Genomic DNA, 239385 nt, shown 5'->3' with positions numbered 1-239385 from the left:
GTTACTTATCACGTGGCCTGTCGCAGTTGTTGTGGTCCTCGTTCCGTTGCTAGGCAACGTCGTTATATGAACATCAGTAGTATCTGATGAAACAATGGTGACACCAGAAGCAGTGGTGACGCCATTTGCAGTAGAAGATTGAATTTCAGACAAATTACTCTCAGCCTGGGTTGACAGTGTCTCGGACACTATCACTGCGCTTATCGTTGTTAGAACTACAGGTTTTGATTCCGGTACTGAGTATGGCAGAGCGGTTATAGATGAAGCTTGTTGTGCCGATGCTACTTCTTCTGTCTTTTTCCCTTCTCGTGACGTCCAGTCATATAGTGTTGTGGTATCCCTTTCTGGCGTTGCTGACTCTTGCGTGATTGTCAGCCACCTATCTGTTGTTCTTGTAGTCACGTGTGTCGCTGATGCTATTGGAGATGCGTGTGTTGTAGTTTTTGCCTGTGTCGTTGTCTCTTGTGTTGTAGTTTTTGCCTGTGTCGTTGTCTCTTGTGTCGTTGTCTCTTGTGTTGTAGTTTTTGCCTGTGTCGTTGTCTCTTGTGTCGTTGTCTCTTGTGTTGTAGTTTTTGCCTGTGTCGTTGTCTCTTGTGTTGTAGTTTTCTCCAGTGTCGTTATCGACTGTGGTGTACTTTTCTTCCCTATCGTAGTTTTCTCTGTACTTGTCTGTAAGTCTGTGGAAATATACAATACTATATGCAATGTTTGTCTTACAGCGCTCATTGCTTTGAAGTGAATGTGATAGCCACCAGTTTTTAGTGTGAAGCAAGAATCCAGTTTGTCAGTGAGCTTCAGTATGCTAAGAAAACTTTTCTTTCTTTTCCTCATCCAAACTAAAGAAACTGTCACCCTTTCCTCAGCGCGTTACACTCTTCTTGAAATTTATTGTAACAAGAAATATATCTTAAGAACACCACATTCGCATTTCTATTAATTCATTCATTTACTTAATACTTATTCATTTATTTAGCTGGTTAATGGTATTTTTTCCTGAATATATTTCCTGAATATATTCCTGAATCTCATTGATATAACTGTGATCCAGTTTATATGTGGAGGAAATCGTGCCGAGCCAAGAGTAGACAACAGCCCATCTTGTAAAATACCTGAGACACTCCTGACTTACCGCACCCACTAAACCTGCGGTTGCTGGGTTCGAACGCATAACTTCTATGGCCAAAGTTTAGTTGTCTTCCAGCAGTCATAACCGAGAACCGGATATGGCTTCATTCTAATCGGAACTAATTTAAAACTTACTCTGTTCTTCGCAAACGTACGCTTTTGTGGCAGAGTCCACCTCTGAGACCCACTTGTCGGCGTCTACAAATGTTTTGTCCTTATCGGACTGGGTCCTCTCCCCGTTGTCGTACAACGTGAAATAGGTCAACTCCTGACCAGTGACTGGCGACAAAGAAGACGACCATCTCCAGAGCGAATTGGTCTTGGTTTTACTCTCTCGGATCAAACCGATCCAATACGGATCACCTGAAAAAATTGAAAACAAGGGATAACTGAGAACGAAACCTGTGTTTTGTCCGTTTTTTGTACTTGAGTGAGATTGAACTTACGTGAGTATCTGTATGTTTATGCCCTTATGTCGTACATTATCCCTCAAGTCCCTCGTCAGAGTATTAAGTAAAGCTGTTAAATTTTATCACAGTGATAACAATACTGATACACATAGGGTTTGAGATACACATTAGGTTTGAGATACACACCTGGTTTGAGATACACACCTGGTTTGAGATACACATAGATTTTGAGATACACATTGGAATTGAGGTACACATATGACCTGAGATACACAGGATTTGAGATACATATTGGATTGAGATACACACTGAGTTTTAGATACACATTGGTCTTGGGATACATAATGGGTTTGAGGTAGCCATAGGGTTTGAGATACACATAGGGTTTGAGATAACCATTGGGTTTGAGACACATATTGAATTTGAGATACACGTTGGGCTCGAGATAAACATTTATTTATTTGATTGGTGTTTTACGACCTACTCAAGAATATTTCTCTTCTACAACAGCTGCGGTCAGCATTATTGTGGGAGGAAAAAGATACACATTGGCTTTGACATAAAAAAAAGGTTTGAGATACACAATGGGTTTTCCGATAGGTATAGGTTACTTACGATTATCAGAGACTTTTGCATGGACCTTCTGAGCCTCGCTGGGCGTTTCGAAGAACGCCAGATGAAATCCTTCCTGACTGCAAAGCGTCATGGCCCTGAGGTATGGGACATTCTCTGGGAAGTATATGTAGCTCCGGTCGTCCACTGTGAACTTGTAGACAGCTGCAATTTCACATATATAAGTATTTCCTTATTTATTTTGGTTTGTGTTTTGCGCCGTACTCGAAAATATTTCATTTATACACAAAAAGAACACTCACACTGAAATCTAACACAGCCGCTTATGTTGTTTTCATTCAAGACATACATGTAAATGTGTCACCCCAACACAAATATGTGTTAAATAAATGTGAAGTACACGTTATTGTATTGGACACGATTTATATTGCACACGTTTTATATTGCACACGTGAAACATGTAATCATTATTATGCTATTATATTTAGAACCTATGCAGCTCATTTCTAAGATCAAATAAAATTTGATGATCAGTGAATATAGACAAAACGTTAAACTCTTTTTATCGCCAAATATAAAGGGAAAATTTATCACCTTTTGAATCCGTGTTTTTCGTAAATGCGGAGTATTTTGTTATATGGGCAGTTTCCGGGGCTTTTATAAATCCGTAGATCTTTGCAGATTCAGAGGTTTTTGTAAAACTGAAAGTATTTCAATGTCAAATATTATTTGTATTATATTATGCTTAATATACAAGGGTCACATTGTCATTTCAACTTTCTGAAATGTAAGCAAAAAATTTGCGAGCAGGGCATGAATGACAGAATAAGGTGATCGGTCCGGTGCGTGGAATCAGCGCGTCTCACTTCAAATCGGGTTCCACTAACATTAATTACCATATTTTGGAATTGAGCTTTTTTAGGGTTTCGCCCAAATTTTTGTGCCATCAATTAAATGAGACAAATGTTTGACTGTGACGTTGTGGTTCGTAAGCAGACATGATGTCACCTGACAGAAGGAATATAATCAAAGTTGTATACTATAAATGTGAATATTGATTTCACGTACTGTTGCTATCTGGAACAGCTCAGTTTTGGTTAATGATGACAATTTCCTATTCTTAAGTGCGGCGTAAAACACTAGCAAAATAAATAAATAATAAACAATTCCATAAGCTTGGTTGAGTGAAAGCACGTGGTAAATGAATGAATCTAATTTCTTCTTAAACCAAAAAACAGTGAGTATGACTTTTTTGTTTTCGCCCTTAAGTCCACAACAAGGTACAAGTAAAACAAAAGTGTCAAACTGTAGTAGAAACAGTCGGTTTCTGTTTCTCTAAAACGTGAGGACTTCTCTTCCTGTTGTTGCAAATTTTACAAAGAGCTATTTACATGGTCGATTTTTATCAATCAGTTGTGGGCAGAACTTGTTGCCTTTGGTAAGGGTTTAAATGAGGATAAAGACCCAGTTACATCCACTCACCTTCAATCATGGTCCCCTGCAACATTAGAAGTCCACACACTCGCGTGTAAAACTGAGATGCCATCGTTCATTCGGATGGAATATCACCTCTGAAACAGATTTTTTGTATTTTCACTTGCAAAGCCTGAATTCTTTTCAGATTGATCGATTGATTGTTTAAATGCCACACTCAATCATTTTTACATACGATGTGGCGGTCAGGTTTCAGAGTGGAGCAAACTCGGATACCTGGTTAAAACCATTGACCTTCGGTAAGTCACTGACGAACGTGGGACACTTGCTGGTGCCTCTCAGTGTGACATGTGCTGGTGTCTCTCAGTGTGATATGTGCTGGTGTCTCTCAGTGTGACATGTGCTGGTGTCTCTCAGTGTGACATGTGCTGGTGTCTCTCAGTGTGACATGTGCTGGTGTCTCTCAGTGTGACATGTGCTGGTGTCTCTCAGTGTGACATGTGCTGGTGTCTCTCAGTGTGACATGTGCTGGTGTCTCTCAGTGTGACATGTGCTGGTGTCTCTCAGTGTGACATGTGCTGGTGTCTCTCAGTGTGACATGTGCTGGTGTCTCTCAGTGTGACATGTGCTGGTGTCTCTCAGTGTGACATGTGCTGGTGTCTCTCAGTGTGACATGTGCTGGTGTCTCTCAGTGTGACATGTGCTGGTGTCTCTCAGTGTGACATGTGCTGGTGTCTCTCAGTGTGACATGTGCTGGTGTCTCTCAGTGTGACATGTGCTGGTGTCTCTCAGTGTGACATGTGCTGGTGTCTCTCAGTGTGACATGTGCTGGTGTCTCTCAGTGTGACATGTGCTGGTGTCTCTCAGTGTGACATGTGCTGCTGTCTCTCAGTGTGACATGTGCTGGTGTCTCTCAGTGTGACATGTGCTGCTGTCTCTCAGTGTGACATGTGCTGGTGTCTCTCAGTGTGACATGTGCTGCTGTCTCTCAGTGTGACATGTGCTGGTGTCTCTCAGTGTGACATGTGCTGGTGTCTCTCAGTGTGACATGTGCTGGTGTCTCTCAGTGTGACATGTGCTGGTGTCTCTCAGTGTGACATGTGCTGGTGTCTCTCAGTGTGACATGTGCTGGTGTCTCTCAGTGTGACATGTGCTGGTGTCTCTCAGTGTGACATGTGCTGGTGTCTCTCAGTGTGACATGTGCTGGTGTCTCTCAGTGTGACATGTGCTGGTGTCTCTCAGTGTGACATGTGCTGGTGTCTCTCAGTGTGACATGTGCTGGTGTCTCTCAGTGTGACATGTGCTGGTGTCTCTCAGTGTGACATGTGCTGGTGTCTCTCAGTGTGACATGTGCTGGTGTCTCTCAGTGTGACATGTGCTGGTGTCTCTCAGTGTGACATGTGCTGGTGTCTCTCAGTGTGACATGTGCTGGTGTCTCTCAGTGTGACATGTGCTGGTGTCTCTCAGTGTGACATGTGCTGGTGTCTCTCAGTGTGACATGTGCTGGTGTCTCTCAGTGTGACATGTGCTGGTGTCTCTCAGTGTGACATGTGCTGGTGTCTCTCAGTGTGACATGTGCTGGTGTCTCTCAGTGTGACATGTGCTGGTGTCTCTCAGTGTGACATGTGCTGGTGTCTCTCAGTGTGACATGTGCTGGTGTCTCTCAGTGTGACATGTGCTGGTGTCTCTCAGTGTGATATGTGCTGGTGTCTCTCAGTGTGCCACGGGTGAATCTATCCTTATCAACCCAATTAGGTCCATGTATGGAGCCATATTGACGACGGAAACAAAACCAAACTTCCGCACAGGCGCACATCTTATCCATTTCGCCATTTTTTTGATGGAAAAATAAAAAGACTTAAACAAAGGAAATCTTTTTCAGGAATAAAGTCATGACCTGAGGTTTCTAGTTATAATTACTCTCAGAGAGTAAGGTCCCGATGAATGGGCCAGTCTAACAGTTTGTTCAGGCTATTCCGTACGCTTTTCTCAGAAACACACAAGAAACTGTTCCAGACCCCGAAGCTAACATTACCACATAGAGGGACATGGACAATGGGTATACTTCCACCGGGATAAGAACGCTTTATTTTGTGACAGTGTATTGTTGGCTTAATACATGAATTATGTCTGTTGAATTCCGCCTGGAAATAAATCTATACAAACAAAAGCATCAGTTTATTTGTTTGATACCTGCTCTTTCTCTCTACTAGCAAGCCTGTCATGCACGTATTCCAATAACCTTAGACCACATTGCGCTGGGATTTTTTTTCTCAGAAGCGCAAACTTCCTCATAGTTCTGAGTACACATTTGCGTGGCATAATATCTTTGGAAAAGAACAAATAGTCTTTGTGACGAAGTTGTTTGGTTCCTAAACATCCGGATGGAAGGAAACAATACGTTAACTACCTTTTAGTATATTAATGGGATTTTGTATTCATAGAGGCCAACACTATCTTACCCAGTGAACGCCCTAACAAAATAAAGATGGCGTGATGAAGGCTCACCAAAATGCATTCCACAACGCAGTCTATTGAACAAGGCTTGCCCAGGGCGCTCAGAGCAGAGGCAAATATTGGGATAAATAATCTATGCATCAACACAGCTTAGAATGGAGAACAATGAGGGAAATGAAGTGTTCCTTCGGTGAAATTTCCCTATATCAAGAATAACTGATTACCTGGCTGACTTTAACAACATCTAGGTGACTTACTAAAGGTGAGGTACTAAACATTGTCTAGGCTTAGTTACGTGAGTTGTGCACTACATAATTAGAATAATGCCTCTACAGATCAGCGCCTAATGGGTACGAAACTTCAAGTGCTGATGGCTGTAAATAGCGTATTGTTCTACATGGCTGGCGTAATGTATTACAGCATTTAAATATCATGACAACTGTCTACATGGCACCAGAGTGTTATACAGTCACGACTGTCTACATGACACACGAATGTTATACAGTCAAGACTGCCTACATGACACCTGGATTTGGTACAGTCACGGATGTATAAGTGACACTTGAGTGCTGTACAGTCACGACTGTCTACGTGACACCTTAGACACGGCTGTCTACATGACACCCGAGTGTTGTACAGTCAAGACTGTCTACATGACACCAGAATACCGGACAGTCACGGCTGCCTACATGACATCTGAGTGTTGTACAGTGACAACTGACTGCTTACATCATACCTGAGTGTTGTACAATCATGCCTGTCTACATGACACCTTAGTATCCTACAGACACGGCTATCTATACGACACCTGGGTTTTGTACAGTCACGGATATATACGTGCGACTTGAGTGTTGTACAGTCACGACTGTCTACAAGACACCTGAGTGCTGTACAGTGACGACTGTCTACGTGACACGTTAGTATCCAACAGCCACGGCTGTCTACATCACACCTGAGTATGGTAAGGTCACGACTGTCCACATGACACCTGAGTGTGGTACAGTGACGACTGTCTACATGACACCTGAGTGTTATACAGTCACGACTATCTACATGACCCCTGAGTATTGTACATTCACGTGTGTCTGCGTGACACCTGAGTGCTGTACATTCATGGCTGTTTACATGATACCTAAGTGTTGTACAGTCACGGCTGTCTACATGACGCCTGAGTGTTATACATTCATGGCTCTCTACATCACATCTGGGTGTTATACAGTCGCGGCTGTCTACATGACATCTGATTGTGGTACAGCCACGACTGTCTACATGACACCTGCGTTTTGTTCAGTCATGCCTCTCTACATAACACTTGCGTTTTGTACAGTATGATGCTTACATCATACCTGAGTGTTGTATATTCACGACTGTCTACATGACACCTTAGTATCCTACAGACATGGCTGTCTACATGACAACTGGGTTTGTACAGTCACAGATGTATGCATGAGACTTGAGTGCCGTATAGTCATGGCTGTCTATGTGACACATTAGTGTCCTACAGACACGGCTGTCTACATGACACCTGAGTGTTAAACAGTGACGACTGTCCACATGACACCTGAGTGTGGTACAGTCACAACTGTCTACATGGCACGTGAGTATTGTACATTCACGTGTGTCAGAGTGACACCTGAGTGCTGTACATTCATGGCTGTTTCCATGACACCTGAGTGTGTCCAGTCACGGCTGTCTACATGACACCTGAGTGTTATACAATCAGTCCCGACTGCTTACATCATACTTAAGTGTTGTACAGTCACGACTGTCTACATGACACCTTAGTATCCTACAGACACGGCTGTCTACATGACACCTGGGTTTGTACAGTCATGGATGTATACATGAGACTTGAGTACTGTACAGTCACGGCTGTCTATGTCACACCTTAGTGTCCTACAGACACGGCTGTCTACATGAGATCTGAGTGTTGTACAGTGACGACTGTCTAGAAGACACCTGAGCACTGTACAGTGACGACTGTCTACGTGACACCTGAGTGCTGTACAGTGACGACTGTCTACGTGACACAGTGTCCTACAAACACGGCAGTCTACATCACACCTGAGTGTTATACAGTCATGACTGTCTACATGATACCTGAGTGTGGTACAATCACGACTGTCTAAATGACACCTGAATGTTAAACAGTCACGGCTGTCTATATGACACCTGAGTGTGGTACAGTCACGACTGTCTACATGAGCCTTGTGTGTTGTGCAGTCACAAGTGTCTACATGACACTTGAGTGTTGAACAGTCACGACTGTCTACATGACACCTGAGTGTTATACAGTCATGACTGTCTACATCACACCTGAGTGTGGTACAGTCACGACTGTCTACATGACACCTGAGTGTCATACGGTGACGGCTTTCTACATGACCTCTGTGTGTGGTACAGTCACGACTGTCTACGTGACACCTCAGTATTGTACATTCACGTGTGTCTGCGTGACACCTGAGTGGGGTACAGTCACGACTGTCTACATGACACCTGAGTGTGGTACAATCACGACTGTCTAAATGACACCTGAATGTTAAACAGTCACGGATGTCTATATGACACCTGAGTGTGGTACAGTCACGACTGTCTACATGAGCCTTGTGTGTTGTACAGTCACAAGTGTCTACATGACACTTGAGTGTTGAACAGTCACGGCTGTCTACATGACACCTGAGTGTTATACAGTCACGACTGTCTACATCACACCTGAGTGTAGTACGGTCACGACTGTCTACATGACACCTGAGTGTCATACGGTGACGGCTTTCTACATGACCTCTGTGTGTGGTACAGTCACGACTGTCTACGTGACACCTCAGTATTGTACATTCACGTGTGTCTGCGTGACACCTGAGTGCTGTATATTCATGGATGTCTGCATGACGCCTGAATGTTGTAAAGTCACGACTGTCTACATGACACCTGAGTGTGATACATTTATGTCTGTCTACATCACACCTGGGTGTTATACAGTCGCGGCTGTCTACGTGACACCTGAGTGCTGTACAGTCACGGCTGTCTACATTACACCTGAGTGTTATACCGTCACGACTGCTTACATCATACCTGAGTGTTGTACAGTCACGACTGTCTACATGACACGGCTGTCTATATGACACCTGGGTTTTGTACAGTCACGGATGTATAAGTGAGACTTGAGTGCTGTACAGTCACGGCTGTCTACGTGACACCTTAGTGTCCTACAGAGACGGCTGTCTACATAACTTATGTGTGTTGTACAGTCACGACTGTCTACGTGACACCTGAGTATTGTAGATTCACGGCTGTCTACATGCCTTCTGTGTCTGGTACAGCCATGGCTGTCTACGTGACACCTGAGTATTGTACATTCACGCGTGTCTGCGTGACACCTGAGTGCTGTACATTCATGGCTGTCTACTTCACATCTGGGTGTTATACAGTCGCTGCTGTCTACATGACACCAGGATACCGGACAGTCACGGCTGTCTGCATGACACCCGAGTGTTGTACAGTCACGACTGCTTACATCATACCTGAGTGTTGTATATTCACGACTGTCTACATGACACTTTAGAATCCTACAGATATGGCTGTCTATATGATACCTGGATTTAGTACAGTCACGGATGTATAAGTGACACTTGAGTGCTGTATAGTCACGGCTGTCTACGTGACACCTTAGACACGGCTGTCTACATGACACCTGAGTGTTGTACAGTCACGACTGTCTACATGACACCTGAGTGCTGTACAGTCACGACTGTCTACATGACACTGAGTGTTGTACAGTCACGACTGTCTACATGACACCTGAGTGTTATACAGTCACGGCTGTCTACATGACTCCTGTGTGTGGTACTGTCACGACTGTCTATGTGACACCTGAGTATTGTACATTCACGTGTGTTAGCGTGACACCTGAGTGGGGTACAGTCACGACTGTCTACATGACACCTGAGTGTCAGTTCTTACATGCCAAGATCCCTGCTTCGAAATTAAACTCCATAGCCATTAACATAATGCAAAACACAGAATTAAACAGGTGCCAAAAGATGAGAAATCAAAATGCGATACAAACACAACATTGTGGACATCTGAGAGATTAGAATGATAAAATAAAATCCAGTTTCCTGTTTTAAGACAAACTGCGTTTACATTTATAAAAGAATTACCTCATAAATTATAAGTTATTGTGTTTCATAGTTTTGCTCCTCGATGTACCTTTTACTACAGGAGAATCTGAACATAACTCGAGATGTAATGCAAGGTATCGCAGTGACAAGCGTGGATGTCGACAGTAAAGCATTTGGCGCACTATTGCTCTGTCGCTTTGTTGTATCGCTATCGTACCTAGTCATGTGACAATGTCAACAGACTTTTGAAATGGGAAACCGTCATACCTTTACCAGTTGACAACGATCCTCTGAATGGTCGTCTATTTCAGGCGAAAATGTAACTTGTTCCAGGCCGATGAGATTTGATGGCATCCCCCCATCCTATCCGGTCCCAGGCCAGCTCCGTGGACACTCTCACACTTGGTATACTTCTACAATACTCGGTCACTTCGGTTCAGTTCTGAATCCGATACTTGTACACTCTAAATGAAAATCAACAAACAGAAGTTTCTGTCCAAGAACGCTAAAGCTTCAAACCCCTTGCTAAAGATAGTACTGCATCCACTTTCGTGTGTGTGCATCTAAAATGGATCAGTCTTTATACGATCTTAGGACGGTAGCCACACCAAGCCAAACAAAACAACTGCGGATTAACCAATAAAACTCAGCCAATGTGTGGTATAATATCGATGATATTGAACGTATGATGCTTCACTCGTTGTCTCAACGGCGATGCTATCATTTAGTACCCAACTAACAATGATACAACACCGGTACGTAAACAATTGAGAATCGCGGGGTGCGACCAGCAAGAGTTAAGCAAAGGTCATGGCGGAGTTCACTGTGTAGGTGACAAGGTAGGGTCTGGTCTACCGTCCAAAGGCCGAACATTATCCAGTTATATATTGTTCCATTTCAGTCGCACAAATTGATCAAATAAAAACAAATTTGTTACCCACGTAACTGTTGAAATCCGGGCTATTGTCCTCTCGCAGCATTATTTATGGAGAATTCGATAGTGCAGCGATGCTATCAACATGTATAATTTATTAGACGTCTGTGATCTAGAATGGCGATGCTATCAACATGTACAATTTATTAGACGTCTGTGATCTAGAATGGCGATGCTACCAACATGTACAATTTATTAGACGTCTGTGATCTAGAATGACCCTAAATGCTTTGTTTTCAACACATTTCATAAACAACAATATTAAAACAATGCAAAGAAAGCTGGCCTCGTAGACGTTTCTTAGTCCACCAGCTGAATCCTTGATTATGAGGCAAGTTTGAGCACATTTTGTAAGTGAGAAGGGCTTACTAAAAACTCGGAAATTACCACATTTCCGAGTTGTTTAGCTCAGAGTTGATATGGTTGATATTTTACGCCGTACCAGTCATCCAGAATATTTTACTTATACGACCGTGGACATTATGTGGCGACAGGAAATCGGACAGTGCCTGGTTGAAATCCATGACCATCCGCAGATTGCTGGATGACCTTAATCCTACGCCCGGCAAGAAAGCCAACATAATCTGGACTGGGAATGATTTATTTGACGAAGATCAGTTTTCCAAGTTATAAAACATATAGTTTGGGAAAGCCATATCCAAAGTACACAGCATACAGCTTTGGAGTCGTATGTTGTACGAGAGCTGAGAGATTCCAGAGGTATTTTCTACGAAGGCCATATTTCACAGTTATTTAGCACGCACTGTGAAAGTGGTATTTTGTAGTAGGTACATATTTCCCGGTCATATAGTTAATTATTTATTTGGTGTATGGTATATTTCACGTAAACAAAGGTTGCCAGCGTTTTGGTAGGAATCCGGACAGTCCTTGGGGGAAACCCACGACCATCCGCATGTTGCTGACAGACGCTCCAAATTATATAGCATTCAATTTGACAGTGGTATATTGAGCGAGGACGAAATTTCCCAATTATATAGGATAGAGTATGTGAGTTATTGTATATTGTAAGAGGAGCATATTTCTCAATTATATAACACAGAGTTTGCTAATGGTGTATTGTAAGAGTACCATATTTTCCTGTTATATGGCATACAGTGTGGTAATGGTGTATTATACGCGGACCATATTTTCCAGTTATATAGCATACAGTTTGGTAATGGTGTATTATACGTGGACCATATTTTCCCGTTATATAGCATACAGTTTGGTAATGGTGCATTATGCGGGGCCATACTTTCCAGTTATATAGCATATAGTTTGGTAATGGTGTATTATACGAGGACCATATTTTCCAGTTTTATAGCATACAGTTTGGTAATGGTGTAATATACGGGAGCCATATTTTCCGGTTATGTAGCATACAGTTTGGTAATGGTGTATTATACGAGGATCATATTTTCCAGTTATATAGCTTACAGTTTTGTAATAGTCTATTATATGGGAGCTATATTTTCCAGTAATACTGCATACAGTTTAGTAATGGTGTAATATACGAGGACCATATTTTCTAGTTATATAGCATATAGTTTGGTAATGGTGTATTATACGAGGACCATGTTTTCCAGTTATATAGCATACAGTTTGGTAATGGCGTAATTTACGAGGACCATAATTTCCAGTTATATAGCATACAGTTTGGTAATGGTATATTATACGAGGACCATATTTTCCAGTTATATAGCATACAGTTTGATAGTGGCGTATTTTGCGAGAACCATATTTTCCAAGTGTACAGACTGAACAGTTTGGAACGGTTGCATATATGGGCAGGGCCATATCTTGCCGTTTCAAATTGAAAGGCTTAATTACTGTGAACTATGACAGGGCCAAGCTCTCTTATTTTGGATGTTTGAGACCAGCTCGTTATAATTCAGGACAGTTTTTGACGGGTAACATGACGTCCAATCATTTACATATGTGAGGCATTGCTGACAAGTCTATATTTGGTAACGACCGACGTTTTTCCCACACAGAGTAACTGTATACATATCCTTGCTCGAGGGAGAAAAACCCAATCGACTTCAAACAGTTCAAATTGTAAACAAATATACACAAATCTTGATTGAAATGGACAAATAATATAAGGCGGGATATAAACATGTAAAATAATTGCTGAGGTGCAGGGAAAGTTTCTATGTTAACGAATAGTACCATGATCCATTATAAATCCATCGGATTTCAGCTTCACGGTTTACTGTGGAATCGAATAATGGTCTTAATTTTTAAACATCTGTTGATTATTTTACACGTGTTGGCCGATCACGCTGTCCAAGGATAGCCCGATACTTTAAGGGCGCCAAGAACAAATTCACTGCACTTCCGTTGCGTGATTTCAAGACAATTGATCGATGTGAGGCGTCGTTATAGGAACAGCACGCGCATGCTTAGGACACCATTCTGATTGCATTAAAGATACAAAGTGGTTTTATCTCGAGCATAAACATCGAACGATTAAAAAAAAAAGGAGAAAGGTCGTGCTTGCTTGCTACAAATGTGAAGATCAAAGTCAACATTTTGGAGATGTGATAAAACGCGAAATGCAAACTTTGTCTCTCAAAACCCTATATCATTACTTTTCACATTTTCCAGCCAATGGCTTTTTCACGTACTTTAACCTGAAGTTTCCCGAGACTGTAGTTTACCCCTTTCAATACCGTTGCCCTACTTTCCTCTCTCATTTTGATAGCATATTATATCAGAATGACAGTAGGTCCACTTTTTATGGCCTGGATTAGCGAATGCCCTCTGGATTTACACAAAACTGTTTTTCCTTATCAGGCTTGAATTTGTGTACCCCCTTCTTTTGTGTACCACAATTTCTTATTAATTTTTGTCTCCAAACAAGCCCTAGTATATAGTACACACAGTATGTAACACTACAATCCTTTGACTGTGCTCAGCTTATGCTGGATTCCTCTCCGGTCGTAAGTCCAGTGAGTCGAGCTCTGTCCAGTTTCTTCTCTCTCTCTGCAATTCTAGCCGCCGTCGTAGAAGTGAAATATTCTTGAGTACGGCGTAAAACAAAAATCAGATCAGTAAATAAATAAATGTCTGTTGAAAACTTTTGGTAAAAGTACACTCAAAAATGAAGCTGTTAATTTTAAGAGAAGGTATGTTGAGTGATGCTGGAATGTATTCTGTTATTATAACTCAATATTCTGTCATATTCAACATAGTATTCTGTTAGTCTAATAAAATCTTTATGCTAATTTAGTAGAAAATGTGTAAATAATCTGCTGCAATAGCAGAATACATTCTAATATCACTTAGACAAAAGATTTTCTGTACAAAATTAACAGATTAATGTTTTTAGTGTAAACAACGTCAACTGGGCATATATAGTGTATGCGTTGTTAGAGGAGCAGGAAACATTTGAGTTCTTCTTTACTTTTACATTAAGGTTAAATAACATTTTCAGTAGACGATATGACTTAGCTTTTAAGGGGTCCATATGAGCATTAAATTAAAGAGGCAACTACAAGGATCGAACTCATTTACAAACAAAAGCTCCGAGCGAAAAGCGAAATTATGTCAACATACTCTGCAAGTGGATACAGTGGGGCGTATATATGACGGCAGGGGCTCCAGTGGAACATTAAGTGCATGGCAACAAATCCATGCGGTTGTCAGCTACCGATCCCTTAAGCCGACATGTTTAAATACGGTGCGTACAGCGGAGAATTAGATATTATATGGAGTGATAAAGCTTTTGTGGATATCAGAATCAGAGACGAACATTGCTCTCAGAGGCAAAGGACAAAGATAAAATTGTGAAACGAAGGTATAGGGGTTTTATCTCCATTGATTGCATGTTTTATATACGAGAACAATTTTGGTACACATGACATTATTTGCTTACCTTTTCAAAACGTAAACCGGTTTTCGCTTCAAAACCGGTATTAATATGTTTTACGTCATGTTCATAGAATCATATAATGTAAGGAAAATACATAAACGTCAGATCACATACAATGTGAACAATGATTTAATTGCAGTTATTATTTGAAAACCTCTCACTTCCCTTGTCTGGGAAAATGGAAAACATAAACGCCAAAGTTATAAATCAACATTCATACATTTGGGGTTTATCTAATTGCCAAGAAACATTTAGGTCAACTACCAGAGCCATTACATGAGCGCACGTAGCTTCTATATATTTTTTTTTATTTGACTGCTGTTTTGGGCCGTACTCTAGAAAATTTCACTTATACCAATGTGATTAGCTTTATGGCGGGAGGAAAACGGCGAAAGTCAGGGGGAAACCCACCACCATTATCAAGTTACTGACAGACCCATGAAGACAGCATGAGCTGGACTTGAATTAACAGCGATCGCGTTGTTGAGAGATTCCTGGGTCATGGCGCCACGGCGGCACTCTAACCGCCTCGGCCAGGAATTCTACCCAAGTACGAGGAGAGGAATGGGATCAATTAGGTGGACAACCCCACACGGCCTAAGCTTAGTGTCACTGAAGATAATGTCCAGACTTCCTCTTATCACCGAAGATAATGCAAATACTTCTTTCTATCCCTGAAGATAATACCCTGAATTCCTCATATCTCGGAAGATAATGCCCTGAGGTCCTCGCATCTCTGAAGATAATGCCTAGACTTCATCGTATCTCTGAAGATAATGACTAGACTTCATCGTATCTCTGAAGAAAATGCCTAGACTTCATCGTATCTCTGAAGATAATGCCCAGTCTTCCTCGTATCGCTGAAGATAATGTTCAGATTTCCTCGTATCACTGACATAATGCATAGACATCATTGTATCGCTGAAAGAATGGATCGATTCGTTAAAATTGGGTGGTGATTCGAATTGGACTCCGGATCCAGAAATTTTCTAAACGTTTCTTTTTATTAAAAGAAAAGTATATATCTATCACGAGTCACATTTAAAGTTCAAAAAATGTCACTTTTGTTTTTGTGATGTAGGATACCGGAGATATCGCAGTGCAATCTCGGCAGAAACGCCCACGTAGAGAAAATCGAAGGCCGTCCATGCTCTCAGTTTTAACCAATCACCCGTTCCCAGTATTGCCTTGTAGAAGTAGTGTTCGATCGGCTGTTTTCCTTCTGATTACAAGACAATTCTGATATACTTTAAAGCCATGTTCAACCCAAAAGTGGTAATGGAACATGTCTGGCGTTATTCCCCAAGGTCTCATTCAGGAGGCCACAATGCGTGACTTTCGGTTGTAATGATAAGGGAGTGTTTCGCCTCTAATACTGAAGAACAGAAGGTGCGGACGACGAGACATCGTGTTTCGGTTTCTTTAAAATGGCGTATCCCACGGTCTCGTAAGAATTCCAGATTGACAAGTGATTTATAGAGTCACCAAGCACGTAATACAAATGGATATGCCCGTTTAGGTGTGTATGGCCTGCTCTTCCAAAATAACTTTGGTTAATTTTTTGTTGTCTTTTCTTTTAAGCCAGAGACAGAAAAGAAATGCACATTGTTTCCCCTTTGTTAGTAGTGATGGAGAAAATTTGTACATTTTGTTGGAGCGGAGGTTCACACTCTGGGAGTGCCTTCTAGGGTCCAAGAAACATGTTTAGTTTTTCCGGCGTGTATTGTGGTGTAGCAAATAAACAAACAATGATCTTTGAGAATTCCACTCAGCCAATCTGACGAAGTCACGCCCCTTCAATCTTCTTCCTTCCTTCCAGCCCTTTAATTGTTCATTCCATGCCGCTGTCCCATGCTGAGCAAATTAGCGATTCGAAAACAATAATCAGGCCATTGTTCTTCTAAATACGCTCAGTTTGCTTTCCATCTCTAAGTTTTGTTTTCAGTAATTACCACATCCTTCCTTCGTAACAACTGTTTTGTTCCATATTATCTGTATATTCTCAGTCAATGTATGAAAAAAGTCCAGCTACTCCATTTACTATATATCGTACATTGTTGGCAAAATTTATGATTGCGTTATTATGACTAAGTGTGGAAGCCGGATGCAGTCATGATCTCTTTTATATACTTATTCCAAACCAGTAACAACAATATTCGATGTAACGACATTGTAACGAGACTCCAACGAGACTCTAAAGATTTTCAGTCGAAAATCACATGTAAATCTCGCGCCTACGTCTGAATCTCGTCTGCACACACGCTGTAAATAACGAGACCCGAGGTGTCATGGAAAATCTACAAATGATAGTTTTGGTTAATCACAAGCACTTTTGGATAGTACTGTCAAGTCTTTGTCGTGGTGAAAATGCTACTGAACTAGCAGTCATGTTACCTTTTTGAAATTTGTCCGTGTTCAAGTTCTGTTGCCTGATGAAAACGGCTTGTTGTAGAATGTTCCACGAACCCAATCTTCTCGCGAAATCACGGATCAAAACAATGAACGATGCCTGGCTGTTGTATTTGCATAGTAGTGTTTTCATCAACCAATGATATATCCATTAAAAATAATTTGCTTTTAGGGTTTATTCGGTTAATGCATTTATGGCTCTATACAAGTATGTCTGCGCAATTTAATGTAGTTGTTTAGCCGACTGCATTTATCAATTGGCAAAAACCTTACGTGACGTTACTGTTTAGAATATGGGCAGAAAAGGCTGCTTAAGTATCCAGTGTTTTAAACGTTGCAAAAATTTGAAAAAAATGATTTCGTCTAACATACACTTCATAACGTTGTTTTTCTCCTTTTTTGTCTAACTTCAAAGTAAACATTTACACTATGCAAACAGCATTAAGGAATAATTTAGCCCTTGCTCTTAGTGTTTGGCGGAACCTTCAATTATCGGTATTCTTCTTGGAAAGTCACAAAATCTGATCAAAGGTTTCTTCTGACATAATACTATTTAGACTTGTAGATCACAGATAATGAAATGACACGAACGTTTACTTACCTGAGCTAATAATGGGTGTAAACAAAAGAAGTATACATAGCGGGTTATATCGACTGTTGATGAACTGTTATCAATCGAGCTGAAAACCATGCAAATCTTACATGTAAATGTACAGGTCAACTAAATATTCAGCTTATAGCGTATATGAATATAGACAAAATGCGTAATGCTAAATTTTCTTGGCCTCATAAACAATCAAACCACCTTTTAAATTGGTCTTGTTATAAGACTGAGAGTCCACGATGTATTAACCTTTTGTAATTAACTTATGAGGTAATTTTTCATTTTATCAAAATTTGTGATTAAGCTACCATTGCAAGAAGACTATCATGTTTTAATACACCACTCGTGAGATTGCTATGGTGAATTATCGAGATTACCGAATTTGCCTCCTACCATATAGTCAGTATAGGTAAAATATTGCTAAAATATAGTGGTGCTAAATGTGGTGCTCCAACATTTTGAATATAATGTTTATCACATTGCATTAACGTATATAAAGATCAGGCCTCGGAACCAACCGATCCTCGGTCGAGAAGATTCATTATCGATGCGGATGATCAAACTGACGGTATATATGCGTAACTAGTGAATAATTAAAAACCCATCGACAGGTGAAGATAGGTTATAAAATGTCTGCCGAACGCCATGATGTTTAATGATTAATAATTACCGTGCATTGAGGGCAACAGAACCTCCATACGCACTGCTGGGACAGATATCATCAAAGATGAAATAAGTTCTTCCTACAGGTAAATCCCACTGGATCTAAATATCCGTGTGCATTAAGCTCCCTTTGAAAAGTGCACCATAAAGAAAACATATATAGATATTGATTATGATAAATGTACATGTCTCCACAGCATAATGGAAAGCATTAGTGTAACTCCGTGAATCACACCATTATATGCCGAGAAAAAAGAAGATAATAGGAATTCCCATTTTATGGCGAACCTTTCAGTTCGGAATCACACATTTTAAAGTTTAGCAAAGCACAGAGGCAATTGACGTTCAGTGAGCTTTTTGTAATATAAAAAACCTCACTGAATAAGCGGTTAAACCTATCGAGCGCTTTACTGACGCCTATATATAATGCAAACACCATTCCAGCACGAAAGGAGATGATTACCAATGTTAACACAAAAGAACTCTGATTAGTTGAGTGGCGTTTAAAGGATGACAAAACACATAAAATCGGTGTAAGCACGTGTCATCAGAAAACACATGGAAAACCGTACCTAAATATAAGTGTGCTATTTTTCTTTCTCTTCTTTAAAGATTTTTTTTTTCGCAGCGATATGTGCAGTGAAATCCTCTACTGTAAGATCAGCTCCATGGACAATAAGATCAGCTCCATGGACAATAAGATCAACTCCATGGACAATACTTTGGTATATATGGATGTGTAAGCATAAGCTACACTTTTCATGAATTCCAGCGTGACGGAATCACATTTGCAAAGGTGTCGCGGTTCTTTGATATGCGCTACAACGTTACCGCACACTGATCAGAACAGAAACTTACTGTTTTTAACAACGACAGTGAAATTCCCAACATTTTATTGAGAAACCAGTGTCATATACCGGATTTTTTTTATAGGCCGGAGTTCTGAAATCTCCGTGACGGAATCACATGACTTGGAAGTGCATTCTGTACCACTAGTACATTTCACCCAAAATGTGCGAGCTGTGACCAGGAATCATGCAAACAAAGTATTATTTGCAGGCGCCAATGAACTGCCGAGGTATTAGAAGCTTTTTTGTATAGAAAACAGACCAAACAAGAAAAAAAAAACTGAGTATACCGCTGTGACGGAATCACAAAATTATCGTGACGGAATCACGAGTACGATTTTATCATAACTATGGGAATAAAATTAGTTTGGACAATATCGTGATTAGCTAAGTAACACAAATTGTGGTCGAAGAGAAGCAAATGACGATTTCCCCACTTCACATTCAGGATGGTCGGCTTTGAATAGTTGGAATGCTTCTGAGATCGTCATACTCATATGTCGCTTTTGCTGCTTCACTTTGAATCCGTTGTCGTCTCTGACAATGATGACGTCAGCTTTACCTGGGGTCATTCTCGAAATGGAATCGCTTTGATAATATTCTGACACAGTAGCTTTAGTTCTGACATCTATTCCCGTGCTTCGAGGTGTTGTAAACTTCACTGATAAATACCGTGAAGCCAGGCCTTTAATCACTGCCAGTCGTTTATGTGGACTGATGGGGAGTGACCTTTCGACTTTACGTTTTGCCTTGCCAAACGTTTGGGGACAGCTGTAAGGTGTGCCTGAACCTGACGGTGTCTCTGTACTAGTCACAGTGGTGTCCATATTCCTTTCCCTCCATGCTCGGGTATTCAGCATTGTTTTATTTCGCAGAGTTTCCAACTCAGCAGTTGTCATCCGTGCCCTCCGCGCCTGCTTCCGTAGCCTGTCATTCTCTTGGTACAATTCCAATGCTTCAGCATCACTTTTCAATCGGTTCCTTCTATCCCTCTGTCGTTCTGCGGCTGATTTAGGCATGCTGCAATATAACAAGATTGAGCTTTGAACAGATACATAATTGTTGTTATAGTTTGTTTGTATTAATCAAACAGGCCTATTTTTTTAACCTCAGATTTGTTCAATGTGTACTTTTGTCATCATATATGCTAAACGGAGCTTTTTAAAATTGCACAACAATACCGTATTTATATTCTAATTAAGTCCTTCGCATTGTAAAGCGAAAGTGACGGAATCACATATTGGTAGTGATTCCGTCACACGGTTTTCGTGATTCCGTCACGGTTATGTGGGATTTGTATTTGTCGTTAAACTCTCGATTTTTTATGTAAAAGACCCTTAACACCGACTTGCCTTTGTATTTTAATCCTCTCTTTAGTAAGACTACTGCATGAACTGCAATATTTAAAAAGTAGCACTTTTCGTGACGGAATCACCAAAATCGTACGAATAAACAAGGATATTCACGTAAACTTTTGGCTAGCTAAGTTGCTTTTTGAACGAATGTTTGACAAAATAACTGGCTGTGTTTTATAAAGTGTGAATTTATCTACAAAATGAGCCATAAATTAGGGCTGAAAACTCTTACCTTGCTGAAGATGGGTCCAGATTAGCGACTGTAAAATCTCACCATGCGTACGCCGGCCTCGTGACAAAGGCCTACAATTTCCGGTTGAAGTTTTCAGCACGCGAAAGACAAATACCTCATGCATATTCAAAAGCTACAGTCAATTTCAGGGCTTTAGGTAGTGCTCTGTTTGGATTTACTACAAGAGTTCCAAAAATGTTATTTTGAAATTTGGCTTCAGTGGCTCATTTTACGTGGAATTCATGTTTTGTGTAATCTATTCATGTAATAGTAATATTATCAAACTAAACATATTATACAGTTAGGGACCTCCTACGCAATGACCTAAGAGCCTCTCTCCATGTGGTTGCTGTGAGTTCAAGTCTAGCTCAATCAGGATTCCTCTCCGGTCGCACGTGGCAATGTTTTCCACCAAAATGCGGAAGGTTGTGGGTTTCCCCTCTCCCTCCCATCATAATGATGACCGCCGTTACATAAGCGAAATATTTTTTATATACGACGTAAACAGCTTAATTCGGTTTACAGAGTTAGCCTTGGAAGAATTTTTGAAATAACTGTACATTTATTTTTACGTGCAAAGACCTTTTTCAATGAATGAACGTCATACTTGGCAATTTTCTTCTCTGGCAGAAGAGTTTATTAGACGTCACAGGTCTAGAAAAACTCAAAGTGGTGTGTTGTCACGACATTTAACATACAACCACATTAAAACAATGCTCAAGGACCAGGCCACGGGGATGCTTAGTCCATCAGCAGAATCCAGCACTCCTCAGGGCCTCAGGTGATACAGACTGGGCGTGAAGTAGCATGCCTTAAAACCAGTCTTACTGCTTCACGTATCGCTTGTCTTGAATTAATCGAGATGCCATGATTTTGTTGGCCATATACACACATATTTCCCATTTCCGCCATCTATCGGGATACCCACTCGGCAAAAAGTGCAGTACAGTCTTGTGTACTACATGAAGAATAAACCAGACAGGCAAAAAGATCAATTTTGTTAACACGATGTACCAGCGTGAGTTATTTCCGGTAGCCGGATCTTCACTCTTTATGCTCACAGGCAGACAATACAAACATTTGTACAGATAAATAAAAGAGAACTATACCCGGCTAAGAAAATCAATAGTCTTGTAATTTCACAAGTGTCTTGTATTAACGCAATTCTGCCAGACAAATGATACATTATCCATACTTAAAACCAATTAATCTGTTTGTTTGTTTTCTTTCTACATTTCTTAGTACATAGATGCTGCCAAACTGAAGAATATTCTGACAAACTTGCCGAAGGTTGGTGGTTTTCTCCGGGTACTCGGGTTTCCTCCACCAATAAGATTGATCACATTGTATAAGTAAATAATTCAGTATGGCGTTAAGCAACTATGAAATAAATAAAAAATTACACTGGTAGGTTATGTGATTCCTTGTACAGGTTAGAAATGTACAGTTTGACAGTTCTGTCATGAGTGAGTGAGTGAGTGAGTGAAAATTTTAACGTCGCTTTCAACAATATTTCAGTTTTATCGCGACAATAAAACGTCAAGTAGTCGATCTATTACGGATAAGTCATTTACTAGGCAGTCACAAAAGGACATCAGAAGTCACATAACAAACACAAACGGTAGTTTAAAATCACAGCTTTCCTGCCATACCAATGGTAGAGAGAAAATCAAAAATAGTATCATTTTCTGCAGAAATGAGAAGTTCTGCCAGAAAGCTCACGTGATAAAAGGAGTCTCGCGCAGGAGCAGATATGTCATGGGTAGGTGTACGGTTATATTATGGGTAAAAATACTATCTTTATTCCATATATATGTCAACTTTTACTTACATCTGTTATGTCTTCTGCTACGTAGCTGAGTTATAGCATCTAGCCCAAAAATCTCTTATTTATTTATTTATTTATTTATGTCATTGTTGTTTACTTCTAGTTGTAGTCATGGTAACATCTGATCTTAACAGTTATTACATCTGATATCAAAACAGTTTGATAAATCTGATATATCTTTTCAATTACTACATCTTAACAGTTATTACACGGACGTACATCAATCACTACATATCGTTTGCCCACATGTAGGCTACGTTTAACTTGTTTCCTCTCACCAGCCCAGAGCACATATACATAACATGGGGTAGACGCTACACTACATAGCTATATACACATCTACCAGCATATCCTCTCCCTACACCCCCGCGTTGTACCCTCATACAGCGTGAGTTGCATCTAGTGTACAGCATTCGCCAGCAATTTTGCACCGTCCGTGTACATTACACAGGTACCATTTATAGGTACATCATGGAGAGGGGAAAGATACCATCAAGGTCAAGGTCGCTTTATATATCCAAGATGGCGTCCTGAGGTTCCAAGGCACGCTCTTTCGCGCATGTCCTTTCGCCGAATCAGGCCTTGAGTGTTCATAATTTTAACTTACCACTGAAATTCGGCTTTCGTTCTTGATGGGCGCCTCCGGCTAAAATACTGGGGTTGGATAAAACTCAAAGCAGTCGAAGGTAAGTGATTTTCAAATTTCTTAAGAACGTTTGAAAGAACTACTTCTGTTTGACATTAGGGCTACAAATAGAACAGCTTGTATTTCGCCGGTCCCACGTGGATGTGTCATCACTAACACATGTTACAGTACGCCGGTGTTTGCCACAGAATATGTAACACACTTGTAACAGAATATTTTACATCATAATTACATATTCATTAGTCATAATTCGATCTTTTGATTTCAATAATATCATACTAATAGCATGATCATGAACCGTGGAAAACCACGTACAGTTGCACTCAACAGCAATGCTTTCAATCTCTTGAAAACATGGTCTGATGAAGTAATCTTGTATCTTTGGTGTGATTAACAGAAGAAGAATTACAGCGAGCTTTCAGAATTCTGTTCCCATTTTTTACGAAAAAATAAATGTTATTCTCGCTCGAGTATTACAAAGCAACATTTATCATTATGACTTAACCTTTAAAAACGATCCCATGCCATGTCCCTGCTTTACTTTTAAGCCTGCAATTTTCCGCCAAACTCACATAACTCTTGGGCTGTTTAACCACTTTGCAAGTTGGTTCGAGTTACGATGAATGACACTCAGCCTGTAATATATGCCAGTACTACTAGTGGTCACCCACTACCCACATCCCTCGCTGCACCCCTCCCAAACTTCCACCCCCAACTCCTCAACATTACTGGGCCTCTCCGATTAGAATTCAGACAGGGGTGGTTCGTGAGAAACATCTGTTAGCCTATAGGGAAACCTCCAGTATACTGTCTAGGCTACGAATACTTATCACACAGTGAAACATTTATTCATTTAAGTTGATCTGAATTGGAGTTTACGCCATACTCAAGAACATCTCCCTTATACGACGGCGACCAGTCTGGTGGTGGGAAGAAGACTCCTAATGAAATAAGTGAAATATTCTTGAGTACGGCGTAAAACAGCAATCAAATAAATAAATAAATAAATACAGTTACCTATAAGTGTATCATGCATTTATTACTGATATATAGGATAGGTGTGATAACAGAAGACTAAACTGTATATCCGAGTAAAGATTTAGCATTTAGCATTAACATAAACAATAAATCATTTCACTGACACAAAACTTGTACTGTTGCCACTGTAAACGCGTCTTTCTTCTTCTGGCCTTTCGGAGCACAAGTTGCGTTGAGTCAGCTGGTCCAAATTGCTTTCGCAGCCATTTCTGCCTTCAAAATCTTGTTGCTATGGTAACTATATCCGTTGTCAATATCCATCGCCGGTGCTCCATCCTCTATAGAGACAGGAATAGCGGACACGGCTGCCAGCTATGTCATTGATTAGTGCGACATATGTCATCGAACTTTGCGAGTTTTGTCGTGGAACTTTGCTATTTATGTCATGGAACTTTGCAACTGTATTCGTGGAACTTTGCGAAGTATGTCGTAAAACTTTGCGAGTTACGTCCTAGAAATTTATGAGTTTTGTCGTAGAACTTTGTGAGTTTTGTCGTAAAACCTTAAGAGTTAATTCGCGGAACTTTGTGAGGTATGTTGTAGAACTATTCAAGTAATGTCCTGGAACTTTGCGCGTTCTGTCGTAGAGCTTTTCGAGTTATGTCGTGGAAGTGTGTGAGTTCTGCCGTAAGACGTTACGAGTCAATTAGTGGAACTTTGTGATGTGTGTCGTAGAATTTTTTGAGTTATGTCGTGGAACTTTGTGGGTTATATCGCAGGACTTTGTGAGTTATGTCGTAGATCTTTACGAATTAATTCGTGGATCTTTTCGAGTTATGTCGTGGAACTTTGTGCTTTATGCCTTGGCACTTTGCGCGTTATGTCGTGGAAATTTGTAAATTATGCTATGGAACTGTCGTAGAATTTGTCGAGTTATGGCGTAGAACATTGCGAGTTATGTAGTGGAACCTTGCGAACTGTGCCATGGGATGCGTGAATTATGTCGTGGAACTTTGCGAGTTATGTAGTGGAACTTTGCGAACTGTGCCATGGGACGCGTCAATTTTGTAGTGGAACTTTGTGAGTTATGTAGTGGAACTTTCCGAACTGTGCCATGGGACGCGTGAATTTTGTAGTGGAACTTTGTGCGTTATGTCAGAGAACATTGTGAAGTGTGTCATGGAACATTGCAAGTTATGTCATGAAAGTTCACAGACCTTTATGAGTTACTTGTATGTTATGGAACTCTGCCATTCATGTTTGGGGAATAATTTTGTGTCTTATGTATGGAACTTTATAATCCTTTTCAAACCGAAACCTGACCAAGCTAACATATTGAAACACGTTCACCATTATATACAATGTCAACACGCTTTTCCCTAAGAATCAGGCTTTAAACATTTTCAAGTATATAGAACTTCAAGCACTATAATACGATATTTAATAATGCATATAAATATGAATAAATAAACAAATATACTCAGCTTTAAGAAGTCCGTGTCGTTCATGAAGCTGTCTTCGAGTGGATCGATATTTATTACACAGGCTTTTCAGATCCTGTGGATATCTGGTAAAATATGGACTATAAAACTTCGCTTTCTAAGCACTTCGGTCTTGTGAAGGAAATCGGTAAGTTCTTTTATCAAGAATAAGTGAATGGCAGACATCGCTTACTTAAGTACCATTGCTCTCTTATGCATTTATGCTCGCATACTTAAAGCCAGGGGAATGTTTCTCTTGAGCAAACAATTCGACCCTTTGTATTCATTCTTCACTGTTCAAAATCAAACTTGGCAGGATTTGTTTTTACCATTGTCAGGAACTACTGGATTTCCTTTTGAAATGCTTTAATAATAATAAAGAAATAATACAGTTAAAGCATTAATAATAATGATATTTTTTTATATCTGTCAAATGCTCTATGTACTTCTAAAAGAAAAAATATGCTTAAGCTGTATTCACTATGCGATCCATTCATTGAGAATAATATCTTAAAATCTAGACCTTGTTAGCAGTACACTTACTTGAGACATCAAAAGACTGAAACTAGACACACGGATTCAGAATAAGTACTTTTAAAGAATCAAGGCTTGTTGGTTGAACAGGTCTTTATGTTTTGAATACAATTCTTAAGAAGAAAAGGAAACCACTGGCAACAACAACGCCTGCAGAGAAAACGTATGGGTGCACAAAATAGGGTCTTAAGCAAATAAATATTGCAAGAGAGACAAACGCCATCAGATGGGTAAGGCCCTCAAACCATGAAACAGAAAACCGACTTGAGCTATCATCACAAGGACTAAAAGTATAATTTACTTACGGTTTTATTGCATACACATGCTTAGTACATCGAAAACTGATTTTGACTTCATCGCTGGTCATGTCTGAGACCACTAAAAGACAGACTGTTATCTTAGCCCCAGGCTATATGCAAATGTAATTTTCAACAAATAGCAGACAATATACTATGTTTTGAAAAAAAATATATAGACTAAATCCTGGAACTATTTTTTTAAACATCAGAAAGGTAGACATTTGTATTATTGTACACCATTGCAAATGTATGGGGATAAGTGTAGGTTTCCCCTGGGATCTTCTCTGTTTCATCACGCTTGGCCGCCACGGCCTAAGTGAAATATACTTGTGTACTGCGTAAAATTGTAATCAAATAAATAAATAAATCACTGTAACCAAATATAGTGTGTATAAGTACATCCTGACTGTTTTGTACGTATTATTTATTTATTTTATTTATTTATTTGATTGGTGTTTTACGCCGTACTCAAGAATATTTCACTTATACGACGGCGGCCAGCATTATGGTGGATGGAAATCGGGCAGAGCCCGGGGGAAACCCACGACCATCCGCAGGTTGCTGAAGGACTTTCCCACATACGGTCGGAGAGGAATGTACGTGTTATTGACATTACCTTCTGGTAGTCAATAATCCCAGTGTAAACATCTATTAATTTTTATCGAATTCAAGAAATAAGAATTCAGAGAACAAGACGAGATAAAATATGGGATAAAGGTTCACTGGTATAAAATAAAGTTCAAAATAACGCCTTCGCTTGTAGAGGATTCCTGATCGATATATCTCATTTCTACAAGTTATACATTGCTATCTCACAGTGCACAGTGCTTTAAGATCTGCGCACTGTGGACGATTCCTGCGCAGTGGATTGTCGTCCTGATGCAAGACTGTGGAATTCCACATTTGCTCACATACGGCAGGTACTCTGTATAACAGATTGGCCGCACGTGTGTTACATCTATGCGCGGAAGCAGACATTCGTTTAGCAGCCATTATCCAAAATGGATGTTCCAGGTCAATAAGCCCCTATTCTAAGGACCAATTCCCAAAACGATGTTTAACACCTAAGAACCAAGAAAGTATATAAAATACGAAATTACAGAGAGAAGTAGTATACAGTTTTCAATGGTCTTAAAAAGGAATGTTCTAGGCGAATGAGTGAATTCAGTATTCAAATCGGGTACCATGCTAGTATGCAAATTGTCAATAATAAACTATGCATCTTAGCTGCGCTTTATTTGCAACTGTTCATATATCCAACGTAGCGAAGTCAGGTCCAGTGGTCAACAACCTGACTGTGGCGAATGTAGCATCACCTTACTTAGCTATACTGGTGCCTTAAAATAGCGGGTTAGTAGCCCCGTTATTCGTGGGATGGTGAACAGCTGAGGCCACATTCCTGTAGCATCATATCTTCGCACGGAGGTTCAGACACTCTAATAGGCAAACGTGGCTTTCGAATCGAAGCGTTAATCACGATAGCGGAGTGACGTCCCTTTGTTCCGTAAGGTCATCCCTTTATGAATAAAACAATGAGTTAATGAGTTAATCGGTGGAACTTAACATAATCTGGTATGGTTAATAACTGGCGCTGATTCGACAGTAATTTTTGACTTAAGACAAAATTTGAAATACGATTTAAGACCTTATTTTTCAGCTCCAGAAATTAAATTTCGAAGACATCATAAATGTGACAACATGACAAAGGTGTCAAACTGTCAACTTCACAAAGTCATAAACTAGGCATTGTGAGCGATGTTTGAAATTTAAATGAGGTCAACCATGGCAATGTGTAAGTACAGCAGCTGGTATAAGATTAACCTTGAGGTTCACCTGCGATAGGTGTAGCTTTGTAATCCTGCAATAATGAAACATTGCCAGTTTATTCACATATTCGCTTATTTGCTTGATTCGAGTTTTACGCAATGTACACCAATATGTCTCTCTGTGGAAGGAAGAAACAGGACAGAGAAGTAAATCCCCCCATCTCGCCACTCATGAACCTCCTGACGCAAAACCGCAGTCAACCCAGCGAGAACTGGAATCGAACCCTTTATTGTTTGGTAGCGTGTTTTGATCTTTCGAGACAACCTATTAGGCAACTTGATCAGTCAGGAACATCGGCCCTATTCAACCTTTTTTCATGCTTGGAAAGTCTTGTGGAAGCTGTACATATGATTTGTCTAAGCCTAATAGTCTTGTAGTATGGATTTATTTGAACGCTCTTAAACATTTTAGTGTGGACTTTTGACAGCATTTTTTTTAAGAAATGCAATGTCTTAATACTATTCCTTTAAATCATATTATATTCGGTTAGATACACTTCATCGATAATACAGCTAATCGTTTATAGTGATAATGGTGATCGATATGAAAGCTCTCCATTGTGGAATTGGGTTATTGGGGTCAATGTCACATGTCCAGCCACCGCAGGCACACCCGATAGTCAATATTGCCGACATTAACGTCTTATTTGTTCACCGATGACCATGGTCGAAAGACATTATTGTTTTCCATCGCGAATCGATCGATTTCAAGTTATTGATTTGTTTTTAAATTAACAGTAGCCACTGTAATTGGTTGTCACAGACAAGCAGCTCTTGAACCCATAACGTTTAACTATGGGAAATCAACTCGGGGAAGATTCTCCAATATTTCCACGAAATTATAGGTGCCCGGAGCTACCTTGCATACTTTGCCTCTTTGCCCCATGATAGTGGAGGAATCCAGGTGGAAGCCTATATATTCTTGGAGAGTTGAAGTTGTTACTCAAATAGCTCTGTCTGTTTTGTTTCGTCAATATACAACGGACACAGTTTTGTAAACAGTGTCAAAATGTGATCGATCGATATATTCAGGTTGGTTCTGACAAAACAAATAAACCAACCAATCAAAATCCGGTAAATTGGCATGTGCTTCACCTACGTAGTCTGTCACGTAGTTTACCATACCCCCGAGAAAAATTGAAACATGCTGGATTTGAACACACGAGTTTCATAAACGAAGTTTTTTTGCAGTATTTCATATTGACACAGCTTTGTAAACATCGTAAATGTTCAACTGAATATGCTTCTGGATATGCAAAGTCCATCGCTCTGCCCCCGCTTCGTTAAAGCTGAATTCTGTTGTACAAGTATTGATAGCACGCCCCTTTATCTACTTACTATAATTTTGTTCCAAAATTATTAACAACACATATTAAATGCGTATAGTTATAGATTGTTATATCACCCACAGGGCAATTTGGAACTTACCGAATGTCTTAACTACAGTGAAATACTTTATTTAAAAGAAAACAAACATTTATACAAATTCTGCTTTAAATGAAAGAGCTGTACAAACTTTGTGGAATTCTGCTTTTTTATACATTTTTTAAAAGATTTCGTAAGAGAGAAAAACGATTTTAAACATCGTCATTTTCTACAAAATCCAGAGACTCCAGGCACATGTTTAGGCTCGTGCACGGCTCGTGAAAAGTTTCCTTTCTTCCTCTTGAGTATTCATTGTGACGTCAAGTTCCTTAAGGTTTTACTCTTACCATATGATTAACTGATTAACGTGCATTTCCAGTCTCAGTTATATACGTTCGTGTATCGTGATAATCGTGGATTTTAAGGTCTGTGAAATCCAGCTTGGGATGTACAATAGGGCCACAGCATGCCTACATGACTGTTGTCTGTCAAAAATGTGTCTGGAATGCCATGTCCTGAAGAGTTACTGGGCAATTCTAAGCACGATGACGTGTGTAATCTGTTCAAATGGCGGCGTAAAGGAGACTTCTGAGCCTTCGATAAGTAACTATTATATACTAAACAAGCCCTGGTGACTGAAAATTTAGATATTTTATATAACCTAAATAATAGCCCTTTCATTTAAGGTATAGGTTGTGTTCTTTTCTTATAAGAGACTACTTGCTACAAACTGTAATTATAATGTAAACCGAGCTTCAGCTTCCCCAAAACGCTGATTCCATTGGTCTGGATGGCACGTGCGAGATGAGACATCTGGGGGGAAACATCTGGATTTAGATCCGTTGCTAGGCAACGGTTTTTATCGACGGTAACCCATCCAAAGCCTGACGTATACACAGATCGGCATCTACAATCGTCCACTCCTACTAATATAGCCTAAACATGGCTCTCCACAACACCTAGGCCACTTGAGGAACAAAATGTCGTCTCTGATCATTGCAGTGCATGGTACCGAAATATCCTACTTCCGCATCCCTTCATTTGTTACGTCCGCCTCTGTCTGATACAACCCTCTTGAACAACTGTCAAACTAACAGGTGAAGTACCTCACTATTTATATTTAACACCTCTGTTGGGGTTGCTGCATGAATCCACCCACCCCACTCGACTTCCGCCTCAACGTCCCCACTCAAATTACGTCGGAGCCTGTTAGTCAGCTATCACAAGCAGGACGAGCGAGGTTATATCCACGCCATTCGTCTATGTCTATTTCAAACAAATATTTATACATCCCGCAGGAGAGTCAGAGTTCACTCCCTTGTCTACACCCGCCCATCTTGCTGCATCCGTATATACTACGTGTCGCCGACCTTCTTTTATTCAGGCCATTTTACCAAAATTCCGTTCTGATGTCCGCCTTTTCATTGGATGATTCATTGGAAAAATCCCCACCTTACAGCTTTGCTAATTCTTCCCAATTTTGAACTTCATATACAATATGAAGGTACTTTCTAGTTCCTTTAGTTATTTGTGTTGAACGTGGTTTGGGGAATTGGTCTTGCGACTATTGACCTGGAACGCCCATTTTGTATGTTTTAAATTCTTAATACGTCTTTATACTAGCTTTAGTGAAGTTCAATTCATTATGTTAAATTTACTGAAATAGGGTTTAACGCCATATACTCAAGAATATTTCCTTAAAATATTAAAAGTAACTGGAGTGCTTTGGGTAAGCTACCAGCATTTTACTGGCAAGTTATTGATGAACACATATGTTTACTATAGACACGTTATCTCCTACAAACTTCATGTAAGACGATCAAAAGGGTTCTATAACAACATAGCCCACGGAAGCACACTTGTCTGAGACTGGAAGTGAGCCAGTACCTCTCAACTCACTGAATGTTTAAAATTGTCAAATTTATCTCAGGCATTGTAAGTTAACATTGTTGCTATTTCACATTCATTACATTCTTGAAGTTCTCATGGGCTCGTTTCTATGGTATTTTTGCAACTATTTTTCTGACTATTTCTCCTGACTTCAGTCAACCATGTTTATTCTTTATAACGTATTGAAACGTACAAAGATTTTTTCCGATGTAATCTTTCAAATTGCTGAATTCTTCTTACCACATCCACTCACATTACTACGACACCCCACCACACCCCAAACCACTCCAAACCACCCCATCCCACCCCACCCCACCCCACCCACCGAATTCTCAAAAACCCTACCCCACCAACCATCCCCACCCACAACTTCCATCATCATTCTCTACCCAGTCAGAGATCAAGCTATGAATACAAGGGTTTGGGATACGGGATTCCTCTGTAATCTGCCTTTGTCTCCCACCTGTGCGTGAGTAACCCCCCGCAGCCACTGCTAACTTTTCTGTGTATTGCGCATTTCACTGACGTTTTCTATTATTGTGGTTAGCTAGCCGATATCTCATAGGGCTTAGCTCCGATCAACTGTTTACACCAAGCACATCATCTGTGTTGATCTCGCGAGGGAAGAAACATTTGCTACACTCGTTCAGCTTCTTGCAGAGAGTTAGATATACTCATCACTGTCTCGAGACTCATATCATTTTATTGTCCATTCTCTAGTTCTAACACTTATTTCGTCCTATAGACACAGTTTGGGAGCCAGTGGGGAAGTGGAAGAATTTCGGCACCTGAAGGACTTTCGACAAAATTCTTGGGATTTTCATCTCAACACATCAAATCACTTATTAACGTTCATCACCCGTACAACTCTCCCAGTCACTGGTGTCGTTCGGATTTCATGTCAGCCATGGAGAGTTCACCAGTGCGAGATCGTGATAGTTCTCACAGAGAATCAAGAGAATGGTAAGTCTCCTTTGAAGGGATTGCTTCACCCTAGTGAAATTCCCCAAGTTATGGAGTGGATTCCTTCCGTCTGCATGGCGTGGTGCCTTGAACCCCTTTCTTCTTTCTTCTCCCCAAACGCCAAAATATGGCATAGACCTCACTCTCCCCAAAGCACATCTTCCAAACCTTCTGAACCCAATTCTTTTTCCTGTCCGACTAGATTTTAGAAAGGACATCTCTCAACCCTTCACCTTCTAGATTTTTCATTATTTATTGCACGTGAATGGTTACTTTCTTCTCTTAGAGCTGTCATCAAAACTTCTTGTCTTTCTCTCTCCAGGGGCCATGTCCCATTATACTCTGGCTGTTTATCTTTTGGGAATAATTCAAGTTTTCATCCATCATACAGCTCTGTTACCAGGAACCGGTCGATCTTTTTGCAATTACACTGGTGTCCAATAACAAACGAAATCCGAAGGGTCTCCGCCATGTGGGGCATTTCAAATCACCAGGTATTTCACGCTGACTCATATACACATCTAATAATTGGATAGTCAATAAATATTACCTATAAAAACATCGGTCAATTTTTTTTCATTTTGTCATGCTGCAACTTACATTTTAGGTAAGGGAGCCTATAAATAGCTACAATGTAATGTTTTTGACACGTGTATATGGCCTTCACCGGATTATTAAATATCAATATTTCCTTCCAAAAACAAGTTATAGGCATTTTATAGAATACAAATTTTAAAGGTTTCATAAAGTGTGGATTTTTGGTACATATATTTACTAGTTAGCTCATCCGTATTCAAAACATAATACTAAATGCAAGCTATACTTTTCAAGGTCACCTATAGTAAACAAAGCTATAATCAATCTTCACAGTATAGGCAACAATAAATTTTGGCACACTGTATTAAGATGATGATCGAGAGATCGAGCTTTCAGTATAATTGGGTAATGGGAAATCGACTTCCGTATTGTTTACTAATCACCCAAATCCGAGCACGTCTTTATGCAAGGGTTTGTCATTTTGTACCAGATTTATACCAGATAAATTATACACAACACAACGCTACAAACAGAGCATGTCACACTGACTTATCTTACAGACTTGACCGGGGCCTCCGTGGCTCAGTCGGTTAGCGCGCTAGCGCAGCGTAATGACCCAGGAGTCTCTCACCAATGCGGTCGCTGTGAGTTCAAGTCCAGCTCATGCTGGCTTCCTCTCCGGCCGTAAGTGGGAAGGTCCGTTAGCAACCTGCGGATGGTCGTGGGTTTCCCCCGGGCTCTGCCCGGTTTCCTCCCACCATAATGCTGGCCGCCGCCGTATAAGTGAAATATTCTTTAGTACGGCGTAAAACACAAATCAAATAAATAAATAAATAAATAAACAGACTTGACCAGCTACTCTATCGGAATGTCATTTCGCCTTAGTACATAACGGGTACTAACCAGTCAACCACATGTACCTTCAATCGTTAAGTTCCACGAGGCATGGAGTCAATCCAGGCCTTTAACAAGGAAGTCTTACCTTTGCAGGGTCATGATCGTGTGAGTGAAAAAGTTTTAAGTCTGGCGTAAGACAAGAAATAAATAAATAGATAGATAAATCAGCTTTACTGCTTGTATAGTTTACAGGTTTGATGGAAAAAAATGTTCTCGAGCAAACAATACTCATATACGCATTGTAAACAGAAGTTTTCCCACTGATTTGTCAATAAATCCATCACCACAGGCGATATATTCTTGCTTCTGTCCCCTCATCCAACTTGACTCCCATTCAATCCCACCCCGCAATGCGAATTAATCATCTCAAATTTGGATGTTGAGAACACAATTATCATAACCATTTACTATCTTTTTGATCATCCCCAAACCCTCGTTCTGCCTCCAAACAATTCCAGTTCCCAATATAACACAGCTTGCTTTTCTTTCTGTAGTAAATCTCAACCCTTGTAGATTAATGCTTTGCATTCGTATAGAGACGGATCAAGAGTGTGCTCTTTGTTGCTGTGGATTTCACGACGTATAAGTATTAGCTGGTTTAGACATTTCGCTTTGATGTGTGGATTTGCTGTGAGTCAGTTTTCTGCTGGGTTCTCTATAGGCAATGATCAGCTACTTCGGGAACAGTGTGTGATGTCACCATCATAAATGTCAGCAAAAAATATGCCAGACATGATTGTATATTGCTCATCCATTTACAAAAGTGTTTAGAAACCGGTCAACCGGATATCCCTCACATGGGCTAGATGTGTTCAATCTGTCTGGGACATAAAAGTGTCATAAGAAGTAGTTTAGATTGGAGGAATGAGAGAGAAAATTGAGAATCTTAACGTTTGTGAACTTGAGGAGGAAAGAGGTGTTATATGTGCCTGTGGAAAAGGGTGAGACAGGTGATCAGTAAATTTATGTGGACAAAGCTTGCCTAACATTTTTCACCATTCACATGACACAGTAGGACTGTTTTTACCCTTGATGACAAAATATTTCCCCTATAAACTCCCCTATTGCTTTGTCCTAAAATGGAATGAAAAGTGACATTGTCACAGGAAGTGATGGCAGAACATCCGTTGTACGGAACCCATCAAGGACACAACGTATGCAAGCATTTTAATCTTTCAAAATAAAGCAACTACATGCGATCCCGAAGCCTCCATGACGTGGTGAAAAACAGAAATATCTATGAGATAAGAAGCTATGTAATTCGGCTGAGATGCCAAGGGTCATTTCGTTCTTGAGAGTGGTAAGGGCATTACAGCAGTGGTAAGAGATTTACCATCCCAGTGGGCTCATGGGAATTTTTCCTATACAGGTGCTTATCCACTCACGAAATGAAACGATAAGTATACCTTACTTCTGATACTCTGTCACTGCTCGCTATGGTAATTAGGTAAAACGGTCGTGCCTTAAGTACCATCACACCGGAGTAAGTCTGCCTACAGATGTTAATCCTCTCATCATGTGATATGATAACATTTACAAGAAATGTTGACTGTCTAGGGATTCCATCTTAGACAATGTCACTAGAAACAACGCTGTCCGGGACTTTTGTGAACTATCCAATACTACGGTAACAAGATGAGATGGCACGAACATTACACATTAATATGCGTGACTATTTTTTTTCAGACAGGAAACTCGTATATATATCTCGAAATAGTACGTCATTTACGCCAACCTTAGGTGCGGGTTACCCAAAGCCATTTCTGACTTTACTCTAATTTTAGAATTTCGTCACAGTGCTAAGTAACTTATTCTGAAAGTTGAAATTGTAACCAAGCTTTAAGATAACATTTATTAAGGGCCTTATAATCTTCTTTTAAATTTCAAATCTGAAAAAGCTTTATGGAATACGAGAGTTTTAAGATTAAAATGTTTGTTGTTTGAATCAGTAGATTTAAGTATTTTTCATCATTTATCTATCTCACTTGTATTCAAAGTAGCGAAGACAATCACTTTAAATACAAAAATTCCTACAATCTTCATGATCACATGAATATTAATTACTCGCGGCTGTCGTCTGCTCATCCGGTCAGTGGTGGAAACGTGCCAGTTCATGACTATCCTGGCATAATAAGGTTGACGTTTCCAGTACAAATCTTATCCGTATATCTTCCTTTATCACGTCATTAACGACGCCATTGTTGTTATATTTCCTCTCCTTATTTATACCGTTTTTGGCACGTGGGTGTCAGATTTGTGTTCATATCGAATGTGACGACCTCAGTGGAAATATTTTCTAGGAGTTTGGCAAAATGCCGCCTTGAAGATCATTTCCACATTTAGCAACATGGACGACGCCCACTTCTGTTTTTTTCTCTCTCTCGCTGCTTTGTTTTCCGAACTGACAAACACTCTCAGCTATAGGCCCTGTTTTCACAATTGTCTACCTCTCGCCTTGCTCAAGTGTCTTGGCATCCGGAATACGTTTAAGTGATGTTTTTAACAGAACCCTTAGCCTGTCTTTCTTCACTGGGAGTATGTTAGAGTTAATGAGCCATTCTAAACCAAACAAAGCTAGGCATATTGTTGTCCCACTACGGCTTTATGAATAAGTGAATAAATATAAAAATAAGAATAGCCAATTTCACTGGCTGAAAACATGAATATATTCATGACTTCTACAAAGCCTATCAGAAGGAGATAACCATGTTAACCCTTGACCTTCCACGGTATCTGGAAGGGAGGTATTGTTATATTTTGATTAAACGGATGAATGCAGAGAAGGTGGAACACTGGGAGCAAGGATTTTCCTACATTTTGATGGTCGAGTGGTTAAAGCGTCCATCTTATATGCGGGAATCCTTCGTTCTATCCCTCTGGCCATGTAATATAGACTTTCAAGATGATTCTTTTGGTACTTGGTGTCGTGACTGGTGTCTTCGGCATAGCGTTTCAGTGAGGGTGCACTATAAATATGTGTCAACCGAGATCATTATGCTATATAAGACACCTTGATGATATTTCTGAAGTAATGATGAACGGAACGTTCACAGTTCAGTCAAAATACGCATTTGTGTTACTCGATAGGCTCAAATTGAACATCTTTATCTGTGCCATAATCGGTGTCTCCATCCATAAAACCGACAGGTATTGTAAAAGTAAAAACTATTTCGGGTATGCCGTTAAATTTATTTGTTTATTTGACGTGTTTTACGCCGTACTCAAGAATATTTCACTTATATGACGGTGGCTACCGTTATGGCTTGAGGAAATCGACGGCGATCAGCAGGTTGCTGACAAATTTTTCCACGTACGGTACGGCTTTAAATAATAACCAAATAAGTAACTAAGTAAATGTACGCAGTATTCTCACATCACAGAACAATTACGTTAAGGTAACGCATAAAACCTACTGAACAAATGTGTGATTGTACTTGAATGTAGTTTTATCATTCTGGCTTTGGCTTTAAAATCGTAGTTAGTTCGGTCCCCAAACAATTTGCGTGGTCATTCGTCACTTGTCCCAGTTTTTTTTAATGATAAAAGTTAATTTTTGAATTCCCGCCTTATCAAACCGTGCTTGGATTCGTTTCCCGCCTTCTTGGCCTTAATCAGGTAACGTCACGGATAGTTAGCTCCCTGTCTGCACTATCAACCATCCTTTTAACCGCCAGATGGCCCTCAACCAATCATATCGCTTCCCGCCTTGGCGGATGCCACTGATCGTTTGAGACCTTTCCCAGTATAATTAGAAACCATGTTACATCCAAACCAACTAAAGCTACCTTAATAATAAACCTTACGTTTGAATCAACGGAAATAGCATTGATTCCATTGGTCACAATTTAAAGGAACCGGCCTTGTTTTGGCGGGAAAAGTTTTTCAACAGAATATGTAAGCCTGTGGATAAAAGCTAAACCGCCTTTTTCACAGAGATTGGGAATAGTGAAGAACGCGGGGCGAGGATTTGTTCAAAGATCTTGACTTTTTCGAGTAAGTATAAGTATTATTCCTCATTACTCAGGTAACAATAGGGAAACAGTTTCCAGGGAAAGTCCATTCTGCCGCAAATAATTTGGTCGTTTTCAAACATTGCTACCATTTCCAAAAATATAAAAACTGTAGCGCTTCTCCAGCTTTCCATCAGTCACAGTTCTGCATGTCTTGATCCGTCATACTTTCATGTATCTGATCTTTGGTATTTTTATAAAATCGTTTGATATCCGAATTAAGTCCATGTCTCTCAGCGTGAATTTGCACACGATAGTTTAGCGCCATTTTTTTCTATCCAATTACCGTACATTAATGTCAGAAAGTAAAACATTGCTTACTTATTTTTTTCTTTTATTAATCTTTTTGGTTTTATCATTTTCTTTTCGGCTAACAACCAACTGCAGATTTGAACATGTGCTTCCATATACATCTTATTACTTTTTACCTGTACTCCATATTTGAAGGACTTCTTTATCGTACCAATGGAAGTAATTAAACAACAACAGGTTATTACTCCTGGTCCGAACTCTCATTTTAACTCCTAGAAAAGCGAACGTAAGGTGTATATGTGCTTAAATCTCTCCGCTTGAACGTAAACACCAGCCTCCTATGTTTAATGCTAATTTTTGATCATCTTTATTATATTTGCTTTTTTGCAATCAGACTATTATTCTAAAAATTGTTATCTGTTTGTCGTCATTGTCACTGAAAATTAGATGCGCTGGTAGTTTGTAAGAATTTGTGTGACTCGATGTGTTTTTAATCGCCCTTTATTTTTGCTTACCTTTAAACGCTGGACTGAAATAGCCCGTTACTTTCGGTGCGTATGTATGACATATCGGTGAGTTCTGATATCAGTTAAAATCGTCTAAACATGTCACATTTGTGGCCATAATACGTTAATTCCATAAATTACATGCACGGATGTCACTAGATTCAAACAAATGTGAATAGATAACATTTGGCAAATGAATAATGATATGCGACTAAAATGTGAAGCTATTAACAAATCTAACTTTAGCAAGACCTCGGTTCACAGATTTTATTGATACCAATGCCTGATTGAATGTAACCAATTTTCCTCAAGGTAATATCTTTTTGCTCTTCTGTCTAGGTCACATGGTTTATAATGAACTGCTGTATGCCTGCATTTATTTATATACAAGTCAGCTAAGTCCGAAAAGAATTTTCCATCTATTTGTTTCTGAAAAGACAACATATTCCATAATCCTTAGGCTGCAGATGGATGCGGTATAGCTCACTTTAACTGTTGGCCACCTATACACAATACCCAGTTTTACTTGTGGAAAAAAGCCACCAGCCCAGCCGCCCCACTACCTTCCCCTGTTAGCTTCACTCAGGCCGTTATCTTGGCCGTACATTTATAACAACGGCCCTCTGGCCAGCGGGTCAGTTATATTTAGTGTCTCACTAATTTCTTCTGGCATCTTTATGGCTCGTCGATGTTTAGGTCAGATTTCAATTTCCATTCGTCTTATTTACTATTTTCAAGTTAATACAGACACCCCGATGAAGTCCTCACTCGCTCTAAACATGTAGTGAATCAGAGTTCGAATCCTTGTTACGTCTAACAAGGTTTATTATTTCTCTGCGTGTTTTTATCAGCCCACTACCAAGTAGATTGATTCCTTTTACACCATCACCAATTCGCAATAAAAGTCACGCATAGTACCTTTCCCATATTTCGTATCTGTTATGAAACGTAAATGTATCCGGAATTGAAATGCAACATTTCCTAGAGGCTATAAATATAATTCCGAATGTGTCAAAATAAATAATAAGTTTTAGCTTGTTCGTCGGCAACGTCTGCCATTAATTATAAGGTAGCGCTACACCGCTGACCAGTATTTCTGGAACAACTTGAACAAAACTTGCGTGATTCTACGTCTACCGGTAGTCCAAGTTAGCCTCTAACGAAAATGCTGCCCTCAATGTGCCGGACGGCACATGCAGACCTGCCCAATCTTCTATATATATAGACTACGACTACCAGACAGTTTGGTGGGACGATCTTATACGGTGGGGAGATCATCTACAGCATCTGGCGTACATTTGCCCAAAGCCCACTTCTACGTGTGTCTACTTCTTACATATATAACGGTACCATAGATAAAGGTTAAATCTCCACAGGCTATTTCTTCCTGGCACACCCGTTGCCATGGTGACGCGTGAGTCAGCGGTAAGCGCGTGAATTTCAGGAACGGGATAAGTTCGCTCAGCTCACAGACAGCATGTATGTTCATGTGATGAAATATACATTATAACCCGGGCAAAATATTGGGAGTATTTTTTTTTCAAACAAGGAAAATCTCAGACAATACCGCTGGTCTGTTAATGTTGTAATGGTCGTGGAAGAGGCTAATTTTTGCCATCATATCCCGATATTCCGCTTATTGTTTTTCAGCTATTCTATTTCTATTTATGAAATCTATTAAGAACACTTTGAAGTTACGTCGAAGTACTGGATAAAGCAAAACTGTAAAAAAAGAACATGAAATATAGTATTTCATTAGTTAAAGAGTGACTGAAGTCAACTTGCGGGATAATACTTTGTTCTCCTTGATTTAAAAGACGAGTGACCATACAAAGCCTAGTTTCTAAACGCTATTTTAAATACTCAATATTTTACATATCAGTCAAAGCAGATTTTTCAATTGTTACATGTATATTACATTAGAAATTTTATACGTGTTACACATTATTAACATTTTAACCCCTCAGTTAACCAGTACCAATACAGTATATTGGTATATATATTGATATATGAGTCCTTAAAATGACACATCATATAATTATTTTGTTATTCAATCATTTTTTAAAAATTTAATTGAACTGTTTACTTTACAGCCCACATTAATTGGCTGACCCTGACCAGTAGGAGACAAAATAGTGAATTACATGCATATACAGACTATTGATCCTTTTCAACAATTCCTCACGGTAAGGTCATAAAGTTAAAATCAAAAATGTTGAGTTGTGTATTATTTATGATATAGCTTTTTGAGGGTTATAATTTCACTTGTAGACCGTTTTTGAAAAGAACATGACAATTTAAACAATTTAAAAGTCAACTGAATTTATAGAACGAAGCATAGTTTAAATGTTACATTTTATTTTCATTGAACATGCACGCCTGTATATACCGGAGAAAGTATGTTATTCATTTTTATTTGTGTCAGAGGCTTGACAATGGTATAACTCGCAGCAAATGCAAAAAAATTGCTCAACAAACATTTCTTAAGCACCTTGTTCTTGGAAGGCTGCGAGAACATGTGGTGGACTATGGTCAAAGTTCTGCAACTATAAGCTTTGTTTTCACATCGTCTGGTTATATACCCGAGAGTTCTATCACAGCCTGGAAAACCTTTACTGCTCCCTCGAACACAAATGCCAAATGTATACCAGTAAAAATAAATCACGTCGGAGAAAAGTCGTTTATTTTCACAGTATGGTTGCCAGACGTTTTTGTTTCGTTATAACTCCTTGCAAGAACGTGTGCAAGCCTCAATCTTGCTAAACCTTTTCGCCAACATTGTCTAATTATTTTCTATTTATCTTTTTATTTTTTAAAACTTGTATGTAAACGTCATCGTGGTCACTTGAAGCTCGATAAACAGACATACGTGATTTTAATTTGAAATAGAATTTGCTTTCATTGCAAAATTCATTAAAATAATACCAAAGCTTGTATAAAACTTATTATTCCTCACATTTCTCGATGTATGAAATACGCCATGGGAGTTTTAGGAAGTTGTGGCCAATTATACTTTAGGCCATATATGAGCCATAAAAAACTTGAAGATTTTTTCCATTTTTTGGTACAGTTCACAATTTTTCACATTTTTAAATTAAATTTTTGGATGCAAAGTACACTATTTATTCTTCCTAAAATCGTAGATGATTATAATTTGGAAAATTTCGTTAAAAATCCTTTATCAGCTTTGTAGGTTTTTTAACACTCAAACTCTGCACTGAGGAAAAAAAATCTTTGCCTAACGTTTCTAGAAGTATTGGTCTATATCTGCCTGGACGATGAGCTCATTACTGTTATCTGCCCCCTGAAGTGATTCTTAGTTTGTAAATACTGCCTCTCGGCGTGGCCTCTATCCTCTTGATGGGGTCGCCAGTACAGACCATTTGTTGTTTGGGCGCATTACCGGTAAGTAAAAAAAAGCGTTAACGGAAAAGTGAGAGTAGAAGGAAATAGACAAAAATAACTCAGCGCCTGAATCACAAGGAGGATTCCCCTGTCGACCTATGAAATATCCTCGCTTAACGTCTGCGCGTGAGCACGTGAAAACGGCCACATTTTGTCTGATTAATTCACTCGGGCCCAGCGATAACGGTTGTCGTTTTTCGAACGGGTTAAGCATATAGCCTTTCCATGCATTGTCTTGCTTTTTCGCGTTAATTTGAGATCCGTTTTTTTAGGAGCGACGTTGGTAAGTTGTCATTTTTTGATACATTTTTTTGTCTTCGCCACAATCTCAAAACAACCACGTGTTCTCCATGAATACCTCGTTTTCATTTCTATTCGTTATGTATAACACAGGGTTTGTTTGTTAAAGTTATTGCCCGTCTACACGGTGTTCACCAGAGATGCCTGGGCCAACGAATATGCCGAATAGAGCCTCTGGATGACGTGAAACAAACCGTTACCAACCAAGACTAAGTATAGATTAACTTTGAAAGTATATTTGTCTTAACCAGTTTTCCCAATTTTTCCCACGCAGACTAATTCCTATTCGCTTTATTTCAGACTTACACCGTTTAGTTCAACGAAATTTGTTTTTTGAAATATCTTTTGGCACCATCATGTAATTTTCTTAATGTTCTAATATTTTGACTACCATGCAAAAGTAGCCAACCACGATGTTCACTGTAATTGTGTGTTTTAACACGCGGTCATATCACTCTGCTTTTCCCCTCCCATCATGGCAATACGGCCTCTGTTTCCGAGAACCGTCATTGTAACATTGGGTTTCAAACCCATACCACAGCCAACAACAATAGATCTTTGTAGAGGCGATAAGAGCCGGCGCTGCCAAAAAAACCACCTTGCCACGTGTTTTGTTATCACGAAAGAGGTGGGAAAGGTGGCTGGATGGATTTATGCTGAATTTACACCTTTTCTTTGTTGCGGGCGATATACCTTTTTCTTTTGGCAGCCAGTTATCTAGCTCTTTACTACAAAAAAATTTGGGGAGAGATCAAGCACCAACGCTTAGCTTTATTCCTACAGCTAAGTTATACATTTCTGCCCATTGACAGAGGTAGTTTTAACTTTGGGCTTGATAAGAAAACTTCTTTTCATTGTCAACAGCCTGCTCCATAAATTAAAATCTTGCAAAGAAAATAGTTCCAGTTTCTGGAAAAACGCCGACATATTTTATTCCCATTTTCCATAATCTTTTTTCTCATGTCGTTGCCTTTAATAGAACTTAAAGGGGCTTATAACAATAATTATAATTCAGTTAGTTTTGCATGGTACAAAAATAACCATTAACCTCCCTGTTTAACATCGATACAAGCGTAGTAGTTTTGCACGACCATTCTTACAAGATCCATTCCGAGTGGTAAGTGGTTACCATTTAAACGAGTTTAACATTGTATGTTTTGCGACAAAGATACTGGAAATCGTTTGTGTATTATATTTAAGTTGTTCATTACATGTTTTGTTCATTACATGTTTTGTTCATTTCAGTTGATAGTCAACCTTGATTGTACATTTAGACACGGTCATCCCACCTCAAACCAGTAACTTGTAGCCACATCACCCTATCTCATTGTTATTCTGTCCTTTCTTCAGTTAAAGGTCTCTTCTTCCAAGATTAATATAATGCTTCCATTCCATGTCATCTGTTTGAGAGTTTGTATTGCTTTCTTTTGGCGACTATATTGGAGGATGCTAGTAGCTGATATTGCAATTCAGTGAATGGTGCTCCAAGATGCCCGCCAAGTTATTGTTCATCAAGGGTTATGATGTCACGTGCAAACTAGTCTCCGTCTTCTCCTAACTCCACTGAAGTTCATTTCCCTACATTCTTCTTCCTTTTTCATCACTTTCTTTTCATTTCATCTCCTAACCATCAGCCATGCCTTTGTTTCTTCAAGATGAGAGTTCCGGTGACGCCTGCGCGTGAAGCCTGAAAATGTTGCCCGAGAAAACTTACACCCAGGATGACACAGTTATCGCGCAGGAAAAACGGAAGAGCTTGAGGTGGGTCATGTGACTTGGCACCAAAACGGGCATGGCAGCATCTGTTATATATATCGTTATTCGACAGTTATCGCCCTTTGGGAATCAATGCCCCTATATATATCCCTATCTGTGATATTGAATTTCTGTTTATTGTCCTGCATAAATCTGCGATAAATCATGAAAGGAATTAATTTACAAAACTGTAAGGCAGCAAAAAATTTTGAAGTAGAAAAGATCAAAATTGATGTATGCAGAGTAAACACGGGCACGGATTCTCAGTGGCTGCATCCATCAATTACTAACCTATAGCATCATCCAAACCTCATCTCCATCGGTATTAATTCCATCTTCAAGGCTTGTGAAAGCTCTTAGCAATACTTTTTATGCATGCAAGGTTTGTCATGTATTCCAGACAGTAATACAGTATCTGCAGAATTCCGTTGAACTGATGTTGAACTTTTTTCGTCTTGTTTTCCATGTGTTATTATAAAGCGTTTTCGACACAAAACGCTTGTACTGTATGGCTAAAGAAATCAGAAATGTCATGTTTTGTACATTAAACATCTGTTGTCTTCACAACACAGTTTAAACACGATTTCAACAGATTGACACACCTCCGGCTGCGGTATTTTTAAGTACTATTGGATGATGATGAGTTTTAATATCAGTGAGATTTTGTGGAGAGAGATCTTAGTGTGGGGATTTGTTTTAAATATGGGTTTTTGCCAGGAGTACCCAGTTTGGCCAACATCAAACCGAACTGGCTGAGAAAGAGTTGTGAAGTTCTTTTACCTGTTGACATCCATGTTTCTAAACAAAGCTGACCGCTTTATTTATTTCCGGATGTCATGTGACCCTAAATGTGCGCAGGACTAGGTCATTTCCGCACTCTCTAACCCACAGAAATATTGGATGGGAATGTTACCAACATTCCTCTTTGCTAATTTACGCACTTTGCGTTACTACACTGCCGTCAAAGCAAACTGCGTTTTGAACAATTTTGAGGATGTTCTCGAAAATATTCCCCACTATTTCAAAGTTTATTTCCTTGCCACATTCGTGTAATTGTGAATATAATACAGTTGGTACGAGTATAGTCAAAATGCCAAGTTTGTAATTTAGCAGATTGTCATTTAGGTGAATTTATTTTCAATGGAATTTAAGCTACTTTAGCATAGAACAATTTAATCATTCCTTGCGTTAGAATTTTTATCCTCATAAAGTTAATGAAATTTGTAATTTGCATCAGTAACTGTTCAAGGAAATAGCAATATCGGAGAAAAGTAGCAATAAGACCATCAGTGGCCGTTGTTGTTACAAATGGCGTCATACAGTAACAACGAATAACCGATTCATAACCTCTGAAGTCATGTTTGATGATGAAGCGGATGTTTTTCTCAGAGAAACAACACGCTCCCTTCACATTCCAACATGGCTGACTCGCTGTGACTGTTGAAGAAGACTTACAGTCTCCAGTGTAAGCCTGGCCTCCTTGTGCATATCAAGCGAACGTGAAGCCAGAGAGATATGCCACAACCTATACAGAAGACAGTGCCATTATATTTATTATTTTTTGAGGAGTGCCATTTGAGGAGTGACGTTGTGTGTATGATAGCGAATCCAGGTCGCTAAACTAAGGTAAAATATGCCACAAACATCTGTTTTTGTCCACATGGCGGCTAATTGAATAGAGACTTTATACCCTGTGTTCCACCTGTGTTAAGTCTTACTGATAGGATACCCTCTACCAAGTCAGCGTCCTTATTATAGTCCATCAGTCGCTTTGTAGAACGACTCAGCCTAACGGTACAAAAGCTGGAAAGGCATAGCAAGGGTTCAATTCCAGGCCGGGCCTTGTTTTATAAATTTGTATTGTTTTCGATTCCCTGCTCTCCCTCTTTAGCATATGTGATAAAAAGCGGCCAATAACGGTCATGTGGCCGTTTAAGCAGTCTAATGTTCCTTGAAGACCACTTGTCTTCCACCAATAGGATGTGCGTATCTGCACATCATGTGTGTGAAAGTGTATTAGTAACTTGCCTCTGGTCGATTTACCCAGGGCACCCCGGTTTCCCTCACCAATAAAAATTACCACCATTATAAGAGTTAAAAATTCTTGATTCGGATAAGTAATTATGTTAACATGGAATAATGTCTGATAATGTGGATGTGGCATAATGTAGATGTCAGATAATGTAGATGTCAAATAATGTGGTAGCCAGGGTACACGTGTGGTTATCAATAGGGCTCGCCATTGTCAGGTACTCCTATGTGCATAAATATTGGGGGGGTGACTGATCAGTATCGTGTGAGAAGGTGCCATAACTGATGTTCTAATTCAGGTTACAATTCATTTTCAAACTCATCGTGCCAAACAAATTTTTGACTTTATGACGATTTAATTATCAGATATAATCAGTGTTGTTCAATATCAACTTGTGTGAAATACTGATTACATTGTTTTATGGGAAGAGGAACAGGCTCGGAACAAAATTGTATTATTTTCACCTTTTCCTTAATATTATACCACCTGACTTACTAGTATAATATATACCGGCGCATATGTTGCTGGTGATGAGGAGATAGTCTCTAGTAAACATGCTTAAAGATTAGACGTAAATTACATGTAGGAGAAGACAGCTAGAATTGATTAATATTTTAGCGACGCGATCTCCAAGGCAATGATAGTCATATAGGTGCCTATATAGGGTTATATCACGCATATTCTGATATAAGAAATTATAATCTGTTTTGTGCATTGCATTTGTAGGTTTGATGCCGCCATCATAAAAATTCTCTTCCTTTGTAAAGTTTAAATATAATTTATACTAGTTTCATTTTTATAAGTTAATGTTTTAAACACTTTTGATATGAGACTATTGTACATGTACCATGCAAAATTAAAATATATGTGGCCCTAATTGGTTAAGGTGAGTAAGCGCCACTAAGATTACGCGAGAAAGTGCGGTGATCGGCGAGATCAGCATGACGTGGGAAACTCGAATTTCCGGATTTCTTGATTAGTAGATTAGGCGTCGTCTTGGTTTTTTCATTACTTGTCTTACTCCCTCGAAGTGTTCATTACTCATACACACTACCATCTGCGAAATGGGAACCCGAGGGGATGGTAACTTCTGCTTCAGACTTTGGTGTATTAATATCAAAAAATATAAATAACAGTGTCATGATACAGTAGCTCTGTGCATAAATAGTTTCAATTAAGTGGGGGACATATGTTACTGCGTTTTTCAACACAGTTTTCAGAGAGAAGGGGCTTAGACATTAACCCATTTGTTTTTCCACTTGGAATGCAAAAAGGAGTAAACATTTTGACTCAGTAAGCGCGTGCCAAGGCAAAATAAAAATACGACACAGTTGCTTGGGGCAACGATAAAAAATACCAACACAACCCAACGAATCTACGTCTCGGTAGTGTGTAGCTGTGCTGAAGACAACAACATCGACGGCTGGAGTCGTCATTCAAGAGTTTTTCGTCAAACTCAGAATGTTTACAATCGCCCACTAGTTTGTGTAGTTTGCTCCACGAACGCTTTCTTCCCAAACCTGTCAGATATACAACCGACTTTTTTCCCTCGTGTCTTCGAATTTTGGGGCAGTTTGGATCCGAAATAGACTTGCCGCCTGGGTCATTGCCGGGTTCCAATTTTAGCGAAACTCTAGTCGTTGCAAGTCGACCGGCAAGTGGATTTTCGATTGGGGACGTACGTACGTCGCTGAGAAGCCCGTGGGTAGAGCAAGCAGTCTGAGTGTTTACAGTGGTGATGAGCAGTCTTGAAGGGAAGTCGGGGGGTATGGGCGCTTTTCTTGGATGACTAATGCTTGGGTTAAAATCTCCAACTAAAGCGGGAAGTAACAAAACGATTGACTTTAGGATTTGGCTTTTGCTAGAAAGCGTCGTGGAGTAAAGCCTTGTTTTGGATAAAGGGGAAGACCACAGTGAAAGGAACTGGTAAACGTGAAACAAGAAAAGGAAGGAACAGTAGACCTACTTGGTTAGAGAAGGTCCACATACTTAGCTTCTTAGCGACAGCCTAGGAGTGACGCGCGACTTTTGTCTTGTGCTGTAGGGAGTGAAAATGGTACTCCCAAACCAAGATGGCGTACCGATTTGATCCGGAGACAGGGCGTTACCGTGGCAACGTGGGACTCTATCAAAGCAACGACGACGAGTACGACAGCGATAAAAGCCATCCGGACGACGAGTATTACTTCGTGGAGGAAGGGTCGTCCGGTGAGGAGGGAGAAAGTACTTCACATCGGAATTCCGAGTATCAGAGTCCCGGGTACAGAAGATCGCTCCATCTTCCGCGGGATATACCGGAATATCAGCCCAGGTTATCCGGAGAGTGGTGAGGGCAGGAAAATACTAAACCAAATTACATTTCAGTGGGTTTTTAAACACTTTTTTACAGAAATTTTGAAAACAAAAATGGTTAAATATTTCTTTCAAACTTAAGATGAAGACTTCAAAAAGCAGTAAAAATGAAATAGTGTAGTAATGATATCTGTTTGTTTTAAAAACATGGAACTTTAAATAATAGCTTGTGTGTAAAAGCATGAAAATGGAAGTTAGGCACTCATTGGAATCGTAATTTATTCATCTGAGCTGCCTGTGAAATCTTTGAACAGCCCATGTAGCGTTGATGCGTAGCAGGAGGCTTTACACCAGGCGTAAACTGTGTTGGAATCTTGTTCAGACATTGATATATGTACAACGTGGATTTGAATGTAGACTAGCGTCATTAAAACTAAGGCAGACCATAGCTCATAGCCATTGACCTTATGCAACACATAGGCCTAGCAATACAGAATCCAGTTGAATGTTTTAGAATGCATTGCTGTCAATAACAAACTATATAGTGTACTATTTTTTATAGGTGATACGGTAATTTAGGTCATAAATGTAACTTTTCACACAAAACTTACAGTCGTTCAGAATATAGGTCTGAGAGTAGTTTCCGTGATACAAGCACCATTTAACAATTACCTACACAAATTGAGACTATGTATGTGTTGATCATTTAGGCAATAAGTGGACCTTATGAGAATAACCTACACACGTTGGGACTATATGATGGTAATTATTAGACAGCAAGTGCCCTGGCAACATGACTACACGGGCTGGGACTACAGGTGTAATGATTATTACGTTTGTAATCGAAAATCCTGACAACATGCTTACACATGCTTACACATGCTGGGATTATAGGTGTAATGGTAATTTAGGTCTTAGTTGTACCTTTTCAGACTCATCTTTACACGTTGGGGCTAAGGTGAGGTGACAATGTAGATCTTAGTTGTGCCATTTTCAGAATAACCGATACATGTTGGGACTAAGGTGTGGTGACAATTTAGATCTTATTTGTGCCATTTTCAGAATAACCGATACATGTTGGGACTAAGGTGTGGTGACAATTTAGATCTTAGTTGTGCCATTTTCAGAATAACCGAAACATGTTGGGACTAAGGTGTGGAGACAATTTGGGTCTTAGTTGTGCCGTTTTCAGAATAGCCGATACACGTTGGGATTAAGGTGTGGAGACAATTTGGGCCTTAGTTGTATTGTTTTCAGAATAACCGATACACGTTGGGGTTAAGGTGTTGAGACAATTTGGGTCTTAGTTGTACCGTTTTTAGAATAGCCTATGCGCGGGGGGACTAAGGTGTGGTGACAATTTGGGTCTTAGTTGTACTTTTTTCAGAATAACCGATACACGATGGGACTAAGGTGTGGTGACAATTTGGGTCTTAGTTGTACCGTTTTCAGAACAATCTGTACACGATGGGACTTAGGTGTGGTGATAATTTGGTCTTAGTTTTTACCCTTTTCAGGTCTTGGTTGGGACTATAGATGGAATGATTATTAAGGTAGTAAATGTAGCCATTCTCTAACAATACACTGCACGTATTTACACTATATATGCAGCCTAGTGCATCTGCGTAATTTAACGGTAGTCTACAAACATGGAAAACGTTTGGAAAACAAATTTTGGAAAACAAATGTTTTCTGAGACGTATATATACATATGTTGTATTTTGATAATAATCTACTCATGTTAAGACTTTTAAGATAAAATATAAAATATGGCTTAGTGGACAAAATTTGACAGTGGTAATTAACAGGGACACTGTTAACGATTTCAGACATATTTAGGGACGATTTAGTTGTATTTGATTTATTTATTTATATGATTGGTGTTTTACGCCGTACTCAAAAATATTTCACTAATCCGATGGCGGCCAGCATTATGGTGGGAGGAAACAGTTCAGAGCCTGGGGGAAACCCACGACCATCCGCAGGTTGCTAGCAGACGTTCCCATTTACAGTCGGAGAGGAAGTCAATATGAGCTAGACGAACTCACAGCGACTGCATTGGTGAGAGACATCTGGGTCATTACGCTGCGCTAGCGCGCAGGTGTATTTGAGTGCTAAAAATACCGAAATGTTCACTCGATCTATCATTTAATCTTACAATCCTGGAGATAATTTGAGATTTTTTTTCTAGTAAATATCTCTTTCATAGTAATATACATATAACATACTGGGAGTCTGTTGTGTTTTCGCCCTGATGACATTTCAGGGAACTGATTTATAATTTATCATTATTATTTACTATTGATCATTTTGATACTCAGTAAAACACTGCATCATTTAGATTGCATTTGGTTTATTCTTCATGCTTAGCCTATGATAAAAAGTTTATATTCTTGCCCTTGATTTAAAAGGACAATTTTTAAATTATTTTATTTGTGAATAGTTTTGTTATTTGTACCACTCCATGTTATACTAATTATAAACTTGCCAAGATTCCCTTGCCAAGACGGTAAGTTACATATGGGAGTACCGGTGTATAAGTTTCTGCAAACATATTCATTTTAACATAGTTGGCATTCAGCAAGGCGTTGTATTATTTCGTGTTTTATTATTTTATTTACTTGTTCACAAACTCACATGTTCTGTATAGCCTTTGGCGACATTCACCCGCTTGGATTTCAACCATCATCGCTTCTGCTTTGAAGTTTTTCATGTGTTTACAAGTTGCACAGAAGGACGTAACTGTGCTGCTTTTTGCATTAGAAGTCTACCTTCTGTTCTTCTGCGCAAAAGTTTTGTGTAAAAATGAGACAGTGTTTGTTTGGCTGGCAACAAATCTAAATCTAGCAGCCTACTTATCTGATGCTCCCTTCGCTGTTCGTGCTATAGTAGGCATGGCGCATTGCCTCTCAAAGCTAACATCATGTTGCGACCTCATTCACTGTGGTTAACATTTTCGCTGTTTTTAAGAGGCTCCTATTTTAAGAGGTTTCAGCTAGAACCAGTTCCATGCACCTTACAACATGTAAATTGACAACACAAATAGCCTGTTTACATTTTCGGCACTGAACTTCTAAACCAAATGAAACTTTTACACTCGGTCGGGAGAAAAATGTAAATAAGTATTTATAGCACCTTGTAAATGATGATAATGAAAAGCAAATATAATATTAATAACGAAGCTCATGCAGATAGGATGACATTAGTATCTGTCATGGGGACATTCCATAAATATGGCTAAGCGTCGTTTCAAATCCTGTAAATATCAGTTTGTATTCTATGCATTCTATTGGAAAAAGTAGCTGAAATAGCAGGGCCATGCAGACGAAAGAGAACGTATTCCTCATCACAACCACACCAAAACAGCTGTCAGTTAAAACTTAGATATTATTGCCGATAACAGATGTAGGGCGTTCACGCTACAAAGCTTTATGATTTTGTTGTGACATACGTGTGTAGATCAGAATACCTCATTTCGATAATAGTTATTGTTTTTTAGAGATTGTTTACGGATGTTGATAGAAGTTACAAAACTCCGCTGATCAATATAAATAGAAGAATCCCCGATTCCTCATAGCAATCAGTAAATCAGTCCGTCAGTTACTTTGATGATGAATCAGGGAATGAGTCCATCAGCGATTTCCATGAGCAGAAAGTTAACCAGCTGTATTGATCGTTGATTTACCAGTAAATCAGTCCGTCAATTACTTTGATGATGAATCAGAGAATGAGTCCATCAGTGATTTCCATGAGCAGCAAGTTAACCAGCTGTACTGATCGTTGATTTACCAGTAAATCAGTCCGTCAGTTACTTTGATGATGAATCAGGGAATGAGTCCATCAGCGATTTTCATGAGCAGAAAGTTAACCAGCTGTATTGATCGTTGATTTACCAGTAAATCAGTCCGTCAGTTACTTTGATGATGAATCAGGGAATGAGTCCATCAGCGATTTTCATGAGCAGAAAGTTAACCAGCTGTATTGATCGTTGATTTACCAGTAAATCAGTCCGTCAGTTACTTTGATGATGAATCAGGGAATGAGTCCATCAGCGATTTTCATGAGCAGCAAGTTAACCAGCTGTACTGATCGTTGATTTACCAGTAAATCAGTCCGTCAGTTACTTTGATGATGAATCAGGGAATGAGTCCATTAGCGATTTTCATGAGCAGAAAGTTAACCAGCTGTATTGATCGTTGATTTACCAGTAAATCAGTCCGTCAGTTACTTTGATGATGAATCAGGGAATGAGTCCATCAGCGATTTTCATGAGCAGCAAGTTAACCAGCTGTACTGATCGTTGATTTACCAGTAAATCAGTCCGTCAGTTACTTTGATGATGAATCAGGGAATGAGTCCATTAGCGATTTTCATGAGCAGAAAGTTAACCAGCTGTATTGATCGTTGATTTACCAGTGAATCGGTGCGTCAATTCTTTCTTCCATCAATATAAGTAAGACAAACAGTTGATTTGCTCGTGTCCGTAACCTTTCAGGGTCACTTTACACAAGAATGTCTGTACATTACTTAATGGTACAGTATAGCAGTAACCGAACTCACGAATGCTAGCTTATTTCCTTCCTTTTTTGTGTTATTTTTCATTAACGATTTGTGTATCAGCTATTTCCTTCAATCAGTGAAACAGACAGTTCCTTCGTTAGTGTTAACATACTTTCTCCGCCATTCTAGACATAAAAATCAATATTACTGAATGCACGAATAGAATTCATTTTCGCCAATTTTGTAATTCTTTCTTATTAACATTTTGGCAGTGAGATTTCCTCTGTAATACATTTTTGGGCATTTATTCTGGAAAATTCCACCGGAATCCACTCACTAAATATAAGCCAAAACCGTCGTTTTGTAAAGGCCAACCAAGTTATATCAGGGCACAAATAACGGTGAACGTTGCCACGCTCGCCGTTATCTCGGTCGCCCTATCTCTACCTAACGCCCGTCCAATTACCAGAATGTGGCCTTTGTTAACATCAAGGTTTTAACCAAGTCTCCATACTTCCACCATCCTAGAGCCACGCAGACAAACCTACGTACATCTGTCTGAATATATGAAACATTACACATAAAGGGAGCCATAGTCTGACAAGCCAGGAAGCGCTACCCTTTCCGTTACCCGCTAAAAATAACTCCGGTTAGAACTTTCGCACTATAGTCCTATACCTATATACCCTGTAATATTCAGCGAGAAGGCTCGCTCAGCATTTTACGACGGGCACGCTGACCGCTTGAGGTCCGAAAGGTATGGCGATTTTTTTTCTTCCGGGTTATTCGGGAATTCTGTACGTTTTGAGAGTAGATTGTTCTTGGGTTTTGTTGACTTTGAGCGAGTTGCGAACGGTTCTAAGCAGCACTTGTAGTCAGCATGTTGACTTCTCGGCTAGAGTTGCTGTTTAGAATGATCTAGACCACAGTGTGCACTTTACCGGCTTCAAAATGGCGGTTGCCAGTAGAGGTGAAAGATTGAACAGAAAGCAATCGTCGCTATAAGATGTTAAACAAACAACCCCAAACTCTTTGTTTGTATACTTTGGATGATGATGAAAAATGCCGGCACGAGTCTGGTGGTGTTGCGTACATTTTTGCCAAAATCTCACTCGATTTAGGCAAATAAATTGTCAAACAACTGGCTTTGGCAAAGCAGTCCAAGAATAGTACTTCAGTCATGACGTCCTTTCAACAACACTTACTGTTCTATATAATTCAAAGACGTAGAGAGAGTAAAACAGGGCAGTGGCGACAGTGTGATAGATGGCAAATGGTCACACTTAACCGGTGAAATACGGCCTCTTGTTAGTTTACTTCAGTTTGGGTTTCATTCTAACTATGCTATTTCTTCTAAAATTTGGAACGCCTGGTCTGGTCATGTAGCCAATATATATGTAATTCTAGCAGGAATATTGTTTCTTTTTTTCATGATTAAACCATCTAATGCACAATATACTCATATCTTTACTATTTCGAAAGGCTGGTAAATAAAAGTAATATTCTAGTTTCAACACTAGTAATTAGGGTACTCTGGTAAATGCTTGAATAGTAGCACATAGCACGCCCTCTAGCACCATGGCTTAAACAGAATTAGGTAAAAATATGCTGTAATGTTAATTGCAATTTATTAGAAGTCACTGGTGTAGACGTACTCAAAGACAATCTCACTGTAAGCCATAGCTACAGGGTAACGTGTCAATGTCGGGCTGATCATTATAGTAAAGAAAACGGCTCTATCAATAAAGATTCATTGCACATCAAACACAAACGACACGGCTGTAAGTTACGAAACTTTAATATAATTAAAGACGTACCGCATAGAGAGCAAACCAGGGCAGCGACGACAGTGTGATAGTTGGGAAAAAGTCACACGTAACCGGTGAAATACAGCCTGTTGGTCGGTTTACCTCAGCCTGTTTTTATTCTAACCATTCGTGTAAATGCATAGATAGTAGCAATTTACACGCCCCTTAGCGCCATGACTTAAGCAGAATTAGGTTAAAAAAGTTCATTTATGTTACTTGCAATTGATTAGACATCACTGGTCAAGAAATCAAAATGCTGTGTTGTCATTAAATTTAACATACAATCACATTAAAACATTGCGAAGAGACCAGGCCGCGGAGATGCTTTGTCCACCAGCAACATCCTGGTTTATGCAGGAATACAGTATAATTAAAGACGTACTCTCAAGCCAGCCTTAAGTCACTGTCGTGAAATTCCGTTTGTGTCTTAATGTCTAATAACGTTAACAAAGTTTTAACTTTATAGTAAGGTTGATGTCAACTAGAATAAACTTTATTATAGGAAAATTAAAATAAACTTAAGAAACTGTAAAATATTCTTTGGAGAAGTTGAAAACAAGTAACATGCCTTGGCTTGAATATCTTATTTCGAGACAGTCATTTGTTCATTCAATCATATATCACCTTCTCATCCTCAGACTAAGACATTTTTCAGCATGAAGTTGTATGGTGCATGTTTGCATGAGTATTACCATGTCAAGATTACATGTTAATCAGCGTATTGACCTCTTCCTACGAGTTGTTTCTTGCCTTTTATCGGCTTTAAAATCAACAACATTCATTAAATCGGTTGAAAATAATATGAATTCTCATTTTCTTTATATGGAGTCCTTCAATAACTTTTTTAAATACCTCAAAAAATGTTTTTCTATCATATGATTTAAAATTGTGGACGTTAGGTTTTGTTTTGAGAAGCTTTCAGTGAAATTTCAAATCGTTAACGAACATTTTTGTAACTTCTTCTTCTGTCTAGGAACCGACGCAAGTACGATCGCGATCGTTACCTAACCACAGCCATTGATCTTAGCAAGATGTCGGCTGCGGCTTCGGCCAGCAATGCCTCGCAAAGTGGAGGAGGGAACAAATTGGCACAGGAAATTAGTGACGAGTTCCTGACGTGCAAAATCTGCCTCGAGGGCTTCACTAGCCCAAAGTCCCTGGACTGCTTGCATACGTTCTGTGAGAACTGTATTGAAAATCATGTGATGTCAGAATGCACGTACAAAAAGTACAGCGATTATCGCGAGTTCACGTGCCCTCTGTGCCGGAAGCGCACACAGGTGCCGCTAGGGGGCGTCAAGAAACTACCCGACAACTTCCTGTTGTCAAGTCTTTCCGAAATGGTTCAACGACAGAAACCTTCCAAGTTTCCCTTCTGTGATATATGCAAGCTGGTAAATCGCAAACACAGAGAGGCCTCGTCGAAATGTTTGGACTGTAGCAAACTCCTGTGCAAGCAATGCGTGGAACTCCACAGGGAAACCAAGGTCACAAAAGGTCACAGTTTGTTCGACGTCGAAATCGAAAAGGACATTGAGTGTAAAGAGCACCAAGAAGAGGTGGTACGATTCTATTGCGAACCTTGTGAGACCTGCATTTGTGTGCTATGCACATTCAATGAGCATAAGGACCACGAGATTACTCAGTTTTCAGAAGCCGTCTGCAAATACAAGGAAAGCATCCAGTGTCTTCTGGACAATTGCAAATCCAAGATACAGGTTTTTGACAGCCAACTGTCGACGATCAGCAAAGTGGACACGATGATCAAGCAAGCCGAACAGAAGATACGCGACATTGCCATCGAGTTCATCTCCGAGATTCGCGCCAAGGAGAAGCAATTGGTCGAAGAGGTGCACAAAATGTACGGCGACGAGATGATGAGCTACATCACGATGCGACCAGAGATGCAGATCAATCTAGACAGTCTGAAGAGTACGTGCAATCTGACCGAGCTTGTACTCAAAGGGAAGGATATCGAACTGTTGTTGTTGAAAAAGCAGGTGCAAGAGAAGTTGTCGCACCTGTACGAGGTAGAACTGAAGGACTTGCCGCCTTCCATCACGAAAGAAGTTGTCTTCGTCCCGGGCAGTCTTCAATTGGGCACGTTACAGGATGCCGATAGTTCCTCCTCCCGAGGCAAAGCTGGCCGGTCCGTCTCCTTCGTGGACGGTGTGAGGCAAGACAAGTTCGAGACCCGCTGCTGGGACTCGCAGCGACCCACGTCAAACGTCTCCACTCAGACGGAGACGGAGTCCAGCGGATCCTCAAAAGGTAACGCAGATGTGTCCTTCACGTTTTGTGCCCCTGGTAAACATGACGACAAATCAATCGAAACCGAGTCTGTGCCTACCGTCGAGAAAGCAGTTAATACTCGCTCAAGAAGTCTGCATAGCCTCACGAATCAACTCAGAAAGTCTCCTTCCAGAGACGGCGCCCCGGAAGAGACTCCTGACCCCAATTCGGCCATAGCCAGACGTCACAGGCGCAGGCGCGAGAGGCAACGTCCGGTCGAGGTATCTGTCCGCCCAACAACCTACCATGCCAGCGAAACTGCGGCGCCCATCCTCACCTATAGCAGTAGCATTGATGAACCTTTCTACAGCGCCGATAGCAACAACAGCAACGCCTCTCCGCCTTGAATCCTCCACCCGTTTGATTGCCCCTCTTTATCCTCATTCTCCATAATTTATAGTTCCACGTAGCATTTCCTTTCCACCTCTTTGTTCTTCTCCGAGTTTGTGTGTGATCATTTTTGTTTCGCCCTTGACCATGGATTATTTGCGGTGGCCCTGGAATCATTATTGGCCTGGAGCCATTGTGAGAGATCACAATAATATCATATCACACGGGTTACTGAAGCCGCGGTTAAGTTATATTTTTAAGATATAGACGAAAGACTGGCTCTTCTAGGTGTGGGTTTTGCGATGAGATTTAGCCAATGGAAGCCAGTGTCAGTCTGATCAGATTTAACTATTTTAAAATAAGCAACCGCGAATGCGGAACCTTTTCGTAAACTGCATCCCGCGTTGTTCATGTTCCCTTTACTTCTTTACCGAGGATCCCTGATCCTTCAAACTTCAGTCCTCTCTTGTCCATCACAATTTTTCCCCTGTGCTTATTTTTTTCTATACCTTGTGGTTTCTTTACAGGATGGCGATTTCTATGAGTCCGCTCGGATCCCCGTGTGAAAATCTATGGTTCTAAGTTAATGCCCCCCACTGTAGTCGACCTCCCCCTAATTGTCCTGTGTCGGTCCTGTGGGACCCACCGTGTAGTCTGGATGCTAGCTCTTGTTCAGCTATAAACTCTCTTCTCTCGAACAGCCAGAGCTGCTGTGAAACACTTTATTGCTGCTATGCTCCTTGTTCACCACTTGTTTATTACGTTATATAAGTGCGCAGTCTCACTCGATGTATTGGAATGTTACACATATGTGTTGAATTTTATCTATAATTCTCCATAATGCATTTAAGCTTTCGCATACCAAAATGTTTTCGTCTGCTGGAATGGACGAGTAGGTTTGTGAGGTTTGTGTAACAGCCAGCTGCGTTTAGTGTGTTTTGTGAAGTGCAAAAGAAAACATAACGATGTGTCGTGAAGATGCTTTCCATGCAAACAAAATTTCGTGCAAAATACTGTTTCACGAAAAGCCAGGCATTTCATGTGGATATCTTCCAAGCAGTCGACATGAACGTCATCCAAATCAACGCGCCTCTTGAAGACAGTGTATGGACACACTGGGAAAGGCGTTCTTTCCCAGCCAAAGTTCCTGAACTGGAAAAAAACTGGACAGTTTTCTGCTGGAATTATACGGCAGATAGCTTTACCGAGGACCAAGCTTGTGTATTACTTGACATATATCAAACTTGGATGTTCCTAGACGTTGTGAGTGCAGTGTTGTCTCCCTTGGTGACGTTCTCTATGCCAGCCTGACTAGACCTGCGAGACAAACCCCAAAACCCGATCTCAAACTATGCTGACCTAAGTTTATCTGCAAGTGACACGTCAAATGTATCCTTTTGGTTCTTAACAGCGAGTGTCGCATGGGGTGAAAAGTCTTTATTCACGGTAAACAGTATTCATTTTTTCATGGTAAACAATAATTGGATGCTCTATGAGCCATTCGTCTTGGACAAGGGAAAATACCATTCCATCTCTAAGAAACCATGATAAGAGTGTCCAATGGGCTCAAAATTATTGACGTAAGTTCTAGCAGCCGCTCACCATAGGATCTAGTAACTTTGTCAAGTCCAAAAGCAAACGTTGGGTTTTCTTTTTTCAAATACTGCCCCATTTTTTCTACTAACAAACAAACATTTTTTCTCATTTCATTTATTACCCAAACATTTCCTTATTTCACCAACTACCCAAACATTTTCTTTTTTTCTACTACCCAAACATTGTCTTGTTCCCTGTACTACTCAAACAGTTTATGGTTACTCTACTACCCAAACAGTGTCTAGTTTCCTCTACTACCTAACCATTGCCTGATTTCCTCTTCGATCAAAACATTGTCTGATTTCCTCTTCGATCAAAACATTGTCTCATTTCATCTATTATACATGATGGGTTTCTTTACTACCCGCACATCTTCTGATTTCCTCTACTTGTGTTCGCTTCCTCTGCTACCCAAACATTGTCTCGTTTCTTCCAATGCTCATTGTTTGTTTTTCCTACCTCCAAATATTTCCTGGTTTCCTCTACTACTGGAAAATTTTCTGATTTCCTCTACTATCGAAACATTGTACTATTTCCCCTGCTGCCCCAAAATTGTCTGGTTTCGTCTAGTATCCAGACATTGTTTCGTTTCCTCTAACACCTAAACATCATCTTGTTTCGTCTAGTATTCAGCTAGACATTGTCTGGTTTCCTCTGCTAAATTGTAATCCCCATAACTTATAATCTATCACCTACGGAACCCTACAAGCCATGAAGTAAGCAAAACGATGTATATTTGACGTCCTTAACCAGGTACACAGTTGCTTCCCGGGATTCCTTGTACAAGAAGCAGAAGTTTAACGAGCTTCCAATAACAAACAAGCACACATGAACTGTGCGCAACGCTTGCAGAGAGACGGTGATTTTCATTGGTTCATGCTTACCACTGAATATCGAATGTAATTTGAAGATTACCACATTTTGTCGATACGTAAATGCATTGGGTATTGGGTCCGTGTCAGGATGGTTGGATTGTCATTTTTGTTCTCAGTTTATTTCTCTTCACTTAAAAATAAGGAGACTTTGCGCCACAGATTTTTTTTAATGAGCAATATCTTCACGACATTAAAGCCCTTCACCGCAAATCTGTACGAAGATTTACATCTTCATAATCATGCACTAATGGTTTTGTAGGAAAATGAATTTTTTTTATGTCTCCAGGAGATTAAAGCATGGACAAAATAATTCTTTTGGGCTGTGTGGCCATGGTTTCGTTTTCGCTTTTTCGCTTTTCTTTGAACCATGTAACTGAATAGCCTAATTGTTTTCTCCGCACCATAATTCTTCATATGCATGGGTATATTTACGATCGATCACTTTTTTATGCAAACACATAGATAAAGTAGATCAAGAACAAATGTCGACAGCACTATAGAAAAACATTATCTGTTATAACCTTCAAGATATTGTATACATATATACAGTTTTGGTTTATTTTGTTCACCAACAATAATTTTAATTTTAAACTGTCGTTTAAAGCATTGTTTGCCTAAGAAATGGACAGCGTCTTTATCACAAGTATTTGACACATTACGCGATGTATAGAACGGTTCTTTTAGGTAGCCTACTCTGCAGTGGTGACAGTTGGTAAGGTCAGTTTAAGTGTCAGAGTGATAGCCAAAGGGATTGTATAAAGATGAGCATTGGGCATGTTTTATGGCTGTAACAATATCAGTTCACATCCGGACTGAAGTACAAATAATAATACTAGTAATAATAGTACCGTTGAACGACTTGTTGCCTGTAGAAGTGACGAATCATGTATTGTCTATTGTTGACAGATATGATTAGTCGGCTTTCATGAACGAAAAACATTTTCAGGAAGTAAGTTGTGGGTAAAATTCAAGAAGATTTCTTTAACGATTAGCATTTTAACAAAGATTTATATTAAATTAGCCCGCCGAAGAATTGTGTTTGCACGTTAACACAGTGTATAATTTGTCCGTTTGCCCTTCCATGCCGTCCAGAGTTGTAGCTTATGAGCAGGTGTTAACCCTAAGTATTAAAGCAATATACAGTAAAGCCAGAGTAAGATATATTTATATGGAGTGGAATGTGGTCAGAGTTTCTGCTATGAACGGGTAAGAAAATAAGTGCTCGGTGTGGAGTTTAGAAGTTCTTTGGGTTGTTTTCGTATAGTTATAATATGAAAGAGAATAGAAGTATAGGTAATGCATTGTACGTGTATTAACTGTGTAGTGTATATAAAGGTTTGACGTTCAAAGCCGAGCGAAAAACATTTACGTTCACATACAGAAAGTCTTTTTTCACACATAGTACCCCAGATACCAGTTATTGTGATATACAAATGCAAGAGTTTGTTAAAGATGAAGATTTGTCCTTAAATGAATATGTAAATTGTCTTTGGTACATGCAGGCAGACATTGGTCTGATCGTGTTGAAATCATTTACAGCGGCATATTCAAGTTTGCTGAATTGACATAAGATAAAAGCCTTGTTCTAACCACGAAATATTCTTTGTGGAAAGGGGAAATAGGGTTGTTGAAAACTGAAAACTATCTAATAGTCAAACATTATCGAAATTTTTACATTCTGTCGATTTCTTGTCACTTGCAACTGTTCTCTAACGACTTTGTTAAGGCTTAATGCGGGTGTTCTTCATTAACTAAAGCTAGGCGTAAGCCAGTTAGCCATGCGCGGTTATTACAGAATTGTAACGCTATTACATATGTCCTCATGTGTTATGTAACCCGTGACGTAATAGCTGGTTTTTCTATGCACTACATTATGACCTATGCAAACTCTAGAGATAATTATTTCCATTATTACATGAGGTTGTACAAATTTAGGACATTTTATTGTTGTAGAACTTTGATCTCTGAATAAAATCTATTACAGATAGACTGAATTGATTTGGTTATACTTAATGTGTTGTCATCGTTCGTTACGTAGTTTGCAGCAGTATACTGAACGTCTAAGTTACAATGTATGAGCAGTACTAGCTCTGTTTGGCTGTGATTACGCATACTACGACAGCCCTGTCTTCTTCCATAAGCTTACCTTGACCACCTCTGTACTTCCCGTGCTGTCTCTACTTATTGGGACTGTTAAAAAGCTTCTGTCCGTACACCCGTCTCAGCTGTCAGTTCCAGGTAGATGTCCCAATGTGTCATCACTGGTAAAATCCACAAGAACGTATAAACTCCAGCCGCCATCTTGGGACGCATACTGTTCGATATCATCATAAGCTTAGAGAGGCCAAGTATTCGTTGACGTGGCGTTCGTATATAGAAGGGCTTCTTTCCTGGAGACAGCATTATGAAGAGGTCGGCATTTGTACGGGAAAACTACAAATGTATTGTCGCGAAATGACCGAAATAATGCTGAAAGCAACGTTAAACCAAAAACAATCAGCCAAACAAACAAACAATCCACCAATAAACAGCCATACTGGTGCCGATGTGTCAGTCAGATTGTTCAATATGGGTGGTACTTGATCTTGCCAGCCACAGTATGCACAGTGTTTCAGAAAACCTAAGATGGCCGTCACGAAAGCGAAAATGTAGGTTTTCGAAATAGGCCTTAACGGCCACATATATTGGTCAGTGACATATTTATTATTTAAACCACGACCTTCTACTCGTCCTATACCTGGCCCTTTCTACAAAGCAGCTGCAAAATGCCCCTGACGTGACTTCAACGGCAACATGCAACGAAGAGAACCGTTGCCATGGTAAATGCGAATTACACCGCACTGCTACAGATTTGTAGAACAGACCCTTGACTCATTAGGCTGTTTTATACTAAATCAAACTTAAGTCTTAGTTCATGGTGTTATTTCCAGACTTCGAAGTCAGATGCAACGTTTCTATTTTATCACGAGTCCAAGAAAACAGTCTAAGAAAACCATTGATATTGAAATAAAAATAAAGATTAGTCGCAATAAAATATTTTGAACTTAAGATTATGTCTGACTTGCGTCTAAGACAGCTTTACGATCCCGGCTTCTGGTGTGCTTCTACCAAGGTAATGAACAAGGGGAGAGAACTACCGCTATGTTTCGCGGTGCCCATTTCGAAGGCTGCTTATAAGCTTCAATTTGGTTGAAGGCTTCAAGCACAAGCTGAAACTACTGACAATGTTTGATTGGTGTTTTACGCCGTTACCAAGAATATTTCATTTATACATCGGCCCCCAGGCACTGTGGTGAGGAAATCAGACACAGCCCATAACCCATGACCATCCGCAAGTTGCTGGGAGGCCTTCCCAGTCCAATCCAACACGTAAAGGTAAAAACAAAGTGCCAGTTTCTTGTCCACTCGTTATTTTATTCCAAAACAAATCTTTACCATTCTTACATGATTTATTCAACATGTAACGACATCACTTAGCAACTCTTCTGTACAAGGAGGTATGAAAATCCCCTTTGACAAACCCCTCTAGGCTACAAAATATGGCACACAATTGTCTATGTCACTGTAACATATAAACCAGACAGCAAAAGTTCTGACAAGCAAGTAATTAGCCTTCATTGTAAAGAAGAGTTAATGAAAATTGTACATGAATTCTTAATGAAACTGGGAACAGGATGGCGTGATATGGTATGTTATATGAATTAGTTTGCCTTTAGATTCATCGTGTATCTTCACTGTTTATAGGCAATGGTTGTGAAAATGACTGGGAACATATGAAACCTGACCTACTGTAGGTTACACACAGCAGAAATGCAGCTTGCCAGTCATGTCGCCAACAACATCGTTTGAATAGTCTGCAAGACACATTTACTCAACCTCAAATTTACAGCCACTAACCAACTCACTGGTTGATGTTGATGACATATACAGTTCAACACACAACACACGTCAGTATTTTCTTTCATATACCTGCAATGCTTCCTAAATTCTTCAAAAATAAGTTTAGTTACCTAACAGATGCTCAACAATTTCAAAGCTCAACGTCTGCAGATCTTCACAATCTTAACAACTGTCTCCACTATTTTAGCACAAGAAGCAACCCCTAATATCTGAAGGTGCAGCCGACATACTCTCCATTCAGTACGGTAAATGACCTAAAATTTCGCCCAAAATAGTCCAAATAAATGTCCTTAAACTACTACTTTGGTGCTGAAATTTGCGTTTTACCAATAGGCTATCATCTACATGTACACATACATCCCAATTAAAACTCAAAATATTTTTCTAAGATCAATAGAACTGTCAGCAGGATGCAAAATGTGCAACTTCAACTTGGGCGAAGTTTCATTTCTTTCTTTAGAGAGAACATAACCCAAACTTTTTTCAATTTTTAAAAAAAAAGATACAGAGCTGATTCTGTACCACATATTTCACCACTTGTATTTCAATACTCAATACTGTTAAAGTAAAATCTTCGTTCCTTTTATTTTAAATCTGCTTTTAGCTCATCACAAGTTTACGATTTACATATGGCACAAGCCCACCTGTCTCATTTGGATAGATTAATGAAAACATCGAGGGAATCTCAGAGATAATTAATTGCCCTTAGTAAATGTCTTCAGGTTCTCCAGGAACTCCAGGTATTTGGCGTGTTCGTAGCCCGTAGCGTACTGCACCATGTTTGAGGTGAACTCTTCATTGATTCCACGCTCGTCCAACATATCCATTAAAAGATCATACAGGTTCTGAAAAAAAAAAAATAAATAAATAAATAAAATAAAAGAATAAGTACCTAATGGGGTTTTCTCTGCACCCTCTGCCCCATGAACCCTGCCACCACCATTTCACCGATTTTAGCAAATATGAAACAAGCACTCGTATGACAGCAGTAAAACCTTTCAAGGTGTCGTAGTTTTCTCTCTCGACTCTTGAACCCTTGAACCTCACTGCCTAAGTTTAATAGAAAATTTATTTTTTTATTTGATTGGTGTTTTACTTCAGTTATCGTATGGTGGCCAGCATTATGGTGGGAGGAAACCGAGAAGAGCCTGGGGCTACCCACGACCATTAGCGGGTTAGTGGCAGACCTTCTAACTTACTGCCGGAGAGGAAGCCAGCTTGAGCTGGACTTGAACTCACAGCAACCACATTGTGAGAGGCTCCTGGGTCATTGTGCCATGTTGGGGTGCTAACCCCCTCAGCCACTTAAAAACAAAATATTCTTGAGGAGGAAGAAAAATGAGTCAAATATTAGTGTGCAAATAAAACACTGATAGGACAGCATCTGGGTCACTGTGAAATTGACGGATTAATTGCTATATAATACCATACACAAGCGAAAGCAAAGAAATCGCTGCCTGGAACAGAATCTTACGCTTACAAAGCGTTTGCATCTTCCGTCTGGCGTAACATGAATGGCAACATGTACTAAAGAGATACATCACCTCCATCAATGAATTTGACAGCTTTGTAAAAAGAAGCCTCAGCAGAGTACTGATATCTCTGCAGTACACACAAGAGCACAGTAAAGGGAGATCATCCAGCCATTACTCACCCCATCCATGACATCAGACTGTAAACTATACACTTCCTCTTCCCACTCTCCTTCATGTAAGGCGACTTCATTAATTTCGTAAGAATCCACTATCAACAACAAGTAACAAAGAACAGATTAATTAAAAATATTCAGGAGGACACCAGACATCACCCTTCCCGGGGACAAGATAGTCACAAAGACATCAGACATTACCCTTCCCGGGGACAAGATAGTCACAAAGACATCAGGCATTACCCTTCCAGGGGACAAGATAGTCACAAAGACATCAGACATTACCCTTCCCGGGGACATCATATTCACAAAGACACTAGGCATTACCCTTCCCAGGAACATGATATTCAGGAAGACACCAGGCATTACCCTTCCCAGGGACATCATATTCACAAAGACACTAGGCATTACCCTTCCCAGGAACATGATATTCAGGAAGACACCAGGCATTACCCTTCCCAGGGACATCATATTCACAAAGACACTAGGCATTACCCTTCCCAGGAACATGATATTCAGGAAGACACCAGGCATTACCCTTCCCAGGGTCATGATATTCAGGAAGACACCAGGCATTACCCTTCCCAGGGACATCATATTCACAAAGACACCAGGCATTACCCTTCCCAGGGACATCATATTCACGAGGACACCAGGCATTACCCTTTTCTCAGGGACATGATAGTCACGAAGACACCAGGCATTACCCTTCCCAGGGGCATGATATTCACGAAAACAACAGGCATTACCCTTCCCAGGGACACAATATTCACAAAGACACCAGGCATTACCCTTCCCAGGGACATGATATTCACAGACATTAGGCATTACCCTTCCCAGGGACATCATATTCACAAAGACACCAGGCATTACTCTTCCCAGGAACATGATATTCAGGAAGACACCAGGCATTACCCTTCCCAGGGTCATGATAGTCACAAAGACACCAGGCATTACCCTTCCCAGGGACATGATAGTCACAAAGACATCAGGCATTACCCTTCCCAGGGACATGATATTCACAGACACCAGGCATTACCCTTTCCAGGGACATGATATTCACAAAAACACGGGATATTACCCTTCCAAGGGGCATGATAGTCTCAAAGACACCAGGCATTACCCTTCCCAGGGGCATGATACTAACAAAGACACCAGGCATTACCCTTCCCAGGGTCATGATAGTAACGAAGACACCAGGCATTACCCTCCCCAGGGACATGATATTAACACAGGACAATGCAATATTTGGCACCTCCCTTATGTATGGATGTAACAATTTTTCAGTCATATGGCTACGAGGAATCATTAGGTGTGTGTACATGCATTGTGTCCTCTTGTGGTAAGGTGAATCCATGCCCTTAAAGTGCTGCCACTACTGAAGCATCATGCTGAAGACACCAGACATGACACCCTACCCAATCACACTATACACACAATGGCTCAACCAGTCCTGCCTTCCTTGCTCTAACCTCTCAGTGTTGAGTGTCAAGCGATGCAACAACAAGCACAATTTTTTGACTTTTATATGGCCCAACTCAGGTTTGATACCAGGTCTCCAGGCCACCGGAGTGGTCCACTTCCTTTATGCTAAGCAAGTAGCAATGACAACTTTAAAGTGATCTGATTTGACTAGACTCAGGGTTGAACTTGCGTTTGGTAAAGGTAAATGTACGCTACACCATTTATCTTGTAGTACTGCTGTATGGATGTATCCCCATCACCATACATCATCATACAGCATCATCACACAGCATCATCATACAGCATCATCACACAGCATCTTCATGCAGCATCACCATACAGCATCACAATACAGCATCATCACCCAGCATCACCATACAACAGCATCACCATCATACAGCATCACCATCACACAGCATCATCATCACACAGCATCATAAATCATTATACAGTATCATCACACAGCATCATACATCATACAGAATCATCATCATCACACAGCATCATACATCATTATACGGTATCATCACACAGCATCACCATCATAAAGTATCATCATCATACAGAATCATCACCACACAGCATCATCTTCATACTGCATCACCATACAGCATCATCACACAGCATCGTCATACAGCATCATCTACAAAGCATCATCATCATTCATCACACAGCATCACTATACAGCATCATCAAACAGTATCACCATCATACAGCATCATCATCACTCATCACACAGCATCATCATCACTCATCACACAGCATCACTATACAGCATCAGCATCACTGTACAGCACCATCACTCATCACACAGCATCATCATTCATCCCACAGCACAATCATCACTCATCATACAGCATCATCATCACTCATCACACAGCATCATCACTCATCACTCAGCATCATCATCACTCATCACACAGCATCACTATACAGCATCATCACACAGCATCATCATCACTCATCACACAGCATCATCATCACTCATCACACAGCATCATCATCACTCATCACACAGCATCACTATACAGCATCATCACAGCATCGTCACATAGCATCATCATACAGAATCATCATCATCACACAGCATCATCATTCATCACACAGCATCATCATCACTCATCACACAGCATCACTATACAGCATCACATATAACACTGATAAATTTGACTGGTGTAGTAACTCCATGTCAGGACATCTATCACTTCCAGCACGACAATACGGTATAGTGGTGGTGGAAATCGTCAAACTTTGCTCAGCACCTGAGAAACCTACTAACTTTGGTAGAGCTATTGTTTATGATGGTTTAAATCTGTGAGGAGGAACTTACATATTCCCTCACACATAGTAAGGTATAATTTTCATTAATCTCTGAAGGAAATGAATCAACAAAGTCTGTATCAAGTTCATTTTAATAACTTGCTCAGTAAACATCCATCCAAAATCAACTTTTCCTGTAAAGGTCACATGTAGATCAGCTATCTATAACTTTACCTACCTATTTGTTCTGTTTCTGGCGGAGCTGACTGGTCTGGTGACATGCCCTCTGGTGGTGGAAAAGAGCACTGTACAGACAAGGTGCGCTTACCTCCCTTGTTCAACTCCACAATGAATGGAGGTTTTGATATCATCTGTAAATCAAAGTGGAAACTTAAAATCATCATTAGGATGACACACGGCCCAGCCCCAAATCATTACCTGATAGGAACTGACAAAAGTTTCCACTAGTTTTCATTCGAGATTTTATATCACGACATCTGGAAGGTCTGTTACAGTGAGAGCCTTGAAGTACTCAGACAGGGACGGCAGCATGAATGTGTATCATGATTTCTTTATTTCAATTCCTTATCATTCTGTTCAGACATTCAAATCTTGCAGATCCAACAGCAGATTAACGGTTACTCACAATTAACACTTACAAATGCAGAATTATCTATATGCACCCTTTCTCCCTTAGATGTACATTCTACAGACGAAGACAACGAAAACCTCTCCCATCAGTGGTGTAACTTAAGGCATGCCAAATACAGGCAAAATAACTGCGGGCATGTTATAGGCTCGGGTAGCCTGCCCGATCAGGCAGGCACTATTTCTTGATACCCATTTTCTCCTTTACAAATAAAATCAACTCATAATGTCTGATAGATGTCGCACGTTACCCGTTTACTCTTCTGTTGTCGATGTTAACTCGACAAACATGCCTCTGCCACACACGAGTTCCACCAGTGAGGAAGTTTTCTATGTTCGACGTGACTCGGTTCCTTGCAGTACAGTAACCAGAATGCATACATCCAGTACGAGAAGCCGGGCATAACAGAGTTTGTATTTTTAACGTCAAATCCGTCACTTATGAGAAGCTGCAGTTCTTTGGAGTGCATCCTTTTCTAATGAACTTACCTCGAAAAATCCAAACAATGGTAAAGCTACCAGTTCTCTATCATCTGATCGCAATAGGCTGTATGACAGTTGAGTTAAATTAAACGCCGAGGTCTGTTTTCAACAATTTTTGATAATCAATTTGTAATGTAGGCACTTTATGTAACAAAGTTTGCCGTTAAATCCACTCCAAAACAGCAGCACCCGCAAATTTCTGGTGTGGACTGAGAAGAGATGGGTCTTTTCGATCACTCCTGTAAGTTTCATTCAATTTCAGACTAGTTACATGCAGAAAACCTGATGAAGTTTTCCTTATGTGCACATAATATCCCCAAGCCTTGACTGGAACCTTTAGACTCGGCAAATTGTTCTTTCTATTGTATATGCATGATGACTGATGAAACCATCGCTAGTTGTCATTTGAGACCGTTTTTGTGGTCTTGTCTTGTTAGATTGATTTCCGTATCTTTTGACATGCGGGTCTGAGATTTAAGTACACCCCACTTGCCATGACAGCACACAGTTATTTTGACGAGGGAGAAGGAAATATTTCATTTATTTCAACAACATTTCGACTCTGGGAAGGATTTATACTAGCAGGAGTAATAATACAGGTGCTATTCTCTTTAATGTACACCAGAAATTGGCGTGTGTAGCCGTTTCAAAGTGGATTTAAATGCCTTTTGTTTACGCAAAGTGCCTTACAGACTGGACCTGCCGGCTTTTTAAATTCAATGATTAAACATTGAGGCAGGTAAAAATTAGAAACTGTTGAAAATTATAGACCTCAGCGTTTAATTTAAATTGAACTAGTACAACCAAGACAGAAGAATGATCAATTTATATAATATATGTTATGCATGTGCTTCATTGTGTCATCCATGACGTCGAAGGCATTTTAGTTGGTAATATTTGGCTCGGTCAAACCTTGGCCGTGGGCAGGTAGATTAAGGCTGTTACCTGCCCTAATGGCAGGCCCTTTCCAGTGAGGGCAGGCTGACTAAAGGTGCAGGCTGCGCTGATGGCAGGCGCCAAAAAAACATTAAGTTACACCACTGCCAGTCTGAAAAGTTTAACCGAAAAAGTGTCCTTCCTTGCTTCAGATGAGAATTCTGACTTTTTATAACGCTTAGCCCTCTCCCCTCTCCAACCTATTTTTTTTTTCTTTTTTTTTTTTTCTTGTTTATTTCTCTCCTTGACTTGAGTGTTGTAAATGTAGACCTGGGGCTACTTGCACAAAGTGATCGTTCTCTAATCTGACTGTAATTACCATGGCAATACCTGTTAAAACATATGTCGCTATGATAATTAAAGCCAACTTTATTCCGCTTTGAGCACTTTGTGCTAGCACCACGTGCTACTGTACCATGAGACAAATACTTACATTGGGTATTTCCCCTTGACTCTGGTCATACTCTTCTGCCTCAGGAAGTCCATCAGCATCCACGGAGTTGTTAATGTTGAACTTAATTGTGATTCTGTATCAAAAACAGAAAAAAAAGACATTTTTCACCCCTAGTCAGGATATAGTTAAGTGGATTCCACACCAGAAAACCAGTTAAATATTAAACCAGATAATGATAATGATATCATTGGATTCATGAAAAATATTAGACAACCTTTGTGAGATTAATTTACCGATCCCCTGTGTCACCGTGTTCCAGATGCACACAACACCTCTTTCCTTTAGAAACTTTTCAAATTCACAAATGTTCAGCTTCTCCATCCTGTGTCTACTGTAAATAACTGTGATTCTTTTCAGACACCGACGTCACAGTAAATGTGATCCCCCAATAGCTGCCTGTCATTTTTGACAGGTTACATGATACAGTAGGACTTTTTCACCGATATAAGTGAGTGAGTGACTGCTTGGGGTTGAACGTCGTACTCAACAATTTTTCAGCCTTATGACGATGACTGACATAAGAGTTCAAACTGCCCTATTGTGTGGACTTACGTTTCATCTGAGAGTTTTCGTGTGAGCGTAACATTAGCTCCATCTGTCTTCGCCTGAAAGTCGGCTAGGTTTGGCACACCTCTCTTTTTGGACGTTTCTTTTTCTAGTGAAATTTCTTTGTCTAGAAATTCAACTAATTCTTTATCAACTACAGGAAGAAGAACAAGAAAATTAGAAACAAATGTGATTACGGCAAAAGTGATTTTTTTATTTTGGTACCTTATCATTCTGTTCAAATATTCAGAAATGTTACTTACAAACGTTCAGAACAGTTATATGCGAACATTCAAACCAGTTGATTTACTTGCAAATGTTCAAAACAGTTACTTGCATATATTTAAAACTGTTACTTGCAATCATGCAACAACAGATTGAGCATTACCCACAATTAACACTTGCAAATAACAACTGCACCATGCATTAACTCTTCTACTCACACAATCCACTTTACAAATAACTCATCATTTGCATCATTTGATAACATTTGTAATCATCTACTTTTTTTTTTTTTTGATTGGTGTTTTACGCCGTACTCAAGAATATTTCACTTATACGACGTCGGCCAGCATTATGGTGGGCGGAAACCGGGCACAGCCCGGGGGAAACCCAGGACCATCCGCAGGTTGCTGGCAGACCTTCCCACATACGGCCGGAGAGGAAGCCAGCATGAGCTAGACTTGAACTCACAGCGACCGCATTGGTGAGAGACTCCTGGGTCATTACGCTGGGCTAGCGCGCTAACCAACTGAGCCATGGAGGCCCCATAATCATCTACTTGAAATGCTGCGTAATTTTTAATCATCTTCTCTTCAACTATGAACATGTATGCAAGGAGTGTGTATAACGCAAATCCTCCTTCCCCACCCCCAACCAACTCCACCCACTCCAACATTGGTGAACATCACTGTCATTTAGTACCAATGTCATCATTCACAAATTATGCATGGAACGACGGTTGACCATTGACTTGACGGTGCTTCAAGTGTAACGCCTTACGATATGTCCTATTGCATCGTCAGATATCTATACATTAGCAGGATCTGCACATATTTTAACAGGACTGTACATATTTATGTCTTTTCCACCTCACCCTCTGTATGTAATCTGCTACAGCTGCACGTGGTGTTCATCCCAACGTTCACTGCTCCCGGTATCTGCTTTTCACCGCACAACACCCAGTGTGACCGCGTGAACCCGCGCTGTAGCCAAGGGTTTACGCTCATGCAATTTTGCAAGACACAACTCCTGCTCCTTGCAAACGTTTTTGTGGACATTTTCAGCACCTTTGACGCCGAGAACACAAGCGATCTCGCATAGGAACAAGCCATTTTCGTCTTACTTCTACCAACTTAGACCTTTCTCAGATACCGGAAAACGTGGGTCTTCGGTCCTGGCGCACGCGTAGTTGGTTGCAAACATAGACTGAAGAGTGGGACAGGGGACATCACTCTAAACGCACTTTGCCTGTGCAAATGCACTTGCGTAAATTTTCCGTACGGTAATTTTATTCCGTATATGTACGCAGCTTTATGAAATTGGCCCCAGGTGACTAAACGTGCCTCCCACTGAGATCTTTGTACGATTATTTCAAAGACTGATGTAAAAATGCTTAATTGTGTTTACTTTATGCCAAGTGCTTCATATACAGCTCTCAGTCGGTTAGCGCGCTAGCGCAGCGTAGTGACCCAGAAGCCTCTCACCAATGCGGTCGCTGTGAGTTCAAGACCAGCTCATGCTGGCTTCCTCTCCGGCCGTATGTGGGAAGGTCTGCCAGCAACCTGCGGATGGTCGTGGGTTTCCGCCGGGCTCTGCCCGGTTTCCACCCACCATAATGCTGGCCGCCGTCGTATAAGTGAAATATTCTTGAGTACGGCGTAAAACACCAATCAAAAAAAAAAAAAAAAAAAAAAAAAAAAATCATATACAGCTACCATATCATCATATTACCCTTCCATCAAAAAATGGATCGGTATACACACTAAAGTGTTCCAGAAAGCCTTTTGAAGATTAACTTCTTGCAAAAATGTGTTGAGTACAATTTAGGAGAGTTGCATAATTAAAACCTATGAATGTTGGTTAGGACTGCCATTATTTATAGGGTGTGGTATTGTGTCTTAATTCCTTGTGCATTATTATTTTGTCATTTGTTTTTTGTACAAACGAAAACCATTTATTACTGCTTTAAAAAATCGCTTGTTGTCTCCCCTGAGTGCGCATGCTTTGGTACCTACGCGAGGCAGCAAGAAGTCCCATTTCCAAAGTATTCGGTATGACCCGACCCGGGTTTGATCCCAGGTCTCCTGACTTCGAGGGGGGGCGCTCTAACTACTAGCCCACAGAAAGCGGCCCAACAGGTGTTTTTCTTCAGTCATCCTATATTATAAATTTGCTCTAAAAACATTTATTTAATATTTAAATGAAAATAAGGTTATCAAGGTCACTTGATGATCGGAGGATGTGGTATTTGGAGAACGAAACGTTGAACCAATCCAGAAAGATGGGGACAATGTCTAACAGGCTGGCGGACGTCTCCGTGACTTGTGAAAACAACCTTCTAGAAAAATAGAGAACACACCTGCAACTATCCCATATGGCGTCTCAAAAACAGTTTGAAAAAACACACTCGAAGACACCTAATGTTCACCTATCACAGCAATAATACACTGACGATATCCTCAACGTGTTTTGAGAGTATTACACAGTGTCGTGTCATACAGGTTCGTCCTTGCTGCCTGTCCCCACATCTCTAGGTGTTCAGAAGAGGACACAAACATCGGCTCTCCCATCCCCGTATCGTACAGGTTCATCTTTACTTACCTGTTCCAACAGCTCTCTGTGCTCAGGTGATGATACAAACATCGGTTCCCCCATCCCCGTATCGTACAGGTTCGTCTTTGCTGCCTGTCCCCACATCTCTGGGTGTTCAGGAGAGGACACAAACATCGGCTCGCCCATCCCCGTATCGGATAGGCTCGTCTTTGCTTACCTCTCCCCACATCTCTGGGCGTTCAGGTTAGGATACAAACATCAACTCACCCATCCCCGGATTGTACAGTTTGGTCTTTGCTTACCTGTGCCCAGATCTCTGGGCGTTCAGGTGAGGATACAAACATCGGCTCCCTCATTCCCGTATCGTACAGGTTCGTCTTTGCTCACCTGTCCCCACATCACTGGGTGTTCAGGTGAGGATACAAACATCGGCTCCCCCATCCCCGGATCGTACAGGTTCGTCTGCGCTAGGCCATGGAATACCATTATCAGCAGAGAATAAAATCAGCGTGTCGTCGATTTGACCCGTACGTTCTAAGTACTGCATTATCAAACGGACACCTGCATGTACAGACAGGAATTGATTTCACAGATGAGGTGTATGTAATTACTCGCAGATCAAATGATTTGTATCATCATTGTTTGTCAAATTTTGGATAAAGCATTAGTGAAAGAGTTTTACGGAAGCATGTAAACACTGACATAAACAGAGGAACGCTGTCTGACCTACTGGCAACATCATCAAGAACTGCATCATATCCAATCATGGCATCGTTTCTAAAACTTGCTCCGCCTCTATTTTTCTCGAGGTCTTGGAATAATAAAAGGGTTGTATAAGGCACGCGATGTTCATTAAAGATCATTAGCTTCCAACAATGTGTTTATGTATTTATTTATTTATTTGATTGGTGTTTTACACCGTGCTCATGAATATTTCACTTCTACGACGGCGGACAGCGTGGTGGGAGGAAACCAAGCAGAGCCCGGGGGAACCCATGATCCGCAGGCTGCTGGAAGACCTTCCCACTTATGGCCGTAGAAGAAGCCAGCATGAGCTGGACTTAAACTCATAGCGACCGCATTGGTGAGAGGCTCCTGGATAATTGCGCTGCGTTGGCGTGCTAAACTCCTCTGCCACGGAGGCCCCTCCAGAAATATGGAATCTATGCGTCACATGAGGGAAGGTTTGACAGTTACTTGCCAAAGACCAGTGGTTTTCTCGGTACACTACGGTTTCTTTGCCGTCGTCGGACATGTAGATGTACGTATACATAGATGAAGTATTCTCAAAAACAGGTGTAAATCTCCATTTTTACAAAAAGTATACATTCATTTAAACAATATATAAAATGGTATTGCGATTTTTCTTTTTTTCTCTAACTTTTTTAAAGTATTGCCTTTTCTTAGTAGTTGCTCCTGAATCAGTTAAATATAGATCATTGATATTGCGTCAAAATGTCTAAAACAATAAACAAACACATTTATGAGTAGACATTTAACTTATCTTTTGAGTCTGACTTTCCATTAAAAGCAGGACCGCGCCAATTCCGGCCATCAACACTTTCTGCACCCAAAAAATCTTCACACTGTAGGCCTACGTGTGAGATCATATAAAATATGAAATGGTAAAGCGGCGAGAGTTTAGACTGACTCTTCGGCCACACAACCAGAAAATTAAATGTTACAAATCTTCCTTCTCATTCACCTTTCTGGAATATTCACAAAGTCGTCTTAATTACCCTGGCCGCAGCGACTTATGGTGGTGTACTGAGCAGTGATGTCCTCCCTGGCGGCCATAGGGGATGAAGAAAGGCACGACGACATCATTGAGTCACTAGGGCAGAAGTCCCGTCCCCAAATTTGTCACAGAATGGCTCCAATGAAAATAGGGGCCCTCCACACCGATGGACGTCAAAGAAAGCCATGTATAAAAAGAAAAGCCTGTTGAAAAAAAATGAAATTTACACAAATTTGCCAAATTCAAAATTGTCTTGCCTTTTATCATCCATGTTGCATTTATATATACATTGTAAATAGATATATATATATATATTTTTTTTGAGTTTTCTTAAATTTTCCTTACGCGGTAAGTCATGAGCGATGTCTTTCAATACATGTCCCCTATACCGGCTAGAGCGGACAAAAAACGCCCATAATTTTGTTCAAAATTTACGACACGGCCCAACACTCGAATTTGATCTCAGCGTTTCCCAATAAAGCCACGTATAGGGGCCTACAAAGTTTCAGTTCAGTACAATGAATTTTTTGTAAATATTTTGTGAAAAAAGTCCACCAGAACAGGACAAAAAAGGATATCACTTTATCCAAAATGGGTGAAACGACGTGAAACTCCACCTTGATCTGTTACTTGCCATTGTCAAGTCATGTACCAAGTTTCAGTCTAATACGGTTATTGTTTTAAAACAAAAAGTCCGGAAAATTGATTCGTGACGGATTGACAGTTTGACAGGCAACGTCTAAACTTATATTCTGCTCCGCTCCAGGTAAAGGTTTAATTACCTTGAGTTGTTGGCATCCAGAAAAGGCCTGATTTTTTCCATCAGGTAGGTGATGTTCCCACCCAGCTGATTAAGGTTGTTGTTCTCTTCAATCTCTTCCTGGCCCATGCACGTACTTCTTCCCAACGATTGCTGTATACAGGAGAATTACAAGAATAAAATCAAACTTTACTTTGGTGATTGTAAGGACTCTTAATTAATAGATATTAAAAAATATATATTTATTGATTTTCGTTTTGAAATCCCAAAGTTTACAACATTACATCTGATAAACCTATTCTATAATTTATATACAGATGCAAAAATTGACGAATTTCTGGAGTGTTCGTCAGTGCAAGAAAATACGAAACGATATGGCCCTACTAAATGCCCATATATAAACACACAGGCGCTGCAAAACAGAATTTGACTTCTGAGACGACTGACGGCAAATTGTTACATTCTGAAAGAACGTTCTCATTTCTGTATATGGAATAAAAGCCATGTTCTTAATATAGTACATGGAGTAAACGTGTTGTTCTTAATATACGGACTGAACTCTGTGTTGTTATATGGCATAAAATTTATGTTCTTGATGTATAGAAGAACGGTATGTTCTTAGTATATGGAATAAAATTTATGTTCTTAGCATATGGAATAAAATTTATGTTCTTAGCATATGGAATAAAATTTATGTTCTTAATATATGGAATAAAATTTATGTTCTTAGCATATGAAATAAAATTTATGTTCTTAATATATGGAATAAAATTTATGTTCTTAATATATGGAATAAAATTTATGTTCTTAGTATATGGAGTAAAATTTATGTTCTTGGTGTATAGGAGAACGGTATGTTCTTAGTATATGGAATAAAATTTATGTTCTTTGTATATGGAATAAAATTTATGTTCTTAGTATATGGAGTAAAAATTAATGTTCTTAGTATATGGAATAAAATTTATGTTCTTAATATATGGAATAAAATTTATGCTCTTAAAATATGGAGTAAAATTTATGTTCTTAGTATATGGAATAAAATTTATGTTCTTAGTATATGGAATAAAATTTATGTTCTTAATATATGGTGTAAAATTTATGTTCTTAGTATATGGAGTAAAATTTATGTTCTTGGTGTATAGAAGAACGGTATGTTTTTAGTATATGGAATAAAATTTATGTTCTTAATATATGGAATAAAATTTATGTTCTTAATATATGGAATAAAATTTATGTTCTTGGTGTATAGAAGAACGGTGTGTTCTTAGTATATGGAATAAAAGTTATGTTCTTAGTATATGGAATAAAATTTATGTTCTTAGCATATGGAATAAAATTTATGTTCTCAGTATATGGAGTGAAGTTTATGTTCTTGGTGTATAGAAGAACGGTATGTTCTTAGTATATGGAATAAAAATTATGTTCTTTGTATATGGAATAAAATTTATGTTCTTAATATATGGAATGATGTGACGCTCTTAAGGTATGGAAGAAACTTTATGTTTCTAATGTGTGGAATTATGTTATGTGGAATTAACATATGGAATAAATGTAAAATTTTAATGTGAAAATTAAACTTAAATTCTTAATAAGCGGCATTTGAATGAATGTCGTATAAAAACTGATAATAACAAGTATAGGGTCTACATATTTCTGTAAATATTTGTGTGACGGTGCCTGGTGTAATTTGAGATTAGATTGTTACCTCACTGTTGAAATCTCACCTGTTCTTATCCCGGCTGATTTCAGGATCACCGGTAAACTCTTCACCTGATCAAAAGACCGTACATACCATTCTGATGCTGGGGTAGACCAGACAGAATGGCCAACCTGGGAGACATTCAGAGGGTAAGCTGGACACGAAGATACTAAGTGCAAATTTGACGATGGTGACAGAATCTTAAAGTTAAAATACGTAAATAAATAATGAATAGATAATCAAACAGAAACTAGTACACGAGCGTCAGTTTAAAGACATCTGAAAAATAGAACAGAAGCCACCATACATATTTTAGATTTTTTAAAGTGTTTTGAAGTTTAAGATGGGCTTTATGAGCCACTTTTATTGTTAATTACGTCACTAGCTGTTTTCGCTTTTCAGTCCTAGTATTTAGTGTTATAGTAATATAGTAATAGCTGGTTTAGGCTCTTCCTGGAGTATACATCACATTAGGAAACTTTAAAGAAGGATTATTTTCCAAAGGTGAAATGATAATTTAAAGTTCCCTTCGATTTTTTTATTTTTCTTTCACTTGAACAAAATTATAATAGTTCGTCTATCACTTCTTCGCCAAGATATGGCTGAAATATTGCCGTCGTCGCAATAAGAGTAGCACTGAGACATGATTGCTGGTTTCCAGTAAGCTTATTGGCTTATAAATAAAACATAAATTTACAGCTGTCCACCCAAACTGTTAATCCTGAAATAAAATATTCCTTAATTATTTATTTGATTTGTGTTTTACGTCAAACTCAAGAATATTTTACTTATACGACGGCGGCCTGAATTACGTTGGGAGAAAATCGGGCAGAGCAGGAGAAAACCCACGACCGTCCGCAGGTTGCTGATAGACCTTCCCACGTGCGATCGGAGAGGAAGCCAGCATAAGCTGAACTTGAACTCGCAGCGACGGCATTGCTGAGGGGCTCCTGAGTCATTGCGCCGCGCTCGCACGCTAACCACCTCGGTCACGGAGTCTCCCAATGAATCTTAAGTTTACCTAACCTTCGCAGTATAAGATTCTGGTCAGCAGCAATACAGACAAGCAACTTGTGCCTAAACTAGTACTGTTTTTAAATTCAACTGTCTCAGTGGTTCTCTACTTCATATATATATATACGTATATACACACCAAGAGACCTGCTAGGAGAGAAGCGGATGACGGGCGTGAAGGCGTTCTTGAAGATGACACTCTTCCTGGCGAGCTTGTCCAAGTTAGGCGTTTTACACATGTTCTTGTCCTACATTCCAATCTGAAACCGGCCTCATCGTCAATATACACCAAAAAGGTAAGAAGACACGTTTACACACAATACCAACATTTTAATGGTGATTATATTTCCATGATTAATTGATTAATTTGTAAAGCCTTCCTCAGTATATACTATTACATATATCCGTCACCGTATAAGAGAAATATTCTTGAGTATGTCGATAAAACACCAATCAAATAAATAAATAAATAAATAAATATCACTAATACGATAGCGGCCTACTTTATGGGTGCAGAAACCCGAAGTGCCCGGGGTAACCTAAAAAAGCTAAAGTTTTTTTTTATGATAAATTTTTAAATTCCTCTATATACCAGTACATGTAAGCTTTAGCACTGATACTAGAAGGCTACGCTACAAAGCAACATGAAGTACATAAGCATTGCTATTGCACATCTAAAACTCGTCTTAAAACCGGTTCCAAACAGATGAGCGCCATCTACTGAGTCACTGACCTAATACAATGTGTTTAATCTAAGACTAATTGCACGCATTTTCGGACTAAGCCGCCCCCCGCCCCACGCCCCCTCCCTTGTCCCCCAATGATTCACATCCCATTTTTATGGCTAGAATAAGTGCTTGCACTCATAGCAGCATTATACAAGGACAAAATGCATGAAGGCAAGCATAAAATAAAACTGGAGTTTATCATTATTTACTGTTCATACTGGCGTACTGCCGACATTCGTAAAGCGAACGGCACGAACGATGTAAGGAGTATGGAATATTGGGTTACTGTACTTGTGTCAATTGCCTGTCTTCAGTTGAGTGTGAGGACACACTTGCGTGAGTGAGTGCTTGGGGTTTAACGTCGTACTTAACGATTTTTCAGTCATATGACACCGAAGGAGTCCTTATAGAGTGCACGTAGGCTACGTGTAATGTGCCTTTTTGTTGCAGGACGGATTTCCACCGTTCTTTTACCTAGCGCTGCCTCACCGAGACGACTTTCTGAAGACAAATAAGCCGCTCCGCTCGAGTCATTATACTGATACGGGTTAACCAGTCTTTGCACTATCCCCTTAATGCTGAACGCCATGCGAAGAAGATACAACTTCCTCTTTTTAAGTCTTCGGTTTGACCCGACCCAGGATTGACCCTGGATCTACCGCTCCCGAAACGGAGGGCACACTGGAAGACAAATCAACAACTTTGTCAGCTTGGACGTAAATGTTGCTTTTTGTGGGGTGGGGTCATTTTTCATGAATATTTAACTTGTATGCAAACTCTCGTAATTGCACCCACACTGTAAAACATTGTTTGGCTATCAAAATAAATATGTCCACCAACAAATCTTCGTCACTGTTTCTGGTTTGGCATGTAACTAGGTTTTAATGCTTGTATCAGTTTGTTTATCTTCGATCCTGTATAAAAAAAAAAAAAAACATGGAGACGAAATCTTATGACAGATATCAGCCTTCACATGATTTTACAGATGATGACCCAGAAGTGTGCACGATCAGTCTTCGTGGGGCTTTATTTATTGAACATATACGCGGTATAACGTGAATAGATAGACTATGCCCTGGATCACGAAGCGATTTTACACTTAAATCAAACTTTTCGATCATAAAACTTGGTATGTTAATCCTTTTCGTTAGCTTAGCTGTAACCTTTTTTTTCACAATAATTTACCAAGAATTTAAACTGTCAAGCATTACGGTGAAAAAAAAACATATTACCTATAAGAAATAACAACTGCAAAGTGATTTGAAATTTAGACGAAAGTGTAAGATCGCTTCGTGATTCCGGAGCATGTAACCACATAGACGTGCAGGCCTACAACTGAGCGTTACATGTCAAATGCACAATTATGAGTTACTCTTTTAAATTTGCCTTAACCTTACCTAAATCGGAATCTGCAAAAACAACTAATCAGTTTTCTCATAGTATGGTTATATTGCACCAAATAAATTTGACTTCATAAAATAATTTGTCGAGTCACAATCAGGTAGAATAAAAACAAAATAACATTGAATGTGTATATTTCTTCTCTAACGATGTGTGTGACTTAATTATTTTCTCATATTTGACTGTTGTTTCACGTCTTTCTCCGGAAATTTTCATTTATACGCAATGGCGGTCATTTTTTCTTTGGGCTGTGGAAACTGGAGCTCCCTAGCTATACCACCTTTGGTACGTGAGAAGGTCTGTCAACAACCTGCGTATGGTCGTGGGTTTTCCCCGGGCTCTGTCAGGTTTTCTCCCACCACAATATTGACCGCCATCGTATAAGTGAAATATTCTTGAGTACGGCGTAAAACTCCACTCAAATAAATAAAGTAATAGTGTAAAAGTGTATCACCGGTTAATCTTTTACATCAAGCCTTTACGGCATATACACATTGTCAGAACACAGAGATACGAAATATCACGGTTAAAACGGAAACCTACACAGCTTGAAAAAGTTAAAAAATTAAAACGTAAGTGTAAAATAAATAAATTATACAGGAAAATATAATATGATATTAATTTAATTATATTGCCAAGTAGAAATCTTGGCAATATAAATTAGCAAAGCAATTTTGCCAGTTTAAATTCAACATGAGATTTTCTTGTAGACTGCGTTTACCTATTATGACGAGGACATTTTTCCGCCGTGTTCCTTCAGCTGTGCGCAAAATGGTCACAAGCAAAACTACAAACTGAATAGAAACTGGAAACGCTGACATTGTTGTTTTGGTTTGATTTATCCGTCCAGTTTACCTACGTGTGTGAGCTGAAAGAAGCTCGAATAGTTCAATAAATGTTCACAATCGTTTATCGACCGACTTGCCTGCTTTTGTCCCACTTAGATATGATACATGTACTTGAGGTAATCGATGTGCCTGCAGTTTGATTGTATTTCCTTGTCTGTCAATCAATAAACTAAGAAACAGTGGGCAGGTTTGGGTGTATTAAATAGAATGTAACGTAATGTGTGTATTAAATAGAGTGTAACGTAATGTAGGGTTATTTATTGGCAGAAAATCTGGTCTAATGATGTCTTATATTTACGCATACGTGGAGAGGGCGCGTCAACCTTTGCCTGAACGACTTGCGCACTCGGATGGGGTCAAAGATTTTTAGCGAAAGCATGTCTTTATTTGTAAGTTTCAAACATACAAAATTTAAAATCGTCAGGCTATTTATACATACATGTACAACACACAATAAAACGCTCGACATTTGGTGATGGCAATGGCGGTTTAATTATCACAATTCTCAAGTTCGAGAACTTGTACATTAGTTCTAAACCACGTGTATCTCGGCTCATATTTCACTGTCCTATCTGCAGATTATTGGATTCTTTTAGGTTTCTGGAGATTATTGCTGAGAACCTGGTACCTAACTCTGCGGTCACTTAATGGCTGGAAATCTGAAATGGTCTCAGCTATAGCTTGTTCCCTTAAACAGTCGCAACTCGATACCAAAATTGCCTTTAGTCAGTGACATATAACAACACAAGCTCTACACAGGAATATGTTTGAAATCCATATTCTTGCATAGACAATTAAGTTAAAACATTTTTTCTAATTCACAATGTTAAAGTTCGGTTTCGACAAGAATTCACTGCATTGGGTTTATTAAAAAAAACAGTGGCATTTTGGTAGCCAGTATGTCTGATTTAGAGACAGCTGAATATAGGCAACTGGTTAAACGAATGACTACAGACAGTTTATAGCACTATTTATTTATTTGATTGGTGTTCAACGCCGTACTTAAAACTATGTCACTTATACGACGGCCGCCAGCATTAGGTGGGGGGAGGAAAGGGAAACCGACGGTCATCTGCAGGTTACTAGCAGACCTTTTTAGCACTTGAATCTGGGCTGTAACTACATGTAGGTGTCAATACTGATGTGCTCTGTACTAATGTGCAAATGTTGACATTTCTTACTTAGCCAATGACATTCCACTTTCATATTTCAACTGTGAAGACGCAATATTTGCTTTCAAATATGTTGGCGTTTCATTTTAGGAAGAAAGTCGAAGAAATAGGGTTAAGCGTGCAAATGCGCATGCAGACATTAAAATGAAAACTTCACAAATTTGGCACTATGAAGGATTTCAGGTCACGTGGTAATGGCAGAGTGTCGACATTTTCTGCTTTGTAGGAGCAAGCTGCCCAGATTGTCGTCGATGATTCGTGCTTTAGCGACCGAACAGAGGTCAGATAGTTCGTCATCGTGGAATGATATTCGTAAAGAAACTCATCATTGGGTAAAACGTCTCTTAGGTTAGCTTGATATCGCTGTACCAACCTGACCGGAAGATAGTCACATAGTCGCAGCAGAGTTGTAAGGTTGGATAAAGACACTTCCACAGACGCTCTGCGCATGCTATCAGCCTTGTCCTTCGCCAAAGAATGGCGTCCAAGACAGTACATCGTCAGCGGCAACATGCCCTTGAACTTCGCCATGGGATCGGCGCCATGTTTCATGAGAAGGCAGAGGATCTTTGGATCAACGCCAAGAGCGGTGCTGCATCGAATGTATTCGTGCAGCACCGTCATGTTTGAATGTTCTCCGTCCCCGAACAAATGATAAACCGCCGCCACCTTCCGAACGTCCGCGCTGTATTCCAGTAAAAGCTGAAAACACCGCAGTGTTTTTTCACGTAACAACGCCAAAGGTTCGTCACTGGTCTTGGCGCACCTGTGGGCGGCGTGAAATAAACAAAACAACGCGGAGGGATATGCCTCGCGCCCATAAGCTTCTGCTTCGTCGGGATTTTCCGTCGCGGCTTCGTCAAAGTTCGGATCGGCTCCGGCAGCAATCATTGTCCTGAGACAGTGCAAAATGCTCTCGATGTCTTCACAGGAAGTCGCATTTGGATCGGAGAAGACAGCCTCGCTACTCAACACACTGTACAGCGGATATGTCCTACTGGGGGACTTAGCAGTGACGTCATAACCATGCTTCAAAAGCACCGACGTCATTTCCGCTAAACATGGCTTTAACCCTTCGTAAAGCGGAATCGGATATTGCGACACCACGTGGTAAAGGTTCATCCCTGAGTACAGTGAGCTGGTGTCCACATTTTTGCTGAGAAGAAGGTCCAAGCAGTATGGTTGGTTTTGGCGAATTGCAATCGCGACTGTTCGTAGAATATCGTCTTTGGAATGTTTACCCAACTCTAAAAGAAGCTTCAGAGCAGTGGCTGACTTACAAATAGTTGCTAAACCTAACTGGTTTAAAGAAACCCTTTTCCAAGATGGTGCGCGATTAATCACATCGCGCTCGTACCGATCCAAGAGAAACCGAACACAGTTCAGGCGGCCCATCATTGCAGCTACGTCAATGGCTGAGACTTCTTCTTTTTCAGTATTTCCCTTTGTTTCGCTGTCAAAAAATCTCCTCGAATCAACTCCTGATGGGGTTTTGCTCTTGACAGGAATAGGAAATTCGCCGTGTTTGTAAACGGCTGGAAAATCAGAGCCCAAACGGTCCAGCAAAAGCCCGGTGATCGTTCGAAAACCAAGCTCACAAGCAAGATGTAAATACGGAACACTGGTCTCGTAGTTCGGCTGAAACAATCCCTTCATGAGCAACAACAACACCGCTTCCTGATTGTTCGCCAGAATGGCGTAGTGCATCAAGTCGAAGGATCCTTGGTCCCTCCAAACCTGTACATCCACGCAGTTGCACTTCTCGATGAGGTATTTTAGTTGTGGGGTCTCCGCATCGTCAATGATGGCGTCCCTCAGTTTCTCAACGTTAGCTTTAGGGGAAGGTGAAAGGCTTGGTAAATCCGCTTTCCCCGACATTTCAAAGTATTGCCAGCCTGTAACAAGAAGGTTAAACAAAGTAAAATGTTGGACTGAAATAGAATCAGTGAAATTACCCATGAGCCTTATTCGTAGAGCATTAACTATATAGAGTATTAAAAGGAAACTTGTCCCTAAATATTGAAGGGCATTTGTAGCATCGACTGATGAGATTCATGAACGAATATACCTTCAATATTTCAATACTTCAAAATTCCTGAACAAAATTTATATGCACTGATTTTGTTTTTAATTCTGAAACGATGATGGATTTTACTGACTATACTACCAGTACTCTGACGTCATACTCACTTCTTTTTTTCTGTTTTAAGAGAAATCATTTACTACTTCGTGGAATATGGAACAAATATTTGATTTCAAAGAAAGTTTTTAAATAATTTAAAAGTAAATATTTCACCTTAATTTTAAGAAAGTGGTTGTTTAAACACCGGTATATATAAAGTCATGTAATTGCGCGTCTTATGACGCTCTATTTCATTCTAATTGAAATGAAAACACAGTGTGCAATTCACGAACCACGGACACTTAAATTGTAATTCCATATATTCAACCCCATCACCACAATTTGAACAAAAAGCAACTACATAATACAGTTCACCAGGACAATCATTTCACTGCATATTTATTATGCAAATAGGACAACAGGAACGCGCCCATTGTATGCTTTCCCTTCATTCTGATTCACGTATAGCCTACTATGCACACTATGCATCTTGTGCCCGACTTTTAAATACCTCTGTATTATAAGCAATCACACTAAGGACAAATACGGCTGCCTTGGCAAGGAGAGATTAATTTAAACCCTGACCCTATAAGTTACTTCGACAATCTTACCTAATTTGTATCCGAGCATTTTTGCTTAGCCGAATGTTCTTCAAAACCGTTTGCAATATAAAATATGGTAATTTTTACAAGACGTAAATTCTGTCTTCTATAAGGAACACCTGTCTGGCTGCAGTAGATACACCTCTGTGCACACTGATATATGTTCAGTATTAACTAACTAATCACGAGATGGACATATGTGTCACGTGACATCGATCACGTATGCTCCAATACCACTACCAATAAGGGAAATCTCGCTCTGTGTAGCAAGTGACCTCACGACACCTTGTGAAAGCAATCCTAATTGCATGCATTATTTATATCTCAGCATCTAGAACATCTTGCGTTAATTGTACTCCACTGTAGAGGGACACCATCTGGTCTTAGTTGTTCACTCCAAACTAAGTGTGAAAGATAAAGCGCACACAAGCCGTAACGATCTGGCTGTTTTAAACATTAACCTTAAAGGTAAGTTCAAGGTCAATAACAACATAGCATTTTGAGTAATTCTAGACCACTAACGCTAAATTTGATTTGTTTATTTGATAGGTGCTTTACGCCATACTCAAGAGTATTTCACCTTTAAAACGGCTGCCAGCATTATGGTGGGAGGAAACCAGTGACATGTAATGAATTGCAATTAATATCATTGCATTTTTTTTCACCTAATTCTACTCACGCCATTGTACTAGTGAGCATGCACATTGCTATTATTTAAGCATTAGCATGAACAAAAAAATTATACCTTAACTGAGCTAATTAAAAACAAGCTATATTTCACCGGTTAAGTGTGACCATTTGCCGATTATAACACTGTCGTTACTACTCTAGTTTTACTCTTTATACTGTTTGTCTTTCATTATATCGTTATTCTAGAAAACTGAATGAGGTTTGAGGAGCTTCGCGGAGAGTCAGTATGACGTTTGACCAACTTGAGTCTAATTAAACAGATAGACTGAGTTGTGAAACAAATGATTACCGTGAACGTGCTGATGTTCACAAGATCGATCGAAGTATGGTAGGTATTCTGATGTTTGATCACCCACTTCCACCAATTTTATTATTCTTTTCTGCGCTTTAAACCATGGAAGTCGATTCAGACTATCTATCTGCAGTTCGGCAGGCTCAGCGCTTTATCGAATTATCAACGGTAATGCAGCTATACACCCACCAAGTTCTACAAAGTAAAGCCGAATTTGTGTTTAGCCATATGTGCATGGCCGCCTAGCTGTGTCTGTACATTGGCAGGAATCAGCCGGGTGGGGATCAAAGGGTGAGGCTAATTAGACCCAATGTCCTTACACACGTGCCCGTTTACCCATTAATGAGATCAGGCAGGTTTTATACAAATGTACAGCAGAAGAAAGACTTGCTACGTTCTCGAAGTAACAGTTAACTGATTTCCTTACTGGCTTGTTATTAAAATATTTTTATACAGCTTTTTTTACATAGTGTCGGAAAAACGATATGTTATTTCGAAATGACAACGAAGAAAACCAAGATTTGAAGTACGGGTAGGGTAAAAATCTCTGGCGGACTGTCCTGACAGAGAAAACAAACTGTAATAGCTTACTATGTCAGAACAGCCCACCGGGGGTTTTAAATATCTAATATAGGCCTATACTCGACCGATGGTTCTGATACAGGTGTGTGGTGTGCCAAACCCTAGTCAATCCCCAATCGATAAATTAATCAACCAATCGCTCATGTTCACTTAGCAGGCATGTGTCAACAATTTATTCAGCACCGGTAGTACTAGCAGTAGGCCTATACGGAAATAAAATGTCGCCGATCGGGATTTCATCCTGATTTTTGTCTAAAGGCAAGGCTCCACTGAGATGAGCTACACGGTGCCTTGGTAAAGTGCCTAGAAGTACTTACATTAAAGGACACATGACACTCAGTACGTGCCTGCAATTAGCGTTATGCCCCCACATACGAACGTGCACAGTCCCCGTTTTTGTTGTCAAAGACGCCTGTTGGTAACTGCCGAAAAGCAGATCAGGCGACAAGAACGACAATGTTGACTCGGTAGAGTTTTTTCCCCTGGACTGTGTCACTTTCTACTGACGGTGTGGCGAAGCGATTGAATTCTAATTTATATGAAAACAAAGTTTTTAAAAGTATTGTTCCTGTAAATCTCACAATTTAGTATCGCTAAACTGTAACATTCAACGTATCAATCTCTGCTTTTCAAAGCAATGCTCTTATAAAATTCATATGTTGGGTCATAACTGTTCCACACATACATGTAGAACTGAAAATGCTATTCCCCCGCCCCTTCCCCCCATACATAAATTTCTTTAAAAAGTTAGTAAATCCAAGTGATAGGGGAAGGAATGTATGAGAAATGAAAAAGTGATGCGATCTAATGTATTCTGTCAAAAACATACAATTAATTTACTCTTGAAAGGCTCAACTGATTTAGACCGAAGCGATAACATATTACTCGCTAAGGACGTGCACACTTACATAAACGATATAAATAGATTTAGAGATTTAGAGAGAATTAATCTAAAAACGAATTACTTATAAATTAAAACTCAAGCCTGTTTAATACTTTTACATTTATATTTAAGTATTTACATGTATATAATAATGCATATAATGTTTGTTCCAGTAATTGTACCTTTTAACCATTTTTTTTCCAAACTTTAAAATGCTATGAAAAATGGACACAATCGATAACATTATCTTTATGTCAAATGATACTTTTGTGAGTGTTCCACACTTTCAGGATCATGCATACATTTCAGATTATATAAACGTTAAAAAGTACTGCTGTTTAAGACTATGTTACAACAATCACTACGTGGTGTAACATTTTACGATGCACGTTGATGTACAAAAGTCAAAATAATCATACATGACCGTACATCATTTATATAGATAAGTCGAGGACCCGACTGAAAGACTTCTAGACACTGAGATATTCATTTTAAAAAGAATTCGAAATTCCGATTATTGTTTAAGTAAGTCTGTCGGCTAATGATAATTTTGTGAGAAAACTGTCAAGCTAATCATATTTTGACGCGAGTGTAAGAAAAAGAACAAAATCGCCTCTCTTATGTCTGCCCATTATACATGTTATAGTATTGCTATAGATATCGAGTCGTTTTATTGTGTTAGTCCAGAATTAGTCCTGATGTCGTAACTTCGCTAACAGAGGTTTTTGCGTCGGTTGTAATCTCACCCGTTTCCTCCATGATCATGTATATACATATTTATTTATTTATTTATGTATTTATTTGAACAAAGTCACAAGGTAAGGGATTTGATTGGTGTTTTACGCCGTACTCAAGAATATTTCACTTATACGACGGCGGCCAGCATTGTGGTGGGATGAAACCGGACAGAACTCAGGGTAAACTCACGGCCATACGCAGGTTGCTGCAAGACCTTCCCACGTAGGCGTACGACCGGAGTGAAAAGCATCATGAGCTGGAGTTGAACTCACAACGACCGCATTGGCGAGAGACTTCTGCAACACTGACTGCAATCGTTGAAAGGCATTTTCTTGAATACTCGGGAGAGGTCACCATATCACTATAGCAAAGATCGGCACAAGGGCGCCATATCAGTAGCCTATGGGAGGTGGCGTCACACCAGTATATTAATGAATTGTGCATATAAAAGATTTTTTCAATATTAAGGTATGAATCATTTAAAATATATGTTCGCTTATCCCATCAGCTTTCGCGTAGCCCATGTAGCAAGACAAACTTGTAGTTATATGGTGTCCAGTGTCTGTTATAAACCTTCTTGCATAAAAAGTATAGCAAATGTACATGTGTGTAAAAATGCATAGTCCTAAAACCTCAAATTGTTTGTCTCGAGGAAAAGTACAGGTAATCATACTGGGCCCATAAAAATTGCTTTACCAGCTGTTACTTCAACATGATGTTATTTGGAATGCTGACGTGTTTCATTTTCATGGGACGAGGTGTTAAAAAAAGCATGCTACGGTGGGTTTTTATGCAGATGAGTGATTTTAATATCGCTACGTTGCAAAAATATGTTCGCTCTTTCCAGGGCGTTTTCTGCTGCCAATACTTCAGTTACAAATTCTATGCTTTCATTACAGATGAAGAATTACTCTTAGGTATTGTAAGTTTTCGCAAATCATGTCATATTTTGTTTTGCGGTCTCTATACGACAGACTTGCATCCGTCAACATTGTTGATGCTCTAGATGCGGAAACACCCGGAGATTACCGAGCCGAAAGTATTTGACCTACATACGGGACATGTAATTTAACCTGACGTGGCTTTGTTGATATCGGCGGTTCACCGTCTCATCCTTAATTCCCAACTGTTATATATTGTCGGAACATTGCGCCTGTAAGTATCCACTTTCGCAAATTCTTTGTTTTACTAGAAAGAAGTTTCGTCAGTGGCAGGAAGTAGTCATTAGTCTCTTCTTTTGCCGGTTTGCTCTATTCGGGCAGGCTTTTTTTTATATGGTGGAAGTTAGTTGCAACACCAAAATCACAGTTTTGTATATGGGTGGTTGAGTCTTGAGAAACAGTAAGTTACTTGTCATTTGTTTCGTCGGCTCCACTCAGTCAGTCTGAGTGCATCAACTTTTAAGACATGGTCCTCAAAATGAATGATGTACAGATGTGTTACAGACTGACATGCTCGCCATCTTAGGCTATCATGTTTCTTTACGTTTTGTCAAAGTTAGCTAGATGTTGGGCGTTAACCTGTCGGTAGGAGCAGTTATATTTGATGATGCAATGTGATCTTCACTTCATCGGTCCTCAGCTTAGGATCCTCGAAACATTTACATAATAGCAGTGTGAGAAGGATAGACTGGAGAACGACTCCCACTTTTAGATGCACTAGCTTAGTAGCTATTTTCAAAATCTTTGCATTCAGTACAGTACCGGTATCATCGAGGAATTAGAGGTTACATTCGAGATCGCGGGCATGTGGGCATTTGCCGTTTTACTAACGCCAACATACATATTCGCTCACACACGGCGGTGAAAACATTGTCTACATAACATGGAGGTCAGTACAAAACTACTTCATAGCCTCATAAGTTCACAAGCTATATATGCTGTGCATATTGTTCTGTTGTCTTACATACTATAATTTCTGGCTATTATCAGCCATACTTCTCAGAATGTCGTCTAAGATTGTTCATTTTCCTATACCCTCCCACGTTATCTGTCACGGCTTTGTCTGCTTGCCACTGCCTACTATGAGTGAAGTGCAATCACGGATACTAATGATACAGCTATGATTAAGTATACAATGTCTAATTCATCAGACTAAAACACAGAACAAAACTTTTGTTTTACGCTGATCAACTGAGAGTGAAAACGGATGAAATTGGGCAGGAAACTTCCATGATCAACTGTTGCTTGTTGGTGAAATATTACAGAGAAAAAGCTGTCCTGCGACACTTTTCAATGCATATATGGTGCTCATATTTTTGCTCTGTACTAAATACACCCTTTTCTCCAAATTGTCTGTCAAACTAATTCCACGTTCTGTGGAAATCTTGCGAGACCCAGAAGATTTATCCTGTTATAGCATTTTAAAGATTTTGAAAGAAAGCTAAAAATTGAAGAAACATTCATCAGACAGACAGCTGAAAATATCTGTAAAATGCTTTCATTTACTCTTTGAGATTTATTCAAAGATACCGTTAGTTAAATGCATTCAAATATTTGAATTCTGTTCTGAGATATCACAAGAAGATTTTACCACTTTGCACACTGTATTTGATGTTAAAATAGCTCATATTAGCAAGAATTGAAAGATTATAATAAAAAAAAGTTGAGGCATCACCACCTGAATGTAAAAGGCTTCATAAACTTTCAGCCCGCTTGCCAGGACAAATGTTTGTGAATCCTTTCACACTTACCTGTAGAGGCCTCGGGGTTTTTAAATGTTATCACTGAAGCCCTTGTATGGCTGTGAGTCTAAACCAGTGAAAGAATACTTTAATAATGTCCTTGAAAAAAATTTGCCTTTTGGTGAATATAAAGAAAAAAATTTGTGACATCTTGCCTCTTAATGTATGGTTCATAAAGCTCACCTTATAGATCAGACATCAGACATTTGAATTCAGTAGCAAAAAAAATCACCCCCCCCCCCACAAAAAAAAAACAAAACAACAAAGCAAGCCTTTCTCCTGATGCTCCATACATTTATCCTGTCTTTTCCTTTTCCTTTTCCTTGGGTTTGAGGGTTACACTGTTTAGATCTAACTACTCAGTTCATAGGTATGGTTCTTGATATTCCCTTTGGCGGCCTAATGGTTAGAGCATCTGCCTGGAAGTCGGCAGACCTGGCTTCTAACCCAGTTTGGGTCATATCAGAGGCTTGGTCCAAAAAAGGGGTACTTGATTTGTAATGTTACTGCTTCTCTTGGCACTCAGCACTGAGAGATTAGAGCAATCAAACAGAGTTGGTTGGCCTGGTGTCAGTATAATATGACTGGATGGGGTGTCATGTCTGGTGTCTTTAGCATGACGATTTAGTGACGACAGCAATTTGGCGGCATGGACTCGCCCTGCTCCAAAAAGACACAGCTTATACATGTATACACATTTAATAGCCCCCCCTCATCATGTGACTGAAAAATTGTTAAGTAGTAAATAATAAATTTGTAAACACCTGGTGAAGCTTCTGAGATCTCTATGCTTCTAGGTATTTTTGTTGTTTTGTTTGTAATTTACTGTTAAATTGGTTCTGCTTTCCTTGAAGCTGTCTCACATTTATGGTAGTTTCTAGGTACATAATTACTAAACGACACTAGCTCTGAATTTTATTCATCACTCCTGAAGCAAGAAGCTGTTTATTGCTAACTTGCTGTAGCGTATCAGTACTGAGCCAACCAAGAGAGATCCTGTATGCTAGCCGATACGTGCTGTAAATAATAAATACAGGTAAATACTCCGCATTTTAGTCTAGGTAACTCAGCCATTACCTTAAAATATGTATTTATGAAATTATGGATATGCAGTATTGGTGGAGAAGGCAAACTTTTTTTCACTGCCAAAATATTTCAGGTTTTAGTGAAAATTTTGAAAAGTTTGAAATTTTTAAATGAAAATAAATGCTGTGACAGAAGGAAATGAATATACCCTAATTTCTCAAACTTCTTGCACGTGAAAGAGCAACTTTCTGTACAATTTAAGCGCAGTTTTAATTTCATTTTGGAGACAAAACTGGTTTGGTTGGATTGACTAGATTCAGGGCTTCACAAAAAGTATAATTTTATTAGTCAACACAGAATAATGCCTTCAGAATGTACCTGAATGAACACCTTGCGAACATGCGAAAAAGTTGAAGAATTACGGTACACATTTATAATCATTATGAAGTAAAATATTCCATATACATGTGCAGGTAGGGAGCTATAGTATGCTATCTCACCTACATATACATCTTCCTGATCTATAGGCTTATAGTGTACACACGATTCTAACAATTTGTCATTTTGCCTAAAGCTGTCCTGGTACAAAGCACATGGTTAGCATTACTATACATGTGGATACTGTAGTTTGGCCTAAAATTTGGCCTGTAAAAATGTACTGTCAGAAGCCTATAAATAGCCTAAAATTATACATTTGGTGCCAACACCTGAGTTTTTTGGATAAGAAATTAATCAGATTTGGCAATGAAGTCTTCAGTGGCCCTATAAGGTGGATGAGTCAGCCAGGATAAAGCCAGATGTGTCACTTGTGTCACTTGAAGAATGCAAAACTATAGGTGAAATACTGGTAGTTGCGATAGAACATTTTTCATGTTTTTAATCTGAAAAAATTCCGTTAACATATTTCAAACAGGTTGAAATACATGTATCAAGTTTTACCTAGAAAAAATTCCCACATGGAAAAAACCTGTGAGATCTCTATGTTTGTAGTTTGGTACATTACAGTGTATATTTTAAACACTTTATTTACCTGTGTGACAAGTAGACTGAGAACTGTCTTCTGTATATACATGTATGTACATATGCTATAATGAATTATTACACTCAGACTATTATATGCGTTTCAGATCAATCCAGGCTGAGGAATTGCTCCCAAAATGTCAGATGGGTTTGATCCGTGTGAGTGCGTGTGGACGCACGAACATGCTATGCAACGACTCCTTAACATGGTAAAGTGTTGTGTTGTTAACTTGAAATGTTGTCCAAAGTCTCTAGACATTCCAAACAGTTGGCACAGTTCAGAGTTAAACCGGGCGGAATTTTATATACATGTTATATCTATAAGTATATGAAGTCTATACGTTAGAGAACAAAACTGACACTACAGTTAAAAAAATATTGACAATCCGTAATACCATTTAACGGGTATAACTAGGTTTTAATGTCTGTACTAAAGCCCTGGGTCATTTGTCAAGAGATAAATTTTGTTTCAACTTGCAAAATGGTATGCTGTAAATTTGTTATAATTTGGTAAAGCAATCAGATTACATCGTCTCTATGCCATTGTGATATAAATGAAATTATATTTGTCAGACTTGATGGAAAGCCGTAAATAAAGATTCAAACAAAGAAGCTACTTTAAATCCACAAGAAATTCATTCAGAAAAGTAAAATTTAGATGTAGTTTGAAAACATAATTCAGAAGATGTTAAAGGCTAAGATGTAATGTTCCAGTCTGGACAAACATAAACTTTACAGAAATTATAAAATATCGTGAGTTTCCCTAGGGCTCTGCTCGGTTTCTTCTCACCATAATGCTGGCCGCCGTATTATAAGTGAAATATTCTTGAGTACGGCATAAAACACATGCATAAAACGGATAAAAATAAACAAATAAATAAGAAATTATAAAATAACCTGTTAAAGTTATAATATTCTATTAATGTGCCAAAACACGTATATATAATATCTGTACTCATGGTTGGTTAGGATCTTTGTGAAAAACAAAGCAAACAAATCCCAGGTACATCTGTGTGTGAGTGTTCAGTAACTTTCATCTTTAGTTTGTCAGAAAACTGGTCCCGAGTAGCACGTACATGTACTAATATTTAAACTGTTTATCAGTTTATTAGTTACACAGGTTTTGAAGAGCCAGAATTGGTATTGATCGTGCACACATTTTAACATTAAATGTAATTGTCTCAGTATCTGTGGCAACCTGCAACATGCCGATTAGGTAAATAGCCCATGTACAGTAGAAACGGGCTGCTTATGAAAAAAGTTCTTCTTGTAGCTAACAACAAACTCTTGTTGCATATGTTTTGTTTATCTGCTTTTTTCAGTTGAGGAACTCGCAGAATACCTGCAGTGACACAGAATGTCTCCAGGAGTGTAAGGACCGGCTCCTTGCCATTTGTTTATTTGAAACATGTATAATCACATCATTGATCAGTTTTGCAAACTAACATGAAGTTTACATGTGGCTCACCAAAACAAATCTGTCATAGTCGGTGTTAAACATGATTTGTCCCCAGTGTGGTGACTATAAAGCATTGCAGTGGATGTCATTTGGGATGAATTTTTTTTAATGTGTGTTTATATCACGGGATCTACAGCGTACCACTTACCAATTTTATGCAACATAATAAAAGTGTTTCAGGAAACCTGGCTAATCAGTGCCATGCGCTTGTGCCGTAATAGTGATGCTGTGACATGTAAACCTCTGTACCTGTTATGTGCTCATGTAGATGTATACACTTCATGAGAGATACCTGTGTTTACGTGTGTAGGCAGGACTGGAGTTGGCATTTCATATGGTTGCAATAGTGTGAATGTAGTTACAAATTTATTATTATATGCAGAGAATTAACCTTCAGAATGAATATTTCCTCACTAAACAAAATATTGCTGTACATTCACAAAAGATGGTCCCCACTAAATGTCAAAATGACCTTTTTACATGATTAAAGGCTTTACAGCAACTGAAAGGAATTTTCCCAAGTGCAAGTCGTGTTATTGCAAAGTGGAAGTTGTTCTTCCTGAATTCACATATTGTACTTGACATGCCTGAATTTATGTTTTCTTGGTATGAAGTATAGTTTGTGGTGTTCCCAAATGTACAGTTCTGCTCTCAAGGAATGTACATTATGCCGTTCCCATATGCATATTATGCTGTTCCCATAGAAAGCACATTATGCTATTCCCCATATACACATTATGCTGTTCCCAAGGAATGCACATTATGTCATCCCATGGACACATTATGCTCCTCCCAGGTAATGCACATTATGCTATTCTCATATACACATTATGCTGTTCCCAAGGAATGCACATTATGTCATCCCATAGACACATTATGCTACTCCCAGGTAATGCACATTATGCCATTCCCATATAGACATTATGCTGTTCCCATGAGTGCACATTATGCCATTTCCATGTACATATTATGTGGTTCCCAAGGAATGCACATTATGCTATTCTCATATACACATTATGCTGTTCCCATAGAAAGCACATTATGCTATTCCCCATATACACATTATGCTGTTCCCAGGGAAAGCACATTATGTCATTCCCATGTACATATTATGTGGTTCCCAAGGAATGCACATTATGTCATCCCATAGAGACATTATGCTGCTCCCAGGGAATGCACATTATGCTATTCTCATATACACATCATGCTGCTCCCAGGGAATGTACATTATGCCATTCCCATATAGACATTATGCTGTTCCCATGAATGCATATTATGTCGTTCCAATATACACATTAGGATGTTCCCAAGTAATGCTTATTATGTCTTATTATATTATACACATTATGCTACTACTATGTAATGCACATTATGCCATTATACGCTTTATGTAGTTCCCAAATTTACATGATGACATTTCCAAATGCTCATTGTGCCGCTCTCATGAAGACATTGTGCTGTCCCGAAATGCAGATAGAGCCATTCCAATTTGCACATGGTCCTCTTCTCAAGTGCCCAAATGTACATTGTGCTGTTCTCAAATGCAGACTATGTTGTTAGCAAATGCAGTCTTGTTGCCATCTTTAAATCATGTGATAATTAAATGCACACTGTGTTGTTCCACATGCAAAATGTGTTCTACAGAGAGGCATAATGTGCTGATTTTAAATGTGCATTGGATTGTATCCAAACCACATTGTGTTCTTCTCAAACACACATCAAGTTGCTATCATGGTGTTAACTGTTGTAATATTGTACTGCTGTTACAGTGCCTGGGTCCAACACTGCTCTGGATGGGGGGTTCAACACAATGATGATGATGATGCTGGGGTGGTTGGTAATTGCCACAGCCCTCTTTCTTTTCCGTCCCCAAAGTTTGAGAGGCAGAGGGGATTCCAAGCCAGCAGGAGGAGGAGGAGGAGGAAACGTGAGTGAGAGCAAAAGATTGGAAGTGGATATAAAAGAACGCAAGCAAAGTGAAAGTGAAAGAATGAGAGCAAAGTGAAAGTGAAAGAATGAGAGCAAAGTGGAAGTGAAAGAATGAGAGCAAAGTGGAAGTGAAAGAATGAGAGCAAAGTGGAAGTGAAAGAATGAGAGCAAAGTGAAACTGGATGGTCATTGGTTGGAGCCCGGTTTCCTCCCTCCATAGAGCTGATCGCAGTTGTATAAGTGAAATATTCTTGAGAATGATGTAAAACACCAATGTAATGAATAAATAAAGTGAAAGTGAAACTGTGAGGGAAAAGTGAAAGTGAAGCCATGAAAGCAAAGTGAAAGTTAAACCATGAGAGCAAAGTGAAAGTTAAACCATGAGACCAAACTGAAAGTGAAACCATGAGAGCAAAGTGAAAGTTAAACCATGAGAGCAAAGTAAAAGTAAAACCATTCATGAGAGCAGAATGAAAGTGAAACGCAGCTTTTTGATATTAAAGAATTGAATTTTAGGGCCTTGAGTGACTAAAGCAAAGATCAAACAAGTGAGAAGTTGGTGGGCAAAATGAAATTTAAACTGTTCATTAAAAAAAAATTCTTGTTAAAGTTACCAGTAAGCACATATGTCTTTTACATGTCTCGTCATGTTAGTCACTATGAACTTGATTCATGAAGTGAATGGATTACTCAGACAGTTGGGCATCAAACAGGTAATGCATCTTGCTGATACTAGCATATCTATTGTCGTATTACTTTTAGGTCATCTCAAATGTTGAACAGCTCTTGGCCTTCGTAATGGTTTTATTGATATTTATTGTTTCCTTGCAGGGACCAAGTCCGCCTCCCCCAGCTCCCCCTGTACAGTAATTTACCAAGGGGAATAACTGTTGACGACTGTGATCAGGAAGTGAAATCTGTAACCATTACCAGGAGTACAAGATTTATTCTGTAGCCATGGAAATGGACTACAAGTTATATTTTTGTTTAACGACTGCTTTGAACCTTGATACAAAGACACTTAAACGGGGATGGGGGTGGGAAGTAGTCTAAAGAGTGTATATTTGATAGATTGTGTCACTGGAAACTAACAATAATTTCTGTCTGTGATTTGCTTTATCACCAAATTATTTATGAATTCTGAATATGTGTTGATAATTACAGTGCCATGAAGAAGTGTTCATGTACCCGTAGGCGTCTTTCATTGGAACGGGGGAAAAACAATTTTTTTTTTAGACAAGGATGTAAATTTATTTGTTGTTGTTGGGGAAGCTATGATGTAATGTTAAAGACTTGTATGGGATTTTTATTCAAATGTAAATTGTATTATGTAGATATTGTATACATATGTGCATATGTGTTGTGCGGTATGGAGTGTTCACACTCGACATTTGTAATGGTTACGTACACTGGACAGAGATGATGGGAACAATCCACTAAGCAGGACTAATTACAGAGACTGTAATTAGAATATTGTAATTTCCATTATAGCAAAATGTTTTCAGACAAACCCAATCTAAGGAACCATTTAGTCCTACAGCCTATTCCACAGAGCGGTTTTTTTCACTGCAGTCAGAATATCAAATCTCAGTATAATATTCCTGTCTCATGGCTACATAAATTGAAATTTTAATGTAATTGTCTAAGAATAACATTTATTAAGTGTTCCCAATTTTAAGTTCCGAATAATTAAGTCATATTTGTTTAAGTCATATTTTCAAATTTGACAAAGATGAAAACTGACTTTGTGGAAACTGTCACTGGTGCTTATGTTAGCTCCACGGGGTCAGGCTCAGTGCACTCATCCTCACAGGATTCTGTCATGTCTGTATTCAAACAAAGAAATGTTGTTTTAACTTTGTAAAAGTAGCTTCAAACTTGTAGCAGTTGAACCTTGACTATGCTTTTTTCTTTTTCTTTTTTTTTTGAGAAAGAATTGTACTGTGGTTTCATAGTGTAAGTAGCGCTCAGGAATCCTGTAAATTTGCCGTGCAAATGATGCTGTTGTAAGAATGACAACTAACAGAACATGTTGATAGCAAGGGAGAATTCAACAAAAGCTGTAAAAAAAACCCCACAGATTACTAACATTTAAATGCTTAGTTTTGTCGCTTGAAGAGTTGATCAGAGCTCTGTTTAGTGTACACACTAATGTATCATACTTCATTGTCAGCTTTTGTGAAAAAAAATGCACTTATATTCCAGTCACAACCAAAGTGTACTGAAGCAGTCCCATATCAGCATGTAATGCCAGTGTGTGGTAATCTATAATAGTAAGCTTCATGATAAATGCCTGTTTATTTCATTTAGCTCTTATGGTAATACGCAAGTTTAAAGGTTTTCGATCAGCAAGTTGTCTTTGAGTTTCATGTCTGTAACTTGCCTATTACCACAGCTTTCTGGGGAGAGTCAAACTAATCCTTGCAAACACTTACTGAGTGACCCTGAGTGACAACACTCATTTAATTTTGTGTTTTACTGGTGAACCAAAACTATAAAAGTGATCCAGAAATGGAAGAAAAATATAACAGAAAATTCACCTGTTCATTTTGATCTGATGTTTTCTATTGATTTTCTGTATTTCAAGGCTTTCTGTTCATGTATATTTTCCACAAATCAGATGATTTTAATTTTTTTTTTTTTTATACCCTCCGGCGACATTGAAAAAAAGATTTATTCTGCTCGTAAAACAGCAATTAAAACTTGTGTGACTTAAAGTGTAAATAAAAGGGTGGTACTGTGCAAGCCTAGCTAAAATTCTCATCAGACGAATCAGTAGCAAGCTACCAGTGGGCTAGGGCCTTGCCTGTGGCATGGTTGGGGATCTAAAAGACTGAATTTTTTAGGCTGGTTGGTTTAGTAGAGGGAGATAAAAGTACCAAATTTTATAGATCATAAATGTTTAGATAAATGGATATGGTTATAAATTTAAGAAGAAAGTATATGTATATATTATTTTGTAAGTAAAATGATCCTTAGCTACCTGTACATTGTTAATGTGTATTCATGTACCGTATTTCACCGGAAGTTTGGCGGGTATAACTGCACTGTCAAAAGCACATAAAGACCTTAAAGCAAAACTTTTGATGCAAAGGTTGAAGTTTGTGTGAGAGAGATCAGTTGAACTTTTTAAAGGATCGTATGTGCTGGGTGGATGTATGGATCAGAATCAAGCAAAATGTGTCACTTTTAAATGCTAAACTTTTGGTGAAATACAGTACATTCAAATCATTATTTTTACACATTTCACTAACTAATAATGTACAATACGTGCAATGTTAGGAAGCATAACTCAAGTCATTACTTGACAGATGATCAGAGTTGTAGCTTACAGTGTAAGTCATTACTTGACCGGTGATCAGAGTTGTAGCTTACAGTGTAAGTCATTACTTGATCGATGATCAGAGTTGTAACTTACAGTGTAAGTCATTACTTGACCGATGATCAGAGTTGTAACTTACAGTGTAAGTCATTACTTGACCGATGATCAGAGTTGTAACTTACAGTGTAAGTCATTACTTGACAGATGATCAGAGTTGTAGCTTACAGTGTAAGTCATTACTTGACCGGTGATCAGAGTTGTAGCTTACAGTGTAAATCATTACTTGACCGATGATCAGAGTTGTAGCTTACAATGTAAGTCATTACTTGACAGATGATCAGAGTTGTAGCTTACAGTGTAAGTCATTACTTGACAGATGATCAGAGTTGTAGCTTACAATGTAAGTCATTACTTGACAGATGATCAGAGTTGTAACTTACAGTGTAAGTCATTACTTGACCGATGATCAGAGTTGTAACTTACAATGTAAGTCATTACTTGACAGATGATCAGAGTTGTAGCTTACAATGTAAGTCATTACTTGACAGATGATCAGAGTTGTAACTTACAGTGTAAGTCATTACTTGACAGATGATCAGAGTTGTAACTTACAATGTAAGTCATTACTTGACCGATGATCAGAGTTGTAACTTACAGTGTAAATCATTACTTGACAGATGATCAGAGTTGTAGCTTACAATGTAAGTCATTACTTGACAGATGATCAGAGTTGTAGCTTACAATGTAAGTCATTACTTGACAGATGATCAGAGTTGTAACTTACAATGTAAGTCATTACTTGACAGATGATCAGAGTTGTAACTTACAATGTAAGTCATTACTTGACAGATGATCAGAGTTGTAACTTACAGTGTAAGTCATTACTTGACAGATGATCAGAGTTGTAACTTACAATGTAAGTCATTACTTGAACATAACTAGAAACATGAGTGATATCTCAAAACCTAACTGAGTCATAATTTAAAACATATCTTGAGTAAAGAAAAAATGCACATGAACATTATTTATACATTCACAAGGAATTGGTTTTTGTGCACAGTACATAAATGTATATATAGGTACGATTGAAAGGTTAGGTGTGAGAGAGGGCTCCCAATATGTACACAGCATGGGATACCTTTACATCTTGATCAAGTCTTGGGCATCTGTGCCTCAGTCAGTGTGATATTGTGAAATTCACCCAGTTTCATATTGATCATGTCGGTACTGGTTTTGGCATTGCAGAAACATTCTGAGGTAATATTTTATGTCCTGATCCAGGGACAGTAGTCATAACATCTATATGCATCCTTGGCTCTGTGTCATGAATGTGTAATTATTACGGTTTTTATTTTGTCATACATATAGTTTAAGACATCGATGATTGCTGAAACTTGTTATATATAGGAACAGTGCTGAAATATGGGGTATTCTTTGGGCATCATTTTGTGTATGGGCTCATTTGATAGGTTTCTTGTCGGTCCTGTCTTCATCGGGATTGACCTGTTTTCATATTTTGTCATTTTTTTTTAGAACCAGTATAATTTGGTTGGTCTTTTATGTTTGGTGACAGGACTCTATGTCGTTACATATTTAAGATGTCGTAACAGAAACAAATAAATAATAAAGTACATCAGCCTCATGACTGAAGTACTTCACCTAGAGAGCAGAAGTTCTATCTTTATGCTACTAGTAAACTTTTTCTTAAGATGAATCAACGCCACCTGTTCTTGTACGTTCTTTAATAACATATGTACTTGTTATCTCTACGTTTGTGTCAGTATCCAGTCAGGTGCCGAAGTGGCTGAGGTGATTAGCACATCAGCGCAGCGCAGCGAACTTTTCACCAATGCCGTGAAAGCTGTTCAAGTCCACCTCATGCTGGCTTCCTCTCAGTTCATTTTAGGGCCTGACAGCAACCTGCGGATAGTCGTGAGGTTTCCTCCCGCCATAATGCTGGCTGCCATCGTATCAAATATTTTGGAATACGGCGTGAAACACCTATGAAATAAATAAATCAGTGTCCAGTGAGATCGACTCTAAAAATCGTGTTTGTATTTCACTTGCAGCCATGGCGTGTTGGTTTCTAACCTAGCCATCTGAGAGCATTGTTGAGATAGCCTTGGTGGCACTGTTTTCAGGGTTTTGACCCTAACTGGTCAACAACTGAGCCATCAGTGAAGATCATTGATCATTTGTTTCCACATTTGTATGACTTACAGGCTGAGCTTCCACAGCAGGTGAAAAGTTTTGCGTTTTCAGTGGAAAAGATCACCAGTTATTTGACAAAGTCTGCCAGTTCACTAAAGGTACTTTAGTTTCTTTCCCTCATGAAAATCACTGCTGGTGTATGATTGTTAAGTCCAAGATGTATAGCTACATGAGGTGTCGGAGGCCACCCCAATCCCAGGTCAGGTCATTTATTTATCAGTACGCAGTACTTCAGAAAGTGGCCTTTTTGGTAACTGTATTTCACCTCAGGTTAAGTTTTTTCATGTAACAAATTTGATTCCCATTGATTCATCAATGTGTTAGAAACTGTTTTTTGTGAAGTTTTCCTCTCAGAAAATGTATTTGTTGGCAACAAAGATGTCTGAAGCCTTTATGAGCATCCAGAACTTAGGGGGAATAGAGTACATCACATTGATAATGGGGTAAAGTACATGTACGTATGCACAGAGGAAATCAGTCCTACCTCAGCAAGTACCTGTCCTTGTTAAAACTTCACAGTTGTTACCCACACAGAGGATGCACCAGTCCTACCTCAGCAAGCACTTGTCCTTGTTAAAACTTCACAGTTGTTACCCACACAGAGGAAACCAGTCCTACCTCAGCAAGTACCTGTCAATGTATAGCCTTCACTGTTGTAAGACACACAGAGGAAACCTGTCCTACCCCAGCAAGTACCTGTCATTGTTAAACCTTCACAATTGTAACACACTCAGAGGAAACCTGTCCTACCTTAGCAAGTACCTGTCATTGTTAAACTTTCACAGTTTTAACACAGAGGAAGCCTGTCCTACCTCAGCAAGTACCTGTCACTGTTAAACCTTCACAGTTGTAACACACACAGAGGAAACCTGTCCTACCTCAGCAAGTACCTGTCATTGTTCAGCCTGCACAGTTATTACACACAGAGGAAGCCTGTCCTACCTCACTAAGTACCTGTCCATGTTAAACCTATACGGCTGAAACACACACAGAGGAAACCTGTCCTACCTCAGCAAGTACCTGTCCATGTTAAACCTTCACAGTTGTTACACACAGAGGAAACCTGTCCTACCTCAGCAAGTAGGCTACCTATCATTGTTAAACCTTCACAGTCGTTACACACAGAGAGGAAACCTGTCCTACCTCAGAAGTACCTGTCACTGTTAAACCTCCAAAGCTTTACCACACACAGAGGAAACCTGTCCTACCTCTGAACGTACCTGTCATTAAGCCTTCACAGTTGTAATACACACAGAGGAAACCTGTCCTACCTCAGCAAGTACTTGTCATTGTTAAACCTCCAAAGCTGTAACACACACAGAGGAAACCTGTCTTACCTCTGTAAGTACATGTCATTGTTAAGCCTTCACAGCTGTAACACACACAGAGGAAACCTGTCCTACCTCTGTATGTACGTGTCATTGTTAAGCCTTCACAGTTGTTACACACACAGAGGAAATCTGTCCTTCCCAAGTAAGCAGGCTACCTGTCATTGTTAAATGTTACCAATTGTGAAGAAATAAACACGTAGGAAAAAAAATGAGGCAGAAATACAGACATAAAGGATAAAAAATTTAGTAGATAAACAATGTTTATTTATATCATTATTATACGAGCCTGATAAAATAAAAAAAAGAACAACATGATTTCCTTTCTCTGGTGTAACAATGAACACACAAAGTACAAGTTTTAAATAATATTTACATCTTGATTTTATAGATGATTGACATATTCAATACTCTTGTACATATTAAAAAAACTTCACATAACTGTCATTTTTAAAGATATTGGAAGTAAAACTAAGTAAAACATGAAGTTGATTTATTTAATAAAAGATAAGCCTTTTTCTCCACTTCTTTGTTAATACGTTCTTATGCTTCTGCTCACACAAGATAATTTGGATGATGCTGGACAGTCAATCAATCATCATGATTTGACAGGAATATTAGATGCTATTAATAATTATTTCACTTACCTGAAGATAATTATTTTGATCTGACCTACATGTAATAGAAATAAGCAATCAATTCAATGAACTAGACATTTAAAGGTGGACACTTTAGGGTGGACATTTATTACTTCAAAGCAAAGTAAAACGCCTGTACTCTCAGGAGCGCCAAGCAAACTTCTAGATAAAACATCAGATAAAATTACGCTGAGAAATAACTACACAAGAGTTTAAATTGCTGACAATTTACCAGATAAAATTTCAGGGCAAACTACCAGAGCTGACAAATATTGCCAAGAAATTAACAGAAAAATTTGCTGATAAATCACCAGAGAAACCTCGCTGTCAAATTATGAAAATTTGCCAAGAAATTACCACACAAAATTTGCTCGTTGACAAATTACCAGACGAAATTTGCTCGCTGGCAAATTACCAGACATAGTTTAATACTGAGAAATTACTAGACATTGTTTGCTGACAACTTACTATTCAAACGCATGGCCCCCTTACTAGGCACAGTTTGCCGACAACTTACCAGGCAAATTTTCTTGTCAAATTAGCAGACAAAACCGGCTGACAATGTTAATGTACCAGACATAGTTTGATGACAATCTACCAAGTGACATTTGCTGAAAAATTACCAGACAAAATCTGCTCGCTGAGAAATTACCAGACAAAATTTGCTCGCTGAGAAATTCCCAGACAAAATTTGCTCAGAAATTACCATACAAACTTGCTGAGAGAACCAGAGAACCTGGTTTGGATAGCTGTTTCCACTTAGCCGTCCTTTATACGCACGTACACAAAGATTAGTTTGTAAAACAGCTTCAAACTTGCACTACAACCATTCACCACTGTTCCCAATGCAATGGAACATGTACATGAAAACATGGGACGGCTTTAAATTTAACATGTGCATGTACTACAAACATGAATATACAGCTGGATCTGAGCCTGTGACATTGCTCTCACTAGAGCGCTAGTCGAAACTAGCTTTGTTTGAGACCCGCTTCACCTTTGGCAAACTCTAAAACCCGGCCGGATTTTTCAGGTACAGGATTCCGTCTGAATCCTGTTAAATTTCAGGTACACCAGGAAGATAGGGATATAAATATATATTATGGCGGTACTTCAACCCGATATCATTTTCCCCTGGAAACAAAATGTAATGTCATGCATTACAGAGGTAAGACAATTTTTTATCCCCTTAGATTTAAACAAGAAACTATTTCTCATGAAATTTCAATTTTACCTATTGCACTTTCATAGCTGACCACAACATTTTTGTTATTCACTGGACAACAAAAGACAGACCTATGTTTACCCAGGTAGTGTTCATTTACATATTAGTTTAATTGTTGCTTTAAATTCTGCAGGCCTACTTAAGACTTCCACATAACGTAAATGACCAAAACATTTTGACCCAAAAACTACAATTCAAAGGCAAATAAATGTCATAAAATATTACATTTGTTGCTAAAACTCACATTTTCCAGAAGGATTTCATCCTATCTCACTAACAGACCCAGAAACACCTTTGTAGGTTCCAAAGAATCCTCAGAATCAGGTAAAACTTTACAATTTTGTCATGGCTGAAACTTTAGGTAATTTATTAATGTATATACAGCGATCGAGTTCATGGGTGAAGGACACTGGAGAGCCTAGGGTGAACCACTGATCCTGGTCAGTAAGGTACCAGCCCCATATACACCTATACAGATACAACCACCTGACTCTGCTATATTAATGTCCCCTCCGACTATCCCAGCCCACATCACAGCTGTCACACCACACACCTATAAAGATGCGTGAGAATGAGCAAGCTACAAAGACATACATTACTTGGTCGCGAACTAGAAGGTGTTGTCTCTCACAGGATTATTGACTGGAGTAGATACCATACAGCTAATCATGTGCTTAAGCACCAGTTCTCCTGTCAGCTCTGTCATAATCAAGCAAATCTGTTCTAAGCCATTTTCAAGATTAACATTTCAATATATTCTCAAGAAAAAAAATATACATCACCACAGAAATTTAATAACCAAATGCTGGAACCGGTATGTAAAATGTCAACACTGAGTGAAATTTATGGGCAAATAAAATTTAACTGTGCAGGTTAAACTATACACTGGCTGTGTTGATCACTATCCGAGCTTTTTATAAAACACAATTAAATTTAATATCGCCTGAAGGAGAATGTTAGAAGTATACAATGGACATGTGTGCAGCAAAAATCAATACAATCATGTGTACAGCGTGTCATGTTAATACGGCTGAAAAATTGTTAAAGTGCCACTCTGGTCAGAATACAAATTGCGTAGAAATATTACAATGATATGAATGAAATCCCATGGAGTAAGCCTAACAGTATGTTTCAATAGGATTTTGATGAATAAAACTATTTAACCCATATATCTGAAGATTCCTTGAGAAACAAAATCTTCGCTGTGTCCGTAAAATTTTCCTGATGTGATGTGATAATATTCCCTGTATGACGTCGAATCAGGCAGATGTGACGTTGAGTAAGGTCTTTATGCTTGGATGACGTCAAGAGCATTTGAAAGGGCAGCATCATTGGTGGATATATGTCAGCGATTGATGACGTCATGTGTTCATGGGTGACATTACACCAGGCAAAGTGGAAGGGACAGAAATATTCTGTTTCCATATACTCTGATGCAACGTACAATATCCGTTTTAATTCACTGGAATATTTTCACAATTTAGGAAAGCAGTTCAGACTATCCCAGCCTTTATCAATTCACCTTGCTTTTAAGACAGATGTTTTGACACCAAAGTATCTCTCTAAGTTTTTTCAGAAAAGTCGGCAAACCAAGATGGGGGCTAGCCAGAAAATATATTTTTATGTTCTACATGGAATACGATATCCATTAATGTACAGGTGTTTAATGACATAATCATGAAATTTTCATTTATACAACCTCTGCTGAGCTGCACGTACCTGAACAACTTTTCCACGTGAAAGTTCCCGTACTATTAACAGTTTTTCATCCTAATCCCAGTGTAGAGCAAAACCCATTTTTGTGGGTTGTGTCACCACCAATGAGCGACTTTTTAATGACTGCCTTGCCTACATTTGCAATTCTTCATTACTGGTGTGACAGGGGGCTAAGTTATTTTCCCTTATTAGTACAGATCATAACACCACACAACACTCTTAGTTTGGGTCACCGTGTATATCCGCATAAGGCCACATCAATTTAAATTATTGTCTTACAGGCAGAATCAATCTTTTATCAATATTCTGGGAGGATATAAAAATAAAACTTAATCTAATGTGCCAAGTCTGGATCGTCTCAACAATTTTTCCCTCCTGAAGACACATTTACGTGATTGGTAAGTTTGGAAAAAAGGAAAATCATAAAAACATCAAGATCGGACAAAATAAAAAGTTTTTTCAGTTTTATTTGATTTTCCTTTATTTGGATATTTTAGTATCGGCTTGTCAAATTAAAATTGGTGTCGCTTAAACAATCTAAAATTATATTTAAACAGTTATTTAATCCCATAATCAAAAAGATTTCACTTTATTCCACTGTGGCCAGTGGTCAACCACTGGACACTTGACAAGCTGCTGCCAAACTCTACCACATGTGTCAGCCACTGGACACTTCCTGCCAAACTCTACCACGTGTGTCAACCACTGGACATTTCCTGCCAAACTCTACCACATGTGTCAACCACTGGACATTTCCTGCCAAACTCAACCACATGTGTCAACCACTGGACACTTCCTGCCAAACTCTACCACATGTGTCAACCACTGGACCCTTGACAAGCTGCTGTCAAACTCTACCACATGTGAAAAATATCCTACTGGTGGAAGGCAAGCGGTCTTCAGCTAATTGCATGTACTGGGGAACTCTACCACATGTGACAAACATCCTCTTGGTGAAAGGCAAGTGGTCTTCAGCTAACGTCATGAATTGGGAAACTTTACCACATGTGACAAACATCCTATTGGTGGAAGGCAAGTGGTCTTCAGCTAATTGCATGTAAGACCAGACGAGACAGAATCACATCTGCTTATTGCCACAAATGAGCTGCAAACAATGGAAACAGGTAAACTTACAAAAATACCATGTCCGATGCTGGGATTGAACCCATGTCTTGTGTGACCCAGCGATAGAAATGCAAACACCTTAACCACTCAACCACAGCCTGTTGCAGCCATTTCTTCCCAACACCTTTTATAAAGCTACGAGTCACATTTTTGCCAGACTGGACAGTTCCACAACTCCCCAAATGACGACCATGAACATCACATTAATAATATCAACATTCTGAACACAAAAATCTGGAGACACAATCATCCTTATCACCACGAAACCTCACAACTCCTTAATAAATCACCCAGAATTTCACGAAATTTGTCACCAACCAACCATCCTGCAATACTATAAAATTTGTGCAAAACCACATGAAATTTGACGTGATTTACTCAAATCACATATATCCTCTCAACATTTTGTAACAACTGATCTCCCTTTTGTACTAAGGTTTGCATGGCAGGGTGATTAGTTGGTGAAAAATACCATGACATGATAGAGGTCATTTTGAGAAGACTGTAGTGTACTTATTCTGAACGCTGACAAACACTGCTTTTTACTGATTCCCATATATATAATTTCTTTTTTCACAGACTGAAAAACGAAAGCCAGTACTAGCTGCTACATTTACCTTATATATGAAAGGGAACTGGGAAATGAACGCATGTTAAGGTGGGATGAAGCCCAGGTGTGAACAAAGAAGACTTTAAAAATCTTTCTGCATTAAACCAGATTTTCACCGACCATACCTACCAATCACTAAAACTGTGAATGAATATGAACATGTCATATATGTCATTTTGTTCACTGTCAATCAGGTCATGAATAAACATGAGTCAATGAGGACTGAAGATCAGGTGGTTAATTCACACAACAGTTCACTTGTTATCAGCTGGTCTTTTTGGTTTTCTTCTTGTCTCTAATTTTACCTAGCAACCCCTTAAGCTTTTCAAATGTTCCTGTCGCATCTGGCAAATTTTCAAACGGGATGTGATCTGTTATGCCAGAGCCAAACTTTTCTGGGTCAGGAAGGCTGGAGAAAGCAGAAGCTTTGTGAATAGGCGTGCCATAATTTCTTGACACTGAGACGCTCGGCTTCATAATTGGGTTCAAAACTTGACACACAAGATCAGGGTTGGGTACCGAACTCGAGGAGACTTCTCCATCGTCAGTCAACACCTGTGTCCCTTCACTGGTCTGACTGTCGTCCTGACTTATCTCCCCTTCTTCCGTCTCTTTCTCATGAGCACTGTTGCTGTCGTCGTTGTTGTAGCTGTCCATCACCACAACATCCGAATCTTCCCCCTCTTCGGTTGCCAGCTGTTCCATCAACACCTTGTACTGATTCTCCAGATCTTCCAACGACTCTGACGGCACGTCTGAACCCCCGACCTCTCCGCTGCTGCTCTGTCGATCCATGGAACTCCTGACAGACGCAGATCGTGACGTGCGACCAGTGCTAGTGAAATTAAGCGCACGCCCCTGAGTGACAGGTGGAGTGGGCGGGGGTGTCCCGTCAGGCAGCGGAGGGTTACAAGGTGGGGTGTCCACTGGCAGAGGTGGGGGTGAGGTGAACGAGCCAGACATCTTCCTCACTGGAGTGACCGCATAGTCTGAAAATAAACACCAGGAATTTATTGATTTGACAGGTGTTTTCCGCTATACTCAGAAATACTACACCTCCATCTTGCACCATGTGTGATGTACATGTATGCACACCATACTGGTGGTAGACAAGTGGTCTTCAGGGAACACTGGACTACACAAAGAGTCACATGTAATGTACATGTATGCACACTGTACTGGTGGTAGACAAGTGGTCCTCAGTGAACACTGGACTACACAAAGAGTCACATGTGATGTACATGTATGCACACCATACTGGTGGTAGACAAGTGGTCTTCAGTGAACACTGGACTACACAAAGGGTCACATGTGATGTACATGTATGCACACCGTACTGGTGGTAGACAAGTGGTCTTCAGGGAACACTGGACTACACAAAGAGCCACATGTGATACACACGTATACACACCGTACTGGTGGTAGACAAGTGGTCTTCAGGGAACGCTGGACTACACAAAGAGTAACATGTGATGTACATGTATGCACATCATACTGGTGGTAGACAAGCGGTCTTCAGGGAACACTGGACTACACAAAGAGTCACATGTGATGTACACGTATGCACACCATACTGGTGGTAGAGAAGTGGTCTTCAGTGAACACTGGACTACACAAAGAGTCACATGTGATGTACATGTATGCACACCATACTGGTGGTAGATAAGTGGTCTTCAGGGAACACTGGACTACACAAAGAGTCACATGTGATGTACATGTATGCACACCATACTGGTGGTAGACAAGTGGTCTTCAGTGAACACTGGACTACACAAAGAGTCACATGTGATGTACATGTATGCACACCATACTGGTGGTAGACAAGTGATCTTCAGTGAACACTGGACTACACAAAAAGTCACATGTGATGTACATGTATGCACATCATACTGGTGGTAGACAAGTGGTCTTCAGTGAACACTGGACTACACAAAGAGTCACATGTGATGTACATGTATGCACACCATACTGGTGGTAGACAAGTGGTCTTCAGTGAACACTGGACTACACAAAAAGTCACATGTGATGTACATGTATGCACATCATACTGGTGGTAGACAAGTGGTCTTCAGGGAACACTGGACTACACAAAGAGTCACATGTGATGTACACGTATGCACACCATACTGGTGGTAGAGAAGTGGTCTTCAGTGAACACTGGACTACACAAAGAGTCACATGTGATGTACATGTATGCACACCATACTGGTGGTAGATAAGTGGTCTTCAGGGAACACTGGACTACACAAAGAGTCACATGTGATGTACATGTATGCACACCATACTGGTGGTAGACAAGTGGTCTTCAGTGAACACTGGACTACACAAAGAGTCACATGTGATGTACATGTATGCACACCATACTGGTGGTAGACAAGTGATCTTCAGTGAACACTGGACTACACAAAAAGTCACATGTGATGTACATGTATGCACATCATACTGGTGGTAGACAAGTGGTCTTCAGTGAACACTGGACTACACAAAGAGTCACATGTGATGTACACGTATGCACACCATACTGGTGGTAGACAAGTGGTCTTCAGTGAACACTGGACTACACAATGAGTCACATGTGATGTACATGTATGCAAGCCGTACTGGTGGTTGACAAGTGGTCTTCAGGGAACTCTGGACTACACAAAGGGTCACATGTGAAGTACACGTATGCACACCATACTGGTGGTAGACAAGTGGTCTTCAGTGAACACTGGACTACACAAAGGGTCACATGTGATGTACATGTATGCACACCATACTGGTGGTAGACAAGCGGTCTTCAGTGAACATTGGACTACACAAAGAGCCACATGTGATGTACACGTATGCACACCATACTGGTGGTAGACAAGTGGTCTTCAGTGAACACTGGACTACACAAAGAGCCACATGTGATACACACGTATACACACCGTACTGGTGGTAGACAAGTGGTCTTCAGGGAACGCTGGACTACACAAAGAGTCACATGTTATGTACATGTATGCACACCATACTGGTGGTAGACAAGTGGTCTTCAGTGAACACTGGACTACACAAAGAGTCACATGTGATGTACATGTATGCACACCATACTGGTGGTAGACAAGTGGTCTTCAGTGAACATTGGACTACACAAAGAGTCACATGTGATGTACATGTATGCACACCATACTGGTGGTAGATAAATGGTCTTCAGGGAACACTGGACTACACAAAGAGTCACATGTGATGTACACGTATGCACACCATACTGGTGGTAGATAAGTGGTCTTCAGGGAATACTGGACTACACAGAGTCACATGTGATGTACATGTATGCACACCATACTGGTGGTAGACAAGTGGTCTTCAGTGAACACTGGACTACACAAAGAGTCACATGTGATGTACATGTATGCAAGCCGTACTGGTGGTTGACAAGTGGTCTTCAGTGAACACTGGACTACACAAAGGGTCACATGTCATGTACATGTTTGCAACCATACTGGTGGTTGACAAGTGGTCTTCAGGGAACACTGGACTACACAAAGAGCCACATGTGATGTACATGTATGCACACCATACTGGTGGTAGAAAAGTGGTCTTCAGTGAGCACTGGACTACACAAAGAGTCACATGTGATGTACATGTATGCAAGCTGTACTGGTGGTTGACAAGTGGTCTTCAGGGAACACTGGACTACACAAAGAGTCACATGTGATGTACATGTATGCACACCATACTGGTGGTAGACAAGTGGTCTTCAGGGAACACTGGACTACACAAAGGGTCACATGTGAAGTACACGTATGCACACCATACTGGTGGTAGACAAGTGGTCTTCAGTGAACACTGGACTACACAAAGGGTCACATGTGATGTACATGTATGCACACCATACTGGTGGTAGACAAGCGGTCTTCAGTGAACATTGGACTACACAAAGAGCCACATGTGATGTACACGTATGCACACCATACTGGTGGTAGACAAGTGGTCTTCAGTGAACACTGGACTACACAAAGAGCCACATGTGATACACACGTATACACACCGTACTGGTGGTAGACAAGTGGTCTTCAGGGAACGCTGGACTACACAAAGAGTCACATGTTATGTACATGTATGCACACCATACTGGTGGTAGACAAGTGGTCTTCAGTGAACACTGGACTACACAAAGAGTCACATGTGATGTACATGTATGCACACCATACTGGTGGTAGACAAGTGGTCTTCAGTGAACATTGGACTACACAAAGAGTCACATGTCATGTACATGTATGCACACCATACTGGTGGTAGATAAATGGTCTTCAGGGAACACTGGACTACACAAAGAGTCACATGTGATGCACTCTGTATGCACACCATACTGGTGGTAGATAAGTGGTCTTCAGGGAATACTGGACTACACAGAGTCACATGTGATGTACATGTATGCACACCATACTGGTGGTAGACAAGTGGTCTTCAGGGAACACTGGACTACACAAAGAGTCACATGTGATGTACATGTATGCAAGCCGTACTGGTGGTTGACAAGTGGTCTTCAGTGAACACTGGACTACACAAAGGGTCACATGTGATGTACATGTATGCACGCCGTACTGGTGGTAGATAAGTGGTCTTCAGTGAACACTGGACTACACAAAGAGTCACATGTGGTGTACATGTATGCACACCAACCTGGTGGTAGAGAAGTGGTCTTCAGGGAACACTGGACTACACAAAGAGTCACATGTGATGTACATGTATGCACACCATACTGGTGGTAGACAAGTGGTCTTCAGTGAACACTGGACTACACAAAGAGTCACATGTGATGTACACGTATGCACACCATACTGGTGGTAGACAAGTGGTCTTCAGTGAACACTGGACTACACAAGGGTCACATGTGATGTACATGTATGCACGCCGTACTGGTGGTAGATAAGTGGTCTTCAGGGAACGCTGGACTACACAAAGAGTCACAAGTGATGTACATGTATGCACGCCGTACTGGTGGTAGACAAGTGGTCTTCAGTGAACACTGGACTACACAAAGAGTCACATGTGATGTACACGTATGCACACCATACTGGTGGTAGACAAGTGGTCTTCAGTGAAACTGGACTACACAAAGAGTCACATGTGATGTACATGTATGCACACCATACTGGTGGTAGACAAGTGGTCTTCAGTGAACACTGGACTACACAAGGAGTCACATGTGATGTACATGTATGCACACCATACTGGTGGTAGAACAAGTGGTCTTCAGTGAACACTGGACTACACAAAGGGTCACATGTGATGTACATGTATGCACACCATACTGGTGGTAGACAAGTGGTCTTCAGTGAACACTGAACTACACAAAGAGTCACATGTGATGTACATGTATGCACACCATACTGGTGGTAGACGAGTGGTCTTCAGTGAACACTGGACTACACAAAGAGTCAAATGTGATGTACATGTATGCACACCATACTGGTGGTAGACAAGTGGTCTTCAGGGAATACTGGACTACACAAAGAGTCACATGTGATGTACATGTATGCACACCATACTGGTGGTAGACAAGTGGTCTTCAGTGAACACTGGACTACACAAAGAGTCACATGTGATGTACATGTATGCAACCATACTGGTGGTAGACATGTGGTCTTAGTGAACACTGGACTACACCAAGAGTCACATGTGATGTACATGTATGCACACCATACTGGTGGTAGACAAGTGGTCTTCATGTGAACACTGGACTACACAAAGGGTCACATGTGATGTACATGTATGCACACCATGCTGGTGGTAGACAAGTGGTCTTCAGGGAACACCGGACTACACAAAGAGTCACATGTGATGTATATGTATGCACACCCATACTGGTGGTAGACAAGTGGTCTTCAGTGAACACTGACTACACAAAGAGTCACATGTGATGTACATGTATGCAACCATACTGGTGGTAGACAAGTGTCTTCAGTGAACACTGGACTACACAAAGAGTCACATGTGATGTACATGTATGCACACCATACTGGTGGTAGACAAGTGGTCTTTAGTGAACACTGGACTACACAAAGAGTCCCATGTGATGTATATGTATGCACATCATACTGGTGGTAGACAAGTGATCTTCAGTGAACACTGGACTACACAAAGGGTCACATGTGATGTACATGTATGCACGCCGTACTGGTGGTAGACAAGTGATCTTCAGGGAACACTGGACTACACAAAGACTCACATGTGATGTACATGTATGCACACCATACTGGTGGTAGACAGGTGGTCTTCAGTGAACACTGAACTACACAAAGAGTCACATGTGATGTACATGTATGCAACCATACTGGTGGTAGACATGTAGTCTTCAGTGAACACTGGACTACACAAAGAGTCACATATAATGTATATGTATGCAACCATACTGGTGGTAGATAAGTGGTCTTTAGTGAACACTGGACTACACAAAGAGTCACATGTGATGTATATGTGTGCACACCATACTGGTGGTAGACAAGCGGTCTTCAGGGAACACTGGACTACACAAAGAACTACATGTGATGTACATGTATGCAACCATACTGGTGGTAGACAAGTGGTCTTCAGTGAACACTGGACTACACAAAGAGTCACATGTGATGTACACGTATGCACGCCATACTGGTGGTAGACAAGTGGTCTTCAGTGAACACTGGACTACACAAAGAGTCACATGTGATGTACATGTATGCACGCCATACTGGTGGTAGACAAGCGGTCTTCAGTGACCACTGGACTAGATTGTGACCACTGAGCATCAATGAACGCATAATGTTATTACCGTTAGCGACAGTGAGGTAATCTACATATTTTTTGCCGCTTGCAAACTGACACAGCTAAAACACATGACTTGATGGCGGAAAGATATGCCAGATATACTGTAAATCAGGCCTTTTACCTGTGTTTGTGAGAGCCCACACTTTTCTCGCTTTAACTTGCATGAACTAGCGAGGCTCCTGAAAGGCCGACTAGGTTTATAATGAATACACATGATATAAGACGGGCAAATACCTGAATCCAAGTCCATGTCTTCACTAGTGGATGCCATTCTCTGTCTTTTGCCACCTTGATCTGATTGATCCAGGGACTGCCGTTTTAATTTGTTCTGAATAGAAGACCAAGCATGTATGTATTAATCATAAAAATATATAAAATAAAAAATTCCTTCATCATTAATTCAGAGTTTGACATATTTATTGCTTCAATTCTGTGTCATGTGCACAATTGTTACATGTTTAGCTCTGTCTCAATGAAACATAAAGAAACCGGAGTGTTTCGAGACCTAACAGCCCATTCTTATCTGCAACCAGAAATCAAAGAGTTCAAATCAAAGTGAAGGATTAAATTAGAGGTAGAGAAACAAAACTGTGTGAAAGCTGTTTGTTTGGAACAGAAACTTGGCTTTTTGCCTACACGGACTGCACAGCTCACATTTGATAAGATCTCTACAGCATTCACACACTTGAAAGATTTCACATTTCCAGGCTTTTCCACGCCCACAATTCATAATTTGCATGCAGTCTGGAATAAATACTCTACACTTGCAAGCTTACACCAATAACAATATCATTAATATCCTGAATTATTAGCCTTTCAAATAAAGAGAGCAGTTTGGAAAACAAAAATATGAGCATGTTGGCCAAATGTCAGCATACCATACAAAGTAGCTCAGGTGCATTCCGTAGCCAAAATTTTAAGGCGTTTCCAGGCCCAGCTAAAAAAACCTCTTATCTTCCAGGCTTTTCACATGCCTGAAAGTTACTTTCATATTTCAGGTTTTTCAAGGTTTTCAATTCATGAATGGAGGGCCTGCTAGTTGACGTATATCAACAAACATAATGACTGTCCCATTTCAAGACGAGATCCTAACTGGATCGTTTGGCCTATCTGTCCCCGACTACTGAGGCAGCAAATTCAAACCCAGCTATCACTGTTTCAGCAAGTCCAGAGCCACTGCCGTTGATTTAGTTCGGCCAACCATAATAAACATCCAACCATAAACTAGCCTGCTGTTGTGCACAAGAAAAATTCATCACATGGCATTAACTATTGAATGATAAAAATAAAAATATAAGTTTCATATTTTTCACAACAAAAGCATAAACGTACTCTTCCCATGACTTCCTCTATATGCTTCTTCAGTTGATGGGGCTGTATTGGTGGCATTTGCAAGTAATGGCACTCCTGGAAAACAAAACAAATCAGACATTTAAAAATTGCCTAGGGAAAAAAAAAGTATACATATTTGTTCATAATTTATCCACAGTAATATTATCTATTTCAGTGACACATACAAGATGCTTATCACTGGTTTCAGAAAAACATTTTACATGTTACTACTATAAACATAAAATGTGCAATATAAACTGTGGGTGTTTTTCACTAAAAACAAAAACAACTAACAGTGAATTTCTAGAACTACTTCGTGGTTTCAGACTGTTTTTGCCAAGATATGGCTACAATACTGCGAAAGTGAAAATAATTTACCATGTAGAAAATAACAGCTTTAAAATTTCAATGTATGTACAGCATACAGGTAGGGTCAGTAACAGACCATGCAATCAGCTTGGTACTCAGGATCCACATACATAAAACTGTCCCATTTTAAACACTTAAGTGAAGCAATTATTCAAAATACAGTGTCGACATGAAACACCAACACATCGCAAAAAGGGGGCATAACTGTGTAACTCCCAAAGTGATGAGATTCATTTTCATCAGTTTCTCTTGTGTTCACTGAGGAAAAAAACAAGGGCAAAGTTTACGAAGTGGAGCTGTTTTTTTTTTACAAATAATGGTATCTCCAAAAAAGTTTATAAACATGTGGATGGATGGCGGACACAAAGACAGACATGGAATGCACTCGAATACTACAGTAATTTCGAACTAAAACGTCTGAGAATGCTGCTTGCAATCCTCCTGCTCAACCCAATTTTGGAATTGACAATGCAATTGTTTAAACACAATTTTACGACTCACATCGACTTTCTCTGCTGACAAGGGCACTGTGAAGCCTTCATACTCTATAATCTTGGATGGGTCCATTGCAGCTGTAAACATAAACAGGGAGAACGGTTCAGTACTTCTCAAACTTCTGAGATTTAGTGTAAGTAGCTCACGACAACTACATGTACCCACCACGGATGCCATTCACAGATCCTGAGCTCTTCTCACCTATTTAACCTGTACATACCACAAAACAGTCCATACAATTCACTCACTATAGGCTTACATTATAAGCAAAGACTGATTATGAGGATTTAGTAAAGTACTGGTTGTCTGTAATGAATATGATATATAAGTGATGCACAGTAGTTTTTTTTCTCTTTTTCTATCTGATTGATAGGTGTTTAATAGAAATTAATCTGAATGGAGCTAGGTAACAAATGTATGAGTGAGTGAGTGAGTAAGTGAGTGCTTGGGGTTTAATCTCATGCTTAACAATTTTTCAGTTATATGACTATGAAGGAGTCCTTAGAGTGCATGTAATGTGCCTCCTTGTTGCAAGATGGATTTCCACTGCTCTTTTATCTAGTGCTGCTTCACTGAGACGCCTTACCGAAGACAAGTAAGCCATCCCACTCGACCCATTATACTGATATGGGTCAACCAGTCATTGCACTTCCCCTTAAAGCTAAATGCCAAGTGAGGAAGCTACAACTCTTAAGTGTGACCTGCCCCAGGACTGACCCTGGATCTATCGCCCCCACAAGCGAACGCTCTACTAACTGAGCCATCTGGGCTGGTCAATAAATATATAAATTGTAACAATTCATGCTTGGATGTTTAGTTTCCATTTTTTTCTTCTTCATTTTTTTTTTGTTGACTTAAGCCTTGTCTTCAAAAGTGAGCAGGTAATACAAGTACTCTGTCGAAGCATGCACAATGTACATACATTATGTACATGTGCTATGTAATACAAGTACTCTGTCAAAGCATGCACAATGTACATTATGCACATGTGTTATGTAATACAAGTACTCTGTCAAAGCATGCACAATGTACATACATTATGTACATGTGGTATGTAATACAAGTACTCTGTCAAAGCATGCACAATGTACATACATTATGTACATGTGTTATGTAATACAGGCACTCTGTCAAAGCACGCACAATGTACACATTATATACATGTGTTATGTAATACAAGTACTCTGTCAAAGCACGCACAATGTACATACATTATGTACATGTGTTATGTAATACAAGTACTCTGTCAGAGCACGCACAATGTACATTATATACATGTGTTATGTAATACAAGTACTCTGTCAAAGCACGCACAATGTACATACATTATGTACATGTGTTATGTAATTAATGATGTTATGTAAATAATTAAATTTATCCTTCTGTTCTTTTCTTCCCATTACTCACGTGGAGGGGCCTCTGGTCCCATCTCCCCATCCTCAAGTGACTCTCCATTCAAATTCACCTCTAAAACAAGAATGTCAATCATAAAATCAGTGAAACAATTCAGAGTGACAGTGTGATTGACAGTATGGTGACACATGGCCAGCCTGCATGATTGGTCAATTCACAGCACGCTGATACATGGCCAGCCTGCGTGAATGGTCAATTCACAGTATGCTGACACATGGCCAGCCTACGTGATTGGTCAATTCACAGTACGCTGACACATGGCCAGCCTGCGTGATTGGTCAATTCACAGTATGCTGACACATGGCCAGCCTGCGTGATTGGTCAATTCACAGCATGCTGACACATGGCCAGCCTGCGTGAATGGTCAATTCACAGTATGCTGACACATGGCCAGCCTGCATGATTGGTCAATTCACAGTAGGCTGATACATGGCCAGCCTGCGTGAATGGTCAATTCACAGTATGCTGACACATGGCCAGCCTACGTGATTGGTCAATTGACAGTACGCTGACACATGGCCAGCCTGCGTGATTGGTCAATTCACAGCATGCTGACACATGGCCAGCCTGCGTGAATGGTCAATTCACAGTATGCTGACACATGGCCAGCCTGCATGATTGGTCAATTCACAGTATGCTGACACATGGCCAGCCTGCGTGAATGGTCAATTCACAGTATGCTGACACATGGCCAGCCTACGTGATTGGTCAATTGACAGTACGCTGACACATGGCCAGCCTGCGTGATTGGTCAATTCACAGTATGCTGACACATGGCCAGCCTGCGTGATTGGTCAATTCACAGCATGCTGACACATGGCCAGCCTGCGTGAATGGTCAATTCACAGTATGCTGACACATGGCCAGCCTGCATGATTGGTCAATTCACAGTATGCTGACACATGGCCAGCCTGCGTGATTGGTCAATTCACGGTATGCTGACACATGGCCAGCCTGCGTGATTGGTCAATTCACGGTATGCTGACACATGGCCAGCCTGGGTGATTGGTCAATTCACTGTATGCTGATGCATGGCCAGCCTGCGTGATTGGTCAATTCACGGTATGCTGACACATGGCCAGCCTGCGTGATTGGTCAATTCACGGTATGCTGACACATGGCCAGCCTGCGTGATTGGTAAATTCACTGTATGCTGATGCATGGCCAGCCTGCATGTTTTGGTCAATTCACAGTATGCTGACACATGGCCAGCCTGCGTGACTGGTCAATTCACGGTATGCTGACACATGGCCAGCCTGCGTGATTGGTCAATTCACGGTATGCTGACACATGGCCAGCCTGCATGTTTTGGTCAATTCACAGTATGCTGACACATGGCCAGCCTGCGTGATTGGTCAATTCACGGTATGCTGACACATGGCCAGCCTGCGTGATTGGTCAATTCACGGTATGCTGACACATGGCCAGCCTGGGTGATTGGTAAATTCACTGTATGCTGATGCATGGCCAGCCTGCATGTTTTGGTCAATTCACAGTAGGCTGATACATGGCCAGCCTGCGTGATTGGTCAATTCACAGTATGTTGACACCTAGGCAGTTTGAACATTCATAAATAAAGTACTCCAAAACTGTCAATTTTAAAATCTCGGAATGACCCTTCTTGTACAGAGTACAATCCATTGATGTGCACTGTCAAATTTGCTGAAGACTTATAAATAATTGTTGAAATATGGAACTGGCTGCTCACCATTGCCATGCTTGTCAAACATGGATATTCCTGATGTGTGCTCCTCCAAATCCTGCCTCCATCCTGGCGGGTAACCTAGCAACCGCATCTTGTAAATATATGGTGGAACCTGTTGTGGTTTCAGACCCATGGCCTGTCTCAAGCCCTCACTGTGGAAACAGACAATGGCATTTTCATACCAATAAATTTTATCTTTGCTAAATGTATGTATGTATGCCTTGTGTTTTACATCGTCCTTAACAATTTTTCAGTCATATGACAATCGAGGAGTCAGTAGAGGCGTGTATGTGTGTGTGTATATATATATATATAGGAAAAAATAATAAAACACCTTCTCAACTTTTCTACATTCTGTTATATTCCAACTGCAGTTGGAATATAACAAAATGTACGCAGTTGTGAAAGTGTTTCATTATTTTATCCTTTGTAAATTCTCCTCACCTGAAGATCTTTCACTATTTCTTCAAATATATATCTCACATGCTGCCAAAGTGCTGCCACCACTAAAGTGTCATGCCGAAGACACCAGACATGACTTCCCACCCAGACACATTATACTGACATCATACCAACCAGTCCTGTTTCCTTGCTCTAGCCTCTCAGTGCTGAGTGCCAAGCAAGACAGCTACAAGTACCTTTTTTGAAGTCTTTGGTATGACTCGATTGGGTTTGATCTCAGGTCTCCTGATTAAGGCATGTATTAAAGTTAAATACAATTGCATGAACCCATCAGAAAAACTGGGGAAAATTATGTCCGAAAGTAGTACTTTTACATTTTTTCCCCCACTGAGATGGACAATATTTTTTCGCACACGTTCTTTGACTTCATTTAATTTTAAATTTATGTAGTTCAGGAGATTGGAGTCATTTGTCTGTAATGGAATGTAAATGTGTTGATATCACTGTCGTGTGCAGTATGTATGTGTTTCTTAGTATATTTGACATCTAGTTATGATTTCGTTAATCGAGTTACATGCAATTTCACAATATTGTACCTGAATTATAACATGATTTCAGTCATAAATCGTTTTGCTGACATTTTTTGTTGTAAAATTCACCAGCTTGTACAGAGCACATGATTTATTCTGAACTTTTTTCCACAAATGAAGTTTTCTAGTTCATTTGCAAGAAAAGATGAAAAAAAAAAATTTACAACTGTTTTGAAAACTTGGCCCAGAGCCATATGTCACATTACCTCACTTGGCCTGCTTTGAAGTCTGCGAAACGAGGGTCATCTTCAATGTGGTAACGATTATGTGAGCTGAAAGAGAAAACATCACTAACACTGAACTTGTGTTTGTGAATCATAGTCTACACATCTGCCCAAGGGTCGAAAGTCTGCATGTCTACCTGGCAAATAACTCTGAAGCTTGAAGTGAAGTCAGGCCTAATATACATGTACTTGGTGTTTTATCGGCAGAAGAAATCTTTCTTCAGCGTTCCAGGAAATTTAAAATAAAAATAAAAACTGGTGTGAGGATTTCAGAATTGCTGGGGAACACTTTCTTGGTTCCATGTACTTGTGAACTGGGAAACAGTGAGAAACAGTGGGAAACATTTTTTTGGTTCCCAACAATTTCTTCTACTGGAAACAATTCACCTGTAATAATTTCAGCATTAATTGTAGTATTAATGATATGTCTGTTCACATGTTTACTAAGCAGTTCTGAGTCAGTAGCTAAGTCTTTTTTTGTGGAAAACCAACTTTCGGTTCCATCAATTTTTAATCTGGGAACTGACACGCAAACGGAACGATCATTTCCGTGAAATCCTCATGCCTGTATAAAGCTTGAAAATCATCAAATTTGTGGAAAATGTGGACTATAATTTCACATTTAGCTCACCTGTAGGACACATGAATGCAAAACTTCAGCCCAATACATCAAGTACTGAAGTCATAAATTTGGCAAATTTATGGCAATAAATATGCACAATGGGCTTAAGATGTGGAACATCCCCCTTTTGTCACTGTCCTTCATACGCACGTAAAACTTCGAGTCAATACATACAGTACTTTTTGACATATCACCCCTCACATTTACTCTGACATTGATTCTAATACACTAAGTCATAAACATGGTAATCTGTGGTATTAAATATGCACACAGAGAATCAACGATGGATTATCCCCCTTATCTTATTGTGCTATACATGTGGGCAAAACCTGAACTCCTTACATACTTTTTGACATACCACCCCTAACATTTTGTTTCATATCTGTATATAACTGGACGCCAGCTCCGATTCGGAGTATGACATAAGCTACTTAGTACAGGACTGCTAAAACGCTAAATTTTTAGTTTCATGTTTGATTTTTTAGAGTCCACTTGCTCGTAATACAAAATAAAATTGGTGTCACCTGAGTAAAGGTAAATATGTGAGTTACAGGTAGAATGTAAGCTACAGATAAATATGTAAGCTACAGATAAATATGTGAGTTACAGGTAAATATGTAAGCTACAGATAAATATGTGAGTACAGGTAAATATGTGAGCTACATGTGATCAGATTACAGGTAAGTATGTGAGTCACAGGTAAATATGTGAGTTACAGGTAAATATGTGAACTACATGTGATCAGATTACAGGTAAGTATGTGAGTTACAGGTAAATATGTGAGTTACAGGTAAATATGTGAACTACATGTGATCAGATTACAGGTAAGTATGTGAGTTACAGGTAAATATGTGAGTTACAGGTAAATATGTGAACTACATGTGATCACATTACAGGTATGTCGAATTTCTTCAGGCCCAATCACCAAGATAGCAAGTTATTTCATAAGGAAAAGTGACCAGTTACAATTTGCCAGCTTCCTGTAGCACACAAATGCCTTGGAATTTTTATCCAAATCAAGTAATTCAATACATCAGAAAAAGCTGCATTACCATGTACATTTCTTGTACTCTCTTACAGACAATCTCTTGATGTTTACCTAGAGCCCATATTTCCCAGAGAGTTGAGACCCTTGGAGAATGAGATTCGCATAATCAAACCTCTACCTGAGTCCCTTTGAAAATGTCTCACATAGCCAAACCCCTACCTGAGCCCTTTGATAATGGCTCTCACATAACCAAACCCCTACCTGAGCCCCTTTGAAAATGTCTCACATAGCCAAACCCCTACCTGAGCCCTTTGATAATGGCTCTCACATAGCCAAACCCCTACCTGAGCCCCTTGGAGAGAGATCCCGGGGAGCTGTTCTGTTCAAGGAACTCCCGTCTTCTTTGACGGATCCGAGACTGGTCCTTTGGCTGAGGACATTCAGATAACATGTGCGCCTCTCCACAGTTAAAACATGTTGCCTTGGGCCTGTAAATGGGGTGAAAAAGATCAAAAAGTACATGTAGTGGTTTTAAGTGAATCCGACATTCATTTGTTTATCCACTCTGGGCATGTAATTTTCAACAATAATTCCTCCTGATCACAAAATCTGTTCATCTTGGAAGCTGATCTTTATGCAACCCCATTTTATTTAGTCCTGTTTCATTTCAATGAAATGTAAAATGCTGTGGTCAGACAATCCAACCAAGTAAGGGTTGAGGTGTTATAGTCCTCTGAGAAATGAATAACAATCAGGTAGCCGCTATATGATTAAATGAGTAATATATTTTTACGAGCTATGAACAGCAACACAGATATACACTGCTGGCAGAAGCTTGGAAGAATATATAATTCAGTTAATAGTCTCAAAGGTGCTGCCCAAGTGTTCTTTATTTACTGGTCAGACATACCTATTTCTTGTAATTTTTAGGACAGACATAAATTCTACATCAGGTAATTTACCTGGAAGGTCGTTGATTTGGGCCTTTGGTGTCATCCTCCTCTTCAGCAGGGAACACCTGTCTGTACACCTGTTCATAACTGATACAGTCAGGGAGAGTAATCTACACAATGGGAGATACAGTGTCACATAAACCACACTGTCATGCTGGGCTATCTATCTACAGTGTCACATAAACCACACTGTCATGCTGGGCTATCTATCTACAGTGTCACATAAACCACACTGTCATGCTGGGCTATCTATCTACAGCGTCACATAACCAACACTGTCATGCTGGGCTATCTATCTACAGCGTCACATAACCCACACTGTCATGCTGGGCTATCTATCTACAGCGTCACATAACCCACACTGTCATGCTGGGCTATCTATCTACAGTGTCACATAACCAACACTGTCATGCTGGGCTATCTATCTACAGCGTCACATAACCCACACTGTCATGCTGGGCTATCTATCTACAGTGTCACATAACCCACACTGTCATGCTGGGCTATCTAGCAGACTTTGCTCAGAAACTGAGGCCAGCCATTTGTGTATTTTCTAGCATTCCATTGCACTTTATCCACATTTTCATGTACTAGATTGTCTTTGACCCACTTTTTCATTGCCCCAAAATGTCCAAACATTGCACTTCAGAAACGTCACAAACTGGCCACATATTTATGTCTATAATTTATTAAATGTATCGAAATCCTGACTTCCACTGTCTCATGGGTTCAAATTGGCTTTTTATCCAGTTTTTCATTGCTCCACGATGTCCAATAATTGCACTTCAAAACTTTAAACACAATGAGCATATATATGTATCTTTATCTTGTTTATACCTTGATGTTCTAGGAATACAAACTGTGTTTAATTTCCAGCTTCCCACTAGACCAGCATGTCCATTGCAGACTATTTTACACCTTTCTAACACCGTTGAGAGTATGAATTAGTATTTTCAATTCCTTGTCAAATCTAAGTATCAATACACGTAGGTCACCTCAAGACTACTGTAAATCTTCAACCTTTTCAACCACTAAAGCAGTTTTTTCAGTGGAATTTATGCATACAATTATGCATGAAAATGACACCAAAAATTTGTCTGTGTCACTAAACAAGCAAGCTACATAAAACTGTGCTGATTATTTCTCTACACCCGATAGTTTTCTCAGAATAGTTCTTTTCTCAGCTTGCGCTATTCAGTATTACTACACCTAAAAAACCTATGCTATTCCCATCTAAAGCTTACCATCTGAATCACACGTACGCATAAGGCCCACTAGAGGCCATGCATACATGTATAACATCATGTATTTAAAACAGTTATATCCAGAGTAATTTGGGTTGTGGACATTACAGATTTAGATGTTTAGACATTACAGTTTGATCACCTGTTTATCGTAAACAGAGCTAAGGATACGTGGGGATTTCCCAGCCATCAGTCAATGCAGGGTTGTGCTCCACTAGGGGCCATCCAAAGGTGTCCAATATAAACTCATCATACATCTGGCTACAGCCAATGATCTGTCAAAAATACAAAAAAAAACACCTTATTGCACATCAGATGAAAAAAAATACAAACAGTTGCCTGATGCATCCAGTTAAAGCCAACTATCCTGCCAAAAATCCAAACTACCTCACAATACATCTCCCTACAGCCAATGATCTGAATGCCTACTTTTTCCAAAAATTACAGACAACAAATTTCAGCTAAAAAAACACAGCAACATACCTTGTACTAAATGTACTTTAGCACTAAAATCAGGGACATATTTAAAGTTACTCTGGTTCTGGAAGATGTTTGGGCTCCCAAACTGTTGTCCATCCAAACCAATCAAGCTGTATTAAAACTGACAAGTAAATTCAACAAAAATATGGTGGTTTATCAATAAAAAGTTAAAGTTTCATATAAATTTCTTTCATTCACAGACTAAAAAGCTCTTAGAAAGCATCATTTTGAGATGCATTTTTGACATTTCTTTATGCACAGTCACAGTGTCACCATCAAAGTCTGGTATCAGAACCTTTCGTGTTTTTCTAGATATGGTTCTGAAAATAAAACTTCTTTTTAAACTTGAATACTTCAGGCATTAAAATATAACTGACACTTACTGAATGGGATGATCGTAAGTGAACATTCCTGGAATCTTCTAATGACAGGTCAGGATTAAGATCCGCAGTGGACAATGTTCCAGCCTGAAATGATGACACGACAGAGATCAGGGTTATGTTAATATGAACAAATACCAAACATACAAAAAAGAGGTTGACTGCTAGAGGTCAAAAACTATAACAAATATTAACAAGACCTTTTATGCTTGATTTTATGCTTGATTTAAAGGATCTAAAGATTTCTCTTTTACGCTGTCAGTTATTACCTTAAATAACCTAAAAATTCATCCACTACAAAGTTTCCAGATTCCGAGAGTTCTATCGAATTTAGATAGATGTTCTCAGGTTTGTTTGGAAGGTACGCTGGTATAGTACGGAGAAAATGTAAGTTTCAGCACCAAAAGTAGTAATTTATTGGCCTCCAAGGAAGTACTTTGTTGGTCAAAATTTTAGGTCATTTATGGTATGTTTTAAATGTCCCGGATGCCATGCACCTTCACATGGTTTTTACCTTGAGCCGTAAACTTGGTAACCTCTCTGGCCTTTGTTGTTTTTCCTCTTGAACCAACATGGCAATGTACTGGTCAATCCGATTCCTATACTTTCTGTTAAACAAAACAAGAAGATGGTAAAACAATACATAACAACCAGTTGCCAGTATCTTATTTTTATTATTGCACTCAATCGTATTACACACCGCATCCTGGTAGTGAAGTTTCACGAAAGTTAGTTAAAGGATACCGAGAAAAGTTTGAGGGAAAACCCCACAATCCATTGAAAAAGAATTGACTAAACTCATTTTAAATGTATTAAGAGGACAATTAAGAACAGTACAGCTAAAACAGTCTTCTGTTACAGTTTAAGTAAATCTTACAACAAATCATCAAATTATTATTTTGCCAAATGCCGTGCAAGTGGGGCTGGAAGGGATCGGTAATTGGCTGTCTCCCACTACCCTACTTCTGCTGGTTGCAGCGACAGTTACTGGGACAGCACTATTGTTGTGTCTTTGCTTTTTGTATGTATGAATATATCTAGCTTCACTTTTCAAACTACATGATGCTTTATCTTGTTTTATATGTATTGATGTAGTTTTGATTGGACTCTGAAGTACATGTTTCCTAAGTATTAATTTCTCCATGAAGGCTTTGGGGAAGAATAGTTTGATTGTAAATTGATCGAGCTACCTTCGATAAGTACAGACAATATTATGATACTGATTACCACTGATATCTTTTCACCTAACAATGTTTGTGTAATTATTGATCTCCTGATATTCTTAGAAGCTCTTGTAGATGTACTTGGAAAATGGAGCTCATGCCTTGCGATTCAACATACCACTTACATATATGTATGCATGCTTGGGGTTTAATGTCATACTTAGTCAATAGGTGTGTGTACTTATATTATGTCTTCATGTGGCAAGGTGAGTCCAAGTATCATGCTGAAAACACAAACACCATGCACGACACCCCACCCAGTCACATTACACTGACACCCCTCCCAGTCACATTACACTGACACCCCACCCAGTCACATTACACTGACACCCCACCCAGTCACATTACACTGACACCCCACCCAGTCACATTACACTGACACCCCACCCAGTCACATTACACTGACACCCCACCCAGTCACAGTACACTGACACCCCACCCAGTCACATTATACTGATACCCCACCCAGTCACATTACCTTGACACCGGGCCAACCAGTCATGTTTCCTTGCTCTAACCTCTCACTGCTTAGTGCCAAGGGAGGCAACAGCCAGAGCCATTTTTAGAGTCTTTGGTATGACCCAACCCAGGTTTCATCTCGAAGTCTTCCAACTTCTAGGCAGACACTCTGGCCATTAGCCCACCAAAACTGTATCAGTCCATGAGTTATTTCCCTTTATTCTCAGTGGCTAAGAGATCAAGTTAAAAAATGAAACACTGTCTGTGATCTCCCAGCCTTACAAACTTAAAGATTACAAACCTAGCAATAACATTATTTTGGTAGATGACTTGAACAGCTGGTCCTTCTCCCAATGGTACATGCCTGAGGAAATGCAACAAAAATGTCATTAAGACATAAACCTGAAAACTGTTATTTAAGTTCACACGTTTTGTACCCCCCACTTGTACAGAAAATAATGTTCCATGACAAAACTGAAAACCAAATGCACCCCTCTTGAACAAAAATCAAAAGAAGTATGAAAAGCATACAATCTGTTTTGAAGATGATCATCATCAAAGATAAATAGCACCATGCTAGAAAACAGAGACTTAGTAATGAAAGGATATAATTAGTGCTGAAACCAACACATTCATGTATCAGGATTCTCCAGTCTCAGCACATCAGTTCCTTAACTCTGGCAGTCGTCAATCGCTATGTTGTGCATAATTTTACACTGTCTGACAAAATGACTATATTAACAATGACACTTGAACCATGTGTCCCTGTGACTTTCTAGACTACAATGCTATCTCCGTGACTTTATTTATTTATGTAATTTGTGTTTTACATCGTACTCAAGAATATTTCACTTATACGACGGCAGCCAGCATTACGAGGACAGGAAACCAGTGGGTGTTCAGACCATTCAAAGCAGTCTGGATTGTCAGTGTACCCATAAATACACCTAGATTCTGATTGACAATGAAAGTTTAGTACCATACATATTTTCAAGCTTTTCAACCTCAAAAGCACTTTTTCAGGGGAAATTATGAAGTACAAGTAATACAAAAATGATGATAAAAACAACTTGTTTGCGTCAATAAAGATGTAAGCTTCATGAAACTATTAAAATTATTTCTCTACACCCCACAGTTTTCTCATAATGTGTCAAAATAATGGTTGCACAAACTACATGTAGGGTATGTGTACAACAGAATTATGTGCTATTACCTGGTGGAGTCCAGCAGCTTTGTAAATCTCTTACATTTTTCATCTAAAAGTGAGTTAAGGTAACAACACCAACCAAACATTTTTGTGATTTTGGCAAAGCCATCATGAAAAAATGTGTCTGTTGGGTATAACCCTACTGACCCTCCATAATAGAAGGCCCTACTCAATATTTTTTAAATTTTTTTTTCCCCTTTTGTTCATTTCTTTACCACAAAGAACTCAAAGAGGATGGCCCAGCTGTACAGTACAAAATAAAGATATACTTGTAAAATACACTGATCATACCTTCATAAGGTTAAGACGCTCTTAAGTACATACTTGCTTACCCATAATTCTTCTAATTTTTGGGACATCTGTCCATTTAATAAACAGCATATTCACGTCTTTCCTGTGAGAAAAGTGTAATTCAACCTTCAGCACTACTAATATCTGTCCTAAAAATTAAAACTAGGGCAATTTAGTTTAACTTCAATAGTACCATTTTTTTTGCAATAGTAACATAGCGTAGTTTGCCAGCATTATTCGATATATTTAAGGACTTCGCAGAGTAAAGAGTAAATGAGGTCAATTCAATGAAAAATCAGCTTTTTACAATGAACATATTATTTTGCACACGGAGCTAATTTTCGTGGTACCTCTTCGTAAGTTCTTTTTAGCTTAATCAGTTCTCTTCTTTATTTGCCTCCCACAAAAATTTTTCATCCATGCCCGTTTTAGGAGGGTGTGACACTGATGGAACAGACAATTATGAGCGTAAGACTGTTCCATGATTATACAGACAAACAGCTTTTAAAGCACATGTAAAAAATGGTGGAATGCATCAAATGCAAAAACACAGATTTACTTGACAAATTCTTTGTTTACTGTTTCAGCTACTGTATGTTTAGGGGTTAACTAAAAAATTCATCAATTATTAATTTGCCTAATAGATGTATACGTGTAGGCCCATTTACCATGTTTGGTTTTAGGCTTTACTTATTTAATAGTATAGGCTTGAATGTATGGCAGTTATCTATTTCATAGCACAGGCTTGAAAGTATGTCAGTTTGGTCGTGTTCCATTTACCCTTCAGAAGAAGATACTGCCCTAGCCGGGTCTTTTAGACCCTTGACAGCTATGTCATAATGATATGGCCAGATTCATGTGATTAGTGTGGTTTAAGGAGGCATACTGCAGACATGTGTCTAACTTTGAGAAGACAATGAAATGTTCAGTTCAATCTGGGGTTTCCCTTCAACCAATGACTCCAGTCAAAATATTTAGATGTCAAGACATGCCAAGACACAGTACTAAGCAACCATGTAGATATGTAGATAGAAAAGAAGATTGTATCTGGTTCAATGGACTAATAATTCGCTTTCAAATCTTCTATTGTTTACATGTGTGATCCATGAGCATATGTTGCATTCTGGGAATCTCTGTGCTGCCTCTGTGCATGTTAACTTAGTTGGACGGACAGTTTACACTAGTTATGGTCTTCCACCTGTAATTCTCGTAATTAACATATTTTGAAAAATGTAAGCTTAGGGCGTTAACATCTCATTTTTGTATTTAGCTGAAACAACTCAAAAAATCTGAATTTCTGTCCCTTTAAAATTGTCTGAGCTTTCAAATCAGCTTTGGGCCTATTAAAATTAAACTACTCATAGCCCTTTTACACTTGTACTGATGCGTGCACAGTCTTGGATCAGTCAACTTCATCCTGGTAGGATAAATTGTAAAATTTCGGAAAACAGTTGATTACTAACCTACCACGCCCGGCAAGTGACTCTTTTATAATGATTAGAGTTTAAGTGGCACCTGACTGTTAAAATCTAGAGATTTCGATCATCCAAAGGTAAATATCCATCCATATATATTTAAGTCCAATCTCTCCAATCACTTCTCACTTACAAAAAGTCCATGTACAAGGCATGAACGCGTGGTCAGGCCGCTGGATACAAAACTATACTTGCTTTCAATTATGCTGGTTAGCCTAAATGACCTAAAATTTCACCCACAAAAGTGTATTTTTAAAGGCAAATAAATGTCAGAAAATTTTATTTTTGGTGCTGAAAGTTATAATTTTCCAGCACAATATTGTCCCATGTTCCAAGCAAACCTCAAAAGCTTTCTAAAATCAACAGAACTCTGAGAATGAGGAAAAATGGGCATGTGAGTCATAGACGAAATTTACGGCTATTTATGGTCCTTTTGTTGTGATACGATGTACACGCTCTGACTGGTTTTAGTCCCTTTGACTTTAGATGATACACATCGCATTAAGATTTGCGCATGAGGGAACTAAACTATAGCACATGCTGTTGGTTTTACCTGCACGATGTCCACAAATGAGGCCAGTATGAGTCGGACGTTTTGTATCCTGCTAGCTGTCTGGATACAATATCTATACAATATCTATGCCTATATGGCGGTCATTTCATAAATGAGTGCGTGGAAAGGTTGGAACAAATATGGATGGATATTTACCTTTGGGGAGATTAAAATCTCAGGATTTTAACAGTCAGATGCGCCAGGAGAGTAAACATTGTAAAGGAGTCACTGGGACGGTGGGAGGTTAGTAATCAACTGTTATACAAAATTTTACAATTCATTCTACCGGGGTGAAGGGGACTGATCCATGACTATGCAAGTATCAGTACAAATATACAAGAGCATTGCGCAGTCATCCCGGGTTAAACTACTCAGAGCAGTCAGAGGGTCTTAATTATCATTCAAACGGATCCAGCAATCTGATATGTCTACTATCTATGTAGAACAGCTGTAACATGGCCAGGCCTATGTAATCAATTCAAAGACCTGTGCAAGAGGTTAAACTCCGCTCATAATGACCCCGTTCATAAAAGATACAATCCTTCTTCAACTTTGATACACTTTCGTTTTCACATTTGATGGACGATCCTGATGTTCCTGCAATACCGGTTAGGGTGGAATTTTTATCTGTACCATTCACATCTGTAGTGTCTTCAACAGTTGAATTGAAATCCATCCTTGCATCTTCTGATATAAAGTCAACATTGCTTTCCTTCCTTTCATTATTATGTTGTTGTTGTTCATCATTGTCCGAAAAATCCGAAGAACTGTCAGAATCAGATTCAAAATCATCCGCTTTAAACACAAAGCTTTTGTCCTTGTCGTTTTCTGGTTCTTCGCTTTCTTTTTTGATGTAGGAACTTTCAGGTAGTCTGTCTTTTTCAAATTCTTCAAAAAGTGAAGAATCGCCGAACATGTCGGTTGCCATTTTGAACAACTCCCGCGGAACTCGGAAAACCTGAATGCTGATTGCACCAAATTTATAGACAATATATTATTCACACAAAATTTCTTTTCATAAAAAAATATTTAAAAAAATATTTTTTTAATATTGGTTGATGAATTTCTAAATCTCACCATACAGCAGTAAATAAAAGTTAATGCAGACGAATTATTTCTTGAACGGGTGCAGTGTTCGAAATGAGTTTCGAGAGATCATCGCCATCGGCGCTTAAACTGCCGGGCATTTATCTCGGTTGTCGTAGGATACGATATTTGTATTTGACAAAGAGTGGAAATGTTCGTGTTCCTCATATCGATGACTTAATGTCAGAAACACACACGCAGGTACATGCACAAGTTAAATTATGTCTTGTAAGACAGCTCTTAGTCCGAGATTGCTCTGACCGTTAGGTTTGTCAAAATTGCGTGCGGCCAAGGATGTGAGATCACGCTCCATTTGAAACCGTTTGTCACGACGTTTGAGACAAAAATCCTGTATCAAATATGTGTCTACTGACTTAGCCTATCTATGTTCCTTACATTTTTGCTTGTCGATTTATCGCAAGCACAACATTGATTTATCATTTCCTAGGCCGCGTGAGATTCCATGGTGACACTTAAAGTGAATGGCGGTTTTGGCACGCTCAACATAATTGACAAGGGCAGGTAACTAGCTGGGGCACATGTTGGGTTGGGACCTACTTTCGTCAAACAAAATGTGGCCAAACCTAATTTCAGCGTAATCTCGGACTAGCAAGCTCTATGCAGCTATGTTTACCATGTAGAAGTCAGATGTCGAATAAGGAAAGAGATCATTTAGCCATCTGATTCTATCTAGCTATCTGTGATTAGAGGTAAAGCGGAAGTCTTGTTTAGTTTTCTTATAGCTAACCTCAAGAGTAATGTAGGTCATCAGAATATGAGGACAATTTGCACTTAAGCTTAAAACCATGAATACTTGATCATTGTACACTGGTGGGGTGATGAGAGCAAGTGCAGATTGCCAGGTTTCCAGGCTTAGATGATATCATGATTTACTCAGGTAGGATCAGGACAAGCTCTCATCTACTTGCACTCCTGTTTGGGAACCAAGAAATACTGGGCAAAAGTGCGGAGGATGTACATGTATGCACCTGATTATCACAATATATCCATTGAGCTACCCCACTGGCAAAGCTTGCTGCATATGCAATACTTACATGTAATATCTAAATCCACTTAATACATGGTCTGTCAGCAAGCTGAGACATTTATGCACCTTTGGCAGTCATTGGCACTGACCTTTATTGGATATTTACTCAGAAAATGTCAGTTAAACTATACAAAAAGGTCTGTTTTGAGCTATTGGCTGTGTGATGCCATGTCTACCCAGTTGAGCTCAATTGGTAAGTCAGTCTTTGGCGAGTGACATCATCTAAAAATATGTCACAACCTTATTTAAATATTCCAACATATAGAACAGCTCACCATGCAAAGGTGAAGAATAACTTGTTTTGAAAGCTTATTCTAAAGTGAAGTAGAAGTATGAAGTGCCAGATGCTTTTAAAATATGTTGCTTCCTCATTTGATAGACCAAATTGGTGTAAGAATGAGAGGTCATGTGATCTAAATGAGAGTTCCTGTAATCTAGATGAGAGTTCTTGTGATCTAGATGAGAGCTTTTGTGATCTAGATGAGAGCTCCTGTGATCTAGATGACAGCTCCTGTGCATCAAGATGAGAACCCCTGGGATATATACAGGAGAGCTTCTGTAATCTAGATGAGAACCGTGGTTTAGATGAGAGCTCCGGTAATCTAGACAAGAGCTCCTGTGATTTACATGGGTGCTGTGATCTAGACTAGAGCTCCTGTGCTTCTTGAGTCACTTCAGCTGTTTGACCAGCTAGGTTTAAGACCAACTGTTTCAGCTGTTTCTTTTCTATCCCACTGCAGAATCTGTAGGAGAAGTAAATCATGGTATTTTATCAAGGGTATAAGTGGAATGAATGCAGTTATCCTGGATTGTCTTTGCTGACAGGTTGTAACAAAGAGAGTATTGTAATAAAATGTGCTTTCAGCTGACAGTGGATGCATACTGGCTGTATTACTTTCTTGATCACAATGGAAAAATAAGCCATATCTCTGCACCTATTATTTATGTATTTTGTTTTTAGATAAGTTTCTGAGTTATTTCCCTTGTTGTTTTCTCCTTCTGTATGATGGTAAAGTTGGAGTTTGCAACATGTGTCCATTTTTTTTTTTGGTATCTTTGATCAGTAACATGTGGTTATTTATGAACTCAGCTTAATGATGTAGTGGGCAGAGCACCTGCCTCGTAAACAGTAGGTCAGTGGATCAAACCCAAATGCAGTCAGAAGACTTCAACATCATTAATCTTTTGTATGGCCTAACTTGGTGCTCAGCATAAATGAGAGGAGTGGACAAAGTTCTGGTCAGCCCATTGTGAGTATAATTTTACTGAGTGGGGCTTTGTGTCTGCTGTCTGTGGCATGGTGTTCCAGTGAGACAGCAGCATGATGTCTATGTGTAGCCTTTGTCATCAGCATGCGTGCTGAAATCCTGCCTGTGGTGATCTTGAAGCTGGCTGAGCCCAGTGGAAGTAAACTAGCAAGGTAGAAGATGGGATCAGTTAGGAGTGTCCCATTTGAGTACAGTATATTGTGTGTACCAACTTTTGTTCCTGCCATCAGCAATGTTGGACGGAGAAAAAGCCTGTGGTTTTAGCGAAATATTATGCCCCAGCGGTTATAGGACATTGGCTAATTGAACAAATAGTTTGCACCTATTCCTTTTTCATCTAGGTATGTTTTGAGCAGAACAAGAGAGAGAGAAAAGTGCAAGCAACAATTTTTAGAATACTGATAAGACTTTCCTTAAGTATTGGTTAGTATGATTATGCATGTATATAAATATATTCGTCACATTTCTCTTGTCAGGGGGAGCTTATTCCACTGTTTCTGGCATCAGATGTTTTAGCAGGAATTGCCCAGCTACCTAAAAACTATCCACGGATTCACAGTCGGTATTCTAAAGAGGGCATGGCAACAAAACTGAAACTCTTGGGTAGGTATGAATGAGAATATTGGTATATTTCCTTGTGCATGAACCGATTAAGAAAAAGCTGTTGTGGCTTGAAGTTTCAGCATGTAAAGTTCTATGGGTAAAGGAATTGGAGTTCCCATAGTAAACCATAGATCTTTTGCAAGCTCCTGACCCACATGTGACGTACAAATGTAGACTAAACAATCTCAAATTTCACCCACAAAAGTGCATTTTCAGAGGCAAATTAATGTTACGAAATATTATTTTTGGTACTGAAGCTTACAAATTTCCAGCAGAATATCATTTTGTGTTCCAAGTCAACCTCAAAACACCTAAATTCTCAAATCAATAGAACTCTCCGAATGAGGAAATATGAGTTAGTCATGGATGAAATTTGTGGTAATTTAGGGTATGTACAGCAAATTGATGCAAGACAAGTAGTCTTCAGTGAGCATTGGACTGCATAAAAGGCTACATGAGCAAAGTTTACTGCTTACCAAGGCCCCAAGAATAGTGAGGATGGGAAATCTACTAATTCCGGGTTCAACACCAGGTTTTAACCTGCACCTGAGTTGTAGTGATTGGCAGGCCAGAAGCCTAACCACTTCGCTAACCTTGTCCGGCATTCGCATCAAGTTCGTCGTTGATGTCACCTCTGAAAACTTCTGACCATTGATGGATATAAAAAATGTTGAAAAATTGTGAATGTTTTACATTTTATTTGCTTAGCATAACTTTCTTTGCATGTTTTAAAATCATAATGTTCACATGTTCCTTCACATGTGTCCTGTAATATCCCAGGAAGATAAACATTCAAGCGTTGAACATGTGAATGCCGAGTATTTGTGATAACATTTTTATCTCTTTCATGATTTGCTAGACTAGTCTCTGACCGACTCTTTGAAAAGCTACGCCAGCCTCATAGGTATCATAGTTTTGTGTTACTTGAAATAAAATCCATCTGACAAAAGAGTAGGTCGCTGTGAGTTCAAGTACAGCTTATGTTGGATTCCTGTCCGGCCATACGTGGGAAGATCTGCCAGATTCTCGTGGATTTTCCCCACCATGAATCTGGCCACTGTCGTTTAAGTGAAATAAAACTACAATCAAATAAAGAAATAAAAAACAAAACAGTGAAAATTAATCACAATTATAACTCAGCAGTTTCCATCAGCTTCATTGGTTAACTTTTGTCAGCCTCATGAGTTAACCTTCATCAGACTTATAGGTTAACTTTCATCAGGCTCAAGGGTTAACCTTCATCAGCCTCATAGGTTAATCTTCATCAGCCTTATGGGTTAATTTTCATCAGCCTTATGGTTTAGCCTTCATCAGCCTCATGAGTTTAACCTTCATCAGACGTATGCGTTAATCTTCATCGACTTCAAGGATTAACCTTCATCAGCCTCATGAGTTAATCTTCATCTGCTTCATGAGTTAATCTTCATCAGCCTCATGAGTTCACCTTCATCAGCTTCATGAGTTAAACTTCATCAGTCTGATGGGTTAATCTTCATCAGCCTTATATGTTAGCCTTTGTCATCCTCATGGGTTAACCTTAATACCCTTATGTTAACCTTCATCCGGCTCATGGGTTAACCTTCGCCAGCCTCATGAGGTTACCTTCATCAGCCTTCTGGGTTAGCCTTCGTCAGCCTTATATGTTAACCTTTGTCAGCCTCATATGTTAACCTTTGTCAGCCTCATGGGTTAACCTTCATCAGCTTCATGGATTAACCTTCATCAGCCTCGTGGGTTAACCTTCATCAACCTCATGTGTTAACCTTCGTCAGCCTCATGGGTTAACCTTCATCAACCTCATGTGTTAACCTTCATCAGCTTCATAGGTTAACCTTCATTAGCCTCATGGGTTAACCTTTATCAACCTCATGGGGTCATGGACTTTTTGTCACAATATCATCGGTTTATCAGAATGACAATTTCATCATGATTTTAACACTATAAATGTGTCTTGTCTCGCCAGGTCATCGTATAGTGGACATAGCCAATAGCCAGGAGGTGTGGTTTTACAGTATCCAGGGGCTGTTGAAGGCGGTGTTTGAGTATCACCCCAGGTCTATTGTCAGGGATTGCTTGATGTCTCTCAGGGTGAGCAATATTTGTGTTATACATGTAGGTTATATTCATCTATTCAGGGGAGAATACTGTGGTAAGGCATGTATGCTTAAGTAGGTCATATTGATGGGGACTTTAATATTTAGCTACATGTATCTGTTATGTAAATTTGGTACATGTATATTGTACGATCTGCTGTGTTCAACCTAAAACTTTGTGCGTGACTTGAGTTTCTCATTTGGCCTGATTCTATGATTTATTGACCCTAAAAGGTGCTTCAAGGGTTGCTTGGGAAGGAGGATGATATCCTGCTGGAAAGTTTTAGCAACAGTATTATTTTATTGTTTGCTTTGTTTTTTTTGGTTGAATTTTGAGGACAAATATAGTTACTAGTGCACGCATAGATTAACGTAGTAGTCTCCCTTGAATAGATGAATAAAATCTATATGAATCATATAAATCTGATGTCCACATAGAATGTTCAACCTTTTTTTATACCACAAATGCTCGAATTCGTTCTATCCATGTAGAGTACCTTGCACATCCTCTCAATTTCCTTCAGTTAATGATTTATTTATTTATGAGTGTTAGGGCATTTTATGTCATATTCCAGAATATTTCACTTTACATATGAGTACTCAAGTTTGTGAATCAAGGAAACAGAGTAAATCCCAGTTCCTAACAAACTTGGGGCCCCGTTCTACAAAGCTCTGGCAACGCTGCCTTAAGCACATTTACCACGGTGACGAATCTCTTTGCTGTATGTTGTCATGGAAGTTACGCCATCTGCAATTTGCGACTGTTTCGTTAGACGGTCCCTTGACATTATGCCACAGCCTAACTATAGCTGGATTTGAACCCTTGACACCTCATTACCCCTCAGACCTAAAACAAATTTTGGCCAAAGCTGTGTAGTCAATTGTTCAAGTCATCTTGGTCCTGAGTTGTGCAGGAGGAGATGGCGCAATGTATGGGAAAAGATGCCCTTCTGTGTGAGATCAGGGGCTCCATAGTGCGAGAAAAGATACACCATTGTGTGGGAAAAGATGCCCTGTTGTGTAGGAAAAGACTTTTCATTGTGCAGGTATAGATACCTCCTGGAATTTAACTGACTGCTGATCATTACTATTTTGATTTAAACCATGTGTCTTATTTTTCAGGAATTATGGATTCAGCGGTTTGAAGATGCTCTTCTTCCGGCTGATGCTGATGTAAATGTAGAAACAGACACAAGCTGTTGCAGGTTAAGGGAACAAGTATCTTCACAAGGAATTTCAACGGATTGTGGAGTGCTTCAAAGACTAGAGCCTCTGTCAAATAAAACTGTAAACAAGAGTTTATCAACTGATATGGCTGCTGTGACTAGCGAACCTTGGGTACAGGCACCTTTGAAGAGTGCAAATAAACTAGAAGATATCAAGCACCAGCTTGAAAATATTTTACAGAATGTTGCTGATTTTTTGGATTACAGTGTTGAATCCACAGAGGAGCGTAGCAAACTGACAGTACTACAAACAACGTTGAAGTTTTGCGTAGTTTGTTTCTTCACCGAAAACTATGTTTCTGACGCTATATTTCCAGTGTGCCTTTTACAGTCTTATACAAATTTCACAAGCCAGGAGTCTGAATGGAAATGGGAAAACTTTGAAAATCACTTTGGTATAGATCCTCGAAAAAACTTTGTTCTTTGTGTACTCAGCGAATGGCTCGGGAAAGAATTTTCTGCATTGGAGGAGAAAATCAGTGAACGCGTTGCCAGTTTTAAGCAGTCTCATATTAGACAGATTGACAGTTTGCCTACACCTCAGTCCATAGTAGACCAGCTTTTCCCAGCATGCATGGGCTGTTTGCTGGAGAACTGGATGGGGGTTCATAGAACAAGGTACATCCCTGAACACCATAACTTCCCTGAAAAATCCCACCAATCAGGGTTGAGCGACCATAACTATATTCATCAGATTTCTCAGGCTGACTCTGATCCCATTCCTGCAGTAGAACAGGGGCTTGCAGTGTATGATATAAAGCACTACCCCTTTGTTCAGCTCATCTTGGAATTCACCAACAACTGTTTAATCTCGGGCGTCGCTCATGTTCTCTATTCCAGGCTAAGAGAAGGATTGATTTAGCAAGAAAGGAGAACTACCTTTGGTGGGGAAGAATATATCAATAAAGTTTTATATGTGGCCTAATGCACGATTATACAGTGTTGCCCTATACGGTTAAGTAGGTCATCCTTAGAACTTAAAGTCAGCATGCCGGGAAGAGCTAGAATTGGCTATGCCAGTGCCCACGAAACCAGACCCTGCTTTTGGAATGGTCAGGAAGCACCACATGGCTTTTTTAAGGTTCCAAACGCGAAACTGTGAAAAGTGTATTAAGGGGCCACGCGGACTTAACTTGTTTTTTCTTGCCATCACTGATGGCCCCCTTATTAGTATGTTTATTGGCTCAATTGCATTTTCCACTGATTCGTTTGCAGCTTTGATGTTAAGGGTTTGTCTTATGTGCGGTGGTTTATTTGATCGTAGCAGTCCTCTTTCTTGATCCTAGCAATTCTGTTTTTTTGATTCTCCCATAAACCTCATTGTCATCATAAAAGTGAATTATTCTTTGTGATAAACGCCAGTTAAATAAACAAACTAGACGTGGTGCTGTGTTAATAAAACACATACATGAGACTTTTCTTTTGCAAAGAATATAAACATAATACATGCAAGGTACATGCTTAGTACAAAATGTGCAAAATAAAGACAAAATGAAAAAAAAAAGGCATTCACGGAACACCGGTAGCTTGCCTGATACGTTCAAACATTGACCTCTAAACCAAAATAAAGAAGACTGATTGACATTGTCATACATATTATTCTCTAATTAGATAATGGTAAGATATTGTCATTGAATCAACTTTGTACAGGCAAGCTAAAAACAGAATGTAAATTAAAATGTACCAAAAAATCAGGTCCTTTCCACAGTGAGGAGAAAGTGTGTACCAGTTGGAAGCTCTATCTTGAATCGTTTTTGAGGAATGGTGTCCATAAGTAATACACCCCCACATGGATAAATGCAGACAGACGTAAATATTTATTTTAGTATTTTATTATTAAGAGTTTTACGCCGTACTCAAGATTATTTCATATATATGACGGTGACCAGCATTATGGTGGAAGGAAACCCACAACCATCTGCAGGTTGCTGGCAGACCTTCCCATGTACATCTGGAGAGGAAGGCAACATGAGCTGGACTGAAGAAAAAATGGGGGAAAAAGAAAAAATCTGTTCCTCTCCACAGTGACCAGGGTGAGAAGTGTGTACCAATATTGGAAGCTCTGTCGTGGATCCTTTTTGAGAAATGGTGACCACAAGTAATACCCCTGCGCAGACAAGCACAAATTATTTATTTCATTGGTGCTTTACGCTGTACTCAAGAATATTTCACTTATACGATGATGACCAGCATTATGGTGGGAGGAAACCTTGTTAAGCCCACAACCATCTGCAGATTGCTGGCTGGCCTTCCTAAGTATGTCAGGACAGGGAGCTAGCATGGGTTGGACATGAACTGAAACGGCTGCATTGGTTAAAGGCTCCTGGGTCATTGTGCTGCACTAGTACACTAAGCAAGAAATTTACAAAACACAGAAATAAAAAAGGTTGTACATTTATTAAAATTTTAAGCTTACATGACTGTAAACATAGCACTTAACAGCGTCATCAACAAAACATTAATTAGCATGGTCGAAGGACAGGTGTGAAAATCACCGACTTTTCAATGTTCAACGACACTACATGTATTAGACCTGTATGAATAAGCTGATATTAATTCCTATGATCCCTTATCATGAAAATGACATATTATGTGACAAGATTTATGTATTTATTTGATTGGTGTTTTACACCGTACTCAAAAATACTTCAATTGCATGACGGCGGCCAGCATTATGGTGGGAGGAAACCTGGCAGAGCCCGTGAGACACTCACAACCATCTGCAGGCTGCTGTCAGACCATTCCACGTATGGCTGGAGAGGAAGCCAGCATGAGCTGGACTTGAACTCACAGGGACAGCATTGGTGAGAAGCTCCTGGGTCATCACGCTGTGCTAGCGAGCTAACCAACTGAGCCACGGAGGCCCCATGTGTGACAAGACATCATCAATTTATTTACGATTTCGACTGTTGTTGCCATACTCAAGAATAGTAATGACATCATATGTGTTAGGGCATCATGTTGGGAGATGTCAAGAGTTACGACATCATGTCAGAAGTTACAACATCATGTCAGAAGCTACATGATGTTAGGCGTTACGACATCATGTCAGGAGTTACGACATCATGTCAGCAGATGTCAAGAGTTAGGGCATTGTGTTAGGAGTTACAACATCATGTCAGCAGATGTCAAGAGTTATGACATCATGTCAGAAGTTACAACATCATGTCAGAAGCTACATGATGTCAGGAGTTACAACATCATGTCAGGAGTAAGGACATCATGTCAGAAGATGTCAAGAGTTACAACATCATGTCAGGAGATGTCAAGAGTTATGACATCATGTTAGGAGTTAAGTCATTACTGTCAGGACTTCGAGTAGATTTTAATGACATCATAGGAGTTGACGTGATGTCGTGGCAACATGATGCAAATTATCACACTCTAGCAATTTCTATTGGCCTGAGTGTCTACAAAATAAGGAATATTCCTATTTCTTCACAGTTTTGTAAAATTTGTCAGATTAAGGGTTTTGTAGAATGTAATGGGAACTATAATACAGCTCTCACAGTATGATCCTAACCCTCTCTTTTCTACATACTTTCTATCACTGGACAAAAATTTTCGGAAATGATGTCAAAGACGCATTTCAACGTACAGCAGAATTTCAAGCCCTTATAATGTGCAAGCAGAGGCCTCAAAATGCTAACAGATGAAGGAAAAGAGGTCTGGCCAATGCTCACCTAATGTTACAGATGTTTGGGTTAGTGGGGTGATGCCAAACTGCACTGTAGTGAAAGCTGTATCATCAAAACATCAAACCTTAATGATGCTACGATGACACATGTATCAATGTCCTCTCATCCAAAATGGAGACACAACTGAATAATTCTGGCAACCTTCATTTGCTACAGCAATTCCAAGGTAGAATCTATTCTACTTCCATGTTCTGAGCACTTTGATAATTAGATGTACAGTAATACTGATTGGTTGCCATATACATGGATAAAACAGAACAATTTGCGAGTGGCTCATTGCACCACCTGCTACATGATGACAAATTCTGATATCTATCATCTATAGGTACATGTATATCACACATGTAACTGTACATGCTAAAAACATAAATTAAGTGAAACAGAAATATGTGTATAACATTATACAATTTATACAGGTATATTAATGTCAACATTCATTAAATAAAAGCTTAATTACATGATTTAACAACATGCATCAATGATTACATTACCGTCAGTATATTTACATGGGGATGTATGTATATTTCTTCTGTAGTTACCTGCATGGCTTTGAGTTTTCAGCTATGTGAAACACCCAAATCCAGGCTGAGGATAAGTGTTTCCCCTAACTTCTGCAATAGGCTACACCCAATTTCATTTTAATGAAAGCACTGTAATAAAGCAAAACTTGATGGTTTTCATTTTTTTTCTTTTGGGAAGGCAAACTATTAAATCTTATTTCAATGTTCACACTTCTCTATATTTACATATCTGCAAATCCTAGACTATCCTCCATCTTTAGCCTACATTCAACGTGTAATTTATTAAACAACTCAATAATAGTAATCAATGTAAACATGACTACTGACCACAAAATGAACAATGTCCAATGCTGATTTTCACACTTCTATTTACATAATGAATCATCTGCATGACTGATGCTTTTCATCAAGATACTGATCACTACTTCACATTTCCATGACTTCATAATTTCATAAAATAAATCATGAATTCCAACACCATTTGTTTCAGTGAGTATTCATTTACTTGACTGTTGTTAAAAAATATACTCAACAATTTTTAACACACACAATGACAAGTCAGGTTCATGGATAGTGGTTCAAATCTGCCTACACTTGAATCAACATAAAAAATCTCAAGTATAAACACCAGTCAAAGGTTCTGAACAAATTCTAAAATTCAACATATCCAAAACATAATAAATTAATTTTTCTTTAAAACATTACCTCCAAAAGTCAACTCCCTTATGACATCGTGAGCCAGAAAATGTTAGTTAACAATATCCATGTGTGATGTTTAGCTAGACTGGACTGGGGCTGGGGCACAGGAGAACTGTCCCCATAAATGTGGGAAGTTAATTTCCCTATATTCCTTCCAGAAGTTTACAAGTCGTTCTTCTGAATTGGAGGTAAAATTACGGAAATCTTCCAGCATTTTGTCCTGGTAGACTTCATCCCCAGTGTTTGGAGATCGCCATCGTTTGGTAGACATGAAGTTCCAGCTCCACAGGAATCCTATATGTTGAGTACGCTCGTCTGTGCTCACCTGAAAATATACAAATTTAATGTCCACAAATCAGGCATGATAAGTGGAAGGTTGTCGTAAAAATATGTCAAGGTATAAATGTATAAACTACATTGCCTTAACAGCTTATTAACCCACATTCCAGTAAAACTAGCCTGAATTTTTTTAAATGAATGAAGAAAGTGTGTTTTGCTCACTTATAAAGAATGCTGGCAGTCATGTTTATGTGTGTAGAAAATCAAATTACCACTTCCTTTGACTCTGTACGTAACAAAAATCTCCTGACTTAATGTACAAGTACTCAGGCACCTCAGCACACAAGGTGTTGAGACAGTGAGCTGAGCTATGAGCTGAGCTGTGAAAATCTGCTTTCTCCCCTTTTCTTTATTTCCTCACTAACCAAGACATGGCTGAAACACTCCAGCCTTTTCTCATATGCAAGAGCAATTGTCAGTCTGATTTATGCATCTTTTTAAAACTGATGTTGAAGACACAGTTACACTGGTTGGGTTGGCTGATAATTATATCAGCCTACACAGAATAATGCCATCAGAATATGCTTGAATAAATCGGACTTTCATGTGATTGCTGTTTTACACAATCCTGACAAATAATTCAGTTATACAACGGCAGCTAGCATTATAGTGGGAGGAAACTGGGCAGAGCCTGGTGGGGGATGTGCTGGTGGTGGTGGAGGATGTTGGTCAGGGAATCATGACCATCTCGCAAACATGTCAAAAGGTTGAACTAAGTCCTAATAAATCATTCCCATTAACTGGTTGATCTGACCTGCTCAGCCTGGCTGGAGGGTGTGTCTGTCCTGCTCGTCTGACGGGCGATGTAGTCATGGTGCAGCAGCGAGGCTTTCTGAGCGTACGACGGGTTGTATGAGGAATCTTGGGAAGGGATGGCTCGTGTGTCCGGGATGAGGACAAACATGCCGCCAGTACAGTGCGTGAAGTGATGCTGAGTGTCCTCAAAGTCCTTGTATGTTTGCACATTGGGCAGGCGAACACCACTCTGCATGAACCCAAACCTAAAACATCAGGTGGTGTTTTCATTCTTAAAAATACTTTTACCAATTTAACGCTTTTTATTTTACACTTATTTGATCAGTGTTTGGTGCTGTACTTAACAGTTTTCCACTCATATCATTTTTTATTTTTCATTCGTTTGGTATTTGGTATCAAGAATATTTCACATATTTTACAATTTTGTTGGCCACATTATTGTGGGAGGAAGCCGAGCAGGGTCCATGAAAACAGGGCCCAGGAAACCCTGGGGCAGATCTTCCCACTTACAACAGGAGAAGCCCCAGCATGAGCTGGATTGAACTCACAGCATCTGCACTGGTGAGAGGCTCCTGAGCCATTGTGCTGTGTCATGGAGGCCCCTCACTTGTATGAGTTGAGAAAGCTGAAATGCTCACAGAAAACCACTGTCGTTCTACAGGTTCCTGTTAAACTTCCTAACATAAAACTGCAGATGAACTAACCACAGCTTGATTGTAACACACCAGCGAGTTGCCTGTTACATGTACCATACAGCAATGTCTTGGTTTTGAAACTTGAACAAAGAAAGCACTGGTCAGGTGAATAAAAAATGATACTTTGGAAAGTATTTTACTGCACCTATCCAGAATTGCTGAAGATTACTTTCGCTCAAATAATTCCAACTAAACTAAAATCCTCAGTTGGTTTGTTTAGTACTTTCACTGTTCAATAACCAGCTAAATGTACAAAGCTTCATTTAACAGACTGGATATTACACATATGGTTTACCTCTTCAGTATGGTCTCTTGGAAATGGAGTAATCTTTCTGCTCTTTCATCATCATCACAGCCTGAAATTAAAACCTCATGATAAATGTCTACGTGTAAACACCAAAAACCAGGATGTAGCCATCCTCTACAAATTTCATCTTACTTCAAGAATTTCCCAAATATCACTTCTTAATTTTGTAAAGTTTGATACATTTTTAGTCTGATAATATACTTTGACCAAATACAATATTTCTGACACTCGATTAACAATATTTCCTTCAGTGATATCAACATTTTTTACGTAAATTAGAAAAGTCCCTGGTGTAACAGTTACTGGGGAATTCTTCCACAACAGGGCATGCCAAGCTATCTTCATGCAAGACTACATAAAACAGAGATGTCCAGCAATCATTACAACTCAAGTCCAAACAACAACAGAAGCAGGATAATTTTCAAAATTCCCTGTCAAGAATGGTTCTGAACACCCACACTGTACCTCTATGAGACCTTTTGGTTCAAGCTAGCTCCCTTGAAACATTATTAGGCAAACTTTACAACAAGTTATAGATATATAATAATTAAAATAACCCAACATTAGCAAATTTAGAAACATACAGATTTGTGTAAAAAGAATACTTTTCAAACGTCTGCATCGGTACAATTAACACGGACACATCAAGTAGACAATAGTCCAGCATTACCTTCAAATATCTTCTCCATGCCTTCCTTTACTAAGCACTCCATTCTGAGGGGAACAAAAGTGGGGCCTCTCAGTGGGTCAGAGTTAGGGGTGTAGGGCAGGTCAAAGGGGTCAACGGGCACAGGCAGAAGGTGGAAGCCACATGAGCTTGCTTTTCTCGCCCAGCTGTACACCTATAATATCGATGTATACCTGTGAATGTCTGAACCCATGTAGAAGTTCAGGTGTATGTAGGATAATTTATTTACTTATTTATTTGACTGGTGTTTTATGCTGTACTGAAGAACATTTCATTTATATTTATGTCGAAAAACACTTAACTTGAATTTATGTCCAAAACTACATTGGGAAACATTTCACCCAGGGTAGGTAACTCACCAGTTCTCCTAGCACAGTGCCTGTGGCAACCATCCATTGCACCTGAAGTTCAAAGGCACAGGTAGGACTGTAATTAGCGTGGTATCTGGCTGTGGCCCACTCTGGCCTGTTCACCTTGGACATCGGGTCCACATCTACGTTCACAAACTTGTGGTAAACAGATCCTGCAAAAAGCAAAACATAATCAACTCAAACTTTTATATGATAAAATACATGTACATCAAAGCAGTCATCTTTCTATAATTTTTACTTCTGATATAGACTTTTGTTTGAAATGAAAGAATTTTTGCTATTAATTTGTTTGGGTTTGACACTGGTAAAACAAAAGGCTTTTACATTGATGTGACAGTGAGCAGGTCTATGGGTGGAGGAAACTAGGCAGAATCAGGGACCATCAAATTTATCAAATGTCTTAAGACTTAAATCCAAAGTTCACACACACCTACATTTACAATGTTTTCTTCTAGTAAGTCCAAAATTTTTACACTGATTATTTACTGCAAAACGATGTGCCAACAACAATTTGAGTTTTTTCCTGTTTTGAGTTTGGCATTTTAAGCACTTGCTATTTTTTTACTTCTGCCTATAGCTGCCTGACAAACCTCCTCATAAAAAGCTGCAGGTGAATCACACGTTACAGCACCTTTACACTGGTTGATTACTAGCCTGGACAACTGGCCAAATACTTAGAGTCATCAGCAGGTCCCTGTCCTACCTTCTCAATGATGCATATTAATGGTGGTCAGGCTGCTAAGTGTAGGCTGACACTTCCCTCCCAATTTCAGAGAACAAATATTTTTGCTGTAGCTATTATCTCCTTTTAGGTAATCATTAAAAACATGTTCATTTGGGGTAACCCGACAGGCCCTTCCCAAAATAGGCCCTACTCCCATTTGCATGTAATCTGTTTAGGGCATTTGATGGAATTTCTGTTTTCTTTTCACTTATTTCTCAATGTTCATTTCTTTAAAATCCCTATCTTTTTTGCCAGAATAAATAGCAAGGCTACCAAAGATCTTGCCTTAGAGAGACAAATGAATGCAAAACTTCATTCAGGTCAAGACATGTACATAGCCTACTGAAATCTTGAATTTTGTGAATTACTTTTAAATTAAATTTTTGGTAATGAATATTCACACAGCTCATCAGCCATGGAACATCCCCCTTCTGTCATGTTAAAGTTCAGGTCAATACATGCAGTACTTTTGAGATACCTAACATTTTGTTCAACATTGATTCTAATACACAATACACTAAGTCCTGAATTTGATAATTTACAGTATTTTATACAAACACCAAATCAACTATGGGATATCCTCCTCATGTTAATGTGCTCTACATGTGTAAGATAATTTACAGTATTTTATACAAACACCAAATCAACTATGGGATATCCCCCTCATGTTAATGTGCTCTACATGTGTAAGATAATTTACAGTATTTTATACAAACACCAAATCAACTATGGGATATCCTCCTCATGTAAATGTGCTCTACATGTGTAAGACAATTTACAGTATTTTATACAAACACCAAATCAACTACAGGATATCCTCCTCATGTTAATGTGCTCTACATGTGTAAGACAATTTACAGTATTTTATATGCACACACCAAATCAACTACAGGATATCCTCCTCATGTTAATGTGCTCTACATGTGTAAGACAATTTACAGTATTTTATATGCACACACCAAATCAACTACAGGATATCCTCCTCATGTTAATGTGCTCTACATGTGTAAGATAATTTACAGTATTTTATATGCACACACCAAATCAACTACAGGATATCCTCCTCATGTTAATGTGCTCTACATGTGTAAGACAATTTACAGTATTTTATATGCACACACCAAATCAACTACAGGATATCCCCCTCATGTTAATGTGCTCTACATGTGTAAGATAATTTACAGTATTTTATACAAACACCAAATCAACTACAGGATATCCTCCTCATGTTAATGTGCTCTGCATGTGTAAGACAATTTACAGTATTTTATATGCACACACCAAATCAACTATGGGATATCCTCCTCATGTTAATGTGCTCTACATGTGTAAGATAATTTACAGTATTTTATATGCACACACCAAATCAACTACGGGATATCCTCCTCATGTTAATGTGCTCTACATGTGTAAGATAATTTATAGTATTTTATACAAACACCAAATCAACTACAAGATATCCTCCTCATGTTAATGTGCTCTACATGTGTAAGATAATTTACAGTATTTTATAAAAACACCAAATCAACTACAGGATATCCTCCTCATGTTAATGTGCTCTACATGTGTAAGATAATTTACAGTATTTTATACAAACACCAAATCAACTATGGGATATCCTCCTCATGTTAATGTGCTCTACATGTGTAAGATAATTTACAGTATTTTATACAAACACCAAATCAACTACAGGATATCCTCCTCATGTTAATGTGCTCTACATGTGTAAGACAATTTACAGTATTTTATGTGCACACACCAAATCAACTATGGGATATCCTCCTCATGTTAATGTGCTCTACATGTGTAAGACAATTTACAGTATTTTATATGCACACACCAAATCAACTACAGGATATCCTCCTCATATTAATGTGCTCTACATGTGTAAGACAATTTACAGTATTTTATATGCACACACCAAATCAACTACAGGATATCATCCTCATGTTAATGTGCTCTACATGTGTAAGATAATTTACAGTATTTTATATGCACACACCATATCAACTACAGGATATCCTCCTCATGTTAATGTGCTCTACCTGTGTAAGATAATTTACAGTATTTTATATGCACATACCAAATCAACTACGGGATATCCCCCTCATGTTAATTTGCTCTACCTGTTTAAGATAATTTACAGTATTTTATACAAACACCAAATCAACTACAGGATATCCTCCTCATGTTAATGTGCTCTACATGTGTAAGATAATTTACAGTATTTTATATGCACACACTATATCAACTACGGGATATCCTCCTCATGTTAATGTGCTCTACATGTGTAAGATAATTTATAGTATTTTATATGCACACACCATATCAACTACGGGATATCCTCCTCATGTTAAGATAATGTGTAAGATAATTTACAGTATTTTATATGCACACACCAAATCAACTACAGGATATCCTCCTCATGTTAATGTGCTCTACATGTGTAAGATAATTTACAGTATTTTATACAAACATCAAATCAACTACGGGATATCCTCCTCATGTTAATGTGCTCTACATGTGTAAGATAATTTACAGTATTTTATAAAAACACCAAATCAACTACAGGATATCCTCCTCATGTTAATGTGCTCTACATGTGTAAGATAATTTACAGTATTTTATACAAACACCAAATCAACTATGGGATATCCTCCTCATGTTAATGTGCTCTACCTGTGTAAGATAATTTACAGTATTTTATACAAACACCAAATCAACTACAGGATATCCTCCTCATGTTAATGTGCTCTACATGTGTAAGACAATTTACAGTATTTTATATGCACACACCAAATCAACTATGGGATATCCTCCTCATGTTAATGTGCTCTACATGTGTAAGATAATTTACAGTATTTTATATGCACACAACAAATCAACTACAGGATATCCTCCTCATATTAATGTGCTCTACATGTGTAAGACAATTTACAGTATTTTATATGCACACACCAAATCAACTACAGGATATCATCCTCATGTTAATGTGCTCTACATGTGTAAGATAATTTACAGTATTTTATATGCACACACCATATCAACTACAGGATATCCTCCTCATGTTAATGTGCTCTACCTGTGTAAGATAATTTACAGTATTTTATATGCACATACCAAATCAACTACGGGATATCCTCCTCATGCTAATGTGCTCTACCTGTGTAAGATAATTTACAGTATTTTATATGCACATACCAAATCAACTACGGGATATCCTCCTCATGTTAATTTGCTCTACCTGTTTAAGATAATTTACAGTATTTTATACAAACACCAAATCAACTACAGGATATCATCCTCATGTTAATGTGCTCTACGTGTGTAAGATAATTTACAGTATTTTATATGCACACACTATATCAACTACGGGATATCCTCCTCATGTTAATGTGCTCTACATGTGTAAGATAATTTACAGTATTTTATATGCACACACCATATCAACTACGGGATATCCTCCTCATGTTAAGATAATGTGTAAGATAATTTACAGTATTTTATATGCACACACCAAATCAACTACAGGATATCCTCCTCATGTTAATGTGCTCTACATGGGTAAGATAATTTACAGTATTTTATACAAACATCAAATCAACTACGGGATATCCCCCTCATGTTAATGGGCTCTACCTGTGTAAGATAATTTACAGTATTTTATATGCACACACCATATCAACTACAGGATATCCTCCTCATGCTAATGTGCTCTACATGTGTAAGACAATTTACAGTATTTTATATGCACACACTATATCAACTACGGGATATCCTCCTCATGTTAATGTGCTCTACATGTGTAAGATAATTTACAGTATTTTATATGCACATACCAAATCAACTACGGGATATCCTCCTCATGCTAATGTGCTCTACATGTGTAAGATAATTTACAGTATTTTATATGCACACACCATATCAACTACGGGATATCCTCCTCATGTTAATGTGCTCTACATGTGTAAGATAATTTACAGTATTTTACATGCACACACCATATCAACTACGGGATATCCTCCTCATGTTAATGTGCTCTACATGTGTAAGATAATTTACAGTATTTTATATGCACACACCAAATCAACTATGGGATATCCTCCTCATGCTAATGTGCTCTACCTGTGTAAGATAATTTACAGTATTTTATATGCACACACCAAATCAACTACGGGATATCCCCCTCATGTTAATGGGCTCTACCTGTGTAAGATAATTTACAGTATTTTATATGCACATACCAAATCAACTACGGGATATCCCCCTCATGTTAATGGGCTCTACCTGTGTAAGATAATTTACAGTATTTTATATGCACATACCAAATCAACTACGGGATATCCTCCTCATGCTAATGTGCTCTACATGTGTAAGATAATTTACAGTATTTTATATGCACACACCATATCAACTATGGGATATCCCCCTCATGTTAATGTGCTCTACCTGTGTAAGATAATTTACAGTATTTTACATGCACACACCATATCAACTACGGGATATCCTCCTCATGTTAATGTGCTCTACATGTGTAAGATAATTTACAGTATTTTATACAAACACCAAATCAACTACGGGATATCCTCCTCATGTTAATGTGCTCTACATGTGTAAGACAATTTACAGTATTTTATATGCACACACCATATAAACTACGGGATATCCTCCTCATGCTAATGTGCTCTACATGTGTAAGACAATTTACAGTATTTTATATGCACACACCATATAAACTACGGGATATCCCCCTCATGTTAATGTGCTCTACATGTGTAAGACAATTTACAGTATTTTATATGTACACACCATATAAACTACGGGATATCCTCCTCATGCTAATGTGCTCTACATGTGTAAGACAATTTACAGTATTTTATATGCACACACCATATAAACTACGGGATATCCTCCTCATGCTAATGTGCTCTACATGTGTAAGACAATTTACAGTATTTTATATGCACACACCATATAAACTACGGGATATCCCCCTCATGTTAATGTGCTCTACATGTGTAAGATCATTTACAGTATTTTATATGCACACACCAAATCAACTATGGGATATCCTCCTCATGTTAATGTGCTCTACATGTATAAGATAATTTACAGTATTTTATATGCACACACCAAATCAACTACGGGATATCCCCCTCATGTCAACATTATTACAGTAATCTTTTACTCACGGATATAAAGAGTTATTCCAACATTCAGTGTCGTGATTAGAGTTGGAAAAACTTCCTGTGATGGCAGAGTTCCTAAACTCTGATAATATGGTTCATTAAGCCCACCTTAGAATTCAAATGGCAGTTGCCATTGAAACTGTTAAAAACATGACAGTTGCCACTGTAACTGTTAAAAACATGGCAGTTGCCATTGCAGTTACAATCAACTCACTATACAATCGCTTGGTGAAAGAAATTAGCTGTACAGTCAATTCTGCAACTTATCTTCAGCCTACATACCTGCAGTGAGGTCGTGTGCCGGTAATCCGCTCTGTGATCTCCAGTCCTCCAGCGATGAGGGCAGACTTCCCGACATCTTCCTCTTATCTCTGTGGTCTTCCAGGCTCTGGGAGTTGATAGCCTCCTGCCCCAGAAGTGGGGGGAAGGGGTCCACAGGGTCCACAGCTACCTCACACCACTCGATGGAGAAATGAGAGCTGAACTGACTGTCGAGGTCTAATCAGGGAGAAAGGACACGTGTCACACTTAACATACGTCTCCCTCATTATTATATCTCATGGGGTTATTCCTGATAATATCACTATTAATATGGACACAACATAATCCCACGTTCATGAGGCCATAGTCAACTATCACCAGCATTTATTCTACTCTCTGATGTCTGCCTGTTCATAAAGTAAACAACTGGATGACCACTAGCTCCCAACCAACGTTCAAATTCAGCGATTTAACGTGCCAACTGAGCAAGTGCTATAACAGAACATAGAGTGTATGGTGGCGGATTGGAAATCAGGAATTGTCAGCTCTTGACAAGCATTTATTAAAACCACATGTCGAGAGCTGACAATTCCTGATATCCCATCCACCAGCATACACTCTCTGCATATTATAACATGCTTCATTAACACCTGTGATTCAAAGTAACATGGCCACAAATATGTGTCCCCCAAATGTTTCATACAGTTGTTACTGCAAACATCTGTACGTACTTTCAAATGTTAGAGTAAAGAAAACCTTCAAATTCTGTAAATTGTTGCTGCCTTACAATATCGATGTGACAGCATCATGGTACGTTATGTGTCATAATGAGAAAATCTAACTGATGGGGCCTCAGTGGACGAGGTTGTTAGTGTGCCAGTGTGGTGCAATGCACACAGGAGCCTCTCAACAATGCGATCACTGTGAGTTCAAATCCAGCTCATGCTAGCTTCCTCTCCTGACGTACGTGGGAAGATCTGCAGCAACTTGTGGATGGTTGTGGCTCTGCTCGTTTTCCTCTCACCATAATGCTGGCCACCATAATACATGTGAAATATTCTTGACTACGCCGTAAAAGAACAATCAAATAAATAAATAAATCTTCAATTTTTTGGTCAAATTTTCATTTTCAGCTGCTTAAGTTTGCTCCCTGGTTGAAATGAGTGATGTTTGGTGTATAATGGGTTATTGAATAAATAAGCAAGATCATTCACGCCTCTGTGTCACACAAAATTCACAGTGGACAATCACAGTGAGCCAGCCAGCATGGGTCCCCTTTAGAAATATAGACCTACCTCCACTAGATCTGGACTTGTCTTGTGACTCCTTTTGGAAAATAACATAGAGATAGAAGCCGTAGATAAATCTGTGCCGGGAATTTCTGGAGGCGTGGCCAATATACTTCTCATTCATCAATTTCTGCAACATAGGTACAGATTAGGACAGACTCAATGAGGCATTATCAGGGTATTATTATTGTTTTCATTACCAATTTATATCTCTAAAACAAATGAAATACAATGGTGGCATTTATGTGTTGGAAATCTTTCACTCCCCTTCTTGATATCAAATAAAATCAACCCATATGCGAACAATTATTCAGTACCTGTTTATGACGATACTGTCAAACTATTAAAGAAAACAAGCTTGTTAGTAAGCTCAACATAATATTTTGTGATTTTCTAGGCCCATGTAATGGTATCCTTAAAACGTGAAACTATTAGTTAAATCTAATAGTTTCACGGTGTCAATAATAACCATGGAACATGACAGTGAACACAGACTGTTCTCACAATTATAGATATTCATACCAACCTGAATAAGCTGGATACCCTGACTAGGAGAGTTAACTCCCCTGATATGCGCAAGGCACCAGTGAACTCCCTCTGCTGACACAAAGCACAGGGGAGGCAACCCAGGGTTTGTCAAGAACTGGAAACCTTCACTGGAATGGAACAGGTAAAAAGCCTTAAAAATGTTGCTGTTTTCTGGTGAATACTCGCCACAACCTGTCATTTAACAGATTAAATACATTTCCCCTGTAGGCTCCAATATGTGTGTTTAAATATCTGCTGTTAGTTGCTGGGCTTATACATGAAGGAAGAAACCGGAGTGAACCAGTCCACCACGTTTCAACCGCAACATTCATGGCAACATATAATGAAGACAAGTCACCACATTTCAACATCATTGTAAAACAGGCCCCAGAGCCTGCAACATCATTTAAGTGAAGCAGCACTACATAAAACATCAGTGGAAACAAGGCCTGCAACAGGGAGGCACATTGCATGCACTCCAAAGACTCCTTCATCGTCATATGATTGAAAAATTGTTAAGTACGGCATTAAACCCCAAGCACTCACTCACTCACTCAATACAATCAGACTGAACAACACTGCTAGCACAGTTACAGCCCACTTTTCTCCTGTCTACCTAGCTTTCAGCACAGTATCAACATTTTGTGCCGTTTTGGGAGATTTTCCAATAAAGATAAAATGTAACCTTGACGACAGAAACCCCTCTCAGCATATGCTATATTTTTACCTTATCAATCAAATGCAGTGTCCAAACTTCAAATCATGGCACACATGATGTGGTTCTTAGCCAGGATCACTGGCAGAACAAGGTGAATGTAAAACGTTATGCTCACTGTCACAAGGCAGACTGCACAAGGTCAGTGTTATAAGATAAGGTATGGCCACATTGTGTATCACGGAATGGAGACTCACTTTGGATCCATCATGGCGTCTATGATATCCTGACTGGGTGACATCACACTGAGGCCCGTCACTGGCTCAGGGGACAGCCTGTAACAGTATATGCACTCATAAATATTGCATGTACTGACTCCTGGCATGAGGAAACTCCCAGTGAAACAGCTGATATGAAATGGTTGCAACATGAATATCTTAATGGTAAATGGTAAATAATGGCAAATATTTGCATAAATTTCACAAACCAACACTACTTTTTTGTGAATGAAGTCCACTCAATAGCTCGCGCTTTCCCCCTAGGACTTCACCCATACACCGGCAAACAGCAGCCCCATGTGGCCATGCCTCTGCGTGATCCTTCACGCTCATGTCTTACTACTTTGTCGTGTTTGTATTAAGGTGACGTCTAAATAACATCATGTATTCATATTATTGCAAGGATTGTGTAAGACTCATATAAAAAGAACTGAAAAGAAAAAAAAACCAAGACGACCAAAAACATGTATGTTCATGTCAGAATCAGGTATCACCAGGTTGCAGACCTTGAACTGTATGCTACTTTCAGTAGATGGAGATGTAGGCCGAGATACAGCTACTGGTGTTTTCAAGTAACGCAAAATGGCTGGTGTATTTTTTTTAATCTGACTGGTGTGTTTACGAAATTTTCAAGATTGGCCCACATTGCTAATTAAGATCCATCTTAATCCCAGATTAATCCTACAGTAATCTGTTTTGCTGCTGCTGCTTATTAAACACCCATGATATTATTTCAGACAAGTATAGTGAACAACAAAACATCACTGTCCAAACCAAAAAAAAAAACCAGAAAAAAAAGAAGCTATTCACATACATTTTGCCTCAACTTTTATTGAAGTTCACAAAGAAAATTTGACAGACCTATCTGAATTCATCTGGGTGTTAGCTCAAATCATGTGTTGTTAAGCATAAATTAACAGACTGGAATGAATTCCATGAAAGCATATAGTAGTCACAGAGTCCGAAAAGAAAAGGTCCACTGTGTCTGGTAAGCCAAAACTTCGAATAAAGTATACTGGTGCAAATAGGAAATTATTACCGGATTGCTACAAATTCTCCACAGTCATAGTTAAAATCTAACTTATCCTGAATCATGTTTTTCACTTTTACCACTTCTGTACATGAAATTCATATTGTAATACCACGTTGTTGTTGTTAAACGGCGTGTCAGCGTCAAAGTGTCAATTTAGTTTTCTAAATCTCTGAGTGGCAGATAATTTTTCACTGGCTAATGACTCCCACAACTAGAAAAACCTTCTAGTGGAAGAAACGAAAGATATTTGTCCATCTTTTAACTTGTTATAGGAGACGAAGAATGAGCTGGTTTTAGCAGTTGTAGTGACCCATTAAAAATCTTGCATGGACTCACTTGTAAATCACTACTTAAAAGAAGATTGCCACTCTGAGATCAAAAACACATGTATCTGGTATTTTACTTCAGTTTCATGTATTGTGTTAGTCTTTCAAGAATCTTTGAAATCTATATTTTCCGTCGTCAACTTGCCACAGCCAGCGCGCAGGCCTACCAATGCATGTGTGTGTGATCAGTCACAGTGGACGGATCACTGACTCTGCAAGTGACTGATTGTTTACAAGCCCTCTACAAGACATCTAGGATCACGCTATCTCCTGCCTGGTTTTGACTTTTAGCCTGAGCTTTACTGTAAATCTTGAACAACACAAATAAATATGTTATATTCAAAAAAAAGTCTTTGTAAAACAAATCTCAAATGAAATATTGGACTAAATATATGCCCAATGTTCAACACCTGGTTTTCAGTTTTACACAAAGAAGCTTCAGGCCATACTACTTGCGTATAGATACGTTTTCCATTCAAAAGTCCGGGATCTACTTAAACTAAAACTGTGCCTTACTATTGTGCTGTGTTTAAATACGCACATATATATTTACACCCATTAAATCAATATCTTCATCCCTGCATTATAAAACAATCTCACCCTCTAGAGTCACCAGCTCTATGCGACCCCTGACCCTCGGAGTAACCCATGGTAACCGAGGCCACCTCTGTGGATATTTGGGAGATGAGAGGAGACGGGGGATTGGGTAACTGAAATAAACAACAGGTATTCTTGAGTCACTGGTTCTGATCAGCTGTGACAAAGGGGATGAAATACTTCATGCCAAAGGTGTATGTTTATCTGGGGTTTTACATTGTACTTCACAATGTTTCAGTCATATGATAACAAGGAGTCATAAGGTGTGTGTACGTATACTGTGGGTTTTTGTGGCAGTGTGAGTCCATGCCGCCAAATTGGTGCTGCCAACGAAGTATTATGACGAAGACACCAGACATGACCCCCCACCCAGTCACATTATACTGACACTGGGCTAGCCAGTTGTCCCTCCTTGCTCTAACCTCTCAGTGCTGAGTAACAAGTACATGTGTACATGTACCATTTTTAAAGTCCTTAGGATGACCTGAACTGGGTTTGAACCCAAGTCTCCCAACTTCCTCCTGCTATAACAGCCATGTTACAACCGTTCAACAAAACTACGGCCTTACTCTGCCATTTCTGACATCAAATTTTCAAACAACACAATTACACAATTTTTTTGTGATTTGCAAACCATACCTATGCTATATTTCATGTTAAGTTTGATATTTAAAAACGCACTTTCAAAAACATATTAAGGCCTTGCAATAACACTTTATGCGCCAACCAGTTTTTCTGATATGAAAGTAATTAAACATAAGGTGGATGAAACAGTCAGAATCAAGCAAAATCTATCACCTGAAAAATATTACACTTTAGGTGAGTTCCAGTATGTACATGGAACACATTAATCTGTGTAGATTTCAAGTCTACAGGCTTCAATCTATGAAGTCTAAACAACATGTTTCGCAAAATCAAAAGTTCCACACAACTGGCAATATTTCAGACACAACACAAGAAACATCTTCTTTATTCACCTTTTTAACTTCAGCAGGTGATCTGGTTCCCCCCTCTGAAGGCTGGCTACCCTTTGCACCTTCTCTAACCTCTTTGGACCGTTCCTCTGGGAACAGTTCTGTTTTAGTGCCACCAGACTGTGGGGTGGAAGCGCCTTTTACAGGGGTAGAGGGGGCTGTCTTTGGCTGAAAAAAACATATGACTCATCACTCAAGGCTCTTCAGGCTGAGGAAAAACAGTTTATATGCTCATACATAACGTCGCACTGAAGCCAGTTATATGTTCAAAGAAGCCTCACAAATGTGATGGATGAAGAGTTTCTTATATGTCAGACTGAGATTTGAACTCTGGACCCGGTTGTTCAAAAGTGTCCTCAGACTTATTACCAGACAGAACTTAAATCCAGGCCTTCAATTTAGTACTTAGTCCAGAATTAATGGTGTAAAAGTTTAATAAACACTAGACAAATTTGCTGATGTTATATCTGGCCTTTCTACAACTTGAATGACTGCTCAGTTTTGCTAAATTTTTATACATATGACTAAATACCAATATTAGCTAATACATTATTGTGCACAGGGCCCTGGTCCCACCTGAACTACGGGGAAACTTCCTACTAGATGCTGTTAATACAGGCACTCGAAAACCACTCCTGTTTAATACACAAGGTTTCTCACACCTTTGCAGTCATTGCAAATGACTGAGACAAGTTATTCATTTATTTGATTATTTTATGATGCGCTCAAGAATATTTCACTTCAATATGACAGCAGCCAGCACTGTCATGATTGTGGTGGGAGGAAATCCACGACCATCCACGAATTGAGACTGGTCAAAACAAACCAAAATGTTTTAATGCATAAAAAAGCCATCTTTGGTAACACGGAGAAGTGATTTTGTAACAGGTAACAGGTGACACACTACCTGCTGCCCTTTGGTTCGTCTCGTGGATGCTGTCCGTTTGATGTTGTTTAGGATTTCCAAGCATCGTAGGAATCCCTCGATGAAGCTGTTTGAGTTCATGGTGAGTCTTCTCTTCATAAATATCACAACTGAAACAAGACCAGGCAAACAAACCATAAATACATCAAACACACACAAACTAAAAATACTTAAAATAAAAACAAACCATAAAATACAAAATCTTCATGATATCAGAAAAATAAACATCAACACCACAGCATCTCAATAAACTGGAGCATATTTTTAATTATTTATGTAAAAAACACTTTCTCATTTGATCATCTCTGAGTAGTATCCAATTTTGTTCTTTTTATAAATCTTACATATTTTCACTAGACAAATTAACACTTTACATGCATGATATATAAAACATTAACCTGCAGCTGGAAAACATATTTTTTTAAATACACATATATGTGTAATAATAAATTTCCTAGCGCCTCAATGACTTAATCACAGGAGTTTACCTGTAATTCTTTATTGCTTAATTTACCACCTGTACTGCATTGAAAGTTGGTAAATTTCATAAAATTTTGCCCAGTAATGAGGAAAGAAACGCATGGATAAAATCTGAATACATGGAAAAACACATGTTACACAAAGTCCTAAATGAGCGTATTCAACTCCCATTAAACTTTCCCACATGTGACTTACAGATTTGCACACACTGTATTGGCAGAGGACAAGTGGTCTTCCACAAACATTAGACAATGGAAACGCACACACAAGCATCATCAACCGCTGTTTGTCACCAAGGCCCCACAAGCAGTGGGAGAGGTGTGGTACTTTACAGGATTATTCTATTATGTCACTGTTAACATCCTGACTGGAGTAGTGGTCTGTGTGAGATTCAACTGATAAACAATGTAAAACTAAACTATGCCTAAAGTAGAGTACATACTATTTGTGGCCATCAATGATCTTTTTGGTGGCTGGGTTGACACAAGGCAGGAGGAGAAAACGGCTCCTCCAAAACTTCAGCGACTAAAATAGAGACAAGATATAGACGCTGATTAAAGAGAATTTAACTTCTAACACAATGTACATTCTTGGAGACACACACAAGCACCACAGCAAAGGGACAATTAGCTGAACAAATGAGTATAGGATCACTATGGGAGTTTGTCTATAGCATCTTACAGTCATCCCACAAAGGTACATAGGATCACTACGGGAGTTTGTCTATAGCATCTTACAGTCATCCCACAAAGGTACATAGGATCACTACGGGAGTTTGTCTTTAGCATCTTACAGTCATCCCACAAAGGTACATAGGATCACTACGGGAGTTTGTCTTTAGCATCTTACAGTCATCACACAAAGGTACATAGGATCACTACGGGAGTTTGTCTTTAGCATCTTACAGTCATCCCACAAAGGTACATAGGATCACTACGGGAGTTTGTCTTTAGCATCTTACAGTCATCACACAAAGGTACATAGGATCACTACGGGAGTTTGTCTTTAGCATCTTACAGTCATCCCCCAAAGGTACATAGGATCACTATGGGAGTTTGTCTTTAGCATCTTACAGTCATCCCACAAAGGTACATAGGATCACTACGGGAGTTTGTCTTTAGCATCTTACAGTCATCCCCCAAAGGTACATAGGATCACTACGGGAGTTTGTCTTTAGCATCTTACAGTCATCACACAAAGGTACATAGGATCACTACGGGAGTTTGTCTTTAGCATCTTACAGTCATCACAAAGGTACATAGGATCACTACGGGAGTTTGTCTTTAGCATCTTACAGTCATCACACAAAGGTACATAGGATCACTACAGGAGTTTGTTTTTAGCATCTTACAGTCATCACACAAAGGTACATAGGATCACTACGAGAGTTTGTCTTTAGCATCTTACAGTCATCCCCCAAAGGTACATAGAATCACTATGGGAGTTTGTCTTTAGCATCTTACAGTCATCCCCCAAAGGTACATAGGATCACTATGGGAGTTTGTCTTTAGCATCTTACAGTCATCCCACAAAGGTACATAGGATCACTACGGGAGTGTGTCTTTAGCATCTTACAGTCATCACACAAAGGTACATAGGATCACTACGGGAGTTTGTCTTTAGCATCTTACAGTCATCACACAAAGGTACATAGGATCACTACGGGGGTTTGTCTTTAGCATCTTACAGTCATCACACAAAGGTACATAGGATCACTACGGGAGTTTGTCTTTAGCATCTTACAGTCATCACAAAGGTACATAGGATCACTACGGGAGTTTGTCTTTAGCATCTTACAGTCATCACACAAAGGTACATAGGATCACTACAGGAGTTTGTTTTTAGCATCTTACAGTCATCACACAAAGGTACATAGGATCACTACGAGAGTTTGTCTTTAGCATCTTACAGTCATCCCCCAAAGGTACATAGAATCACTATGGGAGTTTGTCTTTAGCATCTTACAGTCATCCCCCAAAGGTACATAGGATCACTATGGGAGTTTGTCTTTAGCATCTTACAGTCATCCCACAAAGGTACATAGGATCACTACGGGAGTGTGTCTTTAGCATCTTACAGTCATCACACAAAGGTACATAGGATCACTACGGGAGTTTGTCTTTAGCATCTTACAGTCATCACACAAAGGTACATAGGATCACTACGGGGGTTTGTCTTTAGCATCTTACAGTCATCACACAAAGGTACATAGGATCACTACGAGAGTTTGTCTTTAGCATCTTACAGTCATCCCACAAAGGTACATAGAGTTTCTGTAGATTGTAATCATTGTGAAGAAAAACCAGAATGAGTTGAACAAACAACATTTAAAATGTCTGGTATATGACGTATCCTATTAACAAGGCTATCCTCAACAGTTAGCCTTAATTCATTAGTCCTTGACCGATATGCTATTACATAAAAATGCCTTTGACCTATAAAAAAATATATATATAAAGATATAAATTCATGTCCACTGCAATGAACCTAGCTGCCATTTCCCCTCTCCTTTTCCCAACCCACCTCCATGAGTCCATAGTCACCCTCTCCTCGGGTACAGATGTACTGGTCCAGGTAGTTCCAGTTGTAATTCTCCAGCTTCTCGTTGCTGAACTTGGTCCATGAGACGTCGTAGTTGAATGAGTCAGGTGCCTGGAATCTGTACTGGTATTTGTAGTACAGCTGGGGCTGAGGGTGCCTGAAACATACACATTAGGCAAATACTCAGTTATAATGCACAAAAAGTATCAATTTCATGTCTTCCTGACCTTTTCAAACATGAAAAAAGTCGCTTTGAGACAGAAAGTTCAAGGTGGAAATATTTTATTGGCAAGAGCTTAAAACTGTACTTTGAGCTGTACTCAAATTTCCGTGTTTTACCCATTTGTATCACTTCAGATATTTATAAAAAGCATGATAACTTCTGTATTTTCTTCTTAAGTTAAACTCAACAGCGTAAGAATGGGTGGAAAGGTCTGTGTGAGTATAATGTAACCACACTGAATGCGAACGTAATCCTTTGGAGTGGTATGCGGACATGTAGTTCCCCTGCCTATAGTACAGGGGCAATGACAAGCTCAAGATGGTCAAAGTGATTTCTAAACCCCAGAAAAAATACACCGCTTCACCAGTGACGGGGTCAAATGTTAGAGGAAAACACAATAGAAAAATATACACCACCGAAAACGCCATCTCAAAATACCTTTTTCTTTTAACGTTGACAAACTTAAGGTAAATGCATCATTAAGAGCATTTGTCTCCAATGTCGTTTACACCAAGCACTTACAGTTAACACAGCTGACTGGGACTATAGCTGCCCACAGCTGTCCTGGTGATCTACATACCGTCACAACTTACCTGGGCCTGTATCTGGTGACAGTGATGCGATGCTGAGTTAGTGTCAGACGGTGGAAGATTCGCCCTATACTCAAATAATACTCCTCCTAAAAATAGGAATACATACACTGTAGTGAAAGTGAAACCAAAAGTTAAACAGCAACAACAGGTGTTAAAAAAACTCTTCTCACCTACAAGGATTATAAGCGATCTTCTACTTTCCTACAAACTATATGGTTGTGCTTGGGGTTTTACGTGGTCATAGGATGATGAGGATTGATTGGGTGTGTCTTTGAATGAATGATTGTGAGACTTACAGAGTGATCCTGAGTTGTAGAGGATCGTATCTTGCTGGCACTGCCATGATACTGAGGGCTTGAGCTTAGCACACTGCTGACCGACGAGGACCCTGGCGAAGCTTTAGGCATCAGAATTAACTGGAATCCCTGACATGGGCAAGCACAGAAATGGATTGATTAAACTGGAATATCTGCATGACGACAATCACATATACACTGAGCTCTACCAGGTACCTTGACAAACTCATCTTTAGCCACAGCAGAGCAATGAAGTGCTGAATTTAAGAAGACGGCAACACCTGTGAGCAGTATGAGCTAGCAACATACCCATATACAGCAATTAAAACTTACAGGTTGTTGTTTGAATATATATAGGTTAATGTGAGCTCGTTTTATTTTTGCGTGGTGCAAGCTTAGATCGTTCACGCTTCCACCATGCCAAAAAGAACAAGCTTACATCAGCCCCTATTTATTCAATACATGTAGCCTATTTATTATACATTAAACATCAATCAATTCTACTAAGGAGCAAAAATGTAGTCATCCAAAATCAACATTTGGCACAAAAAAAAAAGTGGCAAGTAGTACAAAACCAAGATGCGGTGTCATAGAATGGCGTCACTGCAAAGTCATACTGCTAATGCAGATGAGCAATATGAAAAACATGCGACATGACTACAACATTATAAAGATAGGCAAACATGGAACGTGTCTAATAACTGTATGTACTATAGATGTGTACCTCACTTACGTGTACAAAAGTTTTTACAGACCCACATGTATGAGCTCCGACATGGCACATAGGCATAATTCATGAAAGACTGCAATCAAACACCAGAATGATGTATAATTTTATCAAGCTAGGTAAAATTAAATGCCTTCAATACATGCCTGAAATCAATACCACTCACACATGCAAACCTTGCTAAACAGTTCCTTTTCCACAGTTTATTCACAGTGTTATCGTAGGTGAGTGAGTTACCTGAGCAAGCCTCTGTGAGATGAGCTCCTCAAAAACCTGTTCAGTAGTCAGCGGCTGGCGACGGTAGAACCTGTCCCCATCTGTGGAGGGCGGTCTGCGAACATAACAGTGCTCACATTAGATCAGCTATTGTCCCTGTCTTGTCGTACATGTACATGTTAAGGTCTGCACCTGGGGATGGTCATAGGTTTCCTCAGAGCTCTGTCTTCTTTTGTGTATGTGTGGGTATTTACGTCATACTTGACAATTTTTCAGTCATATGATGACAAGTGTTGACAAGGTGTGTATTATCGTCACGCCATGTTTTGTGTCTTCTTGTGGCAGGGCGAGTTCATGTCGCCAGTGCTACTACCACTGAAGTATCATGCCGAACACACCAGATATGACCTCACCTGGTCATATTATACTGACGCTTGGCCAACCTGTCCTGTTTCCTTGCTCTAACCTCTCAGTGCTGAGTGTCAAGCCGAGCAGCAATGAATACCATTTTCATAACCTGACCTGGGTTTGATCCCAGGTCTCCCAACTTTACGACTTCATGAACATTATAATTAACTAGGTTACAAATAGAACTGCAAAATTTTTTAATGAACTCTAAATCAATTCCACAGAGATCACAGATGGTATTAAGAATGACAGGTGACATCTACAGTTGATCAACTTAACAGTTGAGCATGATAAACAAACAAAGTAACAAAAAAAAAATTCATTTTGAAGATGTCAATATTTCATCTTGATTACTTCATCATCAAGAAGATCATGTATGCTACATGTATCTGTAACATGTCTCACTTTGCACACTACTCCTAATAATGACTTCATTAAAGTCGAAATCCTGAGTTGGTAAAATGAATTTCTTCTTTGCTAACTTATGTTATTACTTTACTTATTTATTTTACACACATTAGAATAACTCTACTCTGAATTATTACGACACAATTTTAAAGTTAGTACACTTTGTTGCACCTGCAAAAATTCCTTACGAAAAATGGAACTTGGTTCAGAGACACTAATCCATAGATGAACTTTGGTCAAGTTATATGTATCTTTTATTTAAGGTGCAATATGCCTGAGCAGCATAAATTAATATAAGTAAATTGCCAGTTGGCTAAATACTGAAGCTTCAATAAAGGAACAAAGTTTTAAAAGCAGAATTATAGACGCAGTTGATCCTCATTTCTCTTGAATTCTGTTGATTAGGTCACAATAATTATCATTTTTGTTTTATGGGTAGAATGAATCTTTTTTCAATGTTGTCGGAGGGTATTAAAATACAAAATAAAACAGAAACAAATCTAGTTTGTGGGAGTTGTGGATTGTCCCTGATAATGTTCCTATTAAAGACATATTTCTTTCACAGAAAAGCCTTGAGAAACAGGAAAATTATATAAAAATAAAATTACTGACTTCCTCTCCGGCCGCATGTGGGAAGGTCTGTCAGCAACCTGCAGATGGTCGTGGGTTTCCCCGGGGCTCTGCTCAGTTTCGTCCCACCATAATGTTTGCTTCCATCGTATAAGTAAAATATTCTTGAGTACGACTTAAAACACCAATAAAATAATTAAAGAAATAAATAAAACTAAAACTGCTGCAGCCTAATAGTTGTTGACCTCATCCAGTAATCAGCGTTGACATCATCCGGGAGGAGGGTGTAGTCATTCTGAACATAGTCGTTGTGCAGGCTGCGCTTGTCAGGAAAGTAGTCAGTGCTGATGGGCAGAGACGCAGGCATCACGATAGACTTCCAGTCTACACCTGTGAAGATTAAATCACACCAAGGAATGAAGTCTTCTCCTACTGTGCCCATATATACACCTGCATGTAATTCACAAAGCAAATACTTGCCAGGGACTGAAAGTTAATGAAAACAAAAAATATTTCCTCGCACACCTTTCTAAGATGGGATCATATTTGCGTCTTTTTCACACTGTTTTCAGCAGCTGAAAAGACATGCTGCAGACTGAGTAAGAGTACCATTACTGCATACTGACTCGAGCAGACTGAGTAAGAGTACCTTTACTGCATACCGACTTCAACAGACTGAGCAAGAGTACCATTACTGCATACAGACTTCAACAGACTGAGTAAGAGTTCCATTACTGCATACTGACTCGAGCAGACTGAGTAAGAGTACCTTTACTGCATACCGACTTCAACAGACTGAGTAAGAGTACCATTAGTGCACTGACTTGTGCAGATTGAGTAAGAGTACCATTACTGCATACTGACTTGTGCAGACTGACTTGTACAGACTGAGTAAAAGTACCATTATTGCATACTGACTTTTGCAGACTGAGTAAGAGTACAATTACTGCATACCAACTTCAGCACACTGAGTAAGAGTTCCATGACTGCATACTGACTTGTGCAGACTGAGTAAGAGTACCATTACTGCATACTGACTTTTGCAGACTGAGTAAGAGTACCATTACTGAATACTGACTTTAACAGACTAAGAGTACCAAGACTGCATAACGACTTCAACAGACTGAGTAAGAGTACCATGACTACACAGTGACTTGAGGAGACTGAGAAAGAGTACCATTAATACATACTGCGACTTCAACAGACTGAGTTATACTCAGTAATATGGATATACTGAGTAATGTTAATATTAGTCCAGGGGCATGCTCAAAATTTTAAAATAAACATGTTAAGTCTTAAGCCATAAGAAGTCAAATATAATGCAAACAAAACTGAAAGAAATATTCATACAAGACAATAAGGGATTTCAAAATCATTTACAATGTTCTCTTCATGATTCTTGTACATTACTAAAAAGATCTTTCACAAAGTTGACTGTGACAGAAATTGGGGAAATGAGACAAAATTCAACAAAATAAAACCAAAATAAAAACAGATACATTATAAAATGTAGAATGGCCTTATACAATCTACAATACAAATAATAAAAGGAACACAGTGAAAAAGTAAAACAGTTTAACTTACGAAATAAAAAGTACAATAATGGTACATCTTTCATAATATGAAGACATCATGTGTAAGAATTTACGGTATAAAGCTATGTCATATCTGCAGCTTACTTCATTCAAAACCGTCAGCCAAAAAACCGAATTTATCACACATACATACAACACATGAAAATATGGTGAAATGTGATCTTGTGAAAGGATCAAAAGAATACAAAACATTTAAACCTGATTAGGATTTACAGTATCGCTAACTGAATCATAATTTGCTAGATTATCAATGTTAATCAGTTCAGAATATGGATAATATTGGGACATGTTCATTATAAAACCGTTTATAGAATAATAACATCAAAAACAAATAAGTATGACATGAAACATACTGGTAATATTAAAGTCTGAAGAGCACATGACTACAGGCTGAACATACATTTGGTACACTGAATTATATGTAAAGATACAAATTCACAAGTTAAAATGTACTTAACAGGGGAGTTTCGAGTTCAAACTCTTTTGTCGTTAAAGATAAAAACAGTGGTACGCTATCATGCGACCACTGAAAAATGTTAGGCAGCCTTTGCAAACATTAATTTAGCAATCACTCATTTCACTGTGTTCCAAAGACACAAATGGCACCTTTTTCCTTTAGAAACTGATCAAACAAATTTCACAAACATTCAGCTTCTCAATTTTCTCCATCTTTCGTTTACACAAAATTGTTTTTTGTGAAAGTTTTTCAGGATGTCCATGTTATAGTAAATATGATCAATAAAAGTTGCTGAACAAATCTCATGAAATAATCTGGCCTCTTCTACCTTCAGCCATAAAAGATTTTGAGTTTGGAACTCCCCAATTATTCTTCAAAGATCCAGGTATATAAAGCATGTGTATACCTTGATTAATAGTTTACCTCTAGACCTACCTGATTCAGTGACTGTACCACATGACAAGGAGCAGAAAGTTACATAAGTTTTATCCCATTTTGTGTTCTGATGAACTTCATGTACAGCTACACAAAACAGCTCTGAGACCGATTGCACGCAAAATTTAAATTCTCTTTATGATGCTAAGAGTTTAGTACTTGAAATTGAAATTTGGACACATTTGTCTCATGACAATATCGATGAGGTGGACAAAATTGTAAAACTGTGACTTGTTCAACCGGAGTTGGTTTTGAACCGTATAACTGTGACAAAACATCACCAACATAGAATGAGGTAAAGTATAAAGCTTAGGCACCACTCCTGATTATGTTGAAATGGTTTGGCGTACTGCCAGAGTGTAAAATAGGACGGACACAGCAACACAAACAAAGGTATATAAAACCAGAGGTAGAAAACAGAGAGAACACTACAAAGGCACAGTTCTGTTAGCAGTTTGTCATACTTATTGTAGCGCAGAAACTCTGAGTGTTGAGGCGTGCTGTCAATATGGGCTTGACGAGTTGTGAGTCTCCGAACGACATTTCATGAGCCTCCAGTGGCCGCCAGTCCAATCCTGGAGATACAACAAACATAGCATGGATACACCTTCATCACCACTGCTGCAATCAAAATTTACTTAGTTTATTCGGGATGGGGTAGGGGGGCACTACTATTATCAGTGATTTTTCTTGCTCTTTATGAATGAAAAAGAGTTGTCTTCATTGCCTGTTTGCATATTAATGTGCATTTTCATATTTAAGCTGTACACTATTATTTATTTTATATCTACACACTGTTCAATCTTTACACTTGCCTTCATCAGTTTTTGACATTCAACTGCTGATAATATTTATAAAGCGTTGAATATGTATCAATTAAACTGGCAATACATGTAAGTAATTCCACACCAATGCAAGTCACGCAAATGACAAGTCCAGTGACACTGCTGCTTAACAAGATACAGGTGTCAGTTGTCATGAAGTTGAATGGAATGTTTATACTTATATAAAAGTCTTAGTGTTTGGACAAAAGAAAAAGAAAAAAAAATCAAATTCTGGCTGCCTTTCCATTCCCTCGATTTCAAGGGCCCAGCGTGTCAAAATGGAGGATGAAGACTGCGCTAATGTATACATGTACATGAAACAGTTTCAAATGGTCTGGCTGGCATGATTTCAACAGCTCGCTTAAAAGGCAAAAGTAAAACAGCCCCAGTACTTTCTGGTTTTCAGTCAAGATATTAGATGCACTACTTCAACCAAGACAGCGTAACTCTGGAATTTAAAGATTACAATACTGAAAATGGTGACGTTCATAAAGCTGTAATATAAATTTGTTTCTTATTTTATTAATGCAAGTTTCATAAACTCTTACTACCTGTTTAGACAGACTCTGGAAGAATAATTGTTAAATTTAGACAGATTTACACAGTGGTTTCTACAATATTACCTTTTTCCAGGCCAAAGAAGAATGGAAATGATCTAGCTGATGTTTACCTCTGCGATTTAATATTTTTAATAATTCTTTATTATGTTTGCAGACAGCAGTCAGCTACAGAAACAAGAGTCCCTGGTCATAATGAATGCTGACCAACGAAATGAATGATAGAGAGATTTGATCACGACTTTATACTGTAAATCTTCAACCTTTTCGGCATCTAAAGCACCCTTCTCAGTGAAATTTATGCATACGACTATTATGAAAATGATGACATTTGTTTGCGTCCCTAAAGATACAAGCTTCTTAGAACTGTGCAGATTATTTCTCTACACCCATAGTTCTATCAGAAGGTTTCATAATATTGGTCACAGTGGAGGCTGAAAAGGATGAAGTATTCGGGTATGATGAGTGACTGTGACTCAACACCATTCAAGCAGTATTTCAACAATAGTGTGGCAAATCTTTCGTAAGAAATACCAAAAAGGTACACAGTTAACATATACACGTCATATGAAGCACTCTTCTTTATTAGTCCACACGAGATATGGCAAAGGCAATATGCTACATTACGGTAAATGAGCTCAAATTTCGCCCAGGACTAAGTTGGACACCTTGCCTGATTCTGATCTTACAAAGGTGTTTTAGAGGTTTGTTTGGAAGGAAGGACGACATCCTACTGGAAAAAAGATCAAGATTCAGCATCACTGTTAATATCGTATGACATTTATTGGTCTCTAAAAAGGCCACTTTTAAGGCGAAATTTCAGGTTATTTATCGCACTCATATCCGAACATTATATAAACTTGAGGAACACTAATGTATGTACATGTCTAACCCTATTCATATCCAGGACGCCATATTAACTACACATCATACAAGCATACTGTCTAAAAGAAAAAAACAAACAAGGCTTAATACAAATCCTTATGTTCCAGTGGCATGTTCCTACAAGCATATGATACACAATGTCAAACACTGTTAATACAGGAACCAACCATGCAAAACAGACGAAATAAAACTGTTAAGAAGCAAATCAGCTGATCAGCCAGAAACGTGAGTTAGTCCAGGAATTAAAAAGCAGAATCAAACTAAAGTGAAAAAAAAGCCAGGCACATGAGAAAAACCAGTAGTTAAGAGAAATCAAAAATGTAAGGAGAACCTCATCCAGTGGTAATAGCAGAGCAACAGCATCAACATTATAGGTACATGGAGTAGTAAACAAAATGTAAGTTCTACTAAATCAGTATAAAAGACAAGTTAGTAAACTTTAACACACTGTGAACAGAAGTTAAAGTATACATGTCATAACATGGATAGGTAAAATAAAAAAATTCCTGTCACCATCATTGATTAAAGACTGTAATTACAATTTTTGTATGTCTATAAATACATTTTTACTCAGTTACCTTGTTCCATCAACATATACCTTAATATCCATGATTTATTCACCAACATTTATAATGCATGTGCTATAAAAGTTACAACAACTCCATTTGAGTTTGCCAAATGAGGTTCAATCTGACTGAATGACCATCTAACTTTTTGCATTGATAATTTCTAGAAATACAATGATTATAGGAATGTCCAAAGATGAATTACTTAAAAGTTAATTAACTTAGTGATTAGGTGTAACAAAGCATTTGCTGTACAGAGTTAATTTAATAATTACTTATATTACCTTTACAGTTTATAAGCATTACAGTAGGCTAACCAGAACTTTAATGTCTACAAACCTACAGGTAATATTTGGTGGTTGAGCATAGATCAAAAACATAAAACAGTATTACAAGTGAAATAGAAATCTAAGTACTACTTTACGGTTTAATAAAACCATTAATTTCCCTTGAGAAAAAAAAACAAAACAAGAAATTGTTATCCTAATCTTATTTGCAAAGTGATCATAATGAACAGTAATCTCTCAGTGTAAGTATATGTATAAATTGATATGATATTATATGTTTATCTCAGACATACTGACCACACAAACACAGCAAACCCCGCAGGTTATACAAAAAACATTTAGCGAAGCCACATACCAGGATATACCGCTTCCAAACATAAACAGCTAGAGTTCAGGACAGAACTAAGATTCGATCAGTCCTCAACTGACATTCAGTAGTGCCGTCACCTTAAGGCCTAATATACATTTGACAAAAGCACAACCCAAGCACTAATACAGATGTCAAACATACTGAAAGCAATGAATGCGAGATCTAATTACATGAACAAAAATCATCTTTATCAATGAAAGGAGATAAACATAATAAATGTGCCTACAAAGCCAATTGATGGTAAGAAAGGCTACACAAACATTCACCACAAGTAGATAAATCACTCTGTTTACTGCCAATAATATAACAAAACACTTAAACAACTGAAAATAAAACAAAGCAACCTAAAAACCAGCTCTTTAGACAAAACACATGCACAACACATGATTATCCAGCAACAGCTGACACTTCTAATTCACCAAAACCAAGCTTTAGATACATACATAAAGAGGAAGTAACTGAGAGACTGACCTGTGGTGATATCTGGGCTCCATTCCTGCTCTCCAGTGGGTCCCCAGAGCCAGGCTCTGTTATCTGATATGTCTGTTAGGTTGTCACGAGGTCCTTTCATCATAGGGAATGTCAGCTTTGTGGCTGCAAACAATCATGACAAATCATCACAACATGTTTTCAGAAAGTTAAGACAGTACAGATCTCAACAGATAAGAACAGGGGCATGTCTGACTAAGACATTTCAAATGCTAGGACCCCCACGATGCGAGTTCAATCCTGGCCTTAGACAGAGACTTTGAGGACTCCCTCACTATCTCCTTTTCTAGGACCATGGTGACAAAGAGGGATCGGACCATGAGGACGAAGGGCATTGACAACTCTCATGCGGCGTTTACTGAAGACCATTCCCCCAATATGTTGAGAAAGACTGTATGTCACACACACAATAGTTTGTCAAGGTTGGTGGTTTACCCCTGATACTTCCTAGCTTTACCATTGCAAAGGTGAAAAATTAGGAAAAGTTTTAAACAAGAACCAAAGAGATAAATCAGAATTCTCTATGGGTGACTAATAGTCATGTGGCACTGGCACAACAGTGGTTTGCCTGGGGTGAGCTAAAGGCTGGTCCTCTCCCTGCTGGTAATTTAGAAACTTCCTCTTACATAAGAACTACATGAACATCTATATACAGTATTTATTTACTTATTTGATTTATGTTTTGCACTGCACTCAAGAATATTTCACTTCTACGATGGTGTCCAGCATTAGGGTGGGCAGATCTATGCACAGTACATGTAAATAAATAAAGAAAATAAAATGATGAAAAAAATAAAAGCAGTATGTATGGACAGTAGCAAAATATTTACATAAATGCTTTTTGTTTTGAGACATCGACATAAAAGTGAATTGGCAATTTACACTGAGCAGTTAAACAAAAAAACGGGCCTGCTTTCGCAAAACTTTCTAAATCAAGTTTTCGTATCTTTTCTTGTAAGTGGCGTTGCCTTGTGGCGCAACAAGCTAGACATCTTCTACAAAAAAAATTATGAGAAATATGACATATGAAGTTTTATAAAATTGGCCCCTAAAGTCTACCTTAGCGTTGTATACTTGTGATAGGAACATTGCTTCTAGTGAGTCTCCACGAAAACCATAACAAAACTAAAACTACCGGAGTCAAATCCTGATGTCAAACTGGACACACTGGTTGTACTGGCAACTCCTGGAAGTTCAAAGGTCACCTGGCTGTTAGAGGGAGATAACCCTGGCATTTCACCACTTGCCACTAAGTTATCTCCACTTGATACCCCTTTCAAAGAGCTGACATAACTCTGGCTTGTAGGAGACATTGACCTGAAGAAAACGGAATTACTGGTAAGCATACACATATTTCAGTTAAAGGACAAGACAGCACCTGGCTAAAACATATTTCAATCGAAAGTAGGATTCTCAAACTTTCTAAAAAGTAATACTTATTATTTTAATGAGATTTTACTGAATTACATGTAGAACAAAATGTCAATAATACACAAATGGTTGGTGTGAATCCACACAGATATATTGAGAATTTTATCCAATCAGACTGGCTGCTATCAGATAGCGCAGCCAAAGATGTGATGTAGCCTTTACCCATTCACTCCACAGAACTATTGCATAAAACATCATTTTGAGATCGTTTACAACTAAGGGGCATTTCACACAGTGTTGTGGGACAGATCTCTATCACTTATGGACCACCACAAACGTAAAATTAGTTGATTTACAAGCCGTGTAATATTCAACGATGGTATTACGAATTATGTCAGACAGTTAAGTCTCAGCCCATACCGTATTCATCTCCCCAGTCGACTCTAGGCCTACTTAGTCATTCTGCTCAAATTATACATATACATTTTATTGTTGTTCACTTTACCGCTTAGTCAGCAGTTTCTAAATAACAGAGTCAGTCAAAAACTCATTATGGAAGCCAAAGGTTGATGGGAAGGAGCACATGGCATCTCACCGGACAATGCTGAAAATTTTGTTAATCTTGAAAAAAATTTTTTTCACTAAATTTATGAGAATTAAAGAATTTAAATTTTGCTCCTATGTCTTTCTGGTACACAAAGGAGGATTTATTTCTGTTTTCTTTTATGAAATACAGTAAAATTATTGAAACGTATTCAAGCCAAGGTGCTTTTTCTGACGTCCGTGATAACCAGGTTAGCACTGCTCTCATCTCAGCCACAACCACAAAACTGAAGCATAAAATATAGCGACAGTCAAATGCCTAGATCAGCCTCAATGGTGCTTAAATTTATTTGCAATTGTTTCAGAAATGAGCATGAACCTTGTAAGTTTGTAAATATTTAATAGGGGTCAAAATCACCAGCACAACCCCTCCGGAGGCTACGACCTGAACCAGGAATACCCTGGCCGTGCATCTGAAGGCTACTTGAAATGTAAAGGCATACTATATCAACAGTTCAAGCAGCGCACGAAATATGCCTCCAGTACGTCCAATTTCTGAGAAAACTATTTATCACTTGGGCCTCCTTCACAGAAATCCATAACGTTTATCTGCCATATAGCCTTCTGCTGAGACTTATGTGGGAAATACCTTCAACGTTAGAGAGCTAGACTAAACATGACACCGCCTTGCTGCCGATAATGGACACTCTCTGAAGCTGTATCAAGACAAAGTTTCACTAAACTTTTACTGGCTTGAAAAAAACTTTAAAAAATATTTAATGCTGGTGTAAGATACTTTGAATGGTAGTCTTTCAGTGGACATAAACATTAGTCAGATGTTGTCTTTCACTTTAATATAAAATACACCCATTTTATTTTGTGTTTCACTCGCTCGTCTAGACTTAAAATTCCAAAAATGTAATAGGCAATCCACCTTTTTATCTTGTCCAATCCTAATTTGTATACGATTCTCCTGCTTTTCAAGGATTTTGATCACAGTAATATGTATTTAATGGAAACAATTTTTTTCTTTTTACAACCTCCTCTGACACTGAACAAAAATTTAAAAATTTAAATTTGTGTGGCCCTAAGGCACAACAAAAGCAAAAGGTGGACACAGAGCCTTATTCAGTGATATTTGTCAGATGACAAAAGTAGCATTATATGAATAACATCAAAGAATAGTTTTTGTTGTTTCCACCACACCAAGCGCCCAATGTATTGGCTGGACAGGTACCCTGTTAGGGGTGCATTGTATCTCCTGTACACTGGATAGTTTCCATCTGCTATAAACTTCAAAAGAGTGAAATATTCTTGGATATTTGTGAAACATTAAACATTAAAAAAAAAAATGAAAAAAGAAAAGTAAAAATGTAAAAAGATACTGCACCTTTTCAGTAAATAAAGGCTTATCCATATGGCATTGTAAATCATTACATTTTGGTGATGTTGAAAATGTTGTGGCACAGTGTATGACAGAATGTACAACAAGAACAAAGCATAAAATGTCACTCAATAAGACATCCAAATTATACACACAATGACATACTTAATATGTCAATACAATACTTAGCAAGGCTACCAAAGAGCATGTCTGCAAAACTTCAGCTCAATACATGAAGTTAGTATTTACCGTAACATGGACTCTTATACACAAGAAATGAGAAGAACATGCACTTTACAATGGGCCATCACCCCCTCGTTATTGTTCCTTACATGCAAGCAAACCTTGAGCTCAATACTCGCAGTACGTGTTGAGACACATGACCCCTAACATTAACCTTAACATTACTTTCACTGTTATTGGATGCTGACTGTTTGAGTATATGACATTAGGTACACCTATAATTTACACAGGTCAACTAATAATTAAAAGTATGGTAGAACTGACCCTGTGTAGTTGTCAGTTATCTCCCCTTCCTGACTTGCAGACATAACCTTTCTTGCTTCCACAGCTATCTGTGCAGCCTGCAGCATCAACATGATGAAGTATTAATATAACATATAGTACTCAAAGCGAAATGCGAAAGTGGAGAACAAATGAATTAATGTAACATTTAGTACTCATAGCGAAATGTAAAAGTGAATTTAATTTTTATTAAAGATATGAAACTTAAAAGTAGCAACTTTAAAATACAGTACTTCTTATTGAATTCAAGAATTATATATTATACATATATTTCAATATGTAAGTCTCCTGCCAGACATTTTTCTTCTCCAATTATTTTTTTCCACCAGGTTTTTTTTTCCATCCCTACCGATGACTTCAGTACTGAGGTGTATTACAGACAGACCTGAACAGCCTCGCGTGTGGGAGGTGAGGTGCCCAGTTCGTCTGACTCGACCGTTCCCCCTGACATATGGACATGGTGGGTCTGAACAGAGGCTCCCCGGGGATCTGCAAACATACAAACAGAATCAGTCCATGAGTTTTGTCCCATGTGTATGACACCTGTGAGGAGTTCGAGTCCAGCTCTCAACAGTTTAGCTATGGCCTTCATTTTGATGTTTGTAAAGTGCCTGGCAAAGGGTAGGGTAGACGGAATGAAGGGGTGAGTGTGAGGTGGTGTGGTCACTGGACAATGTAAAAATGCACTTTCAAAAGCATATAAAAGCTAAAACTCAAGTTTCTTCCAAAATGAAATCAATCAAATTTCACTCTTAAGTAGAACATTCCAGGTTTTGAACCAGTGACCCAAGAGTCAGATACCTATAGGTATTACCCGATATACAAGTCAGTGTGTGCTATCCACAGATAGTGTAAACCCCAAATACTAACAATATTATATTCAGACCAATTTCTAAACGGCATCTACAAATCTAATTAGATTCAACTCTCAAGGATTTACACCACCCACCAATGGGGAAGGCATGCACCCAGCGGCGTCTGTTAGACGTCATCTTAAACTGCATCCTGGATGGAGCGAAGGGGTTGATCAGGGCTCTGTTTGGTCGATAGTTGATCAGTGACGTCCTGCTTGTGTGGCCAACAGGAGAGCCAGCGCTCCCTACGATTGGTCGACACAGGAAGCTCTCCTCACTTTCCGACGACACCAAAGAGTCTTTGCTGTTTGTCTTCCCTTTGAATCCAAGATAAATGTTGTGAGTTATTTGTCTATTTGACTGGTGTAAGAATTTTTCACTTATATAATGGTTATCAGGTTTACAGGAGGAGAAAACCCAGAGTGCCTCGAGTAAAACCACCAACCTTTGTCAAGTACCTGTCAAACCTTCTGACTTTAGACTTTATGTATGTCACAATTTTGTTGACATAAAACTTGCCCAAATGTGATCTGGCATACCTGCATCACACATGCTACCAATATGATAATGTTTCCAATTATCAGTTTGAGAAAAAAAAAGTTTTTTGAGGCAAATAAAGATCACAAAATAATAATAATATGGTGCTTCCAAACAAACCTTAAAATATCTTTCTAAGATGGAAATGCAGATTGAACATTTTTTTTTTCCTTCTTTTTTTTCATTCCAAATATTTTGAGCTAATATATGAGCATAGTCAGTTTTAGGGAGCTGAGAATACCAGATAGTGCCAGGTCACAGTAGAAAAGGTACATGCGAACAAATGACAAAAGGTTCAAAACCATAGGTTATGGCTCAAAATGTCAGTCACTAAATAATAATAGATTCACATCATCATATAACTAATGTGGTAGTTTCTCATGCAACATGATTTAAATGAAATTTACAGAAGAAGAAATATGCATGGAAATTCAATGCCCCCCCCCCCCCCACCGCTTCCAGTCAAAGCACTTAAAACAGGCTTTAAAACTGTACAAGCCATTTTGCCACTTAATCAACACAAATTTACAACAAAATAAATCATCTCCTGGGTACTTTTCATCCCAAGGTTAAAACTAAGTCAAGCATGACATTCAAAAGACACAATCATATTGATTCACTGGTTAACCTGATTATTTAGTGTCAGTATCATAACAGTTTCCATTTAATAAGTTACAATGGTTTTACAAAATGAAAGACAGAAGGAAGGTGGAGACAACAGCAAGAATTTACCAAAATGATTTGGTTGGGTTTTGAAAGTAAAACCACTGTGAACCTTTTTAGTTACAATAAACAGGGGCAAATGGCTGTCTGGTACAACAAACACAACATAACTAACTGCACAAACAATTTGCTCAGAAAGTAAAGCTTTTTGAAGGCTGAAGCAAGGAAGCAAAACTGGCCTTTGAAAGAAGAGCTCTCTATCATTATAAAAGTTGGGGAAGGGGATTACAGGAAATTGTTAAAGGGATAAATACCAACAATGTAGGTCCACATACGCACATTTGTACTGAAACTACTAACAAAACATATGCCAGGATAGAACACAAAGGTATGCATATGATCAGGCCAAACTTAAATTCAACTTAAGGCCGGTAAACCTTTTACAGCAAGAATTCAACATTGCCAAATTTTGTTAATCAAAGCTTTAGCTCGAGCAGTTTTTGACATTCTATAATGGATACACTATTTACCTACATACTGGGATGAATTAATCCATTCATAATAAAGTGCTCTACCTGAGCTGTAAAATGTGACGAGATGTGCACTGGTATGTCTACCGGTATGTATACAGATAAGTATAATCAGACATGGTAATACTGTGAGCTGCACACGTAAGGCAAGGATAAATGTCACTGTAGTTCAAGGTTCCATTTGATTTCCATGAAATTTAAATTAAAATTTTTTGCTGTCAATTTCTTGAAAAAAAAAATATTACCATGGGAATGGTTGGATTTTACATTGAGATTTATCTTCTTTTTACTTTTTCCTCAAGTGGGTTCAGTTTACAAGGTACTAGCAGCAGAATATAGTAAGAATTTCTGACAACACGAAGTCCCGATGTTATCAGTGCCTCATTTTCAACACTGTCTTTAACTTTTTAAATTTATAGACTGAGTTGACCATACAGTAATTTCTCTTCATTTTTTTTATTAATTTTCTTTGATTTTTCTTTGTATTTATAATCCAGTTATTAAAAAAACAAGCGATGCATAACATTGTATGACGGCTGAAGCTTGGACAAACATCAGGCAATCTGCTCACCAATACTTTGTGTAGGAGGAAAACAACTTTAGCATACGAGTAGAAAAAACTTCCTAAGATAGAAATTCGTTATTAAACACTGAGAAAACATTTCAACAGAATATGATAATCACCAGCAAAGTCAAAAATACAAGTCTATATAAAAATACAAATTAATACATTGCACCAGCAAATTAAAACTTTAAATTTATAAGGGCAAAAAATTAAAACTGCAGAAAGTCAGAAAAGCTTTACAATTTAACTTTGCTACAATCATAATCTAGCAATCTAATCTACGAATGGTATACTTTATATATGTACATTTTTCGGAAGCAATAATTGATTTCAGACTGAAAAATTAAAACAAACATACCTGTATATGAAAAATGACCTAAAATTTCACCCAGACAAATAAATGTCGTTAAATATTGATTTTGGTCTTGAAACTGATATGTTTCCAGTAAGATATCATCCTACCTTCCACATGAACTTCAAAATAAATGTCGAAGATCAACAGAATTCTAGAGTCAGGCAAAATGTGCAACTTTAACAGACATGGGTAAAATTTTAAGTCATGTACCATATTCATAAACCACACAGATGAACCTGAACGACCGAATGAAACTTGAATACATATTTGTGAACATCTGAAGAAATCTAATTCTCAAATGCTACAAATAAGGCTTCGTCTTTCCTCAATATTTCAGCATAGCAAGTGAGGAAATGAAATACGAAAATAGTGATGTTTGTGTTTCAACAACACTACCTGTGCTTTTTGCTTTTTTTTCTGTTTATCATGAATGGACCAAGGAAATTGCATGGTCAGCCAAAGAAATACTAGCGTATCAATATTAGAAGATATCATACTCTCTGTATTCTCACATTCTTACATGGGAACAATCCCTTCTTTAGTGTCTACACGTGAATATTTCTGTTGCACGACACTGGTCACCAGTGGTGTAGAAAACCATAGTACTTGGGAGTATAAATTCCATTCAGAAATAATTAATTATGTCCAAAAAAACAAAGACCTCTGATTTGGGGATCCATTTGGTCATTCAAGCTCCTCTGTATTGGGAGGTGAGAGGGTGTTATATTACACAGCATGCGAGGGAGTGAGATAGTCTACCTAGTATAGGATAACATCCTACAGAACTCGACGCACTTTCTCTACTATCGTGGCGATGAGGGATACCTATGGCGGCTGTTGGTGAGTGCTTCTCCTCTGACATCGCGCGCTGGCGGTCCGAGAAGTTGTCGGAAATGTGCCGGTCTCGAGGTTGCCGCTGTTTTTTCGCCTCAGCTAATGTTTTGGGCTGTTTTCTGATGGTGGAAGCTGTGCAGAGATTAGATCCTGTGGTCCAGTTGTGGAAGCTGGAGACACAGTACATTTATTTTACTCACAAAATTGACACCAATTTCATTTCATGTCTTATGGGCAAGCCAACACTAAAAAAAACCAAAATGGACTAAATAGAAAACTGGAAATCCACCTTTTTATTTTCTCTAATGTTTATGATTTTATGGTTTTCGTGTTTTTCAAGGGTTTCAGACCATGTAGATATGTATTCAACACACAAAAAATGCTAGGATAGTCCATATTTTCCACAATTTAGGTGATTAACTTATTTATTTAAGTTAAATTATTATTTTTACACCCTTCTCTCCTCAGTACTTTTGAAACAATCTGAAACACGTGAGCATCATACTCATTACAGTAAAACTCACCCGCCTCTCCACAGTGATCTTAAACACCTGAGCGTCATACTCATCATAGTAAAACTCACTCGCCTCTCCTAAGTGATCTTAAACACCTGGGCATCATACTCATCATAGTAAAACTCACCCGCCTCTCCTCAGTGTTCTTAAACACCTGGGCATCATACTCATCACAGTAAGACTCACCCGCCTCTCCTCAGTGATCTTAAACACCTGAGCATCATACTCATCACAGTAAAACTCACCCACCTCTCCTCAGTGATCTCACACACCAGAGCATCATACTCATCACAGTAATACTCACCCGCCTCTCCTCAGTGATCTTAAACACCTGAGCATCATACTAATCACAGTAAAACTCACCCACCTCTCCTCAGTGATCTCACACACCAGAGCATCATACTCATCACAGTAATACTCACCCCCCTCTCCTCAGTGATCTTAAACACCTGAGCATCATACTCATCACAGTAAGACTCACCCGCCTCTCCTCAGTGATCTTAAACACCTGAGCATCATACTCATCACAGTAAAACTCACCCGCCTCTCCTGAGTGATCACACACCAGAGCATCATACTCATCACAGTAATACTCACCCGCCTCTCCTCAGTGATCTTAAACACCTGAGCATCATACTCATCACAGTAAAACTCACCCACCTCTCCTCAGTGATCTCACACACCAGAGCATCATACTCATCACAGTAAAACTCACCCGCCTCTCCTCAGTGTTCTTAAACACCTGGGCATCATACTCATCACAGTAAGACTCACCCGCCTCTCCTCAGTGATCTTAAACACCTGAGCATCATACTCAACACAGTAAGACTCACCCGCCTCTCCTCAGTGATCTTAAACACCTGAGCATCATACTCATCACAGTAAAACTCACCCGCCTCTCCTCAGTGTTCTTAAACACCTGGGCATCATACTCATCACAGTAAGACTCACCCACCTCTCCTCAGTGATCTTAAACACCTGAGCATCATACTCATCACAGTAAAACTCACCCACCTCTCCTCAGTGATCTCACACACCAGAGCATCATACTCATCACAGTAATACTCACCCGCCTCTCCTCAGTGATCTTAAACACCTGAGCATCATACTCATCACAGTAAAACTCACTCGCCTCTCCTCAGTGATCTTAAACACCTGAGCATCATACTCATCACAGTAAAACTCACACGCCTCTCCACAGTGATCTTAAACACCTGAGCATCATACTCATCACAGTAAGACTCACCCGCCTCTCCTCAGTGATCTTAAACACCTGAGCATCATACTCATCACAGTAAAACTCACCCACCTCTCCTCAGTGATCTCACACACCAGAGCATCATACTCATCACAGTAATACTCACCCGCCTCTCCTCAGTGATCTTAAACACCTGAGCACCATACTAATCACAGTAAAACTCACCCACCTCTCCTCAGTGATCTCACACACCAGAGCATCATACTCATCACAGTAAAACTCACCCGCCTCTCCTCAGTGTTCTTAAACACCTGGGCATCATACTCATCACAGTAAGACTCACCCGCCTCTCCTCAGTGATCTTAAACACCTGAGCATCATACTCATCACAGTAAGAGTCACCCGCCTCTCCTCAGTGATCTTAAACACCTGAGCATCATACTCATCACAGTAAAACTCACCCGCCTCTCCTCAGTGTTCTTAAACACCTGGGCATCATACTCATCACAGTAAGACTCACCCACCTCTCCTCAGTGATCTTAAACACCTGATCATCATACTCATCACAGTAAAACTCACCCACCTCTCCTCAGTGATCTCACACACCAGAGCATCATACTCATCACAGTAATACTCACCCGCCTCTCCTCAGTGATCTTAAACACCTGAGCATCATACTCATCACAGTAAAACTCACCCACCTCTCCTCAGTGATCTCATACACCAGAGCATCATACTCATCACAGTAAAACTCACCCGCCTCTCCTCAGTGTTCTTAAACACCTGGGCATCATACTCATCACAGTAATACTCACCCGCCTCTCCTCAGTGATCTTAAACACCTGAGCATCATACTCATCACAGTAAAACTCACCCACCTCTCCTCAGTGATCTCATACACCAGAGCATCATACTCATCACAGTAAAACTCACCCGCCTCTCCTCAGTGTTCTTAAACACCTGGGCATCATACTCATCACAGTAAGACTCACCCGCCTCTCCTCAGTGATCTTAAACACCTGAGCATCATACTCATCACAGTAAAACTCACCCTGCTCTCCTCAGTGGTTGTGATGGGTTTTAAACACCTGGGCGTGATACTCATCACAGTAAAACTCACCCCCCTCTCCTCATTGGTCGTGATGGGATCTTAAACACCTGGGCATCATACTCATCGTAGTCTATGAACTGAAAATTCTCTTCGTTCTCATTAATGTAAGGAGGGCTCGAAAATATCTTGTCTGCTGAAAAGAAAAAATAAGCACAAAACACATGAGCAAAACTGGCACAATCATATGGGGTTTGGTCAAGCCAAAGGCGCGAACTGCTCAACAATTGTTCAGCTTGCCGTATTTTCAGTATGCATACAAAGCACTAGTTAACCTTATGCCATACATGTCACATGTTACCAGCTAAAATACATTTACCACCCAGGATTGCCATTCCACTACCATAACAAAATGACACAGTGCCAGAAGAATCAGACTAAGCCTTTTCCATGCCATGTTTAACAGACCTCCAAACAGACAACTTGAAATTTTATATCACTATCTCAATCAAATTAAACTGCTACAGCCTCCTGTTTTTGACCAAACAGAATTCCATATACAGCAGCAAGGAGCTATTTCTTGAAGACAATATCCAATTTTATAAACAGTCCTTCCCATTATTGAACAGACTCATTACCTTCTTTCTTCTTTTTGCACTTGGGTTGTTCCTTGGATTTACCCCTCAGCAAAGCTTCTTTCTGGAATTACAGCAAGGAATTATGTCTGGTAAATTTGTTTGTTTGGCTTTTAACACCATTTTCAACATCACACATCCTTGCTGGAGGTCAGTGTCATTGACATGCTGGCATATATATAGATGTCCACATTCCAGTGAGTCTTGCTTCACTGGAACACCACGCAGAAGACACCTGACATGCCAGAATGGGAATAACAAACACTGACAAATTAAAGTCTTACACATGCCCCATTTCAAGCCTGAGATCAGGACTGCAGCTTAAACGTTATCCAGAGGGCACTTTTCAACATATTTTTACTGTTTAAGAACGAATTATATCCTATTCCCGTAAAGATGGAAACATTATTTTAAATTTCCTAACTTTCCTGAAATGAACATTTAATTTAAGTATAACAATTTTAAGTTGCCATGATATTGTAAATCTTCAACTTTTTCAACCACTAAAGCACTTTTCGCGATCGAATTTATGCATACAATTATTATGAAAAAGACACTAAAAATGATTTGTCTGTGTCATTAAAAATGCAAGCTTCACAACACTGTGCAAAGTATTTCTATACACATCATAAGTCTCTCAGAATGTATTACAATATTAGCTGCCAGACGATTGTAACGGTTCAATAATTAGGGTATGTCAATATTTACCACTTCAGGTGGAGGTTTAATCCTGGGTACAAATGTGGAGTTGGCCAAACACTGGACTTGGCTTCTTGATGTGTAGAAACTGTGGCAGAGAAAGCAAGATTAGGAAGTGAATTCTATAGAGACTATAGAAGACAAGCACTGCAGCAGTATAACCATGTCCCTTCATGATGTTTTTTAATAAACTGCACGTCATAATGACACTCTCAAACAACTGTAATAATTTCAGTTTATTTGCCCAAAAAATCTCCCACATTCATTATCACCATAACTTCAACCATGATGCACCATACACATATATGTAAATTTATTTATTTGACTGGGGTGTAATCATACCGTGTTTAAGTATTGTTGATTTATATCACAGAGGTCAGGTTGAAAGATAGAGGAATCCATAATGCTCAGCGTAATAAACTTACAGGCCTATACCACAGACATTTGTGACCAACTTCTTAGCTTATTTCTAAAAGCTGGGGTTGAAAGATTTATTTATTTGCTTGGTGTTTTACTTATACGACGGTGGCCAGCATTATGGTGGGAAGAAACCGGGCAGACGCCAGGGGAAACCCACGAATATCCGCAGGTTGCTGACAGACCTTCTTACGTTCGGCCCAAGAGGAAGCCAGCATAAGCTGGACTTGATCTCACAGCGACCGCATTGGTGAGAGGCTTCTGGATCATTACGCTGTGCTAGCGCGCTAACCAACTGAGCCACAGAGACCCCCTGATGCAGTATATAGGTTTAATGATAGCAATGAAGAAGTCAATGCTCCTCCACATAAAGTTTTAGTGCTACACAAGTTTTCAATCCTCATGTATGGATCTTTATCAAGAGAATGACATCTTTTATTTCTAATATATTAAGTAGTAGCAAGATACAAACAGCTATCAGTTGAACCACAACCAAGTTAATATCACAATGCAATGAAATAATCACAAAAAAGTTAAGGAAGGAAAGTTTTTTGTGACATAGTATTTTGATGCATCGCAACTGACTGGCTGTTAACATTGAACCATTTCATTGTAAACAACTTAGGTGAACTTGATGAAATTATAGGCATGAGGATGGAAAGCGTGTGTGGCATTTGAAATTTACGCAGTCATGCCTTGTCTTCTTCAATATTATGAATGGAGTGGTGGTGAGAAACTTAAATACTGAAAATGGCAGCCCAGTGGTCCTGTATTTACCTGTGGTTCATCCAATGTGGAATGTTGTAATCATCTCCCATGTCCTGCATCCTTTGATTAGGGTTTTTGTTGTGAAACTGACCAAACAGAATGAACAAAATCATAAATACAAAAGTATGTTCTTATAACATAATAAAATCATTGTTATTTATATCTTATTCACATATATAAATTTTAGCAAGAAATACATAGGAAAGTTTTAAGACGAAGAGGGAAGATTTGTGGCGAGAAGATATAATAAAGAAATTAAAGGCATATTAAATTTATTTATTTGATTGGTGTTTTCCCCCATACTCAAGAATATTTCACTTATATTACGGCCAGCATTATGGTGGGGGGGAAACCCACGACCAACCTAAGGTTGCTGGCAGACCTTCCTGCGTCCAGCTGGAGAGGAAGCCAGCATGAGTTGGACTTGCAGTGATCACATTGGTGGGAGGCTCTTGGGTCATTGGGTCGTGCTGGCATGCTAACCCCCTTGGCCACAGGGGCCCAAGGAACATTTAAAGAATTTTCCGTATTAGTATGTGCAAGTATAATATAATACAATTCTGATAATGTAAGTAGAGAATTCATCCCTGTTTGATTAATAAAAAGAAAAAGATTTTATAGCTGTTAGATCACTGATTTTTGGTACACTGGCATAAAGGAGTGTGTTTGTGGCACTGACCCTAAACAGTGGGACAGCATGGAGGGGTTGTTCTCCAACACAAACCAGGTCACTGCCAACACCTACAAGTAGAAATACATGCTCAGTAAAGGCAGCCTAAGATTTCGTGACAGCTTATATACAGTTTTAATATGTGTGAACACATCGGGTTCATGCAGATTATCTTTTATTCACGTAAATGTAAAGTAAATCTTGAAGAGATTATTTTAAGCACTGAAATAATTTAACATATTGAAGAAAAGTATACATAAGGTAAGCTTGACCAATTAAGAACTCACCACAGTCGATGGTCCTCTGCTTCGTAATGTTGCACAGTTCTCTGTCCACTTCAAATACTCCTGCCCCCGGGGTGATCACCACAGCCACCTTCCCCGTTCTGTCAAAGTTACGGTCTATGTACCACTTCTCAAACACTGCAAACAGCAGCAACAGATGCATGAAAATAGATGACAAAAATACACGGATTTAACAGCAAACTCGATGAGCATAAAGAGGATGTAGGAGCCTGAAAACAAGAGAGTTTTGACTTCCAGGATGGTGGGATTTCCTTGTTCCGTCCAAAGTTATGGCCCTTACATGACTTCTCATGTACTGAAAAATCAGCATCAGTTACAGGACAAACACATCACAAAAAAGAAAGAAATTGGAAGGAAAAAACTGACAAAACAACTGACAAACTCACGAATTCATGAAAAATCATGAGGGGCATTGCAGATGAACATATAACGTGAGTGATTCTGTCACATGATTTGACCATGTCACTTATTCAGCCTCTAAATACATTAATATGATGGCACTAAATGAAAACGTGAGTGTACTTCTTTGCTTTGTAAGTTAAATGTATGGGCACAGATAGCTGTAGACCATAGTTTTTTCTGTACTTCAAGTAAATGTGATAATATCTAACAAGCCTAAATCATGAGTTTCTTTTAAATGTCATGTTACATGTATAATAGTAGGTTGGTATGTTTGCTTGATATTTACTTTGGTTCTATCGCTATTTGGATCAATTTACAACCATTTCTTGAGCATTTACAGTGCTGCCACAATGCAAGGATATGGCCAAAGACAAACAAGTCAAAATACACACACAGTTAACCCAGAGAGGAAGAACCAAGAGTGTATGATAATACAAAAGTCACAAACATAGAACTGAACCCAGGTCTCCTGCTTGGTTCTCTAACCTTTTTAGGTGGCTATAAATGATGAATTACTTACTCATACATAACTATTTTCAGAACTCACAGTTAAGCGCCATGTTCAAGGTTTCCAGGAAGTTGCCTTGTGCGGCTGTCGAGTTGTGGGCTGTGGGGACCTTCTGGTTATCTCCCCTGTTTTCGTGGTAATGCAGGACTCGTTGTGGGTACTCGTTGAAGAGTGTCTTCAGTCGAACAAGTGTACTGGTCCAGTCTTCATACCTCTCATTCTGAATCACTACCCTGAGAACAACAACAACAACACTTTTCCTTGAAATACTTGCCTCATATATTATTCTTAAACATCCAGAGCACAGATATGTACCTGCCGTAGTGCAAATTCTCCTCAGCCATAATTGTACAGTTTTAAGCATTAAAATGTGTTTCAATTCTTGTTCCACCTGGTTTTGAAAAAAACAAAAATTGATAAAATGATTATTAAAACAATTTCTTCAAATATCACTGCAAGAACAAGACCGAAACTTCATGGAAATTCAAATAACGTTAGTTCTTTACCTCAAACATTAATCATGCTTGACTGTTTCTCTGATCTTTTTAACTACATAAATTTCTCTTCTTCAATTATTTATTCTGTGAAATGTGAAATATGTTTATATTCTGTTATCGTTTTGTTTCTTTCTATAGTTTTGAAGCTTACAGTTCACAGGTAAGCTTCAAAACACTTGCATACCTGTAATAGTCCTCATAAAAGCGCCCTCTATAGTCCTGCTGTACACAATCTCTCATTGACCTTGGGAACTCATCTGACAGAGAAGACAAAAATTGTGCTATTTATAAAAAGATAAGTATACATGAAGTATTAAGACTACTGCGATCATATCAGACCTCCATGTGGATGCCACTAAGAAACAATATGCTTCAGAAGTCACAGGATTACAGTTTAAATAAAGAGTCCAAAGTTACATCTGTTAAGTCATACCTACATAGAATACGAGTCTCAAAGCTGGCATACTAATCCCACATGAACAGTACAAATTCCTCAAAACCAAAAAAAAAAAAACATGTACCTCTTGATTTGGCATCAAAGAATGTTCTTGAAAACAGCACTATTGTGACATCATGTAAACAATTCTGCTCCTGCAATAACACAAACATTTATTTATTTATTTATCTCCATGGTATTTCACGCTGTGCTCAAGAGTATTTCCCTCAGTCATAGCTGAACCAACAAGAGGTGGCTTCAGTACTGTAACCTTACTGGCCGCGTTTCTGTGGAAGCCATTACATTGTCTCAAAAAGGACAGCCCTAAGAGCACAAACAGGGTGATAATTACTATGACTTGTGTGTAGTATTATCACTATGCCTTCTGCAGTACACATGGGGTTTATGCTGAAGTTACAACCAGGAAATTCCTCATTCTGCTATGCCTTTTAATCTGAAGGTTTTCTATCCTGATCTTAATGCTAAAGTGTTAAAGTAGAATTGATTTTAAGTTCAACATTGCATTTACAATACATTACTCTGTTAGGTGTCATTTTACAACAGAATCTAAATGGTATCATTCACACATGAAACTTCACACTCCTTATAATGCATGTATTGCTCTCTACCTTTCGCTTTACATCACTGCTACCAGTAGGAAATTTCGTACAGAAATCTATGATATTACTTAATACACATACGCTCTCTTCATCTAGAGTATGTACAACATGATTCAAACCAAAACCAAAAACAATTTTATTGATGAATGCTGATTAAATAGTTCCGCGGGAGGAGACAAGTGATGAGATTAAGTGAAAACAGGCCCAGGTGTGTCTCACAGGCTCCAAAGTTCAAGCTTGTCTATTGGTGGCGGTGATGTAAAGCGAAAGGTGATGTAATGCTCTGTTGAGGAGTTCGGTGAAACTTGCAGAGCCAAACAACATAAAAGTAAGATTTATTTTTACCTTCCATTTTGCAAACAGGTCTTTCAAAAATCCATCCACAGCTTTTTCAAAATACAGATCACCATAGTTGTCAAATTCCCACATTTCTGAGCTCATCTGTATGAAAATGCTGACTACAGCTGTTGGGGAACGGAACACGATCTGACAGCAAGGTGACACAAAAGTTAACTACTGTTTCAACACTGGTATAAAGCATTTCAGAATTTCTTAAGTAATGGGTTGTGAATTAGTGGAATATTGTGAACAGTGTGTAACTGTACATATCATTTACAAATGGAAAATCTTACGCAAAAGGGTAGAATCATTTTTTAACTTGGTATACAGCATGCCAATTAATAATACAGATATTTATACAGATTGATGAAATGTCGATGAAAAAAACCACTGAATTACCAGTATTCAGCAAACAACTCTATAGCAAGGACATATGGTATAGAGCGATCAGAAAAGGGAGGCAACTCACCCTAGTGTCCTCAGAAACCACACCACACGTCACCTTCTCTCCTTTCGCCCAAAGTTCATTGACCTGTGCTCTACAATGAAACAAATGTCAGATTCAGATTCAATTCAAATTAAGTCTGTTGATTTACCAATGCTGCATTCTTCATACTTGATGTCCATTGTAAATCCGATACATTTATCTCCTGGGAGACATTACACTTTACTTAAATCTCAAGCCAAGATACGTGTATCTACTTCATCACCATATACATGTACTGAACTATAAGATAACAAAAACCACAGTGAGCTTTCTCACCTCATGTCGGCAAATGCCACTTTTTTGGTCAAATATGCACAAGTGTTCACCTGAAATAAGTAGAAAATGAATGTTTATGTGACCGTAATGTGTTAAATAGAGGTGTAACTTATATACATCCCACGCCAGGCCCCATTCATATCCCTATCCCACGCCAGGCCCCATTCATATCCCCATCCCACGCCAGGCCCCATTCATATCCCCATCCCACGCCAGGCCCCATTCATATCCCCATCCCACGCCAGGCCCCATTCATATCCCCATCCCACGCCAGGCCCCATTCATATCCCCATCCCACCCCTCACAACTCTTCCTGAGAGATTAACCCCTCTAACCAACCTGTCACAACTTACATCCCACATCATCATCATCATCTTGAAATCCTTGACTACTTCCCTAACCAGACTCAGCAAAATAACGTCTCTTAATGTTACACATGCGTAATTCGGGCAACTGGGTCAAAGATTTGCTTCCGAACTAAAGAGTGAAGGAGCACCGATTGGATAATACTGCCATACAGACATGTTAGGTTGTTGATACACTATAAATTGCTACACTGCTATTTTGCACCCAGTTAAAATACAATGTACAACAGAATTTTGTCTACCTTCGATAGAACTGAATATGTTTTGCTTTGTGTTACCACCCACCCCCGTGTAGGTTATCAAGATACTATGACTTTAATTCACAGCTCAAAACAATGGTTGTCATGCTTGTCTTATGTTGTAGAGAAAAGTGCAAGCTGCATATGTTGGTATTGTTAGTGGATATATTTTTGAGGTTACAGTTGACAAATTTACGACATTAACACTAAGTTAAACCGATGTGCTCGTGTAACCTAAACAGGAGCTCCATCAATCATTACTTTGTTGTATTAGAGAGAGTTGCCTCCCTTACCAGACTCTTCCTCATCCTCCACATATCACTTCGACTGTAGTACTGCTCCTTAAACAGGAGCTCCACCAGGTCCAGGGTAACATCCTGAGACAACAATGCATAGCAGATGACAATATAAATAACTGAAGGTCTGGAGAACACACTCCAAAAAAAAAAAAACAGACAGCACAAGGCATAAAGGCAGAGCATAATGTCAATGGGTGCATCCAAATCAAGAAATATGATAACTGTGAAACTGGAGAATTCCTACCCTTGAGCATCTGGGATACTCGCAAGAATCAGAGGGTGATAAATAACATGAAGCTAAATGGGTGAATGCTGATTTTTGCCGATTTATGAAGTTTAAAGAGCTACAAGACAATGAAACTACCAAAAAAATTACTTACAAGATATATTTTTCATTATTCATGTTAAAATCTTACTGAAGGCCGATCTCACATCGGTTAAATTTGGTTTTTGTTTTCACCTCCAGTGCTGTAGCCAGGTGACTAAAGAGTGTATGGATAATTGGCTCAGTGCAGCTATGACATCACTTCAAAACTATAAATAACTGCCTACATGTACCACATAAAGCTAGAAATAACACACTGAGTTTGAAATATTACCAGGTCATAGCAAACAGCCAAAAGTTAGGAAAGACAGTAAAGAATTTCAGGAGTTCAAGAGTCTAAGCAGTCAGTCTATTTCTATTAATAATTTGACTTAACAGAAAAATAACTGAAGTGAAAAATGGATGAAGGCACCTACAGAATGTGCCAATTACTTTGTCCATTAGGATTTTTTGTAGAGCGCTTCGTTTATTATGACACAGACAACTTTCTTACCTGTGGGTTAACTTTCTGGACATAGACATCTTTGTACATTCGCAGCTGGAAGGCAGTGGCGATAGACTGGTCAATACTGACTGTCTCTGTAAAGACATGGACAGGTTTAACATTTATGATGTAAGCTGGAAAGAAGCTAAAAGATATGTGCGGGTGAACATGAAGGGTGTAATACAAATTCCAATAATGTTAAGACTGTTCATTTTACCAGACAGAGGATGAGGACAAAAGGCATAACAAAAAGGGAAATTATATTTAAAGGAATTCACAAATTTCCTGTCCAAGGTTGGGTTTGAACCTGCTACTTGTGTGTTCCAGCAACTTGGTCATGAGGCCACAAACAGCTAGCCACATCTTGTGTAAAGATGAATCGGGAGTTTCTGTCTTCGTATGCTGGTTTACACCTGCATATGGGCAAAAACGTTTTCTCCACACAACTGGTGAAAAACTCCAATCATACCTTTTTGATTAATTTGCTTCTGCTCATCATTCAACTCTTCAAACTGTAGCAGCAGGCGACTGGAAGGAAAATGAATGAATCCTTTATATCCATCATTTCATAGATATCAATCATGACATTTGTGATAAACCCTGACATAAATTTTTTAACAAAATGGTTAAATTCTGTCCCAGTTTAATGACCTATTCTTCAATATTATGCCAATATTACCAACACACAATATTACAAATGTCAAAATAAATCAATCCCAGAAATGAATGACTGATTAACTGAATGCTAGAGGTTTAACACTGTACTTGTCAATTTTTCAGTCATATGATGACCTGGTGTCATTAGGTGTGAGTACTGTCACTTCTTTTGGCATGCCACCAAAGTGCTGCCGCCACTGATGTATCACTGAAGACACCAAACATGACACCCCACCCAGTCATTATACTGACACTGGGCCACCCAGTCCCTGTTTGTTCGTTCTAACCTCTTAGTGCTGAGCACCAAGCAAGGCAGCAACAAGTACCAACAAGTCTTTGGTATGACCCAACGTGGATTTGATCTCTGGTCGCGCGACTTCAAGCCAATTTAACCAACTTGATTGTTGTTTATCACCATACTCAAGAATATTTTATTTCATATGTTCTGTATATTAAGACCATACATCTATCCTAAATGCTCAATGTATTTGAAAAAAGTCCAAAATTCAACCCACTTCATAAGTTATACAAGGCAGCGAATTTGTTAAACAACTTTTTGTATAACACGATAGCAATGTCTTGGAGTGGCCCCATGAAACTTTTGACTAATGACCATGGTCTAACTTCTCAATGCCAGTTAAAGGAAGTTACCCACTTTAAAAGAAAATTCCATACATAAATTCACTGCGGGAACAAAAACTGTAATGATGCTTTTAAGTCTATATATACCACTGAAATACAGTTACAGTTACTGGAGCTGGGTGCAAATTTCCGACTGCCTCATTCTTCCATCTATCTTAAACGCTGTGAAAAATTTAACATATCTCTGCAAATTTTCAAAATTTAAAGAACATCCTTTACCTATACTCCTCATCTGGGTGGTAAATCTCCAGGATATCCTTGGCCTTCAATCCAGGGAACTCCTTTGGGTTTATCACAATATCCACATTCGGATCTGGGAACAGAAGATCACAAAGACGTCATTACACAAACATCATAATTACATGCACCTGTCTTACTTACTGGTTTAGCTTGGGCAAGTGGTGGTGGAGAGGAGGGTGTCTCTGTGCTTTTGAGACATGCACCCTTTTCAGTGGCGTTGGAAGCAGTAGTGCTGGTACGGCCATAGGCCTAGCCCTTTTCATTTTATTTTCATTTTCATTTTAAAAAATGACCCTTTACATCTTTCTTGTACACAAAAATTTGGTGTTAATGATATTCACTCAAGGAAAGTGCACATGGTGAGATCCTTTTCTACCCAGATCCTGTTAACCTTGGCTTGCATACGCGCTCTGAAGCACGGTATCATTGAACATGAAAGACTGCACGACGACAGGAAGTTTCATTCAGAGTACAATGCCACAGCATGTATGTGAGGCCAACCTGTTTTACCTCCTTGTATTCTACCTCCATGATTTTACCAAATCACCATTGCATATTTCTGGCATGTCTGGATAGCTTGAAATGCTGTTGCTGTTGCTTGGTATATGTCCATGTAGTAGTTTGAGTGTGCTATGGTTGCTTATGTGTAGCTGATCCCTCTCTAATCCGGTCTTTATTACCGTCCAGTCTGTCATGTCAGACTGATCATGTGATGTGGAAAATTCCCTCAGTGAAACATGTTCCGATCTGGCTTTTTACACAGTTAGTTCGATCAACACTTTTTAAAATATTTCATGCTGGTGTCATGACACAAACAAGTTTGGTCTTTAACAGTTTAAAACTGACGGCAGTATCGGGCTGCTCAGACAAAAAAAAAAAAAAACCCACAAAAACATAATGGTGTTGTTGTTGTTGCAGTTACCTGAGGTCCGAGACTTTTGATGCAGCCAAAGTTTGTATGTTTTCATGTTTGATTGATTTGTCAAAGCCATATGTACACCCAAGATTCTTTGAAAGCAGTCATTGCGTTAGACTAGCACAATGCTAAAGGTCACCACGACTGGAACGACACAATCATTTACAAGGTTGCAGACGACATCACCGTGTTTTCCATGATGGTTGGGTTAAAATCTAAGATTTGACAAACGATTTGAAGCTGAAATTTAGTAAAGTCAAAGAAGTTCGAAAACAACAAAAATATCTTTATCATACACACCTATACCGTTTAAAAGTGACAAAACTGAACATAACTGATTTAGTTTTAGAAGTCTAATTCTGGAATAAACATTCTGATTTGTACATTTATAATTATAGATTTTTTCCATTTTAGGAGGAACATATTTAAGTGCGTATTTTCATAACAACCGTACAACCACGCATGTCGCCGGCGGAGTTTGGTTGGCTTTGATGAGAAATCAACATTGAAAGTGTTTTATTCTGACATGTGATTTTCGGTATAACATATCAGTGCAACACCAGTAGTTTAGTGCAACACCAACATTTTATGATGATTTCACCCGTCGAAAAAATCTCAAGAAGATGTTTACTCCTGAGTAAATCGGACAATGTCATTGGTGAGAAAGAGGCACAAATGATAGATAGGCCTATCGCCATACACTTGAACTCAATTTGCTCCAAAATTTCGCAGGCTAATTTTGTGGCGCGTTATGCATTTTGACATGCATACGTAATCTCAACAAATAAAACGCCCTCATTATATTTAAAGATATATGTTTTATATACAGCTTAAAAGTGCAGATGATTTTATTCTGTTACGCAAAAATTGTTTACATACTGAATCTTTTTACTTGGATTAGTTGTGTGAAACTTAATTATTTGATTGTTTTTTTACGCTGTAGTCAAGAATATTCCACTTATACGACGGCGGCCAGCATTATGGTGGGAGGAAAGCGGGCAGAGCCCCGGGGGAGACCCATGACCATCTGCAAGTTGCTGCTGACCTTCCCACGTATGAGTTGTGTGAAAAGTGAAACATGAAATTTCATCCTTTTCGGTCCTTGTGCATAAAAGCACACGTATACACTTATTAATCAGTGATATTACTTGAAGTGGATTGATCTCGCATTGCCTACAGTCAATTTGTATTCTATTTACAGGTACCGCAATACCTTTACTGTGTTCTTATGTTCCACATTGTCTGTTTGGGTCATACAGAGTAGCCAAGTATGAAATGCCACCAAAATATGATGGTAAGAAATTAGGAACCCAGTGGAAAAGTATTTACAAGTGCTTCTGACAGAGGCTTGCTTTTAGTTTGGCCAGGAGTTCCATTTACCAATACAAGGCTCTACATTTTCTTGGGGTTTCAATGAACTTTATATTTCATTTTTGCCTCAAGGTTTATTTGTTTAAAACTTTTATTGTTGCATGAAAACACTTTTTGATTCATGAAAACATCTCTTGTTTCACCCGTTGTTTCACTGAAACCCCCTATTGTCATGATTGTTTCATTAATACCTCAATTAAGAAAGTTTCCCTACCAGTCAACCCTATTTTTTGTGTGTGTGGGGGTGGGGTGGGGCTCTATGGCCTACTGATTACACAGCACAATTACCCAGGAGCCTTTCACTGATGTGGTTGCTGTGAGTTCAAGTCAAGCTCATTCTGGCCTTGACTCTGGTCATCTGTGGGAAGCTCTGGCCAGCAACCTGTGGATGATCGTGGGTTTCCGCAGGGCTCTGCCTGGTTTCCTCTCACCTTAACACAGGCCACCATGATGTAAGTGCAATATTCTTGAGTATGGCATAAAACACCAAGCAAATAAATAAATAAATATTTGAATAATAGGAACTTATGCCCAGCAAAGCATTTTTAAGGATGGACTCCTTCTATGAATTTCAGCTTTGAAGCACTTGAAGATGTGAATACCAGAATATTTCTTCTTGTATTGATGAAGGTTTCAAAAATGTGACATAGAGAGCGAAAATTTGATTTGTCACAGACATGTGTTTGCAGAATCTATGACTAAAAGTATTCGAGTGGAGCGGGTCATGGTCTAGTGGTTAGGGCCTCCACACACGATCATGAGGTACACTTTCACACGTGCTCTTGGACAGGGCATTTGTAGATTTCCCCTCTCTCACTGGATATGGGTCCTTGGTGACATTAGGCGATAGAAGACACTTAGGTGGTCGTTTGCCAAAGTGCTGCCGCCAATGGAGTATCCTGCCGATGACACCCCACACAGTCACATTATGCTGCCACAAGGCCAACTAGTCATGTTTCCCTGCTCTAACCTCTCAGTGCTGAGTACCAAGCAAGGCAGCAGTAAATACCTGGTATCCCTGGCCTAGGTTTGATCCCAGGGTCTTCCGATTGCTTAAAAATATTGCTGCAAATAACAGAATGTTTGATTGTGTTTATGTCAGACGTGGAGTACCCAGAAAGGAGGAAACTTCGGATTATGGATAGAGTCCCACTACTTCCAGCCAACAAACGACCACCCAAAATGTTTAAGAGATTGATTGACATGAGAGGGCCTGAAGAGGTTCATAATAAACTACAGTATGGAGAGTACGCCATACAGGTATGTTTGGAGGCTCATAATAAACTGCTCTGTCGAGAGTACACTAAACAGGTATGTGTGGAGGTTCACAATGAACTACAGTAGGGAGAGTACCTGATACACTCTACAGGTGTATGTGTGGAGGGTCATACAAAACTACAGTATGGAGAGTACGCCATACAGGTATGTTTGGAGGTTCATAATAAACTGCTCTGTCGAGAGTATACTAAACAGGTATTTGTGGAGGTTCACAATGAACTACAGTAGGGAGAGTACCTTATACACTCTACAGGTGTATGTGTGGAGGGTCATACAAAACTACAGTATGGAGAGTACGCCATACAGGTATGTTTGGAGGCTCATAATAAACTGCTCTGTCGAGAGTACACTAAACAGGTATGTGTGGAGGTTCACAATGAACTACAGTAGGGAGAGTACCTTATACACTCTACAGGTGTATGTGTGGAGGGTCATACAAAACTACAGTATGGAGAGTACGCCATACAGGTATGTTTGGAGGTTCATAATAAACTGCTCTGTCGAGAGTATACTAAACAGGTATTTGTGGAGGTTCACAATGAACTACAGTAGGGAGAATACCTGATACACTCTACAGGTGTATGTGTGGAGGGTCATACAAAACTACAGTATGGAGAGCACGCTATACAGGTATGTGTGGAGGTTCATAATAAACTGCAGTAGGGAGAGTACCATATACACTCTACAGGTGTATGTGTGGAGGGTCATACAAAACTACAGTATGGAGAGCATGCTATACAGGTATGTGTGGAGGTTCATAATAAACTGCAGTACGCTATACAGGTGTGTGTGAAGGTTCATAATAAACTACAGTAGGGAGAGTACGCTATACAGGTGTGTGTGGATGTTAATAATAAACTGCATTATGGAGAGTACGCTATACAGGTGTGTGTGGAGGTTCATAAGAAACTGCAGCAGAGAGAGTACACTATACAGGTATGTGTGGAGGTTCATAATAAACTACAGTATGGGGAGTGCGCTATACAGGTGTGTTTGGATGTTCATAATAAACGGCAGTATGGAGAGTACACTATACAGGTGTGTGTGGAGGTTCATAATAAACTACAGTATGGAGAGTACTCTATACAGGTATGTGTGGAGGTTCATAATAAACTACAGTATGGAGAGTACGCTATACAGGTGTGTGTGGATGTTCATAACAAAGTACAGTATGGAGAGTACACTATACAGGTGTGTGTGGAGGTTCATAATAAACTACAGTATGGAGAGTACGCTATACAGGTATGTGTGGAGGGTCATAATAAACTACAGTATGGAGAGTACTCTATACAGGTGTGTGTGGAGGTTCATAATAAACTGCATTATGGAGAGTACGCTATACAGGTGTGTGTGGAGGTTCATAATAAACTACAGTATGGAGAGTACTCTATACAGGTGTGTGTGGATGTTCATAACAAAGTACAGTATGGAGAGTACACTATACAGGTGTGTGTGGAGGTTCATAATAAACTACAGTATGGAGAGTACTCTATACAGGTGTGTGTGGATGTTCATAACAAAGTACAGTATGGAGAGTACACTATACAGGTGTGTGTGGAGGTTCATAATAAACTACAGTATGGGGAGTGCGCTATACAGGTGTGTGTGGAGGTTCATAATAAACTACAGTATGGAGAGTACGCTATACAGGTGTGTGTGGATGTTCATAATAAACTACAGTATGGAGAGTACGCTATACAGGTGTGTGTGGAGGTTCATAATAAACTACAGTATGGAGAGTACTCTATACAGGTGTGTGTGGAGGTTCATAATAAACTACAGTATGGAGAGTACTCTATACAGGTATGTGTGGAGGTTCATAATAAACGGCAGTATGGAGAGTACTCTATACAGGTATGTGTGGAGGTTCATAATAAACTACAGTATGGAGAGTACGCTATACAGGTGTGTGTGGATGTTCATAACAAAGTACAGTATGGAGAGTACACTATACAGGTGTGTGTGGAGGTTCATAATAAACTACAGTATGGAGAGTACTCTATACAGGTATGTGTGGAGGTTCATAATAAACTGCATTATGGAGAGTACACTATACAGGTGTGTGTGGAGGTTCATAATAAACTACAGTATGGAGAGTACTCTATACAGGTGTGTGTGGATGTTCATAACAAAGTACAGTATGGAGAGTACACTATACAGGTGTGTGTGGAGGTTCATAATAAACTACAGTATGGAGAGTACTCTATACAGGTGTGTGTGGATGTTCATAACAAAGTACAGTATGGAGAGTACACTATACAGGTGTGTGTGGAGGTTCATAATAAACTACAGTATGGGGAGTGCGCTATACAGGTGTGTGTGGAGGTTCATAATAAACTACAGTATGGAGAGTACTCTATACAGGTATGTGTGGAGGTTCATAATAAACTACAGTATGGAGAGTACTCTATACAGGTGTGTGTGGAGGTTCATAATAAACTACAGTATGGAGAGTACTCTATACAGGTGTGTGTGGAGGTTCATAATAAACGGCAGTATGGAGAGTACTCTATACAGGTATGTGTGGAGGTTTATAATAAACTACAGTATGGGGAGTGCGCTATACAGGTGTGTTTGGATGTTCATAACAAAGTACAGTATGGAGAGTACTCTATACAGGTATGTGTGGAGGTTCATAATAAACTGCATTATGGAGAGTACGCTATACAGGTGTGTGTGGAGGTTCATAATAAACTACAGTATGGAGAGTACTCTATACAGGTGTGTGTGGATGTTCATAACAAAGTACAGTATGGAGAGTACACTATACAGGTGTGTGTGGAGGTTCATAATAAACTACAGTATGGAGAGTACTCTATACAGGTGTGTGTGGATGTTCATAACAAAGTACAGTATGGAGAGTACACTATACAGGTGTGTGTGGAGGTTCATAATAAACTACAGTATGGGGAGTGCGCTATACAGGTGTGTGTGGAGGTTCATAATAAACTACAGTATGGAGAGTACGCTATACAGGTGTGTGTGGAGGTTCATAATAAACTACAGTATGGAGAGTACGCTATACAGGTGTCTGTGGATGTTAATAATAAACTGCATTATGGAGAGTACACTATACAGGTGTGTGTGGAGGTTCATAATAAACTACAGTATGGGGAGTGCGCTATACAGGTGTGTGTGGATGTTCATAATAAACTACAGTATGGAGAGTACGCTATACAGGTGTGTTTGGATGTTCATAACAAAGTACAGTATGGAGAGTACACTATACAGGTATGTGTGGAGGTTCATAATAAACTACAGTATGGAGAGTACGCTATACAGGTGTGTGTGGAGGTTCATAATAAACTACAGTATGGAGAGTACGCTATACAGGTGTCTGTGGATGTTAATAATAAACTGCATTATGGAGAGTACACTATACAGGTGTGTGTGGAGGTTCATAATAAACTACAGTATGGGGAGTGCGCTATACAGGTGTGTGTGGAGGTTCATAATAAACTACAGTATGGGGAGTGCGCTATACAGGTGTGTGTGGAGGTTCATAATAAACTACAGTATGGAGAGTACGCTATACAGGTGTGTGTGGAGGTTCATAATAAACTACAGTATGGAGAGTACGCTATACAGGTGTCTGTGGATGTTAATAATAAACTGCATTATGGAGAGTACACTATACAGGTGTGTGTGGAGGTTCATAATAAACTACAGTATGGGGAGTGCGCTATACAGGTGTGTGTGGATGTTCATAATAAACTACAGTATGGAGAGTACGCTATACAGGTGTGTTTGGATGTTCATAACAAAGTACAGTATGGAGAGTACACTATACAGGTGTGTGTGGATGTTCATAATAAACTACAGTATGGAGAGTACGCTATACAGGTGTGTTTGGATGTTCATAACAAAGTACAGTATGGAGAGTACACTATACAGGTATGTGTGGAGGTTCATAATAAACTACAGTATGGAGAGTACGCTATACAGGTATGTGTGGAGGTTCATAATAAACTACAGTATGGAGAGTACGCTATACAGGTGTGTGTGGAGGTTCATAATAAACTACAGTATGGAGAGTACGCTATACAGGTGTGTGTGGATGTTCATAATAAACTACAGTATGGAGAGTACGCTATACAGGTGTGTGTGGATGTTCATAATAAACTACAGTATGGAGAGTACGCTATACAGGTGTGTTTGGATGTTCATAACAAAGTACAGTATGGAGAGTACACTATACAGGTGTGTGTGGAGGTTCATAACAAAGTACAGTATGGAGAGTACACTATACAGGTGTGTGTGGAGGTTCATAATAAACTACAGTATGGAGAGTACGCTATACAGGTGTCTGTGGATGTTAATAATAAACTGCATTATGGAGAGTACACTATACAGGTGTGTGTGGAGGTTCATAATAAACTACAGTATGGGGAGTGCGCTATACAGGTGTGTGTGGATGTTCATAATAAACTACAGTATGGAGAGTACGCTATACAGGTGTGTTTGGATGTTCATAACAAAGTACAGTATGGAGAGTACACTATACAGGTATGTGTGGAGGTTCATAATAAACTACAGTATGGAGAGTACTCTATACAGGTGTGTGTGGAGGTTCATAATAAACTACAGTATGGAGAGTACGCTATACAGGTGTGTGTGGATGTTCATAATAAACTGCAGTATGGAGAGTACACTATACAGGTGTGTGTGGATGTTCATAACAAAGTACAGTATGGGGAGTACTCTATACAGGTATGTGTGGTGGTTCATAATAAATTACAGTACGCTATATAGGTGTGTTTGGATGTTCATAATAAACTACAGTACGCGATTCAGGTGTGTGTGGAGGGTTATGATAAACTATTGAATAGAGAGTATGCTACAGTTTGGGATCCTTAGTAAAATATAGTAATTATAGACCACGCACTAAGCGTAGAGTGGGTTTTAGCGCTGGTCCCCTAAGTGTGGAGTGGGTTTTAGTGCTGGTCCCCTAAGTGTGGAGTGGGTTTTAGCGCTGGTCCCCTAGTTTCTTTGACCCATAATAATGATCGTAATCATATATTAAAGCGGAAATTTCTTGAATATTATGTTAAACATAGAACTAATGAATACTTTTGATCTCAACCAAATACAATTCTCAACCAAGTCCCTCAAGTGAACATTAGTGAGATATGCAAAGTCAAAAAAGCCTTCGAAATTGAGGTGTTCTGTCACACTGTTACACCTTCACAATCCTGGAACAAAATCTAGGTGTGCTGTAAAACACACCAGACACTATCTAGAGTGTGGAGAATAGCTGTATGAATTCAGGTGGGAAAACCTTCCAAGTCTTATACAAGGGTTGTCAAAAGCTGCTCAAAAAACAAAAATGATAGCCTGGCAAATAATGCTTTATATTTACCACGCATTCGCTTTTGTTTTTATTAAGTCAATAGCTATGAAGTGAAAAGCTTGTCTATGCTTTCTGTTACCTGTACAGGTGCATGTAGTATAACATTGTGCTTTTCTACTCCATTTTTGTATACTTTTCATTTATTTCTTAATTATGCTTGTTGCTGCTTGGTGCTGCTGTAATTTTAAACTTATTCGTTATTTTCTTTTTTTCTTTTATTTGCATTGAAGGCACTAACAGGAGGGCAGATGCGCTGGGGGCATATCGAGGGTGTTCGCCTGGTGGTCAATCGTAAAATGGATGAGCGCCGTATGTTTGCTGTGTGGCGGATTGACTCCCCTTGGAAGCCCATCACAAAGAAGGGCATAGGTCATAGGATGGGGAAAGGGAAGGGCTCTATCGACCACTACACAGTGCCCATTAAAGCAGGAAGAATCATCCTAGAAATGGGGGGGAAATGCGAACTGAGTGAGGTACAAACCATCCTGACCCACATCACGAAAATTACCCCGTTTCGATCCCGTGTGGTCACGCGGGAAATTCTGGAGAAGGAAGAAGAGGAGCAGAAGTATATAGAGGAAAATAACATCAACCCGTTCACATTTGAACATTGTGCTAAACATAACATGCTGGGTGCTCGAATCTACCTGAGTCCATACCATGTCATGTGGAAGGGAAAGTATAGATAAGTGATGTCTGTGTTTACTTGAACAGTGTGGTTGTTATGTTACTTCCAGTGGCTTGCTGTGACTGTTTAAATGAATGTGAAAGGACTTTGCTGTAGATGAAAGAGAGTTTTGTTTTAGAAAAAAAGAGAAATATACCTGACATACAGGTAGAAGAAAGCAGTAGGCTATGACTGAAAAGGAAACAGGTGTAACGTTTAGAGCAAGAATGAACGTAAGATAGCTGAGCTAAAAGTCACAAAAATGTAAGGTGGAAGTTTTTCTCTATGCCACAAGTGGCTATCAAACTACTGAGCTATAGCCAAATGTCAAAAACTACCACTTCCTTCACGATACAATAGTAGTAATCAGAACAATATATTTTTGTGTGAAATATTGTTAATAGCTATAGCGATCTGCAGTACATGGAGTGCATCCAGCACTATAGTGCACTAAGGGAGATAAACGTGGACCCTTTGAACAGACGACAGGTGTTGGGCTGAATGTGACTGAAGTCCCATTTGTTAGCCGCTCCTCAGGTTGACTTGTTGCTAACTAGATTTGAAGAAACCCCTCTTCACTGTCTCTGCTGCTGATGCAGTCGAATTATTTCTTCCGTATTAAGAGGAAGTGAATTTGTGTACTGAAATGTTGATTATGGCTACATAAAGGTAAACAAAAATGATGAATGTTTTTTATATCATAACTCCTTGGTTTAAAGGCAAAGAAAACGCTAACATGAAGTATATGTCATTTGAAAGACCGTCAAATTCTTTTCAGAAAAAATAGTCTGATTTATTTTTTTAAAACTTTCTTCAATTTGGTGAAATGCATTAGAAACCTTTGGTTTTCCTGATCATATCGGGACCAGTGACATGACATGAGATTATTTTCCTTTAACACAAATACTAGTACAAACTGCTCATTCAAAATGCACGGATATATAGATCTATGAATGCTTTCACCCAGTGGACCTTGAAGCGAACTATTGTAAACAACAATGTGGAGATGATGTTACTGATACCCTCTGTGTCGCTACAGACCACCACAGGGTGTAGAATTAAAACCATTTTAAAATTTAACAAAAAAAAAAATAAATAAATAAATCGAACTATTTTCATCTGGTACACACTTTACGTCAGTGTTTTCTTTGCTGGCCGCCGTCGTATAAGTGAAATATTTTTGAGTACGACGTAAAACACCAATCAAATAAATATATAAATAAATAATACCTGTCTGGTGTCTGCCTTGCGATTTTTCAGAACATACATGGAGACACAAATTTTTACCTGCAGCACATTGGTACATATTTATACCTGGACTACGGGGAGGTATAAAAAGGAGGCTTAATTTTATACCTTCAGTATACTGGCATTTTCATGTACAAATGTGACTTTAGATCAGGTTTCTCAAGTATGTAGTGAAAAAATGGTGGTTTCTGTTTGGTTTCCTCCAAGGGCGAAGTAATTTCTTCCAGTTTCGCATTCCCCAGTACTTGTATCACTACAGACTCAGTGTTTATGTTGTCCACTTCGTCAGTAAAATAGAGCGCCCGCTCCTGGACCGGTAGATCCAGGATCAATCCTTGATCGAGTCACATCTAAGACTTTTAAAGAGGAAGTTGTAACTTCCTCGCTTGGCGTTCAGCATGAAGGGGATAGTGCAACGACTGGTTGACCCGTATCAGTATAATGGCTCGGGCGGGGTGGCTTACTTGCCTTCGGTAAGTCGTCTCAGTGAAGCAGCACTAAATAAAAGAGCGGTGGAAATCCGTCCTGCAATAAAGAGGCACATTACACGTACATGCACCCTAAGGATTCCTTCGTTGTCATATAACTGAAAAATTTTTGAGTACGACGTTAAACCCCAAGCACTCACTCACTCACTCACTCACTCGTCAGTAAAAAAAAAAAAAAAAACAAAAAGAATCAACCCCATACCGAGCAAGTGGAAGCGTGAACAGAAGGTGACAACTCTCCCAGGTCATTCTTGTGTAGCCTCGCAGATTTCCCTATGCCCTATGGAACTTGCATAGACAATGGCAATATAAAAACAATATCATATCTAGGCGCCGCTCTCTGTTCATTTAAGCCCATCAGCATTTGGCCAAAGCTATCATGGGATCAAATATTGTATTATTTACCTCTGCCAGGAATTCTGTACTTTTGTTGAGGTGGCCGGGGTGGTTACCCTGCCAGCACGGCACAATGACCCAGGAGCCTCTCACCAATGATAATTCAACTCAAGCTGGCTTCATCTTCGGTCGTACGTGGGATGGTCGTGGCTTCCTTCTGGGGTCGATCCGGTTTCTTCCCACCATAGTATAAGTGAAATGTAGAACGGCGATGCACATAATCAAATAAACTAATTTTCCGTGGGTGCATTGATCTGTCATGAACTTTACGAAATATTTAGATAATTTTTTTCGCACAGCGTGGTCGTGGACCTAGCTCTAATCTTAACTGCTACAGTTGACATGGTAGATTCAAGAATATATTAGCAGATTCTTTTTCTTCGCCACGTTGAGCATATGAGCAGCTGCAATCAAAGCGCTTCAGAGATACATATTTTGTTGTAGATTACTTATAATCTACCATGGTACACGATTTGACTACCGATTTCACTCAGTCGTCTAGAGCATTCCTTGCATCTTTCCAACATAAATAAAAAAAATTGGTCTGACATGTCCAAGAAAAGAAGGATCAATTCGTTTAGGTGCTTCTTCTGATCTTAGTTGGTGAAACAGGCATATAGTCCCTGGGATCGAGTGGCCACTTGATTTTTTTTTTTTTTTGGGGGGGGGGGGGAGGGGGAAACCCAGGAATGACCCAGGAGCCTCTCATCCATGCAATCGCTGTAAGTTCAAGTACGACTCGTGCTGACTTCGTCTCTGGCCATACGTGGGAAGGTCTGCCACCAGCCTGTAGTGGTAATGAGAGTTTATTGGTTATTTGTTATGGTTTAAAGTGTTTTAATTGTCACAGTATTGTATTGTCACAGTATTGCAGAAATAACATTGAGTAGCCCCTTTGGTTATAAATGGACTCGACTCGTTTCATAATAATGCATAATAATGTTCTAAATAAGGATGTGATGCATTCGTTTAGGTGTACATTTGCCGATTGTATCCAAACATATGCATTTAATCTGAATTATGATAATATTTATGAATACATTAAAATTATAAATATGGCCAAAATTCAGGTTGAACACATTTATTTGCTGAAGAAACCAAACTGAAGAGTACAAATATATTTATGTTACATCCTTATTTATGACATTATTACTCAACGACTATATATACCAAAAGGTGGTCCCAAATACCCACCATTCAGAAATTATTTTCTAGTGCCTTTGTCTCTTAACCGAAAAATCGAAAAAATATTGAAGACCACATTAACAACTAACTTTTAGCACTCTTTCATCTGAATTTTATGTAATTTTTATCTTTCCTTCACCTTTAAGCAGAATTAGGTAAGAAAAATAAAACAGGGATGTTAATTGAAATTTATTTGACGTCACTGGTGTAGAATTACTTAAAATGCTGTATTGTCGTCACATTTAATATACAATCACATTAAAACAGGTCTTCATTATGCAAAGACGGTACATTCCAAGAGGTGGTCCCAAAGACCCACCATACAAAAATTATTTTCAAATATCCTTTTCTCCTAGCAAATAACTTTTCACATACATTCGTCTGATTGTCATGATTTTTACGATTAAAGTAATGCATCAAATAAAATAACCCTTTGCTTACGTTGGCTTGGGGCTCATCGTGTATTGTCCTCCCTCAGGAACCATCACGCTTAAGCAGAAGCCTTCACTGTGACTTTTATTGAAATAATTTACAGCATTTGAATAAGCAATTTGAAGTCAGATTCTTGTGCACGTCCAAAGATCTGGTGTTGATGAATACAGCTCTTCATGAGTCGTTACCCCAACCTAGCTACATGCCACAGCTCTTGTGGGGATGTAATACTGCCTTCAAGCCCAGGTCCATACTTTTATCCACTCCTTCAGTGAAGTGTCCTTTCCTTCCGCTCTACCCATTACCCGATTCGGATTTTATTTCACCATCAGCAGAAAAGACATCTCATTTTATGAATTCTAGACGAGTGATGTCAAAGATATTGCATTTATCATTATTGGATTTATTTGTACCGAATTCTGCTTAAACCATTGTGCTAGGAGGCGAGTAAATTTCTACTATTTATTCATTTTCATAAACAGTGAGAATAAAACCTTGACTGGGGTGAATTGACAGGAGGGCCTATTTCCCCGGTTAGGTGTGACCATTGCAAACTACCACACTGTCGTCGCTGCTCCGGTTTTACTCTCTATGCTGTAGCTGTATTTCACCGGTTACGTTTGACCATTTGCAAGCTATCACACTGTCGTCGTTCCTCTTAAGCTACGTGTGACCATTTGCAAGCTATTACACTGTCGTCGCAGCTCGGGTTTTACTCTCTATGCTGTAGGTCTTTAATTATATCAGTAATAGATCGTCATTTATATAATGTGTTCTAATATGAATTCCAATCTAAGAATGTATCATCATGTTATTAATTATATTCCTCCCAGGTATAATTATACCCTACTGTTCCACTAATGTTCCACAATCAGCTACTTACCTACAAATACAGGAGAGCAACAGGTTCATCTTATAGCCTGTAAATCATGACTACAAGTAATCTTCCAGTTTTAAGACTTCTGAGAATTACTCTTAATGATTTCTTCGGCCATCTTGGTTAGTGACAGCCTATCACATTTCCCGGACGTCATTTCAAGAGACGGTCTGAAGATGTCCTCGACACGCCGCTTGATATCTTCTGTGGTTATGCGTGCGTCTGGTGTGAGCGTAATACAAGCTCAAATCTCCTGGTGCAATATGTCGTCATCCACATCAACAACAACAACTTCCTCAATCTCTTCAAAGTTTTCCTGAATCTTCCTCTCCACGAATGAGGGAAAAATTTTCACCGAAGCCCGTTTAAGCATTTCAGTCTTCCTACCTATGATGACGATTCGTCCGTCTTGGTGGATTAGTGCTACATCTCCGGTATGGTACCAACCGTCTTCGTCCACAATAGGCGCTCTGGAACCGTCAAGGTAGACATAAGCTTTGGCACATGCTGGTCCACGCAAACAGAGTTCCCCCTGTGTTTCCACACAGACGACTTCCCCGTTTTCACCCACCACTCTAACCTCGTAGTCAGAGCTGGTGTACCCGGCTGTACCGAGCTCAAACCCTAACGCTGTTGTTGTTTTTAAACCGACATAATGCAAACATTCAGAAGAGGCGTAGGAGGAGACGGCCGACTCTGCGAGGAGCAGCATACTATCAAAAATCTTCGGGCGCACCCTTTGTCCTGAGGCACACAAGGTTGGAAGAAACGACATCCTGTCTAATAGATCAGGTCTTCTATGTAAGCTGTTGTTGGTGTGTCCACAAGCATGGCTACTTTGTCACCTGCTCTGATGCCATGTCAGACAAAATGTCGGGCCAACCACTCGTTTCCTTGTCAAGGTATCCCTGGGTTGTCCGGCTTGTCTGAAGGCAAACGCCATTTTGTCTGGGTTGGCCTTCGCCAGCTCTCGTATTCTGTCCGGAATTGTGCGATGGAAGTCGATCCTTGAAGAAGGCGTCTGGATGTAACTCACCTGGAGATTCCTATATGGTCGTTTTTCCATGTTTGGCTTCTGGAGAGAAAAACAAAGGAAGCAAAATGCTAATTCTATCTTTGTTTAGGAATTAACGGCACTGGTTCTCAAAGTTTACCTCCAAAAGATTTTGTGTGTATTTTGCCGTGTATTAATATTACCGAAGTGGAAGATTAGCTCTTTGCTGGCAGTGGTAAAAAAAATGCACATGAAAACAAGGATAAAGGCAGCTTAAGACTGCTTTTTTCTTGAAGACTTTAGGCAATATTTTCACAGTGGTGAGGACATTATTTGTTGGAATTGTAGGACTTCTGTGTATACATTTATGGTTACTTAGAGACATTACAAACGACAGGGTAGTTGTTCATCCACTTGTAACAGATTAATGGCGTTTCTGTTGAAGACGTGATGCTGTGGAACATGCGCCATGCTACTTTTTTAGTATGTACATGAACAGTTACAATAACTCCTAAAGCCCTAACTGAGATAAATTGACTAATGACCTGAGTTTTACCGGTAAGACATGTGACCATTTGCCAGCTATCGCACTGCCATGAATACTCAGGTTTTACCCTGTATGTTGTACGTCATTAAATATATTTTTACTTTTCAGGCATGTATATGAACAGGTAGAATGATGTCCTAACTGAGCTAAATTGACTAGTAGACGGATTTCACGGATATAACGTGCGACCATTTGCCAGCTTTTGCACTGGCTTAACTGCTCTGGTCTTCCCGTTTGTGCCGTAAGTGTTATATTACATTTTCACTAAAGCAAAGCCCTGATGTGTATCTTGCCTGAGAGATAACTTGAGCCAAGTTTATTAAGAATGTGCGACAAACATAATCTTGGACATGCATGTATGTCTAAGATTATTTATTTATTTAATTTTTTAATGACGTTTTAAGCCCTTTTCAAAAATATTTCACTTATACGACGGCGGTCAGCATTATAGGGGAAGGAAACCGAGCAGGGCCTGGAGGAAAAACCCACGACCAGGTATATCTAAGTGATACTTTGCCTAGAAAAGTCTCTCTAAATGTAATGCCTAGACCACAGAATGTCTTCCCTACATCACTTAATGCTGATGACTCATTAAAAACTCATGACTCATTAAAAACTCATGACTGCTTATATCTTACATGTCACGAGCTCTCTTCACTAATAATTATTTCTTACACATTCCTTTGGGAATTGGTGTATTTGGTAGTTTTTTAATTGGGTTTGGCAATTATCAACTTGGAATCCCTCTTTAAAACGTGATATACGATGCTTACATTCTACATCAACATAACTATAAGATGATCCGACCAGACTGAAAAATCATTAACTGTTTTCAGAAATCTCAGTAAACCGAATACATTATATTCTCCACAAGAGGTTCCCAAACTTTACGTTCAGGCGGGTTGCCTTATAAAAATGTTAATACTTGTGAAAACCGCCGTAACGGTGCATCAACGACTCGATTTGGATGCATCCAGTCTTACCTCTTTAAACACTGGCTCGACGTTGAGGAATAAGATATGTACGGACACAAGTTGCTTGAGAAATGTATCAGGACAGATAGGACGGGTTTGTATATATTAACCACAGACATAAAATTATTCATGAAGCTCGCTTTTCTCATTCGGTTGACTGTATGAACATATGGTCAGGCAGAAACCAGCATTTAGAGTATCTAAACAGTGTTTTCTGAACGCAAATGAGGGACACGTCATGGCGATATGTGGCAATTTCTTGAATATTGCCTAAATCAAGAACGAAATAAATAAACAAGATGGCGAAATTATGTTGACAGTTGTTAGCTAAGGATTAAGTTGTTCATTTCACTGACATAGCTGAGGAAATCACGGGAGGAGGCAATTTCAGCAACTAGCCAAATACCCACAAATCTTTATACCTGAGCCCGTGCACTATCATCGGGGTTGGCTGGATTCCATCCCGCGTTATCATTAACAGTGGCCTTGACCCCGGAGGTCATGGGCTGCAATCTGAGACCGTAAACTACAGATGTCGGAGCCAAGATAACCTTCAGATTTATTTAATCTTAACCTTATATGCTGGCGAAATGGCGAGCGTAGGTTTGAAAACATGTTTTAAGAAAGGAAATAGGCTACTCTGTGACATCGCCTTTATTATTGTCGAAAGAGCAGGAGGAACATTGGATTACATATCTGAAGCCAAAACTATATCCCTGCAAAACTGTATTATCCCTGCTATAATCATCCACGGTCTGTGGTATTTAGTGCTTCGGCCGCAAGAGCTGTGTTCCTAGGCTCTATACTGCGGTTGGAAACGGCACCTCGTAATGAACTGACGGCAGTCTTTAAACAATTTGCGTGGAAAACAGTAGTTAATGACCACAGGAAGTATGGCCACTGTTTAAGACCACAGTATTGTCTTTTCACAAGACATGGCGGGCCCTCGCATTATTTAGCTGTGATTAGATACAGTTAAAGTCTATTTGATTACGGCCAGAATGGTTAATTGATAGTTGCATGACTTTGCATTAAAAAGATGAAGAGTGCAAATTTATATGTAACAGAATGCATAATGTTTTAAATTCAGTTCATATGTCATCGCAAGAAAAAGGTAATGGTCGTGATTAGACTAAAAAGTAGGTTTGGGAGATGCAAAACTAAGAAAGTCGAAGGTCACCAGCAGGAAGAATGCAGACCCCACATGGAATGAGTAAGCTTACTCTTGCAGTAAGTATTTATAACATGCTTTATCTGATAACACTAGTGAAGTAAGACATGTCTCTTACAATATTTACCTGGCAAAAGATGATAAAACATTATAATGTGCAGGTAAAAAGCAAATGTCATGATGAAAATATAAAACAAGGTTTAAGGACAATGGTGGAGGGAAGGAGTGAGTGAGTGAGTGAGTGAGTGCTTAAGGTTTCACGTCAAAGTTAACAATTTTTTCAGTCAGAGTCAAGAGAGTGCATACAGGTGTAATGTGCCTCCTAGTTGTAGGACGGATTTCCACCCCTCTTTTATCTAGTGCTGCTTCACTGAGACGACTTACCAAAGGCAAGTAATTTACCCGACCCGCGCCATTATAGTGACACGTGTCAACATGTCGTTGCACTATTTCCTTAATGCTGAAGGCGATGCTGGAGCTACAACTTCCTCTTTTAAGGTCTTAAGTGTGACCGGACCCAGGATTGACTCTGGATCTACCGCCCACTCAAAGCGGACGCTCTACCAACTGAGCTATCCTGGCCGGTGTGTGGAGGGAAGGACAAGTAGATGGATGATGATGGACAAATGGAAAATCATTGGTAAATAGACGGAACTACGATGACCAACAGACGGAAAGACGCGGTGGGACAAGAAGATGGATGATGACAGACAAATGGACAATCAATGCTAAATAGTCGAAAACACTAGGTCTGACAGACGGAAGGACGCTGTGGGACAAGTAGATGGGTGATGGCGTACAAATGGACAAATGGACAATCAGTGGTAAAGAGAGAGAAACAGGATGATGGACAGACGTTGAAACACGTTGACAGATAGACAGAAGGACGGGCTGAGATAAGTAGGTGGATGGTGATGAACAAATGGACGGCAATCAATGGTAAACAGACGAAAACACGAGGTCTGACAGAGTAATGACGGACAAAGGGACAATAAGTGGTGAACAGACGGAAACAGGATGACGGACAGACGTTGGAACACGTTGACAGACAGATGGAAAGACGCTGTGGAACAAGTATATGAGTGATGACGGACAAATGGACAATCAGTGGTAAACAGAGGGAAACAGGATGACGGACAGACGTTGAAACACGTTGACAGATAAACAGAAGGACGGGCTGGGATAAGTAGGTGGATGGTGATGGACAAATGGACGGCAATCAATAGTAAACAGACGAAAACACGAGGTCTGACAGAGTAATGACGGACAAAGGGACAATGAGTGGTGAACAGACGGAAACAGGATGACGGACAGACGTTGGAACACGTTGACAGACAGATGGAAAGACGCTGTGGAACAAGTATATGAGTGATGACGGACAAATGGACAATCAGTGTTAAACAGAGAGAAACAGGATGATGGACAGACGTTGAAACACGTTGACAGATAGACAGAAGGACGGGCTGGGATAAGTAGGTGGATGGTGATGGACAAATGGACGGCAATCAATGGTAAACAGACGGAAACATGAGGTCTGACAGAGTAATGACGGACAAAGGGACAATGAGTGGTGAACAGACGGAAACAGGATGACGGACAGACGTTGGAACACGTTGCCAGACAGATGGAAAGACGGACAAATGATCGGGGCATTTCTGGATTGAAGGATAGAAGATGACAGACCGCTGGCAGTAGATGAAAGGAGCAGTTAAGCCTAGGGACGTACAGCGCATCGTGGCGAGAGGCCGTAGACTGAAAACTATCAGAGAGATGACAAACCGTTAATGGTATAGTGACCAGGCGTGTTTGCGCAATAACTGATGCATATTTTACGTAATTTGCATCCAGACTTTGCACATCTCATTGCTAAAAGTAATATATGTTTATGAAGTTAGACCAGATGCATCCAGATCAGACAAGGGATAGATTCAGAAGTGGGCCTGGTAACTTTGATAGAAGTGTCCATACTTTAGCGGATTGAGCCGACTGAACCAGAGATTGGGAGAATAAGGTAATGGATTTATTCTGATTTCCATGAAGTTAACATTTGTGGTTAGTCAGATAATTGTTATTGTTATGTTGAGACAGAATGTCGCATATTTAATTGCTTTCTCTGAAATCAATGAAACTGATCTGTCAAAATGGTTGAAGGAAGACAGAGTGTCTGGTGTGTGTCAAAGACTTTTCTAATAGAATTATCACCTAGATTTTTGTCATCAGCTTAAAAAACATAGCCATAAAAACATTTACAGTTATTGTACAGAAGTGGTAGAAATGAGAGCTCTGGTTAACGAAGATATAAAGGTCAGTTTGTCCGACAATCGTTCACTGCTCGTAAACCATGAAAGGGTATTTACAGTTTATAATTCCAAGAAAGATTTCCAAAAGCAAAGTTAAATACAAATTCCCAAATGAATATGTCAGAAATGATACATAAATACTGAACAGAGCTGTAAGAAGGAATGGGCCTTTAGTTTCCAACGATGTGAGAAGGTATTATATATTACAAGGATGTGTAATATTTATTTATATATTTTTTTTATTTATTTGATGGAACATTTCACCTATACGGCAGACGACCGCGGACAGCATTATGATGCGAGGAAATAGGGCAATGCCCACGGAAATCCACGACCATCCGTAGCTTGCTGGAAGACCTTACAACGAACGTCGATATATTATAGGCATGACATCCAATTCAAATGTCAAACTAGTGCTATTTCCACCGTTTATCTTTTGCCAGTGGATTAAGAGCAAACCCTATCTCGAGCAAGGTCGTTATTTAACAACAAATGTACACAAAAACGGCCAGGAGTATCCATCTAAATACAAAAAGGCCTATTTGACAATCATTATATAGCGGAACAGCAAAGCAGTCATCAGCTTATACACGTCCTTGTAAAACGCATAAGCCTCTGTTTGAAAAGTTTGAATGTTTGTCAAACATTGTGCACCTGTCCTGTTTACACCTGTGGGGTCTGGGGTCTGGGGTCTGGGGTCTCGACTAACCCAAGCTCTTCTGTGTGGGCCTGGTAAACAGAATATGCTCGTCAGTGAGGCTGTAAATAAATCAATGAAAAGTTACCTTGATATGATATTTTATAAGAAAAAATATATATATTTAATGAGATTTTTCGTATAGAAAGGATTTTCAGTTGATTTTGAATGGAGACCTCTTTTCTTTTTTCTGAGTTTGGAAGCTCAGTTTCGTTCTGATGTGGAAACGCATAACATTTTTTAAATTTTGACTTGTATTTGAAACAAGGCTGGAATACTGTCAGTGTTGAAGGATTAGTGTTCAGATTTAGCTACTTGTCCTAATTATAAAGATTATAACCTGTTTAAATAGTATGCTACTTGGAGGGCTTCTGAGAAACGTAATAATGACTTTAAATCCTTCAAAAAGAATAGATGTAACGCCCGAGCCGATCTCCAGCCGGCCGCTCGGAGCGGTTCAGCCAGTTTCGTCACAGATGGCCAAGCCAATCCAGCCGGCTTAAATAACATGAAAATTCATATCAAAGCGATGTCACTTTTTATATGAATTCTAACTACATGTAAGAAAATATACTGCCGCAATCTGTGCCCAAAGTGGACGACTTTGAAGTTCCGATTTATGACACGGACAAATCTAGCCAGACTTGAGATTCCCAATTTTCAAACGTTGAATTTGAATTTTGACCAGGCATGTCCATTTGCCAGTGGTGTTACATTGGTAATTTTGTGTTTTCAGTTTAAAATTTAATGTGTATTTACTATTCTTTCCCTATGTCTGCTTCACAATAAATATCATTCTATTCTCCTGGTGATTCTAAAGTCATACATATATGCGATGACAACTACAGGTACATGCTATTGTCATTCCGTATAAGCTATGCTTATAGTCGTGTATAATATAAGTACTTGTACGATGTGGAAGTGGGCGTCAGCCTACACAAATGTACTATCCATCAGTTTCAGTTCAGTTAATAGTAGTTTGTAACAACTATGTGCAGGTACCATTGTGGAAATTTAGCTGTATTCTTCTTGTAGCTTTCAGCTGTAAAACAACGAGAGCATATAAAGCTGTTTTTGGTCTGTACAACATCCTTTCGCCTTGTGCTATAAATCCACGCCTCCCTGGGAACCAAGTCGTCTGCAAAGTTGAGCTTGCAACGAGCTCTTTTTACAGCCAGGTGTAGAACGCAATCCATTAAACGCTTCTGTCTAGTGATGGGGGGTATCTAACGACTCAGATAATGTGCACTTGGCATAGAGCCAGTCCGTGCGTTGTATGTAATAAAAAGAAATCGAAGGGTAATAGAATATAGCATAGTATAGTATAGTGTAGTGTAGTGTAGTGTAGTGTAGTGTAGTGTAGCGTAGCCACGCCACGTGGCGTGGAGTGGCGAAGTGTAGAGTAGTGTAGTGTAGTGTAGTAGAAGTATAGGATTGAATGAGTGAGTGAAAGTTTTATCGTCATTTTCAACAATATTTTAGTTTTATCGCGACAATAAAACGTCAAGTAGTCGATCTACAACGGATAATTCATTTACTAGTCTGTCAAAAAGGACATCGGAAGTCACATAACAAACACAGACGGTAGTCTAAAATGATAGCTTTCCTGTCATACCAATGGTAGAGAGAAAATCAAAAATAGTATCACTTTCTACAGCATTGACACTTTCTAAGTTCTGCAAGAGAGCTCACGTGATAAAAGGAATCTCGTGCAGGAGGAAAGTTGCCCCAGTCAAGCAATATGTGCTTGACTGTGAACCGTTGATCACAAGCAGAGCAATGAGGAGCATCTTCTCCTTACAAGAAATACCCATGCGTAGCACGTGTGTGACCGATACGACACCTCCTCAAAATGGAAGAGCGGAGACGAAGCCGTGAAAGGGAAGGTGATGGACCAGCAAAGTGACGAATATCATGGAGTTTGTTGGTCGTCCGGTCATCCCATTTAGCCTGAAACAAACGCTTGATATAGGAGCAAATAAGTGAACGCAAGTCCGAATATGGAAAGTCAGTTTGGGTAGTAACGGAATGCAGAGCCGCCTTAGCGGCTTCATCTGCTGCAGTATTCCATGGGATACCCATATGCCCGGGCACCCAACAAAAGACAATGATAAAATCTTCATTAAGTTGTTTGAACATCTCCCTGATAGACAGAATGTCTGGATGTACAGGCGAACTAGCCCGAATTGCCTGGAGGCAGGAAAGGGAGTCAGAGCGGATGAGAAATCTGCCATCTCCGAGATCTGGTATGTACCGGAGTGCGCACAAAATTGCCTTGGCTTCCGCAGTAAATACAGAGGAGGAATTTGGAAACCGAGTTGAAATGGTTCTGGGCCCAAGGACAGCGGCAGAAGCCACGCTATCATCATCCTTGTAACAGTCAGTGAATATACGGTGATAAAATGGATACTTTGAGCACATATTACTAAACTGCTGTTGGTATACAAGAGGGTTGGTGGAAGATTTCTTTAGGGAGGAGAGCGAGGTATCAACCTGAGGCTCAGGACATAACCACGGTGGCTCTTCCTGGATCCAGCCCAAGTCCAGCTGCTTGCACATGTTCCTGGATGCGGACACCCAGTAGAGGAACAATGGATGGCCTCTGAGCATATAAGTCTTCAAATTCCGGATGGAAGACACAATCAAAGGCTGTTTTGGATGGATTGGCTCTAAGCTTCGTGATATACTGTAAAGATAGTTTAGTTCTTCGAAGCTCCAATGGAGGCTCGATTGCCTCAACATACAGACTCTCCACAGGACAGGTACGGAAAGCACCTAAGCACAACCGTAAGGCCTGGTGATATACAGTATTGAGTTTCTTCAATTGGGAGCGTGACGCACCTCCATAGCCACTGCAGGCATAGTCTAGTTGAGAACAAATAAGTGCTCGATAGAGCTAAAGTAGGGTCATCGAGCACTAGAGACAATCTTCAAAATACAAAGCGCCTTTAGGCATCTGGCTCTAAGATAATTAATGTGAGATTTAAATGTAAGGTGCTTATCGAAGATCACCCCGAGGAATTTTGCCTCCGGCACAACCTTCATGGGGGACTCATCTAAAAATACCTTGGGGTCTTCATGGGGGAAGTACTTCCGACAAAAGTGTACACAGTTAGTCTTCGACTTGGAGAACTTAAATCCGTTCTCCAGTGCCCAGGCATGGATTTTATTAAGACAAAGCTGCAGCTGTCTCTAAATAGTGTTCATACCTTTGCCTCGACAAGAGATACCAAGATCGTCCACAAAAAGGGACACATTCATACTAGGAGATAAAACTGTGGCAAGGCTATTAATCTCAATGCTAAAGAGAGTAACTGATAAAATGCTTCCTTGAGGAACCCACTGATCTTGTTCAAAGTAGTCAGATAGGGTAGCCCCAACCCGAACTTGAAAGTGTCGATGGTCTAAGAATTTACGAATAAAGTCAGGAAGCCGACCTCTAAGTCCAAATCCATGCATATCTTTCATAATGCCATATTTCCAAGTAGTGTCATATGCCTTTTCCAGATCAAAAAGACAGATAGGACATGGTCACGATTAACGATACCGTTCTTAATAAAGGATTCTAGACGAACAAGATGATCAACAGTACTGCGATTCTTTTGTGGATTCGAAATCCACATTGAATGTCGCTTATCAACTCGTTAGTCTACAAAAACCAGACTAAGCGATCGTTAATCATCCTCTCCATAGTCTTGCATACACAACTGGTTAAGGAAATAGGACGATAGTTATTTGGATCGGTAGAATCCTTTCCGGGCTTTAGGATGGGGACAATAATAGCGTTTTGCCATGAGGCAGGAAAATTTCCGGAAATCCAAATGGTATTAAAAATTCCGAGAAGCACCCTCAAGGAAGATTCTGGAAGGTGTGGTAAAAGCTGATAGTGGATATCGTCTGGCCCTCGAGTTGAGTTATGGGTCTTGCTAGGGGATGCGGATAGTTCATGTAGAGAAAATGTAGCATTGTAGAATTCTTCATTTGAGGATCAAGAGGACTTGCCTCGTTCCGTTCCTTGTTCCGCTGGATCTGAGGCAAGTAATTATCTGAAGACGAATGGTGCGCAAAAGAAGCGCCCAACCTATTGGTTATGTCAGGTTTTTCTGTCAAAGAATTATTCCCGTCTTTAAGATGATTGACAGTGACATTGGGTCCCTTGCCTTTGATGCGTTGGATCATATTCCAGACTTTTGACATAGGGGCACGATGATTAATCTTAGAAACATAACGTTTCCAAGAGTCACGTTTGGACTGTTTGATAGTCCTACGGGCTTTAATTCGACTACGCCTAACATCGTATAAAAAATTACCGGGAGATGGTCTACATCGGTACACGCGCTCAGCACGTTTCCTGAAACGCCTAGCTCGTTTACAGCCCTCCGTGAACCACGGTTTCTTAATACGAGGAACTGCACATGATTTCGGGATACATTTGGAAGCTATATCGATTAGGTGATCCGAGAATAACTGGACAGGATCAACTGCATGAAGAAAAAGGTCGCTAGTAAGTGTTTCACCACACAGAACAGCAAAGCTGGGCCAGTCTGCTTTATCATAATTAAAGCGTGGAAGGGAGGAAGATATCGGCTCCTCAAGGGTAAGTATGGTGGGGAAGTGGTCGCTTCCGCACAGATCATCATGGACGCTCCAGCTGAATTCCGACCTTAGCCCTGCATCAGCCAGTGCCAAATCAAAGACCGAATAAGTGCCCTTTGCACGATGAAGGTAAGTATGTGTGCCATCATTTAAGACGCATAGAGAGTTATTAGATATAAAATCCTCCAATACAGAGCCTTTCTGGTTACGTTCAGAGTCACCCCAGAGAACACTGTGGGCAATAAAGTGACCCAAAAGAAGACACGGTTTAGGTAAGTGATCATATAAATTTTGCAGCTCTTGTTGGTGAAGAGTAGAAGAAGGTGGTATATAAATAGAACAGATTGTTAACACTATACCCAGTGTGATACGCACCGCCACCGCCTGCAAGTCGGTGTTCAGTTCCAGTCTATTGTGTATTACGCCCTGCCTGATCAAAAGAGAAGAACCCCCTGATGCCTTTCCATTCATAAACGTGGCAACAGCGTGATGAGATACATAACCTCGACATTGATAACTAGGATCAGTCATTAGAGTTTCCTGCAAGCTAAAAGCTATAGGATTGAGGTCTTGAGCTAACATCTGGAGCTCTGCGAGGTTACACCTCAATCCTCTACAGTTCCACTGTAAGATCTTTGTAGTAGCCATTATTAATATTTACTTGTTTTTTTTCCTGGAGTTTTTATACATCGCTGCCCTACGTTCAGCAAAATCCTCCTGTGACAACGTTATCAACTTCCTCTGCTTTTTAACCTTGTCAACTTTAAAATCGCGTCGCAATGTGCGATAATACGACCCCAGGAATGTTGAGACAGTTACCAAGACCTCACCCTTGCCACTGGTATAGGCAGGCAAGTCTTCGGATGCATCCATTTCCGAAAGAGATTCCTCCATATTGGATTCTCCACCAGCCCTAGACATATCAGATTGCTGAGAGCTTCTCTGAGGATCAAGACAATCTGCTATATTTCTAGTGTCTAACTGTGACATTGTAGACGGGTCAGGGCTGAGCATGTTACCCCATAAGGACGGGCTCTTACCAAGTGCACCTTTGGAGGGCGTCACGCCACTGGATTACGTCTCCTTAATGCAGGATGGCGTAGTATTCGAAATTTCTGACGATCTAGGGGGTGAGGAGGAGTTCGAGATTTGACTCATACCGACAACCCACTCCGGGCTATTTGACGTCTGAGATGCCTCGCAAAGGCTCTGGGGCCCACTTACTACTGGCGATTCGCTTAAGTTCCTGACCTTATTTGTATCATCAATGCGCTTATTTCGAATCTTTTTGCTGGAGGACATGGAGTTAGTGACAACTTGCCACTCTCCAGCTTCCTCGTTGTCAGCAGCAGAGTTATCCAAAGACCCCTTATTTTATTGACTGGAAGGAACAGACTCGCCAGAAACCCCAATTTCCACATCATCCCCATGCCCCTCACTATAATTACCATCATCATCTCCTCGACCTTCATTCTCATCTTTATTGTCACCTTCAACTTCATAATCATTACTGTCTTTATCATCATCATCATTATCATTGCAATCGTTATCGTCATTATCGCCATTGTCATTTTCATCGCTCAACGGGCAGTCCTTTTGAAAGTGGCCTGCCTGTTTACACTTGAGGCATTTATCCTTTAAAGGACAGTCGGCCTTGAAATGTTCTTTGCTATCACAGATGTGACAGGCACGGACCTGACCTTTGTACCACATAGGAATTCTAAAATTCCCAACCGGAATTGATTGTAGAATGATCTCGGTCACACCACTTTTGTAAATACGGCGCATACCATTCTCAAGTGACCTATCAAAAAGGTAATGTTCCCGGCTGACGTGATGGGCCGTGCCATACTGGGACATCAAACCTCAAATAGTGCCATCGGGCACCTCAATCGGACATCGAGATCTAACCAGGAACCTTTGTTCCTCCACATCATATATTGGACAATCTACCCCTTTGAATGTGAAGCCGCTAGCCAACAGCTGCTCCTTCACAGTTTGCGTAGCCACTATAAGATTCCAGACATCTCTAGAGACATTGATTTGCCCCTATAAGACATTAGGCCCACTTCCCACTAACTCCTTCAGCCGTTTGTATACATCAACCGGTTGTACACCTCCCTGTATTCTAAGCTTAAGGCTTAAGGGTCTATTTACTCGCCCTGACCACAACATTGTGGGCCAGGGCACGAACTACTACCCTAAAGAGAGGACCACAACTATGCGTTTGGAACAGTGTGGGTACTGAGTGCAAAATAGATACGGTATTACAAAGTGGAAATGCAATAAACTATATTCAGGCTATTTACAGAGAGGCTAGTGAATACGTCCTGCCGGTAAGAGCGACAGAACGTAAAGTCGCACCACCCTCAAACTGGGAAAACACTAAATAAAAGCTGAGAGCACAAAGGCTAGTTCCACGGCCAGCCAGGGACATGGTATGGTATGGTATGGTATGGTATGGTATGGTGTAGTGTAATGTAGTGTAGTGTAGTGTAGTGTAGTGTAATGTAGTTTAGTGTAGTGTAGTGTAGTGTAGTGTAGTGTAGTATAGCATAGCATAGTATAGTATAGTCTAGTATAGTCCAGTCTAAATAGAATAGTATAGTATAGTATAGTATAGTATAGTATAGTATAGTACAGTACAGTACAGTACAGTACAGTACAGTATAGTATAGTATAGTGTAGTACAGTATAGTATAGTGCAGTGCAGAACAGTGCAGTGCAGTGCAGTGTAGTGTATAATATAGTACAGTACAGTAAGTATGGAATGGTAAAGTCTAGTCTAGTCTAGTCTAGTCTAGCCCAGATAGAATAGTATAGAATAGTATGGTATAGTATAGTATAGTATAGTATTTAGTATAATATAATACATAGTATATAATATAGTATAGTATGGTACAGCAGAGTACATTATAGTATAGTATTGTATAGTAGTTGTATTGTAGTAGTATAGTATAGTATAGTATAGTATAGTATAGTATAGTATAGTATAGAAAAGTATAGTGTAGTATGGTATAGTATAGTGTAGTATAGTATAGTCTAAGTATAGTGTAGTGAAGTTTAGTATAGTATGGTGCAGTAAAGTATGTGGCGTGTTGTGGTTTGCTGCAGTTCAACGTAGTACACAGCCTACACACCTACGTCACATGAAGAGGCTGTCAGGCTGCTGAGCGCGCCGGTGCCGGCCTTTTTGTTCGCCGTTCTGGCGGTCGTACATTGCGTGTGGCCGTGCTTGCTAGCTGGCTGGCTTCTGAGTCACACAGGGCAGTGGGGAGGGGACAAGACCGTCTCCCAACTCGACAACACTGGGATTCGAATCCTAAAAAATACGCTGTCTTGGTGTCAACACACTCTCGACCGTGCATTCCGCCAGACCACACCTATATTTATCATCAGACACACGCAGGGACGACATGGGACCATGCCTCGCACCGGCCGCCAGCCACCTTGCCGGCAGCAGCAGAGGGGGAGGCGAGCACTCTCGCGAGCAGCGACCAAGACCCTTTAGATGTCATTCTCCATGCACTATGAGCCCGACAGCCTGGTAGCATACAGCGGCGCCCAGCCCTTGCTCAACGCAGCTCATCAACAAGGACTCAAAGTGAGTCTGGCACGCGTGTCGGTCCGCTCGACGGTGCTACGCTCGTAACCGGGTCGTGGTACGGGGTATGGACAGCCAATGGCAGCCGAGCCTGCTCGACGGGAGCGTTGCCAAAGAAGTCAAACAAAGCCCCACCAGCGGGTGGACGGACCGCGGAGAAGTTACCTTCCATGGAAAGACCGTCCCCGACCGTAACATGATCGACTTGGTCTACGACCATTGTATGAAAGACAACACTTCCAACTCACGGGTCTGGAGGACTTCACCTGCAGACTGAGGACCATTAACATTTCGAGAGACTGGGTATGCAGCCGGACATGGTGAGTCGATCGAGCGATCGCTGCCGTGTGTGAGTGCGGGGAAAGAGGGACACACCACCCCGGCCTAGAAAATCTGAAGGCCGCATGCTGTTACTCTAACCAATTTCTGCCAGCTCGAGTAATTTGCACAAGCAATGATTGGGCCCTCTCTGACGACTGTCCCTACAGTTGTGCACCTTTTTGTTTCAGGATCGTCAGTTACGTTGATAGCTGCCATTCCCAGCCACTCGTTTTCGGGCCTTCTCAGGAAGTCTGGTCCGTGCTTCAATCGACCGTTCATTTTATCAACGGAGATACCTCGACTCAGATCATCCATTGGGTTTAGCTCTGTTGGCATAAATCGCCATCTACTGGCGTCCCACGTAGACTGTATCTCAGCCACCCGCACACCTACGAAAACTTTCAATTTCATTGATTCAGACTACAACCAATGCAAAACTATTTGCGAGTCTGACCAGAATACAACGGAAGCTGGCTTGACTTTGAATTCCTCAAATATAGTCTTGCCCAATCCAGACGTCACAAAAGCAGCCATAAGCTCCAAGCGAGGAGCTGTCGTATGCCTAAGAGTCGCAACACGTGCCTTTGCCGAAATGAGACGAATGTCCACCCCACATTCTGTCGGCCATCTCAAATACGCTACTGCACCCTATGCTTACCCACTCGAATATGTGCATCTCAGGTGCACCAGCTGCATCAGTTGGTTTCAGACATCTTGGAAATCGTTCTCCGTCTAGTTGTTTGAGTTCTAGAAAGATCTGCTCCGATGTTCTCACCATTTCTGGAGGAAGAGGATCATCCCAATCCAGGTGTTTACATCGCCAGATGTCTTGCATGGCAATTCTTGCCTTGATAGTCACGACTGAAACTAATCCGATAGGATCAAACAGTGTAGAGATCTTAGATAATATTGCCATCTTAGTCAACCGATCCGTATTAATGTTGTTGACTACGAACTTGATTGTGTCCGTAGACGGATTCCAGCAAACACCCAAGGTTTTCACGTCTTCCTCATCAATGCTAACCTCGGGTTTTGCATCCTCCGAACTGTCTTCTGCATCTGATACAGTCCTATCACGCAAGACTGACGAATTGGATTTTTCAGCTGAGAGAATCCACCTCTTTATTTCATAGCTACCTGTAGCTAAAGCTTGGTCTACTTCTGCCGTCCGTTGAACGGCTTCTTCTTGTGTGGTGCAACAATAGATCAGGTCGTCCATATATTTGTCTCTGCCAAGAATTGTGGCAGCATGTGGAAGTTTCTCTTCGCTCTCCTTGGCGATTTTCAACATAACGAAACTCGCCATATCTGGAGACGGTTTGTCTCCGAACGTGACTCTCATCAACCTGTACACATCAGGCTCTCTAGTTGTGTCCATGTTTCGCCATAGGAAACGATGAACGTGTGTATCTGCTTCTGGCAAGCATATCTGAAGGACATTTTTGAAATATCCCCTGCGAAAGCGACATGAACTTCTCGAAATCGGAGGAGAACTGCAAACAGATTGCCAGTGAAGCAAGGTCCCTTTAAAAGTATAGAATTAATCCTCTGAACTGACACGTTGGGTCGAAAACCATGCGCAGTAGTGTACTCACTATCCGGTCTGTACACGCCATGGTGAGGAAGGTAATACACAGGCCTGTCTTCGTCAGATTTTGTTTCTTCCTCACTCACCTTTTTTGCCCACCCTTTATTTTCACACTCCATGATCGCCTTGTCATACAGGCTTGCTTTTGACTCATTCCACTGCAGGCTGCTCTCCAGGGACAGGAGTCGTCTTCTTGCCAAGTCGTAGTTGTCTGCTAGACATGATGGGTCTCGCTTCCAAGGCAGACCAATAACAAAACGATTTCCATTCTTAGTACAGGAGGATTCAAACAAGTCAAGTGGTGGCTTATCGTCTGGTGACATCGCCGTCGCTGGGCAGAAACAGTTAGGCGCTTGAATTGTTTCAAACTGGTTAAACTTCAACCGATCCGCGAAATGTTTCATCTGTTGCAACATGGTCAAGGAATTATTGATGTCGATGGAAAAATGGCGCAACCCTTGCCTGTCGCTCGCCGCGATCTTTGCAGCTTTTGTTAGCCGATTAACATCCGCACGCGATAACGCTTTTTTGACCGAACTGATCTTTGATCAGCTTCAAGGCGGTGACATACATAATCCCCACTGATCCCAAGCCTGATGTGGCACGCTCTGCCTCTCTGGTAACATGCATTTTTAACTTAATCATTCTCATGTCATCAGTAATATTTTGCTTGTCACGTATGTGTATCTTGAATTTCTATGTAAATTCAACGTAATCTAGGGGGCTACCGCTAAACTTTGAAAGCTCAATTGCAAGGATGTCCCGGTTGGCTTCTAACTAATTGAGTGCATCTGCAATTGACATGTTTTGTGAATTTTTAGCTGTAACATTTGTGGCTTGAAATTCAACAAGCTCATCTATCCAGCTATCAAAGGGTTTTCCCAATGTGGTCTCTCTGTGATTTTCATCATTATTACTTGTTTGATTTGTGGACAATGTGTTGTCTGCTATCCCCATGACTGATTCTGACCCCAGACTGCTAGCCCCAGAAACTTGACTTTTAGCCCCTATTTCATGACCGGATTGTGCCACTTGTACACCTTGTAATTGTACATTTCCCTGTTCTTGTGACATGTAACCTACAGGCCTGATTTAATACAGGTAAATGATTAACATTATCCCTTTCACTCAAGCCTCTTGTAACTACTCTGTGGTGAACTCTAGCAGATGGTATCTGGTGATCAGCTGGACCCAAAGTTTTTAAATAGTCCTCTACTTCTATCTCAATGTCATAGAAGTCATTTGCTAAGTTTGCCTCCCACTGGTCAAGAGTTCTGGATTCTCCATCTGCTACAAAGTCATACAGCTCACTGTGTGTTTCGCCCGCGGCTTCATATCGTTGCCGAATGCCTTGAATTTCTTTCATTAACCGTCGTCTGTTGTCCTCTCTGTCACTGATGGACCCTCTATTGATTGCCCTGGTGAATTTGTTACGTAGCTGTTTCCTTCTGTTTTTGATGACAGCTTCTTCGTCAGAAACATGATTAACGCCACTGGCCTGTGCGGTTTCAATTACCGCTCCTGTATCACTCACTTCGTTGGTTTCTTGCCCATGTGGGCCATCTAGTTGCTCACTGTCACTGGCTTCTTGCTCACTCATCGTGTCTCTGTCTGAACTTCAGTACTTTCACCACACTACAGGAGTCGAAAGTTCCTGGGAATTCTCCTCCTCAGAATTCCCACTCTTTAGAAATCATGGTCGGAAAGTAATGAAGTTAACAACTACTACGGAGATTTTTTCTTAACAAACACTGTATTCTCTTGAATACGCGTGCGTTCTGTAAAAAAGAAAGAGATAAAATAGCTTTAATGATCGTATCACAAATGATCAAACTGATGAAATAAACACTGTGTCAGTGTACTATGCAATACAAACACATTAACACAAACAACATCGGTAACGTTTGGTATGTAATATTACAAACATGTAACGTTTTCTCTTACATAATATAAAAGAATACAATATATGACTACTTATGCCATTCCAACTTTGTAAACATGCTAACCCAGGCCTACAGATTTCTCATCAGTTCTATTCAGCATATTTTTCTACAGCAAATTACATGAAATCATTTATCAATAAACATCGAATAGATCAGCTCATTCATATTCATGAGCGTGGAGTGACGTCATGATCTACAAGGAAGATTTCGAAGGCTTTAATTTTCCACAGTTATCAAAGAAATAACAAGACCAATGGTCAATCTAACTAATGAAAACTGAAGAAATATTTATAGGGTACACTTCAGTAAATGCTTTGTTTGCATTTATATCAGACAAATGCCTTATATGAGTACAGTCTTTGACTGCGCCCTGTGTTATTGTGTGACCTGATTTGCAAGTGCCTGTCTGGACGATCCAGGACGATCACAAGACCACCTGGTCCAGAAAGGGGATTTGCGTCTGGAGATGCGATTTGCCAAATTATTGGCGGAAAGCCGAAACGTTCTCTGTGACTTTGCCACTTAAATACCATAGACACGGCGCAACATGCGACGCGCCGTACAGGCGGACACGGACACCGTGCGTGTGTTGTCTCACACTCTCAGGACCACCTTCTTCGCCGAGTGGCTCCGCCTCGGGCAACACTGGGTGGGTGTCTTCATTGACGTTTGCCCGAACCCAACCCGCCTCCAGGGAGAATGCTTTGATTCTTACGGACTGTCACCCATCCATGCTGATATTACCGCTTGGCTCAACCGGAAAACACACCACTGAACGTGGAATGATCGGCGCCTGCGTGTGGTCACGGCTGTGTGCGGGCAGTGTTGCGTGTATTACTTAACCCAGCGGGATCGAGGGCGTCACGTCGTCATGGTGTTCGACTGGGCGGACCAGGCCCAGCCCTGGTGTTTTTATCACTCAACCAACCAGTTGGTGGTAATAACTTTCCGTGTTTGCCTGTTCTAGGCGTATTAACCCCGTTCCATTAATGAATGGTCAGATGACATTCGCATACAGTGTGTTTCACTTGCATTTATTTCGCCTTCACTGCAACACATAATGTCATAGTACAAAAGTCGGTGGCATTCAGGTCAGCTGTCCAGGTAAGTGGTGCTCACACCGTCCGGCAGTACTTTACTCTTCACTTAAGATTAAGTCAAACCGCCTTTCTGCTGCGTGTAGGAAAACACGCTGTTTCCCCGCATGCGCATTCCTTCGTTCACTCCACTCGCACTTTGATGGTTGCGCAACACGAAGAGGTATACGTCCTTGTCTACACCTCCGCACACTAACGCCTGTGCAGAAGAGTTTGTCTTTGCTATTCGACCCCTCGCCGTAACAACAGTATGTCTTCGAACACAAGCTATTGATCTTTGAAGAGCCCCGGAGTGCGTTTGTCAAAGTCGTAGTGGTTGCGTCGGGGCATCCACTTGTCCCGCTCCGCATCGTACGTTGCCCACAGTTTAGGTTTGAACAAAGCATTCCTAGTCCAGGTCAGAGAAGGTCGTGCGCGCCGAGTCCAACATACGGAGTTTGGCGTACTGCTACCACACGGTAGGTTATAACAAATGGTCCTCTTGCTGCCTACCACTTCGAAGGCGTCGGACACCAGTAACTTGCGTGCCTTCGCCAGGCCACAGACTTTTACAACTACGTGTAGGTCTTGGTTTATCACGGTTTTGACGTAGCTGGAATTTCCCAACAATAGCACACTTCGTACGTGCAGGATTGGTCGTGACGAGTTGGGCCCTTGAGATAGCTGAAATGATGATCGTGAAGGCTCAACTGCGTGTTGGTAGAATGACGCTGCGGACTGCGATGGAAGAGCTTACTCGAGTAAAAGCTCTCCACTGGGCGAACTGGTTCATTGTAATGTTCATGTCGAGTAGACAATCCACCGTGTCCAGCGTACTGAGAGAGCCCCGCGGAAATGCCTGGGCTCCATCTCTACCGCCTGTAGATAAGCTCAGTGGTAATATCGGCCAAACATCGAAGCAAACACAAACGGCCCCTAAAAGCTCCATGACTCCCTTTCACTAACACATGCAGTCCCCCACATTCCAGGTAGGGTGGAAACATTGCCCCGCTCGCACCGATGGGCAAATCGTGTAGCTTTTGAACAATAAACAACACGTTAGTCAGGAGATCCCCTGTCCATTTCTTGTCGGGGCGCTGTTGTTAGGCCCAGGTGAGCGGGGCATTGGTGGGGGAGCTGGATGAGGAGTGCACTCATGTCAACCCGACTCCATACCTGGATGCACGGCCGCCAGAACGCCGGACACCCAGGCCGGCACCGATATGCTCACAGCCTGACTGCAGCGTAATGTGCCGTAGATGTGTAGGCAGTGTACTGCGTTATACTGCACCACACCATGACACGCCACATATTACACTACACTACATCACACCAGCGAAGTATATCAGAGTGCAGTGCAGCGCAATGTAGTGTAGTATGTAGTGTTGTGTTGTTATATAGTACTGTGTGTTTTGCAGTGTTGGCTGCTATTTAGTAGACCGCATAGTATAGTACAGTACAGTACGCTGTATAGCATAGCATAGCATAGCATAGCATAGCATAGCATAGCATAGCATAGTATAACAGAGTAGAGTAGAATAGAGTATAGTGTTTGTTACTGGTTGTTGTTTGTTGCAGTATACTTCAATAGTATGAAGATAGAGACAAGGAGAGGTGATCATTTGGATTATAGATCGTGACTTGGTGTATGGAGTGACATATGCACTTTCTGTGGACCTTTCCTATATATCATTTTGTATTATGTTGTGCGCTGAACAAATGAAACTAATGTTCATCATAGAATTTTGGACGTGTAGATGGCATTATTAAGATGTATGTGGTAAAGGTATGATGGAGACGTGGAGGCATTACTCGTGTATTGGCCATATATTAATGCAAAAGCATGCATGCACTAATCAGGTGACTAAACGAAACCCGATTGGGAGAATCCAACCCACCCACTGATCCGTTTTGGCGCGCCACAGTTCAACACTCAACTCTACAAGCCGACCGGACACCATGCCATGCCATGATATGCCATGCCATGTCATACAGCATAGTATTATAGTGTAATATAGTGTAGTATATTATAGCATAGTCTATTATAGTATAGCATAGTATACTTAGGGGATCCCCCCTCATTCTCGTCTGTAATCAGACACGCTTTTGACGTAATATTCTATTATAGTATATAACCCCAGAGAAAAAATAAGGCAATATACCTTTGGCTTCCCCAAGCACACACTTAGCAGGAAGTTTGGGCGGCTAATTCAAAGCCTACTAGCACACAATGTTCAGTTCCAAACACCGTTAATTTCCACCTAAACAAAAGAATATCAACTGTTTCTTCCTTTGCATTTCTATTCCAGGGAACCAGACATGGAGAAACATGGATATGGCGACCTCAAGATGAGCTACATCCAGACGCCCTCGGCAGTGTTCGACTTACCTCGCACAATTCCGGACAGAATACGAGAGCTGGCGAAGGCCAACCCAGACAAAATGGCGTTTGTCTTCAGACAAGCCGGACAACCCAGGGATACCTTGACAAGGAAACAAGTGGCAGACCAGTCCGACTGGTTGGCCCGACATTTTGTCAGAGATGGCATCAGAGCAGGTGACAAAGTAGCCATACTTGTGGACACACCGAGAAACTGGACCATAATTTATTTCGGTATAAACATGACCGGTGGCACTGTTATCAACTCGCCATCCTTCGATGAGAAAGAATTTACAAAGATCGCCAAAGGGATAGGATGCGTGGCAACTGTAACAGAATTGAAGCAATCTAAAGGAGACCTTTCCAAGGCTCATCATCGTAGCGTCATCCTGACAACATTTCAGGACCATAAAGATAAGATAACGACCTTTGACCTCTTCGGTTTGACAGAGGACAACCAGGTTCCAGATGTTGACCTTCCCGAAGTGCACGCCGACGACGAAGCGATGATGGTGTTGACCTCTGGTAGTAGTGGAATGCCTAAGCTCGTTGTGCACACCCATGCCTCAATCCTAGCGGGAGCATATTCAATGGGAGATTTTTGCGAGTTCGAAGAGGACACAATCGTTGCTAACGACAGACCGATGTCTTGGATAGGCGGCCAACCAATTTTGTACCTTGGTATCGGGTTGACTACAGTCTACATCAAGGCGAAAGTCAACTCAGACTCAGACGATGAGTTCTTCGTGAACGTTTTATCTTCTGAACGCCCAGATGCTGCTTTACTGATGGAATATAGACTAAACAGCTTACAGAGAAGACCTGATCTGTTAGACAGGATGCCGTTTCTCTCCACCTCGATAGCCGCAGGACAAAGGGTGAGTGCGAAGTTTGTAGACAGTTTGCTACGAGTTTCAGATTCCGTCGCCTCCGCCTACGGCTCTTCTGAATGTTTGCATTTCATCGGTTTGAAGGTAGCAACAGGGCTGGGCTTTGAACTCGGTACAGCTGGGTACCCCTGCTCTGGCTGCGAAGTTAGAGTGGTGGATGAAAAAGGTGAAGTCGTCTGTGTGGAAACACAGGGGGAACTCTGTTTGCGTGGACCAGCATGTGCCAAAGCTTATGTCTACCTTGACGGTTCCAGAACCCCTATTGTGGACGAAGACGGTTGGTACCATACCGGAGATGTAGCACTAATCCACCAAGACGGACGAATCGTCATCATAGGTAGGAAGACTGAAATGCTTAAACGGGCTTCGGTGAAAATTTTTCCCTCATTCGTGGAGAAGAAGATTCAGGAAAACTTTGAAGAGATTGAGGAAGTTGTTGTTGTTGGTGTGGATGACGACATATTGCACCAGGAGATTTGCGCTTGTATTACGCTCACACCAGACGCACGCATAACCACAGAAGATATCAAGCGGCGTGTCGAGGACATCTTCAGACCGTCTCTTGCGCCAGATGGTCTTGGTTACATGCCAGGACATTTCCTGCTCATGGACTCTTTTCCAAAGACGACGTCCGGGAAATGTGATAGACTGTCACTGACCAAGATGGCCAAAGAGATCATTAAGGGTAAAACTCAGAAGTCTTAAACCTTACTTATAGGGAAGTAGACGACGTCCGGGAAATGTGATAGACTGTTACTGACCAAGATGGCGGAAGAGATAATGAAGGGTAAAATTTGTAATCCTGGAAAGATTACATTTAATCATGATTTACAGGCCATATGATGGAAATGATTTATTTTGCATATATTTAAATTTAGCCATTGTGTATACAAGGGTAGCATTATTTACTTGTCAATTTACAATAGCAATGAGATATTATTATATACTGTTATATATGGGTAGTCTTTAGAATAGCAAGATGTATTATTATATAATGTTATAAATAGGTAGTCTGCAGAAAAGCAATGAGGTATTATTATATACTGTTATAAATATGTAGCCTGTAGAATAGCTGAAGGCCTTAAGCAGACTCAAGAAGGGATGTTTTATGGTGGCTGTTGGAGAAGCGTTGGTATGCTTTATAAAATGAGAAGCCCCGTCTTATGATGGTGGTGTGTAGCAAACGGTGGTGTGTTTCATTTTAAAGAGGGGAGGGATGGGGGAGGGCAGTGGTGAGGGGGTGATGGCAATTCTCTGAATACTGAATGAAGTTATTGCTGAACTTTTACCTAGCATTACGTCTCCACAAGATTTAACTAAGGTTGGGTAGCTAAATTTATGAAATACGAACCTTACTGGACTTCTGCAAGAAATTTATTGACCACCACTGGTATCAAATACTGGCATCTAATTTAATAAAATGTGGTAAAAAGACTGTTTTGGGATTTTTGAATGTGCACGATACACAAGGGGTATTAAGATTTGAGTCTTCGACCAACCTGAACAAGGTTTATTTCGATGGATTCCTCTCTACATGCAGCTTTAGTGAAAATGTACCGTGGTCACGTTAAATGTTAGGCCTTCAGGTATATCAACCAATAATATTGAACTGCCGTTCGACCAACTCAGCTGTATTTCCGCAGTTCTGGGTTAAATGAAAGAAGAAAAAGCAACTATAGATTTTGAAATATGGGAATAAATTATGCAATATTATCGATGAATTTTCTTCTTATCTACAACGGAGTTTTTGTTCGACCAGTACTAAAATAACAATCATCTTTAATTTGTATTTAACCTCTATTAATGCGATGACGGTATTTTATGAACATTAAATATAATCTGGCATACGTGGTACTCCCTGTTTTATTCTGTTTTTAATTCAGTCGTCTAGAACATATATGTACATGTAACTTGACTCTTTCAGTCATCATTGAAAACTGTTGATTGCTTCTCTTTGCATGACTCAGTTTAAAGTAGCATTACATTCTTGGTTTCTTTGTTAATCAGAAACTGGCCTTGCGGTTTTGGTTGACAGCTGGTATACGAATGTCCGTTTCAAGGCGTAGATTTAGACTGTCTTATCTCCGCATGTTTTTTTGTTTTGGCCAGTTAAATTACACCGATAATTCATTTTCCGGACGGGTAGCTCAAAGTGGCCTGCTTTCCATTTTGGGCCTTTAGACGAATGCCAATTTCTGAAACAACGTTAAAATAACAAAACCATCGGACAAAATAAGAATGATTTTAAAGGAGGAAGTTAGGATGGAGGCTTGTAAAAGCAGTCAGCAGTTGTTTCTTCTGTACCCCACAAACAGTTTTGGATAAATGTCATGTCCTTGGGCGACGTCAATTTGACCAGTTAGAAGTATGTGGAATGCTTTACTATTCCGACCAGTTGGGTGACAAAAATCATCTTATCAGTTTTAGAACATTTTGTCCGCTCTTTTTAATCGTATTGTTGTAAATGTATCATGAAGACACAGTTTTACTTTTTTCGCATGATTAACATAGGCGATGAACAACATATACCTATCTTTACTTTCCGAAATAAAAAAAACGAGAGAGAAATGTAACTGTTTGCTTTCTACTCTCTATGTATTAACCACAGACATAAAATTATTCATGGAACTGGCTTTTCTCATTCGGTTGACTGTATGAGCATATGGTCAGACAGAAACCAGCATTTAGAGTATCTAAACAGTGATTTCTGAACGCAAATGAGGGACACGTCATGGCGATATGTGGCAATTCCTTGAATATTGCCTAAATCAAGAGCGAAATAAATAAACAAGATGGTGAAATTATGTTGACAGTTGTTAGCTAAGGATTAAGTTGTTCATTTCACTGACACAGCTGAGGAAATCACGGAAGGAGGAAATTTCAGCAACTAGCCAAATACCCACAAATCTTTATACCGAGCCCGTGCACTATCATCGGGGTTGGCTGGATTCCATCCCGCGTTATCATTAACAGTGGCCTTGACCCCGGAGGTCATGGGCTGCAATCTGAGACCGTAAACTACAGATGTCGGAGCCAAGATATCCTTCAGATTTATTTAATCTTAACCTTATATGCTGGCGAAATGGCGAGCATATGGTTTGAAAACATGTTTTAAGAAAGGAAATAGGCTACTGTGTGACATCGCCTTTATTATTGTCCAAAGAGCAAGAGGAACATTGGATTATATATCTGTAGCCAAAACTTTGTAGTATCCCTGCTACAACCGTCCAGTGTCTGTGGTATTTAGTGCTTCGGTCGCATAAGCTGTGTTCCTAGGCTCTATATTGCGGATGGAAACGGCACCTCGTAATGAACTGACGGCAGTGTTTAAAGAATTTGTGCGGGAAAGCAGTAGTTTAATGACCACAAGAAGTATGGCCACTGTTTAAGACCACAGTATTGTCTTTTCACATGACATGGCGAGCCGTCGCATTATTTAGCTGTGATTAGATACAGTTAAAGTCTATTTGATTACGGCCACAATGGTTAGTTGATAGTTGTATGACTTTGCATTAAAAAGATGAAGAGTACAATATGATATGTAACAGAATGCACAATGTTTTAAATTCAGTTCATATGTCATCGCAAGAAAAAGGTAATGGTCGTGATTAGACTAAAAAGTAGGTTTGGGAGATGCAAAACTAAGAAAGTCGAAGGTCACCAGCAGGAAGAATGCAGACCCCACATGGAATGAGTAAGCTTACTCTTGCAGTAAGTATTTATAACATGCTTTATCTGATAACACTAGTGAAGTAAGACATGTCTCTTACAATATTTACCTGGCAAAAGATGATAAAAAATAATAATGTGCAGGTAAAAAGCAAATGTCATGATGAAAATATAAAACAAGGTTTAAGGACAATGGTGGAGGGAAGGAGTGAGTGAGTGAGTGAGTGCTTAAGGTTTCACGTCAAAGTTAACAATTTTTTCAGTCATATAAGGAGTCAAGAGAGTGCATATACGTGTAATGTGCCTCCTAGTTGTAGGACGGATTTCCACCCCTCTTTTATCTAGTGCTGCTTCACTGAGACGACTTACCAAAGGTAAGTAATTTACCCGACCCGCGCCATTATAGTGACACGTGTCAACGTGTCGTTGCACTATTTCCTTAATGCTGAAGGCGATGCTGGAGCTACAACTTTCTCTTTTAAGGTCTTAAGTGTGACCGGACCCAGGATTGGCACTGGATCTACCGCCCACTCAAAGCGGACGCTCTACCAACTGAGCTATCCTGGCCGGTGTGTGGAGGGAAGGACAAGTAGATGGATGATGATGGACAAATGGAAAATCATTGGTAAATAGACGGAACTACGATGACCAACAGACGGAAAGACGCGGTGGGACAAGAAGATGGATGATGACAGACAAATGGACAATCAATGCTTAATAGTCGGAAACACTAGGTCTGACAGACGGAAGGACGCTGTGGGACAAGTAGATGGGTGATGACGTACAAAAGGACAAATGGACAATCAGTGGTAAAGAGAGAGAAACAGGATGATGGACAGACGTTGAAACACGTTGACAGATAGACAGAAGGACGGGCTGAGATAAGTAGGTGGATGGTGATGGACAAATGGACGGCAATCAATGGTAAACAGACGAAAACACGAGGTCTGACAGAGTAATGACGGACAAAGGGACAATGAGTGGTGAACAGACGGAAACAGGATGACGGACAGACGTTGGAACACATTGACAGACAGATGGAAAGACGCTGTGGAACAAGTATATGAGTGATGACGGACAAATGGACAATCAGTGTTAAACAGAGAGAAACAGGATGATGGACAGACGTTGAAACACGTTGACAGATAGACAGAAGGACGGGCTGGGATAAGTAGGTGGATGGTGATGGACAAATGGACGGCAATCAATGGTAAACAGACGAAAACACGAGGTCTGACAGAGTAATGACGGACAAAGGGACAATGAGTGGTGAACAGACGGAAACAGGATGACGGACAGACGTTGGAACACATTGACAGACAGATGGAAAGACGCTGTGGAACAAGTATATGAGTGATGATGGACAAATGGACAATCAGTGTTAAACAGAGAAAAACAGGATGATGGACAGACGTTGAAACACGTTGACAGATAGACAGAAGGATGGGCTGGGATAAGTAGGTGGATGGTGATGGACAAATGGACGGCAATCAATGGTAAACAGACGGAAACATGAGGTCTGACAGAGTAATGACGGACAAAGGGACAATGAGTGGTGAACAGACGGAAACACGTTGCCAGACAGATGGAAAGACGCTGTGGAACAAGTATATGAGTGATGACGGACAAATGATCGGGGCATTTCTGGATTGAAGGATAGAAGATGACAGACCGATGGCAGTAGATGAAAGGAGCAGTTAAGCCTAGGGACGTACAGCACATCGTGGCGAGAGGCCGTAGTGTAGTGTAGTGTAGTGTAGTGTAGTGTAGCGTAGTAGAAGTATAGGATTGAATGAGTGAGTGAAAGTTTTATCGTCGTTTTCAACAATATTTTAGTTTTATCGCGACAATAAAACGTCAAGTAGTCGATCTACAAGGGATAATTCATTTACTAGTCTGTCAAAAAGGACATCGGAAGTCACATAACAAACACAGACGGTAGTCTAAAATGATAGCTTTCCTGTCATACCAATGGTAGAGAGAAAATCAAAAATAGTATCACTTTCTACAGCATTGACACTTTCTAAGTTCTGCAAGAGAGCTCACGTGATAAAAGGAATCTCGTGCAGGAGGAAAGTTGCCACAGTCAAGCAATATGTGCTTGACTGTGAACCGTTGATCACAAGCAGAGCAATGAGGAGCATCTTCTCCTTACAAGAAATACCCATGCGTAGCACGTGTGTGACCGATACGACACCTCCTCAAAATGGAAGAGCGGAGACGATGCCGTGAAAGGGAAGGTGATGGACCAGCAAAGTGACGAATATCATGGAGTTTGTTGGTTGTCCGGTCATCCCATTGAGCCTGAAACAAACGCTTGATATAGGAGCAAATAAGTGAACGCAAGTCCGAATACGGAAAGTCAGTTTGGGTAGTAACGGAATGCAGAGCCGCCTTAGCGGCTTCATCTGCAGCAGTATTCCCTGGGATGCCCATATGCCCGGGCACCCAACAAAAGACAATGATAAAATCTTCATTAAGTTGTTTGAACATCTCCCTGATAGACAGAATGTCTGAATGTACAGGCGAACTAGTCCGAATTGCCTGGAGGCAGGAAAGGGAGTCAGAGCGGATGAGAAATCTGCCATCTCCGAGATCTGGTATGTACCGGAGTGCGCACAAAATTGCCTTGGCTTCCGCAGTAAATACAGAGCAGGAATTTGGAAACCGAGTTGAAATGGTTCTGGGCCCAAGGACAGCGGCAGAAGCCACGCCATCATCATCCTTGTAACCGTTAGTGAATATACGGTGATAAAATGGTTACTTTGAGCACATATTACTAAACTCCTGTTGGTATACAAGAGGATTGGTGGAAGATTTCTTTAGGGAGGAGAGCGAGGTATCAACCTGAGGCTCAGCACATAACCACGGTGGTTGTTCCTGGATCCAGCCCAACTCTAGCTGCTTGCACATGTTCCTGGATGCGGACACCCAGTAGAGGAACAATGGATGGCCTCTGAGCATATAAGTCTTCAAATTCCGGATGGAAGACACAATC

The 239385-nt window shown here is 39.6% G+C and overlaps 10 protein-coding genes across 18 annotated transcripts; 5 read left to right on the top strand and 5 right to left on the bottom strand.

The window, feature by feature from the left end:
* Window positions 1-23428: 23428 nt before the first annotated feature.
* On the top strand, window positions 23429-62233 carry LOC135477262 (tripartite motif-containing protein 2-like). Of its 9 annotated transcripts, none has more exons than XM_064757453.1 (5): window positions 23429-23556; window positions 32635-32852; window positions 44415-44520; window positions 56120-59157; window positions 60126-62233. In XM_064757453.1, exons 3-4 carry the CDS (start codon window positions 44453-44455, stop codon window positions 57783-57785), a joined length of 1734 nt encoding a protein of 577 aa, XP_064613523.1. In that variant the 5' UTR covers window positions 23429-23556; window positions 32635-32852; window positions 44415-44452; the 3' UTR covers window positions 57786-59157; window positions 60126-62233. The 9 variants fall into 9 exon arrangements, with proteins under 9 accessions (XP_064613523.1, XP_064613522.1, XP_064613524.1 ...); XM_064757449.1 differs by lacking the exons at window positions 23429-23556; window positions 32635-32852 and adding exons at window positions 42619-42742; window positions 42869-42972; XM_064757452.1 differs by lacking the exon at window positions 23429-23556 and having other exon boundaries at window positions 32500-32852.
* A 1411-nt stretch (window positions 62234-63644) lies between these two features.
* LOC135476699 (complement component 1 Q subcomponent-binding protein, mitochondrial-like) lies at window positions 63645-72965 on the bottom strand. The gene is made up of 6 exons (XM_064756812.1): window positions 72675-72965; window positions 71585-71732; window positions 71012-71105; window positions 68750-68882; window positions 65794-65882; window positions 63645-64984 (listed from the first exon to the last, which is right to left on the bottom strand). Exons 1-6 carry the CDS (start codon window positions 72910-72912, stop codon window positions 64835-64837), a joined length of 852 nt encoding a protein of 283 aa, XP_064612882.1. The 5' UTR covers window positions 72913-72965; the 3' UTR covers window positions 63645-64834.
* A 10441-nt stretch (window positions 72966-83406) lies between these two features.
* Window positions 83407-88419, bottom strand: LOC135476780 (uncharacterized). Its single transcript, XM_064756910.1, has 2 exons — window positions 88319-88419; window positions 83407-85608 (listed from the first exon to the last, which is right to left on the bottom strand). Exon 2 carries the CDS (start codon window positions 85589-85591, stop codon window positions 83867-83869), a length of 1725 nt encoding a protein of 574 aa, XP_064612980.1. The 5' UTR covers window positions 85592-85608; window positions 88319-88419; the 3' UTR covers window positions 83407-83866.
* A 2264-nt stretch (window positions 88420-90683) lies between these two features.
* Window positions 90684-102780, top strand: LOC135476152 (small integral membrane protein 14-like). Its single transcript, XM_064756075.1, has 5 exons — window positions 90684-90777; window positions 94459-94560; window positions 95674-95722; window positions 97580-97737; window positions 98571-102780. Exons 2-5 carry the CDS (start codon window positions 94489-94491, stop codon window positions 98607-98609), a joined length of 318 nt encoding a protein of 105 aa, XP_064612145.1. The 5' UTR covers window positions 90684-90777; window positions 94459-94488; the 3' UTR covers window positions 98610-102780.
* A 2713-nt stretch (window positions 102781-105493) lies between these two features.
* Window positions 105494-134021, bottom strand: LOC135476189 (zinc finger CCHC domain-containing protein 8-like). The gene is made up of 15 exons (XM_064756124.1): window positions 133631-134021; window positions 130781-130823; window positions 129869-129931; window positions 128400-128493; window positions 127889-127972; window positions 127197-127300; window positions 125791-125868; window positions 125173-125316; window positions 123201-123266; window positions 122006-122154; window positions 120292-120351; window positions 118891-118961; window positions 118021-118095; window positions 116923-117016; window positions 105494-110903 (listed from the first exon to the last, which is right to left on the bottom strand). Exons 1-15 carry the CDS (start codon window positions 134019-134021, stop codon window positions 110179-110181), a joined length of 2241 nt encoding a protein of 746 aa, XP_064612194.1. The 3' UTR covers window positions 105494-110178.
* A 191-nt stretch (window positions 134022-134212) lies between these two features.
* On the top strand, window positions 134213-141433 carry LOC135476812 (uncharacterized). Its single transcript, XM_064756943.1, has 4 exons — window positions 134213-134380; window positions 136972-137098; window positions 139062-139186; window positions 140314-141433. The coding sequence occupies exons 1-4, from the start codon at window positions 134234-134236 to the stop codon at window positions 141277-141279; spliced, it is 1365 nt and encodes a 454-aa protein (XP_064613013.1). The 5' UTR covers window positions 134213-134233; the 3' UTR covers window positions 141280-141433.
* Window positions 141434-143707: 2274 nt separating this feature from the next.
* On the bottom strand, window positions 143708-196538 carry LOC135476398 (GATOR1 complex protein DEPDC5-like). The gene is given in 43 exon segments (XM_064756405.1): window positions 143708-145660; window positions 146429-146675; window positions 147421-147481; window positions 148103-148274; window positions 148480-148643; window positions 154687-154902; window positions 155961-156084; window positions 156481-156610; window positions 157395-157472; window positions 159375-159484; window positions 160349-160513; window positions 161253-161333; window positions 161335-161380; window positions 162193-162275; window positions 164274-164448; window positions 165108-165193; window positions 165404-165532; window positions 166368-166461; window positions 167978-168122; window positions 170684-170794; window positions 174180-174302; window positions 175333-175514; window positions 178003-178079; window positions 178406-178509; window positions 178970-179191; window positions 182284-182528; window positions 185192-185315; window positions 185758-185818; window positions 186463-186541; window positions 187648-187724; window positions 188318-188379; window positions 188596-188730; window positions 189563-189756; window positions 190205-190277; window positions 190542-190611; window positions 191422-191562; window positions 191885-191954; window positions 192179-192228; window positions 193076-193159; window positions 193900-193985; window positions 194360-194418; window positions 195409-195502; window positions 196352-196538. Coding segments are annotated over 43 exon segments (5148 nt in total). The 5' UTR covers window positions 196422-196538; the 3' UTR covers window positions 143708-145411.
* A 287-nt stretch (window positions 196539-196825) lies between these two features.
* LOC135476598 (large ribosomal subunit protein uL16m-like) lies at window positions 196826-205694 on the top strand. The gene is made up of 4 exons (XM_064756675.1): window positions 196826-197003; window positions 197547-197639; window positions 198819-198976; window positions 204575-205694. The coding sequence occupies exons 1-4, from the start codon at window positions 196934-196936 to the stop codon at window positions 205031-205033; spliced, it is 780 nt and encodes a 259-aa protein (XP_064612745.1). The 5' UTR covers window positions 196826-196933; the 3' UTR covers window positions 205034-205694.
* Window positions 205695-209881: 4187 nt separating this feature from the next.
* Window positions 209882-210412, bottom strand: LOC135476397 (uncharacterized). Its single transcript, XM_064756404.1, has one exon. The coding sequence runs from the start codon at window positions 210410-210412 to the stop codon at window positions 209882-209884; it is 531 nt and encodes a 176-aa protein (XP_064612474.1).
* Window positions 210413-231767: 21355 nt separating this feature from the next.
* LOC135476396 (uncharacterized) lies at window positions 231768-233423 on the top strand. The gene has a single exon (XM_064756403.1). It carries the CDS (start codon window positions 231768-231770, stop codon window positions 233421-233423), a length of 1656 nt encoding a protein of 551 aa, XP_064612473.1.
* The last annotated feature ends 5962 nt before the right edge of the window (window positions 233424-239385 follow it).

This window comes from Liolophura sinensis, chromosome 10 (genome assembly GCF_032854445.1).
Source record: "Liolophura sinensis isolate JHLJ2023 chromosome 10, CUHK_Ljap_v2, whole genome shotgun sequence".
NCBI classification, from domain to species: Eukaryota; Metazoa; Mollusca; class Polyplacophora; order Chitonida; family Chitonidae; genus Liolophura; species Liolophura sinensis.
This window is presented reverse-complemented; position numbering and strand designations above follow the sequence as displayed.

Excerpts from the sequence above, each read along its gene's own strand:
- LOC135476598 (XM_064756675.1), top strand. The coding sequence starts at position 196,934 with ATGATGATTTCACCCGTCGAAAAAATCTCAAGAAGATGTTTACTCCTG. Across the intron at positions 197,640-198,818 it reads AATGCCACCAAAATATGATG|ACGTGGAGTACCCAGAAAGG; the intron begins GTAAGAAATTAG and ends TGTTTATGTCAG. Across the intron at positions 198,977-204,574 it reads ATGGAGAGTACGCCATACAG|GCACTAACAGGAGGGCAGAT; the intron begins GTATGTTTGGAG and ends TTTGCATTGAAG.
- LOC135476397 (XM_064756404.1), bottom strand. The coding sequence starts at position 210,412 with ATGTCGTTTCTTCCAACCTTGTGTGCCTCAGGACAAAGGGTGCGCCCG.
- LOC135476780 (XM_064756910.1), bottom strand. The coding sequence starts at position 85,591 with ATGTCGGGGAAAGCGGATTTACCAAGCCTTTCACCTTCCCCTAAAGCT.
- LOC135476152 (XM_064756075.1), top strand. The coding sequence starts at position 94,489 with ATGTCAGATGGGTTTGATCCGTGTGAGTGCGTGTGGACGCACGAACAT. Across the intron at positions 94,561-95,673 it reads TGCAACGACTCCTTAACATG|TTGAGGAACTCGCAGAATAC; the intron begins GTAAAGTGTTGT and ends TGCTTTTTTCAG. Across the intron at positions 95,723-97,579 it reads CACAGAATGTCTCCAGGAGT|TGCCTGGGTCCAACACTGCT; the intron begins GTAAGGACCGGC and ends CTGCTGTTACAG.
- LOC135476812 (XM_064756943.1), top strand. The coding sequence starts at position 134,234 with ATGAGTTTCGAGAGATCATCGCCATCGGCGCTTAAACTGCCGGGCATT. Across the intron at positions 134,381-136,971 it reads TGTCAGAAACACACACGCAG|GGGGAGCTTATTCCACTGTT; the intron begins GTACATGCACAA and ends TTCTCTTGTCAG. Across the intron at positions 137,099-139,061 it reads AACAAAACTGAAACTCTTGG|GTCATCGTATAGTGGACATA; the intron begins GTAGGTATGAAT and ends TTGTCTCGCCAG.
- LOC135477262 (XM_064757447.1), top strand. The coding sequence starts at position 48,619 with ATGGCGTACCGATTTGATCCGGAGACAGGGCGTTACCGTGGCAACGTG. Across the intron at positions 48,873-56,119 it reads CCCAGGTTATCCGGAGAGTG|GAACCGACGCAAGTACGATC; the intron begins GTGAGGGCAGGA and ends TCTTCTGTCTAG.
- LOC135476699 (XM_064756812.1), bottom strand. The coding sequence starts at position 72,912 with ATGGCTTGTTCCTATGCGAGATCGCTTGTGTTCTCGGCGTCAAAGGTG. Across the intron at positions 68,883-71,011 it reads GTCAAGGGGAAATACCCAAT|ATGATATCAAAACCTCCATT; the intron begins GTAAGTATTTGT and ends TTTGATTTACAG. Across the intron at positions 64,985-65,793 it reads AGTCTGATGTCATGGATGGG|AACCTGTATGATCTTTTAAT; the intron begins GTGAGTAATGGC and ends TTTTTTTTTCAG.
- LOC135476189 (XM_064756124.1), bottom strand. The coding sequence starts at position 134,021 with ATGGCAACCGACATGTTCGGCGATTCTTCACTTTTTGAAGAATTTGAA. Across the intron at positions 123,267-125,172 it reads TCTCTCTCCAAGGGGCTCAG|CTCACATAATCGTTACCACA; the intron begins GTAGGGGTTTGG and ends TTTCTCTTTCAG. Across the intron at positions 117,017-118,020 it reads TAGAGGAAGTCATGGGAAGA|AACAAATTAAAACGGCAGTC; the intron begins GTACGTTTATGC and ends TCTTCTATTCAG.
- LOC135476396 (XM_064756403.1), top strand. The coding sequence starts at position 231,768 with ATGGAGAAACATGGATATGGCGACCTCAAGATGAGCTACATCCAGACG.